Source organism: Numida meleagris, chromosome 6 (assembly GCF_002078875.1).
Source record: "Numida meleagris isolate 19003 breed g44 Domestic line chromosome 6, NumMel1.0, whole genome shotgun sequence".
Taxonomy (NCBI): Eukaryota; Metazoa; Chordata; class Aves; order Galliformes; family Numididae; genus Numida; species Numida meleagris.
Genome location: NC_034414.1, coordinates 36,767,754 through 37,007,647, shown reverse-complemented (window position 1 = coordinate 37,007,647; position 239,894 = coordinate 36,767,754). Strand labels below are relative to the sequence as shown.

Sequence of the window (239,894 nt, the reverse complement as noted above, 5' to 3'; positions counted from 1 at the left end):
CGGGGATGCGGCGCGATGTGCCCGGGCGGGCGGCGAACAAAGCGCGGCGGCGGGCACGGCTCCCCGGGACAAAGCCGCCGCCCCGTGCACCTGCCCGCGTCCGCACCGAGCGCTCGGGCCCAGATGCAGCGGTTGCACTGAACGCAAGGACGCTGCGGATGTGCTCGCTGACTCGCGAGTAACTGTTCCGCGGGTTCGTTCTTTTCACCGCGAGCCGCCCGCTCGCCCCGTCAGCGTGTTGTTTCCTTTCGGCTGTGGGTCTGGGGTCTGACGGCTCGGTAGCGTTACGGGGGCTGCACGCGTTGTAACCCCGATTTGCTCGGCAAGAAATAGCGATCGGAGAACACTGGCAGTGCGAAATAGAAGTCGGGAGTTGTTAAAGCGCGGGGTCGGGGCTGACACAATGCAGAAAGCATCTCTCCTGCTTGTGGAGCCTTACATCACCCAGCAAAATGAGAGTCATGACAGCGCTGGCTGCGAAGCGCTGCCGTAGCGTTTGTTCCATCACAGAAACCCACCCCGGCCCCAGGCTACAAACTCCCGCGTCCAGCTCCCTCCCCGCCCCCGAGTCCGCGATCGGGTAATGGAAAAGTGCGGGAGCGGTGCGGGCGTGTGGTTGTTGTAAAGGCGCCGGCCGGAATTAAAGCGATGCTGAGTGGACGGGATTTACACCTCCTTTATATCCTCTGCACCAGTCCTGCAAACACGACTAACCTCACAGTGTGTTCAGGTTGAGCGCAGTGTTTTTATTGCTACAGGGGCAGGTGGAGTTCTTTATCTGTTGCTGTGGGCTGTCGCGTTGCTTAGCAAATGTTAATTTTTGCTGTTTAAATTATTCCTTTGATCTCATTTTACAGGCTTCTGGAGTAACAGTGAATGATGAAGTCATAAAGGTTTTTAATGATATGAAAGTAAGAAAATCTTCAACCCCAGAAGAGATTAAAAAGAGAAAGAAAGCCGTTCTCTTCTGCTTAAGTGATGACAAAAAGCAAATAATTGTAGAGGAGGCAAAGCAGATACTGGTCGGTGACATTGGAGATACTGTGGAGGACCCCTATACAGCCTTTGTGAAGTTGCTACCGTTGAATGATTGCCGATACGCTTTGTACGATGCCACATATGAGACAAAGGAATCTAAGAAAGAAGACCTGGTATTTATATTCTGGTGTGTAGAAGCAAAGCTTGCAGTTAAATTCAAATACGCGTGACTTAATGCTGGGTGATTGAATAACTGTTTTTCCTCCTTTAAAGGGCTCCTGAAAGTGCACCTTTAAAAAGCAAGATGATCTACGCAAGCTCTAAAGATGCCATTAAGAAGAAATTTACAGGTACAGACCTAAAAATGTCTCGACTGTGAATCTCAATGCTGTTTAGATGCTGAGGTTCTCACAAATACCCCGTTGTCCATCTGTCTTTCAGGTATTAAACATGAGTGGCAAGTAAATGGTTTGGATGATATTAAGGACCGTTCAACACTCGGAGAGAAATTGGGAGGCAACGTGGTAGTTTCACTTGAAGGAAAACCCTTATAAAAAGACAGACAAGTGCCATCTGGATCTAAGGAGCTTCCATTTCTGCAGCTCGTTCAATTGGAATAGTATTAGTCTCCCTTTCTCCTTCCCTCCTCAAAAATAAGTCCCTTCCCTTCTGCCCCTGAAGGAGATGTCATTGTTAAGCAGTCTACCAGTGATTGCCATTAGACTGTTTAATCCTGGTAGTTTTATGTAGGATCCAAGGAATGCTTTCACGTCATACTCTTAGCCAAAACTGACGCTGCATGCATTCCTTGCTCACGTACAATGAATGTGATAGTTAATGTGAATAGTCTAGCAGACAGCAAAGGGTAAGCTAATTGAATGCCTTGAAAGTATTGTCCACTGGTGGGATGGTAGACTCTATACAGTATTACTTACAGTTGCACTTGATTGCAGTTCCATGAGGCTCTTGTGCATTCATACACCTCACCTGCCTTGACAAGCCTATTTTTGTGACATGGCAGCACACAACACTATGCATTTAAAGCACTTTTTTGTAATATGTTTGACCCGCCCCTCCCCCCCAAAGGAATGCCAATTAAGTTGCTGTAACTGTGTCATCAAATTCTTGTAGTACCTCAGTTTCATTCCTGTTACATGCATATCTTTATAAATGAAGTAGCTGTTACGATGCCTTTTGTTTTCCATTGAATGTACACTACTGAACAGGAGTAGAAGTTTATCTGTTTACCATGTGAGTCTTGAAACACTAAAGTTTTGTAAAACATCGGTCATGATGGCAATTTCTGTATTAAAAAGAGCCTTAAATGGAACACTGTTTTTGAGATCAAAAACTGGCCACGCTGCAATAAAACTTGTGGCTTATTACAGAATGTTGCCTTGTTTTCATTGGAAAATATAGTTTTTAAGTATGTTTAATTTAAGCATATTTCAAATAACTTCTGTGGAAAGTATTGTAAAGATAAACAATCATTAATCTCATCGTAAATAGTGCAAGTTTTTCATTCCTAATCATGATTTAGGCACTGCTTTACAATACTTCGTGGCTCTATTCTGATCATTTGATAAAGGACCTATTCCTAGTTTACCGTAAAAGCAGCTACCACTGCTAGAGACCATTAGCTTCCATGAGACACTTGTGTCCGAAACTTACAAGTACTGAGGAATTAACCGTGCAGTGTGTTTTGTACCTGAATGCTCTTAAAGTTCTACATGTCAGAGCAAAACCTTACGTGAAATCTTGCAGCTCTCTGTTTCGATAAGATGATATGTAATGACACTTGTATGTAATGCAGAATACGGGTCGGTGAAGAGTTTTTGCTTCTTGAGCGTTACAGTTAGCACTGACTTGGTACAAGAAATATCCTAGATGAACTGTTCTGCTTGTTAACTTCTATGTAAATAGAACTGGAAAGTGTTTGCCACTACTGAGGCTTGCACTGGGGACATGTTTTGGCCGAGAGCCAAATAATGCTCTCCTTATAGAGAATTTGATCTGCTCTGTGTGAGCAATCCTCCGTTAGCCAGAGCTATTTATGGCAAACACATGCTTTTGTATCTTGTCATCGTTATCCACAAATGGCAAAACTGGACATGATTCTGCTGGTATGCGTAAAGGCACTCTGTTAGGCAGCCAGTCACAGCTGAAATGTACGTGCTGCCAGAAGGAATGCTCTTTATCATTACCTTATTTTAAAAAGTTGGTGGAGTAGAACTGAGGATTCTTAAATATTGGCCCTTCACTCTCAGTTTGTAGCCCCCTTTTTTCAACAATGAAGCAGATAATCATCTTTTTCTTTTTCTTTTTTTTTTAAAGTTTAAATAAATTAGAGATACTGTGTTTAGGCTTTCTTGTCCTGTAGAACTTTAAGACTTTATTTCAGGCTTTGGACTGTCCTTACGACTTGCACGCCTCATTGTGTTGGCTGTTCTCCGTAGGCTAAACTTGACTAGAATTTAACTAAAAAAGCATGACGACCACTGACTTACTAAGTGTATCAATGAGTCTTGGTTTTGTTCTATGAAACTCTCCTTTCAGGTATCTTTTAAGGCTGAGAAGTAACTGATGGTATGCATGTTGTCTATATAAAAAGCAACACCTTTTTATTCCTCTTTATTTCTGATTGCTCACGTTGCGTGGAAAGCCCAGTTTAATGTAAAAATCTACTTTGTTCTTTATGTTTGACTTGAGTTCAGTATAATGAAATAATCATTTTAACTGATTTTCACAAGGTATAAATGGTTTCTTTAGAAAAAAGCCAAAACTGAAAATGTTAAATTTTAATAAACAATTTGAATCTTATTTTAGACAGTAAAGTTTTTTTTTTTAAAGCAGTACTGTGTTTAAATTTAATGTTTGTCTCTGCTGCAAACAGTCTGGAAAGATGTCTGTGGCTTCTGAACTGATTTTTTTTTTCTTTTTTTAAACTAGCTTATATGTGTATGCACTCAGTCCAAGTAGATATAAAATTGAAGCACAAACTATATTTATATAAGATCCGAAGCTACCAAACCAAGTTTTGGATCAGAAAGGATCAGCCTGCCTTCAGTTAGTTCTTGAAATGACTGATGGATGCGAGGTCCAATTCACGTGGCTTGCTTTTTTTAAAAAAGAAACAAACAATAAAGTGCTACAGAACTGTTACTGCTTGAATTATAAAACAGATGAGAGACAGCTGGCATCTGTTCCAAAATGGTTTGTCAGCTGTTGTTTTCTGTCATTATGCAAAATGGTGAGGGCCTCATTGTGATCGAGGACTGGAGGAAAATCCTCTCAAGTTGAATATCTTCTGCGTATCTCAATGTAGACATGACTTTTGGGTATCTTGGCTTCGGTTACTTTATTGATAAACGTTAAATGAAATTTTCATGAGAGTAGCATGTGCAGAAATGGCATTTTTCTTCTAAGAAATAGTCCAAAACCAGCGGTTGTTTTGTTTGATTTGGTAAATCCTGGAAAAGGTATAGACATACAGGCCTGATTTCTCTGACAAGGGAAATCAAGCCCACGACTGGGGTGAGTTAGTGAGGTTTATGGTTGTGGCAATTTTGGAAATGCAAAGTTTAAATTTATAAGGACTTAAGCGTAAGAATCATTCCCGGTCAGATCCTTAAGCAGGCTTTGAGTATGGTCCGTTAAAACCCACAGAGTCCATTTATACAAGCAGAAGAGTCTCTCTCTGCTGTGTAATCGCCTCAGAACCCACAGCGGAATACAGCAGCAATCAAATTGCCACAAGCTGATAGTAAGCTTTACTCTCTTATGCCAATTCCAGAATAAACCAAATTTTCATGTCTGCCTCTTTTCATAAACTTGTAAGTTCCCCTTAGTTTGTGGTGGAGAGTTAATGATTGTAGAGTGAAAACATGGCACTAATGATGGATGAAGGATCATCAATGTAGCACCTGTCTTTAAGTATTGAATTTCTTCAAAATATTTCTGATTTTGAAAACCTGGTATAAATAAAATTAATTTAAATGTCTCCAGATGTGAGTGAGTTTTGTGTTCTAGGCTACGCTAATTGGTTTGCTGTTGTCTTTGGATTGGGAGCAATTCAAATAATGCAAAAGGACACATTGTGGAGTAAATGCATTGTAGCAGGCATTTTTGTAATGGATTTCACCTGCAGCCCATTCAGAAAGTACAATAACCAGCTGTAGCAAAAGGTAGGTATGAAGAAATACTTGGTGGATAGATGCTGCGTAGCCTTTTTTTCAGTGTGTTGGATCTCAGTTTGTATCTTCAGAAAATTAGATTTTTTTTGTTCTTGAAGTTAGTAAAAAGTACATGCTGGTAAGTCTTTTTTAATACTTTAGAGAAAGTGAGTTATTGAAACATGGAAAAGGTGACTGACTGTGAAGCGCACACAGAGAGTGATCAAAAATTGCCTGTTTGGTTCCAGTGGTATCTCTACTATTAACGGAAATTTTCTTATATCTAGGAGTAGCTTAAATGGAGGAGAGTCAATCTTGTGAACAAATCTCAGTAACTAGTCAAGAAGCAGCTTCATCAGATTATCTGGCAAATACTTGCTTTTAATCTGTGGTTTAGCAATTTTTTTTGGCACTTACACAACCTTTCTGTGTGGCTGTTTAGGGGATATGTATGAAAATAGGCGTTAACAGTGAGTTAAAGGTCTCTTATGAAACTAAGTAATTTTATATATGCTACTGCTTAGTAAGAAATGGAAGATTTTTTACCTATTGCATATCCACTCTTGGATGCCCTATTTAACCCACCTATACTGCTATTTGCTGTGCTGCTGACTTATGCCATCTGCCAATGCTATCTGAAAAATTACTAAAGTGAAAAGTCAAAGCCTTTGATAGCTGCAATTTTGAACTGGTAACATCACTTGGGGTGTTTGATGTTATTTGATGTTATAACTGTCTTTCTATATTGTAACGCTTACAGCAAAAATGTGCAATTTGGAGGCACTAAAGGTAATTTTGACACTGCCTTTTCAGTATCTCATTGTGGGTTAGTATTTCTACTGTCAGATTGGCTTCATAGTTACTTAGAAAACTAATGCTTGGAGAAGGAATTGAAGGTGCTGATTATCTTAAAAAGTTTCAGAGTGTCAATTCAAATGATAAAGAGAAAAAAAACCACACAAGCCATTTCCCACTGTTAGGTTAAATTTTATTCTTGTGTGACCAGGCTTAGGAACGTGTGTGGCTGCAGTCATGCCTCTCCTCTCCCACTTCTTTATTTTTAAAAACAGCTGTGTCACTGCAAATCCCTACCATCTGCCCACCATCTTCTGTAAAGCTGTACAATCTCCACTTGTACCTTTTAGTACCTATTTTTCCTCCCTAGTTTGTGATTGTACAGATCTGATTTAGAGAAACCAAATGCTGTAATATTATGCTGCTCAAAAGCTGTTCTATTATGCAGAAAGTTAAAAGCATCAGTTACTCTCTAGCGAGCACAGCTGCAGGGTATACATGGGCTTGAAAAAGAGATGTGATTCCGAGAACCGGTTTAGAGAGCCTTATTTGTGTCTGCTTCCTCTTAGTGGCAGCACGGCTTTCATCTCTGACCTTCTATTAAGGCTGATGTGAGAGCTAAGCTTTTCTTCCATTTTAGCTGTTTCAACAGAAAATTGAAAGTGCATGTGGCAAACAAGGTGCAGAGAAGCAGAGGAAGATATAGAACAAGCGGTTTTTCTTAGAGACCTGGATAGCTAAAGGAAAAAAAAAAAGGGTTGCAGAGAGGATTGGTTTTTTCCTTTTAATTTCAGTGTGAGCTTTCAACTGTAAAGGCTGAGCTTACATTATTGTTTGCTTTGCCAGAATATACTGATTCCACGTCTGTACGTCTCAATGCTTCTAAGCCATGACATGTGAACATAAACTCTGAATCAAAGTAAAATTTATTTTAGTCCTACAAATATGAGGCCATGCATAAATGAGGTTTTGGTCTGTGCTAATTTAAAGATGGTGCTTTTGAATAATCGTTTAAAAGCATGTATTTTGTTGATTCTGCCAAATGCAATAATTAAGCTATGACACTGAGTATTAGGATGAACATAGTTCTTAATTAGGTGATTGCAGGTGACAAATATAATTCATGGTCATATTTTAGACTCCTTAGCCCTGTTATTTAAGCATGACTTTGCCATGAAATGCTTCCCAGTCCACATCATTCATTGCCCGTAAAAGTTCTTTAACAAAGTGGACAGTTTTAGCTTTGTTGACTACACTGATGCAGAATCTGTCACCTGAAGCCTTTTATTCTTTTGCATTTGTGAGTTCCCTTCATAATGCTGCATTATTTCTCTGCATCCATACTAGAAAATCGGTTCCCAGAACTCTCCTTCTGAGTAACCAGAATTCCTAAACAATATTTATTCTGTGTGACTAAAGTGGAAAGGCATCTTGTAGAACACCCATATGAAATAAATGCATGGCATTAGTCTATGTGGCCACTGAATGTATCTCTTCCCGCGTCTCTTCCTACCCACCCCTAGCTGCTGCTTTGTCCTGGTGGCAGTGTCACCCTGCTCAGGTTGGCGTGCAGCAGTCCAGCTCAGACAGCGTGTGGAAGCTGAACAGAATGTCTTATTTCTATTTAGGTAAAGACTTTACCAGCTGGCTGAATGCCTTGTTTGCTGGTAATGCTGGGTGGAACAGCGACCATGACCACACTGATAAACACTTCCTTTATTTTTTCTTCCTCTCTCTCTTTTTTTTGAACCTGTTCTATCAAAACCTGGCTTTGATTCTAACCACTTTTATAGATTTACTTCAACAGATGAAATAATTTGAAGCATCTTCGGAACAAGCTATATTTAGATATCTAACCTTTCAATAATTCTGGTGGTTGCTTTGTTCTCATTATTATTATTTTAATTCAGTCATTTCAGCTACATTGTGATTTGAACTGCCTGGAGTTCAGTGTTGCCAGCGTAGTACTCACAACACATCGCAGGCAGAATTTAGAAGTTGTCATTGTCAAAATAAGTAGCAATGTAAAACAATTTTAATTCAATAGCCTCGTGCCAGTTTTGCAAGGAGAATAACTTAAAACTTGAGCTGTCTTCCAGCGGGCTCTGGGCTGAGCGTCTGCCACAGATCTTCGTGCTGGGTTTGGAATGTGTTGGAGGACCTGGTCACAGCAGTTGGTTTGCTTCCTTGCATAGCTGGATACATTATCAATGCTGGGATGTATTGAGCTTGCAGTGGTATCAATGTCTAACCATTTAATCTCATTTTCATTCTGAATAGAATGGATGGTCTGCAATTACAGCTTTTTTCTTCTGGTATTACAGTCATCCATTTTAGCTATTAATTTTTCTTTTTCATTATTACTGTAAGGGAGCATCATAGCATTATCATAGCATTATTCAGCATAAGGCCAAAACACAGCACTGGAATGTGGTCACAGTTTTCAACTGCTGTGGCTGTTGTAGCAGATACAAAATGTTATCTTGTCAAACTTGAATTGTGCACGTGTTCTGGTGGGCTCTGGAAAGGAGCTATGATGTGAGTAGCTGGCACTTTGCTCTGTCACTGTGACATCTGTCAGGTGTAGTCCCTGCTGACTGGAAAAAGGAAAACATCACTACCCTTTTCAATAAAGGGAGAAAGGATGACCCATGGAACTACAGGCCGGTGAGCCTCATGTTTGTGCCTGGGAAGACCATAGAGCAGGTTCTTCTGGGAGCTATGTTAAGGCACAGATGAAACAAGGAGGTGATCTGAGACAGCCAGCTCAGCTTCACCAAGGGCAGATCGTGTCTGATCAATCTAGTGGCCTTCTACAGTGGAGTGACAGCATCGGTGGACAAAGGAAGTGCAACTGGTGTCATCTACCCAGACTTCTGCAAGGCCGTTGACGTGGTTCCACACCACATCCTTATCCTTAATTTGGAAAGAGATGGATTTGAAGGCTGAACTATTTGGTGGATAAAGAATTGGTTGGATGGACACAGCCAGTATGTTGTGGTTGATGGATCTATGTCCAGACAGAGGCTGGTACCTAGTAGTATCCCCCAGGGGTCTGTCTTGGGACCAGTGCTCTTCAGCATCTTTATTAATGACCTAGGCAATGGGATTGTGTATCCTCAGCAAATTTGCTGATGACACTAAGTTGTGTGATGCAGTTGATATGACAGAAGGAAGGGATGCCTTCCAGAGGGACCTGGACACACACAGGAAGTGGTCCCAAAAGAATCCAGTGAGGTTTAACAAGGCCAAGTGCAGGGTGTTGCACTTGGGTAAGGGCAATCCCAGATACGAACACAGACTAGGAGAAGAACTCATTGAGAGCACTCATGTGGAGAAGGACTTGGGCCTCCTGATGGACAAAAAGCTGGACATGAGCCAGCAGTGTGCGCTTGCAGCCTGGAAGGCCAGTGGTATTCTGGGCTGCATCAAAAGGGGAGTGGCAGCAGAGAGAGGGAAGTGATTGTCCCCCTCTACTCTGCCCTTGTAAAACTCCATCTGGAGTACTGTGTCTAACCTTGGAGCCCCCATTACAGAAGGGATGCAGAGCTGTCGGGTCCAGAAGAGGGCCACCAGGATGATCAGAGGGCTGGAGCACCTCTCCTATGAAGAAAGATTGTGAGAGTAGGGCTTGCTTAGCTTGGAGAAGAGAAGACAGAGGAGACATCATTGTGGCCTTCCAGTACTTGAAGGGAGCTTACAAGCTGGAACAGGACAAACTTTTTACATGGGCAGATAGTGACAGGACAAGAGGTAATGGTTTTAAACTAAAAGAGCAGAGATTTAGGTTAGACATTAGGATGTTTACTTAGAGCGTGGTGAAGCACTGGCACGAGCTGCCCAGAGAAGCTGTGGGTGCCCCATCCCTGGAGGCATTCAAGGCCGTGCTGGATGAAATACTGGGTAGCCTGATCTAGTGGCTGGCAACCCTGCCCATGGCATGGGGTTGGAACAAGATGGTCTTTAAGGTCCCTTCCAACCTTAGACATCCTATGATCTTGCTAACATCATGGGACTATGTCCATTCTAGGCTATTTTTCATGAACCTTACAGTGCTGTGCTGCCATACTTCAGAAGCCAGAGCAACTGACAACTCAATACATCTTCAGGGACTGTAGAATTTCTGTTGCTATTGCTGCTAATAGTGAAAGGCAAAGCTGAGGCATTTAACAAAAAAAAATTATGCACACTGGAGTCAAGAAATACATGTGTTTATCTGCGGTCATCCTGTGCAAAAAGTAATAATGGTACCATTAAATATTTAAAGTATATTTAAAATGGATAGCATTTTAGAATTTCACTTTAGTTTGAGAGCTTTTGTTTAATTTTAAGAAATGGTGCTAATAAGCAGATTTTCTACTGTAATAGTAAACTGTGGGAAGATGTTGTTTCTCTTTGCATCAGCATCTTACACAGTGTGCAAATACAGATCCTCTCAGATTCTTCTTAATATAGTGTTTGGATCACATTCAGCGGTTAATGGACAAGAACATAGAATTACTGTAAGTCACATTTTAGATCATGAATATGCACATATTTTGAGTGGAAATGCAAACCTTTAATTACCAAAGACATATTTGGGAAGAAATGAAGTCACTTTTTAAAGCTTGTAGTTTTCTCTGCTAACAAGAATTTTTATGCTGTAAGCTGCCCATTAAGATCTATTCTTTCTGTTTTGGTAGTTACTTGGTTTTGATGTTGTTTCCCACACTGCACTGTGTTTCGGTCTAATACAAACTGCACTTGGTTGTTTGCAAGGGAAATGCACTGATTCTTTTCCATTGTTCTTGGTTTTTTCTTTGTTTGTTTTTTAATTGTCACTGTATTTGTATGTCATCACCCCAATTCCGCCAGAGAGAGTCTGTGCTGGTGTGCAATCCTTTCTGTTTTCCCTTGCACAAGAATAGCAGTTAAAGTGTTTGTGGGTTTTTAATTCTTTTAATATAAGATGCCACAAACAATGTATAAATTGCAATTTTTTATTTTTAAAGTCATTTAAAATCACTGGTCTGTGGGATAAAGGAAAATATATAGGCAAAGTATTGTATTTCTTAACATCCTTGCATGGACAAGTTGGAAATAAATTCACTTACAAAGAAGCAGAGAACGATGAGCCTCGGGTTTATGTTTTTCAAGTTGAGAAATTTCTGCTGACTTCTATAAACCAATATGTGCTGTTCCTATTCAGTGGAATATCTTTGATGCGAGCTGAACAACATGAGATTGTAGTTTGTGCACAGTTTACTGTAGGAAAGAGCAAACTGTTCGTTTGACCCAGATTTATGGAGCTTCCTCTTTCTACAGGGATAGGATCACAATTAAGGAAAAAGGACAAATGGGTTTGAGAGTATTCAAGAGCATTCAGTGCAAATAGGATTATTATTGTAGTGTTTAATCCTGAAATAATGATAGACCGTCTCATAGATCTGGTGCAGCATCTGTGAGAGATGAATATTCAAACTACTTTGTGATATTAGTCTGAGTTCCTTTGGCATTGTTATAAACTTGGAGCTCTCCAGAGAAATGCAGAATAGAGCATTTATATCTGTGATGAATGTTTTGATGTTTTCACGTTAAAAAAAAAAGAGAGAGAGATTTACAACATGTTGGGTTATGGCTCTTCAACATCTTTTAAGTGGCTGAAACCTAAATGTTGGTTATAGAAGCAGCCATTTAACTTATTCTGTTCTGGGGAATTGCTGTGTTATCAGTCTTGCTTTTCGGTCTTTCAGGCACAGAGTGAAAGAGTATACAGGAAGGGCACTATGATGCTACAGTATCTGTGACCATGCAGATTTAAACCAATATAATGGTAATAACCTTACGAGTCATGCTGTCTGCAAAAGGAATAAGGAACACTCTCAGATCAGCATGTGTCATTTTGATAGATAATAACACTTCGTTTCCACTTTGAACAGGCATGACTGTCCCACTGTGTCTTTCATTTCCTTAAAGAGGCAAATGACAAAATGAGCCCTCCTCCTCCCCTTGAATCCCACTCCTGGCCTACATTCAGAGGCTGCTCACCTGCTTTTTTTTCTTCACTCCTCCCATGTCTCCTGGTACGTCAGTTTTACCTGTTCTCATCACCTCTCGTTTTGTTCCCAGCTACCTCTGGTTCTCTCCTGCTCCCCTGTATTACCACTGTGTATTAGAAGCTCATAGCAAACGGGGGAATAAAATCGCACTTTTGATCCATTTGCTGGTTTCTCATGTTAAAAACATGTCACCTTTTAAATCGTTCAAAGAGTAAACTTGACTTCAGTTTACCAAACTGGCAAACACTTTGGAATACAGTCTCAAGACCCTTGAACATTTCCACTCTGGTCACAGGGCTTAACTTTGAAATGCAGCCTTGACCATTTAGATAGAGAGCTGCTGTATTGAGTTGTTGTATGCTTTTCTCAGTGCCATAAGCCTGAACTATCCTTTTCTTCAGTCGTTAAAAAACCTACTTTCAGCTGTTAGCTTTCACAAAAGCTCTAAGTTCTCACAGTGTGGGGAGACGCTATGGATGCAGGAATGTATTGCACCCTGAATAGGGAAGTTGTAGAAACAGTGTGAAATACCGTGTAGAAACAATGTTTCGCACTGTGTCTCAGCATAGAAACATGAGTCAACTGCATGCAATTGGTTAAGACTGTATTGTCACACCAAGAAAATATATTTTATAAAATTAATAGAAAACTGCCACAAGGATATCACCAACATATTATGATATATTACCAACATGTTTATGTATGTATGTACTTACATGTTTATGGAAGTAGCGTTTTGTTATCAGAGCTTATATTAATATATTTTCATCTGCTTTGTTTTCTGAAAACTTGCATTATGCTTAATCCATCTCAAGTTTTTCCGTGCAGTCACGAGCACGAGAGACTGGCAGCAACACAGTGAGGATTTATTTCCTTTTCCTGATTTTCAAAAGAGAAGTTTTGGTGAAAGACTTATATGAAGCAAGGCCGTTTGAGGGTGCTCTTCCACAATGCAGCAAAGGCAAGTTAATGGCATGTGTCTGAGAAGAGGCTTCCTGCAGAAGCCAGGCTGTGCATTCTCCCGTGTTTCTCCTGGCTCTTATCCATGCTGCACCACACAGTGAATTCAGGAATTTACACTTCTCACTCATTGTGGAAAGGTCAGGTCTATGCTTTTTTAGGGAGGGCTAATGCCTGAAATGTCTGAGATGCTTCTGAGACTTGACTTGGTCTGAACAGTTCAGGACACAGTATGCGGGCTGACTTTGGGAGGGCTATGCTTTGTGCTCTGGGAAGCTGCTGTGTTCCTGTGTGCTGCTCAGTGTGCTCCCAGGCAGTGCTGGGACAGTGTACTGTGAGCATCTTGTACAGTACATCCAATTCTTCCAGCAAGAGTTGGACATTCTTCATCCATATATCACACAGCTTTTACGTACGTTCCCAATATACTTAACTTAGACCAAAAGTATGTTTGGGTCTGTGGAAAATAGCAAATGGCTCTGACATCCTCATACTTGTCTCTGCCTGGCAAATCCCAGGTAAGAGCCTGGAGAGCCCAGTGATCACCTGTGTCTCAGATTCTCAGCATGCATATACTTTAACCTGCCTATTCTGCAGTACTCTGACTCTCGTAGAATGGGTAGGGCAGTGGTGAGGTCCAGCCCAGCACGTCTCAGCTGATGTTAATGCTGCAGAAGACGCATAAAGCCTTTAAAATTTTTCAAAGTTTAACTTAGCATAAAACTTGGAGTTGCACAATATCAGACATGCACATGCCTGGCTCCAGCCCTAGCTTCCTCCTTTCACTGCTTTTTGCTGTGCTTGGCCACCCTTCCCCCATGAAGATCAGTTATATGAATTAACCAAATTCCTCAGATTCTGAAGTGCTGACTAGGAGCACTGTGGAGTCTGGGACTCCTGCCATGCCACAGTCCTCCTAAGCACACTGCATGGGGAGTGTGTCACAGCTTTTGATATCCAAGGGCCAGCATTTCTTGACAGCTCTTTTTTTTTTTTTTTTTTTTTTTTTTTTGCTTTGTTTGTTCAGCATCCTGATGAGATAAACCCTGTCCATCTTCAGCTTTTTTATGGCATTCTGGGTGAATTGTATCTGGCAGTGTTCTGAGTAGAGGAGTAAATGGGTTTACTGTAGACTAGTTAGAAAATAAGTTATAGGTAAAATATCTCACCTGATATTTATGGGGAATTCAGAAGGTGCACACACATACTAAGTGAAGTTGGTTTTTGGTCAGTATTGATGTAATCCAGGCATAATCAGGGGTAGCTCCCATTAAAATCAGTGGAAGTTTCAGAAATGCTTATTGCTGAGTTCATCAGTGTCTGGAATCATTAGAACTGTCTGCTGCGATGCAATGGCAGTAGTGAAATGCTCTGGATGTACAGCAGATTAAGACTAATAATGTACCAGCATTATGCGCATTTTAGAGCATGCATCGCAGTTTGTGGTTTTAGGCAATGAAGATAGTACGTTCAAGCCTGAAATGCGATGACTTCCACGTACACAATACCTGCAGCAATGATTATGGCAAATGGTTGTTCTGAATGTTATTAATTTAATCTAGTAGTACTTACTTCTTAATGCGTGATGTCACTGGTAAATGTTGCAGTCACATGGCCACTTGTACCTACTGTGATGTTTTGGATTGGCATCCATGTTCTGCCTGTGTGCACAAAAGCCTGCCTCACTTTGGTGACTGTAAACTCAGAAAACAGCTCCAACACCAGGGCCCACCTGTAAGCCTGGAGCTGGGCACCCCCTGACTGAGCCCCTAAGGATGGCTAAGGCTTATCTTCTGACATTGCTAAAGTATACACCTCACTCTCTCAAGTTCTTCAACACATGGTCACCCTCATGCCGGAAGAAGCAGAACTTTCCATCTGGAAGGACACCAGTTGATTATTAGGATCTTGTTTGCCTGGCTTCTGTGTCCAGGGTGGTACAAATGTTTTAAATGAAGAAGTGTCTCACTAGTGACCAGGGAGCGGGTGTCTAGAACTCAGACATGGTGATGTGGTGTCTCCATGGTGGTGATGCATCATCACACGTTGTACTTTGCAGATTCAGATCTCACTAAATATAACATAAACATCTCCATGTTTAACACATACCTTATTCATGTAACTAATTTGTGCGGTATTTCTCATTAATAAGCCTGATGATTTTTTTGAAGAATAAGGTTCAATTGTCAGAAGAATTATCTGTTTATTTTTATGGCATAACATCACAATGTCTTTAATTTGCTTCCTCCAGAAATCACCTTTTCATCATTGTCTTTGATCAGAAGTGTGTTTTTATCATCTTAAGTCCTGATGATGACATGTCAAAGAAACACTTCCCCAGACTCACTTCCAGGAAGTGAGAGAGGAGTCTCTGTAAGCTACTCCTATGAAAACCAATTCCTGCTGCAAAGACAGCAGCACCTATGTTGTTAGGGCTTGCAGAGTGGACTTACTGAACAGGCCAGAGCTATTTTGTTTGCTTCTTACCACGTAGAGATCCCTTGGTCTAACACCTTGCAGAAGCAAAAAGCCAAAACAGACAAAGGGAGACAGACTTCCTTGGCTGTATTCTGGACATAAAATGTACCACAGCATCAGAAAAGTCTGCAAGACTCTGACCTCATAGCTCCAAACTGCAGTGATCAGAGATGGCACAGGACTCCATGTTTGCAAGTGAAAAATTGCACATCTATTTTCTGTGATGCACTGGGCTAACAAGAGATGGAGAATCTGATAGCACCCCACTGGCTTACATTCCAGCCACCTGCTATTGCTAGCTATCAAGCCATATTCCCTCCCCTGCCCATTATTGTTGTTTTTTTTCCTCCAAATATAGCAAGTTCACTTTAATATTAGTTAGATTTTTCTACTACTGTGATGGAGAGAGTGTGCTAGGACCATGCTTTGGTGCTTTGAAGCCTTGCTTTAATTGCAGCCTAAATATCTCTTGGACAACTTATGTTGTACCTGTGTTATTCTTTCAAGTGAATAGCCCTACCTTTCCCTTAACTTTTATTTGTTCATACCAAGATCTTGTAAGACAGCCTTCTTCATTTCCCAGTTGTTCTAGCAGCACTCCTTGGCAGCTTGTCCACTTTGAATTGATCTTTCCTGAACTTCTTTGATCAGGTCTTATCACTACATGTTACAAAGATACTAACGTATTCCTTTCTCTGCATCTTAGGATCCTATAGGATCCTTCTTCCATTACAGTCTGATATACATTGACTGATATACCTACTTCTTTCTCCTCCTTTGCTCTATCCTCATGCATTTATAAATTTCTTTTGGTCCTTAAGTTCATCGCTTCACATTATTTACCTTGATATTCCATCCTGTTTCTCTTACTGCAGTTCTTCAAGATCATACAGGTCTTCCTGTGTGATATGCCTGTTCTCCTCTGCATCTGTAGTACCTTCCAGTTTTGTGCTGTCAGCAAATTTCATTAGCTCATTTACTTTCTATTTTTTATGCCAAGGTCATTAATGAGAAGATTAAATAAGATTGTTCCCAGAGTGAATCAAGGAAACTCTGTTGATAATTCCCCTCTCTCCTGACAGAAGTCTTCTTCAGATAGTTTGTCATATGCTTTACAGTTCAAATGTTAGTCTTGATTTTCACATTAATTAATGCTTTCCCATTCAGTGTAACACAAACTGCATTCAGGAAGTCCAGCAAGATGAGATCTAGTGTCTTTCTCTGCAAAGAACAGGCAAGTATATTATCAAATAAAAACATCAAATGAGTCTATCACCATTTATCAGTGGGTAGATATTTTTCTCCCATTTCTATATCCCTCTTTATCTTTTATTCTTTGAAAATGTGTACCAAAATCCAGACCATTATTCGGCTCAGACCTACTGTGTTTTTTTTCTGGCAGTTTTCTAGTTCACCTATTCCCTTTCTTGAATATATATAAAACTTTATGTTAAGCAAGCAGTATCTCACTTTTCTTGTTAGCAAATTAAGCTCCAATATTTGGCACTTCATTCAAAATAAATGTGTAAAAATCAGAATAAATCAGACAATTTTCTAATATTCTATTAATAATTTTAAAACAATATCCCATAAATGTATGAAAGGAGGGAAATATGAAAACAATGAAACAACTATAAAATTTACTGTGGGCATTCACCAATTCTGTAAGTATCATTTAGCCAGCCTTCACCTGTGGGGCATGCAATTATCCTCCTGCAGAGCCCTATGTGATAGCCTTGTAGCCCAGAATGAACCAATTGCTGGCAGCACTTCAGACTAAGCTGGTGTGTTTTAGATTCAGAACCAGATGTGAACTGCAGGTGACCCAAGAGGAGGAGGTTTAGAGTTGCTAGAGCCCTAGGAGGAGACTGAAGCCGCCAATGTTGTATAGATTTAACAAGGAGCCTTAGTGAACCTAATTGAAACTTACTTGCTTTTATTTGCCTTAGCTCGTCTCAGAGATTACACATGTCACACACAGTCACATCTCAGGCAGCCGAGACATTTTATGATTCCTATGGAAGTCAGAGTAAAGCCCCTGTACCTTTGGGCATTGCTACAGAAACATCAGAGGAAAGAGTATCACCTAATGAATCACCGATATGACAATATTTTCTCTGCTTGTCCCACCGGTACTGTCTTGGTTTAAATCAATTCTGTTGTGACTGCAAGGTTTGATACAGTGTTGCATCACTCCAGCACACTGGAGTGTTTTGTAGAGCTGAAATTCATGTACATCCTAACATGAAGTAGTCATGATTAAGAAGTCGTCTTCATTGTGTGCAGTTCAGAGATGATTTTGTGACAGCATAACTAGGAGACAGGATTACTTACAGGCCAGAGCTGAGAAAGGCAAGCTCAGGCTGGAGGGAAATTGATTGCCAGCATGTATTTCTGGATCTCCTCTGTCTCCAGTGCTCCACTTCAGAGATTGTATGGAGATGTTAAATAAGAAATACAGCAGAGAGGTTCTTTTCTATGGGATGTGGAAGCAAAAAATTAACCCAAGGCTTTCAATCTTTGGTCAGTAATTGAAGCTTAGCCTGGTGCCTACCTTTGTCCTAAAGCACTGATTCTCTGGGTGGGGAAATTTCAAAGCACAAATTCCAAGAATAGCATTGCCTTAAATGGTGGGAAATGAACTGCACTGCAGGTTTGGTAAATCTGAAGGTTTTGTTCAGCCACTTAGTCATAGCTTCCCCCTCAAGTGAGAAATAACAAAAGGAATTTTTTGGAGAAGGTGAGACTAAAGCAAAATATAACAAAGTGAAACTGTATGAGCCCTTTAGGCTTTATAAAAAGAAGCGAAGGTAAAAGATTTCCCATTGTACAGTATTATCAAATGACTAGTGCCAATAAATCATAGGTAGTGGTATAGATGTAATCAGAAAACTGCAATTGATTTTAGTGGAAAACATTGATTTGCACGAGCAGAAGAGCTGAGAGGAAGGAGGTGCATTCCTAACTGTCTCACTTAGGTGCTTGAAATAAATCTAAAATATAAAGGTGTCAGTGGTTTACGGGCTGCTTCGGCCTGGTTCCGTGACTAATGGGGAGGGGGACACACATAGACCAACGCTGCAGGAAAGAGGAAAGGGGAAAGTGTAGGGAGATGGGCCTAAAACAAAGCTGTGGCAACAATCTGAGGAGGAAAGCTAATTTACTAAATAAGATATAGGAAAGCAAGATAACACAATATAATACAACATAATTAGAATTGAGGCTAATAAATCAAATAAAATGAGAGAGTGTCCAAAAACCAAAGGCCTTACTCTAATGCTGAAGGCAAGATGGCTAGGAAGCACGCGTGCTCCCAAGATGAGCAGAAAGGGAAAAGAGAGATGTCTCATGATCTGCGAACAGTTTTATCTTTCCCTCTGAATGGAAAATGGAAACAGAACAATGCAAAGTCCTCTGGGAAACGTAGTTCTTCTTCTCCTCTGAGAACCAGGTATCTGGAACTGTCCACCATCCACGGAACTGGAGCATTAACTCTTTAACTCCCAGTGTGCTACATGATGTTATGATGTGGAATACCAATAACAAAAATCATAAAACCATGACAAAAGGTTATTATCTTCCTTTGTAGTTCCACTGAGCAGGTTGTATACAGGTGGACACTGGGCCCTCAGCCTTCTGAATGAAGTCAAATATTGCACCAGTGGAATAAATTTTGTTGCCCACGTCACTCCATGTATCAGCAGGATGTGGCCCTACATACCACAGTTGCTGTGACGACTGTGGGCAGATCAGAACACAGCGATTACCATAACACAGGTTATGGTAAGTCACATCCCAATGTTCCATGTTTTCCTGAGTATTGGAAAGGAGAAACATTGCTCCCAGCAGGACTGCGAGCATTTGCGGGGCTAGTTGTGTTGTGCAGTGCCCTGTCCCAGAGCCACCTGTGCAGCCCAGTGTTCCCTGCGGTCACATGTAAAGTTGTCAGCGTCACTGTTTCCTGCTCACCATCAGAGCTACTCACTCAGACGCAAAAATCTGTAAGTCAAAATCTGTGGGTGTGGAAAAAGGAAAAATAAAGTCTAAGCACTTATGCTTTCCTCCTGCCCTCCCTGCTACTTAGAGCGAACAGCTGGGACAAAAAGCAGTCTCACTAAGTGCTCACATATTCTGTCAAGACTTGACCCCACCCTTGCATGTGAACGCTACAAGCAGGTCTCTTTGTGGCCATATGCAGTACAGATCAGTGTCTCAAATACCAAACACTTCAGTTCCCCACACTGCAATGCAAGGTCTTTTTGAGCACAATTACAAAATTGCCATTCTAATTTCCACCAGAAAAGGTACAACCTGTCCTGGTATTATGCTGCCCGTGAGTTGACTGTGACTATTGCAATTGAATAAAGCGCTAATGGAGGTCTAAGTGCTATCATTACCCCTCATTGCAGATTATAGTTTAGTCTGGTCAGCACCACCAAGTTATGCTGGCTAGAGGCTGACAGACAGACACTTTTGTTGCTTGTGTGCTTTCTGCAAATCTCCACGGTGAGGTGAGCTATCCTAGCCCAATGTGCACCGCAACACTCTGCTTGTGCATGATCTGCCCGGCAGGTTCTGTCCAACAGTGCACACCACCAGGCCCCTCTGAACACCACAACAGGACGGGCATGTATTTTAATTTGTTTTGCATAAGCCAGAGGCTGGACCTGTAAGCTAAGGGCAGGTTAAATGGCTGGAGTTGCAATGTATTTTAGTGCCTCAGAAGTGGCACAGTAAGAAGGAAGGGGAAAGAGTCAATTTCCTTGTCACAAGAGCATGGCCATCAACACCTCCCTGGTGCTGTTTCATGTTAGGTCCTGATCTAGGTCTCAGGGTGCCACTAGAAAGATATTTCTCCAAATGTGTGCCTCCCACGCCCAGGCAGTAGTGTACTCAAGGCTGCTGGGCTGGTGGGAATGATTCACAAATCCAAAGGAAAACCAGCCCTTTTCCAGTGGTCAGCCTGAACTCTCACTAGATTTTTAAGCTTGTGGGAACCACTGAAACCCTTCTTCATTTCCAAAGCCAAAGAGAGACAGTGAGATGAGTCAGACTGAGCTGGCCTGTCTGGCAGCACGGGCAGCAGCTCAGGTTTGGCTGGTCACACTGCATGAGTCTGTCCTTCAATGCAGCCACTGCAGACACCTGGAACTGAAACTGCAGTGAAGCCTGCCAGTGAGTGCTCTGTGCAGCGGCAGCGTAATCCATGCCTTTTATTGCAATGGGCTGCCCAGCCCAACTTAAAATTAACAGGCATCTGCATAGCTGTTTAGTCAGGAAAAGGGAATGCACAGGATGATATGCTTGGTCAGCCAATGTCTATGTGTCGTGATTTTTTTTTTCCTGAATAAACCTCAAGTCAGTCCTAAGGCCTGTGATGATAGCATATGGGAAGGAACACATTTGGATGCAGTACTGGTATTTTTTTTTTTTTTTTTGACTGGACCTCTGGGCAAGCAAGCATTTGAGACTGGATGAAACACAGGATGCATTTTAAGGCAGCTGATCCCACGCACATACGCTGTAAAATGAGTGTCACAATGGATTCACCTGGAGATAGATCAGCTATGTTTCTGAGTCAGACATCATAGCATTTGAAAAACTGCCCTGGCCATTAAACAGTGTCTCAGCTGACTGTTGTTTTAATGCTGGTTGATGGCACCTAGCAAACGTAGCATTTTCTCTGGTAAAATATATATCAGAAATAACATTGTGGTTTTTGTTGTTGTTGTTGTTTTTTTCCCCTTGGCTTAGCTTTGATTGTTTTGAATGAGAGCTCTTTGGTGAGAATAGCCAGACAAGGCTCCTGTTACACGCAAGAAGACAAAGGGCACCAAGGTACTGCTTGGCAGGTTAGAGGTCACACCATTCCCTTGTGCTGCAAGTGATGCTCTAATATTACTGGCATTCACAAGGCATGCTAGGAGGTACCTCAGGTTTTCAGGAGAGAACTCAGAAGTGTTCAGCTACCTGCCAGGCTTCAAAGGAGGCAACAATGACAAGTAAGAAAGAGACCTGTGAGGAGTACATGAGGACGACAGAGGACTGAAGGTAAGACTGAGAGAAAGAAAAGAGGCAGAAAGGGAATGAGTTACGACTGATTACAGAGAGGACCTGAAGACCTGGGAGTGAGGGGAGACAGGTCATTCTGTGACCAGCTGGAGAGAACAGACGGCTGCCTGCAGGCAAGGCTGACGGAAACCAGGAACGGAAAGAGGTGTAACAAAGAGAAAGAAATAGACAGGTTGAAATGGGAATGTTAAAAAAAAAGAGTAAATAAATAAAAGAAATAGTAAATGTTAAAAAAAAGAGTAAAAAATACTTTACGAGGAAAAAAAAATTAGGAGAAAAGGAAACAAAATAAGGAGCAAGAATCAAAGAATAATGACTAATAGTCACCAGAAATAGGTACTTACTGAGTTAGGCAGAAAGTGTCATTCAATCTGTTCTAGCAAAACAAGCCACACTGTGAAGTCCTTCCTGATACTCATTATTGTACCAGTGACGAGACATGACAAGAGCTGCTTTGTGCACCCAGCCTGGTGCTGCCCTGCTGTGGCAGAGCTGGCCTTTGAGGAATGACGTGCATGAGGTCACCGTTAGCTAATCTGCTTTTTATCCTTCTTGGTCACACTTTCATCAACAAGGCCTTAATTATACTGAGATTTTTCTGAATCTGTTTTACTATTCCCTAGCAAGAATTATCACTGCTAGCCCTGATGAAAACACTCCTGTATATGGCCTTTTGGTATTTTTACCTCAGACTCATCGACACCTGACATAAAAATAGTAGTAAAACTGCTTTGGAGAAATCTCCCATAAAGTTCCTGTCATTGTAGTTACTCATTAATAGGGTTAAGATTTTTACTGTGAGGCTGATATCTCAAAGCAGTTATCCTGCCCTCAGCAACCCAGGAATTAAAACTGGCAGTTCTGAAATTAAAAATCTGAGATGCAACATGGGAAGAGAATCTTTCTGGTTTCAACTGTGACATCAACAAAAAGGCCATTCTCTTTCTGTTATATTAATAAATGCTATTTTATTTTATTTCATTATTTGTTTTGCCAGCACTCGGAGAAAGTAAAACCCTTAGTCTAGACAAAGGGGAGGCCAGAAATTCTGGCTTTCTCTTAAAAAAAAGATGTATTAAGACTTCAGAAGAATGAGAAAAAAAAATATTCTCTCAGAATATTCTCTGAAGTGTCCCATATTTCCATGTTTCAGCTGTTTTAAAACAAGGAAAAGGGATTAGACTTTAGGGAGAAGCTGCGTTCAATGGCATTAAATCCAGATTAGGGAGATGAAACTCTGTTCAGTCTATGAGTTTATTTGTAAACATTTCTACGTATCCTTGTGTGCCCAGGAATGAAAGAGTCTCTTCATGGTGACTCCTAGACCCTATAGGAGTTATGGATGATACAATGTAGTTGTGTATCCTTTTACAATAATGTATTTGTGTAGAGGAATGATTGCCTACAATCTGTTATAAAAGAGGGACGGTTAGGTTAGTAACAGAATGCAACCCAAAGAAGAAAAACACCTTCAAAATATTCAGGGCTCAGGATGAGTGATCTTTACCTCTGTTTACTAGAAAATATATTCTTCTTACAGCTTCTTGGTGTTGGTTCATGGCATGGGTGAAAAATAAAGCTTCAGATAGTGCAAAATTCTTCTTCAGGGCAGCTCTATACAGGCATAAAGTCATTCATGGCAGACAAGTACAAAGATAGAATGTATCTATAATGCCACACAAATGAACTTTAAAAATGGAAAAAGGAAAAAAATAAAGAAAAAAAGAAAAAAGTAGATTATTTTCTAGGGAAGAAGTGCAGAAGTGTGCTGAATTGCATTACAATGTATACGCATACATTTAGTCAGCATCTGCGGCACAAGGAGGCCAGGATATTTAGAACTGCACAGTGTGCCTTTTCAGGATCCCTGCCGTCTGAAGACATCTTTATTATTTGCATATGGCCCCATTATGCACTGGAATCCACAGAAGTCTATTCCACACTGAGAAATAGATTTTTTTTTTTCTGATGAAAATTACTGTTCTTCATAGGGGCTAGAAATTACTAGGCATAGACCATACCAAGCTGTATTTTGTTTTCTCTGTTCTTTCTGTTCTGCAGCTCATATCCTCTTTGTGCTCATAAAGGAATATGATCAGTTTGATCATCATTTTTTTGTTGTTGTTGTGAAGTGATCTATCTCCATAACAGGTAAAAAGCCTCCATTAATAACTGAGCTTTTTAGAGTGGTTTTCTAATAAAATTTTGAAACATTTTTCTTCTTCAGCTTTAATCTTCTGAAAACATTACACTTAAAATCCCTAGTTTTCCACAGAAATAAAAGATAAATATTATTGTTGTCTTTTTAAAATGTAATTTTGTGCTCTTCCACAAAAACAGAAAACAAAACCAAAACAACAACAAAAATGCCACCAAATGCTGAGGGTCGACCAGCACCCCCAGGTCCATTTCCTCTACAGCCAGTCTTCCAGCCACTCTGCCCCAAGCCTCAAGTGTTGCCTGAGGTTGTGGTGGCCAAAGTGCAGGAGGAGCTGGTGTGCAAGAAATGAAGTGTGTAAGAAAGTAAAATATTTTCATCTTAAAGATTAAACAAAAGCAGGAAGCAATCTAGCAGTAAGATACAGGAAAGCCAGCTCTGATGACCAGTTTGCCTGCAAGATATTTTATTGGAACTCCACATGAACAATACAAGAGGTTGTGTGAAGAAAACTGAGAGCAAATAGGCTTGGAGAGAGGAGTCAGGAAAATTTCTCAAAAGAGTTAAGTGCAAGGAGAACAGTTTCTCACACTTTTTGATATATATCAGCTAATGAAAATATCAGAACTACTGTACTTGCATGCATCAAACCCTTGCATTCATTGAATCACACAATCGTTATTTATATGGTACATATTGTACTATGTGGCATGATGCCAAAGAGTGGAAAGTCTTTATATTTCTGCAGTGATTCTCTGAGAAAAGCCTGATATTTAAATTATGTGGCTTCTGGGTTTTCACGGATATCATACTTGGTAAACCTCGGCAAAAAAGCTTTCCTAAAAATACGTATACAGCACCATCTACTGACACTATGAGGCCTTACAGGTGAATACTTCAAGCGCACTGAAGGCCTATGTTTTATGGAAGTGGTGTAGTTTCCTCATTCCCATGGAATGGTTCCCACTTTCTCCCTGTGGCCCTACAGACTCAGAATGATGGTGATACTTGGTGCAAGAGTTTAACAGCTAAAAATGAAGCTAAATAAAACAGTGCAGTAGGGAGGAAAAATGAAGGAAAAAATCAGGAAATATGAGATGTACAAGGAGTGGCTGAGCAGAGATGGTGCATGTCCTGGAGCAAAAGTGAGATGTTAGTAAAGGGAAATATATCATTCCTGAGAGCCCCAAGACTTTCCTTTCTTCTGGCTTCAGACTCTTGCATCCTCCTTTGGGCCAGCTAAGCAGCTTATGACTCAGTGCATCTCAAAACATCTTTCTCTTCCTTTAGCCTGAGACATTTTTTCTGCTGGTTAGACAGGTTGAGTGGAGGCAGGGCCCGACTGAGATCAGAGCTGCTGTAAAGCTTCAAGGAGTATGGAGAGGGAAGGGAGGAACGTGATGTTACCAAAGAGCTGTCAGATTGCCTCAGCTACACCATAATTTCATTCTTCCTGGGCTATATTTAGTTCATTGACCTGGTTTAGTATTGTTGTGTAGACATATAGGAGAGTGTGCAAACAGGCAAGATGGAAATTCCCCAGGTGGGGTGAGCTGTCAGAGGAAACTTAATGAGATCCTACAGCCTCAGTGAAGGAGTATTGAACTAAGCCTTGACAGCAGAGCACTGAGAAGAGGTAGCGTTCTGTAGCCTACTAGCCCAGTAACTAGGATGTCCACACGGCAGATGGAGACTTGCATTCAGCTCTCAGCTCCAGTTCTGCTAAAGGGTCCAACCTCACTCATTTTTAACACAATGCACACTGACCTTTTCAGACTGCACTCACACCTGTCCAGAGAGCCACAGATCTCTGTACACATAGCAACTCCTGTCCTGCCATTAGGATGCCACAGATCAGGCAGAGGAAAAGGAGACTGTGGCCCAAAGAGTGAGCAGCAAGCATTGTGGTGTCAGCAAGGAGCATGGGGCACAAAGTAGAGCAAAACAGGGAGTGGGGATCAGGGCTGCACAAAAGACTGGTATCACTGATAAGGCTTCTGCTTAGCAGTTTTAGTGTCATTTTGTACAGAATACCTTCAGAGCCACACTAGTCCTGCTGTTTTGGGATATGGCATTTATTAGCCTCTATGCCATCTGAAAAACGTCTGAATTGCTTCCAGAGCTACACTGCCAAGGCACATACCCTGTTTTTCGGGTTTTTTTTTTTTTTTTTTTGTAGATGCTGATAAGATGGTCATCCTGCTGGACTCATGCCAGTCAGCTGGACTCCTCAGCAAACTGAATAAAGCGTATGTCTTTTTTATTACTTGTAAAGCCTTTTCACAGCTCTTTGACTGGGGTACTTTGGTCATGTAAAAATATATTAACAATTTTAAAAAAATAAGGCCATTCTGTCACTGCTCCAAGTTTTTCCAGAAGATTAGATCATTGATAGGTGGAGTGGTGGCACGGCACTGAGCGCAGGTTGTGCACAGAACAGGATGTTGTGTGCAGGTAAACCTGCATAGATCAGCTTCCTGCATAACTTTGGCTTTACCCCTTCAGCATGACCAGACTGTATTTAAACAGAGATCACATACTGTTTCTCAGTTTCCTGTAGAATGTTTTTAATTCTCTCAACCAGAGTTGTAAGTAGGTACTTTGGGTAGCATTGCACATGCCTGTATCAATGCAGAAATTGACTGAGCACATTAAAACTGTTTGAAGAAGCCTGAATGACATCCAAAAAGCATCATAAAAGCATGATGAAAGCATGGTAAAAGGCCTTTTTCCAAAGCCACACTAAGCAAAATTTCCCACAGACAATTTCCTTTTTCCAAATTCCTGGCACATTTTTAAGCACCATGGAACTCAGAAAGCTTTCTCTTCATTTATCCCACAGCTGCATGAATAGGATTTCTGCAGGTGTAGTTTCCTGATCGGATCAGGACCGCCTGACCCCGTGGTGCTGCTGGAGGTGATGGTCCCGTCCCGTTAGTGCTCATGCAGGCGTGGACTTGGCTGCACTGCGGAGTCAGCTAGGGTGGAAACCAGCCACTTGCTGCCGGGTTAATTTGCTGCTGGATCAATTCCCTCATCTGCCCGCATGCCCAGGGGTTGCTAATGTCCATACTTGCCACCATCTCTCAGCAACCGCACGGGCTTGGATCAGTTTATGCCGATCGTAAAGCCCCACCCCGGGGCTGTTTCTTTGCTGTTCTGGCTGATTCACCCACAAAGGCAGCCCGGCCCCGGAGCCCTGCCCTCCACAGCCTTGTTCCCTGCGCTGTTCGATGCTGGTGCTTTCCGCTGTTCCGCAGTCATTCAACAAAGGGGCATTTAGCGGCTGCGTTTCTTCATCTGAATGAAAGGCGGATATCAGCCGTGTAACTGCCCGTATACCAAAAGGGGATAACGAACCACTTTATTTCTAGCACGGCATACTCGCACCGTCATTTTCACGTGCGCTCCCAGAGAGGCACAATGCTGCGGCAGCCCGTCTCGTGGAAATTTCGGTTGTGAATGAAGGTCAGGGACGAGGCAGACAGCGCTGCCAGCGTCCAGAGGTTTTGCTCCCTCGCTCTCTGCGTGTCCTTTTGAATTCTGCACGCGTGAACAAAGCCACGCTGCCATCGGCAAACCGAGCGCAGAAAGCAGCGCGTGGAAGGGAGCTCGGGAGGCAACGCGTCAGCCAGAGAGGGGAAAGGCCACGGGACGGCGAGAAGCCGCAAACGCCCAGCCCGCGGACGCCCATAGCCGCCGCAGGCCGAGCGCCCGCACCTCGACACCACCCGCACGGCAGCGGAAAAGGGGCCGGGCCGGCGGGGCGCGAGCCGTCCGCACCCACCGCTCCCTCGCGAGAGGCTCCAATCCCCGCCCCCGCGCGCAGCCCCGCCCCGCCGCTGGGCTGCGGGCGGCCTGGCGGGGAGGGCCGGCGGCGGGAGCGCGGCGAGCAGCCATGATGGTGGGTGTCCGGGCGGCCGGGGCGGGGGTAGGGGCTGGGCGGGCGCGGTCGGCCGGTCGCTAACCTGTGCGCTTTGTCTCTCCCCCACCCTGCCTCCCTCCCTTCCGCCCGCCCGCCTGCGGCCCGCGCCTGTCCTCGGCCCGCGCCGCCTCCTCTTGGCGCCCAGCAGGAAGGCTCTGACGACGGCCCAGATTTCCTCTCGGAGGAGGATCGAGGTGTGAGTATCGGGGGGTGGCGCTGGGGGCCGGGGACGGGGTTGGCCTCCGCGCCGCGGGGGTCGAGGCCTGGGGCTGGGGCTGTGCGGGGCCCTGGGATGCTGGCGCGGCCCCGGGGGTGGCCGCTCCCGGGTGGGTTTCGCTGTGCGGGTGCTTTGCTGTGATTTGTCCTTGTCCTTGTCCCGGCCCCCGCGTTTCGAGGGGCAGCTGCTGGGGGCTGTTGTTGGAGAGCCGGGGTCGGTCCGTGCGTGCCGCCGGGGCCGCGCTCGCCGTGCTTCCCCGCCCCCGCGCGGAGCCGGGCAGCGGCCCTGGGGAGTGTGCGGCCCCGCGTGGGGAACCGCCGCAGCCACCCTCTGCTCTCCTTAGGCCCCAGGGGTTTCCACGGATAACAATGGGACGTTTGCATTGCAGGCTGGCATTGCCTTATAAACTCCTTATTGAAAAGAAGTTCTATTGTTGGGAGCGGATGCCATGGTGATGTTCCTTACCGAGAAAACGCTTCTCCAACCTGCTCTTCTGGCCTCTGTTTGTCTTCTCTTTATATCTGCTGCATTCATCTTTAACTTCCCTGTCTCAGTTAAGCAACAAATAGGCTAATCCGGTGTGGTTCAGTCAGGCTGACCTATCAGGTATCTTGTGAAGGTCTGGGTGAGATAGGAGAGCAGGACGGGAAGGCAGGGGTTGGCTTGGTTGCTGCTAGTTAGTACAGGAACTGTGTACACTATATTACTAAAGACATCAAATCTGAACAACTCTGCATTGACGTACACTTGTATCATGCACGTCATACTCAAGCATCAAGTATAATTTCAGTACCTTGTGATTTTTGACTGTAAGTGTGTGGTAGGAATGAAGTTTATTCTGTATGTCCTTATATATAGGCAGATAGTGTTATGGCAAGGGTAATGCTTTAAACTAAAAAAGGGGAGATTTGGGTTAGATGTTAGGAGGAAATTTCTCACTCAGAGGGCGGTGAGGCATTGGCACTGCTACCTGGAGAAGCTGTGGGTGCCCCATCCCTGGAAGCGTTCAAGGCCAGGTTGGATGGGGCCCTGGGCAGCCTGATCTTGTGGGAGGCAGCCCTGCCCATGGCAGAGGTTGGGTCTGGGTGGACTTTGAGATCCCTTCCAACCCAAGCCTTTCTGGGATTCTGTGCTTCAGTTGTTCTTCAGCCCTAGTTTGGAGGATGTTTGAATAATGGACTTGCATTCCACGTGTGTTTTCCTTGGTATTTAGGAATAGGCACTGAAGTGCATGATTAGGTTGTCTTTTTTTTTTTTTTCTATCTGAGAATGTAGATAGAACGTGTAAAACTTTCTTGATTGTGTTTTAATTTTCCCTTTGAGGCCCCAAGTAGTCAGAGTTCACAACATAATTTTAAAGCCATTAGAAATCTCTTAGCAGTCTTGTTTGTGCTGTTGGACAACTTACATCATCTCAGTTGGCCAAGCTCAGTCCTCTTTTTCTTTTTTTTTTTTTCCCTTCCCCTCACTTCCTCTAGCATCCAACGCTGAGGAATTAAGCAGTGTCCTCCGTTCTCCAGTTTGCTTAGGTTTCTTATTTTCAGTCACTTCTTTTTTTTTCCTTCACACTGCTCTGTAAATCCGTGGGGTTAAAACATAAGCTGTTATCTGCGTTATTCTGATTGTGATGCAGAAAACCTAATCAGAAGCAACACTAGCAGAGTCTGTTCATGAATGGGTTTGTTGTGCTCTTATCTTCAAAACCCAAACATTTTTCTTAGCAGTAGTAAAAATAAACAGCTTTTCATCGAGCATTTCCCTAGTTCTGATTTGTTGCCTTCCTCTGTTTGTGATTAAAAAATGGTTGGTTGAATCTTTATTTGAAAGTGTGAATTACAATTTCTGGTTAGAGTAATTAGCTTTTAGTTTTGGAAGTGAGTATTCTTTCCTCTCTAGAATTGGGAAATTGTTTTAACAGCTGTACTTTAACTCTTCAGTATGGTCAGCTACAGTTGTGTTAAGTTTAATGTGATGGGATGAAAGGAAAGCAGGAATTTAGGCTGATGCCACATAAAACAAATTCACTTAAAAATTGCGTTTTACCATATGGAGACTTTTCCGGGTGATTGTAAAATAGAGTACTGAGAATCATCTTTGAGGAAGTAGCAGTGGGTGGTCTGTAGAAGGAACTGCTTATAAATAGTTTTCATAAAATGAACTTGCAGGAACTGCTTTTCTAAATCTCACTTAGATACTGTTGCGTCCGCTTAGAGTAAGTCAATTCCTGGTTGTGTTTTGTTGTGTGATCTCTCTAATGTAAACAGTAAGGGTTTTAAAAGGTGGTACAGTATTGCTCTACTGGTACTGTTTTGTGTATTTCATATCTATATATACTTCAGCTGACTTGGCTAATGCTCTTGTGTACTCATTTAGGGGAAGTGTGCTATCCCTTAGAACAGGTCTGTTAGAAACTTGATGCTGCGGTGCGACTTGGAGTTCCTCTGTTGTAAAGTATTGTTTATTTCTCTTTGAGGATTTATCTGCCCGTAAAGAATCCGCTGAAGAAAGGATCCTTTCTCTCTAACCTAAGCTCTCTAGCTTAGGGTGTTGTAGTTAATTACTGTAGTTAAAGGATGACATTGCCTAGGAATGTAAGGTTTGGTTGTTTCCCTTGTTTCTACCGGCTTCTTTTAATTATCATGTGAAGTCTAATTGTCCTTAAACGAGTACTTAGATGACAAATCCTCTACAATTGCTTTGCATTCTCTTTTAGTACTGTAACATCGTTTATCCCTGTGTTTGACTTCTGGCGTTTTCTAGACTTTGAATAGAAAAGGGACTTCGCTGGTATGGCACAGGAAACTGCAAAGCAGCTAAATTAAGTTAGCTTGTGTTTTGCAAGACATTCAGCATCAGTGTAGAGCGTCGTATTTAAGCATAAAATGATTGTGCTGTGCTGTATGTATTGGATTGAGGGGGAGGGAGGAGAGAGGAGGTGGAGGGACTTGTCCCACCCATATTTCTTTCCAGAATTTAAAGTAGTTTCTTTTGAGTCCAAATCAAACTTCGGAGAGTTTTGTAGCATTTTGTTTTTGTTTTCTACTCAGTTCATGACTCAGAAGCTCTCCGTTGGTGGCAGCTTTCTTTTGAAGTAGTGATGAAGAGATTGCTTAAATTTGTTGTGTGATGATGTTGTGATTTTAATTCCTAGTAATACAATATGAACCGTTGTGTCGTATGAATAAATTTAGAGTCTTTCAACTTTGTGATTGTCTTTGACACCTTTCATTGAATGCTTCATTACCATTGCAGATAAAAACGTTCCCTGTTGGCAGTCAGGCTGCATAGCATAATTTAACATGTGATTAAGCTCTTCAGGATCGTTACATACTTAACTCAGGATACATCAAACATTAGTCCCTTACAGTTGTATGCTGTGAGTGGAGTTGTCATGGTTAAGATTATTCTTCCTTTTCTCAGCGCAGATAAGAATTTCATTTTGAAAGTTGTAAATAGTGGAAATGGTTCCATAGGATGTGCTGCACTAGACGCTGCGTAACCACTAGTGACAAATATAAAGAGCTGTTTTACTGAATCTGAGAATTTGGTATTGTACCACTTCTTTAGAAAGGAAAACAAAATGTTTTAGTAGAAGTTGTTGTGACCTGTGAAGGAATAAAAAAAAAGAAAAAACAACATTGGATAATCCAGATTATTTTCTGAGATTATTCTCCTGTGCTTGTTCTCTGGGGCTGGAGAAGAACAAGCACTGCATCAAAAATGTAACTGCTAAAAACTTTTTTACAAGCTGGAAAATTTTGGTGTCGTGGCATAAGGCAGAGTTTAGTATGTCAGATTATATTTTTCTTTCCTAAATTAGATGTTAAGGAGCTTAGAACACACAGTGGGAGCTGGGAGATTCTGCTTCATAGATGTGATCTGCAGTGGGTCACTGCATGCTAATGTCACATCTTTGTGTGAGGCAGTGACCTCTAAACTTGGAGAAAACAAAACAAAAATCCCTTTGTCACGTGTGGGAATGTGTCACCATGTAATGACTTCCAGCTTTGCTGTGAGGAAAAAGATTGTGCTGGTGAACCAGCCTTGCAAGGTACTCCAGGCTGTATGGTTCAGCTTAGTTTAATACAGTCATTGTAGACTCAAGCAGTCTGGTTGCTTCTGCGTAAGGAGCAGGGTTGCTGGTGTGCTCAGGGCGAAGAGTGGGAGCTGGGCACTGAAATGTACAGAAGGCCAAAGGTAACTGGTAGGAAACAAGATGTGGTGGTTGATGCTTCTGTCCTGATGCTGTTCCAGTGTGTTGCAGAGTTCCCTTCAAAATTTGCTTGTTTGTAGCCTTTGTGCTGTACGATGCTGATAATAATGCATTTTTGTGCTTGGATACAGACTTCAAAATGAATTCCTGAGAAATCTTGCAGGAAAAAGTCTGCAGCTTTGTATGGAAAAGGTCTTTTATACTGAAGAATGTGATATTTCTAGAAATAAATGCATCGTCTAAGGAAACCGTTTCAGTAAGAAGTAAACATCAACAAGCATGACGCTGAAATAATTTCTGGCAGAAATTGTAGAAGGTTTCAGATCTGGACTTAGTAGTTGTAAAAAAAAATATTCAGAATGTTGGTTGATCATGATTATGAAATTGTTGTGGGACAGATTGCTCTAGAACAACAGTGCAAGTAAAGTGAGGTTAGTTTCACTGTGTAGTGGTGAAGCCTTTGGTCTAGTTACTGCCAGACATTGCCTCTTCTGATTGCTGATAGTTTTCTTCTTTTGCTGTATTTGATTGTTGCACTGTCTTTTTGTTGTGACTTGAAGTATTTTATGGGAGTTCAGATTTTATGTCCTGTGGAAAAAATAAAATTAAAAAATCAGGAATTCCTAGCACTATTGCCGTTTCTCATGCTATTTTTCAAGAGATGAGTATCTTATTTTTTCAGAAAAAAAGTATGGCCAGAAGGAGTTAGCTCTGTGAAGTTCAGGGGATTTGTTGTTGGTTTTTTTTGTTGTTTGTTTTTTGTTTAGCATTTTCAGTCTATCGTGGGGCATCTTAAACAAAAGAATAGTGTAAGGCAGTGTGAGCAAACCAGCTCCTTAATAGCTCTTCCTTCTTTGAAATACAGGGCCTCTTTTCTCCTCGAAGGAACCTTTATGACTGTTAGTTACTTTTTAATTACCTTTACCTGATGTTGGTTGTCAGTTGAGCACGCGTAAGAGGAATGATAGGGGTGGAGTAGAGAAACGAAGACAAAAGCCTACTGGAATTGCTGCTGTCTGTATGTGTACTTTGTCTTGACCATCTCAGTTACTTCTGTGTATTTGTTAACTTGCTAGTGAACATGGTACACTAACAGGGAATGCGAGAAAGGAAATCTGTATGATCGTGTGTGCAATAAGGAATATGACAGCTGTGGGGCTTTTTTTCCTCTGTTGGAAATGATCATTTAATGTTGCATTTTTAAATAATTTTTTTCAGCCTTTTAAAGGTTTTCATCACTTTAGATGGGGGCTCTTCTCAAGGGAAGTATAAGGGAAATGCAATTAACATATATTTGTATGTTTAGCTTATATATATTTAAGCTAAATAGATTTCTTTTCTTTGTTTAGCTTAGAGCAATAAATGTCGATCTTCAGACTGATGCTGCTCTGCAAGTGGATATCTCAGATGCACTCAGTGAGAGGGACAAAGTGAAGTTCACTGTCCATACAAAGGTAAAAGCCTGGGTTTGTACATTGAACGTTTTCTTAATTATAAAAAAGAAAGTTTGCTTAAAGTGTTTTTATGAAGAGAGTGTAATATATTCCAAAGGAGATGAGAGACCATGTAGCAGCAGTGCTCAAGGAAACGATGACAAAAAATTGAAGTTAAAAAAAAAAGTGTAGAATAAAGTAACATTTTTATTTTTTTTGCACTGATGTGCTATCAAATGATTCCTATGCCTATTAATCAGCCTGTTTGTGGGCAGAATCTTTGAGACACCTCAGTATTTTTCAAAGTAGTTTTTTCACTTAGGCTAGCCATGGTTTCAGATTCTAAAAATACATAATGGAATTGTATTCAAGAGTCATTTTTAGTTACAGCTTGTATTGACTTCTTTTTGTAAATTTGTTGGTTTACTGAGTGCGGAATCTTAGAATAGTTGAGGTTGAAAAAAATCTCTTGAGGTTGTTTAGTCCTTCTCCTCTCCCCAGTTCCACCATCAGATGAGAGTGAAGCAGAGCAGGTTGCTCAAGGTTTGTCCAGTTGAGTTTTGAATATCTTCATGGGTGAAGACTGCACGGTTTCTTTGTGCAAACCATTCCAATTGACTGATGGACTCATTGAGATGGGAGTAATTATTGCTGTATGAACTTTTGGTAAAATACTTGTCTGGATGCTGGAATTACTATTATTTTTTTTTACAGGGGTATACTTTGATGTTCTTTCAAGATTCTTTTCATGTAGTAGTGAAAAACTGTTTTTTGTTGTTGTTTCATAGCTCTTTGTCCTTTTTGCTTTCCAGAGTTCCTTACCAAATTTCAAACAAAATGAATTTTCTGTTGTTCGGCAACATGAAGAGTTTATTTGGCTTCATGATTCCTTTGTTGAGAATGAGGACTATGCTGGCTATATTGTAAGTTTGACAATTCTTTTGTTTTGTATGTGCTATTTTCTGTGGACATGAGAAGTATGGCTGCTTTTAAATCGGATGGAAACAGCCGGTGTTGTTCCTTCTAAAATGAGATCAGATGCTTTACTGCTTCATTTTATGCAATTACACAAAATTAATGTTTGAAGCAAGCTTGGAGGAAAATCACTATAGCTGTCATACTTATTGTCTTTTAATACTGAGGAGTGAGTAGCTTAATCTGTATCCAAGCATATTTTTACTCCACGGTATTGAAGTTTAGAAGACTGTATAACTTGGTGATACCGTTTTTGTAAGCTAATGTTTAACTTAGTTGAGAGCTGCATGTTGCTTTTGATTTATCTGGAATGGCGGAGTGCAGTAAGTGCGCACTAGTCATAAGGCTTTTTCAGTTTCCATTTTGAAGATCAGAATCGTTTTACCATAAAAACAATTTTAAAAAAAAAAAACCTGCACCAAAAACCATCTAGAAATACAGAGAACATTAATATGTAAGTTAACAACTTAATGTTTTGTCGTTTATTTCATGCATCTGAGGAAGAGATTCCCTCATAATAATCACCTTATGATGGGATGCCTATTAAGAGTGGATGCTGCTGTTCATACTTTAATTACAGATAGGAACACTTACTGTCTTGGTGTGAAAGTGAGGTATTTGCTTTGTGTTTGGGTGAGAGGGTCTACTGATTCACTAGGGAAGTGTATACTTCTAATTGACTCATGGCTACAGTTACGATAATGTGTGATGTATCATACCGTCCTTGAGCTAGTCTTTTTTAGTAAGAAGAGCTATTGGGAGTGACTGGGCTTTGATTTCTGGTAACTAGTTTTCAAAAGCTGTCTGAGTAAATTCTGGATTTTACTTCTTCTGTAGTGCAGTCATGCAATGGACGGATATCAGTGAACTTAAATTTGAGCACATTTTATCTTTATTTGTTCTGTTTCTCTTTATTCATAACAGTTCACGATCAGTCTGTCTGCGATGTTTTCTCTTTCAGTACTATTGTGATAATAACCTAGGGACTTGTTTGTTATGTGTTATTTCAACAGATATATCTTTAATGTCAGCAGTGCTGCAAGAAAGAACTAGTTCCTGCAAACAATACAGAATGTGGGATTTTTTGATTTAATAATTTTGAGAGTTATAAATGGTGTGAAACTAATTGTAAATTCTTTCTTTCAACAAGGGACAGTCCATACCAAATAAGCTAAACCAAAACTAATTATAAAATAACAATTTTGAGTTTTAATTCCTTGCATTGGGAAAGCTTGGTATTGCTTGAATTCTGTTGTAATTAAACTACTGAAGCTATTTAGTTAGCTCTTGAGTGATCTTCAAGAACTTTTGGTGAAAACTGGCACACTAATTCCAAATATCTCACGCATTCATGAGAGAATTTATCCGTAAATGCATTAATGAATGGCAAAGGAGAGAGCCATATATTGAAAAGCTGCAGGCAAACTTCTGTTCCTTTACTGAATAGATATTGTTTGACTGAGAAGTTGAACAAATTAAAAACAATTATTTGTTTCTAGATTCCACCAGCGCCACCCAGGCCTGACTTTGATGCCTCAAGGGAGAAATTGCAGAAGCTTGGGGAAGGAGAAGGATCAATGACTAAAGAAGAGTTCACCAAGATGAAACAAGAACTGGAGGCGTATGTAGACTTGATTACTACCTTTTTTTTTCCCCTTCAAATTTTAGTGCTGTTTGCTGTCCCATGTTTCTGATTTCACTGCAGTGGTTCTCTGTGAGATAAAAGCTTGAGAATCAAGTTGCTACGTAACCAAGGTTGTCTTAGTGATCATGATCAGAGCCATTAGGAAAATCGTAGAAATCATTGCTTAGGAATTATGACTATTTCATGGATAGTCTTCTGAAACAGGAAGAAAGTCAGCTTGTTCTTGAAAATTCTTTTATAAGGAAAAGAAAAGCAACCACCTAGTTAGATCCTTTTCTTCACAGAACGCTTGCAAAGGGAGGAGGTAGCCCATGTCTTTTTATTTCTGCTGTTCCCCATTTTATAAACATAACAAGTAAGTTTTATGCATATAGTGATTGAACTAGAGATTTTTGCATGTGGTTGGTATTGTAAACATAGATGCCAACCTGCTGTTCCTTAGGAAATACAGTGATTACTAGAAAATCTTTTTTTCTTGATTTTTTTTTTTTTGCACAAGGAGAATATAATTCCTGAAAACAGTATCTTCACATACTATGAATTTAGTATGCATTGAAACATTTGAACTAAGTCTTCTTGTTCGATGTTGAGTAACACAGTAAAGTTTCTCCTGGCTCCTTCCACTTTCCTTGTCATGCACTCACTTCTTTGATCTTTTTTCCTGTCATTGATTTCAGTTTTCAAGTGTATATTTACACTGCTTCTGTTAGAGGCTCTGAATTGGCAAGAGAAGTACATAGAACTCTAAGAATTGATGTTTTCTCTCCAAACGCCAGCAGCTGTGAGCAAATATCTTACAACTCTGTGTTAGTGTTGCGTACAACATAATTTATAGCAGAGTAGATATACACTTCATAAACAGAGAACTGGAAATTAGTAAAACACTACATTTTAAGGAATCTGGTTTTCCAGCGGCCCTGATCATGATTCTCTTGTGGTCTGGTTAGGGGTTGGATAACACAGAAAACTTTGGGTTTCTTCTACTGCCACCTCCATCCTCTGCATCCTCCTTTTTTGTCTTCACTGAATGACTACTACTCTCACTGAGATCAAACACCTCCCAACACTGGCCGTGCTGGTTTGCTGGTATGTAAATCTTAACCTCCTCGCACATAGTGGAAGCAAAAGTGTTATCATTTCACTGTTTGACCTCAGAGTGGGGGAAAGAGCCCCTTTCTTGTTTGTAGAGAAGTTACATCATACTGATTGAATTTGCAGAGCAAAAAGAACTATAGAAAACTTGTACTGATAAGAGTGCCATCCTCTTAATTAAATCACAAAGGAATATTTCCTTTAAAGTTCAGTTGGTTGATCTGAGCAACTATACAACTGTAATGTTTAAATGTGATTGTTTTGGTTGTACTTACAAAGGCAGCACTTAATTTCACTTTTAGAACCACTATGAAGCAAGACATCCATGTAAGCTTCAGCCTAAAAAGGCTAAGTACTTTATCATGGAATAAGAGGCTGCTATATAAAGAACTAACCAAATGATATGGATGTTTAAGTGAGGAAGGAGGGTGCAAATAGGCAAGGGGATGGAGATGGGGAGGAAGGAAATTGCGCGTCTGCTACCTACTAACTAGTATCTCAATTTCTTGACTTTTGTGAAGGCAGTGAAAGGACACAATTGAAATTACACTTACAGCAAACCCATCTGTGTTAGTTAGTCTTAAAAATTAGATTGTACTTGAGTCTTCTTTAAAAGTCTATCGGTAATATGTTAGAGCTTCAAATTTCCCTCTTGTATTAACTTTATACTATTTGTTTTTATATGTGTGTATATATGTATTAAAATATCAGAATGGTAACCTCTACTATGTCAGCTTAAATTTTGTGTCCTTACTGAGGATCTCTTAAAGCTTCTCAGTGGGCTTATCTCAAACTTCATTGCTTCAAGTTAAATTCTTAGTCTGTCTTGTTTCTTGTTTTCAGGGAATATTTGGCAATATTCAAGAAGACAGTTGCAATGCATGAAGTATTCTTGTGTCGTGTGGCAGCACATCCTATTTTGAGAAAGGATTTAAATTTCCATGTCTTCTTGGAATATAATCAGGATGTGAGTATTGAAAACTAAATTGCTGGCAAGAGAAATCAAGATGTACTTTTGTGGTAGTGTGGAAAATTGATTAAGAAAGCATTACTTCGTGGGGCAAGTTGCGTCAGTTCCTTCATACTGGACATATTTGTGTTTTAAGTTACAGATTCATTTAGGTCTGTAGGAGTTCATTCTGCTGCTGCCAGGGGAACCAAATACTCTAGCGTCAGAATCAAAAATATTAATGGAAATCTAATATGTTCGGGATTAAAAAAGATCAGCTTTTGGTGGTGAATTCACATGGTGTTACAATTGCCTATTCCTTGACTGAAACTCGGAGTGGGGTGTGGAGTTGGTGTAACAAAAAACAGAACATAATTTTTTTAGGATTTAGAACAATGATTTAAATTCTGTTGCTTACAAAACCAGAGGATTTCTCCTGAAGTGCTATGATAAAGAAAGCTCCTCCTCCCCCTCTTTTTTTTTTTTTTTAAATCATGGAGGTGAAACTTTATTTATTTTTTTTCTGAATGCTTAGCTTCTGTGGCTATCCACATGTTATATACTGAGTTGCTATCTGATCTTGAGTTGATTGAAAGGAATCTGTCTGGATTCATAGTAACTGTTTGGTGTTAGAGTTGGTGGTTGCTCATTCTGCCAATGTATTTTAGTTGCTTTTCTTTAAATTGCAAAAATCAGCATTGAATGTTGAAGTAGAAATCATGACAAATACTGGTTTGACTGAGTACGTACTTACCTTCAAAGTATGTTACAGAGAATCCTCTTGTTGCTTGACTTAGAAATGTCAGCTTTTTAAGGATCTCAATTTTCTTAAACTGGACAAACTTAGATGGACAGAAGTGTGAGCAGGCTGAAACCAACATTATCTTCAGTGCAGTGAGGGATAAATGCTTCTGTAGGTTCTCAAAGTGAAAGACCTGTCATTCTACACTTAGGAGAGCAAAACCTGGTAATAAAAGTTTAACTTGAGTTATACTATGCATGATAAATCCTCTGTTATTGATAACTGACATGTATATGTGATTAATTTGATATCGTCTATATCTGCTAGAATATTGCTGAATTTTATTTTATTTAATGTAAGAATATTGTAGGTATAAAGGACAGTAGTAAATAAGAGTAGTCTGTTATTCTGGGTGCATGGTGCTCTGTTTCCATTGATGCAGATATTGGGTAAGTAGAGAGCAGGAAAACTGGTTTAGAAGCAGCAAGTTCTGGTATGTCATTCTGTATTGAAAAGGGAAAATAAAAAAACAAATTTCTGTTGCCTCCAGTAAATGAAATAACTTGATATATCAATTTGTTTTTTCAGTTGAGTGTTCGTGGGAAAAATAAGAAGGAGAAACTGGAAGACTTCTTTAAAAACATGGTTAAATCTGCAGATGGTGTCATTGTTTCAGGAGTAAAGGTAGTTGCTACTTAATGTATCAAGATTAAAAATGTATTAAGATTGTCTTTCTCTTTAAACTTTTCCTAAAGTTGAAAGAATGGTTTTATAACTAAAATTCTGCAGAAGCTGGTTCTTGGTCTTCTTTCTGGTATTAATTTCCCGTTTGCAAGCAAATTAATGGAGCTGAAGTTCCTAGTCATAGAAACTTGAATTTCAAATTTGCTGGACAGAGGATATAACCATGGATTAATTATGGCATGGAAAAAAAAAATACAAAGTTCCAGTAACCAGCAGTGGTTACTCAAAAAGCATGTTGTTAGAAGACTGTGTTGTAGTCCATCAGATGTTATTGACTACCTGTGCTACTTTAGAGTTTTAGTTTAAGCCACATGTATTGAATGGTAATACAATAACAATTTTAAATTTACCTACGCTTATGAACTTGAAAGAAGTCTGTCATAAGGGTCAGTGCTGTAAGTTTGCATTGTCTGTATTGTGACCATAGCATTTGCACAACTGAGTATTTTACTACACCATCCTACCTTTTTCTGGGTTAGTGTCTTTGATTAAGTACTTGACATTTATCCTGTATTCCTATCAACAAAGCGATAGGTAGTAGTGAACTGATTTCCTTCGCTTCAGTTTTAGTTACTTAGACCTTTGAAATGCTTGTTAAAATTTGTAATACAACATAAGTAAGGAGGAAAACAGTTTACATAAATGATGTTTTAGATAAAAGATTTCATTTCATGTCACAGCAACAGCAATATATGCAAATTTTCTCTGTCTAATTTGCACTATACAGAATGAGTGAAATCTGAGGGTTTTTTTTAATTGTCTTTCTTTTCTTTCAGGATGTGGATGATTTCTTTGAACATGAAAGGACATTCCTTGTAGAATACCACAACCGAGTCAAAGATGCCTCTGCCAAATCTGACAAAATGACAAGATCACATAAAAGTGAGTTCTTTTTTTTTCAGAAGGAGAGCAGTACTAGAATGTACAGGAATGATTTGTAAGGAACAATTTTTTTTTTTAACTTTTTTACAAGAAAAGGCCAATTTCTCAAAGTGTAGTCTTCTGGTAGTGAAAAACGAAGTTAATATTATTTTCAGTATTTAACTTTTGCTATTATAGACTGGATGGAGTGCGAACAGCATGTTTCAATGCTGAAGATATCTTCAGTCCCTTTGGAGAGAAACAAAACTTCATTTACTTTTTTTTTTTTTAAGACTAAGTCTTTACAATTTAAAATGGGTAATAGAGCATTACTTGTGATTTTACTCCTAATGAAGTTGCTCTCTGTTAGTTAAGCTCATGTTTGTCAGAGTGCAATTTCTTAGCACACTAGGTATTGCTTTGACTTACTGAGTAGCAAACTCCTGTTTGGGCTGTTAGTTATAGACTGGGAGGTCTGGTTTCCATTTTTCTGCATTCTAGAGTGGGGATTGGAATTTGTATTCAGTAGCTTGGTTCGCAAGACCCCTTTTGTTGCTGAGGTGAGATTCTCTGTTTAGTTGTTGATTCCTCTCCCAAAGCTGAATGCTAGCTAATGCCGTTTCTTGAAGCTCTAGATAATGTTCTCAATTGCATTATGCCTGTTTGAGAAAATAGGAAACCTTTGGTTTAGGGACATATAACTGTGGTTTGAGAAACTAGGAAAAGCTTGACTTCTGTTGCTCTTGATTTCAGTTTCTCAAACTCAAATCCTATGCAGTGTTTACTGGCAACTTTTATCAAACAGGAATGGAGCAAATGGCAGCTTTTGAAATTCTGACTAGAAGAGTACAGTTATAACCTGGGAAGCTTATTTTGGAAATGGGCAATCTGTAATTTATTGATAATATACTCATGATCTACAGAGAACTTCTGTTCTTACAGAGCTACTGACTTCCTAGTTCCAGCAGAAAATGTATTTGATGGTTAAGTGTGAGATGTAGTCAATGTTAATGATTACCTTATACCCTTCTTCACTGTAACCAGCTACACTAATGACCTAGGGTTGTATGGAGAAGTGAATTGGACAGATGGTGACCCACTCAATCTTTTGAACAAAAGTCAAAGCTTGATGAGAATTGCTTCTGAAGAAGCAAAAAAGAAGGATTCGGTTTTTGATTACCATGTAGCAATATCTCGCTAGTCAGATTAGGCAGCCTTCTTCACAAACTTTGATTCTAATTTTATTGTTTAAAATGCTTTAACTCTGGTGCCACTTCAAGTAGTAACCACTTGTTGATGCGTAAAGGTTTCCTGAAAATTAAACATATGTGAGAAAAGATGGTGTGCATATAGCACTGTATTTTGGTAGTTCAGAGTTTGTATTCAGTGTAAATACTCTAAAGCACTTGGAGTTTTCATTTTTCTTTAAATAGCTCTAGACTTCAGATTTAAATTTGAACTTCAGCCATTGAATCTATGAATTTTCTAAAAGATAAAACCAAACAATGTTGTACAATAAATTTACTCAGCAGGTGCTAGTTGTACTGAATATCCCTAGATAAATTACAGTCTTTGGTTTGGTGAGAGAGCCATGTTTGTTGCGTGAAGTTGTCCTTCATAATACATGACATGAATTAAATTTTATTTCTGTTTTTGTACTAAAGCATGCTCCTTGTAGGGAAAGAAAAAAAAAAAAAACAACCAAAAAAACCCAGAGCACTCTTCAAGAGATAAAGGAACTTGATTTCCAGAAAGCAGAGGAATTAAATAGTAAAACTAGTGCTTGCTTTTTTCCTAGATGTGGCGGATGACTATAATAGAATTGGTTCTTCATTATATGCATTAGGAACGCAGGACTCCACAGATATATGCAAGTAAGATTTTGTTAATAGCTTACGGGGGAATTTGCTAAGTAGCAGTCTTAATGGTGACCTGCTGAGTTTGGTAGCACTCTCGTGACAAGAACAGAATTTATTGCAGATGTATCCCATTAAGAGATTTTCTTCACTGGCATTTCTGTTCTGTAACATGAGACTGCTTTAATATTATTGCTTTAATCATTTCCTGGGAAAAATGCTATTGTTTTCTGCAGTTTGTAGACAGTGATACTGAGGGGAAAAGCCCTCATAGAATAGGCAAAGCCTCAACTCTCACTTTTTTAAGTGCTTCAGTGTGTGCAACAAGGGCGTATCGCAGGTCTGAGCGTACAGATTTTTTGGATGTTCCTGTAACAGCATCTTAATAAATAACCTTGCTGTTCTGGCAACTTGCTGTTCTGGCCTTCAGGAAAGTAAAGGAATAGAAATTCCAAAAGCTTTGAAAATAGCAGGAGGCTTCAGTGCATGGATATTTGTCTTTCAGTAATTTGCTTGAATGTGAATTGTTTGATGTATCTGAAAGTAAAAATTAACTAGCTGAAGATGTTAGTTAATGCTTGTGAACGTTTACTAGTGTTAGAATAGGTAAGTGTATATGAAAGATCACTTATTTTTTGTCAATTTACCTGATTTATGATTATATACTTCCAAATGTTGTGATAGCTTACAGATTAATGATTATAAACAATTACTTTGTATATAATACTGAGATTTGATGTAGTCTGTTGGATGAAATGACTATAATTCAGCCTGCTGTTCTACCAAACGTGTGTATCATCTCCTGTGATGAAGATGTGCCGTGCTTTTCAAGCTTTCTGAATTCCAAGTAGGGCATGCATCATGTTTACTGTTTAGAGAAAAGTCCATTCAAATTTGAACAAAGGACAGCTAGTCGCTGTGCAGGACTGTTAACCAGGATGGGTGGTATTTCAGGTTTAATTTATAGAAGCTAAAGAATCTCTGAGGATCTGTTCAATTATTCTTTAGTAAAGTCCATCCCTACATTACCTACTCTCTTACCTTTCTTACTCTTACCTACTCTCTTACCTTTTCTGAAGTTGTACAATTCCCAAATGTTTGAAATACTACAGTTTGAAACTCTTAATGTTCTTTGGATTCTGTAAATGACGATTATAAGCAGTGCATTTACAGTCTTCATTGCCATAAAAGACTGTATTTTGAATTATAAAAAGCTGGTTAGACTGTTCAAGTTAATATTGTAATACAAGCTCTTTCCTTCCTACAGATTCTTTCTGAAGGTATCAGAATTATTTGATAAAACAAGGGTATGTATCTTGAAACCTTTGCAGATATGTTCTTTGTATCTCTCTTTAAAGCACTGGGATATCTTGTGTCAATTAGGTATTAGCCCAGGGATGTTTTATGGATACTGCGATATTGAATATGTAAGCAATGTGCATTAGGGAATTAAAAAGCATAAACTTTCAGTCATCTGTAAAACGATTGATCTTTAAGAGTACTTGGTCCACTAAATTCCTGGCAGTCTTCCTGTCTTCTGCATAATAAGCTAGTAAAGCTGCTCTGCCTCTGAAATGCTTAGACTGCTTTTCATACTTGGCATTGGTTATCACAAAACTTCTTAAGGAAAAAAAGGAAATGTGATCCTTAATTAAAATAAAAAGTCATGTTGCTTGTTTCTGAAGCTAAGATCTGTTTCTACAGATGCATGTCGCAAATTAGGAAATTTTTTGAATGAAAAGTGTGTTCCTTTCCTAAACAGAAACAGTTGTATCCACATAAGTAGGTACTTTAAAGGAAATAGAAATTCTGAAATTACTTGCTTTGACCTCAAATGTTGCCTTTTAGAATTTTTTATTTAAAATTAAGATTTTAAAAATGCATTTACACACTCTAAATTCACAGAGATGTCTGTTTTAAATACAATAATTTGAAATGCAAATTATTTTACAGCGTAGTATTTTGAACCATTTAACGCGGTACAGTTACACAGCTACTCTGCTAAGGTGCCTTAAAAATTGTTTTCATTTGATCTTGAAAACTACACTTCTTGTGCAACTCTTTATACCAGATAAGTTTTTGTTTCTCTTCCGTATTTTTTTCTAGTGTATAATAAGAATAATGGGAATTTGAAAGAAAGCCTTTTTGCTTGAAATAGTAAGCCAGTTGTCACATTTTAGTAGAAGAGACTAATGCCATTTCTCACGATGCACATTTAAGTATTGTATCACAAATGCATGATCTTAACTTTTGAAGAAGACAATTTGTCTCGCACTGTTGCATAGTTCATATTGTATTTACATCATACAAATGTATGTCTGATATCTAGGCTTTTAAATCAATGTTTTTACTTACTGTTTTTTCCAGAAAATAGAGGCCCGGGTATCTGCTGATGAAGATCTTAAACTTTCTGATCTTCTGAAATACTACTTAAGGGAATCTCAAGCTGCTAAGGTAAACTTATGTTTTGTGTTTGGTGGACTGGGGGGGGAGAACTACACTGGTTTTTTTTTTTTTCTTAAATGGAGAGGTTGAAATAATACCACCTCCAACCTGCTATTTTTCCTTCAACTGTGCAAATTTTATCTCTATTTTATATAAGGAATAGCAGTGCAGTTGTTTGGGCTGTATGAACCACTTGTCAAGGCTAAAACGTGCAGTATAATTAAAAACAGTAGAAGAGCACTTGATAAATTTTTCAAGCTGTAGATTGCAAGCAGATTTGCTTTCTTTGTTTTAATATTGAAGGGAAATACTCCAGGTTCTCTGCGAGTGCTGATACAAAAACGTGGGCAGACTGGATAATCTGTACCTACAGAGACTCATTGTGACTTGATATAAGATGATTAAGTAGTAGAATATGGAATCATTTGACGGAAAGTGCCTGTATTTAGATCACAGCAGTAACTGTTGCACAAAACAAGAATACTGCTATTTCTTAAGCCCTGCTTGTATTTCTGATCCATAATCCAAACATAGTTTCTAATCTAAAAAGCTGTTAAATTTCCCATGATTGCCTTCTCTTAGACTTTTTGCAGTATCATCTAAGCCATCTGGTGCTAGCTTCTGTCAGACAGGATGCAGACCAAACAGTATTAAATTGCATGTCTGATCCAGAAAGGATGTTCCTGTGACTTGTAGGATGAAATACAGTGAATGAAAATAATTTAGTTGTAACAGATATACAGGAAGAAAGGTTAATTTTAATCTGATTTTTTTTATTACTCTGTATATGCTAAAGTGTTTGAGTGTATTAGTGTAAACTCTGTATGGCCTTTATAGGATCTCCTGTATAGAAGATCTAGGTCACTAGTGGATTATGAAAACGCTAATAAGGCATTGGATAAAGCAAGAGCGAAAAACAAAGATGTGCTGCAAGCTGAAACTACTCAGCAGATATGCTGTCAGAAATTTGAGAAAATATCTGAATCGGCAAAACAAGGTATTTGGGTAGTTTTTGATCCTATGTTACTACTTAAAAATTAATGGATTTTAAGATACTATTAATGAGAACAAGTTTTTCTCCTGTGTTTCCTAAGCAAAGCTGTTATCTTTTACGTAGTATTTATTTATTTTGGGCAGTTCTAATGGTATTTTCCTTTGGCTGTGATAACTTCATTAGTCAATAGTATCAATGTCATAGCTGCTTGGCAGAGCAAAGTCTAGGTGTGGATTATTTTTTACCCCTCTCTTATATGCATAGACAAGGATATGAAAGGACAGTTGCTAGCAGTAAAGGCAAGCCTGATTGTTTTGAGTGCTGTTTAAATTCCCCTTTTGGTTTTAAGTAGTCTGTTGCAACAATGATATTAAAAAAAGGAGAGGTTATTAAATGAGATTTTACTGAAGATGCAGAGTTACAGTAACTGTAAAGGAAAGCAGTATTATTTACGTGTTGGCCTCTTTCCTGGAACTGTACTCATTTTTAGGCTAAGATTGTTGTGGTTAAGTAGTCATCTGACTCATTTGGGACAGATTTGTACGAGGCTTAAACAATACACTCTTCTGTCCTTACCAGTTAAAGGAATTGTTTGACCCTGTAAATCTGGCTAATTATTCCTCTAGATGGGACATGCTTAACTGCTTTCTTCTTGAAGAAAAGTCAGTTAACAGTTGAGGGTACTAGCAATAATACTATTAATGAATCCAATCTTATTTTATATAGAACTGATAGACTTCAAGACAAGAAGAGTTGCAGCATTCAGAAAAAATTTAGTGGAACTAGCAGAACTGGAATTAAAGCATGCTAAGGTAATTATGGTCCTTTTTTGGCATTTATTTCAACTGGTTTTAAGCATTAAATGCTTGAATAACCAAAATGCCTGCGTTAGTTTTGTGTGATACATGCTCCTACATCTGGGGAGGGGAGTTTGATGGTAAGCATCCTCCAGAAAGGTAAACTTTCTACAACTTTCTTAAATAATAAGAAGAATATAGGCAAAGTATATCTGAGGGACAGCTGTGAATTGTCTTCGGAGAACTCATCCCCTTGAAGACAGTGTTGGCTGTGGTTTTATGTTTTGTGAACTCTGTAATATTTATTGCTTTAGCTTCAGTACCTGCCAGTTTCTAAAAACTCATCTCACCATTTTTTTTTTTTTGTGAGACAGAAACTGTTTTCTTGTGTTATCCAGATGCTGGGGACTTGATATGTAGGACAGACTTAAGCATGAGATCATACAAGACCTGTATGAAGTCAGAAACTAAAGTCAGCTCAGTTCTGCGTGTATACTTTTCGAATGGTTTTTTTGCCTTTAAACTAAATGCAAACAGAAAATTTTATTCTGCAGATGCATAGCATAAAGTGTAGGTATACTTTATTAGCAGATCAGACTTTTTAACAGTGGAGCAAGGGAATGTTGAATGAAGTTTTTTTAATGATTAGTATTTTAGGCCTGTTCTATGTTTCTTCATGATTTCAAGAACTGTCGCTTATGTATGACCTTATATGTGTTCAGGCATGTTGTGCAAAAGCTGTTTTTAAACCTACTCAGTATTTTACCATTTGATTTTGAGGCATTCTGTGTTGGGCTTCATGTTTGAGAAGGGAGGACTGATAGTCTGAAATTTGGTGAAACTTCTAAGGTTCATATACTTCATAAACTTAAAACATTTAGAGCCTTGGCTACACTTTGTGTTATGACAGGGATTTTAACTAAACCACCTCCGTGCAAAAACAAATATTTCCCCACAAATATTAATATATACTGTCTTGCCTTTATGGCAAGTTGCCTTACTGACAACAGATGTCTGTTTGGAATTGGCAGAAGAAGGAAGTTGGCAAAATCCAAAACTAAGGGATTTGGTTAAATGCTTTGTCAGAAGTTCTTTATTCCCTGCTTCTGTCACCACAGTGTAATTCCTAATGCTTGGGATTCTGAATTGTCAAGAAATACTCTTCTGAATCTGAAATTGGAGGACTTTTTTGAGCTATGCTGGTGTAAGTCAAGTATGTAAAATGTTGCACCTAGAAAAAGTAATGGTGCTCAGCCTCTGTTGTTCTTCATTTATTATAATTTAAATAAGGTGGTTGTTGTGAACTTTGTAAACTTAATGAAAACGAATGGTGTGCCTATTTTTAAAATGTCAGTAGGCTGTCAGACTGAGACTGGAAATGACTGAGAACCTTTTTGTGCTACATAATGGCCTGTGAACTGCAAATTATTTCTTGCTGCTGCTGAACTGTAAAGAGATGGGCAAAAGACTACTTGTCACACTTTTGCTGTAGGTAACAGACATGCAGTACAGAAGTACTTCAGGCTGAAAATGACTTTGTTACTAGCTAATAATCAACTGTTAGAGTAGTAGAGCCCTTAGATTTATGAATTCTCTCTGCTACAAAGATGGACCACCCGGTCCCCATATATCTCCTGTATATTGAGCTTGTTCATATTGCAGAATTCAGGCCAAGTGAGGCAGCTTGTGACTGTCCCCTGCTCTTATAGACACAAAAGAACAAAAAGCTACTGAATCCTTAACTGAAATATCTGTCTTCCGAATAAGTCTGAAAAGGGTTCAGTAGACCCAAGTAGGAGTCTTCTGTTTTAACGTAATTACTTAATCAATTGCTTAATCTGGATTTTAAAAACCTTATTAGAGGAGAGAGCTATGATTTCTGACCTTTTCAGGCAGAGAAACGAGTGCCCTTTTGCATAGCTACCACTGGTCACTTGATAGGCGTTCAAATGTGGAAAAAGTAAGAATTACAAATTATTCAGTAGTCGTGTGGTCAGTTTATCAAGGATGTGCAAATTACAGCTACTGATACTGTTTAATTACAGGCTTTCTTTGTTTGGAGTCACATTTACAGGTTGGGTTTTGGAGGATTTTTTTTTTTTTAAAGGAAGCAGTTTCTCCCATGTTTACAACTGGGCATTCAGAGTGTTTTGTCTTTAGCATTTTGCCTGAATCTGATAGGAATTACTCTTTACTGCTAATAATCTAATATTATTTCTTACAGAGAGGTTTCAGATTGGGGAACAAATCTAGTACAGCAATTTAAGAGTGAACAGATGGTGGTGTAAAGTGATCGGAGTATAAATGATTGCATAAAACAATGTGAATACTGATATATATATTTTTTTTTCTGAGAAGTGTCTCTTGGTTTACCTGTAGTTCACTTGTGCATATTTGGCAGTGGTAGCTTTTTAACTGCTAGTTCTGTAAATTCAATTAGAAATCTGAAAATCAACATGGTAGAGTCAGTTTTTAAATCATATTTTAAAGCATTCTGACTTACAAAATCTCTGTGTTTGGAAAGAAGGGCAGAACTTGCATGCAGAGATAAAGGTTAGTTAATGTTCTGATGATGCTTTCTGTAGCCTCAGCTTTGAAACTTTCTTGGGTAAATCATGCAGCTAAGCATATATTTTGTGGGGAGAACTCTTTTACACAATGCTCATCCTTGAAAAGAGCTACAAGCTGAAATGGCTGCTACAGGGAGAACATACCGAGTGCAAAGCACTGGTTAACACTTACTGATGAATTCAGCGTTCTTTGCATGTATGAATGCTTCTGTTTTGGGAATAATACTGCAGTGACAGAGTAATGGCAACAGTGTGTAAAGAATGAAAACTTTACAACTTTGAACTTCTTTGCTGAGACTGCTCTGCATAGAATAAGTTATATGGCCAAACTAGATCTTTTGTAAGAAACTTTGGAAAAAAAACATGGAAAGGGTAGTAGTGCTTATTTTTGAATTTCAAGTTTAGTTCTATGACACAGCATTCTTAAAGTCAACAAAAATCTTTTCCTCAAATGTCTTAACATATTCTTAATATGTATCTGGTTTCCCTTAATGATGAATGTTGTTGCTATTTTAAAATAAAACAATTTTTCTTACTATGAATGTAAGAGGAAATGTCATATTTTTCTGTATTTTTACAGGGTAACTTACAGCTGCTGCAGAGCTGCCTGGCAGTGTTAAATGGTGACACATAAGCTATGCTCCATCCTCCCGCTAACAAGGGCTGCCCTCCTGGATTTTGTTTTCATGACTTTAAATAGGCATTTACGGTTCCCTGGAGAAATCATTTGACAAAGTGCACATAAGTGAGCTCTTCCTTTCAAGAGTTAAAACAAAGACCTGAAAGTAGCTCAAGACTATACAAAGCAACAGCTTACTTGTTATTCATACATATTCATGTTTATTTAATCATTATATGCTTTCATTGTTCAGAAACCAAATGCTCTGTTTTTGTGAAACTAGCCAATATAATTATGTTCGTTACGAATACTACGATACAGCTGCCAATCAATTTACCTTTGTAAGTCATTTCTGAAGTTCACCATTTGAAGTACATTGTTCAAATGGCTTAACTATTACCATTAGATATTTGAATATTGTTACTATAATGCATTGTATACACTGTCTTAGTTTTTTCCATGTACTGATATCAAGAAACTTAATCTTTTTTTCAATTGTGAACATTTCTTAGAAGTTTTGAAGAACTTTGTGTAACCTTTATAACTATGATTTAAAAGGAAAAGCAAATACATTAGTATGTTTGCCTTAACTTGTAGACTAATCCAATTATTGTAAAATAAACCATGAAATCAGTGATTTTTCTAAAATTATGCAGACACTGTATCATCTATAAGCTTAATATTTTCTAGTAAATCAGATTAATTAGCTTTTTCTCTATTCATCCTGTAAAACCATTGAGTAAGTACCAGATTGGTTTGACACAAAGTACTCGCCTGGTAATTTTTCACTTGCATTCTCAGGTTTATCCATTTGCCTCTGTTCATCTATGACTTTCCTGTCCAGCATAGTGTTTTTTTTTAGCTTAGTTGGCTGACCTTGCATTTTCTTTGGCAGAAATGTTTTTTAAGGGAACTAGCTGGTTTCTTTCCAGAAGCGGGAAGTGAAGTGGCAGAAGGGTATTCAGTAGAAAAGGTAATACTGCCCCACTTCTATACAGATGAGAAGCTTTGCTTCAGAAAAAATAAGAAGTAAAGGCATACCCAATAAAAGAATGCCTGAACTGCATCTCCTTCTGCTGTAACTGGATTTAGAACTCTGGACACCTTATGTTGTTAGAATCCATGATCGCTCATTTGTTGAATGCTTTTTCTCTCCCTTGAACCATGAGTCCTTTCCAAGAGCTGCTGTTCTCTTGTATAATCTCAGAATGTCATAAAATTAAGCTTTACTCGATTAATCGTTCTTCACAGGGGGATTGCTGCTTTGTATGGGTTTGTATCCCTTCAGCAGAGCAGCAGAATTCCAGTGAATGGCATTTTTTGTCTGGAGATGCCGACCAATGTCAGTGGCTGCCTCTGTAATTACACTCTCCAGTACTGCTGCATGGAGGGCTAGGTTTATTTTCAAATAGGGTGAATTGCACAGTGTAGTAAACCACAGCGCTGCACATGGACTGTTTCTAAGGCGGAGAGGTTCCTCAGCTTCACGTGCTTTTTGCATTGAGTTGCATAGGCATAGCCTCAGATTTCTGGTTATCAGTGCCCAGTGGCTATTAGCAACTCACGTCGTGTATATACTATTTTCTATTAATGGCAACTACACTAATACTGTGCTGTTCATCTTCCAGATACAAGGGTATAATTCCTAAGGAACTCATCTATAAATAGACTATAAAGGACAAAGACTACAATGTATATACAGTTAACACAATTGTAAATATTTTAAGTAGGATTGTGGGAACAGTTTTTAGACTAGTCCTCGTTGTTCAGTGTTAGTAGCTCATTAAATTTTTTTCAAGCCTCTTGGTAGTGGGTGTGTCTCTTCAACCTTCAGCCTGACCCTAGTGCGCCGCTCAGGGGGGAGCACAGCGGGGCGGGGCGCGGCCGGGGAGGGGGGTGGGGTGTCCCCTTCCGGGAGGCGGGTTGGGCCTGGGCATTACTGCCCCGCCGGAAGTCGCGCGGCTCCCGGAAGTGATGAGAGAGGGCCGGCAGCGAGGGGTGGGGCGCCACCATGAGCCGCCTGCGGGAGGAGGACGACCCGTACGTGGTGGAGGAGGCCAGCGATGAGGAGCAAGCGCTCAGCAGGTGCCGGCCGGCTCGCGGGATGGGCTGGGGCTGCCGCTTCCCTCCGCTGCAGGTTTTGGCCTGGCTTGCGCTGCCCGGAAACGGGGGAGGCCGCGGAGGGTGTGGAGGATCCGTCCCCCACAAGTCACGGCAGCGGTTCCTTGGAGCCCGGGTGTTTGCCTTTGTAATCCCTGGCACACTGAGCTGCCGAGTGCTGCGCGGAGCCCCTCGGAGCCGTGCTGCTGGGGCCTAGCGGCAGGCTGCCCTCAGTCCGTTGCTCCTTTGCGTTAAAACCAATCGGAGTCTGAATAAACTAATAAAATATCTCAGTAGATTTCGCATAAATACGCGGATACGTGCTTCTCGATATTTCCACGCAGTTCAGATTGTGATCGTCTAAATCAGTCAATGTAGTAAGGTGTTAATAATAATTAGGTCTGTAATGATTTAATGTTTGTAGCTCAGAAGATGAGGTGGATGTGCTCTTACATGGCACTCCCGACCAGAAGCGGAAGCTGTTACGGGAATGTCTGACGGGGGAGAGTGAATCTTCCAGCGATGATGAGTTCCAGAAGGAGATGGAGGCAGAGCTCAACACCACCGTGAGAAATATAGAAGGCAAATGGAAATCACCAGAAATGGGTAAATCACTCTTAACACCTGCTCGCCTGTGAAACTGAGGGTTAAGTGATGTCCATTTAAGAGGTTGCTGTGTTCTTACAGCTGAGGAGGGTATTTGTGGTGGCAGTGGAGTGCTGTTTGAGACCTCTGGAAAAGTCTTAAAATGGCTGTTAAGTCATTCAGAAATGGGTACTTAGGTAATGTGTGCATCTGTTTTACCTGTTCTAAGATTTTTGGTTTTGTTGTTTCTGAACCTCTGATTTCCTATTTCACTGTGATTTCTCTTTGTTTGATCAGCCCTCTTTTTTTTCCCCAGTGTCTCTGTAACTTCTGTTTTATGTTATTTTCTCATGTGTATTTAGAAGCTTTTCAAGCAGTTTGCAGTCTCTTTGTCTAGTGGCTCAGGATGCTGTCAACATTTGGATTACCTTTTTGCTGAAAGGAGTGGCGTATGGTGGGTTAAGATCTTGAATCAGCTGCGGAAAAGAATCGGGAAAAATATTAATTTCTTCCCCTAAGTGCTCATAATTACAAGTTGCATCAAGTAGTGAAACTGTGTTAAGGATTTAGCCATTCTGGAGTTTGCATGCTGTTTGGGGTGCTGTAGATTGATTGCTCTGGCATTTGAAGAACGTTTGTTCTTTTTACCTAGTACAAAACATCTGGGGAAGCATTCTTAATTTCCTGGGGTACTGATGTAGTATTTATTTTAATGTAGTAACTTCATATAGCATTCAGCAGGTTTAATGGTTTTGTTTGCGTTAGTGGTCAAACTTGATCTTTAAGTTTTGTGTTTGCAATTAACAAGAGGCACTTATATCACTATGTGCACCCAGCACAGAACAGGACTTGTGGTGCAGACTGGCTGTAACAGATGTGATTGCCAACTGATCTGAGTCCTTTATGAACTAATGTGTCCTGAAATGTAGTTGTTGTTTTCTTTCTTTTTTCCATGAATTTTATGTTAATCAAAGTTTATGAAATAATTTGCCATGCTTGTATTTCTTTTGTATGACTTTAGAGAAGAAGAGAATAAACTTTCCTTTGAACTGTACCCAAGGTTCATCTCAGGGGAATTGAGCAGTTTTACCTGTAAATGAAATAACACAAGTAATCTGGTTGATCAGGACATGGGAGTAAACTGGGAGAGCTGCGACTTAACACGCACAGATAACTGGGGGGCTCTTGAGTAGGGCAACTTGGAAATGAAGGTTTGTTCTGGGCTATATACATGTTATCCTTTTGGTGAGATGTTCTTACCACTTTTCTCTTCAATTTAATACAGGTACTTCTTCAAGCACTGGGGAGGCTGCATCCGCCACCACTTCAAAATACTATGATGACATTTACTTTGATTCTGATTCAGAAGATGAAGACAAAACGGGTAAGGGACTGGGAGAGAAGACAGCATCTTCAGAGTAGTACTGGTCTCTCAGATCCAGTAGAATCCTCTCAGGGCATCAGAGGCTATTCCCGAAGAGGCAGTTACCAGCCTATATCATCTCACTGAAGTTCCTGTAACTTTGTGATGTATACCAATGTGTGTAAGGTGCTTTAATCCTTTGAGGTGGTATATTCAGAGGAGAGATAAGCTTGATATTTATGAGTTAGTTAACATTTATTGCAGGTATTGAAAATGAAAATTGAAAAAGTTACATTTTATCAGTTAAGTAGAGAATCATCATATGTCTAAAGATGTAACCTGTGCATGCCCAAATCTCTACAGTTATGCAAGATGTCCAGAAAAAAAGAAAACAGCAGCAACGTCAGATTCTTACCAATGACGAGCTGCTATATGACCCAGAAGAAGACAGCCGAGACCAAGAGTGGGTAGACTCACAGAGGAGGAGGTAAGAGACTGTGAATAGTTATAGGATGCTTGCTATAACTGAAAAATTCCAGTAAACATGGTGAATATATAGAAAAACCCTATGCTGTCAGGTCCGCTCAGTGCCTTAGAATTTAGAGCATAGGAAATTTGAAATCTTGTAAAATTTCTACATATATGCAATGGAAATTGACTCTTTGAAGTGACAGAATGCTAAAACTTGCAGTTTTTCAAAATCAGAACTTCCTGGTTCAGTAAGCCAGTTTTGTCTATAGTAGATCTTCTCAAAATAACCACGATGTTGATGAAAAACTTGTAATAGAAACAGCACAAAGCTGCTTTACTTGAGATTTCTCTGAAGGGTGGAGCAGAGAAATGCTTGTTGCAGCAGAAGAGAGATGTAAATCTGTTGAAAAGCACATCAACGTGTTACCTACAGAGATTGTTCTTGAGATACCTGTCTTCTCTAGGAAAATGACAAAAATCCTCACAAATCCACATCAAATGCATATACATCTCCAGATGAAAATTCTTTATACAAATGAAATGGAAAAATACTTGTGTGTGATTTTTCCCCATAGTGCTTATATTTATGTAGTTTCAGTTAGTGAAAAGTTGTTCAGAAGGAGACAGGTATTTACTGATGTATTTTAATTTAAAAAATATTTGAAGGTTAAATTGATGGGCAAGGATGTGTAATTTCACTTTTTTTTTTATCCTTCCTCACTTCATTTCCTAGGTACCGTAATCAAAGAAGAGTGCTGCAGCCACAACAGACAAAACCTTCATCTGTTCCAAACAGTGATGCTGTTTTGAACTGTCCTGCTTGCATGACAACTTTATGCCTGGACTGTCAGAGGTAATTAGTGAACAATAAGAGGTCTTTCTGTAATGTCTCTCTTTCAGTCATTTGCAGTTTTAGTGTGTTCAACGATTTGATCAATTCTGTCTTGCAAGGTGGAGCTTATAAAGAGAAGATGGCTGTGAATACCAGTTTAAGAGAACAATGGTGATCAGTTTAACCTGCACCATGGAGATGAGGAAGAACAAGGAAGAACTTTAGAGTAGTAGATAAGGTAGCATGTTTACAAAAATGAGACTAAACTAGAATCTCATGCTGATTTTTTTTTCTAATTATGTTGGCTTGATGGTTAGAGGAATAGAGTTATTCCAGTGTAACTATTATTTTCATGTTAAAGAGCCTTTTTAAATAGAGGGTGAAGCAAAATCAAGACAGTATATTCTTTCTTGGTTTGAGTATTAGCAATTGTGCTTTTGAGTGTAGTTATGTTAAGTAGTACCTGGAAAGCATTTAGGTGTTACTACTGCTAACCTGGGCAAAAGAGGAGATTTTTGCACTGTGAATAAAGGAGAAAGAAATTCTGTGAAGTGAGGAATAAGCTACCTCTAATTTATTGAGTACTTTTGGTGATTGAAGGTGAAATTCCACAGCAGCCTGAAGTTATCTCAGTACTGGGTGCTGTTTTTCACTCTCTTTCCTTTGCTGGTTCTGGTATTCCTTGACTCTGTTGAATAGTTAAGTATTTCAGTTTGCTAAGCTGACAGAAAACAGTCCATTTTTATTGTCAGATGGTCTTCTGTGGGTTCAATAAACTGAAATTGCTCAGCATGCCATTAGACAAGCCCTAGAAGTCAAGATAGGACTTCTGCAGCCAACTATGTTGCTTTAGGCTGCTCTGAAATTGCAGCTGGAGAGACGTATTGATGCAGACCTGAAATTTGCTAAGTACTCCAGATGACTGCTGAAAAATATATTTTATTATAGACAGGCTTTTTTAAATGTGATGTGTCATTGTTATACAGAATTTCAGGCTTGAAATGTTTTAGGTTGTTAATAACAGTATTTGAGCCGCTTGCACTCACAACTTCATGATCTTTGCCTACCTATCATTAGCTCTAAATAGCCATTCATAATTGTGTAGTACCAATCTGTGCTCCAGAGGTGCTTATTTCAGTTAGAACCAGTATCTTTTTAGATATGTTCCTCAAAAACAAGACAGATGGCTTCAATTATTTCTGTGATTTTTGTAGTTGGGACTGTTGTTCTGTTTATAAAACTTCATATTTGTATGGCTTTCAGCCGTTTGGCATGGCACTTCCTATCTTTAATCCGATTTCCAGAGATGATAACTTATTTCATGGAAGCAGAGTTTTGCCAGTGATATGACTTTCATTTTCTCCTCTTCCCCATAGACATGAATCTTACAAAACACAATACAGAGCAATGTTTGTGATGAACTGCTTTGTTAACAAAGAGGAAATTCTGAAATACAGAAAGAAGCTAAGGAAAAGAAATAAGAAAATGAAGCACAGCAAAGAAACTCCTCCTGAACAGTCAAATCAAGAAGAGGAGGAAGTGTATCATCCAGTATTATGTACTGAATGTTCAACTGAGGTGGCAGTGATGGATAAAGATGAAGTTTTTCACTTCTTCAATGTTCTAGCCAGCCACAGCTAATATGCAAAGGCAGAAAAAAATGTGCAGTGTTTAAGATTGCGTGAAGTATCAGAAATGCAGGCACGTCAAGTCTTTTTAAAATGTTTTTTTAAATGTACATTTTTATCAGAAGACCTTGTAGTGGTTGGACTTTTGACACTTTTGTTGTATTCCTTTTTTATGAAGGGAATACTGTTAATTGCTTGCATTTGAGAGCAGTATTCTTTTACACTGGTTGCATTGTTGAGGATTTAATGTTTTGTAAATAAAATGTAAAATCTGTGTATTGTGATCACTCCTTGTGTATGTACTGTCCATTTTCTCAATATGTATTAGAACGACTGCTTAGAATAAATACTATATAAAATGGTTCTCCCTCGCTGCGCTGGTCATTTCTCTGGAACTGTTAAACTTGATAGTTCTCAGTCAGGATTTTGGGCTCCTTTATGCTGGCATTCTTGGTTGATTGACACAAACATAGATAAGATAAAGAAAGAATTGTCATTATATTTGGATTTGTAGCTCATTAATATCTCAAAAATGTAATTTTTTTATACATATAGATTGGAAGACTAGGTTATCTCAACTTTGCTGGCATGGATGATTCTGGCATGGGTCATTTAGATCAACATACTAATGCTTAGTAATGCAATCAGGAACTTTTAATATAAAGATGTATGAAGAAAATAACCTGACAGGTTATTTTATTTTTTGTTATTGCATAGGTGTTACAGCAGACAGAAGAAAGGGCAGAGGTGACATTGACTCTTGGTTTTTTGTTTTTTAAATAAGTTTGTAAATCCGAGGAATGTTTTGGCCCTTTGAATTCTGAATGCTATAGGCCAGAGTCTGCTGCTGGTTTGCCCACCAAAATTTGAGGATTTACCTTGTGAGGAAGATAAATGACCAGGGTCTTAGATGTATCTGGGATTAATGTGAAGGAAGCTGAGATAAAAGAATACCTGGAAAGTGATATAGTGAGCTAAGGTGGAGCAGAATGTAAATAGGAATTTAAGGAAAAGAGTTGATAAGCTATTTTAGAGTTTTGTCATTGCCTGAATAACAGCTGTGCAGAGGCCACAACTCAGAAGGACCTGCTGGAAGCAAATTCCTTTTCTAGTAAAGTGTCACACAGTGTAGTGGACAACTGCTTCTGTCATGCAGACTGGTGTGATCTGTGCCTCTTCTGGCACTTTTTCAGAGCTTAAACATCCCATGAGTTGGTACCAGTGCAATTGCATAGTTATTTATTTATTAATTGCTTTTTTGGACATTCGTTGCCTTCTTTTTCTTTCCTTTTTCTTTCCTTTTTCTTTTTTTTTTAAGGAAATTTAAGATTTATTTCACTTACTGAAGGAATTTAGTACAAAAATAAATATTCACCTTTTTCTTTACAGTTTTCAAGGAAATCGCTTGTTATTGATGATGGAGGAAATAGGAGCCATCAAAATTTTTGCCTTACTGAAATATAGAGCATGCATTCTTGTAAAATTTGGGTTAAATGTGGAGTGATTGTACTTTCCAGTAAAAAGGAAAGTAAATCCTACTACTCTTGGACAGCTATAGAGGCCCGCTGTTAGAAAGTTGCAACATTCATTTATAGGTTGTTTTTTTTTTTTCTGATAATTCCAGAAATGTAGTCGTAAATGTTTTAATTGGTCTTTATTATGTCCAGAAGAATGCTGGCTTCCGTGTTGGTTTGGTGACCATGGATATCCTGAAATTACTGCTTGTTTCTCAGGAAGCAGCTCGGAATACATACACATTTCTACCTTAATTCCTTGACTTCCTATTTTTTGCATCAGCAGAAACTTAGTTGCTTGATGAAGCACTGAACAGTTGAGGTATCTGCTGAGCACTTTGTTGGTTAGGATGGTGTACGTTTCTCTGCACATCGAACCTGTAACTGAAATTGAGCTTTATTTGTCTTGAAACATGGAATCTGCTTAAGATAAGATCTCTATCTCATTTTTACTACCTATGGTCTGACCGGCATGTTGTCAGAAATGATGCCATCTAAAGTGGGATAGACTGTTACTACATGCTTTAATCCTGGAGGCATATATGGAAAATTTTGAATGTGAGAACTATTTCTCTTAGTAATACTGTGGAGGAGGTAATGTAATAGAGGCTGTACTCTGCTGTAGGGCATATTGGCTTCAATGCAAACTGTCTTCGCAGTCCGGGGGATGCATGAAAGCTATGGAGCGTCAGGTTAAGATCTTTGCACTGAGCTGCTGAAAACAGGAGAATGTGAGAATGTTGTTTAGGGGCTCACAAGTCAGTGCAGGTGGTAGCAGGAGCAATAATTGATGGCAATCCCTAAGCAGGAGAAGGATGGAGCTCATGAAAGATGGGACACTATACTGAGGAATATTGTCAATTTTTTTAAGGGGCTAACTAGCAACAATTGCCTTCTGAGAATGCATCAAAGTGAAAAGGTGTAAGGGGCCTGGACAAACGGCTGGTGAGTGTGGCAGGAAATTGTGAAGCTGGCATGCTTCTCAGAATTACCTTTCTTCTTATCTCATGTGCTTGCTGCTGCTTCTCGCTCACCCGAATTGCAGTCCTTTTTCTTGTGGAGCATGGGAGCAGGCGGGACTGGGACACATTTGCTCCATATCGATGCTGCTCTTGCAGCTGTGAAAGGGAGTAGTGCTTTAGTTGTGCTAAACCCCCTGCTTGTCCTTGGACTTTATGTGTTCATATAGAAAGGTGGCTTTCATCATGGCTGCAGCTCTTTCAAGCTGTGTCAACAACACAAGACTCCTCCAGTAGCAATTACAACAAGCAACAGCTCTCTTGGGTAGAGGCAACAGCTCCTGTAGCCAGCTGTGTGGGGGTATTGATTGTATGAATATGCTCATTTCTTCTTGTGCTGAAATAAATTGGTCCAGGTAAAGTATGTCTGAATGTATTCTGTCTGGATTAAATCCCATATCAGATCTTGCCACATAAATGACTACAGTATTTGGTTGTCTCTGCCAGCTAGTTTTTTTTTGCACAGTTATCTCCTGGTGCTATAGGTGCAATTCCCAGCTCTGTAAATAATTAATATGAGCACCCTCTTGTGACTGTATTTCCTTGCTTTCCATTGTGCTAACAGCACCGGTGAAGTTAGGTGTGGGGCAGCTGCAAGGCTAGAACTGCACTAGAATTGACATGACCTAAAGCTGTTTTACTGAGCAGGATAATGGCAGAGGGCTGGTAGTGGATTCTCATCTGTGGTGCACACCTGGCATGTGTGTGAAGCCTTTGCTGTGCCCTGGCTCTAGTGCACAGGCGCTGTACCTTGCACTCAGCTTTACTGTGGTGCTTGATTTCCCCCTCATTGCTTTTCACTGGGTCTGTGTTCTAACTATTGCATTTGAAACTAGATTGTCCATGTAAGCTGCCAATGACCTTTATAATTGTGCAGTTCCAGGCCAATCTCTTGGCCTTAGATAAAGAAAAAATCAAAATAGCAGTCACAAGTTTCTAACACTGCAGTGTCTGGCCCCAAACACCTCACAGAAGTGCAAAGTTAGCAACTGTTATGGTAAAAAGTTGATCTATTGCTTCTTCTGCTGTTCCTGTGGGACTGATCTAGTCAGCCCAAGCTGACAGATTGTAAAGTCTCCTTCATCTGAGCAATGGTTTTGAGTGGGCTTTGCCCTCTGACAACTAAAGGTACTGAAGCCTTCTGCAGAACCCTTTAACACACTTCTAGTGGATAATGTTGAGCGCAACCTCCAGGTCTCCTGTAACTCCCAGTATGTCCATTTAAATGAAACAGGATGAGAGAAAATTGTGTGCAGCAGTCTTCCAGATATGACTCAGATCTGCTCCCATGGTGACGGACAGTCGTGCGATGTGATGTGATCTAACCAGGCACAGGCTCGTACATACAGCTGAATTATTCTGTAGGGGCAAATCAGCACGTTCTGGTACGCGGGCTGTGAGAGGGGCTGGGTTTTGTAATAAGTGGAGCGAGCTTCTCCTGGGATCTGCAGGGACTGTGCTGTACAAGAATACGGGCAGCCTTACGGCCACTGTAACCGACCCCATGTCTGATTGACTGTACCTTACACGCGCCGTGAGGGCGGAGGGGACGGGGAGCTCAGGGTACGCCCACCGCGCCCTGCCACCAGGGGACGTGGGCGGAAGCCTCGGGCCTGCCCCGCTCGGGGTCGAGCGTCCGCAGCCCCCCGCCAGCTCCGGGGTGGTGCCCCGCCCACCTCGCAGCGCCTCCATTTCGGGAGGCCGTGGTCCGGGGCCGGCCCTCGCGCGGCGGGGCCAGTCGGCAGCGCCGGCGGGGGAGGGCGGGTCCCAGGCAGCCACCGCCCCCGTCTCCGGTCGGCCTGGGCCCGGCGCAGGCGGCTCGGGACTAGCGGTGGGCAGGGAGAGCGCTGTGCGCGCCATGGCGCTGGGCTCGGCCTGGAAGCAGATGTCGTGGCTGTACTACCAGTACCTGCTGGTCACCGCGCTCTACATGCTGGAGCCTTGGGAGCGCACCGTCTTCAGTATCCTTCTGCCGGCGGCGCGAGGCCTGCCGGGCGGGGAGTTCTGGGTCCGGGTGGGCTACGGACGGTGTCCTGGGGCTATAGCCGAGGGCGGCGGGAGGGGAGGCGAGGCCGACCGGGGCGGCCGGGCCCGGGGAGCTGGCTGGGCTGCAGCCAGCACTGGCGGAGCGCTGCCGGAGTCAGGGGAGAGCCCTCGTGTCGGCGCGTGCCTTCCGTCACGGGCATCTGGCCGCTCCATCCGCCTCTGCCCGGGGCCGGGTTTATATCCTGACATTATTTCTCCTGCATTTTTTTTTTTCTCCGGTGGAATTGCGGTAATTTTTTTTTTTACCCTGACTCTTGAACTGGAACCTCAGGGTTTCTGCTCAGCACGAGTCTTTTGCGTGAATTCTGTTTTGTTGTCTAGTAGAAAGTAAATGTGCGTGCTGCAAAACCCGGGGAGCTTCGGTTTGGCCTGCATGTTGTCACACGGTGTTTGTTAGAAGAGCATGTAATCCTTGAGCTGGTAAATTTGTTTGGCTCTTCTGGAGTGGAGGAACTGGATAGATGCTAATGTGGAGTCTTCTGTATACAGACTACTTATAGGTGAGCTGCTTCAACCAGCTCTGTCAGACAGGCACTGCGGTCTCCTAAGGGCTGTTACTTATCACAAGTGTTCTTTGCAAGCGTGGCTGTTTTGATCTTGAGTTAAAATGATGTCTCATGAATGACCCTGAGCCATCTCTAGTTAATGCTGAAAAGCGCAGAGACAAACTAACCAAAATATTAACATAAGTTACCATTAAGAAGAGTTTAACAGTGAAAAAGCTGCTTTTCCTGGTCAGTTGTAAAGGAACTTGTTTTCATTATATGAATGGTTTCCCAGGATCCAGCTGGTTACAGGTTGCAGGGAGTTTTCTTGTGTACACTTGGTAAAAGTGGAGTCACTTTTTTTTTTCTTTCTAATACTTACGGGTGCACTGTGCAGTTATTAAGACAGTGGTTCTTAGTTTCAAAGTACCATGTTTCTGACTAGAACACCCTCCTCTGTTTATGCCATGTCTTTATCACTGAAAACACTTCATTTTTGCTTTCTTTGCAATTAGAAATATATATATTTATAACCAATCTTAGTTTTGTGTTAACTGGACGACTTCTTAACTTGGACAAAACATTTAAGTAATTGACAGATGTGTACGCATGTTTACTTACTTTATAAAGTTTGTTTTGCACTGAAGTGGTTGTTGCTTCACTTAAAATAATGTCCTGAGTGTTCCATGTATGGTTTGCAGTGTCAGATGAGCAGAACTGTCCCTGTCCTCAGAGGGAATGCTGTCACTGTGAGTGGGCCAGATCTGCCAGGCACAGGGCCTTGGGAGCTGGCAGTGCAGGGACCTGCTGGGTGCATTTCCGGCCTCTCATGTTCCAGAAGTGCTGGGAGCACTGGTACTGGAATGCAGATCTATGGGTTGACCTTCATTTTAGTATCTTGCATTGTGCAGTCTTCTGGGACTAAAAATACACCCAGAAGCTGATATGCTCTAATAAGCACCTCTAATACCTCTGCTCTATCTTGGGGAAGTCAGTCACAGAGCCTTTGTTGCACACATGCTGTGGTAACTTTATTTCTCAAAGTTACGGAGCATGCACGGCTTCTCTGATTTCACCTGTGGAACCTGAGTACTGTTATCCATGTTATCATGCTTGTTAATCTTCGGAGCTTTATATAGTGTTTCTGAATCTCTGCAGGTTATTGGCTGAATTTGAGAGGTTATTATTGAGAGTACTACTTTGGAATTTCTGAAGGCTTAAACTTTGAATGGCCTAATCCTTGAGTAGTCTGATGCTGTAGTTTCTGTAGCCTTGAGAATCCTGGACTGTGACAAAGGTTTAGTTGTATGTTTACACTGTAAGCTGTCATCTGACTTCTCTGAGTTTCTGGTTGCCATTTGGAGTTCAGCTAAATTAAGTGATCATCTTAAGATTGCTTAGCAGATGGCTTCATGTGAGGTTTGTTTTGTAGCTCTGCCACAGTAAAATACCAGTGAGCATTTATTTATTTAAATACGCAAATTTACTCTGAGCCATGCCGATCCTATGAGGTTTTGTGACTGAAGTATCTGGAAAGGTGTGTGTCACAATGTCACCCATATTTTTCATTACCCTTGCAGCTCTTTTTTCCTAAGTACTGTCAACACTTAAATTGAGCTCCTTGTCTGAGAAAAGGTCTGAGCTGATAGAGAAGCGAACCAAATAATGTAGTGACTTAAAGACTAGGGAACACTTGTTTCCTGGCTTTATGGTTGTAGTACAACTTCCACGCCAGGTGTTTTGTGAATCATAAATTAAATTTATTAGGTCATTCTGTTCCAAGAAGTCGATATCAACATTTAATACTGTCTGTGTAACAGTGAGTAGGCTATGCACAAACAACAGTTCATACTCTGTACAGGTTCATACAATCCTTTTGTTTTTGCCTTTTTTTTTTTTTTCCTGATGGTTGACTTTTCTGCCTGACTGATTGTGCTGGCTTCTGCAGGTATTGCTTAATACCTTGGAGGATATATGCATAATTCGTGTATCCTCAGTGCCCATTTTCAATTCCTTCTTCTCCCTTCCCACGCTTCAGCCTGTTCTGTTGTGTCTATGACAAGGCAGTGGATATCTTGCGAGACGTCCTGCTGTAACTCAGCTTATCACCCCTCCCTACCTGTGTTCTGTTTTTCAGTGTTCTGTTGCTTCTTCCTACATCTGTAACTGTTGAATACAGTTAGTACCTAGGATTTAAAAACATAACGTTATGAGATAGTTAACGAAAAAACGGTAATGCTATGCTTATATGATTTGTAATGTACTTTCGGTTTCAAATGCTTTCTTCCTTAACTGTAGTTCAGATTCAATGCTAGTTTCCATTGTTGGAATGGCACTGTACACGGGCTATGTGTTCATGCCTCAGCACATCATGGCAATATTGCACTACTTTGAAATTGTGCAGTGATGAAGAATGTATGTTCAGGAAGTAGTCGTGCTCTGAAATCTGGTCCACAAAGAAGAATTAACCTCTTAGTTTTAACAAGACTTCTACCGATGTCCAAAAGGAAAGACACAGTGATGATTCTGAAGACCAGGAAACAAGATGTGTAGAGCAGGGACACGAGATGTCCCCTGGGTTGTGTTAATTCCTTTTGATTTTACAAGATATGCCCTTGTATAGTAGTTTTGTCTACCTTAACATTGTGATTGTACTTTGATATCAGTATTTTCTTAACTTTGTGACAGTTTCGATATTGCACTGTGAAAGCTTTTCTTAATTGTAATTTTGAGTAAATCTTAATTGCCTTCTATTTTTAATCAGAAAATCATCTAATTAAATGGGGCTTAAAGCTTTTGCTATTGTATGGTATGTATTTGCCTGGGTATTTCTATCAATGCATTTTTGTAAGAAAATACATCTAGATTAATATTAGAGACATGGATATATTCGTCTGACACTATTTACACAAATTAGTTTGTACGACTGAACTCAGGTGTACTGTTTTCTTGTCCAAAACTTGTTCAACAGTATATTTGTGCGTATCACCTGAATTTGGAATTAGCAATTATTTTGAGTTTCTGTGCTCCATGTGTTGGAGGAGAGTGAGAGAGAAAACATTGAAACAATGAAGGCTGCATTCTTTATGTTTGGAGAAGTACTGTGGTTCTGGTCTTTTCATAGTGGGAACAAAAGCACTTTGCTGACATAGGCCCACATAAAGCTTTGGGATAGTACTTTAAATCAACACTTTTTCTAACAACCAATTAAATTGTACTTTTACATAATGCTTTGTTATGTTCCAGTGGTGATGGTTTTCTGCTAATTTTCACTCAACAATGTAACAGCCTATGTTTTAAAAGAGTTTTCTATCGCTGCTAGCGTTCCAAATGTGTTCTCTCTACAAGTGACCAAAACGTAGAGTTTTAAATGGACTTGAGTTACAACTACAGCAATAAGTAGCTGAAAACTTGACTGAAGTCCTGTCTTTTTTTTATTATTTTTTTTTTAATAGGGATTTTTTTCAGTTTTGTATACTGAAATGTAAGATGGTGACAACCTAACTTTCTTAAGTGTTTTTTTTTTTTGTTGAAAAAATAAAACTTTAAAAGCAGAGCTTTGCTGCAAAACTTTCTTTGAGAAGTTAGCGTGTTTCTGAATGTTGCTTATTTTTCTCAGACCAATTAAAAACAATGAAGACTAGTACTTGACCAAAGAGTTGGGATTTAGTGGCCCAGTAATGACATGTACTGTTGTATCTTTTATGCAGCTTCTTTTATAATGAGGAATTTTACCTGAGTTGTAGAACTAAACTGTTCTATAAATACAGCGTCTTTTAGGTTTATATGGTATTCTCAAATGCACAGAAATGGAACAAAAAAACCCTTTTTTCATTTAAGTATTTTATTAATCTCTGATGGAAACTCTGTCATCGTCTTGGAGCTGTAAACAGTGAGCCTTCTTAGGTGGACCATAGCTTTACTGCCTTTGGTAGAGGTCTCTCACTAAATTAGCACCTTGCTTAGGGTGGAATTTCTTGTGAATAATTAATTAAACTTCTAATTGCCGTCTTTCACTTATCCCATGTCTGCATGAGTGGCCCAAGCAGTGGTGTTACTGATTTGGTAAGGCTAGAGACAAGAGGCATGTAATCCTTTCTTTGCTTATTTAAAGTTGGTGGTGCAAACATAGGCAGTTTTATTTTTTAAGTACGTCCACACATGTGCATAAGTATTTTAAATATAAAAATGGAGATAATGATTAGTTAACATTTTCTTTCTGAAGTAACAAATTCATGCTGCCCATGGGTTAAATTGGTCCTGTGATGTTTCTTTGTGAACTACCATTGTGTTTGAGACAAATTACTGCTGAGGGAGGGTTTTAGTTGTATGAGGGGGAGGGATGACTACAGAAAAAAAAGCTCTGTGCTATAGCATTATGAATGTTAAAAATGATTTTTAATTGTGAAAGGTTTTATAAAAGGGCTTAGATGTACTGACTTTTATTAGCTGTCTGCTTTTTGTTGAGAAAAAGGGTAACCACAACCTCTAAACACTTGTATTATGTTAGAGTGGGCTTGATTGATAACATACTTGGATTCAATTTGCTAATTTGAATAATCTTTTTTAGCAGTATTTTTTAATTATAAATTAAGAATTTCTTAGAAGCTTTGGGCTGTTCTTTTTGGCTCCAGATACTTCGTTAAAGATAAAATTATTTCATTAACAAAATATTGTATGTTTCTAGACGCATTTCTAGAAGAAGGTATCTGCAGTGTGATTTTTGTAAAGCTGATCTAGTGAAGAGATGGATTAAGTGCAGTAATTATGAAGCAAAATTAGTGGTTTTTTTAAGTAAGGAAGTTGGTAGGAATTTAATTCATCATTAAATTTGAATAATAAATGAATCCTAAGGCAACGAAGTTGTTTCCCCTCTCCAGTCTGCGTTAATGTCATGTTAATTGGGGAATCAGTTCCTTCATGTTACGTACTTTGAGCTTTTTCTGTGCAAGCTGAGGCACCTGAAATACCATTTGAAGGAAGCAGGTCAATTATACTTTTGTTTAAAAAATGATGTTGTTAACCAAGCCATCAATATTTTAGATACAAAAGGAAAAAAATAATCCTGAGAAGTATCTAAGGGGGGTGTGTGGAAATCTGAGCCCTCAAAGTAACTTTATGTTAGTCTTTTAACAGCAATAACTGGTGGGATTTAGCTTGAGTTACTCAAAATATGTTTAACAATGTGTTAAATCTTACCGCGCAGCTGATAACACCAGCTCCGTCAGACAGCCCCAACAAGAGACTGGCACAAGGAGTGGCCATCCTGCCTACCCTGCCGTGGTGACATGCTGTGCCTGGGGCTCAGCTGCCCTCCTGCTGGCCTGCTCTGGAGCTGGCTACACACAGCCCCATGGCTGGTGCAATGCCTAGATGCTGCAGGGATTGTCATTAAGAACTCCTATGGTAGGAACTTCCATAGCTATAAGAGAAAATTTAGTTTCCAACTAGATTTCATGCCTGTTCTGGGATGTGCGTCTGTATGTATACGTACGAGTGTCCCAGGTGAGTCAGTTTTATAAAAACACGTACCCTCTTGGAAGATGATACCTTCTTTCAATTTCTTCTTCGAAGATACTTTTCTGAGGTGGGATCTGGCTAGGACTGGCAAGACTTAGTTGCAATGTGTCTGGTGGCTGTGATAACTGTGTTTCTTTGGGGTTATTGTGTAACACTTAATTTGGAGATAGGTTGTGGGTGGTGGGTTTTTTTTTTGTGGTTTTTTAACTACCTTGTGAAGAAAAACATGAGAAACCTAAAGCAAGACTTTCTTACTGAAATTTAGCAAAGAAAGTCATTTGTGCATTTATTTAAACATTAAAAAGAAATAGATGTGAAAGGACTACAGTGTTGTAAGCTTAGAATCACAGAATATCCTGAGTTGTAAGGGACCAACCGAGTCCAACTCCTGGTTCCACACAGCAGTACCCAAACCCAATGTCTGAGAGCAGTGTCCAAATGCTTCTTGAACTCTGGCATCTTGGGGCTGTGCCCACTGCCTGGAGTAGCCTGTTCCATGCTCTCCTCTCTCTGGTGAGGGACCTTTCCCTAGCCTGGAAGAAAGGACTAACCCCTAGCCTGCCCCTCCCCTGACGAAGCTCCATGCCGTTCTCTTGGGCCCTGTCGCTGTCACCAGAGAGCAGAGCTCAGTGCTGCCCTTCACGCCCTGTGAGGAGCTGCAGGCTGCCATGAGGCCTCCCCTCACCCTGCTGTGGGGTGAACAAACCATGGGTCCTCAGTTGCTCCTCAAATGTCTTCCGCTGTAGACCTTTCACCATCTTCATAGCCCTCCTTTGGACGCTCTCTAATAGTTTTGTGTCCTTCATATGCTGGCACCCAAACCTGCACGCAATGCTTGAAGTGAGGCTGCACCACACAGAGCAGAGCGGGACAACCCCTCCCCTCACCCACTGGTAATGCTGTGCCTGATTCACCTGAGGGTGCAGCTGGCTTTGGGCTGCCAGGGCATGCTGCTGGCTCAGATTCAGCTTGCTGTCAGCCAGAGCTCCCTGCATGGGTGCTCTACAGTGTTTTGTCCTCCAGTCTGTACATAGATCTGGGGTTGCTGCATGCCAGGTGCAGAATCCACCTGGATGAATCTAAGTTGAATCTTAATTGTGTAATGGGTGGGCATAGTATTACTGCAGATTGGTGCAATTAGTTTGATAGGAAGTGCTGTGCTACTTCACTCAGGTGCAGTAGAGAAATGTGTGTTACAAATGCTGAACAGGGAACACCTGCTTCTGGCTAACAAAAAAAGGTTGTATTGCAGTGAACAAGAACAGCATGAAGAGATTTGATCCTGTGGTATTCGTGGACGGTGAGCAAAGTTCTGAGGAGAAAAAAAGGCATCCTCTAAAACACCAAAGCAGCGTGTCCTAGGGTTGGGACACCAATGAAGTTTTTTAGTGTCAGAAGTTCCTTTTCATCAGATAATTTGTCCATGTTTTCTACAACTGCTGTTGTAGGACAACAATTTCTTCCACTCTTGCCCATCCTAACACCAGGGTTGATTTTAACTTTATCTGTCATTTGCATTGTTTTTCTGTTCAGTCTGCTATGGTCAGACTTAAACAGAACTATTAACTGAGCACAACAGCTGCTGTCTCTTCTTCCTTTCATCAGGAGGATTTAAGGGGGAAAATCTGGCATCCTAGTCTGGATCTGGATCAAGCCTCCTTTCCATGTAATGGGGAGAAATGAAATTCTAGTTGTGAAATTTCCCACTCTGGGATTTCTGCAGACTCTTCTGCTTTGCTTAACAAATCCAGTATATCAAATTCAGTGTATGATCGCAAGATTTTCCATCCATCTAAACTGTCATAGTGTGATTGAAGACTGAGGAATGATGACCATCCACTCTCCCTGAGAGATTCAAACCCTGATTCCATTTCCAAAGTGTCATTTAAAGTCAAGCTTTTTCTTCACAATATTTTTTGCAGTGACAGTAGGTGTATCTCAAATGTTACAAGTACTTACAGTGAAGTAGAATGGGTAATTACATTTTACAATAGCTTATTGCTAAATGCTTAACACGATGTAAAATGCTGAGAGGCAGTCTTGGCTGGAAGTCAGGCTGTCCTGAGGTGGTGTTACTGGTAAAACTCCTAGGAGTACACTGTGAATTCTGTGAGCCTATAGACTATTGCATAGACTTTAGAGAGCTGTGCTTGTTCACAGGGGGAGTGCTTGTATTCAAAATGAACAAAGCTATTTAGACCTTATAATGGGAATCCCATATTTTGGAAAGAGGCCTTTCAAATATTAGGGACTCTGTTTTACATGTACAGCAGTTCTTTATGTTTTGTTGTTGCTCAGTTAGTACTATGTGACTTCAGATACCTGTAGGTCCTTGGCATTTTGAAGTCCGCTAATGGCTTTTAATTTAAAGACATTCTACTTTCCTTTGCAGAGAGGGCCCTCTGTTAATTGCATTCTTTATTCTGGAGGAATTTTTAAATGTGTTACAGTGATTCTAATCTAAACTTGGCTCATTATGTGAAGTCAAAGGGAAGGTACATATGGTGGAACTAATATCAAAGGAAGGAGGCTGAAAATTAAAATTTTGTCTGCCTTTGGACAAGCATCAGGATGAGTCGAGGGATGAAAATTATTTTACTAGGCTTTTGGTTTCTGTGGAGCTTCAACTCTTACGGAATGGGTGTTTCTAGTATTTTGACAAATGTAAGAGTTATTTCCCCCAGCAGAAAGCATAACTTTGTTTTCAGATGGCTGTGTTGAAATTTGGCACATTGTCGATACTGGTGTTAAACCCCAAAATTTACTAGATGAAAATGTGAATTTTTCACATAAATATGATGGTTACTGAGCTAGGAACTTTAAGCTGTGGAAGCATTGGTTTAAGAGGTGATAATAGCACCCTGATTCTCGAGCTGCATGTTTGCGTTGTGTGGTTGGATTTTGTGGACACATGGCTCTACCTGGCTCGAAGATCCTTCATGCCATAAAGGCACGTGCAAGCATTAGGAAGATGCCCTGGTTACTTATTTATTTTAAAGTTTGGGGTGATGGTGTTTGGGATTAGAGACTGAATAATCTTTCTAGAGGCTTTGCTGTTTTATCGTGTGTTAAATAAATTGACATTTTGATGAAATGTTGTATTTCTTGGGGACTCATCACCTGTCGTAGGCTGGACAGAAAAGTATGGAGCAGTAATTGCCAAATTTAATACAGGACACAACATCTGCAGCTATAAACCAAATAAAAGAATCAAGAAGTGTGACCAGCTGGTCGAGGGAAGTGATTCTGTGCCTCTTCTCTGCTCTTGTGAGACCCCACCTGGAGTACTGCATCCAGTTCTGGGACCCCAACACAAGAAAGACATTGAGTTGTCGGAGCGGGTCCAGAGGAGGGCCTCAAAGATGATCAGAGGACTGGAGCACCTCCCCTTTGAGGACAGAGCTTTGGAACTCTTCAGCCTGGAGATGAGAAGGCTCCAAGGAGACCTAATAGTGGCCTTCCAGTAGCTGAAGGGGGCCTACAGGAAAGCTGGAGAGGGACATCTTATAAGGGCGTGTAGTGACAGGACAAGGGGAAATGGTTTTAAACTGGAAGAGGGTAGATTTACACTAGATAACAGGAAGAAATTCTTTACTGTGAGGGTGGTGAGACAGTGGAACAGGTTGCCCAGAGAGGCTGTAGATGCCCCCTCCCTGGAAGCATTTAAGGCCAGGCTGGATGGGGCTGTGAGAAACGTGGTCTAGAGGGAGGAGTCCCTGCCTACAGCAGGGGGTTGGAACTAGATGATCCTAAAGGCCCCTTCCAGCCCAAACTATTCTATGATTGTTGTGAAGTTTCCTTTTTTTTTTTTTTTTTAGGTCTATTTAGGGAGAAAAACTAAGTATTTATTATCATGGAAGAGTTTAAACCAAACATCCTCTGGTAAATGTTCGTGTTCCTCATCTGCTTCTCTAATGGTTAGCTGTTGTTCTCTTTTCCATTTGGATTGCTTTTTATTCCATTTGTTTCTTGCTTGCAAGAAAGTTATGCCTTGGAATATGATTTTGAATGTTGCTATTTAATACACACCAGTAACATTACAAAATTCTGGAAGACATCTTTGTGTAATATTCTTTCTAGCATAATAGGATTCTGATGTCTGATAATTTCAGGAGTCATTCAAAATGCAGACCAGGTGTGGCTTTGGTTATCTAGTGCACATATACCAGACTTAGTACAGCTTGTTCTTTTGATTATGTTACATTTCTGATTCAAAATTAGCATTTGGGAGTGAAAGCCCAGTGCATTGCACTGTATTGTATTTGACCAGAATTATCAGATATTTTCCAAACTCAGAATTGAATTAGTGGATGACTATATGAAAATCTTTCTTGGTCATTAATCTTGTAAAAATAAATAAATAAATAAAAAATCCTTCCTTGAACATCTTTCGTAGTTATAGAGTATTCCAGTAGGCTAGGCAAAAAAGTAGTGCTCAGCTCAAACTGACAGGGTATATGCACAGTCTATCTGTCTTAGACCACAGAAGAAGGGGTCTAAGATGGTCTGCTGAATTCCCGGTATCTACGCAAATGGAATGGTGGTCTCCACTGAAAAATGAAGAAGCTGTCTACACTCAGAGGGGAGACAATTTCTATGGAAGTGAGGCTTTCCAGGTCAGGATGTGGCTGTAGGGTGCGCCTGCCATGTATTGTCACTCGTGCTGAGATCCAGAAGTACCCTGCAGGAGAGTTTGTGCAGAGCTGCATTTCCTTGGAAAGAAAATTGTATAAAGTCATCTTTATGCTGAAAAGAAGGGAAGTGTGCGAGAAAAATCTTGATCAAGTTGAAGCACACAGAGATGCTGTCTCTCCTCTCTGCACAGTGCTGCATTGCCTATAAGCATCTGCATGGCATATTGGTTTTCAGTACTGCTTCTGCTAAGTATGATGTGCATGTGTGCTCACAGTCATTCTGTCTTGAATCTTTGGGAAATCATAAGGCTTCCTCAGATGAGTGGCTGGCTGTGGTTCAATAGTTTCATTCCTTATTCTCTTGGCTGGTAACTGCAATCTGGGGAGCAAATGCTATGCCGGTTGGTGGTCTGAAAGTTGACTGATGATGGCAATATTCCTTTTAAAGCCAACATCTATGCCTCCCATGGTTATATCAGTTTGTGAATGTCTTTACCTGCTGCAAGAAGCAGTTCTGTTGGGAAAACCTCTTTTGTCTGATATTTCAGCAACATCTGAACTCTTCATTCAGCTACTGATAAACCCTTTGAATTATGCATGAGAGTGATTTGTACCATTGTGTGTTTTCTCAGGTAATTTCAGGTCTAGATTAGGACAGCAGACCTCAGATGGACATATCACAAGACTTATTAAGATCACAAGTCTACTTCTCTGTGGGAAGAAAGCGTATGAGTAGGCTATACAAATGACCCACGAAGTGCCTAGCCTTGTGTTAATGATGTTACAGAGGCCAACCACATACAAAGGTATGTGTTTGTGCCTGCTCACAAACAGGAAAGGGCTGGTGGCAGTTGGGGTCGCAGATGATGGCAGGGGCTCGAGTGCCCACAGATAAATCAATTCTAGATCCAGAAGAAAGGTGAGAGAGAAAACAGCAAAATAACTTCTAGGTTTTGGCATATGGAAAGCAGAATTCAGCTTGTTTAGGGAATTGCTAGGCAGAATCACCTGAGAAGCTGAGAATATATTGTATGTATTCATTAGTTTATATCAACTAAGTTAACTCATAGGGTGACAGATTGAAAATACAGTGAAAGTGCTGAGATAGCAGTGACAATGTGGTCCCAAGGTGATCTTTACATTTTATTTCTCTCAATGCTATTATAAGTCAATAAAAAGTTATGGTTAGGAAGACCAGTAACAACAGAATAGAAAGTACTATTTATTGTCTGAGCTTGAAATGAGAAAAAAAGGTCAGGAGAGGCAAGCACTGCAATATCTTACAGTCTGTTTCCTATAAAAACGGAACAGCATGTCAGCTGAGCAGAATTCTTTTCCTTCTCAATTAGCTCTGTTTTCAGAATTGGTGTCTTATGGTCTTGTCTCTTATTTTGTTGATGGTGGTCCAAAATCATAGTGACTTCTGCCTCTAAATGCATATGCTGAGGTTCCTGGGTTACCTACTGTGCTCAAAAGTTGATTCATACTTGTTCGCAGCCAGACTGTGGTAGATACTTAGTGTCATTGTTATGAATGACTCTGCTATTAAGAAATCAGGATGTCTCATCTCCGTTTCCAGTGAAGTATTGGTTCTAGAAGAGAATGGAAAGAAGAATCTGATTTCTGCTAGTTCAGCTTGAGGCTGTTCCCTGTGGAACTTGAAAATACCTTATTTATGAGAGCTGATTGTTCTCATGAAAGGCCTGAAAGAGCAAATCACAGAAAGAGAGCCTGTTATTGCAGTCATTTTCTTTCCTTGTCATTATTACAGAATTTCTGTTGATGTTCTTTTTTGAATTCCCGAGTGATGGATGGTTGTGAGGAATTACTAAAAAGAAGTATTTTGTTGTCTCACAGTCTGGGATTTTCATCAACAAAAAAACCCACATTTAAGTGTAAGAACACTTAAAAAGTGCCACTCATGAGTCAGAGGTCAAACCTTTATTTTTTTGCCCTTTTGCAGTAGGTGAAAGGAGCATTAGGGTGCTTCTGCTGTTGCTGGGGACAATTTTTTTAGCATCTTTGAACTGAACAGGTTCTGAGAGCTCAACAAAAATAAGTACCTGTTCAACTTGCATTTCTGTTGTCACTATGTCCAGCTTAAGGAGTAAGGGATGTTGTTAGTCTCAATAGCTCAAGTTAGCATCACCTTGCCTTATGTTGCAAAATGCAGTAATAGGGTCACTGGCCTGGGGAAACCCAGCTACCAGTCCCTGTTTTCACATGTAAATTAATTTGAGAGAATACCAGGATATCTGTAGCTTCCTCTATAGCATATCTCAGGCTAAGTATCCCTCAAGCCACACTGTGTGTTTTGTCCCATATGCACCAGCTTTCAGCTTTTCTTTACTCCTGAATGAAAATTTTACTCTGGGAATAAATTTCCCATTGACAGCTTAGCTACTATGGTGGGTAGCAACATCTCATCCTTGCAGCCCCCTGCAAGCAGCTCTAAATGTAGTGACTTTTGTTTTCTGTGACAGCACTCAAGGAATTAGAGCTCACCTCTGTGTTGTGGGTTGAGCTCTCCTTTTAATGAACATGCTTGATGTACTGGTAAAACAAGGCAGAATATTAAGTGGATTGTGAACATCAAACTGCTATGCTTTTAAAAGAGCTGCAGGTTTAAGGCCTCTAGTTCAAGTAAGCCTCTTCATGAAAATGCCAACAAAAGATGCCCCAAGATACAATTTGTTTTGTGCCCTAACGAGAATGGTTCTTGCCAACATGTGGTCAGTGAGAGTGGGAATTTGCAGTAGTGGAAAGGAAGCAGCTGATTCCCCACATGTCCAGCTGTGCTTTTTTTTTTGCAGAGCTCCGTTAGTAATGAAAAAAGCGTGGCACAGTTTTGAAGAGAAGAGTCCATTTTTGTGGTCAAGAACTGTCTACTGTTTTGGGAGCCATAGTGTCTTCTGATTATTCTTGTTTTTGAGTACCTGTCTTTCAGGATGATTTTCGTATTAATCACGTGCTTATAAAGGAGCAAACCAGGTAATCTGCTGTGGAGTGAGGCCATATGATTTTCCTCATCTGTAATCACAGGCCTAATTCCATCTAAGCTTGTTCCTACCTGTCCTGTCCACTGTGCATGAAGACTGTTCCTTTTCTCTTTGCAACCGGTTTTACATCCCTGAAGGCTGGAAGGATGAGGTGGGTATTTAACAGTCTATAAGCTAAACTACCCCAAATAATTTCTTAGAACCTTCTGAAACTCTCAGCTGAGGCCTTATCAGCACTAAATAAAATGGAGAAAATGTACTGTGACAAACACATGAAATAACCCTGTTCATACAGCCTTGCCTGATGTTTGCTTTTTTCACAGTGGCATTATGTTGACTTGCCATCTGATTGATATCTATTGTATTCAAATGCTATTAAAAGCTGTTAACTAGCCTGCTATTTTCTATCTTAAATTCATTCAGTTGGGCATTATTATTAAAATTCAATACTCTTACCTACTGAATTCGGTATTCACTTTGTGTCTTTTGCCAGATTCCTTCTCCAGTTTATTTTGATTTTTTGACATCTAGTATACTTGGAGTTCTCTCTACTTTGTCATATGCAACTATGACAAACAATTTGTTTATTCTATTGTCCAAATTATTAACAAAAGCATGGAGCAAGGTTGGAGATGGTGCTGTTATCCATGAAATATCCTGTTTGATGCATACTTCCTTTTTGACAGGGAGCTGTGGGTACCTACCCCCTAGGACTGATGATGTTCGCAGCCGTTCTGTGGTATTTGATTTAGTCTTTGCCTCTGCAGCTCACTTATGAGAATGTCATGTTTGGTAACATCAAAAGCTGAAACTGAGTTTTGGCACCTATTGCTTCTTCCCTATCCACAAGGCCTGCTGGTCTGTTGTGTAAGGAAATTAGACTGATTTGGTATGACTTGCTCTCTACCGTTATGTGCTCTAATACTGTTAGTGGGTTTGTTAGATGGTATAATTTAGTCTAGTAGTTTTCTGGTAACTGAACTTGACAGGTTTTTAATTTCCAGCTTTTCTTTTCTCTCCTCTTGTTAGAGATGCAGTAGGTTTTCCATCTGCCAGAAGCTGTCTGTATTCTGAGTTCTCCAGTATGACCATTAACACTACTGAGGTTAATTCCACAGGTTGTTGAATTATTTTCATACCCAATGGGTATGAAAAAGATGTCTAAATAACCTGTTCTTCTAAATGGGCCTTTTGAGTTAAAAATTCAACTCGCCTGCTTTTATTTCATTGATTTTATTTACTTTTCAAATATACTTTTTGGAAATACCCGAGTTACTGTGCTGTATGCAGTTTTATCCCTTTTGTTGTTCATATGATATCAATCATCTGCATTCTGCCAGTATTTCTAGTGTAGTCTCCTATATGATGTCATTTAATACTTTGTACATGTGGCATTTTCTGATTACTTTTATCTTCTGAATTCCTGTTCCTATTCTAAATTTCCTATCCCTCTAACTGCTGAAGTATTCCTGTTAATGTCCCTTCCTAGTTACACTTGACTTTGTTTTGCCTTTCCTCATTTTGTCCCTAGACACTCCTGCTATTATTTTGTACTCATCTTTGGTACTATGACCCAGATTGTTTTCTGTACACTTCCCCTTTTTATCTGAGGTCAATAAAGAGCTTGCAATTTCCTAAATTACTTTCTTGCTAATTGTATTCTCCTTTTCTGCTTTAGGATCATTTGGGCTCAGATTTTCATTATAATTTATTCGAGGAACCGGCACCCTAATTTGTTTTTCCTTAAATTCAAAGTAAAAATTCAAAATAGGTATCCAGTTTACAAAGATTATCTTCAAGACAAGGTAATTACTGCTTTTGGTGCTTTGGATTACCTTGCTGGGTAAAGTGCCCGTGTGGTTTCACAGGAAGCCTCATCCATATAACTTGAGTAAATCCTTGGCATGACATCTTCATGTTTCTTTTCAGTCATCATAGGTACCATAGACCAGATTTAACTCCCGATCAGGCCCAGACCTCATGACTTCCTCAAAATAGGAGTGATTTTTTTGCTTTTTAATCTACCTGTTCCTCCAGAATAAACCCTGTCCATTCACTTGTACATAGTATAGCAAACCATGCGGCCTATGGATCAATACATCTCCCTTGGATGCTATGCACTCCATTCTATGCTCCCTTGGGACCATGGACAGCCCTTGAAATATGCTGTTGATCCATGCCAGGTAAGGGAGGAGCAGAATATGGGGAAGGGAAGAGATTCTTACCAGTTATTAAAGAGGTGAGAACATGTGTCATAAAGCCACTGAATATGTAGCAAATGGATCACGTAGCCTAATCAGTTAAAAACTTGATCATTTCTTGCTTTCAACACTGCAGCCACTAGGGTATGAAATACTGTTTGGCACTCGTCTTCTGCTATGGGATGCTAGTCAGGCATCCTATCAAACAGTTTGCTTGCAATATCCAAAGTAAAATGAAGCAGCTTAGAATTTCTACAAATCACGTCCAGAGCTACTAAAACACATGAGCTGTTATGGCAAGGGAGGATATCTTCTGATCAGATATATTATGCTTCCCAAGTTACTTTACTCTCACTTAAAATGGACGTGCAGCATAGCAGTTATATATATATATATATATATATCAGGAGCCCTTAATTAAAAGAGCAGATTTCAAAAGGGAAGTTTGATGACTATGAAATGTGTTTGGGGATGGATAAGAAAATGCCCCCGGGGAAATACTACTCTCCTAGTCCCCAAAATGCAGTCCTTCCTGGCAGATACATTCACTTTGAGCTAGTGAAACTGGGAGAAGGAAGAGCCAGGGCTGAGATCTCCAGAGCTTGGATATTTTCTTTGTGAAGCACAGAAACGCTGGAGATGGAAAATGGGGGGGGGGGAAGATGAGAAGGGCTGGCTCCTACAGGAATGGCAGCAAGGAGTGCTATGCAGAAATTGTTGAGTCAAACAGGTTCTCTGTAGGGCTTACTTATTAAGTCAATCTTAATAAATGAGTGATGTTTGCATTACTTTGAATTGAGTACCTACCCCAAGCTTTCTGTTAGGGATAATGAAGCTGGAGGGAGGTTGTGTGGGCACATTATATTGATACAGCTGTTCTCTGAAGCTAAGAATGGAGCTTTGCATGTTGAAGTGGGGAAAACTGCAGGTTGTCATAAAAATTTGCAAAGTCTACAAATTCCATAGAATCCCTGGGTGGTTTTCTGATGTTTACTGGTAAAAGGCCTATTTTCCAGAAAAAAAATGGTGTAAGATATATGGATTAATGTAGCAGATAAGATTTTTGTTACACTTGGTCTTTTTATTTAGAAGATAGAACAGCCAATATACACTGCTAATTTTTATTCTAAGTGATGGTGTCCTGCTCCCCCTTATGTGTGCGATTAAAAATAACTTGTTTTTTATTCAAAACGGAACCTTTTTTTTTTTTTCCTGAGAGCTTCTCATGCTGCAAGATCTTTTTCTTCAGAATTTGATAAATAGGTCCTTTGCTGAGGACACCTGGGGAAAAAAAGAAGGAAAATAGTTATGACTATATATATATATAAATATGTATTTATATAAATGTATGTAAGAAATGATGCACAAGTAATTGCTCACCACTCCCTGACCAATGCCCAGCCAGTCCCCCGAGCAGCAGAGGAGAACGAGGTGAACTCTCACTCCCTTCAAAACTCCTTCTGCATGATGTCATATTGTATGGACTATCCCTTTGGCCAGTTTAAATCAGCTGTCCTAATTCTGTTCCCTCCCAGCTCCTTGGGCCCTTCGCTGTGGATGGCCTTGGCTCTATACAACATTGCTTAGCAGCAACTACGAACTTCGGTGTGTTATCAACAGTGTTTTTCTCCTAGAACCAAAACATAGCATCATACCAGACAGTCTGAAGAAAACAATTCTGTCTCAGCTGAAAGATAATCTCAGTGACAATAGCATAGCAACAACATAGCTGTCAGTAGAGGACAAGGTCTTTGTCTTGAGTTAGTGCTCTTAATTCCTTTTCTTCTAAATTACCTAGCTGTGTCCTATTTGTGCACAGATTAAGTAACAGGTATTAGCAGAAGTAACTTTCCCTGTCAAAATGTTGAAAAATTGCTATTCATGTCAGTGGGTTCAATGTCACTGCTGTGCAAAGTGTCTGGATTTCACTTTGGGGTGTCTGAACTGTTTGGAGAAAGCAGCTTTGTGTTGTGCTGAGTGCAGCCTACTTAACGCTTATTCATTCTCCCTCTGTAAATTGTACTTAAAATTCAAACCTTAAGCCAACTAAATCCACTGAAGTAGAGCTGAGTATCGGTGAAAAACAAGTAAAAAATATCTTCTCAAAGTGTAAACATTTGTATTTTTCTTGCTCTGAGTGTAGATGGCTCTATAAAGTGATGAAGTGTGTGTGTTTGAAGGCTCTAATGCTGGAGATCTCTATCCTCAAGGCAAATCAACAGAGAGCTCCTAATGCTAAAATCATGGCTAAACACCTCAGCTCTGCACGGGACAAAGAACTGTGAAAGGTATACTGCCCTGTTTCATTTGACACATTGCCAACCATGAATTAGTGAGTTCTGCGTCCAGTATAACCTGTGGGAGAGGGGAATCTCTTTCCTCAAGTTTTCATAATCTTGAAAGGAACTATAACTCTTTTTGCCCAAATAGGGTACAAAAGCACCAAAAGAGAGAACCTATAGAGAAGGTGATGTGTCTTAGACTCTTAAGAAACACAAGTCAATCCATGCCTATCACCTCTTGTTTACGCAGAGTGCGGATAATCTGAGCTATGACTGCTGGATGTAGTTCAGTCTGCAGCCACAAAGAGTAGTTCCATGTGACATTTGGATATTTTTTAACCATCTTTTTTTGGGCAATTAGGTATGGTTGAATGTAAATGAAGAATAAAATTAAAATATATGTTCCGATTAAAGTCCATTTAGTGTACTTCATTGTGAGTATTTCCCTGGCAAACTGCCCTGAAAGCTTCTCACGGCTTAGATTGCATTTTAAGCTACCTTCAGGGAGGTGGGTGAAAAAAAACCTTTGCATTCTCTGAGAGATGTTGCAGCAGGACTTGCTTCCAAGTAGCACTTGGTTCCATTAGCTTTGAGATAACCTTTCAGCTTTGAGATAACCTTTCAGCCCTCTCAAAGCCATAAGAAGCCCCGCTCTGTGCTGGCTCAGCTTAGACTTTCATTGTATCACCCACTTAGTTCTCCATCAGATGTGATCCTACTTTCTGCTGATTCTGTTCTTGTGGTTACATTGTTGGCACTGTGGAACACAACCAAAAAGTGAAGAGTTCAACTGTAGTGTGCCCTAGAAATGTAGAGAGAAAGGTTTCCACTGCTCAACATCCTCTGCAGATCAATTCCCACTAATTTACTGGGGAGCCTGGCAACAGTTGAGGAGTGAGGGGGTAACCAGGAGTATCTGAGAAGGAAAAATGTCAGATATTTTTAATTCGTACAGACCTATACTGGTGGTAAACACAATCTCTTTGAGCATAACAAAAATTTCTCCTAGTGTTGGATACTCAAATTGGGTCTACATGCTCTTTCCTTCTACTGATGTTAATAATTCCATGTTTGGTAAAAACAACATATTAAGCTGGGTATTCAAAACTTTCCTCCAGGGAGCAAAGGCATTTCTAAAGGATGGAATAAATATTTGATAATCTGTGTGAGTATGTCTTTCCAGTGGGCTTCTTGGCTTTCATTAGCCTCTAGAAATCCAATTATTTCTTAAAACAATGCATTTTCCTAATGTTAATATTGAAAATTTCATTTATATCTCCAAAAGATAAGACCTTTTACCATACTTGGTAGATGTCAGTGATAAACATCCATACATCTTAGTTTACCCTGCTTTTGACAGGGTAATTCAATCCTGACTTGAAGTGGAGGCTGTCATATTGAAAACATGATTATAATCTGAAAGATGGGATTGCCTGACGTTGAATCTTCATGTCTTATTCAATGGAAATTCAAGCAAGCTCAGTTATGTTGATAATGTTGGATGGTCAGTTACTGTTTCCATTATGAACTAGATAGGTAATTGCAATGATCATCTGTGGCTGACGAAAATAAGAAACTGGATTAAACAAAATTCCTGCTCACAACACATTTCTGAATGCTGGAGCCGTGCATGAAGCATTGTTAACTTATGTTTGCAAAAAATCACTTCTGAAGGTTATGGCCTGGCTGGAAAATGGGCAGCTATAGAGAGCCAAGCCAAACAGGCAGTTTGGTTTAGAGGGTTTGTAGATGTTCATACTATAGCATTATGCTTATGCTTTAGATTTTAACTTAGTTCTATATTGACTTGTGTGTATGTTTGATTTTTGCATTTTATGAGCATACTAGTTTTATGATATACCCTATAGTGCACCTATGGAAGAAAAATAAACTTTATGCACCCTAGATGTCTTAGGTATTCTGTACCTGAACACATTGTTATGGCCACCTCACTTTCCCTCGTAAACTGCAGCTCCCGTTTTGTTTTCCAGAACTGGCTCCAACTGCAGGTCTGTAGCAATATCACTGCAACTCCAAACCAGTGGCTGGAGAGCCAGATCTATGGTGTGATGTTTTGCTGATGTTTGTGAAGTGTAAGAAGTATCTTGAGTAATGATGTGGTGAGTGTGGTGAGATGTCTTTTTATTATTGATCTAAGTACTTGTGTCCAGGCCTGGGCAAGTAGACACAGTCCATAGGTAGTGAAACAACAGTGTAGAAGCATGTAGCATTGCCTGGTAAAAGAAAGGGTACTGAGCTGAAGAACAAATGTCCTGGCTTCTTGACTGTGATTTCAGGTATATGAGATTTATGGACTATCTTTCTCTGTGCTTTTGTCTCAGCTTATGAAACTTTGACAGGTGAACATGGAGTCAAATAACAGTTCTGGGCTCTGAGGACAGTGGAGCTGAGATGGAGATAGTCTGTGCACACAAATGAACTCAGCTTTCCAGAAGCGGCAGCTTCTGTTTATCACTCCTTGTGTTTTCTTCTTGTGATACACGTAGAATGGAAAGGTTATAATTACTTCCCAGCTTTTGGTTTTAATGAAAGCTTTGGAAACCTGGCCTTGTTTATCCTTCCTCAAAGCAGGCTTTCTAATGCTTATATTCTTTGATTTAAAAAGCCCATATACGTTCAGTACTGTAACTAATGCTCTTTAATATCTTCATCTCTGACTTTGACAGTGTGATCAAGTGTACCCTCAGCAAGTTTGTGGATGACACCAAGCTCTGTGGTGTGGTCAACACAACCGAGGGACGGGATGCCATTTAGAGAGACCTAGAAAGGCTTAAGCAATGGGACCAGGAGAAAATCATGATGTTCAACAAATCCAAGTGCATGGTCTGCATTAAAAAAAGTGTAGCCAGCAGGTTGAGAGAGGTGATCTTGCCCCACTCATTGGTGCTGGTGAGACTTCACCTGGAGTACTGCTTCCAGGTATGGAGTCCTCAGTACAGGTGAGACATTGACCTGTTGGAGTGCATCCAGAGGAGGGCAACAAAAATGACCCAAGGCATGGAACACCTCTCCTATGAGGACAGGCTGAGAGAGCTGGAGCTGTTCAGCCCGGAGAAGAGAAGGCTCCAGGAAGACCTGGTAACAGCCTTTTGATATCTAAAGGGGGGCTATAAGAAGCAAGAGGACAGACTCTTTAGCGAGGTCTGTTGTGACAAGACAAGAGCAAATGGCTTCAAACTAGAAGAGGAGAGATTTAGATTGGATATAAGAAAGAAGTTTTTTACAGTAAGGGTAGTGAGGCACTGGAACAGATTGCCCAGAGAGATGGTGGATGCCCCATCCCTGGAGACATTCAAGGTCAGGCTGGATGGGGCTCTGAGCAACCTGATCTAGCTGTAGGTGTCCCTGTTCATTGCAGGGGTGTTGAATTAGTGGCATGAACCCATCCTTTGTGGCATATGTTTCAAGTCAAATTCTTATATAGTTGTAGTACTCAAAGGGTAGACCTGAAGGTAAATTAAATACAATATTCCTTCACATCCTTCTCCTGTTCTTGACCTGCCATAGTTCTTACCACTTAAAAATGTGACTCAGGAATGACTGAGCCTGTACACAGCACAGAAAAAATAATCTGATCTCACTGCCATCACCATTTTGCAAATACACCCAGAGCACAGCAGTGATGAACTCTCATTTATCCAGTTCCTGATTCCCCTTAGAAATGTTTTCTGTGCCAAAGTTTATCTGGAGTCTCCAATGCCTCATTTTAGGTTCCAACAGACATTAAATAGAGACATTATGCTCTCCACCGCTCCTAGATTTTTCATGCATCGCAGCTGGATTTTGTTTATACTGCAACCCAGTGCCAAGCAAGGCACACCCAGCTCAGTCTCTACAAACAATCGAAATCTTTAATAAACAAAACGCAGTTAAACCCATTCTTTGTTTAAGGGGAAAAAGAAAGAAGTCCTTTCAGTCTTGAAAGCCTGCAGTTTTTATTTTCTTCTAATTATTTCACAACATTTTGAAGGCACAATCCATATTTTTATGAAGATGAAGGTTGGCAAGACTGCTCTTTTCCATTATCCTTCCACTTGTGAACTATCAGTGTCCCTCTTTCCCCTCTTTGCTTACTCTTTTCCCTTTCAGTTCCTATACTATAATGTTAAATTTATGCCCTTCCTGGTGGTGCTGAAAATCTACTACTTGATACAGCTCATTTTTCTAAACCCTTGGTTGATTTCACTTTTCCTTGTTTCAAGGCTTTTGTGGCAAGTACATCAGTATTTTAGCTTATGGATAATATTCCTTCCGTATTCCATTTTCATTTTATCATACCCTACAGAATAACAATTTCTCTTCCTTTCCCTGCTTGCTTACCCAGCTCCCTTTTAGCTTTCTAAATATCATTTGAGGATGTTGAAAAATGGCGTTCTCAATACACTTGTGTTGTATTTATTTACTGAGGATGTTTCCGTACTACAGCTGTAGATACTTTGGCCTCAAAAGAAATATAGGGTGCTAGTTGTAAACTTCCTTGTAGCTCAGCTGGTGTGCAAAGCAGACTTCAGCATGTTGGTCTGCCATGAAGTTATTCCTGACTACTTACTACCTATTCCAGTCCACAGATTTTGGATGACGAAGGAGGTTTCCCCTCAGTGTCAAAGAAAGCCTGGACAACCAGATTGCTGACTCTTGTTGCTGAAAATATTTGGTATGAGGGGAGAGCAAATATCTACTTTTATAGCTTTGTACAAGCCCATATGAATCCACTTCGTGGTCTCCACAGCTCCATTTCTTCCCCTGTGCTGTCCCAGGATGTGGCAGAGCCAAAGGAGGACACTGCCTGCAGAGCAGCTGCGAGCAGCTCGGATTTTTAGAGAGCAACCAGCTGGAGGAAGGTGCTGCTGTGATCGGTTTTTAATAGGGAAGCTGGACAACACCAGAAAAGTGCTTACGAGGGAGGATCCCTCAGCTTTTTGTCAGGCTACGTACCCTGATGTTGACAGACCAGTAGTTTCAATGAAATGTACTTCTGTGTTGCTGTGGAGATGAGGGTTGTTTGTTTGTGCACCTGGACCACAGCGGGCCACTGCAGTCACCACTGCAGCTGGCCAAACCCAGTGCGAGTCAGGTTTATGTTTGTGTCTAGTTACCACGCCTCCAATTACACGGTGTCTTCATGCCTAGTCTAGGAGGTGTTTTAGCTCACTGTTTCATCTTCAGTGTTCCAGCTACCCTCTGACAATTCACATGCTTACCTGCACAGGGAACACCAGCACGTGACACAGTGCAAAGAGTGGACAAAATCTATGCTGGCCATAGCCCGTGATTTTAGATGCTCAACATGAAGGAACAATTAGCTCAGTAATTGTGAACTTCACAGTTTGTCGTAAATCTGATATTTTCTGGAGGCAGACAGACAACATGTGCAAGCTTGTGCCTTTGTCAACATAATAGTAAGTGTGAGGCTACAGCAAAGCCAAGTGTATAAAATAAAATGTCACAATCAACAACCAATTAAGCTTCATTGCAATGTAACAGTGAACATACTGTTGCAAATATTTGCTGAATTGTGCCACTGTGAGATTAATTTTCTTGTATTAGTGTATCACTGCTCTTATCAGGCTGTCATGAACGGACCAGTTTTGTCTGAGAAAAGTGGATCACATTTTCCTAGGTGAGTCTTTGGATGTTGGTTTGTACCTCTTCAATGAGACCTACCGTGTCTTTCAGATGGTGGAAAAATAACTACGATTTTTTGGGCAAATTCTTGGAGTACACACTACCTAATTTTTACTTTGATAAGGTCATTACTATTTGTAGTAACCCCCATCCCCAGATTTTACTTGGACTACAGGAGATCAAAAGGGAGACAGTAGCCCACAATCTGTAACTGAGATTTATTTCATGTAACTCTTGAGATTAAATACATACTGCTTAGGGTAAGACGCAGACATCCTTGAGCTTCTGACAGTTCTTGCTCTTTCCCATATATATGAAATGTCTCATTTCTGATCCAGCTGCTAATTCTGTCAACTGAAATAATGCTACAAGACAGATGGGCCTAAATGACAGCAAGTCGTTAAAATCTGGTGATCACTGAGGTCTCACATGGAAAAGGGAGGCTTAATTCCAGTGTTTCAAGGTTAGCATTGTTGTGCTTCTGTCTGAATTGCACTCATAAGGATTCAAATCTTTTATAATGGAGAATGACAGTTGTGACTCATGGCCCATCTATCATTTACCCCGAGGAGGAGACTTTGTGACTTGATTAGGAACATGCTGAATTTCCTAACTTGGAGTTGCTGCACCTATGAGAGCGAGCCTCTTTCTCCTCAAAATAGTTTCCTACACACATTGTTCCTGTACAAAATCTGTCAATATTTGGGTGACTCAATCAATGAAAATGGCAATGGAGTCCTGAGGCAGCTGAACAATAAATGCAGTTATGACTGAACTCCTCTTTGTTAATGTCCTTTCTCATATGGCATTTTTTGAAGAGAGTCCCCCGATAAAACTCCAGGAGGCACCAAAAGTTATGTCTCAAAAATACACGAGAAGCAGCTTGCTACTTGCTCATCAGGAGGTTTGTCTAGACTACAGAGTATGCCATTTCTCCAGGGTATCGACACATTGCAGCAAGGAAATGAGAATAATATTTCCAAAGATATGCTAGGAACAGAAGAGCGAGGCCTTAAGTGAGCACCTCTCCAATGGTACATCAGCTGCATGTACTCAGTCATATGAGAGGTGAAAAAGAGCTCTTATACCTATTGATACAGGCTGTTTTTTTTGTCGCTACAGTGAAACGGAATGCATTTTGGGATAGCAGAATTGGGTCTGGGCAGTTGCTCACATTGAGTGTGATGCAGCGCTAATGATGTTATTCCTTTGCTCAAATCCTGCAGGTCTTTATTGTTTTCCCCCTTCTCCATGAAAAAATAAAAGCATTTGATCTGACCTTAAGTTTGTGCTCACTGCGGCCTTCAAAACGGCCATCCATTTGCTTATGGACCTAACTTCCTAACAAATATCTACAGTTTTAACTCTATAGCAGTAGCGTTCCTGGTGTTGTTATAGCAACTGTACATACTGCCTATCTCAGAATATCCTGCAGTATATCCCTGAAGCAAAATATTTTGTACCCTAGCAAGTACACAGTATTTGTGTTGTTTTAAAAGATCTATTAAAGCTCCTACCTTTTTCTTAGGTAAAAGCCCCATCTCACTGCACTTGCTCTGTGCTTCCTGGGTTTCTAACCATCTGCGACATTTGTCCAGAAATGCTCCTGATGCTGATACATCCCTTTTGTAATGGAGCAAGCAGAACTGCATGTACTTCCCCAGCAGAGAGCAAGTAATTGATTTACACACTGGCAGCAAAGAGCGCGGCTCCTCTCTCCTGGGATGAATGCGTGTAGCAAAATTATTGATGTTCCTAATTAAAGTTGGGCAAGGCCAAAGGAGAGGTAAGGTTGTTCAGGGGGAAGAGGGGTTGCACAGACAAATGCTCCTGTCTTAATGCAAGTTACTGGGGTGGAGCAGAAGTGATGTAAGAACCTCTGTGCTCTGAGGAGGGAAGACCAGGAGGTTGTACAGTCCTTCCTAACTCTTCACCTTCCTACAGCAGCTCAGGGAATAAATCTGTCTGCTCAGAGCCTCTGCTTTTTCTGCAGCCCTGAAGAAGCCTCCCAGCTGTTAGCTCTAGCTCTTCTAAGCACAACACAGCCCTCTGCTGTGTGTGAGTGGGAAGGCTTACAGCTTGGCTACACTGATTTCACTAGTCAATTTTTCAGGCACGGCTTGTATTGACCTTGTCTTCCTGCTCCATTCCTACCTCAGACTGGTATAGTGTTTGCATATGATATAATGCTGGCAAATGTTTTGTTTGGCTTTCTTGAAGTAACATGCAAAAATCAGTAAATCTCCTAAATTTTGCAGATGAGAGCTCTTTACCTACCAAGTTCCTCTACAAGGGTGAGCCCACACCTGTGTTCACTCACTGGGGAGGGGTGGGCTAGGCCTCAGGTGTGGAGGGCAGTGCATTTGCTGCAGCACTTTAGTCAGGAACTCCAGCTCTGACTGCCTTTCAGTGCAGGCTGTCTTACATATATAGGGCATCTTTTACATGGAAAGCTCCTTTTTCAAGCTGTATCAAAGTATCTCAGGTGAAAAAATTGGAGTTGCAAAGTCTGCAGATTTCCATGTACAGAAGTTACCTCAAATGCTGTTTCTGGGAGAAGACATTCAGTGTAAGTACAACCTCTGCAGTATTACCATTAGCAATAATACCATTAATATTACCATTAGTATTACCTCTGTGCTAATAGATACCCGCATTTACAAATACTTCATTTGTGTCTGCTTCTAAATCTGCAGAGCAAAAGTAGCTCTCAAAGGCACTGCATGTTTGCCATGGAAGTTCCTGACTGTGTGTTTCTTGTCTGGCTGTATGAGGACACTTTTTTTGTCTGGTGAAAAAAAAAAGGACGGAGCATATGGAAAAATTAGTGGGATTGAAAGACTCTTGAGTCCTTTGAAAAGTGCAGTGGTGGAATGTCTCCTGACCGTGTTCTGCTTTTATCTGCTTATAATAGAGGTTAGAGATCTGCACAAAAGCAGGGTTGGACTAGATGACCTGCAAAGGGTCCCTGTCAGCTTCAGCATCTCTTTGATTGAGGAGCATCCATGCTAAAATCGATTTAAGGCAACAGTGGAATAAAGTCTCTCCTCTCCCCTCCCCCCCGCCAGGGATGTGGGCTGGAAAAGGGCAAAACCAAAGGAGAAAAGGTTCCTTATTATTTGTTTGTTGCTTATAATGATGTTATCAAACAATGCGCTGTATACAACTTGCAAAATCGAACATAGAATAGGAGACCCTGTTGTTAGAAAGAAATGAAGGGCTGGTTTCCAGCAAAGCAGATATATAATAACACTTTGCTCCTTCCTGAACAACATACACAACTGTGCTTTCTTTCTACTGTATGTTTGAGGCATACTGAACTCTTCTGTAATTCACTTCAACTGTAACATCTCTGAAAGGTCACATCAACAGCAGGAAGTTGTATGAAGCTGGCAGTTTTGCGTAGGACCAGCAGGGATATTTTGGGCTGGGATGAAAGCTGCTTAGAAGTTTATGTGGAGCTTGATTGTGTCACTCCAGTACTAGCAATTTTACTTTGACAAGCATTACAGTTTGGAAATCGAATATGTAAAAGATATCAACACAAAACAAAAAACCTTCCCAAAATAGGAGAAACCGAACACTCAAATTTTTTACTACGTGGGTAGGAAGTATGAGTAACTATTTACTCGTACTTCCAACATTATGTGCTTTGCTACCTAAAAAGATTTAATAGCATGCAGTGTCTTCTCTCTGAATTATGCATGACTGTGTACTGAGTGGCAATCTACAGACTGCATGCGGTCCACACATGCTTCTGTTTTTTCCATTGCTCAAACACTGTCCCAAAAGCCAGACTCCTCTTCTGGCAGACATCCAGGCTAGAGCTTGATCTGACATCTCTCCCAGTATGGATGGGCAGGAGGTAGGTTCTTCCAGGTCATCTGCAAACCTGCTGTTGCTGCTTTTCCTGATGGCAGGGTGAACACCAGAGCATCTCAGCAGGTGCTGTGCAAGCTGTGTCCAAGGGAGGGAGAAGACAAAGTGTTTAGGCAGTGCTTGTGGCTGTAGCTGTGTTTGAGTCATGAATGTGTCACAGTAGGTGTGTATGAAGAGGGAAGGATGGCTACAAGACCTTTGCAACAGCAGCAGCAGCCTGGAGCCTCTGCAGTGAGTGGAATCCCAGAAGAGGTCAGCTCCTGAGCTCTTCAGCAGTATAGCAAAGTTCTGGCTAGAAAGATCTGATTAGTGACAGAGATGCCAGGGCAAGCCATCAAACTCAAGGTTTCCTGGGATCAACTGATTAGCTCTAAAGTATAATTGGTAGCGCCTCTGAATTTATATTGCAAGGATGATGCTAGACTTAAGTCCTATAGACGCTCAAGTCCCTTTTCAGCTTGACCTCTACTTGTGCCTTTGTTTGCTTGCAAGCATTGGAAGAGCTCTGTAAAGTCTTCAGGTCTGCTTACTGCTTTCAGTGATATAAATGGGTGGCAATATACAGTTATAACCTAGATGCCATCAGAATGACTCATCAGCAGGCCTTACTAATCCTTGAGATCATTGTTTAATCTTAACTCCAGCCAAAGATGGACCTAAATTAGAATGTTGGCTCTCAGATCCTCCAAATCTGGGGAAAGTTTGAAGTTGGGCTTGAGTTCTGGTGGTACGGTCTCATTTCCAGTCCTGTGACTTAGTAGACCTGGAATCCAACTTCTGTATCTCTTAAAATATAGATTTTCTTTTGTGTACCTGGAACACAGCGGTCAGACTGCCACTAGATCCATTTGTTTCACGGTCACCTGAGGTGGCCAGTAACAGATGATTTGAAACAGATACAAGAAACTGCACTGGAATGGCCAGCTGCGACACTCTTTGTTCTTTACGTTAAAATTTTGGATGTGGAGAGCACATGGCCTCCCTGCATGATCTTTACTACAGAACCCTTGCTTCTCAGCCTTTTCTTCATTGGATTCAGTAGGACCTCTTGGTCACTGTGGCTCTGCTCAGTGAACAATTCATCACCATGATGTGCCTTCTTGTTTTATGCCTATGTTTAATTTCTGCAGCTTGCTGTTAAACATACAGAGTCTGTTTGCTTCGGCAATGATACAGAAAATATGTCTGAAAGGGAGTTAGAGAGAATGAATCTCAGACGTCAGTGCTTTTATAGCACATCTCTTCTGTGCTTCCTCCTTTAAGCATGTTTATTGGTTTGCTACGTGCAGTAAAGTCTCTGTGCATAACCCCAGGGGCTGTTGCCCAAGTAATTGGACAGAATCTTCTCCAGTGTAACAAGAAAACTAAAGAGAGTGGTGATTTAGCAGTTGTCCTGCCACAAATTCACTTTAGTATAATGATGACAGAAAATGTCCTGATTTTCCACAATTAAAAGAAAATGGAGAGCAGTTTTAGAATGTATCAGACAGATATAATTGCTACTGCTTTGAAAAAAAAGTGCAATTCAACCTCAAGCACGCTGAAACAGGACAACTTCTCACATAAAAAGAGGAGGGTAACAGCTGAACAATCTCTGTAAAGATGAAGCAAATAAGATTGGCACAAACCACTGCTATTAACTCTCTGAATAACCTTATCCTAAGATCTGAATTACTTACATTGTTGCCATATTGTTTTATCTAGCTGAGATCCACTTTTACTGCTTTAGTTATAGAGAATCTTGTCAGAAATTCTGCTTACTCTTAATAAATACATGAAAAGAAATTGTTTTCAACAACAATAAAAAACCCCCCCAAAACAGATTAAGCCAAATTTCATGGGAAATGCTATTAACTCCTGTCAACAACTGCTGGCTGTTCATGCAAGATAATAGATACCCTCCCTGGATTGTTTTTAACTTGCTTTGGATGTGTATTTTATAAAATAAAATGGAATTTCAGCTTGTGGTCTTTTTTGGCTTCTGTTTGCATCAGATACAGTAATTTCTGTTGCCTTTATTAGGAGAAGGATCAGACCCCTGGTTAAACCTAGACACATGTTCCTGAATACCTGCTCACAGCTTGAGGGGAATCTAGCAGTGGTTTTGACAAGAAAAACCATTATTCATCAAGCCTCATTTAGCAGGCATCAAATTTTACATTTTCCCTCTGCCAGCTTTTCTCTCTCCCGCCCCTTCTCATCAGTCAAATACAATTAATATCACCTTAGCTGACTGTTCACTTTGATTATACAGTCTAGTACTATTACTGGTTTCCTTTCTTGACATTAGCAAACCGTGAGCAATGATTTATAACCAAGTTAAAACAATGTTGCTGGCATGTCCATGTACCTGATCTTCTCTTTCTTACTCCAAATATATTCCAGAATAATTAAATGCCCCCATGTTGTTTCCTTACACTTTGACTCCTCACCAGCCTTAGTATTCCTGATCATCTTTTACTGTGAATTCCTTTCTGCTGTCAGCTATTCTGTATGACCCCTTATTGACTGCCATTCAGAGAAGATTCAATTTTTTTAAATGTCTTTGTCCTCCCTTCTGATGTACCTTCCTTGTAAGTTCATGATGTGGTCTCTGACCTCTGAAATAACATCTTCTGTGACATTTAGTCAACGCTTTGTACTGTATTAGTTCAACAGAGTCCTTCAGCTGATGTACCCTCCTGCTCAAACAACAACAAAAGGAAAATTGAGAGTCTGGAGTAGATAGTTGTTGGTATTAAATGAACCAATTTGCTGGGCCACGTGCTGGTAGCCATCTCATTGCTTCTTCAAATACATGTTTTACTTGAATACCACATGTGCTTCTAACGTATTTGGATAGCTGCTTGGCATGAATCAGTGCTGGGAGATCATTGCTGGGGTCACAGAAATCAGAGGCAGGAAAGGCCTGAAGGAGTCCAAGTGGGTTACGTGCCTCAGCCAGAGGAAGATTAGTCAGGGCTGTGTGCTGCTTTGGCCTCTGTCCCATCGTGCTCTCAGTGTCTTGCCACACGCTCCTTTCTGGACTTGGTTGGCTACTCCCCTCTGGAGAGAGCTGAAGGTTGTGAATCCAGACCAGAAGGGAATGCCCCACTCCTCACAGCAAGTTATCACCTATTGTCTTAGATCTCAGGCTTCATCGTGAATCTCTGCTTTGCATTGTCTGTTACTGTTTCCATCTTAAGATGTTCACCTTGAGACCTGCAGGTTCTTGTATGCTCTAAGGAAGTCAGAAGCTGTGGGTTGTGGAATAGAACTGTGCAAATGTAGCACTCTGGGTTCATAGTATAGACCCAGTCTGACATTATGTGATCGTACTGTCCGAGCCAACATAAAACACGGGGCAAATCTGTGACTTTCAGCAAAGTACAGATGCTTTAGGGTAATGCTCACACCTCTGTTGAGTTTATCATCAGGCACCTGAAGTAGCTGCAGATGTTCCACAGAGGTGAATTCTTCAGGGTCCCATTCATGCTTCCTGACTAACACCTGCATGACTAGTAAGGTAGTAGCACTGGTCTATGGCCCACCCTGACTGCTTTTGTCCATGCCAGCTCTTCCAGTGTGTTACTAGGAAAGCTGGGGTCTGAATTCTGCAAGCTGGCAAAGTACCTGGCAGTGCTGAGAAAATGAATATTGTGTTGCCCAAATTCTTTGGTTAGTCTATCACTGAGATCATTTGATTATTTTAATTTTATGAATTCCTGGAGGCCAGAGGGAGGATTGGGATCTCACTGTGCTAGATGCTATGCAGACATGTAGAAAAAGGCTTGCCCTGCAGGTCTTTCAATCTGCATGCAAGAAGATTAAAGATAAGAGAAAAGGAAATATCATGCAGATATTATAATCAGATGATAAGTAGTAAATGTCACATTAGTTCCACATTAGACTCTTTCCCTTGTTTTCTTGTTATATTCTTTTACTCTTACCACTGAAGATAAGAGGTAAAGAAAGAAGAACTCCTGTTAATACATCTTACCTGTGGCTAAAGAGCAACTGGTATCTTGTAGGTCTCTAGTTATTACAGTTTATTTTTTTTCCTTAACATTTACTATTAGAAATTTTAGCGTTAATAATGGCATTCCTTACTTTTAAGGTGCCTGAGAACTGACAGTGCCATATTGGAAAGATGCTGTATAAACAGGTGAATAATTCAATTTCTTAGCTGGTTCAGCAGCCTTTTTTTCAGCAACATATTAAAAAACAAGAGTACTTTAAAAAAAACAAAAAAAATCCCCACAAAAAACCTCAATGATTATAATATGTGGTTAAAGTAAGTGTTATCTTCTTAAGCCCCAGCCCTCTGAAGGGGCAGCAGAATTTTGTGGTCTGGAGAGGTCTACATTTTCCAACTTCGTAGTTCTGTAACAATTTCTGTACACAGACATCAGTATGCTTCCCTGAAGATTATGCTTTGCTTAAGTGAAGTACATCAGTCAGCTGGGCATACCTGAGCCATGTATGAAAGAGGATCAATTTTCTTCATATGTTCTGCTTTCTAATGCTGCCCATAGCTTCAGCAGCCTTTATTATTTTGGTACACCTGTGAATATGGTAAAGCACAGTACATAAAATGTACCCCAAGCCTCCTATCATGTCAGCATCTGGCACTTGCCATAATACAAAGTAGGAAGAAAGGAAGAATTCATCCATAGAAATCAGCCGAAAAGCTCATCTCACCCCAGAGGACAGGGTTTCATGCTGTATGTACTGTGATGTGCATGCCACTGGCTTCTCTCAAGTGGTACCACCTGCAGAAACTTTCCATTATGTCCTATGTGAAGAAGCTCTTAAATGTAAATTAGGTTTATTGCTCAGTGAAATGTTGGTCCTAGGAGCAAATCTAACATTAGGGTCCCAAACTCTAATGATGATCAGAGCACTCTGAAATAAGGAAGGAAAGGAAATTTTCCTCTCCAAAGCTGTCTAAAACATTCAATGATGCAAAACCTTCTCCTGAGACAGATTCCATACAGCCTCATCAGTAGCAGAACTACAACTTTTGCCCTTTGCTTTTTCAAAGTTTCGAACTGTAAATAGTCTCACATTTTATTCCTCTTCTTGTTGCAGCTCCATTCTTGAGTTCCTTAGCTGGAGCTTTCCTTGACACCAATTACTATCACCAAGTTGCAAACTTAAAATGATCTAAATACTTTTTCTTCAGCAGGGTCTGAAGAACGATCTGAAGATGTTTTCAGGAATTGCTACCATTTTCCTTTTTCTTATTTCAGCTTTTCACAGCAGGCACTAGATGGTGCTATGTTGCTGAGTTTTAACTCAGAACACACTTTCAGTCTGCTTTTCCGCACATGGAGAATAGGGCCTCTCACATTTGAGAATCGTATATTAAAAAGACCTCTTTCTAACACTGAACTTGAGATTTTGTCAACACAGGGCCAGCTCCAAATCCGAAATTAATTCCATCCCAGTCTGCTTCTTTCCTTTTCTTTTAAAAACAGAGCTGCCATGGCTGTATTTCCTTGGACCGTGTGTAATATGTTTCTCTCATCAGAGACCTAAGGTTGCTAACAATCACAGTAATATAATATATAATTATGTATTATTTAATCTCTTCCTGTAATTCTCCATCTTTCCCTCCTCCTTACACGCTCCCATTTCTCTTAATTCTTCAATATTAGTTAAGAATATGAAGAAAAAACCAGACAGCTTGGTTTAAAACAATTTGCTGTATTTTTCAACAATAAAAATATGAATTAACAAATGGAATTAATCGTTCTTAAAAAAGAAATCAATATTGTCTACCGCAAAAGACAGTACAGGCAGCCTTTTCAGTATGGTGCATACAATGCCATACAAGGGCAGTACAGACAGGCTTTTCAGCCATCTCGCGTTTTGCTTAAGTAATTGAGCTTTGTCTTGATATGTGTCTGCATTTCTTCTCCTGAGCTTTCCTGGTGCCAGTTTTGCTGATTGTATCAGTGAGGGTAGAGAGCTTTAATTGACCCAGCCTACTCCCAGCCTCCCTTTTTTCAGATTGTAATACCAGGTTTTGCTGTTGTATTGAGGTGCCTTTGTGGTAGGAGAGACACTGGTTTGTGTTCAACTCAGACCAGCCTGGGACAGAGGCTGTCCTTGGGTGTGCAGATGTGGCCCTTTTTTCAGCTGATGAAGAAGATGGGGAGATGAAGGGTTCACCCGGTGTTCTGTCAGGCCTCCTACAGTGTCTCTCCTCACTGGTGGCTGGCTCTGTGCTCCAGCTGCAGGGACGAGGTGATGGGGAAGCCTGGGGAGCCCCTCAGTTCTCCAGGAGGCATCTGGAAACTGCCCAGAACCTGAGGGGTGCATGCAGAGCCAGGTGTGGAGCAGAGCTTGCCATTTGGGTGGAAAGGGCTGGCAGAATCTTCCCAGCCTGTTCCTCAATAGACTTCCTGAGGTTTTGAGGTAAAGGATGATGTTGTGGAACAGAAATCGGGAAGTCCATTCTCTGATCCCTTCAATCTGAGGATGAGACTGAGCTTTTAAGAAAGGTCTTTTCACAAAATAATAATAATAAAAAAATAAAAATCCAGTGTATCTAAGAATCTAAAGTTATGGATGAAAGAACCTGTCTTCAGCCGTCTTCCAGGTTTTGTTCAAAGATTTGCTTTTGTGTATGCAATCCAAAGCTGGGTGTATCTTGAGTGAATGAGCAAGCAACATGAAATAATGGGTCCCAAATGCAGAGTTTGAAGGGTTTGATTCTGCTTCTACTCCAAATCCAGAGAAAACATGATAACTCAGTTTCAGATGTGAGAGGTTTCAGGGCCAGATTTCATTCCTCCAGATTTTCTCCCTCTGTCTTTCTTTAAATACTTATTTCTACTTAGGATGAATCTTTGCAAAACATAAAGTAATCTTCTGCTGCTGAAGTTACATGGAAGATCTAAAATATCAATAAAAATGAGAATATTCTCTCATTACTACTGACTGAGGTTACATACAGTGTTTGTTAGAATGGATGGAAAAAAGCCATTGAAATGGTCTCATCACAGAAGTTTGGTAAAACGTATTGCAATATGACCACTGTATTAAGGATGGAAAAGACAGGGAATTTTCTGTGACAGAGACTGTGTGTGAGCTTGAGGTACCCTCAGAATTACCCAGGCAAAATTCAGCTGAACTGTATATTTCAAAAACTGAGATGGGAAAAAGAGCAGTACATATAAGTCTCTCATCTGTAGGAAAATAGTTAAAATGACAACAAAGACAAGAAAACCTACATTTCAATTTCAGTACATCTATTTGAATTATGGCTATTTGGTACTTTTGAGAATAAATTGCATTTGAAATGGAATCTTTCTAATGACTTATCTTTCAGGCAGGTATTGTGCACACCTTTTTAATGCATTTTACATGTTTGGAGGGGGGAAGAAAAAAGATGAATTATGAAGAAGTTAAGAGGAAAATAATTTCAGGAGGTAATGGATGAGCTCTGTCTGGAAGATTAATCAAGGCAGTTGCAAGAGAGTGCCAAAAGCATAACTGAAGTAGAACTAAATATCTGATTGTAATTAAAACTTTAGCCTTCTAATGGCTCCATGAAAGATATTTTAATAAACGTGAAATGCACTTTCTAAATGGCACGCTAACTTTTAATGACTTGGGTGTTTTGTTTGATTAGTAACCTGGACTGTTAAATTAAAGCCAACTGCAAATGCATGATAAAATATTGATGGTTTCAGGCAAATGAATTGGGGGAGTTATGCTTGACAGATTTTTGGTATCATTAAGGATTTTAACTGGTGGAAAATATATATTGCTGGTGCTTAAAGATAGTTAAAGAGGATCTCGTCATTTATATGCCCTAGTTTTAATTTTACAGTAATAATGGGAAAAAAATCTGAATTATTCACAGATGGTTGGTCAAGAGAGGTCACTTAATTTAAAAAGTGTTATTTTAATTACACCTGTTTCTCATTTCCGGCATAGAAAATTAAATATTTGGTGCTATTTGGTTATTTCTTTTCCTAGAATGCCTGGAGCCTTCTTGAGGCTTCTGTGTGTGCTCTGTGTGTGTTAAAGAAGGAAGACTGACATGGTAGAAAGACTCCTATTGTTTCTAGTATAAGAAGCTTTATTGGAAATTAATTAAATTAAAAAAAAAAAACATAATGGTGTCTGCAGGTAGAGGAAATAACACGTGGGATTTCCAAATGAAGTGGGGATGGTCCCGGAACTCAGACTCTTCCAAAAACAGATCTACTGTATTATCAAAATTCATCAGTATTTCCAATGTTTTCATGTTATTGAAAAGGAGAGATTCAAAGGGCTGTGTGAAACTGGTAAAAGTTGTGGTTTCTGTTAGTTCACATCATCTTAGAATGGGTTCTGATTTCATTTTGTGTTAGACTTTGCAAGTGCCGAAGCAATAATCAGAGTAAAATCATACTTCCACTTAACTTGTCATGGATGCTCCCAGGGGTTGTTTTTTTCTAAAGCTGCCACCGGCATCATTACATCTTTATCTCCTCTCATTTTGGTTCCTGCTCCCTGTGCCCAGGCAACTTCTCACCATCTGCTCTTGCTGCTCCCCAGAGCAAACCCCTTTTTCTCCCAAGGTCTGCTGCAGCAGCTCTGCCTCATTCTTTATCTCTGGTTTTCCTCCTAGATGAAGGTGGTCAGCTGACAGCAAAACAATAGGAGGTAAAGAGGCATGTCATTTGGCTGGAGCTACACAAGAATATCTTGGTGGGTTCTCATGGAAGTGTTACTGTGGGCTTCCCAGTGGTTCCAGACCTGAAGTCAGACCAAATTAGTTCATGACAATGGGAATCTGAGAACACAGTCTGTACTCGTCCTGAGCACGTCTGAGGCAGAAGCTGGGAAAGAAAGGCCAAGGAGAAACAAGGTAAATAAAGGCAAAATTAGGCAGTTGTTGTCTAGAACAGAATATCATGAGTATCTGAGCTATCTTATAATGCTACCTGGAAGTAATGGTGAAATACTGAGAGTACTTACAGGGAAGCTCCAGCTCCACGATCACTTTGAGCCTATGTAGGGAAAGCAGAAACCTTCTACAACCATTAGATAATGTCTAATGGCCTCCCAGTCTTAGGCAGAAGGTTGCATGGCTCAGTAGACTCTGAACTGGTTTGCAGTGTCTTTTGACAAATATAAATTATCCTCAGAAGAGAGGACTTGCGACACACAATGAAAGAAGAAACCCAGAGAAAGCCAGTACAGCTGTGTCTGTTTGCCATAAAAGAAATCTCCTAACTCTGAAACTGTGATGGCTGATCTTCTGTATTTCATGTTATGTTCCACTTGTTTTGTTTCTCCATGAACAGTAGACACCACCTAATCCAATAGATATCTCAGGTTAATTTTGTGCTTGTGAATATTTCAACTAGAGCATTTGCAAAATCAATACCTTGGAATGCAAATGCTTCAGGGCCATCTTCTCATTGAGTCATGCACAGTACCGAGCACATTGCCAGGGCACAGCCAATAAATTAACTCCTTAGAGACTCCCATTTGTCAGAGAAAAAAGCAACCGTGTTCAGTAAAAGATTCTGTTGCTCTGTTGCTGTCTGCAGCTCTTTCGGATTTCTATATTCAGCTGATGATGAGCCATTCAGTATAATGGCTGTGATGTGTCTTTCCAGTTGGACAGGATGACCACAAATGTTATTAAATTCTACCAATCTGCTGATGGAAGACAAAATCTGTTCCCACACAGTATCAGTAGTACCAGCATAGGAGATAATGCAATATTTATTTATGTACAGGAGGCCGTAGATAAATTTCCCATATTGTGAGCGTTGTGGAATGCTGAACACTCATAAATGATGTACCAACTTTATCCTGACAGGACTGGCAGGTATAAACACCATGATATTCCTGACTGACTCAGTTTTACTGTCATCCAAATGGCTTAGCATATAATGTAAAAGCACGTTTGAGTCAGTGAATGCCCATTTTTGAGTGTAGTCAGATGGATTTCTACTGTGGAGGCCCCTGTTTGATGTCTAAATTTGCCTCCCACACTCTCTTGATATCAGCATGCTTGGAAGAAAACCTTGATTTAAGCTGTTTATGGAGGTTCCATGCTTGCTTGCACAAATCTTCTGACGGTCAGCCAAGAAGCTGGCTTTATTCCTCACTAGGCTGAGAGAAAAACACTTTTAAAATGATTTCCATAAAAACCCACAGAGCAAGTGGGAAGTGGAGTTGCTAGTTGTTGATTTCAGCTGGTGGAACATAGCCAGTGTGGCCTTCTCATATTTCTTCAGCTGAGGAGGGTGGATTTCTAACTCTTCTCTTTGAATAGCTCATCTGGAATTTTTAAAACAGCCTGTGTGACTTCTTAAAACCAGATAGGTACCCACCTCCCTAGAAAGAATGGGGGAAGACCCATAGGGCCAGTTTGGCGGGAGCAGCCAGACTTTGGTGAATGCAGCCATTCCTGGATCCAGGAAGGATCAACTGGAGCAAACTCTGCCTGAGGAATTTTTGATGTCTCTTATGCTAAGGGAAATGAAATTCACAGGTGCAATTGTTAAACTAAGTACTTTTTTTTCCCCTAACGTGCATTATTGAAACGTTGGTAGGATTTAAATCCATGATATTATGTGCCCAGTGCTTCCTACTCTGTTATTTTAGCAGTATTTTTTTCCTCTTTTTTCTCCTGATTTTCTTTTTAACCCTTTTGTATTTTCACTCTTTTTATCCTTGACTGTGCTCAGGCCATTTGTTCTGAATCAGAACAAGAAAATGGTAAATCCTGTAAGTCCTGGCTTATCCTTCTAACTACTGGGTTTTCTTTTCTACCTGAGCAGGAGTACCTTTACATGCCATTATGTTTAGCTCTCAATTTCTGGAGAAAGGAAAAGGAAGGAGGCTTACATCTAGTCACATCATAACACACTTAAAGTGCTTATAACAAATGGTGCCAATCTTGTTAGTGTTTGCTTGTTGAGCTTTTTATTCAGTCTCTCATTTTGCCATGTAATTTATATGAATTTCTAATTGTGACCTTTTATCCATTTTCCCCATCTTCCCCACCTGTTCCTCTCCAGCTAGAATCCTCATCATTTTCAAACTGCTGAATATTTTCCTCTTTAATTTTAGCATTTTTTCTTTTGCCCTTCTCAGGTTTTTTTTTCTCTCTCTCTCTTCCTCTTATTTCCTGTGTTCTGACCACTCTTTGCCAAAGTATGACATCAGCTTGATCTTACTTGTTCTCACGTGGATACTGCTGCTCAGTCTTCCTGTTCTCCAAAGTCCTCTCAACATTTGGTTTGCTGCTAAATGCCCTATGTTCGTTCCCTCTGTGTCCTTTACATACAAAGAATTGGTTAAGCCCTGCAGCCTTCATCTTAAAGAAAAAGAGAAAAGTGAGGGGAAGATGGATCAAAGCCTGGGGCCTTGGGGAGTGCCACAGGGAGTGGTGCTGGGTTGTACCATGCTGGATATGATTTGGAGAGCTGTGTCCCCTGTCCTTAGAGTCACAGAATCATGAAGACCTCTAAGATCATCTAGTCCAACCGTCCACCTACCACCAATATTGCCCACTAAACCATGTCCCTCAGTACCACTTCTACACATTTCTTGAACACCTCCAGGGACACTTCTCCAGCCCCCGCTGCCTAGAGGTGCCCAACTGTGCCAATATGGGGCATGGATGCTGCAGTGGAATGTAACAGAAATGCTGGTGATGTGATGAGCACCACCTCCAGACATTTTATATTGTTCTGCCTAGAAATCTTGCCTAGAATTAGAGCAAGCCGCCAAAGTTCAGGTAGCAGTGGGGTCTTTGCTGTTTGTGCTTCTTAAATAGCAAAGACTGTGTGTGGCAGAATGAGCAGGCACTATCCTTACTGTTTAATTTCTGTACTGATAAACTCCCTAATAATTTCCAAACTTGACAGTGCCCAAGGTAAAATAAATGTCATAGGCAGTGGAAAGGAGGGCTGAGTGTATCTATGTACCATGTTTTGAAGTCAGAATCTACTTTGGCTTTCATTTGGTGGGAGCTGACACCTCAGATGGTATCTGCTGCAAGTATCCTTTCTCGTTACCCTAGCTGAAGGCAAATTCAGGAAACATGTTAATAAATGATGCTATATAGTGGCTATTGTCACGATAAGAATATCCTTAAGAGACAGTGTCAAGCTAGTAGCTACGTTCCCAAAATAACTACCACGTTTTCACCCACAGCACTGGGTGCACAGAGATCTGTATTAGTGCATGTGCACCAGGAGACCTCAGGTCTTGTGCACTGCATCCACTCACCTGCAGAAATTGAAGGTTGTTTTTGTCAGTGAAAATATCTGGAGACAGAGCGAGAGGGCAGTATCTGAGGCCTGGGAAGGGCTGTAATGACAGCTAATGAAGCCAGAAACTGCCTTCTGCAGTGAGACACAGCTTTAACCTCCTGCCACTTTGGTCTGTGTTATATGACTAGAACTGGGAAATACAGTTCAGTATCCTGTCAAAATTCCTGTGTAATGCTCCTATTGAAGCCACTTTGATAGTGTGGTCCTTAGTGGGATTTAAAGAAACCCCACAACAGTATGAAAAATGTTCTGTCACATTCCAGGTTACAAACTGTAGCTGAAGTAATAAAAGGTCACTTTGCCATTCAGCATCCATTTCCTATTCCTTTGAAGTCCACCATTTACTAGGAAGTAAACCAAGATATTTCAAAAGTTTTACAGCAGTGTGGTGAGGCAGAGACATAAGTACATGAGTAACATAAGTGATTACCTGGTGCTGCCTTTGCTGATAAACAAAAAGGGGCCCACCCTTGTTCTCCCCGCGCCCATGCCCTCTGCAGAGCTGTCTCTGCCTGGCCCTCCATGCTGTACCTCTTATACACAGGTGCGTCTCTTTGAAGTGTGTAGAGAGGGGAAAAAAAAGCCTTTTCTTGACATCTTCTTTGTTATGTAGCATTCCTTTGCTTGGGAGGATTAGGAAATATTTCATCATCTATTCTCTGTCCCCTTCTCTCTTCTCCTCTCCCTCCCTCACTTGTCATATTGTGAAAAGAGAGGAAATACCTAGAAAAAGATGTTTGCCATTCACAGTCAGAATAAAAGAATAAGGTAGGCTGCAGAGTTTCTTGAAAATAAATTTCTTTTGCCGAGCTGCTCTTGTAATCAGATAGGAACACATGGAAACAAACAGGCAGCCCAGCTTTCTCTGCTCATGGCTGGCAAGGAAAATATTATTAAGATTATCACAGACTCTTTTCTAAGGGATTGGTGTCAGCTCGTGCTGAAGATGTTATGCCCCAGCCACCCTGCGACATGCAGCCCCGAGAGCTGGATACGATGCGGCCCTCGTGCTGCAGGGGGCAATGCAGCCCAACCCAACCTGGTCCTGCAGCGCCTGCTATAATCAACTATTTCTGACAACAAAGGCCAAAATTGTGCTCGCGGTCTGGGGACGGTGATGCTGAATTCTAGTGCAAGGATCAGTCTCCTTTGTGTGGTGATTACACATTGTATGAAAAATCCTTCATCAGCCGCTGAGACATGTCCACGGCATGAAGCAGAGCTGTCTGCTCCCTGCTGCAGGTGGGCTTGGCTGGGGGAAGAACTGGGGCCCGTGCTGCAGAGCAGCTGCCCTGGGCAGCTGCCGTATTGGGATCCCTCGGGTGCTCCTGCACTGTGCCAGCAGTAGCAAACAGCAGTGCAAAAGGAGGGCTTGGGAATCGGATGTGGTTGTTTCTCCTTCAAACACAAGCTCTTTCACAGCCGAAAGGAAAGGCATTTGGCAGACAAGCTTCCATGTATAAGCACCATTGCTGAAAGCAGTCATGCTGGGTCCCCCACGTTGGTCTTCCAATTGGATCTTTCCTCAGGGTGGTCATAAACTTGTGCAGGAGTAGCAGTTGAAGAGCTGGTGCAGAGAGGAATGGCAGGTAAGCGCTGAGAGCCCAATGTTTTTTCATTCAATCCTTGATGCAATACAATCAGCACTTGAAGCAATACAGTGGCGAAGCATCTTTACATGCTCCAGGTATGAGACATACATAGTGGGAGTGACTGGGGGTGGTTTGTTGATGCTCAGGGACAAAGTGGTGATGTGCAGCAGCCATGTTGCCATCACCTCTCTTGTTTGCAGCGTGAGGTGTATGGATGGCAGGCTTGATGCTCTGCAGCACAGCAAAGTCAAAAACAGCTGGAGGAGGGAGAAAGCTAGCGGGGGAGAGAGATGCTGCCCATGGGAGGCAGGAAGCGTAGTGCTGGTCATGAGCTGATGGATTGGGTGTAGCTTAGCGTTCATCAGTTAGAGACTGGAAATGGGATGTGGAAGGTGGTCAGAAAGACTTGCTTAGCTGTTAGGTCCAGCTTCTCTGCCTCCATGTTGTCTGCCACACGGACTGTGCTGACCCTGACCAGAGCCTGACCCTGCTCTGGTCCTGAGCTACCATGAGGACCACCAGGCCAGCCATGCTCTTCAGCAGCTTTCCATGTGGGTTCCCCAGTGATGCTCATATAACTGCTATTGTTTGTTTTTGTTCCTGAGCACTGCAAGTGTTTCTCAGGTGTATCCTGATGTCCAGACTCATGAGAGAGATTGCCCGAAGCCCAGCTCACGATTGCTCCTACAAGCAAGCATGAAGCAAGTACAATGCCAAATTTTAATATCTGTAAAAGTCCCTGTCTAGGCTTCAGTGTGAGCCTTTTCTAATGGTATCACTTGGAGAGCTCTGTATGAGGCTGGAGGCCTTTTCTGATGGTGATGGATAGGGTGCTGCTAATGTGGATGTTTTGAACTGGTGCAGGTTGGGTGCTGGGGCCAGGAGGACCCCGTGCCTTTGGGTGCTGCCTTTGATGTGAGGCAGTGGCATGGAGCTCTCTGGCACTGTGAGTTCAATGAACAGCAGAGTTTATTGCACTTAAATTGCAATGAATTTGTGTCTCACGGTGAGGTTCTCTCTTGTCAAAGTGCAAAGATTGGTCCAAAGATCGTTCTGCGCTTATGGCACGTAAAAAGTATCTCCAGTGCACATTCTCTGACACATAATGATTCAGTTTTGTTCCCACTAGAAATGTTCCATAGAGGAAGCAGTTAAGTTGTGTCAGATTTAGTTAAAAGCAAACAACAGGTTCGATATTACTGGCAGGAAGCAGAACTGATAGATACAGACAGCACAGCACGTCAACCACATCACCTGGATAGCTGGATTGAAAATGAATAGCAGATGTTCTTGTTAGGATCCTTAATATGCAATGCAACCTAAATATTAGCAGAGATGAAATCTAATGTTTGAGCAGGTAGGCTAGCAACTTAGTCTGCTTATTTTCAATAATCAATAATTTTAGACTAAAAGTTAAGATTTGTGGTGCTTCTTACAGTGCAGAACTTGCCTAATGGATAACAAAGAAGCACTGTTTTTTTAAAATCAGAAAATGAATGTATTTATTTCTTGTTGTGTGTGGGGGTGGAAAAAAAAGCAGTGACACTTAGAGCTTGGATAACCTTGGATTCCCCAGGCGGCTCGTTTGTAACATACACCAGCAAACCAAGTTGCTGGGCCCTTGTCATTGAAAAACTCATGAGGAGCTCACTGCTCTCATCTAAACTTTTCTCGAGTCTTTAGAAGCTCCTATAAAGAAGCAAGCGTTAGATATCCAAAGTTAGATTCAATAATGAGTTGACTATAAAAATGCTAGCTTAAGAAGTTAATGATTAAAAAAAAAAAGGGCTTTCAGAAAAATCTGTAATCCCAAACTCCCTGTGCTGGGAATCACTGCAGTCTGGGACACTCCGTGCAGATAGAGGAGTGAATCCCACCCCCTACCATGCACATCAGCCCAGGAGTGGCAGCTCACCCCTCTGCCTGATGCGGCCAGTCCTCTCTTGGGAAGCAGCAGGTCAGACTTCAGGGGGTTTCGGCTTTGGGTTTTATAAATTACTGCTCTTCATGCACAGTGCTGGCAAAGTGGAGCTTTCTGTTTGTGTAGCTGCTCTAGATACAGTTTTCTTATTAATCACATCAAGGGAGGCTCGTAGGTTTTTAGGGCTAGATGAGACTATTACTGTAATTTAGTTTGGAAAATTTCTTCCACAGTGTTTTTGTGTTTTGTCAAAAAGAATAATGGTACTTGTTTTTCCATGCCCTTAGGCCTTAAGGTTTAATTTAACTTTTTCATAAACCAAACAAGAACCACAGAATGATAATTACCACAGAATAGGAAAAAAAGGTATTTTCATTTGTTGGGTAAATTTCTGAAAAAAAATATATATTTTGCATTTTAAAATAAAAATTGACACTAATTTTAAATGGGAAAAAAGAAAACCCTTCCAGTAAAAACACAGACAAACCCTTTAACTGCGACGCCACAGGGAAGCCCAAGGACAGGGCAATGCGCATGGCACGGTCAGTGCCTCCTGAAGCTGAGTTTTAATGCATCTGAGTAACAAGTTGAAATGCAGCATAGAGGAATTCTGCTCACATTTCTGACAAGCTAAACTTTCAGCTATTTTTGATGTTCAGCTCTCAGGACTTGCTTAATATTCAGCACTGGTTTCATCATCAAAGAAATTGAGGCAAAATTAAAAATTCTTTTCCTGGGCCTGTTATTTTCACAGCTTCTACTTCCTTTCAATTTTGATACTGCCATCCATTCTGATAAAAGAAAATGAAGTGTGAGGAACAAGGCAGGCAGGAAGGAGACAGAAGTAGAAGTGCTTTTCAGCACTGACTTCACCTCTGCAGAAGTTTGTAATAAGGTGTCTGCAGATCACTCCCTGCTGAAAGCTCTAACAAATAACACCCTTGCTCTCAGAAAGTGAATTAAACCAGTACTGCAGTGCACTGCTGCTGTGAGTGCCGCAGCACGCTGTGATCTCCTAGCAATCAGTCTCTTGTCTAGTGCCGTGGAATGGCTCTCTGCTTCTTCCTATCGAGCATGTATGACTTCTGTGCTGTTTTCGTGTGTGTCAGTCCCCCCACCCCAAAAGCTTTTTGTTGGAAGCAAATGCTTCCAAAAGCTTGTTAAGCTTTTTAGATAGGCTCCTGTGGCTGGCTCCTAGGATTCAGGAGAAAACTCCTTTCAAGGAGTAGGGCTTGCAAAAGCATCCTCTTTCCTCCAGATGATAGGGTGAAAGGGGAGCCTGGCCTGTGCAGGCACCCCCAAGGGCAGTGTGAAGATAGTGTGCGGCTCTGGAGGGAGATGCTGAAGCTCTGCGTTACAGCCATGAGTTAGGGTCAGCCCTGGCTATGTCTCCAATTTCCTGTGTGATCTTGAGCAAGTCAACCCGTTACCCATGTGCAGTGTTCAGGAACTATGCAAAGGATGTGACACTAAGCTCTGTACCTTGTGGTCTTTGAGTGAGTTTGTGCTGCAGCCCAGTGCTGCAGCACTGTGGCACCCAGCACTCCTGGATTTCCCTCATGGGAACTCAGTGTGTGCTGCTGTACAGCTGCACCCATAGGAAGGGGATGAAATGGGAGGTTTGCTGTGATGAAAGGAAAATTGAAAGAATTTGGGCTTGTGCTCTAGACTTCAGTAGGTTGTTAAATACAAAAATCAATGTTAATTCAACATTATAGCTGAGCTTTTAAACATACTTGTTAACCTGTGAAGGCATGTAATCTCACAGCACCTTTTTAACCCCAGACAGGCCAGGATTTGAAACATTACTCACACAGAAAACTAGTGAGGTGCTCTGCTTTTCTGTAACTCCAAAGGAGTTTGGCAAAATGTTAAATAGAACTTGCCTCAGAACAAATCACTGGACAATACGCTCTTTGAGTTAAGAATCTCCTCCTGTGGTCTGATGCTCTTTGGTACCATGATGACTGTCCCTGCCAGGCCTCATGGCATGGCTGTACTGGCTGGCAATGCTGTCGAGTCCTCTTGTTGCTGTTGGATGCTGGCAGTTAAAAGCTGGCTTTGTGACTGGAATGTGTATTTCTACTCTCCATGACTGTCAGCAGTTTTACAAATACTGTTCTTTACATGATACCACTCTTTGCGTAAGAAAAAATGCTTTAATTTACATAGTCTCTGGAGAGACTGCAAGCAAAACCTGTAGCCTGATTGTTTTTCCTGTCATTATCTATTTTTCTGAGGACTTCTTGCGTGCCATTTGCCAGTATAACCTGATAATTTGTTGGAATTAATAGACATGAGTTTACTAGCAGCAGAACATAAGGGGCATACGCTCTTCTGGTGACCCTTGTCTTCTGTTCCACTAATAGCAGATGCAGCCTGGCTGTGGCTTAGGATCCTCCATGGCTGCAGAGAAGATGAAAGGCTGTGCAGCTGCCCAGAGGGGTGTGTTAGGTCTCCTTTCATGTGATCCATCATGGGAATGGGCCCAGATGCACCTTCCTGTGGCTAAAAAGGGAAATATTTGTAAAGCTATGTAGACATTACCATATCTCATATGTACGAAAGGGTCAAGCTCAGGTTGTCATTGGGATTGCACCTGAAGTCTGTTGCACTGAAGTCTGCAGGAGCTTTGACAGCCACATTAATTGTTTTGTGGTTTTTAAGCCTCCCCTCCCAATGTTATTGTTAATGCCATGCAGAAATTCAAATGTGGTGGAGTCTCCAGCAAGAGACTGAAACATTGGTGCTTTGGTGCCATTCAGATGGGCTGTGGTGGGTTGTCCAGAGCTTGAGTCCCTATCCTTCATTCCAGTGCTTTCTCAGCAGGGCTGGAGGTTGCTGGCCTCTCTCTGAGCTGCATGATGCCGTGTGGGAGCCAGGTACATGCCAGAGGTTACTGTCCCCATCCTCAGAGCTGAGCTCCAGTGGGTCCTACTTCCTGTTGGCTCTCCTTGGGATGCTTCCACTTGGTGCATGGTCCTCAGAGATAAGGGCTTGGTTAACTGGCTGGAAATGGATGGAGAGGTTCCAGCTCTGAAAGGGATGCTGAAAAACTGGCTTCCTGTTTCTTTCTTCCTCAAATTTAAACTCCTTAAAAACAAATCCCTTCGCTCCCCAAATAAGCTCTTTACTTTTGCCTTTCAACCCTAAATAGCTTAGCACATAAGTAGCTTCTTTTTGAAAAAAGTCAACGCTGTCTGTGTTTCTGTGATCAGATGCTCAGAGTGAATTTCAGACTAATCCTAGTTTTGAAATTGATTCAGCTCAATGACCTTGGGCAAGTTACTTAACCTCTCACTGCCCCAGTTTTTCCATTTGTAAAATAGAGAACAGAATACCCTTCTGAGCTGGGTAAGCATGTCCTGAAGCTTAATTCAGATATGCCCATTTTTAAAGGGCCTTGAGCTCTATGGCTGGAAGCATGATGCAAGTGCAGAGCAAGCTTCTTCTTTGTTGGGAGCTTTGTCTCCTGGCCCTATCCATGCTCTGGGCTCATGTTCCAGATGAAGCACAGACATTAAACAAAGCACCAACACAAGGTTTGTACTTGCTAGGATATTGGGAGAGTATATCTTGATCCCACCTCTGCTTGGATCTACAAAGGAGCAGAATCACTTCGCCCCTGTTAGGCTCCATGCTAGAGAGGAACAGAAAAAGATGAAATGTCAGCTGTACTTGACCCTACTGATTTCCAGTCCTTTTTGGTTTGAAACATGACATGTGCAGGCTGGAGGAATTCTGGAAGCAAAGTGGAAGTGCTGGCATGCCCATTTGCATACTAATACACCTCGAATGCCATTATTTTTCTAGCTTCCACAGCTGTGTTATGACTGTACTAGATCTGAATTCTAAAAACCAGCCAAAAGGTTTGTTTGCATGTGTATGTGCACTGAGGTTTTGCAAGCAAAACTGGAAAGCTTTCTAGTTGTCACCGTTGTGGTGGTGATGGTGGTTTTTTCTAAAACTCAGCACACTTTTGTGCTTACATTAAAAATTATGGATCACTGTATTTTAACAAATGTCCGTTCCCTGAATTTATGCAGTTGATGGTCTCTGAGCTCAGTTTGAAAGGTTTCCCCTTCTGTACTGCAGCTGGGATTTCTTCCATAGATTATTATTTTTTTTTAAATAGAAACAGTGTTTTATCTTTGTATCTTTGTCTTGTGTAAAAGATAAAAATCTATAGTAATTCTTTCCTGTGCAGACTGTTCTATTTTTCCCGTAAAACACTCTTGCAAATAAGTCTGCAGATCTTTCAACACAATGCCTGAAGCATCACACATGATAAATCCTTCCCTAGTCTCAGCTTTCTGTAACCTTCCCCATTCCTCACAATGACACACACTTTCTCTCATTCATCTTTTATTACAATTCAATATTGTGCTTGAATATAATTAGTTTGTATGCAGTGTTCCCTTCCCCCCTTTTTTTTTTTTTTTTATTTGAAAAGGACAAACTACTTATTTCCATGCACTTTCATCTGAAAATTCAGTGTTATAGGTTCCAATATATTTACACAACAGGTAGAGAAAGATATTGGGAAAAGAAGAAATATTTTTAACATCATAAACCTCTAGCAAAAATATGTATGTAATAGAATCTGGTACTGTGGTATTACACACATTACAACTGTCACTGTGACTTACAGCCTTAGTTTAGCTGAAAGAAAATCTATAACCCTAGAAATGCAACAATGTCCGAGTCACAGTTCAGAGTAATAAATGTTTTTCACAGAATACTGTAATCCATATTTCCAAAGCTGATACAACAAAGGCATTTCTACTAGAAATCTTTCAATTTCATGGGCGGAGGCTCGGGGAGGGGGGAGAGAATGGTTAGGAGAAATGATAAGCAATAAAATGCCTGTGTTCAGAAATATTAGCCCTTTGGCTAGCACCTTTGACTCACTGTGCTTGCCTCCAAATTACATCTTAATAAACTATAATCTGTTTTTTGCTATCAGCATAAAAAATCAACTTTTAAAGTCTAACTTGTGGATGGTGAGAATACAAGATTACAGATAGCTGTGTGAAAGCACCACACTGTTCTCCATACCACAGGCATCCTATTTCATACAGAACATGTTGAATGCCAGTCCTCCAGGGCAGGTGATGGTGTTCAGCTGAGGTGAGGTGTACCTTCGGGATGATGCAGGCCGTTTTGTCTGATCAGGACTCTTGAACATGGTCCTCCAAGTTTCAGTGCTGGGAGTTGCCAGCCACTGCGCCTCTTTGGTGTCCCAAATAGGCAGCCTCCTCATGCATCCACTGCTGGGCTCCTCGCCTCTGTGCTGTGGTGGGACACACTGATGGGTGGCTCAAGCGGTGCCTTCAGATCCTTGGCTTTGGAACCTGAACAGTGAGGGCTTCTCCCAAATGTTTAGTTTAGATTCACCTGTGCTATATTTTCATCAGGAAGGTGTTCTTAGGCCAAAGGCAGTGAGAGCCTCCATGTGTCCTAGTGTCCCTGGCTTTGCTTTGACTTTGTGTATGGAGAGAGGACTTGACCACCAGCCAAAGTGGTGAGGCTATCCTGGCAGAACTTCCTGCCAGTGGCAGCAAACAAATATATCACACTACATATTTCCTTGCTCAAAAGGGCATAGTTTGAGTAGCTAAGTAGCTTGTGTTTTGGGCTTCCAAGACCTTCATTTGTCTCTGCCCTCAAACTTCCTGGCAAGCTTGCTCATGTCTATTAATTTTCTAAAATCCATGAAAGTAAAAAAAAGAAAAAAAAAAAAGCAAATTGCATTAAAGTAATCTGTAATCATTTGAGTTACAGTATGAGTGAAATACACTCGTAGCTGAGCAGTTAAAATGGAAATGCAGTGTTGAGAAGCTATATGCACCATAGTTTATTGCCCACTCTACACATTGCAGAGTATCAGGTTAGTTCCAGTCAAGGTTAGTCAGACATTTGTGTTTGGTTTTATGTTTAAAAGAAAAAGAAGAAGAAAGGGAAATGGAGACATCAATAATATGAAAAACACTTGTCTTATTATGTCTTTGCTTTGTTTGTTCCTTCCTGGAGGAGCAGAGCAGATATGGTAGCACCCACAACTGCCAAGTAGGGTGTTTCCCAGCAAGGAGCAGGTGGCATGGAAAGGCCAGTGGGCTGCTTGGTACTGAAGAACAAAGCTTTTAATCAGAAATGCAGAAACTCAGCATATCTAGTTGTATTATCATCTTGAAGCATTGCAAAAGCTTGGCATATATAGCACTAACGTTGCCCTTACTATGCTGAGACATCATGCTTGCTTTAATGCACAGTACTAAAAATTTCAACTTCACATAAATTAGCTTTATTAGCTACTTTACTTAGTCATCATTCCTATTACTGCTTCATTACATATCTGATTCATAATCATTGACTTATGAAGAACAGATTGCAAAGAGTTCCCCCCGCCCTCTGCCTGCTCCTCACCTTCCCATGCCTCAGTGTGCATTCTGCTAACACACCGCTGCACTGAGCCCTTCTGAAATTCCATATGGGACAGCCTAGAGTTCTCTGTCCTTGTAAGGCTTCTTCTCCCCTCACAGATCTGCTGCAGGCTCTATCATTCTTGATTGGAGTGTCTGACTCACAAGGATGAGCTAATTTTGTTGGCAAGATCCTGTTTTCCTGAGCTAGGACAAACATACTTTTTTTTTTCTGGTGCTTGAGTGGCCATTATAGGAGTCTGAAATATTGCATGTGTGTAAAATAGTCAAGGTGTAAAAATTTACTCATAAAATGTTTAGGCTATGAACAGTTTACTCGCCTTTAGTACACAGGTGCAGACAGAAGGAGGTGACTTTTCCATCTCCTCAGTGTGAAGAAGCTGTTAAGTGCCTGGCTGTTGTGTTAGGAGGCTATAGGAGCGTGGGTCTTTGCATCCATTGAAGCAAGACTTCAAAGTTGGGTGTGAGATGAGGCCCTTCTGCTTAAACCACTGTCAAGCGACTGGGGCTTCAGAAAGGCCCGGGTGATGTCTGGTGTTTATCATTCCCATTTCTCTAAATGTTATGTTTACTGTAAGCTTTGGGAACATTCAAAGCATGAAACTGTATGCTTTGGAAGGAGAAGGTAGGAAAGCCTCCTTGACAAATAAATATTCTTTCTTTGCGTGTCTTTATTTGCCTCTGTCCTTTGTTTTTTGATTGCTATGGCAGCATTACCTTCAAGTACTGTGGAGTTTGTCTGGTGACTCATAATTTTGTAGTGGTGTGTGTCACAGCAGCTATCCATGTGTTTCTTGTTTGCAAAGAGATGGCTCTAGCTGTTTGCCTGTGCTTAAAGGAAAAATGGTGCTTTCTCTTCAGATTGCCTGGGAGAAATTCTGCATTCCTTGGGTTATTCTTTCATAGGTGAAACTGGGAAATTTTGCTAAAAGCCTTTTGCACGCAGCAGAAAAGCATGCTGCTGGCAGGGATGTGAGCGTCACAAGCCTAAAACTGGCACCCTCTGTGCCTCTGATGAAAGGCTGTGGCCACCTGAAGTGGTTCGTGCTGGTTATGCTTGCTGCATTGGAGAGAAAATTCGAAAATCCCAAATGCCTTGTAGAATTCCTGTGACCTTTTGGTAACTTTTTAGACACATGCACTTGCTAAGCTCTAATATGCATGTGGTCACTGAACTGGCACTCTTCAAAATTAAATAGACCTAATGCAAATTACTAATAATCCGAGAAAGCTTTGTGCTAAAGAGTCTGTAGTAAAATTTCACAGGAGAATCCTCTTCTGCAGGCTATGTTAAATGGCCTTGTTAGACATTTGAGTATTGAGTATCATTATGTAGTGATTTGAGAAGAACAGAAAAAAACTGTAAAACTGCTAGTAGGATTCTCACTGCAGATCCATTATGGCGAGACTCACCAGTAATAATTCGAGTTTTAATTTTCTCAAATGTCCCTCGGGTTTACTGTATCTAGCCAAACGGTTCTTGGAAAAGTGGACAGAATGGGAGGTTTTTACAACTTAGCCTCACTGGTGGCTTGTTACAGCTTCCCCCCAGTGTGTGTGCACATGGATGCACACGCGTGCACAGACAGGCGCTCACGAGGAGGCTCAGGGAGCAGGATGAGGTTGTCAAGGAGGAGGATGTGCAGCTCCCAGCTTAATTCACAAGATTCAGAAGCCAGCAGCAGCTTGATGCAGGGGCTTTTTTCTCGGCTTTAAATATATATGAAAAAAACCGAAACCAAAGGTGGATTGATTGATACAGAAGCTCAAAGAGTGATAGCAGGTTCCTGATTTGAATAGCCTCCCTGAAAAACCCTACCTCTGCCTCTGGATTTTACTCATCAATCAATATCCATCTGTTTGAAAAGCGAAGCACCTGCTGAGAAGCTGGTAAGACCCCTGGCACAGAGTGTAAATACCATGAACCGTGGGATTTATATCAACAGTCAGGGAGAAAAATATATTTTCTACCTAATCGGCACAACACAGACAAAGTTATCCACGCTGGGTGCCGGGATCATGATTCAGAGCCATCTGGCACAGAAGCTCTGGCAAACAGGGATGGGAAGGGATGTGCCTGTGCTTGCAGGCACGTGGTGAGCCAGGGCTGAAGTGCTGCAGCATGGATGCAGGGGCTCTCCCCATTCCCATGGGCGCCTTCCATGGGCAGAGGGGGCTGCAGGTGGGCAGACACCTGTACCGGTGTTTTTCAACTGAAATGCTGAAATTAGCTTCAACACGTGCGAAAACTCTTTGACAGAGCCCCTTGCAGCAAAGTCCCCAGAACATGAATTTTGACAAGGAAAGAGCCCATTATTATCAGTGATGTTTCAACCATTATTTTATGAATATATTCAATGACAAGAACTAGCTTGTTTCCAAGACAACAAAATTCAAACCCTGTCCGTGATTGCTCTAAAGGAGGCCTCCTGTCATTTCGTTCCTTTGAAGAAACTCACAATTTGATGGGCAAAATGCCAGAAATAATTAGACAGAATAGTACCATAAACCCCAGTGGAAGCAAAATATCTGCTGTAAGAATTTCCCACCAGAAATCTTGAAAATCAAATCAAAGCCTGGATAAAATCTTTTCTGTTGAGGATATGAACCCAAAAGAAAAAAAAAAAAGAAAAGAAAAAAAAAAGTGGGTGGGAAAAGACTATACAGTTTTCTACCTCATCAAAGAGAATACTAAAAACTGTCTTTGTGAATTGCTTGTGTCTTCTCGTGAAATAATAAGTGGGCAGGGCAATCAAATTTAAAGCAGTATTCCCCAAAGCAAGGTCAAAACTGCTAGAAATGTTCATTTCATTTTTATTTGCTTTTCCTGTGAGGTATCCACAGTGGCTATAATTTCCCATTCTTTATGGGGAGATCAAAAGATTTGTGCTGTGCAGTGTAAGAATCAATTCAGTTATCCTGGCAGCATGCCAATCTTTATTATGTTATTTGTTAACCCGAGTTATTGCAGAATAGAATAACTGTTCCATAGGATAAATGGGGACTTTTACTTGCTTCCTTGACCTTGATTTCAACGCTCACACCTTGTCCTCTCAGTACCCACATGCAGATAACGATTGTTGGTGTGAGAGTGAATGAAACATCGCTGCAGATCCTGTGCCAAAGCAAATCATTGAGTCAGTGGCGTGTAAGCTCACCAGCAGTCTGCATTGTTTGCCTTTGCACTGTGCACCAGAGAGAGCTTTGGGTGCTTCCACACAGGGTGGGAGTCACCTCTCTTTACTGGCAGCAAAATGAGCCCCAGTGACGTGAGCTGTATTTGCTCTTTTCTTCCTATTAGGTCATTTCTGTAGCACTTAAAAGCTACATAAATCAGGCAAGTGATCCTCTGTGAAATAATTGTTTCTGTTTAATTATATATTTTTTAATCTTTTTACTGTTTGTGAGCTTTGTTATATTTTGATAGCTTTGGTGACATACATTAAAGGTAGTTTAAACCAGCTTGAACTTTTCCTTGAGAAAGTATCGCAGTTTTGCATTGTCTGGTTCCTCACTGGGAAATTTTCATTTGTATTAACCTCAGTAGAAAAATGCACATTTTGCATAGTCAGATTTTTCGTAGAGAAGCGGAGGGTAGTTTCTGTTTCTCATTGAGTGGAATTGGTCTGATTCAAAATAGACTTAATGCCAGTCAAATTGGGTGGCTTTAGGATCAAGTCAGCATTAATCTATATTCCACAGAGCAGCTGCAATGGCCTCTGGTGGTGGAAATTTCTGGGTATTGCACACCAATGTTGCTCTGAACCTAGGCCTTGTGGTGTGTTTGCTGTGCTGCACAGAGCTCTCTGGTTGAAATTGTTGTGCTGGAAGGCACTGCTACAGGTTTTTGTAGTGTGTAATGCTTGGGGACCGAGTGCAGGAGAGGAAAAGGGACAACCCAGAGATGTTCAGGAACCCAAGGTAAGCCTAAGGCTTAACTTCAATGAGATGGTATAGCAGCAGCTGATACATGATGTGCGCTGTGGAACCTCAAACTGAGTTGGACTCCTTAGTTTAACTCAGTATGCCGAAATCAGAGGGAATTACAGCAGGGGAGAGGGAGCAGGAACAAAACATAGAGATTCTTTCAAAAGATTCTGTACAGCTAAAATAAATTGTTTTTACCCTATTTTGAAATAGAAACAATTGTCAAAATCTCAGGATTTTTAAGGGACAAGAGTCCTTTAAGGCAACAAGTCCTAGTCATGAAGGTGTAGACCAAAGTGAAAACACAAAAGATGGAGTGTGTAGTGTGAATACCATGCTCTGAGACTTGGAATTTGGGAACAAGGAAGAGGAAAGATTTTGCCTTTTGTTCTTCCTCCCCTAAAAGCCCCATGGTGGCTGGGGAAATTTAGGAAATAACGGTGGGGATAGACAGTGAAAGTGGAACTGCTGCTGTGCAGTGCTGGGAACGTAAAAGGCAAATGCTTCCGTGCTCTGTGGGAGAAGAGCCAGGGCTGGGAAGGGAAAATTTCTCTGCCACTGGGGAAAGGCCCAATAAAGGGCCTTCAATGCTACTTTTCAGTGTATTTTTTCCCATTCTGCTCATCCATTATCTGATGACATAATCTGAAAACATTTATGTCTCCTAGCAGGAGGCAGAGGTGTTTACAAAAGCACTAAGGCTGAGAGTCCAGCCGCACAGAATCAAAATGGGAAACTTAAATTCATAAGCTTACTCCTTTAAACTGATGGAAATAGGTCCAAACAAAACAAAGCAAAACAAAAGCAGTGGGTAAACATGTTGGAATGTGCAATAGATAATGGATATGGAGGGATGATCTAGTCATGCATGCTAAACAGATACATTTATGAGCATAAATATAATTAGCATCTGGAAATTAACAAGGCTAGAGAGAAGGGCAATGTGTTTTTAAGTGAAGGCGATGAATAGGTACTGTTTGGTGCATATAGATAAATGAGAATTTAATTTGTGAGACATAATGAGCCAGGTGCCTCTAAAATATTTTTGTTTTCTACTGGATATCACAGTGGCTAATGGTGTAACTCTTCAAGGTCAGTCTGTCTCTACCTGTTTGTCTCTTTTGGGGAATTTTTTTAACTAACTAAAATATGTGACTCGCTACTAACTAACTAATGTTAATTTCCTTTGTATTAATTTGTCTTCTCAGGAAAGACGACATCCTAATCAGTACTTATTTTAATAACATAGAAAGTGCAGTTTCCCCATATTGTGCGATGGGGAAGCCATAGAGGAAAGAAAATGATACAGTTGAGTTAGTTATTCTGTAGGGCTTAAAGGAATTTATCTTTTCCTGTAGTTCCCCACAAACACAAAGTAATCCAGATCCAGTTTCAGAAGAGAGTGTTCTCTAAAACAACTGTTTGTATTGGCTATTATTAGAAACAGGTAAGATTTGTAGCAATGCAATTTCAGGCATTTGAGAAGGGTGTACTTCTACTTAGAGGAGAAGTACCCTTTAATAGAGAGTGTGATGAGTGGACTTTATTGTTATTCTTGCCTATTACTTTTAACAGCATATTTGTGATTACTGTAAGCCAGGACCTGGGTTTTGTGCCTGGATATCTTAAGATACTTTATGACTGAGTGTCAACTGTTTATGGGCTGGTTCGACCCGGTTTTGTGACTAATGGGACAGGGGGACCCACAGACCCAGGAAAGGGGAAGAGGGGATAGGGTAGGGAGATGGGCCTAAAAACAAAACAGCGGCAACGATCTGAGGAGAAAGGCTAATTTACTAAAAAGGATATCGAAATGCAAGACAACACAATATAGTACAATATAATACAATATAATTGGAATTGAAGCTAATAAATCAAATAAAATGAGAGAGCGTCCAAAAGAAAAATGAAGGCCTTACTCTAATGCTGAAGATGAGACGTCTAGGGAGCAGACACCCAGCTGAGATGAGCAGAAAGGGAAAAGACTGCGCGTCTCGTGATCTGCAAAGAGTTTTATCTTTCCCTCTGAATGGAAAACAGAAACAGAACAACACAAAGTCCTCTGGGGTATGTAGTTCTTCTGTTCTTCTGAGACAGGTATACCCGGAACTATCAGTGATCCACAGAACTGGAGCATTATCTCTTTAACTCCCAGTGCATTACATGACGTTATGATGTGGAATACTGATAACAAAAATCATAAAACCATGACACTGAGTATTATTGTATGCAACAAATAGCATGTCACAGAAAGTCAGCTTTAAAGTTCTGCGCAAAGGCTATCCAGCCTGCTGTCTAATCTCTGGTGTGGCTTGTGTGGGATGCACAAAGAAAGCAGTCCGGAGACGTGGCAAGTGTGTAGTGATCCTTTCCCAATGCCTACAAGTTTTGAGGCTACTAGAAACAGTTTGCATTGGAAACAAGGTATGGGAAATCTTTTCAGGGTGAGAATGTAGCACCATGTCAGCCAGCCTGCGTGTGCCTGTACTGTTCCTGCCTCCTCTTCTGTCTTCTGTCTTCTTCCTGCCTCCTCTGCTGTCTCCTGCAGCAGAGAAACTGATTATATTCCAACTCTAAATTGTCAGTTTAGTATCTTAAATTCATTACAGAACACTAAATTAAGAATAGTGCACAGGAAAGACTCTGGGATGGTAGTTGTCTGGAAGCCTGAAGGAGAGGTAGGCAGCTTTTGAGAAGTGCATATGGATCCATAAATGACAGCTGCTGTCTTCTCACCATACCTTGGATCTTTCCATGAGTCCCTTTGCCTAGTTACAGTTTTCAGAATCTTCAGTGTTTTGATGATCATTCCCGTTTTTACTTGTTGTTGTTAATTGAGGAACTTATGTTTTTGTTAATTTTACATTTGAAAACCAGCTGGCCAATGTCAAAGAGGCATTTGCTGCTTTGATTTTCATTCCCTTGGCTGTACATTGACTGAGGCAAATTCCTGTGAAGATATGCTAGTCCAAGACTATGTCCTCATGTATGTATCCCTGTGGGAATGTGTTGCATTTCCAAATGTGTAGCAAATGGAACTGATATTTCTTAGTGTTTGAATCTGAAAACAATGTTTTAATAGAACTTTCTGGCTTTGTTAAAAAAAAAAAGTTAAGTTCTAAGTACTGTATGGCTCTATGAATTCCCTTTTCTCTGTCACCTATAGGATTCCCATCCATCTCCTTAAGCATTTCAGCAGACAATACTACTACTTTCAGTGAAAAATTAATGACAGCAGGAAATCCTGTTGTCCTAGTGATAGATGGGACTGCAAGGGCTACATGTTGTGTCCTGGTGATGTTCAGCAGAGTTTGGGAAGATCAGTAGAGTCTTTTCTCTGGTTTCTGCCAGCACAGACCTTGTAGCTGGGCAGCAGAGCTAGCCTCTTCATCTCCATATCGCTTTTTTCAAGTGCTGAAGCAGATTCTTGGCATTTTTGGCAAAACTGAGGTTCTTGCTGATCTGTTTGTATGTTTGCTTGCATTGCTGTTATTCTTAAAAAACCAAAAATATAAAATAGAGAAGGTTTCTTTTTTTCTCTTCAGTCGCTATCCAAGTGGAGCGCAAAGAAATTTTTTGAGAGAAAGTAAAGTCATTTTTGTTCAAACTAGATGCCATAGGGCTACTGCAAGTAATAACAGCATGCAATTTTTTCAGGAAGAAAGATCTCTCTCTCTCTCTGTTTTATAAGGAAAAATGTTAAGCACCTCACATATAGGCATTGCTCCCAGCTCCTCATGCCATAGGTAACTTTATCCTGCACTGGAGTGCAAGGGATTCCAATGGGACTCATGGACTTGAGAAGGAGGAATATTTTGATCACTTTTTGGTGTATAGTTTCGAATGAATACACCAGCGATGAATGTATCTGCTTTAAATGGACTTGTGGTTGTGGAGGAAGAATGAACAACCTCTTACTGACAGTTTGACAGTTCTTTGTTTTGTGATAAATTTAACATGGCAGTAAAAAAGAGTTTACATTTGTACTTATGTCTTTTATGAACAACAGTTTCCATCCATTTAATAATGACCTCGCTACTCTCACGAGAATAGCACAATTATCAATCTGTCAGTGCGGCTTTCTGTAGTGCAAGATAGCACTTCCTGTTCCACTTAATCGTCTCGCCCATCTGTGGAGCTCTGCTCTTGCCGGAAGACACCTGCTTTCTCAAATGTTATTTTTAAGGATCAGATCAATTGCAGTTGATTGTACGAGGCCTGTTACATTGGCTGTGTTGTAGGAGAAAGATGAGTAAAAGCCAGGCTTCCTACTAAGCATGCGACTTAGCAAAAAAAGCAGCTAATTAAAAAAACAAGAGACATGCACACAAAAAGCCCACGAGCAAACATCTCTCTCTTTACATAAAGTATTAAAGTTCAACAAAGGATTTGTCATAAATTGAAGCTAATGGTTAATTTAATACTTCGTTGTGCTCTTTTGAATGTGGATGGTACCGTCTAGATTTGCTGGGGTCAAAAGAAGCAGGGAAGAATGGAGATGTTGTCTGTGGTTTTGCCCATGAAGGCCTTGCTTTATCTCTGGTCTGAGGAAGTTCTAACATTTCAAGATCAACTCAGGATTGCCAGGCTGGTTTTTGAGTCTGGAAATGTGTCTTGGCTTAAGCTCTGCTGAATTACTGCTGCTCAGTCAGACCTGTCATGCCCAGGATGCATCTCCTGCCCTGCTCCCACCCTACAGTGGCCATCCTGGTGCTGCTGGCCTCCACAAAGGTAGCATGGGCTGTGAGCTGCCCCATCACATGCAGGCAGCAGACCCTGCCTGTGTCAAGGCTGAGTTATGGTGGCAAGGCAGAGGGCACAGGTAGGACACTCAGAGAAAATGTTTTGCTAAGGGCTGCATTAACCGTACTGCTTTCCTGTGACAGTGATTCATCTCCTCACACTGACATTACAGAGCAGAAGAGGACAGAGTAGGTACAAATATCTACTTCGCACTTTCCTTATCCTCCTGACAGATGTGCTTCAAAGCTGGAAGTTTGTAAGTTATGTCATGTCCAGGTTCTCCTTTCCCTGTACTCTAAACATCTCACTGGCCAGACAGCACAACCTGCACTGTCCCTCTGCCATGGGGAACTGAAATGTTGGGTGTCCCCTTCTTTGGTACCTGGGATGTAGTGGAGCAGGTTGCTTCCCACTGAGCAGTTGTACCATCCTCATTGCTTGAAGAAAACCCATCCCTGCCCCCCAGCCTCACACTCCACTGTTTTAAATAAACTATTTAACTGCAAAGGGTATCTTATGCCATTATGTGTGTTAGTTGGTGTATCTGCTTAACCTTTTTATTCTTTTCTGAACTTCAGATCTGGCAGAAATAGGACACTAACAATACAAGAAGTATTGACATGTAATACATGGTGCTTTAAACCTAATTACATACTATGGAGTTTCTATAAGCTTCAGGTAAAAATGCTGTGATATATGTTTTGTTCCTGAACTCTATTTGCCACCAATTTAAACAAGATTGCCACATCGGTGAGGGTCTGTGATGCTGGAATAGGGTTATATGAGGAGGGATCACAACTTGCACTCATTTGTGTAAATGGTAAAAGCTTACAATGACCAGAGCAATGTGCGATCAGAGTAATTGTCATCAGTAATCACTAATAACACCACAGTGTTAGCATTCACAGTAGCCGAAACTTTTTTTTGCTGGTAGGAAGGAAGGTTTTACAGGACTGTGGAAACCCAGAATGGAATCTTAAAAGAAAAACTGAGAAAGTTTGGTTTTTTATTCACTTTCTTTTCGCTCAAATAGCTAGTACAGGCTAAGGAACAGTGGTGATTACTCTGTGTAATGTGAACTCCCAAAGCAACATTGTGCCATACCTCAATGCTTATGGCAGCAGCAGGCAGGGGAAGAGCAGGGTAGTAGCACTGCCCTTCTGCCAGCCCAGCTGTGATGGTGGGCATGTCCCCTACCGAGCGCTGCCACCCAGAAGGGGTATAAGCAAATAGACAAGTTTAGAAATGAGCCACACATGCAAGCGTCTGTTTAGCTACTGTGGAAGAAAGTTTAGAGTTGACTGGATCACAGTCCACAAGACAAAACTGGTTAGCCAAATTCAAACCAAAATAGCTGACCATTAATGTATGTTGCAGTGGATTTCCTGTCAGTGGAAATTCATAAAACCTAGAGTTTATATTTCTGAAATGTTATTATTTAATTCAAATGGAGTCCAGAGGAAACCTGTAACAGGCCTGTGTTCTTTGGGGGGGGACATTACAAAAAAAGTCCATACCTATAAAATTTAGAGTACGTGATTTCAGATTAGTTGGTTTCTGGGTTGTCTTTGACAAGCGGGACGGATAGGATAGTGCTGGGTTTTTCCACTGAAGAATGCTGAATGAATTTAATAGTTCTGTAGGGATACAGAGGGATGTAAATGGACACGAAGGAACCTAGCATTATCTTAGTCTACGAAAGAAGCACTGCAGTAATAGGAAGTAATTGTCTACTAAATTTGACTTTGGTGTCAGGCAAGTTCCTGCAGATTTTAAGGGCTCAGATCACAAAATATACATGGAAGTATGCTCTTATAAAAGTTACCAATGTGGCTTCAGAGGGAATACACTTTATATGGCACAGCTGGGAACATTACTCTGTGAGGCTCATTAAAAGGACAAAACTGTGGTGAAGGTAAGGAAAAGGAAACAGATATACACCTGGATCTTGCATTACGTCAAATGGCAGTGGCTAGGATTGAGAAAAGGGACCCACTTCTGAGGATATGAGACTCAAGTGCATGAACACAAACAGAAGAGTAAGAATGGCTAAGAGCTATGAAAGAAAATACAAGGATTATTCTTAAATAAGTAATTTTATATTTGGTGTGCCATAGGTGTGTTAAAATCAGTGTTTGGTGCAAGCTTACCCTGTCCACTCTGATGACAAGTGGAAGTTTGATTTTAAAGGAAACACTGCCAGGTTCTGAAAAGGTATCTGGATTCTATGACCTGAGAATACGCTTCATGCTGCAAGGTATGTGACTGTAACCTAGAAAAAATGGAAGGTGAAGAGGATTTAGATTAGTCTCTTGAATACTGAATTTACAGCAGGTGCAACTGTATTGCCAAAAAAATTAGCTTCACTCCTTCTGGTCCCTAACACTCACTCCTTACTGTGGCCATTAATGGCCACAATTACAAGCTGAATTGAATATTGATGGACTTTAGGTCTCATTTTTATTCTTTCTATTTCTCTGTTCATATCTCCATCAACGCATTATGTTCATAATTGTTATTCAACAAATGAAAATGAAGACAGGCATGAAAATTAATTTGACCATACGATTTTATTTATTTTGTGCTTTTTCTGTGGAAAAGAGATACAAAGATGAACAAGAAATTGATTTTACTAATAGTGAGGTTATTTTGTGGTGCAAGTTTCTCATCCTGGTGAGACTACTGTACAGCTTAAGACTTGTTAGAAAGCTCTGCACAGGCAACCAGAGGGGATCTGAAAATGGGAGACTGACCTGAAAATCAACTGCATATTTAGAAGCAGACAGATAAGGTGCATGTTGCCTGCAATCGCATTCTCATTCCTGTGGAGAGGGAAACCTCCACTGGTGGCCAACAGCTACTGAGCTCTTCCTGGCTCCTAGAAGCCTGTTGATAGATGTTTTGTTTTGTCTTGACCGGCAGCATGAACAATGCAGGAGTGACATTGACCAAATCACAGCTCTGTTTAAGTACACATTTCTCCACTCCTTGGAGAAATTCTTCAGGATCCTCCTCATCTGTAATGAGTATGTTAAACCTTTCTGAATTTTATTTCAGCTATGTTTTACCAAATGGAAGCTCTCCATCTTTGCCTGTACCTTATAGTGGTCATGAACTGCAATTCAGTCATTTGTGCTCTGTGAAAACATCAGTGATGTTTTCAGAACATGCTTGTTCTCTGCCTATATGTGTGAGCCTATATGAAGCATTATCTGTCTTATCAAGTCACAAAAAATAAATAACTACAATCTCAGCCATAACATAACAAAGCTGACCATAAAAGAGAGAATTAGTTGTGACATAACAACTATTATGGTTCTGCGATGAAATGAATGGTATAGGAGCACAATGTATATTTCTCCTGAGGTTGCGGCTCTATATCTTAGATCTGCAGAGCAACATCTAACACAAGCATAGCTGAAAGCCAGCAGAAATAATATGAAGCAGAGCTACCCAGCTCGGGAAAAGCATTGAGTAATGCAGACGCTGTATTTGCATAAACACAACTTCCATTGCTTCATATTTAAACAGCATTTTGACCTATTTTTTTTAATTCTGAGGTTGCATCTTCTTTATTGACCTGTGACTCGATGTGATAGACAAACTCAGAAGAGAAGATATTTTCTGGAACTTGGTGTCTGAGGTGAGCTTATTGTGAAAATTGGATCAGCATCTACAATGAGCCAGAGCAGCTTTGATAATATGTATGGGCTCACAGTTCACACGGTCCTTAAAACATTTTGAATGCTATTCACCCAAGTGCACAGCCCATCCACCAGACACTTGCTCTTCTGTACAGAGGAGTGGGATTTCAGTGGTACTCGAGATGGTGTTGCAAAGATTGTAATAATGAGGCTGAAAATGGAAATTACCCCTATGGAACCAGGACGTATGAACATATTAATGTGTTGTTATGACAATAAAGTGGAGTGGATTATTCCATTATAAACCAAAAACTGCAGTGAAAGATGTTAATTACAGGAGCATCCTCGTTATCCATACTTCTTTTATGAGGACCTATCTCCCTTTCCTTGCTGTTGACTCCCAATTATATGAATACTGTAAAAATATAAGATGTGAGTGAGTGCAAAGTACAGCATGAAGCTGTTCAGGTATCAGTCTGACAAGCATTCAGGAGAAAAATATGACAGAAAATAGTGATAACAAGAGGAGTTAGTTTCGCTGGTTAATTTCCAGGGTCAGTGGGTTACATTAACTTAAACCAAGTCAAACTTGATTTTAAGAAGCTGTGAAGCTGCAACACAGTGAGGAGGACTAGTAACAGCCCTAACCTGAAAGTATCAAGCTTAGGACTGAGCAGATGTGTCTCAGTCTCCTCATGCTTGCAGGTGGTGGCATGTTAGTGCACAGCCTGCTCATGCCTGCTTATGTGGATGCACTTCCATTTTCTCAGAATTGATGTCTCAAGCCTTGCCTTTGTTATGCATTCACAGGCTTCTTGGTTGCTTCAGAAACCAGCTGACCCCTTTCTTATAACTGCAACAAGGTCTGCTCCCTCTCCTGGGAGCTCTTTTGGCTGTCAACTCAACTGATTTCAGTCTGTGTTGCAGCAGACGTGGTTTATAACTCGTGGGGGCTTGTTTGTCTTCAGCTTTTTGTTTTCTCTGGCATTCAGAAATAATTACAAAACAATTAACAAAAAATAAAAGCCCCTTGGATAGTACAGCAGACAGGGTGGGCTACAGCACTTTTATTCCCGGTTCTCCATTTATTTTGTGTACAGATTGTGTTGCACTGCCTCTTTACCTCCCAATCTTTTTCTGCCTTATTTCTTCAGGCTTTAAAATAGGAATTGTCTCTGATGCATCTGTATTAGTATTTGGATGAAAAAAACTCCATTTTTTAATGTAGATTCCAGGCTCTGTTGTTGGGTACATTGGATTTGCAGGCTGCTCCTATGCTATCCTGAAAGAGTGACCTTGATGGAAGATGATTTTGGCAGATGCTGTCTGAGTTGATGGGCATGTTTCTGGCCAGTGCTGAAAGAGACACATGGATTTCAAGCTTTCGTAGTAGCTATCTCCTGCATTGTCTATGACAATCACATGATGACCAAGAGCCAAACACCAATGGCTTTTTATGGATAGTCTTTCACCATTTACATGCAACAAAACACAACCTAACAAAGTATATTCTTTGAGTATATATTGCATTTTCAGATGCTGCCATTTGCCATTAATGCACTCTGTGCCAGAGCATCCTGTGCCCCTCTCTGCCATAATGATCTGAGCCACTCCTTAGTCATTTCATTCATGTACATGGGTGGTACTCAAGGAACTGGAATTCCATTAGGACTTCAGCATTTACTACAGTACAGATTTGTCTATGTAAGGTAAGCTGATAATATCTTGTAGAACAAAGCTGCTGCTGCTGAGTGTCCTGATGGTCATTAGACTTGAAAGAGGTGAAGCTGGGTTTATTCACATCGAGTTTTAACTCAGAGGACAAGTCAGAAGCAACTATCTTAATGGTGTTTCTTGACAAAAATGGTAGCACTTGTGCACATAAGTCTTTCATTGCCTGAACTCCTGTCTTGAGGGCTGAATCCTGCAACCCCTCCTAATGAATAACTTTCATTATCTGCTGTGGGACTATCACATGCAGAGGATTTGCAGATGCAGAGACAATTATGTTGTGTGGATTCCATATGCGGACTTGTGATACTACTGGTGACAAGACTTCTTTGATTCACTTATCACCAGGTAGGATGTGGACTGAACCACTTTATCCACAGGGGCAGTTCTTTCTCAGTACTGTACTGGTACTCTTTAACATTTTCATCAGTGACACAGATGATGGGTTTTAGTGCATCCTCAGCAAATTATCTGATGATGGCAATCTGAGTTATGCAGTTGATACGGTAGAAGGAAGGGATGCCATCCAGATGGACCTTGATAAACTTGAAAGGTGGGCCCATGTGAATCTGATGAGGTTCAACAAAGCAAAGTGCAGGGTTTTGCACTTGGGTCAAGGTAATCCCAGATATGTATACAGACTGGGAGAAGAACTCCTTGAGAGCAGCCCTGCTAAGAAGGACTTAGGGGTTCTGACTGATGAAAAACTTAAGATGAGCCAGCAGTGTGTACTTGCAGCCTGGAAGGCCAACTATATTCTGGGCTGCATCACAAGAGGGATGGCCAGCAGGGTGAGGTTGGTGACTGTCCCTCTCTATTCTGGTCTTGTGAGGCCCTGTTTAGAATACTGAGTCCAAGTCTGGGGCTCCCAACACAAGAAAGATGTGGAGCTTTTGGAGAGGGCCCAGAGGAGGGCCACAAAGATGATCAGATGGCTGGAGCACCTCTCTTATAAAGACAGGCTGAGGAAGCTGGGCTTTTCAGTCTTGAGAAGACGACTCATTACAGCCTTCCAATGTTTAAAGGGAGATTATAAACATGAGGGAAATCAACTTTTTGCACAGGTGGATAGTGATAGTACAAAAGGGAATGGTTTTAAACTAAAGGAGGGAAGATTTAGATTAGATATCGGGGGAAGTTTTTCACTGAGAGAATGATGAGGTGCTGGAACAAGTTGCCCAGGGAGGCTGAGGATGCCCCGTCCCTGGAGGTGTTAGGCCAGGTTGGATTGGGCCCTGGGTGAACTGATCTAGTTCTTGAACTAGCGGTTGGCAACCCTGTTTGCAGCTTGGGGGTTGGAACTTCATGATCCTTGAGGTCCTTTCTAACCCAAGCCATTCTGTGATTATGTCATTCTACGTAGTAGCAATAAATGTTAAATAACCTGCCCTCCACCCAGACTCACATTGTGGCACTTGTGTAATTACAGAGGCTTTTGGAAATTGCATTGCGTGGCTCTGATTTGATGGCAACATGCAAACATTTCACTGTAAACACACCTTCATTACATGAGATTTCATTACCAGAGGTTTCTGCTCTAATATCCTCTTTCCTTTAAAGATTAGGGCCAACAGTGCAGTAACCACATTGTTAGCAGGAGAAAGGTGAGATTAGGAATGTGGACTCCATTGATTGGAAAGCTTCAGAGCCAGGTTGCTAAATATTCCTTAGTAAGTGGGATCTCAGCTTGGCTCTATGTGTAATGACTGCACAGAAGCATTTGAATTATGTTGCCTTGAGCAAGTTTAAAAAAAAAAAAAAAAGAACAGAGTAAGATTGATATCAGATTCTTCAGTGTTTATTTATTCCTGTTATATGCAGTTAAGGTACTGATCTCATGTGGGTGTCTTTCCACAGAGGCTGTGTGTATTGGCTGCCACTCTTGGTGGGAATAGGGCTATGACTCCCGACCTCAGGTGGCTGAGCTTCACACTTGCAGTTAGTGCTCAGGCTGTAAAACAAACACTTGCTATAGCTTGAAACATGCAAATATATTTCAAAGAGCAGGCATGTGACCATGGAGCATGTGGGAAGCCATGAAGTCCTGCAGCTCCCAGGGTTTCAGCAGAGGGCTGTTTATGCCAGCCCCATCCTGGGCCCATTGGGTTTTCACTCTTCTACAAAGCTCCTGAAAATGGTTCTCTTGTCTCCTAATAAAACTCTATTAGCATCCTTGTTACTTCAGTGTGTGCACCTTTGTAATTAACAGCTCACAGATGCTATGCTTTCTTCCTTGATATTTCCCTCCCCTCTGTTTTTACCTTGTTTCCCTTTGTGAGTTGGTGAGGCAGTGCTGAGCTTGGTACTGGCTTCCCTTGACAGCAAGCATTAAGCTGTTGCAAGCATCTCCCTCAGACTGTTAATTGTCTTGGAATAATTCATTAATTACTTGCTTTCTGCCAGCTACATTTTTACTGGTGAAAGGCAGGCTGAGCTCGTCTGCTCCCTTCCAGCCATGGCTGGGCCCATGGTGCTAACCTCTCCATTCAGAGGAAGAAATTTGTTTTCCTGTTCCTGCATTGTGGAAAAACTCAATTGCATCAGTACACAGAAGGGAGTGCCGCCACAGAGGGGGTAAAACCAAGCAGGTGCTGTCTGGTGCAGGGTTTCAAAGGTGGGCTGGAGTGCTCTTGTTGGGTCCCACTGCAGGCATGTGTCTCGGGCCTGTCAGGCATTTCCAGTCATGCAGCTGCCACATGCTGGTTCCTGTGTTTCAGCTGCTTTAGTAAGTTCATTTATTTTGTTTCTCCACTTTTAATACAACACAGATGAAGTGATCTGGATCAAGGCAGGCTGGAGAGCAGATTCTCCTGAGGCCATAGCCCACCTTTTGGGGCTGACCTCTTCAGTTTTGATCAACAGTGTCATCTCTAGCCTTTACAGCCACTTATAGTTTTCCCGCTTTTTTTTGCTTGAGGTCCTGTCTTGATGCCACTCCTCTGGAAGCTATTATGCTTCCACTGCCTGGCACCAATTTCAGGTCTGTCCTTCAGGACCTGATCTGGGGCCTTGCTTGAGTTGCTTAGAGCAGGAAAAGCCTTGGCAAGTGTTCCCGTATTGAAAGACTAGGAAGAAAAGTCAGGAGAGGTCTGAGGTTGTGACGTGACCTCTGTGGACAGCCCCATATAGAGCTATCCAGTAGCTGTCCTTCTGGAAACACTACCCTTCTGGAAGGCTGTGGGGTGTGGCCTTTCCTTGCCTCCTCCTGCTCGGCCTTGTGAGATGCTGCTGAGCTGACTCACACTGGCTCCTGCAGCAGAGCTACTTTCCTGAAAGTCAGAGGTGAGCACACAATCTGTTTCATAGATACCATATTGGCTTTTAAAGGAGCCTCTCTTATCATCAAGCTCCCCATGATCAGACGTGCTAGGTTCAAAAGCCCTTTGCAGCGCCTTGGGATCTCTCCCCTTCCTTCACCTCAGAGCCATCCAATCTTCCTGCAGCCTCATATCAAAGTGCTGCATTACAAAGCATAGCATAGGTTGGGTGGTATTGTACATACAACAATTGGATCTCAGCTTTTATCCTAAATATATTGTTTTCAAGTCTGTGTGAATGAGGAAGTTCTAATGAAACCTAAAAATACGGGTAGCATTGACCTTCAGGAGATGTTTCCTATCCCAGCAGCTAAACTCACACAGCAGTGCTTGCTGCTGCTGCTTTTCCTGGCTGCAGACACAGAGAGAGGCTGAAATGAGCAATCAGCTTGTTTATGGCAGATTTTAGTGCTCCTCTAGTATAATAAAAGAGGCTTTAGCAGAAGGGATTTGGTTCTCATGTACTTCAGTGTTTTCTGCTCTGTTTTGCTCCATAAAACCCAGGCTCTTGTTTACAAGAATTAGCAGCTTCCCAAGGTTTCTGCTGATTTTGAGGAATCAACCCCTTGCAGCTATGTGACACCAGTGTGCAGCTCCCTCTCCACCCGGTACTTGCAGAATGACTGTTCCCTACGTGCGGTTGAGCACTTGGATTAAACACCTGCACAAAACAATTGGCGCAACCCAAAGGGCTGTTAGAGGCTCCATATCCTGTTTGGGAATCACTTCAAGTGAAATTAATGATTCTTCTCTGCACGCAGACTTTTTAAAAAGAAATCTGTTTTTGTATGTGCAATTAATCCCAAGCAGTTGCTGTGCAGTATACACTGTTACACATCAGTAAGGCAGCAGCTTTACTGCTTTTAATTCCATGGAGTGTGTAGCATTTTAGACAACAGCATTTAAGACAGCAAAATCCTCACATAAGTGGCAGTTGTGACACATACTGCTGTCCATTTACTCTTTCTTTATTTTGGAATGAGGGGGCAGAATTTTGTAACTGACAAATTTAACACTGACACCATCTGTGGCTACCATGGCTCTCCCTGCATTGCACAGGTATTATATAGAATTATTATATAAATTATTTTCATAGCAGAGATTAAAGGAAGTTTCCAGCAGAATTTGTGTGCTGATTCACACAGTGCTTCCAGCTCTTGTGGTATTATCGCAAGCCTTGTGATATTTGCTATTCTGTCCTAAAGCTCCAGGCCCACTCATCACAGGAGCATTTGAATCTCAATCCTCATTAAAAAAAAAAAAAAAAAAAAAAAAGGGTCTCTTCCTTCTAGCTGCAGAGAAACACTTCAAATAATGTTTTACCCCCTGAGAGCCACAACGTCAAAAAGCAAGTAAAATTTTCCCAAACGCCTTTTTTTCTACGTCTGGATTTTTTGAAGCCTATCGTGTTTATTTGGAGCTTGATCTGGATTTCGAGTGACTGAGTTTAATGTAAGGGAGCAGTGTGCATGACCAGCTTACATTTTTATTTGGGATTTTATACTTCAGCCTGATGTTCAGATGAAGTCAGAATGACTGTATTTATTTCAAGGGGCATGCTATTTTAATACATTAATACATATACTGTAGGTTACTTCACCACAGCCCTCTTCACAGTGAACCAGTACTTATCCCAGCATTTTCTACATGCACAGGAACAATTAAGGTTCTTTGGTCTGGCAAGTAATTCAGAAAATAAGAGTCTCCAGACAGAGGTGTCCTGGGTCTTGTGTTGTAGAGAGTTGTCAAATCTGTGTCAACCAAGGATGAGTATAATGAATCTTGGTGGATCAACTATACTTATTGCTTCTACATATGTTGTCCAACATGAGCAGTGCTATTTTAAGCTTATGCTACTGTGGTAAAAATCTGTTTTTCAGTTTCTCAGTTTTTAGCTGAAATCTAACACCTGCACTTTACATTTATCTCTCACAGTTCTGTTTCAACTGTGCTAATCAGAACTGCATAACAAAAACAAAATTTTAGTTGAGTATTTAAAATAAAGTTGAAATGATGAACTAACACTGTTTTAGAATGAGGCTACTAAACTCAAAGGGCAGATTTGCTGCTTCTTGTGAGAAGCAAACCTATCTGTCATCTGTTACAAAACTTTTCTCAGCCCAGGCTAAAGGGATTTTACCCTGTTCACACTGAGCTGGACAATACAGTCTGTCACAGCACTTTACATGCCACTGAAGCCAAAAGATCTCTAAGTACTGATAGTGAAACAACTTGTCTGCTGCTAGTCTTAAAACAGGAAAGGCCTGTAGATGGTGCTGTAATCTAGCTGAAAAAAATAGGGCTACTGTGAGGCTTGCTGGAGTTTTCTTAATCCTTTTCGGAAGTTAAACTCAGATGTATTTTGTCTAATTTCATGTGTGCAAAATTTGGGGTTTTACATAACCATAGCAAGCGTGCAGCACTTAAGATGAATATGTGTAGAAACCTGCAGATAGACTCATGGGCTCTGGCATGCCACCTTCACCATCTTCCAGGTCTGAGCCTAATCTCATGACTGGCGCCACTGAAGATTTCTGAGGAAATTGTGCCACTGACTCCTGTACATACTTAAATTTGGTAAATGGCTGAATGCCATAAAAATTGAGGGTTCTTGCACAGGGACAGACTTTCTCCAAGAGAATAAAATGAGTAAAGGAGGGCCAGCAAAATAATTCCGGTTTTCCATCAGCCTCACTTTCCACCCACCCAACATTCCCAAGAAGCGTCTCAGATCTACCCTACAGCTTACAGTGCCCTGGGTTCAGCTGTGGGTATCCTGTCTGTATGGCTGTATGGTCTGAGGAGTGCAAAGTTTATCAATTAAGAAGACTTTAGGAGAAATAATTCTGCCATAGAGTTGGCTCAGTCTAATTCTGAGCCTCAGAACTGCAGGCTTGGTGTCTCCCTCCCTGACTGTGAGTTATTATTGGATTCTTTACTCTCTTTCATAAACTGCTGATTGGTGGCAGATTGTTTAGCAGCTGCCACCTGCTATAGTGCTTGTTGAATAAATTTCCCTTTTTAGTTCTAGAATAGCCTTGGTCTGGTAGCAGCTCTGGAGACATTTAAGGGGGAAAGAGATAATTTTTTTTGGCAGAGTTCAGTACTGGTTCAGTGTGATTCTTCTGTGAGTCTTGAGTCCAAAGCCAGTAGACATGTAAATATGCATTTTAAGCATGAATAATCTTCTCACTATTCAGGAATCATTTAGACGTGTGCCTAAGTTTGACCCATTTTTCCAGTTTGTAAGTGCTCTCCTGACCTGCAGTTTTTGGTAGTCTGGAGCCAAGCTTGAGTGTTCTGCTGATACAGGGCTTTTGTGAATTCTGAATGGCCATTGGAGGTCATTTTGTGATTGAGATGATATTTGAATTCCCGAGAGACTATGTAACACCCTGTAATTTAAGGATAAACTACAGGGAGAATGCTTGTCTTTTGAGGACATTTATTTTGGGATATTGAAGTGGTGGAAGATGCTGATGCAGGAGGCAAATGCTCCTCTGCAGCCTTGTTTTGGCACAAGGAGAGTCCCTGTGCCCTCTGGTCTTGATGCTAATCTCAGTGAGCCCAGTTATTTACCATCTGTAGCTGCAAAATTCCTTCCTGAGAAAGGTTTTGGTGGCTTTGAGAAGAAGGATGCAAAGGGAAATGGCAGAGGTGGAGCAGCACACCTCTTAAAAATGTTAGGCATACAGGACGGTTGGAAGAGTAAGGAATCTCTGAGGATACACCTGTTTTTTCCCCTCTGTTTCTCAGTATGTCTTGGCTGATGGTGTGAATCCTCTCACCTTGTCCACCACACCTGATGCAGCTCTGAAGCAACATCTTCCAGGAAAAAAACAAGCATCTGTTTAAGTAGGAAATTTGAATTTTTCCAGCAGAAAATCCAAGAGGAAGGAGAAAAATAGTATGCACCTTTCCAAATAGAGGTGACTGGCTAGTGTCTTCCTTTTCATTGTGGTAGGAATCAAGGCTGTTTCGGTACAAAGCAAGTCTGCTTAGAATTAAATAGGTGGATGATGTCAGCAACTGATGGATTCATTTCTCATAACAGCTGCCATCGCTTTTGCAGGGGAACTTTTTAAAAAGCAATAGTAGGAGGGGGTAGTGCCCATAGTGCTGGCCAGAATCCAATTTGGATAATTGCATTCTGCCTACCTAAAATTGTAATGGCATGTTTATGCTTCCCAGCTCTGTTAATGCCTCAGGTTTCTTTGCTTGAATCTTGCTGTTTAAATATGAAGTTATTAGTTGAGTCATCAGCATTAATTTTGTTCTGTATTTCAATCAACAAATAATGATTCTTAGTCAGGTAGCACAAACCCTTCATAATAGTATTATTTTAGTGGATCCACACTAATAATGTAGTTTATACGTTTCAATGAGGGTGTTTCTTCTGGCCTGGCTTTCAAAAATGTGAACACCCAATGATTTAACTTGCAGCTATTAGAACACAACAATCTGAAAATCAAGTTGTTCACATCTAGTTCTTCAGAAACATCATGAACTAGCTTGGATTAGTATAGAATCATAGAATCATGGAGTTGGCTAGGTTGGAAAAGACCTACAAGATCATCCAGTCCAATCATTCACCTACCACCAATAACCCCTCTAAACCATGTCTCTCAACACTGTATCTAAATGTTGTTGAACCCCTCCAGGGACAGTGACTCAACCACCTCCCTGGGCAGCCCATTCCAGCGCCTGACCACTCTTTCAGAAAAGTAGTATTTCCTAATGTCCAGCCTAAATCTCCCCTGGCACAACTTGAGGCCATTTCCCCTCATCCTCGTATGTTACAACTGTCCCGCACTTTCATTTTCAAATTAAGTTAACCTGCTTATTAAATTACATATATTTCAATTTTTAGAGAAAGTCGCACTTAAATAAACAAAGATCTAAATAGAATTTAATCGTTTTTTTTAGTGCCTTCATCAAGGTCACTGATTTTAAACCTCTTTGGACTTCCAAGAAGGTGCAGGGGGTCAAGATCAGGCTAATAGATTGAATAGGTTGTATCTGATTGAAAAATGTGATTGCGTTGAGTCCATCTTCACATTGATGTGGGTGTATGGAGGGAAGAACAAATGCAGATTTAGAGTTTGTGGGTATATTTAATACTGGTTTAAAGTTTAGATCCAAGCAATCTCACACTGCAGAGCAATATATAGACCTTAGTTTTAATGCGTCCCTCCAATGCATCCCACTGAGGGATTTGTTGCATGAACCATGCCTCGGGAAGTAGGTTCAGATTGGGAACCTCAATAGAACATGCTCTTCAGTGCAGCTGAGCTGAAAGACCATGCTCATACCTACTGATGTCTCCACTAATCTGTAAGTCTCTGCCAGCCATCAGACTTATCTCAAAGGGTCTGATATACATCACACCATGCAGTGACCTTCCTCCTGCAGGTGAAGCTTGGCTGGCACATGGCTCTGAGCCATCCCTATCTCTGTGACCAGAGGCAACCTCCTCTTGCATCTCTTGCCCACAGGGTCGCTGACTGCTCCAGCTGGGTGATGTGGACCCTCCTCACACCAGCATCATCCACTCCTGTTGGCCTGCTGCTTGGGGAGATGCTGACAAGGCTGAAGAAACACAGTAAACTTCTCTTCTAGACTTCCAGCATTCTCATGCTGGCTGAAATTCAGGCAGTTAGAAAAGCAATCTGCATAAAAGAGAGGAAGCCTTTTTAAACCTGTCATCCTTGTTCATCGATCAAAGATTATGATCCTACTTTCTCATTGTTTTATGGAAAGCATTTGTTTGTTTAGTACTTTGGCAGCTATTGGTACACAAGCAATGCATATACCACAAATACACCCATTATCTGAAGGCCCAGATCTGCAAGCGTTGCCAGGCACAGTACTTACTGCCATGAAGTTGATAGAAGTGCTCCAAACAATAAGCACTATACTTGACAAGGTATTCAGATTTTCATCTTTCTTCAGCACATAGAGAAAAAGATGAAACCTATCGTGTCTGGATACCTAAGAGGGTAGTAATCCATTTCTGAAACATGCTGGTGAAAGACAAGTGGGTAGGAGACAGCACCTAGTGAGGCATGGAGACAGCTCGGGCACAGACACTGGTGAAGTGTGGTGGCTGGTGTGAGGTAAGTCAGTGCCCTGCATCTGAAAACATGTTGTGTGGAACATGTGAGGAAAGTGCTAGCAGCTGAAACAGAGCTCAGAAAGGAGGTAAGGGGGAGAGAAAATAGATTGGTGATGCTGGAGGGTTGAGTAGGAAAGGCTACTCAGCCTGGACTAAGGAGAGGGAGATGGTGAAGAGCAAGAGGGGAGGTGGTGAGAAAAGGAGAACTTCATGTATCCAGATCTTTCAACTTTGAAGACTGTGCCTTGTATTGGAGAGCATGGAGTCAGAGGGACCTCTCAGTGATGGGCACAGTGGTGATGTGTGTTTCATGGTCTCCCTCTGATAAGCCACTTGTAAAATGGCTTAAAACCATTAAAAACTCACAGAGAAACTTAGTTCTTTGTCACGCTTTGTGTACTTTGTCAGAGGGATTTTTCAGATGGAGACTTTGTTGCATGAAGTAATAAAACCACGCATTGTGGTCACAAAGATTAGTTGTTAGACCTGTTTATGCACACTGCCGTCCAACCACTGTTATTTGCATCCATATAAACAGAAGCTATGTTAAAGTCTGGCTGAAAATCAAGCCCATTGTGAGCTGCCTAGAAGGCTTCAGCAGATGGGAGCCATATAAATAAAATGTGGTGTCGTTATTAACTGGCCTAGCAATTCGGCGCATTTCTAACAATGATTACTTGAAATGATATGACGACTGTTCTATCTCGAAGGGTGAGTTTATCTTTTATACTGGACTGAGACATTTAAAAGCAAAATACACAGCCCTTCCTCTTCAGGGGCAATGATGCCGTGAATCCCATTGTTTCCTGCAGTGTATGAAAAAGGGAGCTGCTGCACAGGTTGGATTAACTTCAGTGCCAATTATATTAGCAAATTTATGTTACAACTCTGTAGAGCTGCATTAGTTTACCTCCGTCCTAGTTTGGCACCTACACTCTCACTCCTAGCCCCAGTAACAATGGACTGTGCTTTGCTGTTTTGTGATAAAAATATAGCTAATTTAAACAAAGCAAACTATTTGATAGTGATCCGACTCTTACAGCATCACTATGTCCTACATCTGAACAAAATACAGACTTGTACACACAGCACACCGAAAATATTTGGCTGTGGAAAAAAAAAAAACAAGCTGATCCTATACATGTGAACCCAGTGAGAAGATAAATAATTCACTATCCTCAGTGTGATTCGGGTTTCTTGGCCAGCACTAAAACTGCCACTTAGGAATGACCTCACAGGCTCTTCCTAGAATGGCCCATGGTGACCAGCCCTTTAAATCAGGGAGAGACAACAACCATGCCTCCAAAGTAGCTTATTTTTATTTCTCTCATGTTTGACATCTCCCTCTTCTCCAGTTCAGCCCTATGTATTTTTCCTAGGCTTTCCCTTTCTCATTTGTGAGGTGGATCTTGCTCTTCACATTCCCTTCTCCATCTCACTAGCAGGAATGAAAGCAGCTATTTTTTTAACCCATCTCATAACCTGGGCATGGTTGCTCCCTTTCCTTGTTTTAGCAAAGGTGATGCTTCCCAGCACTAATGAGATCCTACTGATGCCAGGTGGCTGTGGCCCAGCTCTACCATTTCAGCAGCTGAATTCCCTTTCTGGAAGGTTACACAGTTCACTTTGTTTAAAAGAATCCTCTTGTCAAAATGCAGATCGAGAAAGTGAGATTTAAAGTCTAATGGCACTGGCAGGCTGCAGGAGAATCCCAGTATTGCATGAGTTAATTTTACCTCAGTGTCAGTGGCTTTTGCTGTATCTGGAAGTATGACACTTAGAAATCTACAGAAATCTCATTTTGAGCTAGAAAACATCTTAGTAGTACAAGTGAGTTCTCAAGTGATGACTACAAAGTAAATAATGGCAAAGTGAGCTCAGGGAGAAGACGCTGCTGAAGGTGGGCAAGGAAAGCATCATCTCCAGATGAGCCACCTCTAGCTCTGCTGTTCCTGTGTCTTCCTCCAGAGAGTGTATAAACTAGATGGGAAAAAACCTACCAGCTCCTGCACAACTGCCCCATCAGTCCAATGCTGAACTTCACACAATCTTCTCTCCCTATATTCATCTATGTGTTTCTCATCAACCTTAGTGTGAACAATCAGATGCTGGGGGAGTTGAGGTTTAGGGACTGCAGAATGGAAACCAACTTTAGCCAAACTGTGTACTGCTCACGTTATATATTTTAGCCTGCATCTTGAATGGTTTTTATCTTTTTTTCCAACAGTGCCTCAGAAATAGAACCAAAAAAGACTAGTGCTTCACTGCTAACAAGAAAGTGGAGATGACTCACTGCTACTAAACGTGAGTTATGTAAAGTAATTATATTTTAGTGGATCTGTTTATGAGTTACTTTTCCAGACACAGAGATATTAAAGCTCATCCTCACAGTCCTGCCTGTCATATCCTCCAAGGCTGTAGGAGCTGAGCCTGCCACACCATTAGCACTGCCACTGGCCTTGGCACATGCAAAGCATCACATGCGTGGGCACCTGCAAGCACATACACACAGACACACACCTGGACTGCAGAGGTGATGAATATTTTTATGACATTATTTTTATGATAATCTGTTTCAATGGTTAATTTAGTTTAGGGCACTGATTTATAGCAAGTTTATAGATCTTTTTTACTATTCTTTGTTGAATTATAGAGGTGGCATGTGTGAAATGGAAGTACTTGGCCTATTGTTCTGCTCCTCACGCAACCAGTGTAGTTGAGACAATAAAAAGATCTATAAAATTAATATATACAGAGAGAAAGGGACAGAGACAGAGAGAATATGTAATGCTTTAGAGTCTGATAGCACGTTTATCTTTCCCAGAGAAGTTAAGACTCAGAATTTACTTGCAGAAATACCAAAAAGATCTTACCCTCTTTTGTGGAGAGAAACTACTTCTAAGCATTCGTACTATGATCTCCTTTATTTATAAACCCAATTTTCATGATGTAATTTTAAAATAATTTCTAGGCTAGAAACATATTGCTTTGCTATCTGTCTGGAAGTAGGCCACCTATTGCTGAAGGTTCCCTGGCCTGGAGTTTGTGGGCAGACTTTTAAAGAGACATAACTACACTAGGGTTTCAACCCCTGATTTTTTTTATACCAGTAGATTTAATCTTATTTAAATACACATGCATGTGAATGGATACACTGTAATGGACATATATTGATACATCTTTCAGTAAACTCAGTATATTCTCACACATAGTAACTGTAATAGTATTTTTATCTCATTGTTGCTAAACATTGTTCAGTGTGTAGTGTGTACTACTAACGACGCAGCTGCCTCATTCTACCTCCCCTGAGGCATTTTCTGCTAGATCAGACCATTGAAAAGCATTGTGTTTAAGGTCTGGTACCTCAGACTACTTTAACACTTACTGGTTTCCCTCTGTGTTTATGATAACGTAGTATTTGCTTCTAGCCCTTGGAGATGCTAGTAGCCTTTCTACTATCTGTATCCAAATGAGTAGGAAATGGGAGTTTTTACCTGTTTTTTTCTTTAGAATTTTCTTTATCTATTAGCCTGTGTGAGATGCCAGTGAGATTAAACAAGATATAAAATACACTCCAAAACAGTACAAGTCCTGTGCTTTGTATCATTAATGCAGTTCCTTTGACTGACGGTTGGTTTGCTTTTGTACCAACAGCAATAGCAGTACTCTTTTTCTACTTTGGTCAAAGTTATACTAAGATAATTCTTAAACAAAGGTTTAAAAGAAACTTGCAATGAAATATTATCTAGGCAATTAATTTAAAATGGTGGAGTCACTTCAGAGGCCTTGTGTCTCATGCAAGATAGACAAATCTCTTCAGTGATGTGTTTGCAAGTTGCTGCTGTTTCTAGACTCTTCCCTTTCCCCAATCTCTCCTTTCTGATTAGTTCCCTATATGTTAAATATATTAATTTGGGTAAACAAATAGCTAGTGGATACATAATTGTGAAGCTGGTTGAAGCTGCCCTATCCTCTCACATGTGTAAAGGACAGCAACCTTTAATAAACTTATTCAAATCTTTCTTCTGCAGGTACTATGAGGTCTGTCTTATTGTCACAACATGTCACCACTTCCACTTTTACAAAATAGAATAAAAACACAAAATATAATATTGCAGTCAAATGGAAAGAAAAATCCGGGTTTCTACAGTCAGAGAGGAAAGGCAGAACAATGACTTCAGTAGAATTGCTGTTTATCTTGTTAGGTGCTAAAGAAAAAACAATTTATTTCATAAATGTGTGTCGTTTAAAGGTTTCAACACTTTTAATTAAGTTTAGAAATTTTTTGTAAAATGTATATTGTTTTCTTCATTTGGCGTATCCATCATCCTATGCAACAGAAATTGGGATAGTCCACAGAGTAGAGTAGTCTAGGCAGAAGGTAACAGACACTGATAAGTGATTTTTCTTTTTGTCCTAGTTCAGCTGAGACAGTGTTGTTTTTCTTTATAGTGTCTGGTATGGACATATAGGAGAGAAACAATGTTCATAATACACTGATGTTTCAGTTGTTGCTGATGACATTTCAGTTTTTCAGCATCTTGTACTGTTCTGACAGTGAAGGTGGTTGGGAGGGCATGAGGAGCTGGGAGGAGACAGAACCAGGACAGCTACCCTAAACTGACCAAAGGGATATTCCATGCAATATGACATCATGTGGAAAAAAACTTGAAAAATGGTTGAAGTTTGGTTGAATGGTTGAATCGTTGGTTGAAGGTAGCAGCTGCTGCTTGGGAACTGGCTGGGCATTTGTCAGTGAATGGTGAGCAATTGCTTGTGAATCACTTGTTTTGTGTGCGTATATATATATATATATATGTATAATTATCATTTATAAAATATAGGCATATGCTTGGACTCTAAATAATTCAAAGATACAGACAAAACCAGCCAAGCATGGCTTTGGCTTTCTGGGGGAGTTGGTCTATTAACTAATAGTGCTGTGAAAATATTCACAATATTTTACTGATACAGACTTCTGGAGCTAATGGTTATACATCAGAACTTCCTAATACTGTTTTTATTCCAAGTCAAGTCATTATTTCCATCAGACACTGAATTGCAAATACTTGTAGTAGTAACATCATAGACTACAGCAATACACAAGGCAATATTCAGGTATGCAAAGCTTTGCCAGAGGGTAACTGCCTGCAGGTAATATAATGGGACAAAGAGGCTTATAATAGCTGTGCCTGGTTTATTTATTTATTTATTTTTAGCAAGCTTCTGCTATCAAATCAATTGTCTGGTTTTCTGAATACAGTTTCTCAAAAAATAAAAATGTAGGTTTTTTTTTTTTTGTTTTGTTTTTTTTTTTTGTCTGATAAGCTTCTTGTTTTGGGGATGCAAAAAGAAGAGGTGCATTGGCATCACCGGAGGACATAGATTCATTCTTTATTTTGCATCCGAATCTACTGTCAGCAATTACTTTATATCTAACTCCTGTCAAATGACAGTCAGTGGTAAGGCCTGTAATGCCTTCTAGCTGATAGTTGGAAATTAAAGGATACAGAATCAATTAATAAAGTGCCCTGCATCCAGTCATTAGGTTTGTAGACATTACATTATCCCATGATACAAATGGCTGAAAGTTGGGCAGGATCAATTATCAGTAGGTTGGGGACTATCCCTGTCCCAGAGCCTGTAGTAAATAGTGTAAGGACCTTTTGGTTGGAGAAAGGAGGGACTTTGAGTCTTCTGTGTTCCAAGTGAAGAGGGGGTAGATTTACTCCTACAACTTCTTGAAGTGTTAATAGAAGCTAAATTTCTGAGAGTACTCTAGCTTTAACAGAAATATCTCCAGCTACATTGAAGACCTGCAGTCTCTTTGGGGGATATGTACTTTAGCAGTTGGGTTGCTTGTGTGTTTCCTGAACCCTTTCACTGCAGGAATGGAAATTTAAACTGTGACTTGAATTGACTATTGGAAGAACTTGTCAGGAAAGATGGACAGGCTTACTATCAGCTGAGATTTTTAAAATCAGGTGAATCTTTCTAAATGGCATGTAGTACTCTTTCCTCTTTTACTACCTTTCTTGTGGCTGAAAGTGGTCAAAACCATTCTTTTTCATGCTTTAGCAAAAGTTTTTATTTATGTGACAGGAGGAAATTGACAAGAGATGCATCGGTTTCCCTGTCTGTTAAATAAAGTGATTAAAAATATCTATTACACTAAAGAGCGCTCATTTGAGTCCCTTTTTATGCAGTTCATCTTGTAAAGAGCTTGCTGCAGAGAAGCAGACAAATGCTAATCAACTGTCTTCTGTAAACCCTTAACAGTGAAGCTTGCAAAGGTGATAGTTATTTTTATTTTGCTTCTGGCATTTGTTCTTTAATGTCTTTTATGTGGGTAGCTGCCTATCTCACCTGAGCCTTAGCCAGCCATGATAAGATCTGCTGAGAGCCTTCCCTCTGGCTAGGTCAGGAGCTTATTTCCTTTGGAGTCCGTCAGCTGCATGATGACTAATTGTACTATGATAATGAACACTGTGAGCTAATCACTGTCCACTTATGTAGAAAACCATGTACTGTTCATACATGTCTGAATTATATTGGAGGTTTCCTTTTCTCACTTATTGCAACTTATTTCTGGTGTTCACAGCACATTTCTTTCGCACAAACACACTTTGCAGATGAAATTCATGCCCATCATTTGAAATTTCTCTACTCTCTTCTCTGTAGAAATCTTTGCAGAAGCCTTTTGACAGCAAGTTTGGGTCTGCAAGGGGCAAATAACATGAAACATGTTTCTAATGAGCAATAATTACAGGTTTAAATAGTTGGCACAATCAGTGTTCAGTGATTTCATTATTAGATGGCACTTTAATTTATGCTAATCCTGATAACGGTTCCGGATGAGAGAGGTCCAGACAGAGGCGATTGCACTGCAATTATTTACACCCTGTATTTCTGAAACAATAGATATGGTAATTTGGAAATCAGATGACTGTGATTTCATTTATTCTGGTAGGAAACACATGTAACAAGTTGTGTCAACAACTATAAAATTAAATAGGATTATTTGATTTCTAATTCTAGGTTTATTCCTTGTTAGCTTACTCTGCCCTAAAAGACCTATGAATTGAAGAAGTCACAAGAGAGGGAAAGGGGGCTTTTTTCTTTTTTTAGAGAACACAATGAATTTTTGTTTTACTACTCTTCTGTAAAGCTTGCATTTAATTACAAGTTCCCAGTGCAAGCAAAAGTTGGGGATGAACCTCATGAGTCTACTGTCTAGCTGTCAACTTTGTCGTTACTGGAAAAAAAGCTGGAGCGTTCTATGTCTCTAAACCTCCTCCAACTATTTCTCAGTGGTGGGATTCTTGTACCTCCTAGTCCCACTGTGCTCTTAGGCAAGTAGACTATCAGTAAATTGTGAATTTTCAAATTTAAATGTACTGCTCCTATGAGTGGCAGGGTATTTCACCAGCTTTGTTCAAGAAAGCATAGCAGGCTACAGTGCTTGGGGGGAAACTGCATGAAGAGTCCGGTTTGTGATGGCTGGTGTTTCCTGGGGACTTGCAGCTGAGGACTTGCGTTGTATGAGCTGTGTTATTCCCATCTAGAAATAACACTTGTGACAAGATATACCCTTAATTGCAGTCATGTCCCACCATGCGAGTTTAGACACGATAAGATAACTGACTGCTAAATGGCAAAATTATTAGTAGAAATCTCAGAGGATGGAATGAATTAAATGAGCAGCCCCCTAGCAACTGAAATACCAAGACTCCTCCATAATCTTCTCTGCATGTCTTTCTTCTTACAAACAGATGCAAGCTGGAGCTGCCTCCCTCTTCATATTAACCCTAACAATGAGCGTTCCCATAGACCTGTATCTCAGCTACATGTGGAGAAGGGAGTATACCACGGAGGCCTAGGGCAAAAGAAAGGGAGGCTGCAGTGCTGTCATTTTTAGAAGAAAGGGAAAGCTTTTAGCAGGAGCACCTGCACCAGGTCTTGACTTCATTCCTCAGCACTTCAGTCATGCCAAACAAGTCAATTAGACTGGTCATGTGTTTAAAGTTAAGCCTATCCTACGTGCTTTGCTGAACTGGAAGATCAGGTCTTTGGTATGACTAAGTGGATAATAGGCTGTTGATTGTTAGAAGTTCCTGGAACAATCACAACTCTAGTTTCTCTGCCAAAACATTATTCACTGTAATTAGGACAATGAACGTAACTAAACTCCCATTCACTCCATCTCTCATCCATATCTCCTCTGGTGAGCATGTCTTTCATAAATAGAAGTTTCAAATTTGGAAATTTTTGTTAGAGGGAATAAATGTGCACATTCTAGTGAGGAAGATTTTTTTCCAAAACACAGTCTGGACACTGGAGACCAGGATGTATGTACTATATAACCTTTCTTTGATTGCTGGGACTTTCCCGTAGGATCTGCACTAGAGGGAATAAAGGAAGGCATGCAAATACCATCTCCTTGAGAAGTTTGCATATATATATGTTGGCATCTGAGAAATTTACTTCCAGATTTGCATAGAAATGAACAGAACTTTTGAGAACTTCTGAGTGGCTGACTGCCAAGTTGTTACTTAGATGTCTCAATTCCCTTTGTAGATTTATGTCCAGTTCTTTCTATCTTTGGCAAGGAGTAAGGTGAGTCTGGCCTGGGTGCTATACTGAAGAGGCACTCCTGGTAAGCTCCTGGAGAACTGACCTGGTTTCATGAAAGCTGACTGCCTGAATGGGAAATGACCACTGAACAATTTAGGGTAATGTACATATTGGACAGTGCACCACCGTGGAGGCTTGAAAAATCATATCCAAAGGCTATGGTAAACTGTGTGTGAACTGCTCAAGATTTTTGAGCTGAGATGCCTTGCAAGGGAGGCTCTTACTGTGGTTTTGGTACCTGCTGCTTTTGACACATTTGGAATTGTTGAAAACAGCCAATCTTTTTGGTATTTGAGTTTCTATTTCAGGTCATAGCCTGACCTGGAAGGATGCAAGCAGAGAAACTGCAAAACAACATAAAGAAGCTATTAAACCTTCTTTCCCTACCTTTTTAGATCTATTCTATTCTTTCGTAGCTTTGAGCAGGTGAAGTTCGAGGTTACTTCCCTCTTTATATGAGGAAATTTACCTATATGTTTACTGAAAATATGAATGGCTGAATAAAGAAGACTATCTTGCACAGTATGCTGTCACTTTTGGGATGATAACAGACTTCAATGCAATCAGCCTGTCTTTGGCTTCATATACAGCCCATTAATAAATCGGCTTTGACTTGCACTGTATCTCACTATGTTTAGAAAAGTAACAGTCCAGTGTCTTGAAATTTTCCAGGAAAATTACTTCATTTAGAAGCTTATTTTACAAATATAGATGTTAATTCCAAAGAGTTGAATCTTCACTTCATAGGAAAATAATTTGTGTTTATCTTTTGAAAACACTGGACATAAAACAGTCAATGCTGGAAACCTACAGGATGCTACTTTAAGTGAAGAGGCATGCTTACATCAGAGTTAAGATAAACAAAGACCTAACTTGAGGAAACATGTACACTGGATGGAGTCCATTCTGGAGTTGTTTTCTGTGGAAGTTACAAATTGGTTTGTTGCTGTATAATATGAAAAGTTTTTCAAAATATTGTTGTTGAGCTATTGATATTTAAGACCACCTCATTAGTCTCCTCGGGGTGTAACAAAGTTATCTAAGTTCATGGGCTGACTTCCTGAAGTGGTTAATAATAAAATAGAAGAGAAATAGTAACATTTAAAAAAAACCCATAGCATTAGTGAACCTTTGGACATGATTAAAGATCGATTTGAAAGGCCTAGGTACATTGTATAAAAAGGTTTTATAATGTTGGGGCCAAGGGTCAAGTGTACAGTGTGGAGAACAGAAAAGAAATGGAGAATGCTGAGCAGTGGTGAGCTTCATGCAGAAGAACTATACAAATTGCAAGGAGTAGATTTCTGTTTTTGTATGCATTTGGAGAACTGAGATGAAAAGCAGGATTAGGTTGGCCTCTTGCAGCTGTGAGTAAAAATCTTAAAAGCAAACCACTTTCTTAGAAGAAAAGGTACAATACTGACCCTTACTGTCTTTGTGATTTATGTGAACTCTTGCAGGAAAGAGCTGCAGAAGAGAAGCAGCTCAAGGCAATCAGAGCTCATGCAAACAGAAGGAGGCTAGATGGTTGCCAGGGTTAGAAAGAAAGCCAGTCTCACCTACAGGGAGGCACAGGAGACAGTCAAGAAGCTGTGCAACAGTGAAAGACCAGCCAAGAACTGAGTGTAAATGTGTATATTTAGATGTCTTCAAGAGCTTATGGTGAGGATTAAAAATGAGAACTACATTAAGAATCGAATAAAGTGTTTTGCTTTTAACCTTGAGTGCCTGTGCAACCCAGGAAATAGTAATATTGAGAAACCTTGTGAATGACATTATTGTGCAAAGAGAAAATCTTGGTTCCTAAAAATCATGCTCTCAGAAATGATTGGAATTGAACTGAACATGAAGTCTTTCTTAAATCACTGAAACAGTGTTGTGCATTGCATTTCTTGCTATTCTGAGTGATTGGAAATAACCCTATTCCCTCTTGCAGTATTTGGAAATGGCTCATGAGAATTCATAATATGAGCTATATAAATAAATGCTCAAGTGTCAGTCATAAAAACCGTGTGTTTACTTTTTTGGAGGGTAAATTTTTTGTTCACCCTAAAAGAAGAAAGACAGATAACTCTATGCTAAAATGCAGTCTAAAATGGTGGTGATGAGAGGAAAACTGTGGAAAGAAATGGTTTTGCTTCTTTTCCCTGATCATTTTCCAAGAGAAGAGCTGCTATGTTTGAAAGGATGTCTCAGGATCCATGTCCAGCCAAGATACGTAGCCACATCAGGATCTGCCCCACCCCTGTTTTGGGCAGCCTTAGGATTCTTGTCACTCAAATGCCAGGATTGGCACTGACAGCCACTGGACATGATGGCTTGAGGAACGTGTGGCAAAAAAGTCTGCACTACAATTTGCGGATCTGCTTATAGTGTTGTTCAACCTGGCACTACTTCAGTTTAGTTCCATTGACATCAGCTTCTGTTTTTCCCTAATACGCCATTTATGTAAGAGTACATTTGATCTTTATGTTCAAGTTATTTTGTTAGGCAAATATGTTTTGATGAAATGGAGATTAGACTATTGGAAATCAACAAAATAATCTGCTGCATAGAGTGCCTGGACAGTGTTTTAAGGTGAGACTGAATCGAAATTATTATAATAAATTCTGAGCGGGACTGTTTTTCTTTCTCTTCTGTGATGGTTTGTTGATGTAGTACAAATTTGTTGAGTGGGTTTTTTTCTTTCCTGACTCTTCCAGCTCTTTACAGTACTGTCAAAGATAATTTTCCTGTATCTTTGACTGTGAATTCTGTCTTCTTTAAACCTGACTCTTATTGCCATCGCAATCAGACTGAAGTCCTTTAGAACAAGGGGCATCTCTTCATCAGGCATTACTTTTGGAGTGATGTACGTAATAAGTAGGAACAGCAATGCTCTTTTTACCACCATTGCTACCTTAAGGAGCACTTAGAATATATGGCTGGGTAAACTAAATCCTACCCTTGGGCAACCACAGGAGACCATGGTTGAGGCTAGAAGAGTTGCACAGTAGAGATTCATGCATGAGACACCTGCCATAGGGGAGGAAATGGAAAATATGTTGCCAGAGTAGCAGTTGAAACATTTATGAATATTGTGTAAATAACAAGAGAAAATGAAGTTGTGGGATAGGATTAGTATAAGTAAATGCAGTACTGTGTTTGCAAATATCATACAAAAAAATGTTAGCAATTGATTTTCCTTTGAGACTTTATTCTTTTTAAAGAGAGAATGATCATGTATTTCATGTTGTTTTAATCACTGATTTAGGGCAATTCAACAGGCACTTTATAAATGCATATCTTCTCAAATTGAGAAATGTATTTCTCTTGCAGTGTTTTTTTCTCCTTGTCTTTGGGAGGACCGATAGAGGTTCAAAGCATAGTCTAACTCACAAGTATTAGACCACTGCAATTTTAAAAATAATGTAATTCTAATACAACTTAATTTCTAAGATGCACTTAATGGCTCAGAATAAGTAATAAAATTGGAAGTATTTCATTTCTTTATTTCAGCATTTAATGGGTGCTTGTAAATGGGGGTTAGTTTTGTAAAGATATAGGCCTGTGCACTTCATTACAAAAATAAAACCCTGCAATTAGCATTAATTATCCTTTTTTTTTTAGATAGGTCTTTGGAAAAAGGCCAAGGATTAACTGAGAAGGGCTGACACATCTTCTTCTTCTCTGGGGTTGCCTGAGGACAGCAGAGAGAGATTCTGCTGTGTAGTGAGGGAACTTTACACTGGGCAGCCCCTCATGTAATTGCTTGTCTAGAAGATCCAAGTCTGTGTTAACATCTGTGGGTTTTTGTGTTTGTTTGTGTTCTCAACAATTGTTTGAACTGGAGGCTCTCTTCTATGTGTAGAACTAGCTTTCCTTGCTCCCTCCAGTCAAGTCTTCCTCCTTCTCCCATGGGGTGACCATCTACTTATAAAATTTCCTTGATGAACCCTGCAATATCTCCTTAAAATTATATTTCCTGCATATACTGTTGTCTCCAGTCATACAAAGATGTCTGTTGTTTTAAGTAAGTAAATATTTAGAAACACCTACCTCTGGGAAATGCATTTAACTAGATTCTTGACACTTATTGGAAATGTTTTTATTAACTTTTGAAAATGTTATTTAAACTCACAACTCTCACTTTATTATTGTGGACATGCTATACTTCAGAAAACAGAATCATTCAGACTGTGAAGAAGAGGGCCCAAAGCAGAGCTATTGTAGAAGCACCGAAACCAGTTAAGGAATACACCATAAAAATACTTTGGACCATCTGTGGGATTATTAAATTATCTAGAAGGGACTTGCATTATTTGAACTTCTCTCAATGAAGAAAGGATTTCTCCTTACTGTGTAATAGTGGCTCTATTCTAGAAACCCAACAGAATGCTCTCTACGGGGCAGCAAATCCTAAGATGAATTTTGAGATGCAAGAAGTAAAACTTCTAATAGCTTATGTGTGTGCATCACCCATTTTTTAGGGACTTGAAATCCTGTACCTCCTGTGTTTCTCAGCAAATAAATTGCTGAGTGATTGCACATATCTGTGCTTAATCCAAAGTACTTGTTTATACAGCATCTGCTCCATATCTCCTCCAATCTCTGTTCTCACCTGGGAGTAGGTGGGGGAGGAAGGGGCCTGCCTTAAGACCTTCTCTGCCCACTCATGTACTCTGTGGCTGAGAATGATTCTACTGCTTTTGCTTATATCACTTAATCAACATTTGTAGCATAAATAGCTTAGCATAAATAATTCTCTAGATTATAAGTACTCATTATCTTTATCTCTTCTTTATCCCCGAGGAGATGGATATATATATATATACGTATGTATAGCTTCTGTTGTTTTTGGGATCTGTATGAGCTTTTATAGTACAGAAATGTCAAAACTGGGCTTTAAAAGTTGTCCTAGTGTGTAATTGTCATGGGTGCTAATAAGCCTACATATACTGTCTCATTGCATCAACATCATGCCTCTCAATTAATGCTTCAGTGTGAGGAGTAAAAGAAAAAGACATTATCTGGAAATCTTTCCACAAGAGGACTGAGTGTGTTCAAGAGAAATCTTTGAGGAGGCTCTCCTCAAGCAATTTAGTTTCCTGATCCTGGGATGGGGAGTAGGTTTTGCCTCTTTTAAAAGTGCTTTTGTAGTTCTGATCACCTTCTGCATGGAGCTGTTGTCTTTTTCCTTCTTCTGTTTTCCATTTTCTGCCTCAAGGTCCTGATCTGTAAAGCTAAAATATGGTAGCAGCTCCATATGACAAAGCGTCTTTGAGGCCAGTATTAAGATAATTTCTAGGTCAACATTCCAGTGATATCACCCACCAATTTTTATCTGATGTGATGACAATTATCATTTTTCTCTCTTTTTTTTTAATTATTACTCCTTCACCAACCCCTTTCTCATACCTTCTCTGCATTTACTCTCATAAAATCAAGCAGCAGCTCTATTCCTGAGATATTGTCCAAGCAACTTTCTAACGTGCAAAAGGTTTACCAACAATTGAACAGAATGAAAGATAAGTATCTGCCATATGGAGACTTTTAAATTCTCTTCTGTGCATATTATAAATAGTATATTTTTTCCTCTTGGGCTGTTATCTCATCCCATCCTTTAAAGCTTTCATGGCTTTTTTGAGATATACCAGCTGCCTGTAGAGCAGCAGCCTATTTTTCTATACACATTAATGAGATGATCTATGATCATACTATTTTGCAAATGTTAATGTTATGTGCGATAAATAGTATGTAAGTGTTATATGACCACAACTGTTTCCTTGCCCGATGCAAATATCTGGATACTTATTCTGAATTCAGTAGTCAGAAACATTCTGAGCCCTAGAGTTATTCATTACCGCTAGGAAGCTGCACCTTTCTTTGCTATCCGAGCTGAATTTAAAACCAATTGTCCCTAAAACATGCTAAAATTTGCCTAAGGCACTTCTGAAAGCTGCACTAGAGCTCCAGCTTCGTCTGACCAACACGACGACTAATCCTTGATCAGGTTTCTTCTGTGTTAGTGTGCATCTCTGATTTCCTCTATCACTGATAAAATTACTGCATTTAAAAACTGGGTTTTCATCCAAGGTAGATAGCTGTATTCTCATTGAGGGATTTGATTTCTTTTAATATCACTGTTTTTTCCAGGTTTGGATATGTGTAAGTCCAGGAAGGCCCCAAAATTGCCTTTTACTGAGTAATGCTTATTTAGCAGCAAAGAAAATAGAGTAAGCATGGTTGTTTAGATGGTGACTATCTGTGGTTGTGAGTCTTCTAAGAGAGGAGATTAAAAAATTAAGCATAAAGGTGTACAAACTGTCATCTGCCACTGGGCAATTTCTGACGTTTCAGACAGTCTTGACTCTCATCTTACCCTTTTCATTCATTCCAGTAAATGAAAATTGTCCTGTTCTGCTACCAGATAAGTGAATGTGCTAGTTTTGCTAGATATACTCCGTACAGAAAAGTGAAACATAACTGGAAATAGTAATTATTCATGTTGTTCATCCTGGCTTTACTTGATAAAACTGGTTCTGAAGCTGGTATGATGCAGCAAAGGATTCTGTGTTCTGCCAAAGGGGAAGCTGATGGGAATATTGCTCTTCCATGTTGCAGGCACTTAAGCTCATCCTCAACTTTCTGAAGATACGTAGGCTTAATTTGCTGCCATATCCACACCATCTGAGCTGAGGAGTGGGATCATGGTCTTGAGCTGACACTAAGCAAAACTGTCAGTGGAGATGATCTTTGGGAAGTTAGTGTCAGGTGAAGCTGGATGTAACTGCAGTGCTGATAGGAACATGAGAGTCAATGGGGTGCTATCAATTAAAATGCAGGCACTCTGCGTGTAATATGCTGACTGTCACATGCTTTTCACCTCCCTAAATCTGTCTTTGAAATTTCTAAACAAAATGCTTGTTCAGGTCTCCTGAGCAGTTCTGTCATGCTGGTCTGTCTCTTACCAGCCCCAGGGAGTCCTGACTCTTGAGTTCCTTAATTCTTGTCTGGAATAGAATGCAAAACTTTCCTGCAGGAGTTTAATAAAATATACATTTACCTATGGATTACTGAAAGGTCCCAGAATAGCAAGTTTGGAACTGGTGTTTTTTATCTCTAGTGCGAATGGAGAAAGTACAAACTTTTCTAAAGTTTCTCTACAGGGATGCCTGGGACCTTGTTTTAGAGATTCTACCAAGTTCAGTCCTCTAGATAAATCAGCCATCAGCCTATTGGTGAAGGTTTCTATCTAGTGCTGAAGTTTATTATCTGGAATTGTCAGGTCTGTGATCTCATTGTCTTTATTACAACCCCAGATTTACAGAGTTGGTCCTGAATCATTCATGCTCCCATTTCATACCTCACAGAACAGCTCAGATATGTTTTCCTTCAAATAGGTATTTACCTTAATCATGTAGAAGGAGGAAGTTTCTTAAAGGTTGGTCTTGTGTTGTGGCATGGAAGTTGAGCTTGTAAATATTTCAACAGATGCTTATCTCCTTTGATACTGTGTTGATGGATGTTGCAAAGATGGCCCACAGTTGCTATTTGTGAAACTTGAAGGAAGAAATCTGGTTTCTCAGGAAGGGTGAGAATGAAAACAAGATTAGGAGTGACTCCAGCTGAGTTGGATAGCTTTTTGTAAGGATAACACAAGTATAAAATATTCATCTAGATTGAGAAAATACAGGCATGTAGGAAAAGGAGTGACATCATCAGAGTTCTGTATAAGTACATAATGAACTTAATTATGTACAAGATATTATCTTTAACAGTTACTTGCTAGCTATCTTGGACACAGTTTGTGTGTATAATTATGCCACAGAGATAAATCTTGAAGTAGCAGAAAGGATGGCATAATTGTTACACCCATTTCTGATGTAATCACAGTGGACATTAAATGGCTCAAAAGCCAACCTATGGTATCTGTCAGGGCGCAGGATATGTTTTGGTTGTTTCTTTCCTTCTAAGGTTGTTCATGAGGGACTGAACAGTCAGTATTTTGGCAGTCCCATGTGTAAGCAAAAAGACAAAAAGGTAAATCTCCAGCTTGAGATGCTACCTATTTCAAGTGTACTGAAATGCATTTCACAGCTGTCAAAATGTCTGGCTTGCAGAGCTGAGGATGATAGATGGCTCTCTGGTAAAGCCATGAAACAATCTTATGAAAATACTGAGTTGTACTTCTATAGCCATTGTTATAAAATGGATGCTGATGGTGAATGCAGGCTGCCTGGCTAAAATGCAGCAGATTATGGTCTGAACCTGGCATTTAATTTTCTTCTTAAAGCTTGCTATTTTGGTCTTCCACTCATACTTTGTAAGACTGATTCTCAGGATGCTTCAGAACATGAGAATCAGTGATCTGGTTGGGAGTTTAGCCTAAACCTGATAAGGATCAATGGGGATCTCCCCAGTGCACCTAGCTGAAGGGAGAAGAAGGTGTGAGACTTTCCAGTGGTGCCCAGTGACAGCACAAGAGGCAATGGGCACAAACAAGGGGTTCTATCTGAACATCAGGAGATGTGTCTTTAATGAAAGGATGAGTAAGTACCCACAGGCCTAGAGATGTTGTGGAATCTTCCCACCTCAGAGATATTCAAAAGCCATCTGGGCATAGTTCAGGGCAAGGGGGGGACACAACATTGCAAATTTCTGAGTGTTTTGTGTTTCAGTATTTGTGTTTTGACCTTTTGGAAGGAATACATGGTGTTTTAAGAGTTCACTTGCTGAAATGAATCCATTAATTTAATTAATAAATTAATAATTAATTTAATCTATAGATTAAGTGGACACAAATGCCCATGTTTCCCAAGAGCACAGGATAATTTGGTTAATGGCCAGGGGGTTTGACTAATAACTGAGCTTCTGGTAAACAAAAATAAACTATTGCAAGATGCCTTGAAGCTATGGAAGCTATTAAACCAAAATTTCTATTAGGTATTCCTGCTGGAACACCAAATCCCCCTGAACTGAAAACCCTCTCTCTTGAGGCCCATGAGAATAAATGTGACTTGAAGTCTGTATTTACTGTATGGCTCTGATGCAATGTCTCGGGAAATGAAAAGTATTAGTATTGTATTCATTACTACAACAGGAAAACAGTAAAAATATTCAGACAAATCATCAAAAAAAACACCACAGGAGAAACTGTCTCAAGCATGGGGTTTCAGGAGTTAGTCATGGATGATAATTAATTCTTTAGCATATCAAACTGAATACTCAGCAATTGTTGGTCTTGAGCAATGCTGAATTTTCAAATAGTGCTGGAGATACATCTGAGGCCAGTGCTTCCTTTGAAGAGTCTCAGCTTCCTATGAATGTTGGAAAAAAAAACCCAAATAATTGGTTTCAGTAGCTTTAGTGTACTTTCTTCTGGGTGGGCCAAACAAAATCCCAGGTCCCTGAGCTGTAATTTGCTGGCAGCAAAACCTTGATGTTTCTTCAGAAGAGGTAAGGAAGAATCTGCCTAAAACTCAGTTTTGTTCCTGGCAGACATCAATGCATGCCTCTATTTTACTTTCTTTCAGAAAAAAAAAAAAAAAAAAAAAAGGAGTACTGAATTCTCATCCCATTGGAATAAATCAGGTCTATATATGGCTTCATAAAAAGAGCTGCAGGTATTTATGGGTTTTTTTGGTACAAAACCATGCAAAAGGTGCTTGAATCTTTTAGTTTATCCACTCTGATTCCAGAGCCCTTGCCCAATACAAACTCCCCATTTTTTTGCTATTGGCCAAAAGCCTACTCTTTGGCTTTCAAATACATGATCTGGTGCCAAGCTCCTCTATTTATTTTTCATTCTTATTTTCCTCATCTGTGCAGTAAACATCTCACCTGTCACTGAACGTCTGTAGCTTGACTTCTGTCCTGAGCAACTATGAGGAAGAACCTCGTGAAAATGTTATAAAGTGTCTGATGCACTAACTCATGTTGTGTGCTGTAATCTACTAATTCCAAATGACCAAACTCTTCATTTGACTGAAATCCTAATTTTCTAATACCATTTTACCTTTCAGTAATGCCAGTTCCTTATTTTTTCTATTTTGTCCTCTGTCACAGTGTAGAACTGTATGTGCATCTGTCCCCGCCTGTACACATTTGCTGCAATGTATTCTGCATGATTCATACTGTAAATGAGCATACCTACATGTAAGGCCTGAGAGACAGGAGTGTCATTAGATTACTGAATTCAAGCCTACAGACCAAAATGATGTAATGATTTCCAGAAAGCTACTGGAAATCATATTGGAACTGAGTCCTCTATAATTTATTTTTCTTTCTCAAGATATTGACCTTAATATTACAAAATGAATGTTCTTCTGAATAAGAATGTATTGTCAGTAATAGAGATAAATAAGCTATTTGATGGCAGAATGTGGGTTACTATGCTGTTGACTTTACCCATTGCAATGTCTTATTTACATTTGTTGGAACAACCTAGACATAGAATGCAGTATAATTTTCCTATGATAGCCTTGACATTATGAAACTTTGGAAGCTCTCTGTGTGATATATATATTTCCAGAGGCACAGAGCAGAAATTATATTTTTTATGTCAGCGTCCCTTTATTTTTAGGAGGTGAGACAATAAAAGTAGCAATAAAGTGGGGAAGAAGGCCTGGTGAAAATAGTAAAATTAGGGTCATGACAGGGTGCACCAGTTCTTAGTGGGAGCTAAATGTTACATCTGGGAGTAAACTACTCACTTAAAACTCCAATAAGGAACAATAAACTCAGTGAGAAAAGAATGTGTATTTTGACACCCTCACCCTAGCTGGCTCCTAGGGAGTTGCACAAATCCCTTCAGGGTGAAAACAGTCCCCAGGCACAGAGAGAAGAGATGCCCAAGCAGAAGAAAATCTGTTGCGCTGCTGTGTGAACACTTCTGAAGGCTGACTATATTCCTTAAAAAAAAGAACAACAAACAAACAAACAAACAAACAGAAAACAAAAATGCCTAAGTAAAGTTCATAGACTCTATCCACTTTTAGACTTTGCTTAACCTTTATTCCAGGAGGTAAAGTTGTGATGAGTGTTGTCAATGACCTAAAAACGGTGGCGCTGGCATGATCTCTTCTTCATGATTTCTAACCACTTAGAGTTCTGCAGTTGGCTCTGAGCCTCCTCATCACTATGAGCCACAATCTGGCTGCAGTTTGAAGGTAGCGAAAGAAAGATTTTTTTTTTTCCCTATAGTTGTATTCTTCTGAGCCTTTGCACTTGCATTCATTCTTATACTGTTTTTGTTTAATTAAATCAGACCCATTCAAACTGAGATGGAAGAGCAAAGGTCAAAAAATGTCAGACACCCTTAACAACCTCTATTAAGCCTTGTTAAACTCAAAGTACTTTCACTTCCAGTCCAGAAATGGCACCCTAGACTACAATAATTGATTTGACCTCCGAATAACTGCATTCTACCAAGAACTCCTGTGAGCAAAAGGAGAAGGAATAGGATAAATGAGCTTAACAGAAACTCTGCTTCTCCACCTAAGTCCCCATTTAGAACTGGGAGAAGTTGTTACTTTATCACACTAAGGAGACTTGAATGGAAAGAGCGATAGAAATGAAACCCACTAAAATTACTGCATCTTCTAAAAGATTTTTTTTTAAACAGGGTAGAGTGAAAGATGGAGAGAGAGAAAGAAAAGCTCTGTACTATACTCAGGGAAAGGTCATCATGTCAGTGTCTATACTCTGCCTTTCAAAATCATACTTTGCATGGACACAGGGGTTTGATATTGTTTGAGGGGAACCGATGATTGGACCTGAAAAACATCTAATGTGATATACTATGAAACTTCCTTTAATTTTAATTTTTGAAAGCTGCTGTGTGAGTGTAAAGTACCAAGTTAGGCAAATTGAAGGCTCCAGTAAAGCTGTTCAGTACAAATGTTTTTCTGAGATCCAAGATTCAAGTTGGTTTAGACAGATGCTTGTAGTGAGAGAAGAAGGGGTGTTGCATCTGGAAGCTGTTGGGAAACAGCTTGCTTGGCAGCGCTTGGCAGCACGTAGTTACTGATTTACTAATGATTTATGATGTAATGATGTAATCCCTAGATACGTGGAATGTGGTGTTTCCAGTGTGTTCTAGTATATTTCAGCATATCCATAGTATTCTGTATCCATAGTGTTGTAGTTAACAACATATCCCATATATGGAGATTATTCGGGCAACGATTTGTTAGCGTGTGCGTTGCATAGAGCTTGTATCCCTGGACCCTGTATCCCTGGAAGCATATATGCTATATAAGATGGTGTGTTGTTACAATAAAGTTGAAGCTGCATAACCTCACATTGAGTGTCAGGCTTCCGTGCGCTTTGGAGGGCAACCCTGTGGGAAGCGTGGGGAGTTTCCCAACAGGAAGCAATGCTTGTGCCTGTGGAACATGCAGGAGAAAAATTGATAGAAGTTGTCTAAGGATGAGCTTCAGTTAAGAGTGAGGCAAACAACCAGATTCTCTTCCCATCCTCTCATCTTCCCAAGCCTTAAGGTCAGTTGAGGTAGAACAGTCTTTACTCTTGCTACTTTGTGACCAGGAGCACTTCCAGCTTCTCTAGCAGAGTTCCCATTGCTGGATGGCACTAGGAGCAGCAGAATTTGCAGTAGCATCAAAATAGATCCCCCAAACCAACCAAGGTGGTTGCCACCTGGGAGTGAGCAGGGGCTCCAAGAGACAGTGCCAGTCGGAAGAGCTCCCAGGCTCTCTCTTCATCCGTTGGGAGCATAATAACTTGTCCTGTTTCCAAAGCATAGCAGTAACAAACCTATTTTTTTCCTTTGCTTAAAGTATTAATGAAAGTGATGAGAACATAGGAATGGCATGAGAAACACTGGACTTGGCAGGCTTTAGTAAGTTAAGACACTGATGAAAGCAGTCTAGAGAGCAAAGACCAAACACAAGCTATGGATTGGTGCTGGTAAGAGGTTTAGAAGTGGAGAAGCCTAGGACTTCTTTTTGATCCTGTTGGGGTAGAGAAGTACAATATACATACCTGTTTGGCAGAGGAGCTCTTGCATTTCGTGGATAAATTTCATCCCTCCTCCGAAAAAATAATTAAAAAAGGATGTTGATGAATCTGATCATAAGTAAATGTAAGACTGGATGATTTTTAAAAAATTGTTAATTTAACTGAGAAAAAAACTTGTTTCTCCCAAGTACAAATTTCTGTTTTTGTTTTGGTAAAACATGAAGGAAAAATGTCTTAGGTTAAAAGATAATGCTGAAATATTTTTGATTGTTCAAATTTATTTTATTCTTTGAGATAGGCATCAATCAATATGAAGTACTTTGTTATATCAATTTTTAAACCTCCTACTAAATAAGATTTGGAATTAGAAATTTGAAAACTAGGATGTGCTGTTTTATTTATTTATTTATATTTGATTGCCATAAACTTTTACGGAGTTATAATTCTATTTCGAGGACACTCAATGAAAGCCCTGAAATCAGATCACTCAAAAAACATTGCAACACAAATTTTTAGAACACAAAGTTACTTGTCAAATCTTTCAAACTGCTGCACAGCACTAAGGTAATACTTTTTTTCTGCAATTCTCAAGTCCAGCAGGATTGGCAAGAACATTGGTACTGAATTGGAAAGAGAAATGATAAAATTTTGAAGGTCTGTGATACTTTACTACCCTCCTTGTTGTTTCTACTAGATAGCAATGGTCTAGAAGAATCCCTAGGAATGTACTAAATTGCCAAGCTAGTGGAATCCTTTTCCACCTGAAGTATTGACTGTAGATAGAGGAAAGATGGAGTTCATTTTTAGCCCCAACAGCCAGTGAGGTGTGAGAATGACTAGAGTAAAATAAAAATGTTTTCTGACAAGAAAAGAATGTATTTGTTATGTATAGAAGTAAGTCGTCTGCACAGAAGTTGACTATGTGGTGGAAAGCAGCTATGTGGAAAGCAGCGCTCCCTGGATGACCTTTAAATCTTCATATCTAAAGGTTCATCAGTTTAAAATGATTGTCTTGAATGAAAATGGCAAACCTAGTGAGCACTTCTGAAAATATAAGTATTTAGAGGTAGCATTCTGAGCACTTGGATAGAAGGATGTTTGTAAAGAAGAGGAAACCAGCTTGATAAAATGAGAAATGAAGCTGCCTCATCCAAGCATGTATAATAGCTATTACCATTCAATACGGCTGAAAGGTTTTTTTTCTGTAGCTAATGGAAAATGCAGCTTCTGAGGTGTCACTAATTTTGACAGAGACCTCAGTGTCTTCGGTTAAGTCTCAAACTTAAATGAGATGTGCAAATATACTCTTTCATGTTCTCTTTTGTTTTCTTGAGTGTTAAATCCAGAATTACTTGTCCTTGTTACTAAGAGCATATTACTGATAGCTGCATGTGGTTAATCTAGTTACCTAGTTCCTTTCTTGACTTTAAACAATCTCTTCATGTGATCTAATGTCTTTTCTCATATCCATATTCTTGAAAAAGTCATCTTCATTATGAGACTGTTTTTTTAAGTTTTGGAAAATTCTAGCTAACAACTTCATTTTCAGTTCTTCTCGTACTGCATTATATGTAATATTTCCTTATTACATTTGATCATAAATGGAATTGTACATGGCATAGTGTACTCACTGTTCACACGATTTGTATCCTTCTGTATAAGGGTCCGCAGTACTCAATTAAGAAGGCTTTTCAGTACTTAGGAGCTTCAAGACTTTTATTCATGTGTTATGAAGGACAATAAATCAAACTATGCGTGATATTTATGTATGTAAATATAATTTAATATTTATATTATGTATTATAAGGTGCCGAAATATGAATACTTGGACTCAGTATAAGCCCCTTGAAGCCACTGGCATGATGGTAGCTTTCACAGGGCATATTTGTCTTATCCCAACATTTTTGCAAAGAGAAGGTCAAACACCTTTTAATCCTTCTATTCAAACTTCACACTCTGGAGAACTGTTTATTTCATTTCATTTTTTGACTCAATTATCTTTTGTTTGTACAGCTCAGACATACCATTACGAATACAGCATTAATATGAAATGCTTGTTACTTCATGCGTGCTAAGCACACAATGTTAAATTATTACGTGCATTGTGAAGTGACAAGTTTGGTATTATTGAGAGGCTCTGCTCCACTTGTTTTTTAACTTTGATAAAAAAAAAACAGAACTATCTCAATCAAAACAGGCTTCTTACATTTAAAAACACAACGTACAAGGTTGGTCTGCCTGTCTCAGAAGCCTGGGATGAGATTCTTGGAAATGTTAGACCAATTATTTTTTAAGTGGTCTAAGAACAGGATGCCAGATGTTCTTAACACACTTTTTCAATGAGGTTTTATGCAGGGCCATAAAAAAAAAAAAAACAAAGCAAAAAAACACGAATTTGAAGAACCAACACAGGACCAGTTGTATTCTGGGGCACAATGGTCAAAGTCTGACACATGATCACAAAAAAAAAAAAAAAAAAAAAAAAAAAAAAAAAAAAAAAAAGTGCAATAAAATCAAAAGAGAATTGGAAAAATAGATTGCATGAGGGTCATGCAGCAGTGAGCCACCTGTTGAAGTTACAAGAGAATGACTGAATGGTTGGAAAAATGGTCAGAATGAACAACTATTATAGGAGAGCAGAATAAAAAGAAAAGAATTATGACTGCTTTGTCTAGATTCTGTGGTTTGGTATTTTTTGTTTGTTTTCTTAGCTTCCCCCAGCCTGAGAGGAAAAACAAACAAGGATACAAATCTCTGTTCAAGGACTCCCTGGTACAAAAGTGGTCCTAGTGGAAGATCCCAGTTAGGCTGGGGCTACCCTGAATTTTCAAAGTGGGCTAAAACATGGAGGAACTGGGAGCCGCAGGTCTCTTCCAAGCTGTTGGCAGAGGTACAAAACCACAATGACTGAAGAATGCAGATCCTTAGCGCGAGTATGACAGGTGAGATCCTCACCATACAAGGAGATAAGGCATGTCTTTCTCGTGCAAGACAGAGACAGAGTTTCTGCTTATATAGAGCAGGACCCAGTGCTGCCATTGTCATTCACTGGTAAGCTTGCTGCCCATAATCTTCTTGCAGTTTTCTTGGTTAGATGACTGAATGAGTGGTAAGCATAGCTTAGGAGATGAATGTAAGCTGTCCTTATGATGTAGCAAGGATCCAATATCCCTCTCATCTATAATGATATGAGGTCACTAAGCAATGATACATTCCCTGCTTCATTCTTCTGATATGACAAGGACCTTGTGTTACAGCAAAGTATATTTTGCTACTTGCATGTGTTTGTTTTTAAGTATGTGCTTAACCTGCATGTTAAGTATTTAAGTTCCTCAGAACTGGGTTACTGGCTTTAAAATGCAACTGTCTCAGCAGCTCAAACTGGTTCTTTGAGTGGCTGCAATTTTATTAGTTTGTTATGCAAAGAAAAAGGTAGAAATCTCTGCTACAGCGCCTGACTTTCTAGAGAACTTGTGACTTGATAGGTTTGATATCCTAGACTTTGTTCAGACAGTGCTCTTGCAATTCAAATAATTACATTGCACAATAAAACCAGAGAGAAAAACAATTTTTAGAAACAACAATCTGAGTTGGCCAGAGGGTAACTACTTTTATTATACACAGAGGAAACATGAAACTTGCTTGTATTCCAGGAAAAGAGAGGGATCAGAGTATTCTGTCACACAGATGTAAGGCTGAGAAAACAAACTTGGCCTTGATTTTCATAGCAGTCAGCACAGGATTTTTTTCTCCATAAATATAATGGATGGAGCTACACACCAAGAAGCTAGAGCCAGTCACTCAGGTCATAGAATCATCTGAGTTGGAAGGGACCCTTAAAGGCCATCTAGTCCAAACATCCTGCAATGAACAGGGACACCTACAGCTAGATCAGAGCACTCGGAGCCCTGTCCAGCCTGACCTTGAATGTCTCCAGTGATGAAGCATCCATCACCTCTCTGGGCAGTCAGAGGGCCAAGGGAAAACTGATGTCTCAGCAGCAGGTAAAGGTTTGTGGGAGGAGAGAAGAGGCTGCACAGCAGAAATTGCATGCATGCTGAATTTGCAAGGCATACCAGAGAGAGGTCTAGTATGTCCAGAGGCTCACCCCACTCTATTTCTTGAAACAGGCTTCTATTAAATTTTAATTGTTATAATGAAATGTTGCATTTTTATGCAGAGCAGCAGATGAGGGGAGGAAGAAATCCCCCAAACCACCAAGAAACCAGATGTCTTCACACCAGATCTAGGAGGTTTAAGAGAGTTGAAACCTTAAGAAATCAGGGGCAATTATCCTTCATTGTGCCAGTGGTCATCACTGGAGATATTTAGCAAGTCTGGACCCTGAGTCCTCGGCATGATAGCAGTGCAGCTCTTGCTTTAATGAGGACACAGTTCTGGTTAATTTGGGGAGGTGGAAAGTCATATCATTAAAAGAGCATGTTTTCTTCTGTGCTAACAGTACACATCAAGTAGCCTTCCATCCTTCTGTCTGCTTTGAACAGGAGTATGACGTGCACATAAGTGAAGATCTATTAAGGAAGGAAATCAACAGATGGACTTAATATACGTGGGGTTGAGGGTGACATAGCTGATACAATGATGAAGGGAAATGATTTTTGGCAGTCAGTGTTGACAGATAAATGTAAAGGTACAATGAAAATGTGGTTTAATATCTTGGCAACAGCTGTGGCAGCTTAATCAAAAAGGATGTGCAGCAGTGGGTCACTCAAAATGGAAAAGGATACAGGGAAAAAAATAGTTGCAGTGTGACTATAGGGATCCTTTCAATTTCAGGTGACTCTGGACGTCCATGTAGAGATGCCAGAGAAAGATGAAGAAATGGGAATAGGTGGAGGTGGATGAATAGGTCAGTAGAAGAGAGGTATATTTGCAGCCCTTTGGCACACAGGCCATGATGGCAGTAGGGGGAGTTAGGTGAGAGACTTAGAGGTAAGTGTTTTGCAAAGGAGGGACAGGCTGAAGGATAGAATGACAGCATCCCTGGAGGAGGTACTCTGGGCAACCTTGAATTGAATGATGGGGACTGCAGAAAGAACCAAAGATTCCGGTACTCTCCCTGTGTTAGTATATATATTTTTACATAGAATTACAGACATTGAACATAGCATACAAAAAGCCTGTTGGATGAGTTTCTTTGTTATGTTGTCTGCAGCTTAAAAGAGTGGCTATTACCTTGCACTGGGTGATGCAGGGTAGGTTTTGATTTGCTTCAGATAAAGAGCTGGCAAAGTGAACATAGCTCAGTAGGACGGTGTGTTGCTGTGCTCTTGCTGTTGGAAGGCGATAGCCTGGAATTCAGCCATGTTGTGGCTGGATCAGTTTCCTTAGACAGAAACCAAATAGAGGGTGAGAGTAACAGAAAACTGCCTTTAGAATAACCCCTGACAGTCTGTGGGTTTCTGTGACATCTTAATATTAAAATTGCACAATAAAGTGGGTAAATTATACCTATTAATGCAAGTGGATCTTTTGTTAAAGGTTTTTAATGCTTGCTCTGTGATGAGCGAGTGCTGAAGCTGCAGGTATCTGTATGTTGTTTGTTTCTGCTCCTCCGGTGCAGGGAAGTGCTGTTACTAAGTGTTTCTGCGGGCCTGTGTGCAGTGGGGGAACAGGAACTCAGATGCGTGGCAGGAGCCCAACCGGAATCCCCCACTGGAGAGTGGCCAGGGCACGTGCGAAGCTGCTGCTTCCCTGCTATATTCCTGGTTTCTGCAGAATTTTTCATGATTTGGGCATCATTAATATTTTGGCAGAGTGTTTTAGCTGGCAGAGGGAATGCTTTTTGCTTCAGGCTCTTCTCCGGAGATGAGGCAATGAAAGAATGATGTACCCAAGATACTGCCATCTTTCTTTTAAATGTAAACCGGTGTGGTTAATGTATTTGCATAAAAAGGGGTCCATCTAGTAAATCAGGCATCAAGGTTGTTGAAGTGAAGCATTTTCTAGCAATCTGGCTTTGAGATGAAATGGACAATTGTAGCTAGACCTGCATGCAGAAAACATGCCAATGCTTTCTGGGTCAGTTGCAGGTATTGAACTCCTCTTATGGACCAAGAAGGCATCTGTAAGACTGTGAGGAAGCACTGGCAACTTACTAATACTTCTGTTTTATAACCCAGTAATCATCCAATCAGTCCTCCCTATGCTCCCAATCAGACGTGTATAGGAGACATAAGTGTGTGCTCTTGGACATGTAGGTCATGATGGAGATGTACCAAACTGATGTACAGACAGTAACACCTGTTGCTGAATTTTTCTATTTATTAGCACATAAGATTTGCATGAGAAACCCCAGCAGACTAAAGCCCTTGGAGAAGAAAAATTATTTGCACAGAATGCGGTCTCAGATTTTACTTGAGTTCAGTAAATCAGAACATCTCAGGAAACTCTGGTGCCAGCAACTGGTTGAAAATATGTCATGCTTCAGTCAACAGCGCAGTACCTTTGAACCAGCTTTAGGAGCACAGGCAAGTGAAAGGAGATATCAGTAATCTCAAGTAGAAACTGCACTCAGTGTTTCCTAACTGGACTTACTCATTAAGAGGAATGTGTACTGAACTCAGAAGCTGTTGACCAGAGGCACCTCTAGCATTTTAGTAATAGCATCTGGAGACCATTTAAGAAAGCTTTATTTAATGTTTTTAAATATTAGTCTCTCTCCTTGGAAGCATATCTGATGATATCTAAAATATTTTCTTAAACAAATAATATGAATAGTATTAAGTGGAAGAAGAAGCCAGTACGGTAAATCCCTGTACGTGAGACAGTGAATGATCTCACAGGAAAAAAAAGCACTTGTTTTCACCTCTGTACAGTGTAAGTTCTCAAGAAATCTCTCTATGTGCTCAAGGGAGCAAAATTCTACTGAATTCATGTGACAGTATTTGCTCTTAGTCATCTCTTATTTCATTTGGAATAGGATGCCCAGGGAGGTGGTTGAGTCACCGTCCCTTGGAGGTGTTCAAGAAATGTTTAACTGTTGTGTTGAGAGACATGGTTTAGTGGGGTTATTGGTGGTAGGTAGATGGTTGGACTGGATGATCTTGTACGTCTTTTCCAACCTAGCTAATTCTATGATTCTATGGTTCTGTTACCTTCTAGACTCTGTAAACCTCAGTCCCTGAAGAAAAAGCTAGTGGAAAGAACAGTCAGGCTTCTGGTCAGTTATGAAGGGAAAAAGGCTATTAGAGGACCATGGAGACATAATAGTTGGCTAATTCTTTTTTTCTTTTATTTAGTTTTTTAGGCTATTTGAGAGCATACCTGTGTCTCCTACTAAGTCATCCAATAAATATGACGTTTTCCTTGTCAAGATAGAAATATTTCTACATAATGTTCCACATACTCCAGATCTAGAAATAGTTCTGCCATCCACTGTACTGTTACGTGTAGGTATGCTAAGAGGATGGATTTACTATAAAAAGTCCACTTTTGTGTAACCTGTCATAATGTTCTGCTTTAAGTCAGAAGTCACAGAAATCTGACAGGCTATAAAGTACAATTAAAATTAAGCACATAAGTAATAAGAAGCCACAAAGCATGCATAATCATGAGATAAATGACCTCAGTGGACAGATGATGATGAGCCAAGGAGAAGCCAAGGTCAATTATCAGAACTTCTAATTTTAACGCTATAATTAATAATGAATATTTCAAGAAAGAATGTTTAAAGAATAATTGTATTCTGCTATTAAAACCTGTTAAACGTTAAACTTATGCAATTTATGCAAATGAATCTGATAAGAAGAGACAATTAAGGTTTATAATTAACAGATAAATACAAATGATCCAGTGATGAAGGTCTTGGTTTCTCCTCTGTCTTATGAGACAATGTAATTGATTTTTATAAATGCTAATTTATATGCACTGCTAACCATTAATACATTGAAGAGATCATTTATTAAATTAAAGATGAATAGTGGTATATGCAAAGATAATACCTGAGTTTTCAACATCTTAATGATAAAAAGGAAGCAGGAAGAAACCAAAGCTTTGAATGGGATTTTCTACTTTTTTTCTTTTTTTTTTTTTTTTTCTCCAACAACCTTTGACATGCCAAGTGCAAGGTTTAGGAAAAAAGTTTAGCAGAGACAAAACAACAGCCTTTGTTCAGTGAGACTTTACGTGACAGTAAGAAGGATTTTTGGCACAATCCTGGCCTTTTAACATTTGTTCTCATGGGCTAGAAGTAATGTGTGTTCTTACTTTGCTTTGCCTTACTGTGCTTTTTCTTTGTGCTCTCATACAAGCAGATGGCACGTTCACCATGGAATGAAGCTGCCTGTAACAAAGCAGGGGGATTCTGGGGGGAGAACAGTGTGCTAACTTGGCATTCTGTTTCAAAAAAGCCATCTCCTTACTTTCTGAGGTGTCATGTTGGCTGCGTGTTCTTTTAAGAATTAACAACTTCTTTTTAGAATGTAAGATGGCGTTTTGCCAGCTTCTGTAGTTATGAGTAAGTGTAGTAAGTCTTTCTCCTTTCTTACAGTTAAAGCTCTGTATTAACTATAAAATGGGATGCATTCCACATTATTTCTTGTGTCTGCCCTCAGAATTGTAATATTTTCTACCTTTTTAAAATACAGCTGCAAATGCTAGTTACAGTTATGTATAATTTCATCTTTTATAGCTTCATAGCTACTCTGATTACCTCTAAATTTCAAACAAAATAATGAGAGATCTTTGCAACCACCAAAATATGATTACAGTATATTTAAAAAATCCCCCTCCCATATTTTTTTCCCCGAATTCTGTCCTTGTCACTGTATTCTGTGCTGAGTTGAGCTCTGTGGAACTGACTCAGGTGGTTGGTACTAGGGCAACTTCAAAAAGTACAGAGGCTTCTGTAAGGGTAAGTAAAATTTGCCCCTACTGATGTAATCAGTAGAAGAAATCCATGGTCTTCCATCAAGGACTGATGGTGTTGGCTGGCTTCAGTGTGGTTTCATGATCTAAATCCACAGAGAATTTAACTTTAATGAGATACATTCATTTATTGTCCTAGCAGATGAAATACAGACCAGGGTACACTCCTGGACACATTTCCTGTGCTGACATATCTATGTGAAGAACAGAATACTTCTCATCTTCTCACAGAGACCCTCTTCTAACATAAATAATCTAGATATTCACCATAAATCAAAATTACAGCCCTCTAATTCTAGTTGTTCCTGTGTGACGTTTCTCCTGCTTCCTTGAATAAAAAGCACTTTTGACAATTTGTGATACTTCCATACTATCTGGCTGCTACTAAAGTAGGCTTCTTCACTTCAGCTACAGACTGTTCTTTAATTGTTTGCTGGACAAGTCCAAGTAGCAAGGCAGAGTTTGTTCAATTGGATGCAGATTTGCCCCCTCCTTGGAGTTTCAGATTCTAGTTAGGGCTAAAATCCCTGGAATAGGCTGCAAAATAGTTAAAGAAACAAACAAACAGAAAAGCCCAACATATGAAAAAAACCCATCCACTCATGTCTGCAGCTGCTCATCAAGCACAGTGAGAATGACAAGCTCCCTTTAATACCCTTCAGACACCTTTAGCATCACCTTTCTGTCCACACATCTAGCTACTTATGACTAAAATCATGATTAGGAGGACATTACATCAGAGCTGCACCTATGTGGGGCTCTCAGGGTTCCTAACCCCCGGTGCTGCTGGATTCACCTAGAGCAAGAGGGTAAAATGCTGAGGGTCCCTGTGCTTTGAGGGGAGCTGGGTGCTAGAGCACCCTGGCAAGATGATGAGCTGCAACACTTACAGGAGCCTTCTGAGGCTCCATCAGGTTTTCAGAGAGGCTTTTGTTGCTGTTGCAGTCATTCAGCATTTTCCAATGAAAACCCATTTCACCGAGAAGTTGCAGATTGATTCTATTGACAAGTCTCTGGAAGGGTCTGGTAAGCAAGTCTCTCGGGAATTTTGAGTGTAAAGCCTTTTTGCTTCGAGTCTTTAATGAGCCTTAATTTAATTAATAGGTTTGTAGTGAAAAAACTCATTACCTTTGATTCTGGAGATGAAAGTCCAGATATTCCCACAACATTTAATTACATAACAGATGCTGCCCTTGTATTAAGATGTAAGAACATGATTTTGATGCAAACAGAGAAAAGGAGAAGCAATTTCAGGACACTTCTGAACAGTGACCTACTACAGTCTCCCTTCCCTCTTTCTCCCCCCCACCACAATACGCACACACACACACACACACACACAAACACTCAAGGTTTTTTTCCCACTCACATTCACCTGCAATTGCGTATTTAAAAACAGCCTCTAGAGTATGTAGTCTCTTCTGAAGTCTGAGTACTCCCTGAAAACAGTCAGTAAGTCCAAAATGGGCCAACCTATACTCCCCTGACCTGTCCTAAAGAAATGGAAAAGGTATCCTGAGGGTAGCTGGAATCTATTTGTACCTTGATGGAAATCGTGTAGCAAGGACTGCTTTTAACACTATTCTTCCTGGGAAAAGTGCTACTACATCACGTCCCTGACAAATGTGTTGCTGAGTTCACGTAGTGGATTTTTGACTATTTTGGAAGCTTGAAAATGTGTTCAGTGAAATGATAACAGAGGATGCAGTTCTGCGTGAATATGGGTGTGGGGATGTGCTAGAAAGAAATAAAATCTCTGACTACATACTTGCTCTTACTCAAGCCTCTTTATAGAGCATAAGATGTCCTAAATAGCATGTGTATGTTTTTCCTTAGATATCTTTTCACCTAATATAGATGACTTGATAGAATGGGTAGATGAGAAAGACTACAACAAAAGCTCCCAACCCTCCTGTTCTCACCAGAAAGAATTTTATGGATGTCAACTAGAGGAAATACTCATTTAAGGAGATCCATCTGAAACATGTTAATGGAAACAAAACCAAATCTCAGTGACAAAGCTATAAACAGGAGGGCAGGCTGCTGGTGACAGGAAGGGCTGTGACTGCAGCAGCAGCACATCAAAGGCACCAGGACTGCTGGTGGGTGTAAGTGAGGAATTCTGTGGTATGGATCTTGCTCTCTCCAGCTGAGCATCAGCCCATCTCTGGCATGCAGCCTGCAGGCATGGTCCTCAGTCCAGCCATGGTTGCTCCCAGCACTGGAGAACACATCAAATACCACTTGGGTTTTTCCTAGGAATGAGGACAAATACATCTGGAGAAGGTTTAAAGGATAGGTTTAAAGGAAATGTTTAATTTGCAATACTAGAAATATATTTAGACAGCAAATAAAGTATTTTTTTCACTAAAGTGCTAACTTCTAAAAATGTATCTGAATTTATCTTATATTCTGTGACAATCATAATGAAAGCATTCTAATAATTTGAAAGTTGTTTTCTGAACGTGTTGATTCCTTATTATATATACGTTGTACCTCATCAGTCCTTTAGATGCTTTGTCATAGTTTTTATTTACATTATGAGAACGAAGCTTAGTTTATTATTATGTAAAAACAATATTTCAGAAATTTCTGAATTTCCAGTGAAACTGGAAATCTGTTTAAACATTGTCAGAACACCTTTGTTTGAAATTTTATGAAAATACTGGCAATTGTTTCATGTCACTTCAGCTTTATATTTTCCATAATCCATTTTGAGAAAATATCAGCCTTCTTCATTTCAGCCACCAGGAGACACTTGCTGTACAGGAGAGATAAGGTGCTTTAGTTAATATAAAGTGAAAGCTGCCCAGAATGATTTGAAGAATAAAATACAGCTGATGGCACTATTTTTGTTGCAGTGGGCCATATTTGAGCCACAGAGTATTTCAAGGTGCAGACAATCTGTGGAGGTCATTTAAGTCTGACACACTGCTCAGAGCAGGGCAGCCAGCTCAGGTTGCTCAGCCTGTGCAGAGTGGGCACGAACCTCTCTGCTGGGAGAGATCCTGCACCCTTTTCAATTCCTTACTGTTCCCATTGCCATATTTTTCCTTGTCCCTCAAAGAAATGGAATATCAGCATTTCTGACATTTTCCCCGGGTTAAGAAATGAAAGATTTTTAGAAGCTTCCCAATTGTATGCCTGGAAAATCAATATATTCTTATTCTGTAGTCATGCTAGATGCATGTTGTTTTTCTGCTAAGGGTGATGAGTGAGTGCAGGGCATCTTATTGTGTCTTTTCTGTCCTTCACCTCCTTACCAAGGACATCTGCATCTTCATCACAGAGTTAGACCAGCCCTGGGACCACAGCAGGATGACTGTTCCCAACAGATAGCACTTGGCCAAAGCACTTCTCCTTTGAGACAAGGCTAAGTACTCTAGCTATCAGTCAGGGCTAATTAGCTGGATGCAAAGCCAGGTGAATGAGGCTGGACTGTTTCTGGTAGCTGGGCCAGTCTCTCTGCACGGTTGCATGGTTTGGGTTGCATGTGGCCTTTGTGCAGCAAGCAGAGGCATCTCCAAATGGGTATACCTGAAGCTCCATTAGAACCTTCTTTCTTGTACTGGGGGTGCGTGTGGAAAGGCATGTTGAGATGAAAGCGTCATGCAGTGCATGACATTGGGACTTTTTATGAGCATCTGATGCCAAAGGAAGGAGGTGGGTGTCTGGGCCCAAACAAGAAGCTTTCAGAGGGAGAAAATATAAAATCTTCACCCAAGAGAATGATCTTGCTCCAACAGAAGTCGATGGAAATTTTACTGGTGTTTTCAGTGAAATGCCTTTTGGCTTTCTGAATAAACTGTCATTCTGGACTACTGATTTAAAGAGTTGTACTGAGAGATTTTCTCTGTGGGACACAGGAAAGTGGAATAAATATCTACTTTCAATGCAACAATGTTTGCTGTACACAACACTTTTGTAAGTGAGGTTCTTCAATGAACTTTTAAGTTCATTTCTGTCTGAGCATTGTGGTTTTGCCTGTGAGGAGATTTTATTCTCTTTTTGACATTAATGCACTAGTTTATTCACCTTTGAGCAATTTTGTTGAGCTGCAACACAGGTTTGACTGACTCATATGGCTGTAAATCCCTGCAAGGTGATCCTAAAAGCATGTTGGCCTCACAGAGTGTGAGTTCTGCTCTGAGCCGGGGACAAGGAGTTCCCTGCGATCAGCCCAGCTCTTAATCTAAGTGCAGCTTCAGCTGTAAGGCCACAGATAGGTGAAGGTGGAAGTCCAATTCCCTCCCTCGTGTAGCATGTTCACAAATGCTAAATGTTCTCTTGTTAAAATTTTTACCTGCTAGAGCACTGCATAATATGGGATTCCACCAGAAATCCTGAATGTCCTGTTAATTTATGCAAGAGTGAACTCAATGCTGTGTTAACTTCAGAGTGAAAGCACAAATAGAAACATGAATCCTTGAGACCACTGTCAGATGGGCAGTAAAAAGAGCATTTGATTTGTTTCAAAAGACTGTGCAAACTGGACTGCATCTGATGCTGATACAATCCAAGAACTTATTAGTTTTGTGAGTGAAGTAAATAGTCGGTTTTAAAGAAATGAGTGTCTGAAGAGAAAAAGTGCTTGATAAGTGACTGATATTGAAGTGAACTAATTAGTAGTTTAATAGGGCTTTGACATGTTACCATCTTGCACTTTGCAGGGAACAGAAATAAGGTCAAATTCTCAATCTACTCAGCTACAGCACTTTTTCACTTAAGGTTGTTTACTGTTTGCTTTCAGCCACTCAAGGCTGAGGTCTTGTGTTTTAGCAGGAAATAAATATCACAGTGATGCAGAAGAGCTCTTGACAAATATTTGAAACAGTCATTTTAAGTTTCAAAACATGAAACATTGAAAACAGTACATTTTCTCTCCTCTCCTACAACTAGATGATCAGCAGACCTGCAGAAACATTGAATTCTAGTCACCTCCCACTGTCACTCTCCCTTCTGTCATTCAAACAACTGGCCTCTGCCATGTGTTTTGCATTTTCAGCAGTCTTGAATGCATGCTGGGGTCCTGAAGGAATCCTGTGTATCCCTCCTGTGCAATGTCTGCAGGAAATCAGCATGAAGGCAGAAAGGCATTTAGGAACTGGAAGTCTGAAGCATGTGAAGCTCATCGGTCAGTCAAGTCTAGATATTTTAATATATCAGAAGAAAATTAAATTAGAGATGGAGAAAATCATTGTTTTTTAGCAAAGCATTTATACTCCTTTAGAGCAAAGGGAGTGGTTGTTTTTCAGTTCTGCTTTTTTCCTTGAAGAAAAACAATTTGTGCATTGAGCTTGTACTTGAGGGTAATCTCTGTCATAACTTCTTATCTGAAATCAAGCTACTGTACTTGATTTTACATGGGTAATGCTCTGCTCTTAATGTTCTAATGTATGGCTTCATTTGCCCAAAGAGCTGGAGAGCAGCAGAGAGGAGGTGGTAAGGATACAGACTGAGCCCCTCTGCTCCCCTGCAGAAGAGGAATGTAAGGGATTTCTTACTGCCTGTGGGATGTGTGCTCTGAAGCTTGCTAGGATTTTTGTATTATTATTATTATTTTGTATTTTCATGAAGAAATGTCCAGGAGATCCAAACCCAGCCCCTTTGAGAAAAGTGGTAATGGGCTGGGGCCATTCTTGGGACGGGGAAGGATTTTGAATACAGACTCTGTGGACTTTTCTTCTACTTAACACAGAACTGACATATGCTTGCTGATCCCAGTGCTGACACCACTGCATGTAGGTACAGACTGCAGGTCTGTCTTAGTAATCACTGGGAACTGGCAGTTGCTGACCAAGGACTGAGATATTGGAGGATTTGCTGGAAAATTTTATAGATAGGCTGAAATGCCAGAGATGCCATTTTTCTTGGATGCTGAACAACACAACGGCACACTTTACATGTTGGATCCTGACTAGAGAGAGGTCTCTCATTAATGAACTTACTACAGAAATACATATTTTGTGTGCTAAAAGAGATGTTAAAATTTTCTGTGAGAACATAGCATTAGCAAAAGTGTTAGCATTTGTCTGCATTTCAGCCAAGAGGCATGTGAAGAAGTGGTAATATTTACACAGAGTATTATTCAATACCCACTTATGTCAAGCCTGTTAATCAGCTCTTAGATCCTCCTCCACAGTTTCTGAACTGACCTGAACTCCTCTGCAGTCCGTGCTGAGCCCTGTTCAGCTCCCTTCCTCAGTTCTCCATTTCCAGCCCTCCCAAATCCTGAGCCACTTTTTAGGCTGGAGGCACTGTTTCTGGAGGTGGCATGTATTTATAAGTGACGTTATCCTCATGCTATGGCACTGCCTGCTGCAGTCTTAAGGTATCAGTGCATCTGCAGGAGGACTGTGTCTTGTGGAAAGCCTGCACTGCCAAGAGTGCAAAATGAGAGCAGCACCCAGGGATGAGAGGTGGACGTAGCTGGTATGTCAATCTTCCTGGGGGAAACGTGCTTGAGGGCTCAAAACCATCATAATTCCCACGTTAGGATTTTCTCCTCTGAAAAGAAAGCTTAGCTGAAAACTGAGATGAAATCTGAGATGCACAGGAAATGAAAGGCACCTGAGGATGGGAATTAAGGATGCCAAAGTCCCGTTTTGGCTTTCAGACTGAAAATCCATTTTCCTGAGTTGTTTACAAAGCTTGGGAAGCACTTTGGTGCTTGAGGCATCAAATCTGCTGAGCTAGCTATTGGAAGGTGTCTCGTAAACAAACCTTACAGTGTTATGGTATGTTCTGGGGGTAGTAGTACTGTTTGCCACAAGCTGTTCTTCCAGGCAGCACTGCCATTTTAGCCGTTTGTTTTCTTCTGGTAAGTCGCTAAAAGAGACTCAGAACAAATGTCTGTTGTGCAGGGAGCAATGTAACGGATGGGGGAAACAAATCTGTTTAGGCATTTCTATAAATGCTAATGAGTTCAGCAAGATAATACTTTAGTTTTTAATTCAGATGCACTGTTATACTCTGGTTCCCTGAGCACTACTTGTACAAATTTTATCTGTCTTGGTAATAAAACAGACAGTAAAATGGGTGTTCTACTTGCTAAATTGCTGCAACTGGAGCTGTAACAACTGAATTGCAACAGGTACCAACAGCAGTGTGTCCTGGCATGGCTGCCCAAGCTTAATGGCTCTCAGACACAGGCAAGGTGCTGGGAAGCCAGTGGCAGTACCTCCCTCCACAGACTGTGCAAATAACACCAGAGACCCTCTCGTTACTTAAAATAGAAGTACAATGAAGTAATTAAAAGGATTATTGAAATTTGGCAGTGAGATCACCCAGGCTGACAAATCTTTATCCATCCCTTGTGTGCATACTTTTAAATGGAAGTCTGGATTTTGCTATGCTTCTCATGCGAATCTTGGAAACGTCATCTTCCCCCTTGATTAGCATTATTGTGCTGCAAGACCTCAAAATTAGAAATAAATCAAGATAAAGAGGACCAGGATACAATTCCCAGGCCTGTCTTAATGTAGACAGACTGTTTAAACCAATTTTCCTGCTAGCTGTGGATGTCTTGAAGCATGATAGTCTGGCCTGAGATGCCTATGGTCTTGCTGACAGCAGCAGAATTGCAGAACTAGAGGCACTTTGAAATCCTGCAGTCCTTTCCCACCTCCTCCTCAAAACTTTGGGGTGACTTTTATTAAGTGTTTTTTTTTCCTACTGGAAATTTATTATGAGAAAATAATGTCTTGATCATTATAGATTCAGGTTGAATTTGCAAATTTTAATTCTGATTTAATTAAATTTTTCTGAAGGGGAGAAGAGGCAAGAGAAATGAGTTTTCACTTGCAGTTGTGTGGCAGTTTCAGCCTTCAGGCAGGGAAGGGAAGCCATGGGCTCCATTCTTGGCCCAGCGAGTAAATCTGTTTTTGCTTGTAGCTGATGGGAGGAGGATGGGAGGACGCTAAGTACTGGCATTATCCTTGCAATGCTGCTGTGCTATGGCTCTCTTAGGCTGATTCCAGGTGTGCTTTCAGGCAGGAAAACTGGAGGATGTCATGGCTGGCAGAGCTGTTGTCACAGCTTTGGTGAGAGGAAGCCCTCAAATCAAATGCCTTGAGTGGTTATGGAACAGGAAGGAGCCTCATGTCATCTTCACAGCCCTGCTGGCTGCTGCTCACTTCCCCTTCAGTGTGAAAGTAGCTCTGTATTTCTGTTCTGTTTTTTTCAAGGGCATCTAATATTCTCCATTTTGAATTGAATGAAAAGTGAATGCTTGCACCTCTGGAGTATGGGCCTTTGGGTATCCCAGACCGTAGTTGTTCTCAAACCACCCTCTGGTGAAGAATCTTTTCCTAATACTCAAACCAAAGATAAAATATCACAGAGATAGGAAAGTGTTTTTGGCAGGCTTGGGCAGAAAACACTAATGACAGCACTTCCTGCCTTTATTTTTTCTAACTAAATCAGAGTGACTTGTTCTTAACCCAGCTATTACTTAGCTTTTTTCCATCCTGAGACACTGCTCAACCATTTCAGTCTGAGCACGAGAGAGGCAGGTATAACATCCTGTGTAAAGTACTTTCATAAACACATGAAAAATAATGTTGAAAATGATTAAAATGAAGGGCACACATTGTATACCTGACTGCCAGGTCAAGGCCAGAGCTACTGGAAACTTTAACATAAATATTAATACTGCAGGCAGTTTAATTAGCTGTGCCCTTCAGTCACGAGTTGTCTGGCCCCTTGGTATCCATCTTGAGCCTTCATAGAATAGGATGATCCCCGCTTGTCAAGTCAGATTTCATTCAATTTATCTAATTACTTTTGGGATCATTTTAATACATGCTCCACAGAGTGCTAAGATTGCCCAGCTCTAGCTCCTTTCCTGAACTCAAATCTATAACACAGGATGCAAAATGTGCATCAGAACTTTCTCTTAACATATGCATAGCCCACTTCAAGCTGTAGCTATTAATGATTTCTTGCTTCCATTCAATAGAAATAGCTGGAAGCAACTGAACTTCATTTTTTTCTCCTGTTATTGCTTTGTCTTTATTTCAGTCTCCCTTCCTCCAAGGCTGCTTTTGCCCCAGAGTTAACCAATGGAGAACTGAATTACTGTCAGAGAGCATAGCACTGAAATGTAACCTTTAGGAACGTGCTGGTACTAGTGGGAAAATCACTTCTTAGATCTAACTCTGCCATGTGGCAGTGATTCCTGAACGGGTAAGCTGTAGTCTCAATCTCATTGTTTTTTTTTTCCAGCTTACAGATGCCTTACTGTTCTCTAGTAGCTATGTCGGTATGTAATATATTTAAAAGTAAAAGAAAATAAGGTTGTTTTTCTTAGCTAACATGCAAATTCTTTAGAAGTAGTCTGCAAGCCTTAGAGTCTCTGCAAATCATGTTGAGTCTTCCAAAAGTTTAAATATTAAAACCATGTGAAATGTTCAGATTTAAAACACCATTCTCTGTTACAATCAGTTTTTGTCCATCAGAACACTCCTGGCTCTAATACAATTGACAGATTGACCATTTCCTACTTTCTAGTCTCCCTAAATAGAGTGGCTTTCAAGACAGGTCTAGTGTGACCAAGGTAGTTGTGGGAGGTGAAAGGGAGAGGTGAAGATAGTGGAAAAGTAAATGAGTCAGATTCACAAGAAGTGTTAAAAAATAAACCTTTGAGAGTGAGGAGTGATGTGTCGTGATATGCAACTTTTCTTTTTTATTTCATAAGCTCTTATTTCTAAAAATACTGAGTATTGGAAAGAGAACAATTTGCTTGTTATGAGGGGAAACAGGCCAGCTGCTTAACAGGACACGGCAATTTTAAACAGTCCTCACCAGGAGGGGAAGCACATCATGCTGTTCAGCTGAAGTTCAAGGGCAATTTAGAGAGGTGGAAAATATCTATTACTCCAAAGTTCACAACCTTTGTCACAGATTATTTTATTTCATGTTTCAGATAGTCCATGTGAAATTTAAGGTGTTTGTCTGCACTGACTGATATCCATTGGGATGCTGGGCTTGGTTGCACCAATAGTCTCTTCCTGCAGAAGATTCTGCAGGCTGTTATAGGCCTGTGAAACTACTGAGACTGGATGTCTCCCCATCTCTGGTTATTATGATGATTGCAGTCATATTATAGAAATATTATATATTTGTATTTATTATTGAAGAGGAAACAGCAGTATTTAACTTAAATATATTTATTGCTCACTCCCCGCAAAAGTTTTCTTTCTGCCTTCCTCTCACTGTTTCAATTACACACATGCATACACACGGCATGTCAAATCTCTGCACTTATTTATTAACAGAATATAGCTTTGGAAAAGTGGAAAAGTGGTTGAGCAATTGGAAACTGAAATTGAAGTGTTACAAATTCCTGTGAGTGAGGCTCAGGCATCTGCAAAAAGTGTGGACTGCGATCTAAGAAACCTCTGTCAGCAAAGTCAGTGAGCATATCACTTACAAACACTACTTTCTGTAATACTTTCAGTATTACTTTCTCTGGATACTTTCTTATTACTTTAATGCTATTTTAATGCTTTAGTTGAGTTGAAGAAGTTCATACTATGGGTTACATGAAGGGAGGACAGTCTATAAAATGTCTTCAGCAAAACTGCTCAATTCCTAGTTATACAGGATGTTACTGCTGTGAAGTTATTATATTTATATTTATATTTAGAATGACTTTTAAGAATGAGTATTTTTATATGCATTTACTGAGTACAATGCACAGAAGATACTTGAGTGCATGCATATTTTTGCATGAGCATATTTTTAAGGCAAGTCAGTGTTTGTTGCAGTAGTTCTGATAGTAAATTCTGCATCCAAATAGTTCCTCCAGTCTTTCTAAGTTGCAGATGTGGCCTGAAACTTTATACAGGCCTGAAAGTGCTGTATGAGCATTATATTACAAGATAATTCTATGATCCTATGATGATAAACTAAATTAAAGAATGGGAAAAAAGAGGGAAAAGGCATTTTTATGTAGTTCCAATAGGGAGATTATTGGATAGGTGGGTCATCTCTTCAACTGAAATGACGTAACTGATTCAAGTTGGTCAAATGTTCTTTCAAATGAAAACAAAAGAGTTGTTTACTAAATGTTTTTTTTTTTTTTATTAAAGTCTGTTTTCTGTAGAAAAGTGGTTTTTTTTTTTTTTTTTTTTTTTAAGTTCAAATACTTCCCAGATGGAAGGTGCCATCAGTTCAGCTAATGGGAAGACCTCAGAACACAGCCCAGTCAGGGACTCCTGCTTGTGGGAGATGAAGCAGATGAGGAAGTGTTTGAACTGATCACTGAGACAGTGTTTCCAAACCACTGGATTGCCATTCTGTCATTAATGCAACATACTCAAATGTGAGCTTTGCCTTTGCTTCAATCCTACAAGTGAAACCACCAACTTCCAGAATGTTTAAAAATTATCCATCCTTCTTTGTCATTTTATGGTGTGCTGCACATACAATGGAATGGGCACAGGGAGACTTCCCTGTGCCAACTTGAACACAAAGGTTTTGGCTGCCTTTCAGGCTGAAAATAGTAGGTGCTTACATTTTTAATCACAGAATGAGCAAGAGCTCACGTACACGCATACGCATGCACACAACATGCACACTGACGTGTAAGTGTGGGTCTGGAGGTTTGTTGTTGACAGCAGGAACACATTCAACAGCGGCTGTCTGATTAAACAAAAGTAGGCTACAGCATGGCAAACAAATTGTGCTCTGAGTTTCTGATCTATCAGCAGCCTTGCCAAAATGCCAGCTAGCTGAAAAGAAGTTTTCATTGTTTCTAATGAAACATGCTGTGCTTGCTTGTCTAGTGTGTGCTTTAGGAAGCGAATGCAACTGGACCCCTTTCATTTGCACCGCTCCCTCTGTGCTTTTGCCTCCTTTTCCTCTCACAAGAAAGAACAGCATTAGATGCTTTCCCAGCAGCTTTATATACAGTTTAATCTTTAAGTGTGGGGAAATAACTGTTCTACCCTACAGACAAGATGTGCTGATTTCTCTGCAATTTGTCTTTACAGAAATGCTAATTGCTTGGGAAGGGAAAAATTGAAAAAGAAGCATTGTGTCTTCCAAAGTAGCCTTTGTTATTATCTTGAAAAACATTCCTTGCATATGCATACAGAAATCTAAATGCCTTTAGATTCATGAGCAATATTGCATGAGTACAGCATATTATCATTGGGATTTTTCTGTTGCCTAAGTGCAAATGAGATGGTAGATCTTTATGCTAACATAATGTTCAGCTTCCTGCAAAGAGATCTGTTGTAGACCAAGACCTTAAGCTTAATATGGTAGATAAGTATCTTCTTAATTGTAGTGATTCTTATTTAACTGTGGAATGTATCAGGTGTAATAGGAAAGGCACAATCAGAAGATTTTCCTGTTACCTCCATGGTCAGACCACTCATTTCCAAACCTTGGATATTATAGGTGGGGGAGGAGATAAGTAACAATATGTAACAAGCAATAAAGGATATAAAGATGTATAAAGGATATAAAGATGTAACAAACAATAAAGGATAGAGGATGCCAGAAGATCATGCAAATGGAATCTGTTCCTGCATGTGCTGAACAATGGGCATTTGATGTGAAAGGAGGGAAATGATCAACATCAAGCAAGAAAAGACAGCAAGGACATTCAGAGGTTCAGAAACCATGACCCATGTGTCAAGCCTTGAAGAGCTGAGGCTGCCTGGAGAACAACTGGTTGTAAGGAAGGGAATAAAAGAATTCAGGTGGGGTAAACATGGTACAAGTGCAGTGGAAGGACCAACACATGTCCATGTATGCTTGCGATGGTGCAGCTAGAGGGTAGCAAGTGGTTTTTGTGCTGGACATTAAAGGTATCAGAAAAACTGTTTGATAGTCAAGTACTGGAATGTATTCTTTGCAATCCATGTTATTGAAGGTTTTACAAGCAGCTTTTGGGACCCATACAGAAATGAGCTGATCATTCTGGAAGTGAGAAAAGGGACCAAGTGCCCTCTGAAGAAACTCCTGGTTGGGAATGGGGCTGAGATTTATACCTGGTGTTTGTGGCATTACCACAGCTGTTCCTACCACAGCAAAAACAAAAACAAAACAATAACAGAATAGAAGCAAAAGAATAAGAGTAGAACATGGCCTGTTGGCTTTCCCAATTGTGCCATGGCTGTGTTTCAAATTCAAAGAGCATTCTTAATGCTTTCCTTTAGATGAATAAGAAGTGCTGCTCAAAGTGGCAGCCTGTGGCAGATGGTTAGATTCTGGAGCTGGCTGCAGCAAATATCAATCTTTGTCTTTACTGGAGGGGCTTTAAGAATTGCAAACAAATCAGTTGCTAAGAAATGTTAGCAGTGTGTATAATGTACGTATTCAGCAGTCACAATTTGTAATTGCTGGTGGGCATCTTTTTAAGAAACCTTCCAGTGCCTAGCAAAATTCAAAGTATGGCACTTCTCTAAATGTTCACTCTTATGGCTGATTCTGGCTTCAGCTGATGCTGTTGAAAATCGTTCCTGTCATTTGTTATATGAACATGTATACCTTATCAGGATATTTTCAAAGAAGTGTGCTATTTCATCAGATGCAGTATATTCTTCAGGAGTGTGTTAGTTTTAATAAAGTTGGAGAGACTAAAAGTCCCTGACTTTTTTTTTTCTGGTGTTTTTATGTTGAATAATGAAGCTACAGGCATGAGATTTGAGAGACCATTTATTGGGAATGTTCTGCTGTGACACCTCAGCGAGGCTCAGTAACATTATAGGCTGTTGCCCTAAGCATATGTGATCATCTGGGATTTTCCTGTGGGTGAAAAAGGCTTTGAGATACTTTTGGTTTCTGCAAAAATATGCCAGGTTTTACTTTTTCTAGTGAGGGGAAAAAAGCTTGAAAATTTCTGCAAAATAGAGTCATTTTCTGCTTAGCAATTTGTGAAGTACCTGTGGCACTCGTTACTTCCCGTGACTCTGTGTCATATTGTTCCTTGTGCTTTGTTCAGGAATTTCTTTGTCCTCTCCTTTTAACCAAGTCTGGATGGAGTTGGTGTTTTAACTCTCAGGTCTGTGCAAGCAACAGAAATTACTGCTACTCTTTTCACAGCTTGCAGTCAGATGGACTCTCCAAACTGGTAACTATATTAACTGCAAGTGCATTTACTTTGTCAGTAAGGAGAAGCTGATCACCCATTTCATTCCTCAAGTTATTCATTTTAGGTTCTTGACCCTTCCTGAGCCCAGACCTTGACCCTTACATAGCCTAACTCATTTCTGCCTTTTAGCCCCTGCTTTTCTTTTCCTGTCCTTGGACTATGAATCCTTTAAGGCTTTCATGTTTTGCAGTAGATGAGATGACTCAGTATTTTACAGCATGGTTTCATATTGCAATGTGGCTTAAAGATTGAGAGGACAGGAAAAGGACAGGGCTCCTTTTCCAGCCTCACCTTCGTTCTAGAGTGTGACTTATGGAATAGACTGTCAAGAGTATTGTTTCTAGGCTGCCAGGACTGGACTACATAGTAATATAGACCCCCACAAGCTTATTAGTGCACCATAAGCTTGTATTTGGTTAGGATATATATTTTAATACAGATTTTTCTTCTGTCTTTGCCTAAGAGAAAATGAGTGGCTGTTTGGTTGAGATGTCTCTGTAGAACCTGCCTCAGCTCAGCTGTGAACCTGAAACTAGAGGTGAGAAGGAATAGCAATAATAAAGCATGAAGGACTTTCTAGGGTCCCATGGAAGAGATTAGAGCTCTATGTTCTGCCTATATCCAGCAGGTGTGTATCTGTTGACTTTATTCCCTGTTCACTTGTTTTTCTAAGCTGTGGCTGTTTTGGAAAATAGAAACCTTTTCGAAATGTAGGATGCCCAGACATTATGGATTTTTACTCAAAACAAAATATCAGCTGTATTGTATCTGGGGATCCTGAATAATATTTTTCCTTTATTTATTGGTCTAGAGAGCTGGTGTTCCATGCTGTGCTGTAGCATACTTTCACAGGAAGTGTTTTATTATTTATTCAATTTCTTACTTATTGAATAAACATTAAAATCCAGCAAAGGAAGTGTTACTGCAGAGAGAGACAAGTAATGTTCACAGTAAATGTATTGCCTCCCGGTCACCATTCTGGTCAGCATTTTAATGTTAGTATTTTTCCAGGCTTTAGTAATAAAAAAATATTTCAAGAAGCTTTTAAAATAATTTTCTTCATTTCTTTCCCCTATCACGTAGGGTTAGTCTACTTGCAAGCTGATACCAAGAGCATTAAATGTGTTTTGGTGTTAAGTTTCCCTATAGATTGGTCTCTCCTCTTAGCTTTGAAGTCTTGCCTAGACCAAGAAAATTACTCCCGATGAGTTGTGAGCAATGTATGCAGTTGAGCTGATAATGAACATAACTTGTCTGGAAGTGTCAACCAGAATAAGCCACCTTCTATTCCTTACAGGAATTGTGTCTGAAATAAAATATAGAGATTTCTCAGTACAGACTTCACAAGCTTTGTTTTCTAGCTGTGGACATGTAAGGATGGTTTTGCCTTTTCTATGACTGTTTGATTTCTACTTCCTCTCACACTATTAGGGAAATGTAATGGTTTCCAAAGCTGTAAGGTCTTTCTAGCACTGCATACCCTGCCCTGCAGGCTGGGGCAGGAGGTGATGTTCCTGACTCTGCAGGCAAACATCTCACAGCTGTAAAGAACGGTGTTCCCTTGAGACTGCATGTGGATTTCTCAGGTGATCCATTTGCTAAGGTTGCTCTGGCAGCCCAGGTATGCATGAGCAAAAAAAAAAAAGGTTTCTTCTTGTTAGATGTATTTGGTTGCCTTGGTAACCGGAGAGTAATTCATCTGAAATGCAACTGGATAGGATAATTGATGTATTTTTGAGGAATACCTACAGGCAACAATAGAGATTTATCTGCCACCAACTGTTTCAGGCTTAAAAATAATAATAATAGTAAAAAAAAAAAAGACAAAATAAAAAAGCTAGGCTCTGAAACAGGAACAAGCATGTTTTCTACAAGTCTGAATGTAAAGGTAGTGCTGTCCTTCTTCGTGCATGTGAGGGATCCTTGGTGGACTTCTCTGCAACTTCAGTACTGATCAAACTGCATCTATGATTGCTGTTGAATATGTATCTTGGATAATGCAAAGAGTTTATAAAACCTCTGAAGTAATGGGTTCCCATTGTTGCTTTGTTTCTCTGATCTGTGAATGCAATGCCTTGCAGCAATCTCAGAGGCTTCTGCACAGGAAATTCCCATTAATGTTGGTGACTCATCATGATAGATAGCAATAACTGGCTATCATGCATTAAGGCCCTTGACTGATAAGCTAGCTCTCTGTACTTCAGCCTCTGTGAACAGTTTATGAATCTTGGTCATCCAGTACTTGACATTACTTAAGTCGCCTCGTATTTTCAACATCCCATTAGCTTTCTTCCAAGCCCTATGCAGGACACAGTGCAAGACCTACTTCCCAGTGAATGAGAGGTTAAAATTTGACCTGTTTTCACCTCCTTCTGCACAAATGCTGACAGTAAGGAGTATAAGAATGGCATGGGAAAAGTATATGAGGAGAGTGCTTGTGGGAAGATCGAACAGATGACCCATGGTCCTGAGACTCTCTGGGTGCGTACTGGAGCACAGCTCTTTATGACTTCATAGTTAGCAAATTTTCTTCTTGTAACACTAACCTCCTGAGAGCAATATTTTTCCTGCTAAGCTGTTCTCCCAGTGGACTTTGCTTTCTCACCTGACTCAGTTTGTCCCTCCATGACTAGTGTGAGATTTCTTGCTGAATCATGTCAGAATGTCTTATAGCTTCTCCCAGTAGTTTCTACTGTTCCCAAACAAGACATAAAGCTGGCATCTAACTTAAACGAGGAATGTTCTGCCTGATTTAGGTGTATGTGAATTCGTCAGACTCTTGACAGTTTAATAACATTGCTGGGTTATAATATCAATTATTCTTGACATTTTATTAATTTCACCTTTTTTTCGTTCTTGATACAGCATCTGATACCAAGAAAATTCTCCATTAATTTTAAACTAGCTCAGAATCAGGTAGAGCTCAGAATGATATCTGTATTCCTGGAGAGGGAAACAATAACTTCTCAGAGTTTCCCAGGAATATAAATTCCAGTGGCGGCAGATCACAAGGTCAATGTGATTAGAAAAAGAAAATATTTACTTTGTTATAGCGAGGCACCAAATAGTATCTGCTTTCACCTTGAGGACCCTAGAAGGAAAATGTTTCCAGAAAAAGAAAAGTTAAAGCCCTAATGAAAGCAGAAATATTTTTTGTTCCCTCTAGACACTGTTTATTGTGTTAGTATACAATCCATCAACAGCGGTAAATAGACTCAATAAATAAGGTAGCTAAAAATCTCCAAGTGTATTAGAAGACTAAGAGAAATATGATTCTCTTTCTAGAACAAGACATTTATTTAGTCACAGAGGAGGATAGAATGAATGGATAATATGCCTATACCTGAATCTTTATAATAAAATTTACATCTGGTTTGCCATTGAAAATCCTTCTAAATTTATCTGAGTAGGGCTACACCTAAAAACTCATGACTTGGAGAGTTTACAAGTAACTTTGCAAGTCATACCAACAGTTTGCATGGATTCCTTTATCAGGTAAAATTTTCATTTCACTCTGGTTGAACAGTTTATCAGTAAAGAACAGTAATAATAAAGTATCTTACTGAGGAATTCTAATACCAGAAAAATCTCAGAGACTGGTACAGAGGTCATAAAAATGCATAAATAATATAAACATTCTGAAAAGAGAAGGATTTATTGTACAGATCAGTTGTTTTTTTTTTAATTTGCTGATTCTTGTTTGCATTTTCCCTTCCCCATCAACCACCCAACTTTCAATACAGAGAGGAGTAAGAGAGAAGTGGAAGAGGAAATAATAATAATAAAGAATCAGGGCCAGATCTAGGCACTGTTAAAATAATGAAAGAGAAGGTAACTCATTGAGTTTATATACATATTTATGCTAGGGAAAAGGTGTCTGGGGCTCTTCAACCTTGCTGACACAAGTAACAAGAGCCGGTGGCTGGAAGATGAAGCTAAACAGATTCAACCTTGAAATTAAATGTATTTCTCTAGCTGTGAAAGTAACTAAATAGTTCACCTGCTGTCCAGTAGAAGGGGGGTTAGAGTCACCAGGCTTTACTATTTTTAAAATGGACGACGTGGACTTTATTTCAGGTTCTGGCAGGTATCTTACAGCCTCTGTGCATAGATGGAAGCTAAATACCTACTTAGGCAAAATAGAGAGTTTCTGGCACAGCTCCACTCTTACATGGGCATTAGAAGGGCAGGAGAGGACTGTCTACATGGCACTCAGCATCCTTTGTTTATGCTGCTTTGCAGTATAACTATAATCAAATCTCATCTTTCAGACTTTTACGCATTGCCTGCCCAGGTCAGGGAAAGGGAAAAGGTGATTGGCTTTTGCTTTCCCCTCATGTGCAATTAATTGTCTTGGATATATTTAAATCATTAGAGATTGTGTGGAGTGTGGCAGATGCTAATGCAATGAGATGGTAGTGGTGGGACCTCACTGTTTCCTGCTTTGTCTTGTTCATGCTTTCATGGTTATGCTGAGTCAGGGAATTTTTTCCACAGGCTAGATTATCTGTGGTTTTGGATTTTTTTTTCCCTAATCTGCTACAAACTGAATGTTTTACCTGCTGGATCATTGACTACATGTTACCTAAACACATGGCAACCTGCAAGGAATTGCTGTTTTGAAACTTTGGTTTTCTCCTTTACTGGTAACTTGTGAGAGCTTAACTAAGCTGGAGAGTTTGCTTGCAAAATATAAGGCAGCATGGAGGAAGAGAGGTTTGATTAGACAAAATAATTGCTCTCTGCAGCCTCAGGCTTGAGCAAGCTGTAAATGCTCTGTATAATGTGCTTGTCTGAGCTGCAGTACCAGGCAGGCAGATGGCCAGGCACCACAGTCCTTACAGCTTTCCTGTCTGACCAGGAAAGCACCTCTAAAAATGTGGTTTGCTCTGCTCTGAGCTGCTGCAACTGCTACAGTCAAGTCATTCACACAGATGTGACCTTCACTTATTCCTGTTGATTTTTCCCTTAAGGCAAAATAAATAGAAGTGACTGCCTCTTACTGCTGTTGAATTGGCTGTCTCCTGGAGAAAGCAGACAGACTTGGGAAGAGTAATGCTTTGAACAATTTCAGATCTTTTCCCAAAGATGAGGTGCTTTGGGAAAGAGGAAAGCACTGGAGCTAGTGACTGTGACCACAAGAGGGGACAGAGAAAAGAAGCCTGGACATAGTAATGAAGATTGGGACCTTGTGGACGCCCTGCTTAGGAATATATTTTGCTGAAGTCTGGAGTGATAACTGTACATCTTTAGATAATTATAGTAGTGCCTTTGGTAAACATACATATATAAGAGCATACTGTCAGTGCTTAAAAGCTACCCAGCTATACTTCTACACCATTTTCCAGTGAAGGAGGTGCAGTTTCTAAGTACTTTGGTATAATCATAGAACAGGATCTTAAACATCATCTAGTTCCGATGCCCCTGCTGTAGGCAGGGCTGCTCCTCACCAGATCAGGCTGCCCGGGTCCCATCCAACCATCCAGAGATGGAGCATCCACAGCTTCTCTGGGCAAACTGTTCCAGTGCCTCAGCACTCTCTTGTTAATCACTGGTGAAAACGCATAGCTAATGGTGATGACTATGTTGAAAACTACTGTTTTATAGCTGAGATTTTCCTCTATCAAATAGTGTTATTGTGCTCTTCTTATCTGTTGTAGTTTCTATGGAAATAAAGAGGAGGCGTTACTTTCAGAGCAACCTATGTATTTGCTTAATCATTTTTAAGTGCTTGTCTCCCAGAGCTGCCTCCTGCCATAAAAGCAATAATGGGAACTCCCATGAGTTACAGCACACCCGGGTAGCTTACACCCAAGTACTTGGCTATTGTTTTCCAAATGGCTCAGGATTCAGACTCAGAAGTATTGGGTATAAGCCTAAAATTGAAATTGGTCTTCTTCACCCTAAAATAAAGACCATCTGTTAAGAAACTGTCCCCAAACTGTCTGTAGCTTAAATGCTCCCTTGAACAGGGCTCCCTGTCAGACATTAACATCTGCCCAGGTGGATACAAATCTCTACATTTCACACAGGACTGAAAGAGTAGGCCAGAGGGAAGTCAGATAATGAGCGTCCTTCACTTGTTAAGAGAGCAGCAGAGACCTTATTGAGGTGAAACATAAATTCTGGACCTTGGACCTAAGGTCCAGAATTGGCCTCACAAGAAGCTTGTTAGCAGTTGCAGCCATTTAGCTCCTGTTGAGATTTTTTTTTTTTTTTTAATTGAGATGATATTCTCAACAAAATCTCACTGGACATGAGGAATACTCAGTTTTTTCTTGGTTTTGGCTGGCCACGGGCAATATTTGCTGAAGTTTACCATGGCAATGTGTGTGAAAACTGGAATGTCTTGTCTGATAGAAATCTTGCCCTAAGATAACTATATTTGCTATAAAGCTAAAGGGTGCTGTTCTCCTTTCTTCTCTTCCTTATATCTAAACAACTGTGCAGCTGCCACTGGGCAGAATGATTTCAAGCAAAACAGCAGGGCACCAAGTTTCAGTTATCTCAGAAAACATTTGTTGTATTATTACAGACAACATTTTCTCCTTACATGTGCATGTGTTTGACAAATTAGTATATTGACAGTTTTACCACTATTTTCAATGTATTCTTCCTCTGAAGGAACACATTATTGATAATGCTGGATTTTATGATATGCTGATATAACAATATACCTATTATTTTCTCATTACCTTCCCTTTCCAATATATTTGAAGCTGAGTGTCAGTATCCATAGCTTTTTAAATATCATGGAGTTTCCTGGAAAGTTTGTAGAGCTGAAGCTTACAGAAACTTACAGTTTCTTCAAAGATGAATAGTAAAACAATTATTTTGAAATCCAGTTTTGCAGCCTTCCTTGCTTATCTCTTGCAGTAGAAAAAGCCCCTGACCCTCTGTGGAGGTCTTTTTCAAAGACAGTAGAACATGAACCACACATAAAATTATAGCCTACATGACTGGAAACAGCTCCCAAGTTGAGACTATGAAGCACTCTTTAAAATCCTGCCGTACAGGTGCAAGTGAATTTTCTGTCAACGGTTTGAGTGATAATCGGATGGAGAGCCTGATAAACAACACCTGCTGCATCTGAAGATGATGTTCTTCAGGTGCAGGAGCCTTCAGTTAGATCTTACTAGTGCCTTGTAAGTATATGTTTGTATCTCATCAAAATATTTTGCTAGGTAAAATCCTGGTATTCCATCTCATTCTTTCATATCTGAATTATACTGGTGGTTCAACATGCATGACCTTGCACTTAGTACTAATGACATTCATCCCATCTGTCTTGTTTTGGTTTTCAAGGTCATTCAGCTTTTTCCAACAACAGTTTGATCTTCCTTTGTATTGATGCCTTTATCTGGGGAGATAACAGTAGGTTTTAATGGTGCAATCACATTTTTTGGACCAGATTCATTAAAGAAATTATGAATCATACTTGTTCTTAGACATAGTCCTGAGAAACTGCCTGTTAATTTCCCTTAAACCTAGGCTTTTCATTTCCCCTTGAGAGAGTTCTTCTCCTAACTTGGAACCTAACGTTACATTAGTCCCAGGCTTTTTATGGAATTATTCTTTTTTTTATGCTGTGTCACACTAGGTATTGTACCAGTGTCCAGGATAGACTGAATCAGATGCCTCTCCTCACTCTTAGTAATTATTTGTTTAGTCTTGCCTATTCTAGTTCTAGTAAACCTGAGCAGTGTTTCTTTCCTCTTCCTTCCATGTCTTTCATTATACTTTAAATCTAAGATTGTTCTAAAAAGTTGTATGCAAGAGTGGCTAGATAAATGATCCTCTATTTAACCACACTATGCTTCTTCTTCCTTTGTGGTTTCTAGCTCTATGATCTTTAGGAAGATTTGATAATGAATTCTCTGTAGTGGCTTCTGAAGTTGCAGTCCATTTCTTTTAGAGACTTAATCATAACAAGTTGGAAGGCCTGGATGTCTTCAGCCTCTTTCCACTCTAACACACTGACTTTATTTCCTTTTTTTGTTCTTTTTAGCCACTCTTCCCTTAAATCTCCATTCAATATTACCATCCTATTTGATCATTGACATAAAGCATTTGCGATTTGGTCTAAGCTGTAGTTTTCTTGGATCTTACTTCATTCTCCTTTCAGCGCTTATCCTTACTTTATTTTTCTTTATGTCTGAGCATTATATTGCCATCTTTTAGATGTCTGTGCATAGTCTAACTTTGACTTAAAAAAAAGAAAAAAATTGTTCTGTTGTTCTCATAATGTTTTTACTTCTGTAATTTGCAGATTGACTTCACATTCTAAAATGTCTTGCAAAAGAAATACAATGGGATCTAAGTATTTGTTATTTGTTTCTTGTTAGGAAGATGTCATGCCAGTTTACTGAGTTTTACCTACCTGAATATTGCCTAGGAACTGGCAACTTGCTGAGGTTTTGCCTTCCCTTTCCTGAATTTTGGAGGATTCTTTGCATGGCTTATAAATATTTTGAGAGTTTTCTCCAGTATTGAAGGAATAGAGAGGAGTAAATCACAATAAACAGTGACTTCCTTGGTTGCTCCTATTTCATTCTGGTTCACCATATATTCCAGTAACTTCAAGGGTAGATGAATCCTGAGTTTTCACATAAAAACACAGCTAAGAAAAGGGTTAAGATAAAGGACATGATTTTTTCCCTAATTATCATCAAAAGCAAGCTTCGTGCAGTAATCATTGCGGGGATGCAGAGAAGAAGAGAAGAAAGACAGGACAGTTCTAGGGCTATCTGATCGAGTTTGAGTACAAAATAATTTAATTGGCCTTAATCTGTTTTGTTCCACTTTGAGACTTCAAAGAATTTATCAAGATTATGTAGTTTTTCCAGGGTGACAATTTCCTGCTCAGTTGCAGTAAGATTATTTTCACTACCATCTAAACCTCATAATTAACAGTGAGTTAATTTTGAGGCAGTGGTCCTTGTTCATTACGTTTATTGCATAAGAGCACCTGGCATAGTCCAGGAGGACATGTAAAAATACAAGAGGGGAAAAAAGCAGTCTTTGCCTGAGAGAAGTTGGGAGCAACTGGGGAAGATTTCTGAATAAGATGTTGAAATGAAGTTTGGTATATATTGTTGTGGTGCATACATTTTCACAGAGGCCTTTCTGCACAGGAGTAGATTTTTCTCTTGAATTAATAAATGTTCCAGTACCCAGTGAAATGAATATTGAGGGCTTTTGTGCTCAGTAGTCCATAAAGAATAAAAAAAAAATAGTGTCGAAGTTGTCAGTGTGCTGTGGAGTCCTCATGGGCAACAAAGCAGGATCTGGCAGGCAGGGCCCATCCCAGTGCCCCAGCCAGTAGCAGGGCAGCCAGGGGTACCAACACAGCCCTCAGCCTCAGGCAATAGATCGCACTCTAGGGACATGGACCTGGCTCCAAGTGAACCTTGGCTGGGCAGGGCTGTGGGGAGCTGGAGCCCAGTTGTGCTGTGACCTCAACGGGATTGGGGCTGGCAGCCCCACGGCTGATGTAGGTTCCTGTGCCTGCGCAAAGTGTGGGGGAGCCCAGGGGGGCCTGGAAGGGACAGCCAAGCTGGTTAATGCCCTCTGGGCCATGACAGACACTTGAGTCTTCTGTGTGATTCTCCTTGTCACACTTATTTATCCAGATACTTTCTCAGAACTAATTTAGTCCCATAAACTATGTAATTTCTGTGATTTAGCCACCAGAATTTGGTATATTTATGCGGGCTCAAAGTGATACAGTAATAGGACTCATTTGAGTTCAGAAACTCAAATGCAGTGATTCTGATCTGGGGTAAAAGCTGTTAACAATTTAAATAAAATATAATCAGGATTTGCACTCAGTGTCATGGAAATATCAGTAAGACAGAAGTTCCAATTACAGAAGCTTGCATTTGATGCTGTAAGGCACTTAGAAGTACATCATTCTAAATCTAAACATAAGAGCTATAACGTTTAAATGAAATTATTTCCCAAGCTTATACAGATCCCAAATTTCATGAAATTCAGACCTATTTTATTATGGTTTTGATCTTTCAACAAAAAGGTGAAAGAAAGAGAATTCTTGTGCTTCCTCTTCTTAATACTCTTTATCTTTCTTGACGTTGAGTTACAACTGTGACATTCAATTAGGTGCTGAAAATGTACCAGTTGACTTTCCACTGAAAGGAAAAATATGAATAATTTGTCATAAAAATACAATTCCTGCAGGATTTCAAGTTCCTACTTAATGATATAAAGCACATTTTTTGCTACTCTCCTGCAAAGATTTTAATGGGAATTTATAGGTATTAAACATAGCCAGAGGAGGGAGCCTCTAACTGTCCTATGAATGAGATGAATACCTGTTGGGAATTAGTAAAAAGCGAGGAACATTTCAATTTAAAAAATAGCAAGCAAGCAGTGCCTTTGTTGATTCCTATCTATTTCTCATGGAAATCCCCTCCATCAGAGCACCTTTACTGTAGTATCATTTTCAATGACTTGGTGCAATGCCTCTAAGAAATCCAGCCTATGAAATGCTCACAGCTGGTATTGCAAGTGCTACCCAAACTTCCAAACACTTATTTTTCTCTTCAAAACTGCATCTGTCTCTTTTCCCCTGTCACAGCAGAACAGCAGTGCTGGTCCTTTTCAGCCTAGCTATACTCCTCTTTCTTGTCTACATCCTTTCTGCCCTTCTTTTCCCAGGCCAGTCCTGATCATGACTCCTGCTGCCTGCTTTATACGGGGATACATATGGGATGGGGAGCCTGGCAATGAGTGCTGCTCAAAGGAGAGAGGTGAGGAGGAGGTAAGGCTGGTGATAGGCATGGGGGAAGCAATTCATGGGAGGCTGCAGTCATCTAAATCAGGTCACTCTGCTCTGAAGAGTGCAGACAAAGCTTTCTCTCCACATCCTGAAAATGATCTAATCTGTAGCTGATGATTAGTCATTACGGCTGTTAATTCCTATTTGTGGCTTTAACCGCTCTTCCTGTGTGTAGCTAAATATAGCTTGAGCAAATCTTTACTTGAAATTACAGTCTTGAGAATAATTCAGTTTGTGTATGTGTCTTTTCTGACTGCTGTAGTGTTCTGAACCTTCAAATTGCTACGCTTGTACATGATGTGATCATCATATCCCTTACTCCTTCAGTGTAGAAAAATGCTTGAGAGGATCTAGACCCAAAGGTTAGCAGATTCTGAGACTGGGCTGTCTAGAGGACTGTAATTCTTTCTCTTCTGTATATGCATATAGTTCAGTCTTTGACTATGTGGTTCCATGCTTTTTCTTTCTCCCATAAAACCCTGCTTGTGCATTATACAGAATGGGCTTGGCCTATGGGTGAGGTGGGATTTTATACTGAATCGGGCAGTGGGGTAAAGAGTTCATTTGAAAACGTACAGTGTGGTTTCATGGTTAAGATAACTGGAGGATGTTCTGAAGAAATGAGTCTCTTATTCTTGTTGCTATGACAGAGATCCATATGGTGTCATGGAAAGTGACATGTGTAGAATTTTTTGTAAGTGAGCACTTCCTCTCTTTTCCTAATTTTCTTTGTATCTTATGTTTGGCTTTTATTCTAATGTGCATGTGCCAGCTATATCTCAAGACAGTGGGACCAGGGATTTCTGAACAGGTGAAGTCCTCTGTGATGGTTTGCTCTCTGGAAAGCATTGCTTCCAGGATGTCTACTCGAGTACAGAAATTATTAGATTCTTTTTAGCCACATGCCCACGTTTGACGTATGTGAAATGAGACTCACTCTGCTTCCTTCACTCATGGTGTAAAATGGAATCTGTAAAATTTATAAAAATATCTGACTTGTGAACAGAGTGGATTGGATCCTCTCCTCTTGGAGTTGTACTGCTGAAACACTTCTCATACATGAGACTTCTCTTTAAACGTGTCCAGTAACTGTTCTTGGAGCACCAGCATAAGGAACAGCTCTTCAGGTGAGCAGTACTTTCCAAAGTAAACAGTCCCACTGCACCAACAGCGCTTTCACTTCTGTAATGTGTTAAAGTTCAGGGGGTTTTCTTCAATGGCAGTGCTTGAATCCATCAGCTGGGTATAATTTACCTATAGTTTTTTTTATCTCACACGTCTGCACTCTTTGATCATATGTGCAATGTATTTTGAGCTTGTGCTTATGAGTCTTGCCCAGAAACAAGAGTGATTTCACTGCTGGCTTTCTTTTTCCTTGCCAAAAAAGCAGGGCAGACAAGGATTGAAAATAAGTATAGGGGAAACTAGCTTGATGGACTTCTTATTTTAGAGCTTTCAGCAGTGGTTAAATGCTTAAAAAATATTTTTTCTTTTGTTATACAAATCACTCATAATTATTTTAATATAAATAACTATGGTTCACTGAACAGCAATTAAAGAGAAGCCTTCCACAAACTGACTCGGTGATATTGACCCTTCTTCAGTTGTCCATAAATGACTTCCAGCGAAACCTCCAGAGCTCAAAGAATGAGCAATTATAGCTTAAGCTAAAGGGTTAAGACACTGTGATCAAAAGCTGTAACAACTACTATCATTAATGGACAGGCATTGAAGGGAGATTATAATTTTTACCAGTGAGGTCACTTTTGCCTTCATTTTGCTTTACTGTTCTCACACTGGTAAGTTGTTTTAATAGTCATTTGAATTCCTTTACTGCCTGGTTATGATCAAAGTCTTAACATGCAGTGAAAATTTTCTGCAGATAGCCTCCATCTGGTGCTGAACACTTTCTATTTCCTTTTTGACTGGAAATCTTTTCCAGGGGTTCTTCCTCCATACTAGAGACACGTGATAAAAAATCTATTTCCAAAGCTTCCAGAGGAAGCACTCATTTGACACTTGTTCATTCTGAGATTGCAGGTGCCTGTTTAGATTCCACCGCATGTGGTTTTAGTTTCCGTCTGTTTATTTGTTTTAAGGGATGTATCCAAGACATAATGTTCAAATTGAGATCGCAGATCTTTCCTAAACTTGGAAGTCAATGTTTTGCTTTATTCCATTGCTGAAACTGAACTTTGTTTTCCCAAATAACAATTGAACAAGGAGTCTAAGAATTGGGTGTCAAAATCACAGCTTCAAAAGTAGTAGCGCAACTAAGTGGTAGTTTCACTTCGTAATAAATTTTGTTGTTTGCTTTCGTTTTTCAGTTTTTTTACTCAAGTAATCATCATGAAAATCTCTTTTAGGTTCTGTAGATAATAAGTTTTCAGATAAAAATCATAACATCATTTGTGTTTTTCCTCTGAATCTGTCATCTTATCCTGATTTGCTTGAACTTATAAATTCAGCTCCTTCCAGACTCCTTCCGGAGGTCCAGTTAGATGTTCTCAGTCTGTTGCAAGACTTCCACTTCAGGTTGATCTTGACAGTTTTTCACATCTGGTAGCAAATATCAATTAATGCTTGAATTTCACTACTGATAAATCTTTTCAGTGTAAAAGAAGGGAAGAAAATGGGCTTGAAAATATCACCATTTCTTTTCTGATAGAATCGCACGAACATGTCTTTGCTACGTGGGAGTGAAGTGCTGCTGTCTGTGTTTCTCAAAACTCACTAAAATTATCTTAACTTGCTGTACAGACAAAGCTTGTGAGCACTCATTTCTTCTTACTGAAGTGTTTTCCTTCTTTGGCTCTCAGCCACAGATTAATAATCTGTAACCAAGCTTGCTCTCAAAAATGTCAAATTTAATTAAAAAAAGGAAAATCAGAAAATAAGAAGTTATCTCACGTGATTCCTCTGGGTCCCACTCTTACAAGCTCTGCAGGCTCCCTTGTTTCATTAACCAACCCTGTGTTGGAAGGCTAAGCCACCGCTGTTGTCATCCCACTGCAACCTCTGACTGGAGTCCCTGGGGCACCACCCAGTTGTGATGGCACTGGAGGAACCTAGTCAGCTTCAGTTCTGGCTGCAAAAATCAGCTGTGGCCCAGAGCAATAACAAAGGACGGTTGCCTTTGTTTCCCTCCCTCCTCTCTCTCCTTTGTAAGCTGAAGAAAAGCAATAGCATGAACTATTATGTGGCTAAGGATGTAGGCTGCTTTCAGCACTCTGTTGTTTTGATGTTCTAACATTGTGCTTGCCGAAAATGGATCTGCCAAGTACAGAGGTGTGTGCAGTGAAGTCTTATAAGGAGGTTATGGAGAGAGTTTTCCCAGGAAACAAAAAGGGGTGATCAGGAAACATTTGGTACAGAACCTTCTGCTTTGCTGTGCTTTGAGTGAAATGAAAGTTGTGAAGAGTTGGACATCTGTTTTGGTGAGCTGAAAATCTGAGAAAGTGATGACTCCAGCTCACTTATGTAGCTGTAGAACTGATAGATGCAAGTCCCAATTGATGTGCTGAATTGCCTTCCTGGTCAATTTTATCATATGCACATCCTCTGAAACTGGTAGGAATGTGGACACCCCAATCTCACTGTTCTGTGGATTTACTGAAGAGTAGAACACTGGGTTTTTGGCTCAATCTCATGCTGTGAAAAGCTGTCAAAGCAGAGAATTCTGTCTGGGAAGCAGCTGTTTGTAGCTGTTGTAAGTGTGCACCAGTGCCGTGTTCAGTTTGATTGATGTTGTATGCCCTCAGTTTCCAAAGTTTTCCAAAGTTTTTCCTTGATTTTGAGTCCAGAAGACTTGCAAGACCCTGTGAAGAAATTTTCTGTTGTAGTAACTTGGTGTTATGGTAGCAGTGCCTTGTCAGGTAAGGGGTTCAGATTACAATGGAGTGCCACCATGCCTGGGAGGACCTCTTCAGGTGGGCATTCACCTGGCTGCTGATTTTGGATGCCAGCAAATCCTAATGGTCCCCGCTTTTGGCCTGCAGATAGAAAAGTGTTTTGATTTAGAAGGTAGTGTGTTGTTGATGATTATTGATTTGAGAGGAGCAAACACAAGGCTTTTTTTTTTTTTTTTTTTTTTTTCCTGTGACATCTGCAAGACTTCTTACAATTTCTTTTCAGTATTTTATCTCTGAGGGAGATAAAATCCAGGGAGGTAAAATACAGCAAAGAAAGACCTGAAGCCAAGTTAAAAAATTGAGTTCTCAGACCAATGCAGGTGCTCCTGCAAGCTGCAGATGCTTTTTTTTCTTTTCTTTTTTTAATATCTTCACACAGTGCTACAAAATTGCATTTTCCTGGACAGAAACTTACTGCTGATCAGGAGCTATTGTGAAACTTAATTCTCTGTTTACTTTTGCATTTATTGTTCTGCACAGATAAAATTTTAAGGTACTGAGACTTGTGTGTGTGTGTGGGGGAATTCATTAAGAGAAGGCTTCATTTCCTTAGACTTCTCCTTATATTTTTATTTTATTTTTATTTTTATATTGTTTTGGGCTTCATACTCTGATAGCAGTTTTCCATAACGAGATAAGAGTACTTGGTTCAGACAGAGGAGGTCACTCTTAGGTAATACATTCAGAAACACAGCCTGCGTTTTCCTGAGCATGATTTGGCTCTTGTTCCAGCTGGACTTGTCTCCAGACTGTCCTGTTGGAGAGGGGAGGACTGGGTTTCTGCTGGGAACCCAAACTGGAAAGGCGGGGAGGGTCTTCAGAAGCCTTGGGACTTTCTCCAGTGCTGACCTAAGTAAGGAGGCCTCCCTTGGCAGGAACTAGGGCTTGTAGGACATTTTTAGCAGATGGAAGAGTGCCAGAATGAAGATAAGGCCCTCACCCATGATCTGTATTCTCTGGCTTTGTGAGAAAGTGATGGAGTTTGGGTGCCGAAATACCCTTTCCCTTAAGCCTGGAGACTGCTGATTAGTTGTTAGAGTGGGGTAAAGAAGATTCTCTTCACAGGTCTGTCATCGATTTGCCTAGGGCCAGTTGCCTCACTTCCCTTATTCCAAAGTGTCCTAAGCTGTAGACTGTGAATAACTTTATTTGTGTCTTTGCAAAGTCCTTTCAAGAAGTTAAGCAACAGAAACTGAGCATTATCCTTATGACTAGTCTTGGGCTGCCTTCCTGTGGGTGGACAGTGTTTTTTTCCCAGCACTCCAGACAGCTGCAGTCTGTAAGTGATAATTTTTTGTTGTTGTTGTTCACTTCTGCATGTTACATCTCCTCTTCTAGAATTAGGTTTTTTATTTTCACTTTTGCTTAGCTCTGGTCAGTGTGAGTTTTACTTGGTCCCCTCTCTTTTTTTGGGGATGGTAAGTCTGAGTGTTGGTAGACAAATCAGGCTTTCTGTTTTTATCTTTGTCACAGGAGTTTAAGGCAATTGATCTCAAGGTTTCTTTTGTGAGAATGGAAAATAACCTGCAATGGCAACAGCTGTTACTCAGCACTTTTCCATATATGTAGAGAACCCACTGCAGACTCCTGTGTTCACGCAGAGCTTTGCATTTTTAACTACTTCTAAGAAATGCTGCATTCCCACCAATTCAGCAAATGCTCAGCCTGAGTCTTCTCATATAAGAGGGCCAGCTCAAGCCTACATTAACCAAATTAGGATCACTTTTACAGAGGTTCGTTGGTAAAAATTAAGTAAACTATTTTCAGGAAAATAATTATCTGTTTTAAAGTAGCACTTGATAAAAGCTGAAGAACAGCACACACATTCTACAAACAACACTAGAAAGCTAGACTCTAGGAGAATATAATGTATTTTCAAAGTTACACTGAAGGGCACTTACTGCCTACAAACATTTTTCAATTTGAACAATTTCATAAAGGCCATAAGAACAGTCTGCAGGCATTTGTAGCAAAACACTAGCATCCCATCTTAAAAGACTGGGGGAATAACTAGATAAATTTCATTTCTAAGGCTAACTGCCTTCCAAACTCCTTAAATGTTAAGTACCCTAAATTTAATTTGCAGTCCATCTCGATGTTAAGTCTGTAAAGTATCTGTGTTTGATCCTCAACCTCACGAAAGGGATAGAAGGAAATGAAAGTAGCTACCTGACAGTAATAACTGCTTCCTAATGAATGAGCACTGCAACTGACTGAGACAATGGGGGATCTCCTTGTTCCCATCTGGGTGGTATGCCATAGAAACAGATGTATCTTCCAGCTGTCTTTGGAAGAAATTATATGGTTATGAGTCAGGGCAAGAGTTAGTGGGCTGCAAATGCTCTGTCACATTGGTTTATTTGGGGTTGTGGGACAGTGTCAAATCCATCTCTGAGGAAACAGGTCTGAGTCATTAGATGCTGTTGAGGATATGGAAGTTATAAGGAGCATGCTAGCTCTAGCACCCCTGATTATCCAAGCAAACATTTTTTTAAAGAGATCTGTTTTTCCTTCAAGCTGCAATTAGTGTTGTTTTTTATCAGTATATTGGACACACACAAGGATTTGAAATCTCATTCAAAATTGCTGATTACAGTAATATCTACTTTCTCCATTAATTATCAGAGAAACAACGAATTCCACTTCTCTTGGTGCTATTTAATAAGGAAATACAAGCTATCTTTGAAGTGCTAGCAGACCAGTTATTACTCAATGTTATTCTGACACAGTGTGTATTCATCTTCCTTCAAGGCTTTAAACCTTTCTGTTTATCAAGAAAATCAGCAAATAAGTCAAAGCACAACTCTAAAACTGAAGCAGCCTTATCAGCAGTGCAGGAAATAGAATTCTGCTACTATTTTATGGCACACAGGGCCATCAAAGAACACTCTTTATCCAAATCAGATAAGTTTTACCAATAGATCAACTAATAGTAAATTATGGAGAAAGGTAAATGTATGTGAAGGTAGAGGAAAAAGTTTCTGATTTCCAAATCTAACATGCCTCTGCTGTGACATGTCTCTGTCTGAAAAATAATTTTGCCAGAATTGAGAAATGAAAACAAATCTACAACATTCCTCTTTAACCCAATGGAAACATTGTTTACAAATCTTAAGGGATTCAAGGAGAGAAAGTTGTTACTAAAGCAGAATAGTGAAAGAAAATGAGGATAACTGTTGCTCTTTGCAAAAATTCTGATGCCTTGTCTACATGGAGCTGTTTTTTTTTTTTTTTCTTCACTCTTACTAGTATCATGACATAAATAAATGGGGTGATTGTAGAGAGTCTGTTCACTCTGTTTACATTGGGTAAGTTCCCAGTGAGTAAGAAAGAGATCCACATATTTCTGGACCTTCTCATAATAACTGCATTCTATAATGGGTTCAACATCCATCAGACTTTGCTTTCTGGGGCTTTTCTCATTGTTGGTTGTCTGCTAGAACCTGCTGTGCTTGTCAGTCTCAGGGTCAAATTCAAAAGGTCCTATCATTCCTGTGATACTTTAGTTGATTTTAGTTCACTGAAATGAGTTGCCTAGAGAAGCTGCAGATGCCCCATCCCTGGAGGCATTCAAGGCCAGGCTGAGTGAGGCCCTGGGCAGCCTTATCTTGTGGGTGACAGCCCTGTCCATGGCAGGGGGCTTGGAACTGTATGATCTTTAAGGTCACCCTCCAACCTAAGCCATTCTATGATTCCTCTGGTACTGTTGCATACACATGGTGAATCATGCATACTCTTGTAGCATGGAAGATTTTGGATAAAACTGAAACTGCTATTACTCTGTTATGTGAATAGTGTAAGGCATACATGTCCAACCTGCTAGTTTTATGTTTTTGTTACCCTCTTCTTTTTATGTTTTAATATGAAAAAAGGAAGTTTTGTTACTTTTACTTTACTAAGTATTTTATATGTGCCCCAAGACCATTCCTCATCATTCAGTGCAGCCCAGGGAAGCCAAAATGTTGGGCACCCATGCTGTAAGAGGTGAAGTAGAGGAAAAGCCATAGAGAGCCATATCAAAGGTATTTCTAGCAAAGTATCCTGTTCCCAGAAGTGACTGGACAGTTATGCCAAGTAGCAAATGTATGAATAAGGATAGAATGAAATAACACTTTTCTGGCATGTTCTTTCAGGTTATTTTGTGAGTTGTGAAGTGTTTTCATGCTGTTGCATTACTTCTTTTGGTCAAGGAGTGCTGATGACTAGCACAGGCAGATGTTTTGCCTGCAAAATGACAATGGCCAGAAGTGGCTGCAGACCAGCAGGATCTGGAAGGTCCTTTGCTGAATGCACATCATCTAAGAGCATCTGTGGCACAACACCAGCCTTAGGTTCCCTTTCAACAGAGATGAGCAGCTGTGAGCTGCCTTCCTCATCGTTGTTGCTCCTGAGCACTACTTGCTGGTTGCAGACCAGTTCAGTGCAGTTTTTGATGTGTTAGAGCTGCAGTCACTGATGATAATGCTATTTAAGAGACTGCTCTGCTTTCATTTGCACCGCTAGGTACTACAGAGAAAATGAAACAATAGATTTGCAAGATTGTGATTCCAATGAAATACAGAGGTTGCTGATGGGACCTGGCTACCAGATTCTCCAATGCATTCAAGTGCTTATCTCCCACTGAAGTTGTCTGCTTATTTGTTCATATGAAATTCCAAAGCATAATCTAAAATTAAACTCCTGATTTTGTCTATAGTGGAAGTTAATTAGCACATCTCAACTTGCCCACCAATATCACTTTCATTTGGTGCTAAGAGCAAGTTTAGCACTCAAGTCTCTTTTCTTTTCATAGCAAACAGTCTGTGCTTATTATCATATTAAAGGAATGCCACTGGTTAAATCAAGCAATGAATATAAATAGCTGTATTACTGCCATCAGGCATCAGTGTTTATTTAGTGGATGTGAATCATGAGTGCCTCTTTGATCTGGCTTTGACTAAGCCATTGCTGTTTTCATACAAAAAAGGTTATCTGCAAACACTGCAAGACTATCATATACATTAAAGATGGAACTAATCAATATGGAAGGCTCTCTGCTGCTTCGGCAGTGCTGTGTGCTGCCACAGTGTCTTTAAGTGTTTTGAATTTCTCTGTGAGTACCTGGGTCCCTGAAGATGCTCTCAGATCTTTCCTAAGGACTAGAGAATATCAAGATGGAAATCTGTGCCCCACTGAATTCAGAAGCCATATCACTATCAGGTCCCTGTGAAGGATACAAATCTGGCAGAAGAAGGACAAAAACAATCAAGGACAGCACTGATTTATTTGTGGACTGGTTTGATTACAGTACATGCAGGAGAATATTTGAAAGAGAAATTTGTGAATAATCAGATAAGCAAATAGACTCAAACCTACTTGTGCTCATTACCCGCACTGAACCTTTAATTACTTTTTCTAAAATAAGGCTCCAGTATTGAATTTCAAAACTGAACCCACGTGCTTTCCCTTCAACAAAGTATATGCAGACTATTGTGTGCATTGGAAGAGCAAATGATAACCCACAGGTACTGCCAAAGTAATGTTATCACAGTCATTGTGACAAACAACTTAGGATTCTGCATTCTGAAGCCAAAAATTAACCTAGGCAAAATAGAGGGAATGATGTTATTGAAAGACATGGCTGACTTCAAATGCTCTCTAATAACTGGAACCGGAGTGAAAGAATTGTAGAAGTACCCAAACAATTAGGTGGTTTCTGAGTTCCAAATATGCATTGTTCCCTTCTTCACTGTGTTACTTCTACCATAATAAAAGGTCATACTAAGATTTTAGGATTCAAAGCTGAATCTCAAAGTTTTGAGAAAATTTGGTCTTTGTTCCTGCATTTGTAGTGGAGTTAGATTAATTCTGCAACATTTGGGATTTCTTTGCTATCATTTTATGTCATTTTAAGTACTAATCCCCCCCATGTCTCTCTTGCAGAGAAAGAATTTTGAATTAATTTGGAATTATAAATGTACTAGGAAAATATAGTGGGGAAGCAAACTATTTCATTCTCTGATATTTTATGCTGTAGCTTTGTCTAACTTAGGAAAAATGGTGAGAATTGTTAGAATGAAAGTGAGAAGCGATCATTTCAAAAAGTGAAAAGGACAGAGTTGTGTTATTTCATAAAAATTATATGCTCTTCACATTGATGGTATGATATTCTCTAGCCTGTCTATTATTACATCAAAGGTTTTGTCAAAGAAACCCATCCAGAAAGGCCAAACAATGACCCAGAGAAGAGTCCCTGATGAAGTGACAGATTATGTTATTGGGAAACACACTTTAGCAGGCTTCATGCCAAGTTGGAAAGATTTATTCTTCATAGGGCTGAATCTAGAACCCCTGAAGTAATGGAATCTTTGAGATTCTGATGAATTCTTGATTTTCTATGCAGGGAATAGATTTTTTTCAAGCTTTCAGAGCTTGAATTGAGAAATAACTGAAATGGCTTGTTCCTTCTGGCCCAGAAATGGGAACTACTAAGAATGAGGGGAATAGAGGGGGACAAATCTCACTTATTTTATGGAATGTTCCTCGTTTCATCCAATGCTGAATGAATAAAGAAAAGGTTGATCAAACCTTTGTAGAACAACTCTGAGGGATATAACTATTGATTGAAGTTGTTCTTCACTGTGAAATTCAGCCTAAAGAAATGTAGTATGCCAAAGAAATATACTATGCCAAAACTTTAAGGTATGCATGAAACTACATACCTTAAATGAGAATCCTTGCTGTGATTTCACAGCAGGAATTTAGCCTGTTAAACATGACATTACCTTGGGCTTTTGCTTCTTGCACATTTACCTAGGCAAGGAAATGGAACACATGGAAGAGTATTTCTAAGAAAGATGAATTAATAGTTATGTAGCCTTTTCTGTGTGTTACTGAACAGTTTTGCTGACTCTGTAGAAGTGAAATAATCCCAAACTGTGTGAGCACACTCTTGCCCCAGTACTGGACAACTGCTGTGACTTTCAGTTTGGTGAGCTTTACCACTATGCGAGCAGGGTAGAGCAGTTACAAACTCAGCCCATTTCTCTAGATATTTTGACACTTTAAAATATTTTTGTCATTCTTTTTTTCTGATGGAAAAAAATGAATCCAGTTTAGACCACTTTTTCCAACCCTCCCTATAGTGGCTTCCTTCTAGAGTTTCCAACCAGACTGCAGTCCCAATGAATGTTATAACAGTTGAAGCTATTGCTAAAGATACTGTTTCTTAAGAAACAGCCTTTTTCTTGCCTTATTTTTGATGAGCAAACTAGTGGTGACATTGTGAAACCTAGCTTCAGCCTTTATCCTCAGCTCTGCTTCCAAAGCCTCCATGTGCTTTGGTAGCAGCTTCAGTGGGATCTCAACTCAAATGGAGGAGAACTAGCGGTATGTGATGCAGTGGGAACATGTTAGTGCTCAGGCAATGAGGCTACTCACCTTGCCCCATTTCAGGTGCAGAGCCAACTATTCTATAACATCATAAAACAAACAGCAGAAACTGTTGGTCACAAAGATAAATATTTGCTACATTACAGAATCTTATCAGAGAGAATGTGTTCTTGCTGTTTGTTGGTGGGATTTTCCAGGAACTAGAGATACATAGGGTCAGAAAACCCTGTCAGCTTCAGTGGAGCTGAGTTTCCACCCTCTGTGACTACTATTTGAAACTACAGCTTTTCTTTTTTTTTTGCTTGTCTCTTTATAACTTTCTTCTTTCTTTCTTTTTCTCACTGTTTTGTTTCACTTCTCTATCAATTACAAGATGTGGACAAGGCACATAACTTTCATTTCTGTCCATGCCTAATGTGCCTGAGAACAGGTTTTGTCAATACTTTTTAAAAAATGCATGATCTAATTTCTCAAGATAGTAGAAGCCATCCTGTTACTGTCAAAAATTAGATCTTCTTTACAAAGCACTTCTTGAGAAGACTGGATTATTTACATGAGAATATGTATAATATAGATTACCAAGACCCTAACTCTATAATACATGGAAGAAAACAGCTATTTCTAATAGTGCCTTAGAACCGACGAAGAGATATTCTTCATGAATTTACATCTTAGTTTGCCAAAATTGTCCTGGTTTTCTAACATGAGTGTACTTAGATCAGCTAGCCAGTTTCAATGGGGGAGTACAGAACTTTCAGATTATGAAATGCCAAGTTAGTCTGTCAGTAACCCTGCAGAAGGAAAGACTGCAATGTGAGCTCAGCACTACTAGATACCAAATAATTGATTTACATGGAAGGTTTTAAGAATTCTTATCAACAGCAAAACCTAGAGTCCAAGGCTGCACAGTATTGGACAAAAGAAATTCCATCCAGAAGAATCAGCACCACAGTGATCCAAACTCAATCTGTTGTGCTGCTTGTGGTGCTCCATGTAATGGCACATATAGAAATATAATAGGAAGCTTGTGCATTATCTGAATGTGCATTATCCCCTTGCTACCATGGGTATTTCATTTTCATGATAAGTCAACTGCTTGGTTAAAGAAGAGTTAAAAAAAAAAAACAACTGACTTTCAAGCTAAAGCACATGGCACAATTTTCAAATTGATCAGTTAGATCCAATCCCATAAAAAAATTTGTTGCATGGAGTCTTTCTGAAGTCTGTGTGTCTCTAAACAGATGGATAGCTCTACCATATCATATTTTATTGAAGGACTACAATCTGATTAGATAGGTAGGATGTGTGTCATGAGTCCATTGTGCCAGCGAGAGTTTCCAGATTATATGATAGTGTCATACTGTGATTAGATATCTGAATATGTGATCAACCAGTATCCCAAGGGGCAGTTCTGTAAGTACGTTTGCTATCACTAGAGCATTTCTGTTTCAGCCTACTCCTGGCATTGAGTTAATTTTCCTTAATAACTTTTCATGATTTATTTCTGGGTGCACTAAACACAGATCCTGAGTCTGATAAAAAAGCCCCGTGATTGTCATTTTCTTGGGGAAAAAAACAAACAAACAAACAAAAACCACTAGGGAAAGAAGATTTCTCATTTAATTTTTAAACAAGTGCATTTGCTGTATTATTTTCCTTTTGCAAATTAAGTTCCTCATGCTTTCAGTGTGAATGTGCATGTCTCCTAAGCATTTAACATATGTTTGTTCACGGCTTCTTTGTCACTGAATTTCCTAGAGTCAGCCTCTGTGCCCATATCTTTGGTCTGTTCCCAATCTGAAGAACATTCAGAAATCTCATTGTACCTAGTAGTTACTATCCTGTGGTGGATATGGTTCCAATATTGCTCCTGCCTGGTTTCTGCTCCAGAGGAGGTAGATCAGTCTGTGTTTGGAGACGCTATTAAGGTGGGAAGGAGTTATCCTCAGTCTGTGGTTTTTTGATCTTTTCTGGAGTGCTTTGCTAATAATTTATGAAAGAGGGTGCTGGGGTGCTACTGGTGACGTAAGCAGCCTCCCTTGTGCCGGTTTTAGTGCAGTGTTCTGACCCAGTAGTAGCCCTTCTTCTTCTTAATGCAGTTACCTGGGCATGACTGAGAATACATACCCTGTCATTATGGAATGTTCTCACTGAAGTTAAGCAGAGACATCTCAAAAGCCTGGTCTGATTCTGGCTGTGCTGCCTATAGGGGCAAAGCAGGGATAAATTCTGTCTTTGTAATTACAAGGCTGCCTGTCCTCCAGGTAGGAGTGACCCATTCTACTTGTGGAACTTGGATTCAAACACCAAATACATTTAGGATTGCTTGAAATAGTTATTTTCAAGAATTTACTTATCTTTCTCATAAAGTATTTACTGTGAAGTCAGCTGAGTTCTGTGTCCAGAATTACTCAGCTGAAAGAGTTATTCAGAAAATTCATTCCTGAGAAACTGCCCCCAAAGGCTTTTTAATTAGAGCAGCATGATAACTTTTCGAAGTTTAGTTCTTAGTGGATTATCAAGTTCCTGGGAGACCAGGAGATGAGGGGGACACTTATTTTTCCACGTCTCACAAAGACACAGAAAGAGGTGAATATCTCATGATAACCACACCCCTTGTCATCCTCTATTAGTCACATCATACACTTCCTGAGCACAACACTTCTTTATATTCTCCTGACATTCTGCACGTCTTACCAGGACAGTGATTAGTTGTTGTCCTTAGGACTAACACCAACTGAAAACACAGCACAGTGAGCGTTCATAGGAACCTCTAATTGTCTACATACAGTGTACAAAGCTTCACGGGACCTGCATGTGCTCTTTCCAGAGAGAAAATTCAACTGAATATGGCATTATTGGTATGTTTTGATCTTAAGTTTCTGCCATATCAGTCAGAATGCCTTTTACCACAGAACCACAATGACTACAAGCTGCAGCGCTTCCAAGTGGCACTAGGAGCGCATCTGCAGGGTAGTATAAAGGTGGCCTTCTGCTAGCTGCTGCTGCTTCCATGCCTTGGGTCTATCCATTCCCCAGACAAGGATGTCCAGGCACATTCAGGCACTCTGAGATAAGAGGGCAGTGGCTGGCTGGAGGAAAATTCTGGTTATCATTTGTCCTGTCTGCAAGTGAATATGGTAGCCTGTATATCTTTGAAGTAACCTTGATAACCAGGAGCTATTTCAATTTTTCAAGGAAGCAAAGAGAATTAGGCACTGAAATCCTGAAATGGTTTGCAGTGTGAGTTTAGTGGGTTTCAGTAGGCATGGTGCCCAAATACTTCTTTGTCCTTGGGATTTTTATATTTGGAAATTTCATTTTTTACAGATATGACAGCACTATATTATGATGCTGTTTTATCAATAAAGATAAAAATGTTATGTGACACTAACTACTCCCATTGTGAGCAGTATAGTCTTCATTCATATGCCTGGCTTAGAACATTGAATAGGTGAACATTTCTTTCTTTTTATTTACTGCCACATGGTGAATGAAGACACATAGAGAAACTGGACTGGATGCTGTGCTAAGAGCACTCTGACTCCAGTCCTTCATATAAACACAGAAAAATTAATGCAATACTCCTTGAAAATTGTTCTTCCTACTTTGATAGATTGAGTTAAAAATAGTGAGTTAGTACTGGGCAACTCCTACTTATGAAAAATACAGCTAAATGCAGTTGTGGTTTGAGACCTGAACAAAAACATTATGTCCACACATGAGCCAAATACCTTTTCCTGGAATATAGGATGCTTTCTTTTGTGTGTCAGGCTTTGACCACTGAGTCACTTCCTGTTGGGTTGCATTGTGTAGATTAACAGGTGCAATTCTATGCACGTATAGAAACTTCCTTTCTTACTGCTCTCAAAAGGTTTATCCTATGAAGTTCATAATTCTCTGCTTCCATATCTATAGTACATCTTTCTTCATCTCTATCCCTGTCCCTCTTTGTCCCTATTATCTGCCTAGGCCTTCTTCCTGACAGCTGCTTTCACTCCTTTCTTTCCTTTGACCAGCAATCTCAGGAAAGATAACCAAGCTACTCTATTGACTAATAAAGCTACCTTTACAAGGGAATATTTATTCTGTGTTTTAACAAATACAGCCATGGCCCCTGTATCTGGTATTCCTCTGGAATTACATTTGGTGGGTAGCTTTTTAAAAAGGGATGTATACAGATGGGAAGAGGTTGTCAAGGATAGAACAAACACAGAGCAACAGTGGTTTTGGATTCCTACACCTTCAGAATCTCTTAGTGAAGTTATGGTCTGCACATCTTGGTACCAGAGGAGAAATTTCAGGTGGAGCATTGAGGTTTTTGTGAAAACAACTAAGCCAATACAATCCACTGTGAATTCACACATTCCTTTCTACTCTTGTCCTATTCTGCTGCCTGCATGGGAATAACTACACTGGAATGTTGTTTTTACTATCCTGGAATAGGCAGCACAATTTAACATTTCTGTGCAGGTGACCTCTCAGTCTTACATTTACTTACCTTATGAGTAAGTGCAGATGTCCCTCATCTGATTTGTTCTACAGAAAAAAAACATAAATTCTTCAGGAACAAATTCATCCCCTCTTTGTTTCTTTTCCCTGTTGAATTCTGTAGCTTAACCATGGGCAGCTCTTTTAAACTGTCTCTAGGACCTATTTCTTTATATCTACTTCACGCTGTTCTGGAAGGGTTCCCCTATATTGTAAAAAATTGAGTGTACAGACAAAAAAGGAAGCTAGGAAAAGTGAACTTTTCATTTCAAAAACACATTTATAAGGACTGATTGTCTAATACTCTATTAGACAAATAGGAGAACATGGTGATGAGTATTCTGAACAAAAGCATGCCAAAATGGGAGGTAGTAACTTATCATGAAGAACGATGTTGCAATTTTGCTGATATTCTGGAACAACAGTGTTTAAAAGAACAACTTTAGAAGGAAATGGTTTCAAACTTTGCCAATATAATGAGCACAGGGTAGAAGCTGAGAACTATCCTGCCTGAGTTCTTCATGTTTTCTGGAGCTTGCCTCTGGCCAGGGATGGGTAAGGGATGGGAAGGACCTAGGCTCAGAAGTGTGCCGAATGTTTGTTTGTTTTTTCAGAGGAAAAGGAGAAGTGATTGAGATGATGGTGTTTTACATCCCAGAGGGAGTTTCGCTTGACAGATAAGCACCCTGAGTCATGAGCTGAATACGTGCCTGAATGATTTGGAGGTTGAAGGAAATCCTATCAGAGTTTTCTGTTGTGGTTGAACGTGCTGACTCAAAGCACAACATGAACTACTGGAGAGAAAATGTGGCTGGCAGTAAGTTGTGTGGTAGGCCAGGTGGAAATCAGGACGCAGAAATTATTCTTCACATGAAGGGGAAGCAATCTTGGTATGTGAAAATGCAAGCTGTTTGTTTCAGTGAGGAGGCTAGGTTTGGCTTTACTCCATGTAGTTATTTGAAGACTGTTGAGAAATGCAAATCATGATTTATTTTTACTGTGCTATGTGATGAGACTCGAACTTTAGAGGCAGTGAGACAAGTTTTGGACTCCATCCATGAACTAGCTAAAATAATTTTTTTAAAAATTCACATAACTGATGTGGTTTTTAAATCATTACAAATATCTGAAAAAAAAATAAGATGACCTACAAAGACAAAAAAAGCTAATGATCCAGGCTGCAGGAGATACATTTTGGTCTGGTGGCCAAGTGACAGTCTTCTAGGGTCTTTAGACTGTTTTTCATTGATTTAATTTGTCCCGCTATAGTGCTTTTCAGTTCTTCCTCTCTTGTATTTTCTCGTGTAGGTGAAAGATTTTTAATGTTCTTATATTTTACTCTTAGACACCAAAGACCTCACACAGTATTTTGTATTCTGGCTGTGAGGAGAGTTGGCACAATTTTGGAGATAGCATGAAAAGTTTTTTTCAGGTTGCTTTTAGAGTATAGTTTATAAATTTTATCTTGATCCATGGAGAAATGTTTTATTCTGATGAAGCAAAAAGAGTGTGACTTTACTAATGTATTAAAATGTTCTCAGTAAGAGGGACTAAGACAAACATGTTTAATGCCATTTTCTTTCTTTTTTGCTCCAACACACTTGAATGGCTGAGTAAACTTGAGAAAAACTGGTAAGGAAAACACAGACAATGGGATAACTTGGGTTGATCATCTGCTCCATTCTCCTCCTTATAGCAGGTCAATTTTAAATGGAAATACTTTAAACTTGCTGTCCTTTCATAATGCTTTCCATATTGACCCACTTGTCTTCACTGCTGTTTGTAAGACCATAAGCACTAATGAGACTACTCATTGAAAAGTGATTGAAGGTAATACTCCTGCCTGAGTGCAGCAGGAAAATTGTGTGATGTCAGAAGCAGAAGTAGGCATACACTTATGCTGCATGGGAGAATGTTAGGGCTTTAGTTACAAACTTTCCCTTCAGGATTCTCATTCCCACTTTCCTTCAGCAAAGGCAAACGCTCAGCTCTGAATTTTAGTCCTACACTGCCTGTGAGAACAAACCACGGTTGTCAGAGTACAAACAGTTGAGGCTATTAGACCACCCCTGACTTGGCCTAGGAGCCTCCTCAACAACACAGGCCTGTAGGCACAAGGTTGGCAAATTCTGGTGCTGTGCCATTACTTGCTTATCTGTGGATATGCCCACATTTTCCAAGAGGAAATACAGACAGTATTGTTCCATGCTTAATTTTGCAATTAAACAGTTAGTATGTGTACCTAACTTTGCTGGAAACAAACTGCCATGTTATACCAGCTGCACTGGTGATTCTATTTTGCTAATGTATTTTTCAAAGAAGAAGTGGAAGTTGCAAACAGAGAGCTGTAAAATTTCCCACCTGAACAGCGTGATCGGTATTGCTGGCCTTCTTCCAAATTTGTGAGTTCTTTATAAGAATTAGGGAGCACCACTAATAATCAAGCTAGGGTTCCTAGCGTGAAGTGAGGAAGAAGGCAGAGACTCTTTTGACTTATTCTTATATAACCCTTAATCATGTCCTGGGCACCTAGGTATTCTCATTAGGGGTGAACTAGGAATGCTTAAACTTATTAACAAGATCATTTTGTGCTCTCTAGTCACAGAGATTTCCGTTATTCTCTGGAAATGCCAGTAATGAGCAGTTCCGACGCTGTGTGGGGCAGCAAGACCACTCAGCAGAGACTGTAGGCGCATTCAATTTAGCAGTGAGTTGGCAGCTGGCTGGCGCACACTGCAAAATATGCTGTATTTCTTTATCGAATCAACAGTAAGTGTTCATGTTTGTTCTGGTCTGTGTGCGAGAGCTCACGTATGCCTGCATACCTCACAACTCTGCCCAAGCAATTACATCCTATACTTCCCTTTTCTGTGTTACTGTATTAAGAGTTGCAACATTGCATAGCTATACAGAGAATAAGCCTATCAAAATACTTACCAATATACAGCATTTCCTTTTCCACTTATTATTGTATTGAAGCAAGCTGCAGCATTTCTTCCTACTTCTTTTCTTCACTCTTTTAACTAATTGTCTTTATGGCATCTTCTTGTGTCTTTACAGTAATGCCTTTGTTCTTTTTCTACATTCTAGCACTAGACTTTGAATGCTTCTCTCTCTTGTTGCTAATTTAACAACTAATGGTTACAAAAGCTTCTCTAATAAAAAGAAGCAGAAAAAAGAGATCTATAGAGAGAGGCAGGACTACCTGATGATGTTTTAAGGTCATTAATAGAGTGCCTAAAAGTCAGTCCTCATGGTTACTGTCATAGGGTCTTGGAAAACAGGGCCAGAAATACAGCATTTAGCAGTTTTGGTGACAGTCTAATTTTAAAAACAGACTAGAATTTGCTTAGCTCCATCTCATTGTCTTTACAATACTGCTGCATGTTTGTTGTGCTCTTTTTAAAAGTCAGTTGACATGTCAGATCTGTCCTTGTCTACCTTCCTGTTCTAGCACCAAAGAGAGGTCTTCTCTCAGCAGTTGTCCTTGTTAGCAAATATGACTTTTCAAATTTGTCTGCTACTCTGTGGGAATGTTCTGTAACCCTATAATTATCCCTGTTTACGTGATGGAAGTCTTTTTGCATGTCCTATTTAGCATTTGCTAACTGTTGTTTGTGCTTGCCTCTCCCTGCTAACAATGCACTTCGAACTTTTTTTTGTGTGTATGTTTAGGACTTTAGTTTTAACTCTTGAGTATTTGGGCTGAACTACTTAGCAAGCACTGAATGTGATAGTTGAGCAACAGTTCTTTGCAAGAGTCCAATTTGAACACATCAGCTGAAATTGACCTTGAAATTACAGGCAAGAGTGAAACCTCATGTTAATTCAATGCGATAGGAAACCATACCATACAAAACTTTGCTCTTCTTTATATCTGTGCAAATGTTAGATTGGTTGACTGCTCTTTGCCCTAATTGTGGCTGTTGTTACAGCAGCACTGGAAGGAACTTCAGTATTGCTGAGGTGGCTGTACAGTGCATATTCTTCCCTGCCAACTGTTATGGGGCATTTTTAACTGTGACTTGGGAGGGGAAGGTGATTAAAAAATAAATAAAAAAATTACATCTTGCTGAAGTATAGTATATATCCTTGAAGAATGCTGCTGAGGCAAGGTCATAATAAAACCCTTCAGATTTGCATGGGCCCAAACATGGCAATTCATCTTAAATATATTCTGTAGCATGTTCTAGGTTATTGTGATTAATTAACATTGAAAGGAACGGTTGCTAAAAACAAGCAGGTAATTCACCTAGGGAATAATCAAAGTTATATTTCTCCTTTCATGTTTGGCCACCAAGAAGAATTGATGTGGGTGCAAACTGCCTAAAATGTGCCTGCAAACCTGGCTCCAGCCAGCAGGAAACTTCAGATGTATTTGCTGAAGTGGGGTTTGGGCTGTACTGGTCCCATCCAGTAGCTGTGGCCACAGTACATCTGTTGCTTTCTTTTCTGGGCTGTTGACTCTATGTCTATGTGAGATAACTGTAGTGATCACTGATGTCTTGGGACGGTGTTTTCACCTTGGATGGACAAGATTTGGGGAGATTTCAGTGGCAAGGAGGTGGGGCTAGGTGGTGCTCTGTCAGTGACGTTCATCCACACTGATATTAAAACAGTGTTGTTGGCTGGAGCAAGTCTTATCTAAACAATATTTAACAAGCACATACGCATTTCAGAGGACTTTCACTTGCTGTTGCAAAGTGTTTTACGAACATGCTAGATACAATGGTAGTTAAAAAGACAAATTTCTCTAAAGTAAAGGAAGTTCCTCAAATACTTTCTGAAACAGCTTGGGAAACCATTTTGGGTTTTTTTTTTTTTACACCCTTCAGCCACTTTCAGTACCAGTTTGAGAAAATGTATGCTTAAAGACAGTTCAGTTTCCTCCTGTAGACTTGGCTATGAAGTGAACATACTTGTTTCTTGGTCTCCAAACTAGATGTGCCATGACTTGGCACAAAAAGCAGTCACAGGCAGGAAACATTCCTCCTCTGAAATATGTGTTCATAGCAAGCAGTCAAAATAAAGTGACACAATCAGAGAAGAAATGTATCAGCATCTTACTGCCTTTAGAATGGGATTCTTCTTCCTTAGCATTCTTACTACTTTTCATCCAAATAAGTGATAAACGTAAGAGGAAGTTAACTCCTTTTTTTTTTTTTTTTTTTGGGGGGGGGGGAGGTGTCTTTAAATACAGGATAAATTACACTTTAAAGTTTTTGTATGAGGATAAGTATTTTGTCTATCTTAAAAAGGCTACTGATGTAGGTTCTCTATCATAAGACTTTTCTTCTGTTTCCAAAGAACCATTAACTGATATCTTTGCAAAGGTAGTGGATTAGCTGGGAAAAAAAAATGCTTCCCATAGTAGCCTGTCAAGTGATTCTGATTTACAAAAAGGACAGAAAAAGAAAAAAAAATTGCAAATGAATGACCAAAGTTCTGATGTTTGGTTGAATTGCCTTGAAGTGCATCAGAACATTTAAGAATAAACTTTGATATGGTAATATAATACACTTATAATAATTTGTGTATTGTATTTCAAAAATTACATTCAAGACTTTCCCACTGTGTTACTTTCATATCAAATATCAGATGTGAGTGTAATCTTGTGTCCCTATTTCTCATGTAAGTTAACATGCTTCTTTCATGTGATAGCAAATGGAAAGTGTTCAGATATATTCTCTTGAATACAATGCTGGGAGACTGCAAATGTGATTTGGTTCAGCAGTGGTATTGCTGTTACTTGTTACTGTGACAACAGAACTGTAGTGCTACTGCAGTAGTAAATCTCCTAATTTAAAGTATTTAGAATTTGGTTACCCTCTTGGGTTCTTCGCTTGTTTTATCAAGTGTCCAGGTGAATGTTTTCTCTGTGTGCATCTTTTTCCCAATTGAATGCCACAAGTAATAAGATGTCATCTTGCAGCTATATGAGACTTTTCATCCCACTGAGTTGCAAATGAAATCTTTAAGCTATAATGTCAACCACTGATGTGTGTGTGTAGGACAGTATACTTCAAAATTTGTTAAGGGCAGCACTGTGGTAATTTCACAGGTGAAGGAAGCAGTACATAGAGAGGAACAGTGCACATTGGAGTGCAGCTATATGTAGCATAATTAAGTGAACTGGAGATTGCACAGATGACGAGGGCTAAAAAAAGCACAAAGATTGGTGAAGGGATATACCAGAATTTCACTAGACTGTGGCCTTAATTTCTCTTTCTGCAGCAAAGATCGCCCATAACTTTAGAGTTACAAGGTACAATGGTTAACTAGTCAGACTGTTTTAGGATGGAAAGAGCTTCTCATGATCCTTCTTAAAAGAGATAATGTCAGTGATTAATCATCCTTTTTCTGATTTATGAAACTTATAAGATCTAAAGATAGAACCTCAGAGACAGAGAAGTCACTCAGGAAGGGTAAAGTGCTGTGTAGTTCATGTATCTCTCAGGCTTTGTCCTGCTAGTGTGTATATAGTATAGAAAATCTCTTTGACACAAAGCATAGTTTTAAAATTTAGTAGCACAACTTACTGGGAAAATGGGAATATCTTAAATTTTCTCTGTTTTTATTTGATACTGTAACTATACCCTTTGTATGAAGGAATCAGTTACTTCAAAATAGGCAACAGATTATTGACATTATTGATGACTGTCTCAAGTATCCAACAGCACTGTATGAGCTCCATGGACAGGTAAGGAACCATGAGATTCAGCTCTTCCACCTGAAGAAAGTGATTCTAGGTGAATTGGTGACTCAATTAAAGCCAAAAGAAGTATCTGTTAACATCGGTCATCAGCTTTTCATCCAGCGGGTCAATTTTTTCATCTGTTAAGAATAATTTCTGTTTCTTAAAATACTACTTTCCTTATTTTAACATGGAAGGTACCAGTATGATTTGTCTAGCTAGGAAATGTAAGATGTACTAGACATGGGGCTTTACAAAGAAAAGTGTTTCAGTCTGCTTTGAAAGCCAAAGCAGGATCCAGTTAAACAGCACTGATACATTGCTGTAGTTTCAGTCAAAATTCAGAAAAAGTAGAAAGAGATCACAGATAATTTTCCTTAAGCCATTGGATTTTTTTTCATTAAAAACTCGATTAACATATGTGAACTTGGTAACTAACATGGCTGAATTAACTACACGTAAGGTAAAATGTTCTCTGAGCCTGCATCCATTCCTCATAGACTGCATTACAACAATCAAGAAGAAATTTGAAGACTCCTAACTTCAGAGATGTTTTAACTTCAATGAACAAAATACTGTTTAGTATGGACATTTCTCCATATGTGCAATGCACTAGGAAGAGTGGGTTATAGAAGGATTGCTTTTGAACTTTGCCTCAAATAGTTTCCTGCTGCTCCATTTACAGCAATTTGGAATATAATGTAAGGTGATCAAATGCAATTTCCACTTCAGTCACTGTGAATTTTTGCTTGAAGGAGAATGACAGGGTTTTGTACATAAGGTTTTACAATAGTTATTTATTTTAGTGAGAAGTTTAATTCTAAGTGCAATTTGGGAAAAAAAAAAAAAAAAGGAAGAAATTAAGTTGGGATAGAGGGCGAATATGAAATTTCCTGTGTTTCCATAAAAATTTATCCTAGTTATTTTTTAACACTTTTCCCCTCTTGTAACACCTGTGTTGTGATAATCTAAAACAATGTTGCATTTTAAAGTTAGCTCTTTTAATTTTTTTTCTTCCTCTATTACTCACATATCTTTTCCGGTTTTTATTATCCTGTCCAATGGGGATTTTGTTTTATCTTTGTTATAATATAACTGTTAGTGTGCATACGTGAAAATACTACTGACCTTATATTGACTTGTGAGTCAGAGGATTAATGGCTCTGAAATCAACCTTCTGAAGATAGTGGAAAAATTTTCCTTAACTACTCTTCAGGTGAACAAATGTTGAAAATCCTACTTTTCTCCTTTATTGTATTGCACAAGTGTCCTGTTTTTCTAAAGTTGGATATTTTGTTTAGTAATCTACAGTTAAGCAGATATTCTGACAATATGGTAATAATATAGTTATGCGTTGTATTTTGTTTTTAAAATGCAGACATTTTGTGCATTTTCATGGCACAGCTCTGTATGTGAAGTTATTTAGATTTTTTTTTTAAGGTCAGTCTCTGGACTTGTGAATATCTTCACTTATGTGAACAGTAAAATATATTAAAAGATCCAGAGCTGGTCATTCTATTGGTCATACTGGTGGGAACATTACAAACACAACGAGGGAAGGGATCTTGCACTTATAGGCACAAAATAGGTAAATGTATTTAAGCAATGGAAGAGCAAGGAGGTTATGACTTCTGTCTGTAATCCAGACAGCAAATGCCAAAGCCACCATTAAGAATTCAACAGAGATCTTTAGGGAAAATCAGACTAGTAAAAATTTTCATAAATAATTCCTAATTTTAGAAGTTCTTCTTTCTCTGAACTGCATGGGAACTAAACGCTTCATCCCAACATGTCACTGGTTTCAGACACTGTGTGCATGGACATCCAAAATTGGAAGTAATTTGGGTAAGCTCTGGCTTTGAACACTTACATTCCATGTAACAAGTAAAGGTTATGAAAAGTGAGAGGGACAGGGAGATATCATGGAATAGAGTTATTTGGCAGTGGCATTTGCTGCAGAGAAAAAGAAAATAAGAAATATAGGGACACAAATAGCAAGAGGCTGCCTGGGCTCAGTAGAAGAGGGATCAAAACAGTATAAACACCAGTTTTTAGATGGAACAACACTCAGTCTATTTAACGCCCATTTTCCAGGTTCATTATGCAGCCTTTAGCCAGACCTTCAATAGCACTGCACCTAGTGCCTGGGACTATGTATATAAAGTGTCACTTACACATTATTTAATTGATTTTTGTCTTTTTCTTTAGATTGTTTTCAGTAGCATAGGGCTTTCATTATTTACTGAAAGCCAGACTTCTTGTGAGTCAGACTTGCTGAGAACATGGGGGTAGACCAAGGAAGTGTATCCCATAGCAACAGAAAGCAAGTTAGGGTTCTTCAAAACTTCCCTATTCATGTTTCTCTCATTGTTAATAGGGCTTTTACAGAGAAATTGGCTCCCACTTCATTTGGAGTGCTTTAGACCTAAATTTTAGTTAGTTTTAATGAGACAATTCTATGAATTTCATTTGATGCCATGCAGTTACTGAAAATCATGTACTGGGGTACAGTTACTGTTTTACTTCAAGCATATGATAACCTACACAAGACAATTAAAAGCAGGCATGCCATGGGTTCTCAGTCTTACCTCCTGAGACACTGCATGTTTTTTTGCAACTAGTCCTCCCTGCTGGACTTCCTGTGGTTGTCACTGTTATCGTCACTCCTCCTTCCCACAGCCTCCCCTGTCATTCTTGTCTGAGTTCTGACAAAGACAACAGATCATGACAGCAAAGGCCAGGGGACCTGGTTTGTCCTGGTGCCCATCTCCCAGAGTGTGGCCTGAGACAGATCAGCTTTACTGTAGTCTCTACATTTCCCATGCAAGGCAGCAGTTAGCACCCTGTGCCTTTCAGGCTGTCTGGGCTTTTGATAACATGGGTTTTACCACATTGATGATGGGTGACAAAACCTAAACCAGTGACCCCCTCTTCATAGTTATTGCACCCGGAACCTGACCTCTTAGGTACGTGATTAATGATAAAAACACCACAGACAGGTGAAAGGTAACTATTTCTGTTGTCCCTTTGGTATAATATATCATATGACAAGATCACTAAAGGCTAAGTGGGCCAAGTAGCAGTGATAGGAAAGGGAGAAATTGGAGAGGAAAATATTTGTAATAAATAATAGAATCACAGAATGGCTTGGGTTGGAAGGGAAGCCCATCCAGTTCCAACCCCCTTCATGGGCAGGGCTGCCCCCCATGAGATCAGGCTGCCCAGGGCCCCATCCAACCAACCTGGCCTTAAATACCTCCAGGGATAGGGCACCCACATCTTCTCTGGGCAGCCTGTGCCAGTGCCTCACTGCCCCCCAAGTAAAGAATTCCCCCTAACGTCTAATATAAATCTCCCCTCATTTAGTTTAAAGCCACTCCCCCTTGTCCTGTCACTCTCAGACTGTATTAAAAAGTTGGTCTCTGTCCTACTTATAAGCTCCCCTCAGGTACTGGAAGTCCGCAATGAGGTCTCCCTGGAGCCTTCTCATTTCCAGACTTAACAAGCCCAGCTCCCTCAACCTTTCTTCATAAGAGAGGTGCTCCAGCCCTTTGACCGTCATTGTGGCCCTCCTCTAGACCTATTCCCTCCTCCTCCCTTTAAATGAAAGTAAAAAGATTATTTTGGGTGCCTTTTCTTGTTAGTGTCGTAATTCACTACAGTATATAACTGTTCTGAATAAGACTACAGAATTCTAAATGTTCAAAAGGAATCTCAGCAAGCTAAAGAAAAACAAGTCTCTCTAAGTGTATCATTTAAATGAGGTGTGTTGCATATTCCAACTTCAGACCTTTCTTTAAGTGTCTTTTCTGGATTGTTGATTCAGTGAATACTTCATTTATTTTCTGGCAGTTTTCCTGAAAGTGAAGCCAAGGAATATAATCTGAATAAATAATTGTGGTGTATTTTGACAATATCTCATAGAAGCTCAAGTGGCCAAGTATTTTGTTTTTTAACTGAAGGACTTCTATCATCTTGGATTCTTACCAATCACTTTCTGCCACTTGAAGACTTGGCTGTTTTGCTCTGCTACCTGATCAGATTTCTGCAGTTCATGCAAGGGCTTAAAGCTAATTTTTGCTGGTTCGAGTTTATGATGTCTATCTTAAAAGTTGTAAGTCTAACAATATTAATAGTAATATCTTTGTGGTTCACTGAGGGATATGGCTGATATACTTGCAGGCATTGTATTTGTGGCAAATATGCAAGAGATTTATATGGAATAACTTTTAAAAAATAACAGAAAAAGGAAAGGACCCATGTTCCTACACTTTCTGGTATTTTTTTCTGGTAGTTCTGCATGAAAGGATCCTCAGAATCTCAGATCTGGGTAAGTTTTGAGCCAAATGCTGATATGTAATTATATTTTACCAAACCTTTGGAATAATATTTCCAACAATAATTGGCAAATATTTTCTTTGAAAAAGTCTTTGTTTTCCAAGAGAAAAGAAAGAGGAAAAAAAAAGAGGAAAAGGAGGGAGAGATAAAAAAAGAAAAAAAAAAGGGAAAGGGAAAAAGAAAAGGAAAGAGAGAGAAAAAAGAGAAAGGGAAAGAGAAAAGGAAAGAGAGAGAGAAAAAAGAGAAAGAGAAAGGGAAAAGGAAAGATGTTTCAGCTGCAAGGTTGATTTTTTTTATTGGAAGAGAATTTTCATTAAGAAGAAATAAGTAGCCTTCTTGGTTTATGCTTGACTAAAAGATTATGTAAATATATTTGTAAAGGCAATAATGAAAGATAATTATTTAAGCTTCTAACACACGGCGAGGATTTTACCAAACCCTTGCTACGTGTAATGCAACAGCCATACCTGGGACTGTGTGTGGGCTAGGGGAGAGGTTTTGCACAGTATCTCTTGCCAGTACCAGGACAAAGAATTGGAACACTTGAGCTGAGGAGACATGCAGTATTCTTGCTGTAATCTTGCCCTGATCTTGCCATAAACCATGAACTGTACTAAGACTTCTTGGCAGAGCCATTTTTTGAAAAAGGGAGAGTCTGCAGAGGTACTATCTTGCCATAAATGTCCTTCCTTCACTTCTGTTTCTGTGGATAGTCTTGGCAGAAAATTCACACCGTAAGAGAAAGTAATGAAGAGAAAGCAATTCCTTGGGTCATTTTTTACTTTTCCCCTTCCCATCTCTAGTTTTTTTTCTCTCTCTTTTCAAAGAGAGCTATAAAGTGTGAAACTAAAACTATATGCTTTCAGAGATTCTTTAAGGAAATCAGACTTTAACTTCTGGTGAGTTCTGCCCTGGCTTAGCATGAAATGCTGCTTTGCCTACTTCATGCATTACAGGTCTGTTTGCTTACCAGGAAAAATGTCTCTACCTAAAAAAACTCCCTGTCATCTTCATAAAGAGAAGTAATGACACAATCTGTAATTGCAAATGCTAAACTCACTGGGTGAGACCAGCTGGCCTGACCTTGGGAGCCAAAGGAGCTGAACTCCAGGTCTTTGACCCCTGACAGGCTGTTTTGCAGAAGTATGTCTGTGCTGGACATTCTCGCACACAGAATGAACTTGCTTAGCGTTTACTTCAGCTTTTAAGTGGAAGTGGTGCGAAGCAGCTTCTCTAAGCTGATACAGTGCTTCTCAGATATGCAGGAGATGGTGCTTTGCTACAATGCATGCTGCTTGAACTTCCCCTCCCCACCTCTGCCAAGAAGTGCTGCAAGTGCAGGCAGAAGCTGGGTGGGGAAATGCACAGTAGGTTGTACTGCCCTAGCTGTCAGGGTGCTGAAATGTGGGTCTGTTAGTCCCGGGCTCTGGTTCCAAGACAAGGAGAGATTTCCAATGTGAACTCAAAGTACTGAGAGTATGCCACTCAAATAGACACCGTCCTTGCTGGGGTTGTTGTTGTTGTTTTATCATTGTTATTGTTATTTTAATACAAGCTTGGGCTTTATCTGAATGTAAAGGAATTTGAGTGAATAAAGAATATTTTGGAGGCTGGAGATGGGCTACATTTTTATATTTTTTTCACTCTCCAGAGTTGGGAAACTCAATCTTATTTCCTGGAAGGCAGGGGGAGGGTGGCAACAAGAATCAATGTGTTAAACCATTAGTCACCAACTGCTGGAGGACAAATATTGACAGGTGCAAAGGTTGGGTGGTCTTGCTTTTCTGTGTTAATATCAGCAATCTGTCCCGTATAGCTTGCCTGTACTTTCAGTAGTTCTGTCCCTGGGAAACACAATTATTGCTGTTTAGCAGGGAGGAAAATGTTTAGATGTGGGTAGCACACCTTCCACTGAACCTACATTACCCAGTATCTGATTATGTAGAGTTTTGCCTTGCAACACACATATCATAAACATTCTGGTTCTAAAATCAGCAACTTGCTTCCCTGCATCACACTTCCTCCTAAGGACAATCTCACAAGTTCACATCTGATTATTTTATTGTGGTTTTCTGATCCCAGTCTTTGCTTAAAAACATCATATGATCCGAGGGACACCCCCCAGGAAGAATGCTGTGGATATGTTGTTCATATGCTAGGAATAGAATCACTGTGGGAACTGAAGCACCCTGCTGTGAGATCTGTGAAATCAATGGTCAGTGGGCTCTAAACAGGGATCTGTAATCAGAGGCGTAAATAGAAGTCTCAAATATCATGTCTACATATATATAAAAGTAAAATTTGAAGACATTCCACTGTTGGCTAAGCCCCATGAGTTTGCAATGCTGAGTCATTGTATAAAGCGAGTCACTGGATTCTATGGCACTTCCAAATCCTAATTGATGAGACCTGCTCTGAAGAAGGCTAGAAGGCCTAGCGCTGGAGGTATCTGCATAGGAAACAGATGCAACCGATGAAAGATGTGTAATTTTGGTCCATTGCACTGTATAACTTCAGCCAAACTGCATACTCATTGTCCCTTCTGCCCCTGTCATTCCAAATTGAGTATCCCCTGCAATTATATTGTGCTGTCACCTCTTTTCTGAAAAACATAAATCCCTCTCTGTATGAATCTGTTTTTACCAGACTCTGCAACACTGCTTGAATCTTACCTTCTAAGAAGAGTACTGCTGCAACATATGTATATATATATTTGTACATGGGTAAATTGCTGCAGAATAAGGAGGAGCAGCATTGATTAATACTGAAATTGACAGCAGATAAAATCACAGTTCTGTGCCCAGCTGAACTGTTAAAAGTACATCTAGCAAGTTCCAGCCTCTTTCTGTGTTAGTCTCTTCTGGGAGTCATACTGCACGAGTTTAGCTGGGCAAACAGCAGATTGGTGCCTCTATCTTCCTGGGCTGACTTAGAAATCCACAAAGTGGACAGATTTCTTGGTTACTTTGACTTTGATTCTACACATTTGTTATAGATTGCTTAGCTAACTGTTTCAGGTTACTCAGCTGTTTCAGCTAACTCTCTCTAGGATTGTTATATGTAACTCCTTTATTCTACGTAACTCCTTAAAATCTAAGGAGAGTTTGGGTTTCAGGTAAGCTTTTCTAAATTGTCTAAAACTAGCATACTCAGATACAATCCCAATGACATTAATTGGTCTTCTCCTCTGAGTAATGGAGGATTTAGTTTCTCTTGTGCAGGCTGTATGTTAGATTCTCATTAGTAGAAAAACTCAATAATGGAAGCCTCCATTCTTCAGAAGGCCTCCTGTGCTTTGCTGAATTTCGATCCATAAAGTTAATTCACTCCATTTAATTTCTTTTTCCAAAAAAATGTCTTCTTCAATCAGCTATGTTACATCATCAGTTATCTATCAGCTCTACAATAAATGTGTACTTAAGGGTCATGACCTGCCTCTAGGAACAGTACAATGACTTACATTTATGGCCTTCCCTTGTGAAAGTAGCCACCTTAATGCAAAAGGAAACTTTGCCTGAAGAGGAACTGAACAAACTGAGTGAAGAATCAGATTGTGGCTGTGGGATGATTCATGTGCATTGCGTTCTATGTATGCATCCATGCCAGTTGTATCATTAGAATTGAGGAAGTTGTCTCAAGCACCTTCTAATCATAAAGAGCTGAAAAAATGCTCTTCTGCATGTCGTTACACTAATAGGCAATTAGATATATGTCTGTGAGTATGCCTAGAAATACTTCTAGTATGACACAACTGTCTAGAGCTGGGATGCTGAGAATCAACTGTTTTCAGTACATCATCAAGTGCATTTTCTTTGTCAAATTTTAATCTGGTGCTATAGACACATGTAGGAGATACTTTGTTCACGGATGTGCAAGTCAATTATTGGAGTGACTGTTTCCAAGATCAGGCTTTGGGTTTTTCAGATCCATACAGGGATGAAACTGTTTTTCTCCAGCAAGCCTACTGTGTTGTCGCAGGACATATTATAATACAGAATATCAGAGGGCACTATCCTGAGGCAGGAATGGAATATAGTTTGAAATATTTGCCTGAGATTTACATCTGGAAATTAATATCTTGGTGACTGATTCTAAGGTTTTTTTGGGTTTTTTTTTTTTTTGTATGTGTGTAATGTAAATCATATTATATTCCTGATAATTAACCTTGACATTGTTATGAGGCATATTTTGTAGAGAGGAAGGTTATACAAGTCTGAGGGCATTTGGTTACAAATTCTGGCAAGGTAGCTACAAGGCTTTGCTTTCTTAGCAGGCATTGGGGTTAGTGTGGTTTATTATTTTCTTACTGTGGAGTGGATTGAAGTTTATAATTTCCAAAGGGTTAAAAGACCCATTTGGAGCACTTGAAATATGTCATTACATGTCAGAACGGTGCCCTTTTCAGTTATTTTAAATCTGTTCCAAACCATCAGGCTCCTCTTCTTGGGATTACCCTAGTTAGGGTTTACTGTTTATTACATTGTGTAAACACATTGCATCACATAACTCCCACAGTGTTTTAAACTGTAGAATTTGTAATGCTATTCTGTCAGAAAAAAAGCACAAAGACAACGTTTCTGGAGAAATGAGATAGAGACTCACTGCAACGGCAATAGGGCAATATACTTGTTGACTGATATTCTCCTTCTGAAGAGAAGCTAGGAATAGTTTTCTAGCTTATCTATAATTTGAAGGGAGATGTGGTCATGAGGATGAAATCCCAGACTTGGTAACAAAATTCCTACTCATTGAAAGATTTTTTCTCTCATGCTATGTATTTTGCTATAGATAGCTTCTATGCAGTTATACACAACTTTCTGCAAAAGCTATAAGCCTTTCCATGGAAATTTTAAAGATATAGGGCAGTATGAAGATAAAAGCTGCTCAAAAGAAGAAATCTAGCATATGGATAAGTAATGTATTCCTAGAACACAGACCACCAGCTTTGAGACTACTTTGTTATCCAAGCCACATTCTCCCAGTGGAATTCTGCTGTACAAATTATTTCCAAGGAAAGCTCTGTGCAGCCTCAGCAAACTTCATCATTTTAGAATTCACACTTGTGTCTGAGTGCTTTGCAAATGACAGAAAGCAGAAAACAAAGTCTCAAACATTTTGCACACCTGGTACATTATGGTTAGTTTTGTCCTTTTCCCTGCATTTTCAGTTGAGCAACTGCTTTCTTGGGAAGTTTTGGGATTTTTCAAAATGTTAAATCATGCGTTGCTATTTATAACTGCTCTGGGTTGTGAAAACAGACAATTTATTACAGAGAACAGAAGCTGATGTAAACTGTTTGCAGATGATAGGGTTCAGTAGAGGGATAGAGGAAATGTCCTTCTTTCTACTGCAACATGTAGACTTTCAGACCTGCAGAGAACACAGAGCATTGTGAAAGGAAACAGTAAGAGCCTGGAATGAAAAGAGCTAAATATGCAATGTACACAACGAATCACATCATCTCTTAGAAGTTACAGCATTTGTTTGTGGCTATTGCATATACGTGGGTCAGATATTAACAGCCAGGAGAACTCTGATCTGCTCAGCTATGGTTTGCCTGTTTGGCTCTGTCCAGCAGGTAGAGGCAATGGGTGATCTTCTGAGGTCCTTTTCTGCCCTTATTTCTGTAATTCCAAAAACTACATACAAACGGCACCTGTTAAACTTAAAAAGCCATCAGGTGAAAGACAATGGCTGTGATAAAATCATTCATAGCTCAAATGCTTGTCAAATACTACAGCAAAATAAAATAAATTGTGTAGAGCTATATTCTTCGAAAGAAAACCTCAGTCTCACATTTTTTTTCCTGTATTAGTGAAAGATAATGGAATAAATGTGGAAATGGATGCACTTACATAAAAGAAAGAAAATAAAAAAATACTCTGTGAAATACTGCTGTTTTGTCAGTTTAGCTAATTACGATACCAATATGAACATGAACTTTAAATCAGCACTGCTAATTCCTTCATTGCTTGGGTACTCAAGCTTTATAAAATCAGTATATCATGGGACATTTATTACCTACTATTCCTTATGTATCATTGTGGAAAACAGCAGTCACATTGAACTAAAACATGAGTAGAAGAATTGGCTACAATAATGTCCATACAAAGTAATGGTGTATGACATAGCAAGTAATTCTAGCCATTTGTGAACCTTCATGAGTCAATAAACATTAAGATGACAGGCACCCAGCAGCATGCTCCATGTTGTGTCTTATAAAAAATGAATACAGCAAATATATCTGCAAAAGAAGTTGCCTTATGATATACAGCACACCTCTAACACTGAAAAGGGCTTGACTGGACTAGTACCTGCATAGAAAATCCATAAATGCTCCTGTATATAGGAATATTTGACAAGTCTGAATTAAACTCCAAAGTGCAGTGAATGGTATTTATCCCCCTGTATGGATGCTCTTACTCAGAATGGAAGTAGCTTAAATATCATTTCTTCCCTTAGGACTCGATTCAAACAAGGATTTAGGAGTGTATAGCTGGAGTTATTTCAAGACCTGTGTCTCAAGTGTAAGGAGCATTACCTGCTAGACAGGGATATCTTTCACTTGACAAGTAGGACTGAAAATATTTGGACTCCTTTCAATTTATTTTACAAATGTTAGTGCTTGCCCTGGCTAAATTCCAAGCAGCAGTAAGAGTGGATTTAAGGAAGGGAGCTGGAAGACATGAGGGATGTCCTCTTGTGAAGACTCTAGATACTCTGAATTCAATTATCTGCTTAAACATGTTTTTTCTTTGTCACCTTGGCACGTCAGAGTTTCTATCTCCTTTCTTTGAATTTAGTAAAAGAGAAGGATTGGTGGCTGGAGGACGGGGAATAATTGTACTTTTCAGAGGGAAGTCCTATGAAGGCATCTTCAAGATTGTCAGGTGTTCAAGCGTTCTATTTGTGGGGAAAAATAAAGACCCAAGAGAGTTGAGAGGCTGAGCTGTGTGAAAGATGTTGCACAAAGATGATAGTGGAATTGGAAAGAAAAAAATGATTAATGGAACAGTGAGTCTAGACAATCATATGGACTTAGGGATGGATAGAAAATGTCTGCAGAGGAAAAGAGACTAAAGAAGTTGATAGGTGGCTGCTCGAGGTCCTAAATGATATTAGAATTATTCCAGCAGGCATTCTGAATCTCTCTCTCCCTTTGTGTTTTGCAGCTCTGGAACTGATTGACAGATTAAATGAAGTATTTGTTGACTCAGTGTATCTGGCACTGAATTTGTAAATCCATCCTTTCTGTTTCAGTCAGGCATGACTGGGTGAACAACCTCTATAAGTGAAAGAAGTTACATGTATAACTCTTTCTTGAAATAAGGTCAGTGTTATCCTCATGTGACTTGATCTGCATGGAAGGAATAATGAACCTCCATCAACCTGCTGCTATTAGCAACACTGGGTACAGGCATGTTTTGTTACAAGTCTCAGTTAATAATTAGAGTCATTACAGTTAGCTCAGTTTTTACAAGAATCACAGTACTTTTTCACAGAAATGTGCATCAGCATCAAATTCACCTTGAGGTAAAATAAATTTTAACTTATTACAGAAAAACTTTTGTGCTATGCCCAAAGCTCTGCTTTCATAGTGAACATTTACTAAAAATTATTTTAGGATTCATATTCTGCTTGGTCTTTTTCATTGTAAATCTTAAGCTTTTCTTGTCACATTAGAATGCAGCTTATAGAATTTTTGCTTAATTTCCTGTTCTTCTGTAAACTTTGGTCTTCCCATTTCAGTATATGATATAACTGATCTAGACTGCTATTGTTAACTACCTTTGCTATACAAATTTTAAATGTAAAAAAAGAGTGATGGTTGGTGTAACCTGCTGCTGTTTTCAAATAGCATCAGAAGTGAATGTTATTTTTTTTAATGCAATCTTAATCTATCTTAATTTAGCATGTAAAATTATTTTTCCCTTCACAAAAAGAAACAGACAACTTGGTAGATGGCCATAGAACTGCAAAATGCTGTTTTATTTTTTATTTTGCTGTTTTTAGTTTGCTAGTAGCAGATAACAGTATCTTTTGAAAAATGAACATGCATAGAGTTTTCTGATTGTTACGATTATCCTGGACCAAATAATAGGTAATCTCTTTAGAAATGCTTGTTATCAGTTTCACTGCCATATTATACTTCTACTTGTCTGTCAATATTGGTTAACTTTCTGCACTGTGCCTATTTAAGCCGACTTAGAAATGAGAAGGCACATGTTTTTACACTGGAAGACCTACATCATTTGGAATGGAATTTGAGTTTATACTGTTTGCTGATTTTACAATACCTGTTGATAAACTGAAATGCAGGTGTTTTCTTTGCTGAAATCTGGCACAAGTAATAGAAGACTGTAGTTGATTATTTTTTTAAATTGTTAGTCTTAAATGAATTCTTTTTTTTTTTTTTTTTTGGCCTTGCTGCAAAAATACAGCTAAAAAATTATTTTTATTCTTTCTCAGTTGTGGCCAGCCATTTCCAGTGACAGTAGTTATATTTTCCTTTTTATTTATTTATTTATTTTTAGAGCCTAGTAAATTGCACAAATCTGATTTTACGCCACACTCTTCTCACTCTGGTCATAGCTTTAGCCATTAATAGCACATTTAAACTCTTATATTCTGTAGGCACAGAATTCTGGCCTAACTCATTAGTCACTTTGGTGATGTGGGAATATGACCAAAAAGCAATTTCTTGTCCACTGAAAAATAAGTCGGGAGATTAAAAAGGATTGGACGAAGACAGAAAGCCATTAATATGGGTTGAAGAATACACTCCAGATATGATAATTTGTACAATTTAGGTGCTACATGTTTGGTTTTAGGGAACTGCAGTGATCTGGATCCTTTCCACTTTTTGTTTTATATCAGCCAGTTTACATAAGATGGCTCATTTGAAGATAAGGAATTAAATTTACATGTAGAGTCTGTTTTTCTGAATAATTAAATGAATGCATTTTCCTTAAGGCCTGTGGTCCTTTTTAACACTGCACTTTCTTCTGGTGACAGATTATGTTTTAGTGATTGAAGAAATGAAATAGTGCATTTTTCTTTCTTACCCATGCTACTGCTCTGCTAAACAAATTTCTCTGCAGGGCCCTGCCTCCAGGGTCCAATGCAGGGCAGTCAATAGAGAGACTTGCATATCCTAACTGTACTTAGACTGATCTGCCAGAAAAGAAACTGAGTCTGATCTCCAAATTTAACCTCACATCTAAACAATACAACATACTGAAGCCATTAGCTCTTTAACACTAAACTTAGCAATGGAGAATTCCCTAGATGATTTTTGCATTCCAGGGCTGCTACCACACAAGTTTCGTGGTGATGTGAGGAAGATCCAAGATGCTTGACACACACACACACTCACACACAAAAATTACGTTACTCCCCAAACTGCTTGGTGAGTTAACATTCTCCTTCAACATCACTAGTTAGGTCTTGAAAAATTCTGTGGTTTCACAGATGTTACTGCAGAGGCAACCACACTGGCAAGCAAGAAGGAAATAGTAACAGTGCTTTTCTTAACATAACAGATGTCTTAATCCTTCTAGTGTTAGAACTGGGTCTGATGTTTTGTATTAAATGTTTTCATCCATTTAAAGGTATTACTGTTTGTCTCTAGAAAGAATCTTGGAAGGAGCAGGCATTTCACATAGGCTCAATTTCTTTTTCTTCCCTTAGCCAAATGCTACCATCCTGTCTTAGTTTCAGCTGGGATGGAATTGTTTTCTTCAGAGTATCTGGTATGATACTATGTTCTGGTTCTAGAAGAAAAACACTGTTGATAACACACCAATGTTTATAGTTGCTGCTAAGCGGTGTTGTACAGAGCCTAGGCCATTCATAGCCCAAGGAGCTGGGAGTGAACAGAATTAGGACAACGGACTTAAACTGCCAAGGGGATATTCCATACTATATGACATCATGCGGAAGGAGTTCTGAATGGGGTGAGAGTTCATCTCTCTTTTCCACTGTTCAGGGGCTAGCTGGACATTGGTCAGTGTGTGGTGAGCAATTGCTTGTGCATCACTTGTTATATACATTCACATATATATACAGATATAGTCATAACTATTATCCTTTTCATTTTCTCTATCTTAGTAAATAGTTTTATCTTGAAGTTTTACTTTTTTCTTTTTCCTTGATTCTCTCTGCCATCCCACTGGGAAGGCAGTAAGTGAGCAAATGACTGTGTAGTGCTGGGCCATCTGCTGGGTTAAACCACAACACATAGCAAAAGATGGGTCTTTAATTAGCTGAAGGACACCAGATCATGGGTACTTTAGAGTGATCGGAGTTCAGACCCCACTGATATAACTTAGAGCAATGCCAAGCTCCACAGACCATGGTGAAAGATCAGTCTGTGATACAGGTACAAAATAGTCACATAGTATAATTTTCAAAAGTATTTTCAAGTGTGTACTTCAAGTGGAAAAATCTTTTTGATTTCTTCTTGATAAGTTATCCCCTTTGGTATTCCACTTATCGCTAACCTGAAAATGACGCTTTGGCTTCTAGCCATTGGATTGTTTTACTTTTGTATACCAAATCAAAGACTTTTCTCACTGTGAAGTAATACGTTCTCCTCAGACTCCCTGTAAAGCAGGTTTTCTGTCACTCCTGACATTATCTTTAGAAGCCTTTCTATTTTTTTTACATTTTCTTTTAAAACTGTGAATAGTGGACTGCGCTTTTCCACCCAAGGCTTATATACTGCTGTGAATGGTGGCTTCAAAGGTGCCTCTGTTAACACATGCCAGATGCTAATGCTTCTGTCTCTTTACTTCTACCCAGAAGATAGCTAAAAATGCAGAGGCAGAAGGTGATTGATTTTTCTCACTCCCCAAAAATACTGTTGGTGGAACATCTGATTCTGAGTCCAACTCCCTTTTTGTGTCTCAGCTCTTTTCTCCATGTGGCAGTATGTGGCATGCCTGGAGGTGCACCCTGTGTGGATACCCAGTGTCCTACATCTTACTGCCTCACAAGAATCACCAGCAGTATAGCTGTAATGTAAGCTATACTGCCTGGTGTCAAGATCAGTGGGCAAACAGGGCAAGGTCTTCCAGCAAGGTCCGTCCCACTGCCTGCACTGAGCAGCTCTGGTTCCTACTGCTGGGCACAGGGCCTGTCCTTGGGATCGGAGTTAGGCCCAAGGAGGAGAAGCAGGCTCTGACACAACCATGGATTGGTGACTCAGGCAGGTGGCAAAAGTTAGAGATTCAACTTAAAGAAGCTCCCATAGGTGTCAGCCTCTGCCTGAGTCCCACAGCCAGACCCCTGGGAGTGATAATGCTCTGAGGGCCCTGGCAGCACATCAGTCCTCATCACCAGTGGAAGCTTGAGGTTCAAACACCAACTTCTGCTTCATTTAATCCATTAATTTATTTGCCTGTCTCATTCCTGAGCCCATCATTACTTGCGTGGATGAGGATTGAGTAGCTCAGCCCTTTCCACTGGTAATGTCAGAGTCTATCTTGTTGCGGTGGGAAGGACACTGGTGTCTGTGCCCAGGGGCAGGGAACAGGGGTAGAGGAAGCAGCATCACTGGTGGTGAGTGCCATGTTTGTGGGACAGATACATGATTAGGTTAATCTGGTGGTTATATTGGACAGTGAGAAGAATAAACTCTCAGGGTACGTTGTATACTTGGCGATGGGAAATTATAACAAGAATGGAAACGGAGGCTATAGTCCCCATTTGGATGCATTCCAAGTTCCTAATTGATCATGAGTGCTAATTTTTGTGTCATCCTCATCCACTTGCTAGGAAGATAACTGAAAATTATCTCACATGTAGCAACAAGACACTAGAGATGCCTCTGTGCTCTCAGCCCGAGCTGGGGAAGTGCCTGGCAGCATAGCATTCAGGCACTCAGGAAACATTTGGTGAAGTTGTATGTAAGGACTCCTCCCATCTCTGATCACCTTGTTGACATTCATGATGCTAATTATGGTACTGGCTGTCCTTGCCTGTCCTGTCCTTTCCAGACTGGTGAAATGCAGTGCTCTCTTCCTGCTCAGTGTCAACAAGTGACAAGTAGTCACAGAGGGCGTGGAGCTTGTCTGTAGAAGCATTTCACAATGTGCTTTGAGCTCAACAAGAAAATTACTAGCCTACCTCTCCTACCTGGCTTTTGGTACAAAAAGTTTGTTAAAATAAAAGTGCTTCACTAACCCACAAAGTGTCCTGAAGAGGCTGTCTGGTCCTTCTGAGTAGGTAGGTTTGTCATTTCAAATGGAGATGGGGAGTGCAGCACTGATTCTGAGAGATGATAGTGATACAGTATTTCCCTGACTCAGTGACTGCAAAACTGCTCCCTGGTATCTATCTGTGCTGTCTCTATTGTTCATCTCCTGTCTATTATTGTAGTTATCACTTACAATAAAAGGACATTGATTTACAAAATAATTGAAATTTATTAAAGAGGTATTGTGAGATGAAGAAGCCAACTGAGAGCTCCACAGGAGAAAAAAGCAACTCAGTGGAGTGAGATGCAGGTGTTGGCTGGTGGCAGTGGCTTGCATTCCTTCAGCTTTGTAGCTCAGAGGCTATATTTCCTGTAGTTGCCTGAGTTTTCTGTATTCCCTACTATTGTTTCCAGTAGTTCTGTCTTGTGTTTCATTGTCTGGATTGCTTCCAGCTGCATGCCTCTACTCTTTTTCTTCTCTTTCAGTACTTCTTTGCCATTCCTATGAGGATGACCATCCAGCACAATTCCTCAGCATCCTTGTGGCAGCAGTAGATGCTTTGGGAAAGTGCACAATAACAGGACACATCTGGAGAGGTCCTTTCCCATGTACATGATCCTAACTTTCCACAGTTGACAACATAGGATTTTTCCACTTATATTGGTGTTCTGTTGGCTTCTGGAGATAAAACCTACAAAATATACACTTACTATGTTATTTTTTCCCCCATGGTTCAAACACCCTCCAGAAATTTTGCAAGGATGTGGAAGGGTGTTGCAGAAATTAGCTCCTTGAGGTCACAGGTGAGCTGAGAAAAACAGAGATCAGATAACTGTTCCTAGTCCTTTTATTTCCCCACTTAAAAACATATATTTAAACCCTAATTAATGTCTTGAAGTCAATGCTACATTTAAGGCCTTGGGTGCTGAGTATTTTTTCTTCTTGCTATGCAAGATCAGCATCTTGTTAAACTTCTCTTGGGAAGACTAAAGTAAAGGGATAGAAAAGGGAAAGCAGATGAAACATTTAGTGAAGGAAGTTAAGCTATTCCAGACTGAATCCTTGAGGGAATATCTTTCGAGAAGAATTTCTGAGTGGTGGGACGCAATCTGGGAAAATATGCAGCCAGTATCTTTTATATCCTTCTGAGAAGTGCTGGTGAAATAATAAAGAAGTGTTTTATTTTCTTGGCACATTAGGTTTTTTTCCCTCTGTGCCATATAAGCAAAGTGCTAAGCAGTCTTCAAAGTATTGCCTTTAAATATATGAGTGATAAAAGTCTTCAGTTGTTGTAAGCCATGGGATGGAGCAGGGCTACTTCCTGTGAATTTTTACAGGCTTCTGCCAAGCTACCTCATTGCTGCGGTTTCCCATTCTCTAAATAAATACTGCCATAGTATGTAGCAAGACAGACAGAGTGTTAACCTGATATGTACAGAGCACAATCTAGTACTTAGATCTGTGTTGGAATTAAAAGGTGGGCCTCTCATACATGCATACAGTAAGTCTACGTATCTGTGGCTGAGACTGTGACAGCCAAATAAATAAGTAAATGATCCTACTCTAGTTTAAAACCACAGGTATTAGTTGGGAAATAAGGTAATTTAATTATTTCTGTAAGCTATCCTGGATGCCTCCTTTTCCTTTAGTTTCTACATGTGTGCATCACATTTCATAGCATACATTCATTCGTGAGCAAATGAGAATGTTTTGTGTGTTCTTGTCATATAATTTACTCCTCTACTTTTCTATACGATGGCATTACAGTAAATTAGTTTTGTCATACTGACTGCATTACAAACACTGCATAATACATTTCACATGGGTTTAATATGTTTCATTAATTGAATTGAATTGTGTGCTTTACAAAGATCAATGTACTGTCATGTGCTACATCACTAAAATGAAAATGCTGCCATCTTCAAGTGCAGTCTTTTGCTCTTGCTTTCAGCATATGCTTTTGGCAATATTAAAGGTGCCTTCTTGGGTTCCATGAGGATAAAGGAGGCTATTCACTGGATCTTACTGATGTTTAAAAGAGGACTTCAGTGAGTTTGAGGAACCTTGTGATCCAGGTTCAGGAAATCATATTTTTTTAGGTAGCGAAACAGAAAAAAAGCCTTGCCAGAGAGAAATGGAAGATGTTTTGGAAGCATGCTAATGAGCTGGGAGAAAGACAGGACCCCTGCATTTTTACTTCTAATGGCCTTCATCAGCTGAGAAGGTAGGAACCAGAAATATTCATATAAAATTTAATGAAGTAAACATTATTTTGAATTCAAGGTTTTTTTTTACTCAGGAATTTGACAGAGATTAGCGTGCAGGTCAAATCTTTAGCTGAGTTTCTCTTCTTGCAAAGTAATAAAAAATGAGGCATTTGAGAGAGTTTTTGAGCTCTGTCTCTATGTTAGGACTGCACCTGTACCAACGCTGGGTTTTCAGACAATTCATTGTATACATTCTTTGCCCCTCTGGCCAAGACAAACCATGGCTTCCTCTCTGCACCTCACCAACCATCCAGCTTCTGTTTGACGATGTCAACGGTTTATGGGCGTTCGGCCCGGTTCCGTGACGAAGGGGACGGGGGATCCACGGGTCCACACCCCGTGAAAAGAGAAAAGGGGAAAAGGGTAAGGAGATGGCCCTGAGAGCAAAGAACAGCGGCAACAATCTGAGGAGAAACAAACTCCTTTACTAAAATATACTAAAAAAATATCGGAATGCAAAACAACACACTATAATACAATATAATTACAATTTAAGCTGATAAATCCAATACAGAGAGAGAGAATGTCCCAAAATCAAGGTAGGTCTTACTCTACTACCGACGATAAGATGGCTGGAGAGTGAGGTGCTGCCAAGACGAGAGATGGCGGAAAAAGGAACGAGGTCTCATGATCTGCAAGTTTTTATACTGCGAGCTTTTATCTTTTCCCTCCGGCTGGAAAATGGTAACAGAGGAGCAAAGTACCGTGGGGACTGTAGTAGTCCTCTTCTGAGAACCAGGTACATTCACTACATGATGTTATGATGTGGAATACCAATAACCGAAAATCACAAAACCATGACAGACGGGGAGTAGACGTGGGAGTATGGCAAGTCTTTTAATCATAGAATCATAGTATCATAGTATCATAGAATCGTAGAACCATAGAATCATAGAATCATAGAATCATAGAATGGCCTGGGTTGAAAAGGACCTCAAAGATCATCGAGTCTCAACCCCCCTGCTAAGTGCAGGGTCGCCAACCACTAGACCAGGCTGCCCAGAGCCATGTCCAGTCTGGCCTTGCACGCCTCCAGGGACGGGGCGTCCACAACCTCCCTGGGCAACCTGTTCCAGTGTGTCACCACCCTCTGTGTGAAAAACTTCCTTCTAATATCTAACCTAAATCTCCCCTGTCTCAGCTTAAAACCATTCCCCCTTGTCCTATCGCTATCTACCCTCACAAACAATCGATCCCCCTCCTGTTTATACGCTCCCTTCAAGTACTGGAAGGCCACAATGAGGTCTCCCTGGAACCTTCTCTTCTCCAAACTAAACAAGCCCAGTTCCCTCAACATTTCCTCATAGGAGAGGTGCTCCAGCCCTCTGATCATCTTGGTCGCCCTCCTCTGAACTCTTTCCAAGAGCTCCATGTCTTTCTTGTGCTGGGGGCCCCAGGCCTGGACACAGTACTCCAGATGGGGCCTCACAAGAGCCGAGTAGAGGGGGACCACCACCTCCCTCTCCCTGCTGACCACTCCTCTTTTAATGCAGCCCAGAACATAGTTGGCCTTCCAGGCTGCCAGCGCACATTGCTGGCTCATGTCCAGCTTCTCGTCCACCAGGACCCCCAAGTCCCTCTCTGCAGGGCTGCTTTCAAGTACTTCTTCCCCTAGGTTGTATAAATTCCTGGGATTGCCCTGGCCCAAGTGCAGCACCCTGCACTTGGCCTTGTTGAACCTCATTAGGTTCTCGTGGGCCCACTTCTCCAGGCTGTCCAGGTCCCCCTGGATGGCTTCCCTTCCTTCCAGTGTATTGACTGCACTGCTCAGCTTGGTGTCATCTGCAAACTTGCTGAGGGTGCACTTGATTCCATCATCTATGTCATTGATAAAGACACTGAAGAGCACCGGTCCCAGGATTGAGCCTTGGGGGACACCACTCGTGACCGGCCTCCACCCTGACACAGAACCATTTATCACAACCCTTTGGCTGCAACCAGCCAACCAGTTCTTAACCCACCGAACAGTCCATCCTTCAAATCTATACCTCTCCAATTTAGAGAGAAGGATGTGATGAGGGACCCTGTCAAAGGCTTTGGAGAAGTCCAGGTAGATGACATCCATCGCCCTCCTCCCATCCACCGATGCCGTCACTTCATTGTAGAAGGCCACCAGATTGGTCAGGCAAGATCTACCCTTGGTGAAGCCATGCTGGCTGTCTCGGATCACCTCCTTGTCACGTATGTGCCTTAACATGTCTTCTAGGAGGATCTGCTCCATGATCTTCCCAGGAACAGAGGTGAGGCTCACCGGCCTGTAGTTCTCTGGGTCATCCTTTCTCCCTTTCTTAAAAATGGGAGTAATGTTTCCCTTTCTCCAGTCACCAGGAACTTCACCGGACAGCCATGATTTTTCAAATATGATGGAGAGTGGCTCGGCAACCACCTCAGCCATCTCTCTCAGAACCCTAGGATGGATATCATCTGGCCCCATGGACTTCCACACATTCAGTTTCACGAGGAGGTCTCAAACTTGTTCCACTGTTACAGTGGGACAGAATCCGCTCCTCTCACCCACACCTTGAGGTTCAGGGTCCTGGCAGACATGGGGAGCCTGACCACCAGTGAAGACCAAGGCAAAGCACTTACTGAGCACCTCAGCTTTTTTCATGTCTGAGGAAGCCACTTCTCCATCCTCATTTATCAGAGGGGGAACACTCTCCTTGACTTGTCTTCTCTTGCCTATGTACCTGTAGAACCCCTTCTTGTTATTTTTCACATCCCTAGCCAAGTTTAGCTCTACCTGTGCCTTGGCTTTCCTGATCCTATCTCTACACATGCAGACAACAGCCCTATATTCCTCCCAGGCTACACAACCCTGCTTCCACTTCACATACATTTCTCTTTTCCCTCAGTTTAAGCTGTAGGTTGTTGCTCAGCCATGCCAATTGCCCGCCTCCTCTGCTCGATTTCTTTTGCTGGGGAATGGAGAGCTCTTGCGCTCTCAGGAGGGTGTCCTTAAAGAGCTGCCAGCTCTGCTCTGTTCCTACGTCCTTAAGGACAGTTTCCCAGGGGATCCCACCCAGCAGTTCCTTGAGCAGCCGGAATTTCGCTCTCCTGAAGTTCAGGGTCCTGATTTTACTCTTTGCCAGGCCTGCATTCCTCCAGATCACAAACTCCACCAGGGCATGATCACTACAGCCCAGGCTGCCTCCAATCTTAACCCCTCTAATGCTCTCCTCCATGTTGGTGAGCACCAGGTCCAGTAAGGCTTCACCTCGGGTTGGTCCATCTAATACCTGGACAAGGAAGTTATCCTCAACAGACTCCAGGAATCTGCTGGAGTGTCTGCTGCCCGCCTTTCCACTATCCCAGCAGATATCCGGGTGGTTGAAATCCCCCATCAGGACAAGAGCCCGCGAACGCGACACCTCCTGCAGCTGGAGCAAGAAGGCCTCATCAACAGGCTCCCCCTGATCAGGTGGCCTGTAACAGACCCCAACCACTAGATCTCCTTTACTGGACCGATCCATGACATTAACCCATAAGCTCTCAGTATCTCAATATCACCAGTACTTTGCATTATTGATAGCAGTGTTCCAGAAGGTTACCAGGCATGTGGCTGTTGAGTGTGAGAAGACCTGTATTCTGCAGTCTTGTATCTGTGCAAGTCTCCATTTCCACTGCTGTGATGTGGCCCACTGGTAAGGGTTTGCACTACTACTGGAAAGCAGGATGGCGAGTTATTAGCAGGTTGTGTCACTGTCAGGTAGAGAGCACAGTGTATGCCTCTACTAGAACAAAGTGAATTCTCACAGAGCTTTCTCAGCTGTGAACCTGCAAAGCAGATTTATATTTCCTGACCTTTGCGGTCTTACCATTAAGGTCTTTTGAAAATCGCTGGGGTATATATATCCTGAAGCACAAAATAATATGTAGCATAACATGCATTACAATACATGCACACACAAACTCCAATGTTCTTTGCTTAAGAGCAAAAAGAATTTACTTGAATGCAAGAATTTACTTTCATCTGCACAAAAATGTGTTGTTCAAATGAGATACGTTAGTGGGATGACCCACTTTTGATAGAATCATAGAATATCCCAAGCTGGACTCTGTTATTTATGCAGTAACTCGTCGCATCGTTAATACATATACCTTCAGATATCTTGTTGCTGAAATAGCAACTTAAAGTGTAAGATGATCTTTAAAATGTTTATTTATCTTTTCTGTCTTTGATGGGGGAAAGAATGTGAGTTTTTAGCAGAAACTCTGAGAAAAAAAAAAAAAACATGAATCAATCCACTCTGTGATCAATACATGTAGGTCACTCTAAAAATAATGTTTTCTATTTATTTATATGGAAACTACAACAACTACAACAGATACCAAAAGCACAGTAACACAGCGGATGTTACCACTGTCATTGTCAGCATTGCTGAAATGCACACTCCACTGTCTCACTGTGCTCACATCCACTGTTTGGTCGTCAGAAAAGACCAAAACTATTTGTTCTCAGCAAGCATCAATGAATGTCAGTGGGTGCCATTTTTTCTGCATGGAGGAGTTAAATGATACACCTTTGCTTCATACACAGTTCTGTGTCAAGCTCCATTTTGTCCGACTGCCCCTCCACTGCTATCTGTTGCATGACATCAAAATGTAATGGAATATTGATGGGAAAGTTCAGCCTCTGCTGCCATACCACCACCATCTGCCTCTGACATCATGAGCTAGGAAAATAAAACAGGAGGCACTACTTTCAGAACAGCCCTCCTATTATAATCTATTGAGATTCTGGCCTCAAGGAAAATCAGTAACTCTTCCAGAAGAAATACACATGCTTTTCATCATGGAGACTTTACTGAGGTCACATGCAACACTTTGATGGACTTTTTATCAGGCAGTTTGCTCATACATTTAAAAAGCAGAGTAGCTCCTGGAATATATCATGGTGTTAAGGACAGACTCCTGGGCCCTCAGGATAGACTCGTACCTAGAGCAAGCTACAAGAAAAAAGCACAATCAACCTCTCAAATTACAAGACGATTTGGCACGGATCTCTCTGATTCCTCACCAAGCCAGAAGGCATAATCATGTAATAATTCCTGGTTGAGTTAGGGCGTGGTCATCTGCTAATATCTTTGTTCACAAAACATAAACAAGTTTTTCTTCCTTAGGGAATAGAGAAAAGGAACAATTTTAAGAGTTTTTTTCTTATCCAGGCCATAACATCAGACCATTCAGAGCACAGCAGGACAGATAAGAGCTCAGCTGAAGTTTGCATACACCACCACACAATGGGGAGACAAGCTTAGTCATGAGTGCTCTCCCAGTGTTTTTCTTTTCTTTCCATATACACAGATAAAATAGATATTTTCTCTCAAAATTGCTAAAGAATGAATCACATAGTGGCTCACTTAACTTAGTCCTACAGATTTGAACATGTGCCTGGCTTCTCCCATCTCCGCACATGGCAATTACCTGGTATCTGCTCAAACTATCTTAAATTAAGGGAAGCCTTCACTGTAGACATTTACTGCCGTCATTGGCTTTGGGCACCCAGATCCCTGAAAGAGGTGTTGCTGTGTGCTGTCCAGGCTTGAGCTCCCTTGAGGTTGCTATTGACCCTCCACTGAGCTTTAGTCAGTAAATAGCTACTAACTCTCTGACTTGCAAAGAAAGGCAGTGAAGGAACTGTGAAGTAGGAATGATTTGTTTATTGACATTAAGTAAAAATAACTAGATGATCTTTAAGGTCCCTTCCAACCTAAGCCATTCTTTGATCCTATGAACTGAGCCTAATTATGGATTATTTTTGTGCAGGAAAGGTGCAGATCATGGTCAGCATGTCTAGTGGTTTTATTTGGTCACACTACAGCATCCTGACATGATAGCATTTCATTGTCAAGCAGACAGTAGGAAAAAAAACAATAAAAACCACAGCAAATATTTAACAGCAATTTCTATGGAGAGATAATGGAAAACATGAATTAAGGACAACTAATCCATTGTGAGAATGATTTAGGAACCGGCTTTGGCCACGTTATTAGTTGTGAGAGCGCTGGCTTGTCTACCCAATTAATGCTTTAAAATTATATGAATAAATTCGTAAATAAAATCAGCATCTTATTTGGTGGCTTCCAATGGTTGTAATATTTTTCATTTATTTTACTGTTTAAGTAATTGACAACACTGTTGTTCCACAAAGTCTTTCTCCATTAAAGCCCCTTATCTAGCAGTAAAGTCACCACATTGTGACTGCAGCGCTCCAACTCCTTTTCACTTTTTCCAAAGGATACTGTAAGCCACAGTAGAAATAATTCCAACACTTAAGAAAGTATTGACAGTATCATTTTTTCCACAACTTTTGAAAATCTTCTTAAGAGCTGGTCTTTTCCACTTACTATGTGCAGTCTTGGGTTTTCTTTTCTGCACTCCTTTTTGAATGGTTCACTGGGGGAAACTACTACTGGCTGGGAGGAAACAACAAGGCATATTTGAAAAGGTAGTTTTTAATAACAGTTGTTGTTGGTGGGTTTTTTTGCTGAACTGCAATTGGTTTGTGCTGTGCTGAAAGGTGCCATCATTTTGTCAGCCAAGAGAGTGGGAGCCATGTGTCAGAGAGTGTGAAGATGCCTCCACCCTGTTCAGAAACCAGCTTGACATTTAAAGGGAATGGTGTATCTCAATGTGAGCTGAGAGATATGCAAGTGTGGAAACTGGTCTGAATTCTGACTGTTAAACTTTTAACATGATTATCACCTAATACCATCAATTTTTGTTGCTACCGTGCAGCTGGAAAGCTTGCTATCAGCACTCGAGGCAGGAAAAGATGAATAAAACCAATTGCCTGTCAGAGGATCAAATGTAAGAACAAGATCCTCCGAAGTCCATCTTAATTAAACTTTACTTACAAAAAAGAAATTCAAATTCTAAATAGAATAAAGCATATGTCCTGCCATGAGGGTGTTTGGAACTGTGCCCAGAACAGACCAACTGCAGTTTAGTCTTAGGACTGAGTCGGCAACTGTTTGCGTAAATTGTGTAAATTGTTAATTTTATAACTTGTTCTGAACATGTATTTTACATTTGAAGCAGCCAAAGTAATACTGAGACAGTACTTGCCCAGAATAACATCTGGCAAACATCTTACAAAATTGATGCCAAATACTACTTTAATTTTGTGAAGAATTTTATTAGAAACATATTATTTTAAGAAAGGAAAACAAATCTTTGATGTGAGTTTTATTATCAAGCCATTCAGAAGAAAAATTAGGGAACAGTACTTTCATGGTTCTGCATCAGGAGGAGAAATTGCTTTAACTAGATATGGTAAGTGATCAGTTCTGAGTGCTGTGATTAGGACAACTTTGGTAATTACATGTACAATAACATGTCCAAGATCATGAATGTCTGTTCACACTCATCAAACTCAGAAAAAAGAAAAAGATTACATTTATATTTACTTTTTATCCCTCCACAAACCAAATCTAGAACTTTTTATTGTGATCTTTATTTTTTAATAAGTAATGAATAAATAAATAGCAAAGTAGACGCTATGTACTCTTCAGCATAACTGAGGAAATTTTTGTGATACACATAAGCATTTAGGTATGCAGAGGTAACACATTATTCATGGCCTGGCTATATACAACTTTTAGAATCAATTCATGTATATATTTTTTGACAAAATAATTGTATTGACACAACTACTGGAGTGGATGTAATTATAGCAATTTGAATGTGCCTTATATTTGATAGGATTCATTCTCCTACCACTTCAAAGAAATCAAGATTATACTCAGTATATAAATGCACCAATAGTTGTGGGATAGAAAGAAAAGGGCAGAAATACACTGCTTTAATTATCTTAAATAATTCAGTGGAAGACATTGTGACTTCTTGCTCAGACAGTTTTAAAAATCTTGGGTTTGTTTGTTAGCACTGGTTTAGCTTGAATCATACAATTAAGTTTGTCTGTACTGACAATTGCACATTGGAGGCTTACATTCAGATAATAAGCTATTGCTCATTCATGGACTAAAAGAGCTAGGAAAGGGGAAGTCTGTCCCCTAAAACTGATGAGCTGAAGATTGTGCCTGTAGGGAAAGACTGAAAAACTTGCCATGGACGCTTTTTTCTCAGCACCAGCCCCATGTCCTTTTTTTTTCTTTTCTTTTCTTTTTCTTTTTTTGAGGAAAGGACTTTTTTTTTTTTTAACATCACACTCAAATCATATTTTCCTTGGAAGAACAAGAAGTGTGAAAACTCAACAGCTGCAAACCAGCAGGGAAGATGGAGAGGATGAAGATCGTTTTGAACACTTAATCTCTGGCTTTCTTCTTCTTTATCATCACCTATGCTGATGTTAAATGACTGCTCAATGTCTTTGAGAAATTAAAAACAAAGTAAAGATTTCAATCATTTTAGTAAAAATCTTTTTAATGCTAAGAATTTTGCTTTTTGGTGTGGCAAACTCTTTCTGAGGGCTGGCTGGCTTGTAATCACTGGCAATGCTCCCAACACAGCTACAGCGTTAGTCTTCTGGCTGGTGGGTTGATATTGTCCTGGACTGATTCTCTGTTTTAGTACAGTGAGCTGTCTGAGGCAGACTTACTTCTCTGTTGTTGGAATTTACTGTTTAA

The 239,894-nt window shown here is 40.1% G+C and overlaps 4 protein-coding genes and 1 long non-coding RNA gene across 6 annotated transcripts; all 5 read left to right on the top strand.

The window, feature by feature from the left end:
* On the top strand, positions 858 to 4,978 carry CFL2 (cofilin 2; the record flags this gene model as incomplete). The annotated part of the gene is given in 3 exon segments (XM_021403005.1): positions 858 to 1,165; positions 1,252 to 1,328; positions 1,420 to 4,978. Coding segments are annotated over 3 exon segments (498 nt in total), but the record flags the coding sequence as incomplete, so codon positions are not given.
* On the top strand, positions 27,229 to 51,531 carry SNX6 (sorting nexin 6). 2 transcript variants are annotated; one of them, XM_021402291.1, is made up of 14 exons: positions 27,229 to 27,555; positions 27,725 to 27,772; positions 33,356 to 33,460; positions 34,252 to 34,362; positions 35,914 to 36,035; positions 37,995 to 38,118; positions 39,431 to 39,526; positions 40,363 to 40,468; positions 42,246 to 42,321; positions 43,571 to 43,610; positions 44,671 to 44,757; positions 45,586 to 45,745; positions 46,469 to 46,554; positions 49,690 to 51,531. In XM_021402291.1, exons 1-14 carry the CDS (start codon positions 27,550 to 27,552, stop codon positions 49,741 to 49,743), a joined length of 1,221 nt encoding a protein of 406 aa, XP_021257966.1. In that variant the 5' UTR covers positions 27,229 to 27,549; the 3' UTR covers positions 49,744 to 51,531. The 2 variants fall into 2 exon arrangements, with proteins under 2 accessions (XP_021257966.1, XP_021257965.1); XM_021402290.1 differs by having other exon boundaries at positions 27,722 to 27,772.
* EAPP (E2F associated phosphoprotein) lies at positions 51,656 to 57,071 on the top strand. Its single transcript, XM_021402292.1, has 6 exons — positions 51,656 to 51,813; positions 52,253 to 52,434; positions 53,699 to 53,797; positions 54,140 to 54,263; positions 54,981 to 55,100; positions 56,456 to 57,071. The coding sequence occupies exons 1-6, from the start codon at positions 51,740 to 51,742 to the stop codon at positions 56,718 to 56,720; spliced, it is 864 nt and encodes a 287-aa protein (XP_021257967.1). The 5' UTR covers positions 51,656 to 51,739; the 3' UTR covers positions 56,721 to 57,071.
* Positions 60,999 to 66,378, top strand: SPTSSA (serine palmitoyltransferase small subunit A). Its single transcript, XM_021402822.1, has 2 exons — positions 60,999 to 61,201; positions 64,075 to 66,378. Exons 1-2 carry the CDS (start codon positions 61,099 to 61,101, stop codon positions 64,176 to 64,178), a joined length of 207 nt encoding a protein of 68 aa, XP_021258497.1. The 5' UTR covers positions 60,999 to 61,098; the 3' UTR covers positions 64,179 to 66,378.
* Positions 71,063 to 136,949, top strand: LOC110401146. The gene is made up of 2 exons (XR_002440269.1): positions 71,063 to 75,075; positions 136,871 to 136,949. It is a non-coding gene; the product is annotated as an uncharacterized LOC110401146 (long non-coding RNA).

Excerpts from the sequence above, each read along its gene's own strand:
- SNX6 (XM_021402290.1), top strand. Across the intron at positions 33,461-34,251 it reads AGTTCACTGTCCATACAAAG|AGTTCCTTACCAAATTTCAA; the intron begins GTAAAAGCCTGG and ends TTTGCTTTCCAG. Across the intron at positions 45,746-46,468 it reads ATCTGAATCGGCAAAACAAG|AACTGATAGACTTCAAGACA; the intron begins GTATTTGGGTAG and ends TATTTTATATAG.
- EAPP (XM_021402292.1), top strand. The coding sequence starts at position 51,740 with ATGAGCCGCCTGCGGGAGGAGGACGACCCGTACGTGGTGGAGGAGGCC. Across the intron at positions 52,435-53,698 it reads ATGGAAATCACCAGAAATGG|GTACTTCTTCAAGCACTGGG; the intron begins GTAAATCACTCT and ends AATTTAATACAG. Across the intron at positions 54,264-54,980 it reads GTAGACTCACAGAGGAGGAG|GTACCGTAATCAAAGAAGAG; the intron begins GTAAGAGACTGT and ends TTCATTTCCTAG.
- SPTSSA (XM_021402822.1), top strand. The coding sequence starts at position 61,099 with ATGGCGCTGGGCTCGGCCTGGAAGCAGATGTCGTGGCTGTACTACCAG. Across the intron at positions 61,202-64,074 it reads TTGGGAGCGCACCGTCTTCA|ATTCAATGCTAGTTTCCATT; the intron begins GTATCCTTCTGC and ends ACTGTAGTTCAG.